The sequence below is a fragment of the Apteryx mantelli genome, chromosome 6 (genome assembly GCF_036417845.1).
Source record: "Apteryx mantelli isolate bAptMan1 chromosome 6, bAptMan1.hap1, whole genome shotgun sequence".
NCBI classification, from domain to species: Eukaryota; Metazoa; Chordata; class Aves; order Apterygiformes; family Apterygidae; genus Apteryx; species Apteryx mantelli.
Window position 1 is genome coordinate 32,448,370 of NC_089983.1, and position 236,037 is coordinate 32,684,406.

A 236,037-nucleotide genomic window follows, 5' to 3' on the forward strand; every position below is an offset into this window, starting at 1 on the left:
TCAGAGCCGTGCACCCGCCCTTGCTCCGGGCTGCCCACGCTCTGCCCCTCAGCCAGCAGCATCCGCCCCTTGGGCCCTGCCAGGGAAGTGGGGCTGCAGCAGGGTTCACCTGACCTGGCAGGTTACTGCCGCTGCTGGGGGCTTCCTGCAAGGGCAGCACTTCCCCCTGCTGCGTGGGGAGCGGGGGCACCGCGGTGCGGGCAGTGAGAGCCCTGCGGCAGCCTCTGCCTCCACAGCGCTCCAGGACCCTCCCTGGTGCTGCCCTTTCCCCAGCCCCCCGCTCTCTGGTCCCGCTAGCCAGGGGCAGCAAGCACAGGACAGTGACAAAAATACTGGCGGTGACACCTGCACTGCTGCCAGCCCCCGGGGTCAGCACAGCATCCCACCCCACAGAACAGCCCTCGGCAGCTGGCCCCCTCCCCAGCCCCACCAGAGAGGGTCGGGGCTGCCAGGTACGCAGCCCCATCTCCGCGAGGACAGCCGGGCCCCCAGCCCAGCCCTTCCCCGGCGGGACGGCAGCGGGATTTCCCCTCCATCCCAGAGAGAGGCAAATGCTCCCCATGCGTTTGATGCCTGCCCTCTCTGTGCCAGACCGATCAAAGCCAAAGCTCCTCCCAGCTCCCTCCCCGTATTGATGCTGGGTCAATAAATCGATCCCAGCTCAGCTGCTGACTTCACAGCCCTTTGCAGCTTCAGACCAGGCTTGCTGGGGAGATCCCAGGGAGGCACAGGATCTCAGCACCCGGCATCCCCTCCTGCCAGCTTCAGGGGCTCAGCTCACGGCTGACACTGCACTGGGCTAATCGCACGTCACTGATGCCAGCCCAGGCTCTCAGGCACAATGGCTGGCAGCTGCCAGCCCTTTGTAGCCAGGACTGCCCCTGCTAGGATCCAGGCAGTGCCCACGACCTATCGAGGTCCCCCCCCAGCCAGAGCATCCCTGCCCAGCACTGCCTGCATGGGGCAGGAGTTGTGCTGGCAGGAGCACCTGGGCTGGGGCACAGCAGCGCCGTGGGGCAGTGTGTGCCCCACGTCAGTCCTCTCTGAGCACAGGGAGGTCTGCTGGCAGGCTGAGCTCCGGGCAGCAGCTTGCATGGGGTCGTTGGTGTGCTGGATGCACCTAGGCTGCTTTGCAGAGACCTCACCTCAACTCAAGGAGAGCGACTAATGGGGAGGGGGCTGGAGGTGGGCTGGGGACGAGGGATGAGTTTGCAAGCAGAGCCTGTGTGTGCATGCTGCTCTGGACTCTGGTGCTTTCCAGAACTGGCTAAGCTGGATTTCCTCGGTTTGGGCAGCTTAAATCAATCCAGTCCAGAAACCAGCACCAAGCTGCTTACTGGCTTCCTTTGAGCCTGTCCAGGGCATAAGATGGCTTGGGCAGGGGTCAGCCAGCATCCGGCCGGGGACTCTCGCAGCCCCAGTTTGGGTAGGTGCACACAGAGCTACCCGGCAGCTCTCGGGGACCCTGCCAACCCCCAGTGCTGCCTGGCCCTTCCCCAGCCCTTGGGCTGCACCCACGCTGCTCTGCTCTTGCAAAAACCAGAGCAGTGACCGTCAAAGCGCTGTGCTGAGACGTTAGCGAGGAAGAGCAGAGGTGATGCTGCTGCCCAGCCCTCTGCCAGGGTGGATCCGGGTCGGTGAGACGAGGCAGGTGACTCATCTTCCCAGGATGATTCATCCCGGTGTCTGGCAGGAGCCGACGGAGAGCCAAGGTGGGTTCAGCCAGGCCAGGCTGTCTCGCCTGGAACGAACCCATCTCCCCGGCTGTGAGACCCTTGGCTGAACCCGGACACGTGCTCCCGCCCAGCTGCCGCGGTCCCTGCTGCCGCAGTCCGGCTGTGCCGGCACCCCGGGAGCTGCAGGCTCCCCACCGCAGGCGCGCTGAGCCCCCGGCGGGCCCGGGCAGGGCCCCGGTGACACCCGCCTCGCCTTGCCGATGCCCCGGCCGGTGCCAGGGGAGCGGGAGGGTGGCAGCTCCCGGCGGGGCTTGGCGCGGCCCCACACGGGGTGGTGCGCAGCCGGGCGCGCGTGGGAGGAGCGGCTGGCAGCGGCACAGCCCGCAGCCGGGAGATAAGCTCCCTCTCATCCTCACTGTGTGTGACGGGAGGGAGATTTATGGCTCTGAGCTGCGATTTGTGCGCGGCTCGAGCGCACGGTATTGATCACTCCCGGCGCTCCCGCTGCTCCCTCACCTCCCAGCCCCTCCTGCGGCGGCGAGGCTCCGGCCGGCCCTGCCTGCTAACTCTTCCCGGCCCGGGGGCCCGCCGAGCCCCGCGGCAGCGCACCCCTCCGCTGCGCTGCGCTGCGCTGCGCTGCGGGGGGGCCGGGGCAGGCAGGAGCACGCCGGCCCCGGCTGCCTGGCTGCCCCGAGGCGCCCTCGCGGCCCGGCTCCGCGTGTGCCTCTGGCGCCCCGCGCCGCCCGCAGCGCCCCACGGCGGCCGGCTCCAGGGTGCCGCCCTGCCCCGCGGGTCCCGCGGTGCCAGCGGCCGTGCCGGCGGGGCGAGGCAAGCACAGCAGCGGGCTCGTGCGGGACGCGAGTGCTGAGGGCTCCCAGCGCGCGCGAGGGAGCTGGAGCCGGAGCTGGAGCTGGAGCCGGAGCCGGAGCCGGAGCCGGCGGGGCGGGAGGGAGGGGGTCTGCGGGAAGGGCCGGGGGGCCGGGGCAGCGCTGGCCCTGAGCGGGGCAGCCAGGCTGGCGGGCAGCACGCGCAGTGCCGCGGGGTTCACCGCCGGGCACTGATGGTCACTGGAAACACCGGGGACCGGGACCTGGCAGGCAGGAGGTGGGACATCCGAAACCCTTCTGATGAGAAATGAGCGGAGTCGGAGGAAATGGGGTGCCGGGGGCCTGCTGCTTGGAAAAGGGCTGGGTCTGCCAGGCAAGCAGAGCTGGCAAGGGGGACTCGGCTGGGTGGCACTGGGGAGCGCCCCATGGCATGGAGGGGGGCCGGGTGGGCAGGGGGGCAGAGGGAGGCTGGAGGAGCTGTGGGCAGGGGGATGGCCGGGGGGCCAAGGGGATGGGGATGGCAGGTAGCGACAGGGGACAGAGAGTGGTGCCAGGGGCAGTGCCAAGGGCACAGGCATGGCCGTATGCACGTGCACGGCTGTACGCACACAGATGGCCGTATGCACACAGACAGTAGTATGCACGGGGGAGTTCCCAGGTGCACTGAGGGGCCAGCGAGGGGATGGGGATGGGGGCAGCTCGGGGGGACAGGGAGGGGATGGGGATGGGGACTGCGGGTGGCTCTGCAGCAGCAGCAGCAGGAAACGATGTGTGAAATGAAGAGTTCCTGCCCAGTGCCCAGAGGGAGCGTGCAGCATACTGAGCAGGCCTGGGGCCGGGGAGGGAGCCACAGCAGGGGGGCACGGCCGAGGGGGCCCCCAGCGCTGCATGGGGACCCTGGTGGGGGGCCACTCTGCTGCCCGGGGCCATCTCCCTCCTGGAGGGGAGGCAGGAGGGGTGCTCCTGGAGTGGGAGTAGGGTGTGGGTGCTGTGGGGAGCCCCAGGCTGGAGGCTGTGTGGGGCACAGCCCTGCCAAAACGAGCCCTTCCTGCCCCCCCGGCAAGACGCCCCAGCCCCAGCCACCCGCACCCCCTCCCTGCTTGTTGGTTTCCTGCTGCTCCGCGGAGATAATTAAATCCGCTATTTCGGCAGGTTCCGCATCCCCTGCCAGGCGGATCCGCAATCAGCGTCGAGAGTGCCCGGGGCTCCCCCACCTGCGCGCCCCCCTCCCCTCCTCGCCACCCGCGCCAGCCCTCCGCCGAGGGGGCACCTTGTCCGGCCCTGCCGCCTCCTGCCTGCATCACCTCCTTGCCCGCCGGCGTCTCTGCAGAGACCTTGCCCAGCAGCACCCTGGCGGGCCACCCCAGCTGCTCGCAGGAGGGGTGACAGGCGCCTCTCCTGCCTCAGTGCATCACCCCCACCAGCTCCCGGGTGCTCCTGGGTGTCGCAGACCCAGGCCAGCTCCTCTCCAGGGCTTGGATCAGGGCTGGGGGCTGGCACACTGCAGCCCCCCAAAGCCAGGGTGGGCATGCTCTGCCCCCTGCAAGCCAGCTCGGCGAGGGGCACGAGCGCACCAGGCTGCAAAGGGACCTGTCTGGAGAGTGGCCTGCCCCGCAAGGAGATATCTCCCAGCCCCAGCTTGCCATCCATCCCCATTTCCGACTTTGTCATCTTTCCACGGCACCCAGGGCAGCTTTAAATAATTCACCAATGTGAACTCAAGCACAGATGTTCCCGCAGGCGGCTGGGTGTGAGGAGCCAGGCTGCGACTGAGTGGCAGAGGTAGCGGTGTCGTTCCCGCCAGTGCCCTGCCTTGCGCCGACCTCGGGGCTTCCCAGGGCCTGCAGACACATCCCAGCCGGGAAGGAAATGCCTGGGCTCGGTGTTCTTGGGGGAAAGACACTGATAGCATCGGTCTGAGATGGCCTGGCACAGGAGGCGGTGGGCAGGGTGCCCAGGACAGCTCGGCACTGTGGCACCCCCGTCCCCAGCCTTGCTGCGCCGTGCCCCCTCAGCCCTTACCTGCTACTCTCCCCCCCGTCCTTCTCTGTGTGGGATGCAAGATTGATTCACAAGAAAGCCCATTGTTAAGCTGGCAGCTCTGGCTGTAAATTTGGATCAATAATTTAAGGGAGTAAAACTATTAATAGAACATTAAAAAATCCACTATTGTCTGAGGCTCGAAGGTCAGAGTGAAGGCCCTGGCGCCCGGCTGACATGCACCTTGGTGCAATTCAGGAGAGGCTAAGGATGGGGGAAACCAGGAGAGGAGGGCCAAGGGACCAGCCTGAGCACAGAAATATCTCTTTACACGGCCCACCAGCCCGCAGCGCTCCATTGCCTGGGTGCTGTGTGAGGGGGTCCTCAGGGGTCCCCCCAAGAGGGAGCAGGGCTGGAGGGAGTGGATAAGCACTTGCATCCATGCCTTTGAGTTCCTCCTGTTGTTCCCATGTTGGAGGAGGATTTTGCAAACTGCCTGCGTGGAGGTGAAAATGCCCATCTGCATGGTCTGCGTGCGTGCACAGAGCACTGCCCACCCGAAGCACCAGCGCCAAAGGGCTCCTGGCACCGCCGTGCCCACTGTCTGGACCTGGCTGCAGCATTGCCCCATGCCCGGGTTGCACCCATCAGCCCCAGGACTCAGCGCCATGGGCGCACACCATGCACGGCACAGGGGGTGTGAGTGGCAGCAACCCTCCTGATCCTGCCAAAAAACCCAGAGGGGTTTGGACCCCAGTATGGGTTTGGACCCCCCACCGCCCTCGGTCAGCCCCAGCTCCCCGCAGGGCAGCGGCACACGGAGTCCCAGGCGCTACGATGGCGGAGCCGGGTAGACTGGCAGCATGAATGTAACTAATCGCAGGGCTGTGCCGGGAGTGGGGAGAGCCGCATCCATCAGGGCGCGGGTTATTGATGAACTCCAAGGCTGCTATTATCCGCCGGCCGCGCTCCCTCGCAGCAGCCCTGCTATTACACACACCATCACTCAGCGCGTGGCCCGGCCTGCCACGCCAGCCCCTCGGTGGTTTGTCGGAGCCGCTGGATGGGAACCTCACTGGAAACGAATACGATCAGACAAGACTGTGCCGAACGGAGGCGTTTTGCTTGGAGCCCCATTGCCCATGCTGTTTCCTCTCGCCAGGTCCTGGTCTGGATGCACACTGTGCCGGCAAGCAAATGCAGGGCAAGTGGGTGCCTGGAGAGGGCAAGTGTTGCTCCTACCCTGGTTCTGTGGCAAACAGACCGGTGCTCAGCCCTGCACGGGACGAGCGGGCTGGGTCTCAGCTTGGAAGGCATGCCACGGCCTGGCAGCTCCGCAAAGTCTCGCCATGCACCATGCAAAGGGGAGTCGTCGCTGGCTTCTCCACCCCTCCGTGACCAATGCAGCCCTGTGCATCCTCCGGCAGAGCCGCTGGGAGGAGGCAGCGCCTGCCCAGCCCGGACGCGGGAGCTGGCCTTCCCCTGCCTGGCAAGGGAGCTCTCGGGAGCCTCTGCGCTGTGACACTGACAGCCTGCTGCAGCCTGGCTCATTTTGGGAGGATTAGTCCTTGATCCCACGCTGCCCAGCCCTGGAGAGGGCTGTTCCAGGAAGCAGGAAAGGTTAATTTCAGGGAAATTAACCTGCTCCCCAGCAGGGTGGGAAATTGAGGTAAATCTGCTCATCTGAATGGAAGGAACAACCGCCCCGTGTGGGGAGCAGATAAAAATAGACTGACATTTACCTGAGAGCCCCGAGCAGGGTGAGTGGCGGGCACCGGGGCCAGGCCATGCCTGCAGAGAGACGTGGAGATTCCCATGAGCCTCCGGCGCTTGCTGCTAGCTGTCCTGCTCCGGCACGGCAGGACAACGCACATGGCATGCGATGGCACGGCCGTGTGTGTGTGCAGGGACAGCACCGGGGGACAGTGGCGGCGATGGGGAGTCCTTGGCACAGGGAGCGGCTCGCAGCACCGCTTTGCCCTGCGCAGGAGTCGCCTCACTTAGAGGATACCGCGGCTGCATGGAGCAGCTCCTCTGCTCCCCGCAAGCCTGACGGCAGGAACCGGAGCCCTCCCAGCCTGCAAGGCAGTGCCTTTTCTGACACACGCTGCGGCATCGGAGCTGAGCAAGCACCCTCCCAGCCCTGGTTCAGTGTCTTTCGGGACTTTGGCGCTCAAACCTGCACTCGCATGGATAACTCCCCCTCCCTCCTTCCAGCTGTGCAGTCTTCATGGGCTGTTTGTCCCATGTTGCTCTGTGGTATCCTGTAGCTTAAGCAGTTTTTTTGCTACTGCTGTTTTTCCCCACCCCTTGGTACCGTGACATGCCAGGCTGTGCTTTGCTAGGCAGAACAAACTACGCGGCTCAAGTCAGCCTCCCCATTCGCCTGGTGGACCCTGCCACCTCCCTGTGCACCGGCACTGCTTTGAATCCAGTTTCGCAGAGCCTGGAGACCAGGGCTGACCACGCTGCTCTCCATGCCTTGTACAACGGCATTAACATTTCCCATCTGCACTGGGAGCTCTGCACTGGGATGGCATTTGCCTCTTTCACAGCCACTTCTGAGCAGTGACAGAGAGCTGCCCTGCAGTCACAGAGGCCAGCACTCCTCCTCCGGCATTGCCAGCTCAGCATCCCACCGCTGAGAGCAGACATTCACCTTGCTGCGTGCCCAAGGGGCCAGGCGCTGGCTCTGCTGCTCCTCGGGCAGAGCCTGCACCCCGGCTGCAGCGCAGCACCCAGCCCTGGCGTGCCCGGCTCAGCCCCAGCAAGCCTGAGCATCCCCCTCCCTGGAAAAGCCGGAGCACGGCTTCAGGTGGCAAGGGTTAACAGGTCTGAAAGCAGAGCCTCCCCATCCTCCCCCTTCTCTGTGTTTTACAGGCCGCAGCTATTAACAGGAAATGTTCCCATCAGCACCATTGATCCCCTTGTTTACAACCCAGTAATCCTCACTCTGTTGACTCAGGAGCAAAGAGGAGAGGAGGGGTGGAGATGGCTCAAGCATGGACATCGTCTCTGCCCTGCCTGCATCCCCGGACCCTGCCAGGGTGACGTGTGCCCAAGCCCTGCGGCGCCGGTCTGAGCACGGGGACTCGGAGGCTGAGGGGACAGGGAGGTGGTGCAACCGCCCAGCAGCAAGGTGCGCTGCACCTCAGGATGGAGGGTGGCACCCGTGTCACGAGCTGGGCTGCGGCAGGGGCCACCCTGGAGCATCGCCGCCGTCAGCCTGAGCTTGCTGCCTAAGTGGCCGCCAGGCCTGGCAGCTTGTAGGGGGTCGCCCTTCCCCACGGCAGTCTCCCGGCGGCCCGGCTGTGACTCCCAGCAGCTGCCCAGCACCTGGTTGCAGAGCACGGCGCGGCAGCCTCACTTTGTTCTCATTAGCGCGATGAGCAGAGCCGTCACGCTGAATTAGGGACCCTCTCTACGTGCAGCTCTGCAGCTGCCAGGCTAGGAGCAGCTGCCAGCCAGGAGAGCCCGGCGCGGCGGAGGTGGGCGCCCGCTCGGCCGCGGCGGGGCTGGCACCTGCGGAGATGCAGGGCAGCAGAGCCTGCCAGGCTGCCCACCAGCCGGCAGCACGGCCCAGCCCAGGGTGTTGGCTCCCGGCATGCGGCACCGGCCCTGCACAGTCCTGCCTGCCACTGCCCCCGACGTGTCGGCTCCCCCACCCCAGGGGGGCGCGAGTGGCATCCTGGACCCCTGTGCCAGGGCTGCGGCTCCCCGTGAGCCCTGTATCTCTCTGCCTCACCCTGGCCACGCTGGGCTCCCACTAGCCCGTGCTGAGCACCGCTGGCACTGGTGCTTGTGCAGCAGCCATTGCTGGGACTTTCACGAGCTCTTATAATTTGTCCAGCTCTGATAACGCTAAGAGCTCATCCAGCCTCCCTGTGCCAGGTACCCACAGGCGTCACAGGAGCCGTGTTTGCTGGCTGCGGAGGGCAGGACCTGGATGTGCCTCCCAGTGCTCCTCTGCTCGCCTCCACACCCTTGCCGGGATGCACAACGTACCCTGCTCCCTGCTCGCTCCCCCGGACGGAGCCCTGCTAGGACGGGATGTCCTTTGCTCCCTTCCAAAGCCCCCCAGACACTTCCTTGCTTTCCCTCCCTCTCCAGGCCCCCAGGAGCCAGCCTTCCCCCAAACCCACAGGGAGGAGTAAGGAGCCAGACCTCTGGGGTGCAGCTCCTCGGTAGGGCTGGAGCAAGGCTGTGGGTCCCAGCATGTCTCCTCGGGGAGCTGAGCCAGGCTTGGCGGCTCCTGGGGCTCTGCTCCCCTGCCCCACCTTTTCTCTGCACATTTCGGCCCAGCTTCATGGCACAAGCCCTGCCAGAGCACTTCCAACCTCTCCTGCTTCACTCCTGCTCTGCCAAGGGGCTGAGCCCCAGTCCTGCCAAACCCCACATCAAACCAGGCAGCATCAGAGCCAGGGCCGTGCCTCTGCCTGGAAAAACTGGCTCGTGGCAGCTTTTCCCTTCCCTGATCGCCAGTCACCAGGAGGCAGCCACCCCGGCTGACGGAGGTGCCCCAGTGCGGCGGATCCCAGCAGCCAGGGGGTCGTGCCCAGCCAGCCCTGCCCCACGTAACGTTCTGCTGCAAATTGGACACTCACCGTCTGGAAGTCGCTGCCATTGCACTCCTCATCCACAAACTTGCAGCTGACGAGCATCTCGCCCAGGTCCATCTGGTGGCCCACGCGCGCGTAGAACTCAACAAAGTCAAACGGCCGACTCCTCTCCTCCTCGCTCAGGGCCATCTTCCTCTGCAGGGCATCCAGGATGCTCCGGTCCACGTTGTCCGGTGCCAGGATGCGGCCAGCCCCGTCCAGGAGGCCCAGGAGCTCCCCTGCCCAGTACAGGTCGTGGCTGGAGAGCTGCGAGAAGCGGGCCGGGTTGAGGTTGCAGAGTGTGATGGCAGGGAAGGCCATGCCGCGCGTGGTCTCCTCCTCCAGCTGGATGCTGTAGGGGTACTGGAAGTACAAGCCCACACACTTGGCATAGACGTGCATGAGGAGGGCGAGCGAGCCCAGGAAGGCCAGCAGCCAGAGCAGGTTGCGGGCACTGTAGCGCTCGTGCCGGAAGATGTGCTGGATGCCGTGGAGCGTGGAGCGGCTGGCAAACTCCTCCAGGGTGCACGGACGCTGCTGAGGGGCAGCATCCGCGGCCGGCAAGACCACCGTTTCAGCATGGTAGGGATCACACACTGGGCGCCCAGCAGGACAGCTGTCAAGGTGATGGGCTGCTGACGGCCTGGGGGTGGCCCAGTGGTGCGGGGGCGTCCTCTGAGGCTCTTCAAGCCACATGCCACTGTGCTGCTCTGCCTCTCTGCTTGCAAGTGAGCCGGAGGCCTCGGAGAAGGTCTGGGGGGCAGCAAGGGCCCCTCCGGGGGTGCGAGGAGCTGGGACCGGGTGCAGCTCTGGGCAGGCAGCTCGGCAGGGCAATGCGGGCAGGCTGTGCACGGGGAGGAGCGCCATGGGGCGGGATCAGAGCATTCGTGCTCCTGCCTGCATCCTGCCCTGAGTGGGGGAACGGGAAGCATGCTAAGTGCCGAGACCACAGAAATACTTAGCTATCGCCGCATCCTGCAGGAGCTCGAGCCAGAGGCTAAAACCCACCTGCAGGGCGCTCTCAGCTCATGTCTCCTGGGGGTTCAGGCAATTAGCTGGAGCCCTGCTTGCCTCAACCATCTCCTTGCACTTAGTGTGGGCTCCCTGGAGAAGGAGAGTCGGGCAAACTCCTCGAGTCCCACTGTCAGGGCAGGGAAGAGCTCCCAGGCCTTGGAGAGGTGCGCAGACAGATATGCCCCTGGCAGCAATGGCTCTTCGTGCATTTTGTCATGGGCATCTGGGGCTGTACAGGGACCCCGGGACCACTAAGCTCTGCACCAGCCTCAGGGGAGCACGGCTAGAAGACCTGAGGCTGGCCAAGGAGCCAAGGCACCAAGTGTCAATCTTGTCACAACTCCTGCGACTTCGGTGCCAACCGCCTCCTCTGGGCTCCCCAAAGCCAGCAGTGGGCCAAAGGGCCCGCGAGCACAGGGGCTGCGATGGGCAGGGTGCCAGGGAGGCAGCGAGGGCTGGCAGGGGCACTGTATGGGCTGCGATGCAGAGCCCGGGCAGGAACTCTTGCTGCTGGGGCAGCTGGCGTCGCCCACGCGCCGGCCGCGGAGCTGGTCCGTGGCTACTGCTGCTGCGTGCAGGCTGCCAGGCTCTCCGGCACGGCCGGCACCACGAGGCTGGGAGTGCTGGCGTGGGGCTGGGGTTGGCACAGCCCAGCATCCCTCACCCCCCTGGCATGCGGGAAGAGGCAATATCTTTTATGAGGCCAGGGATATAGTTGAGGAAAACAGAGCTGCCTGTGAGCACTGAGAGAAGCATCTGCATGCCCAAAAGCTTATCTCCCTTTCCGAACGGTCTCAGTTGGTCTAGTAAAAGATATTGCCTTTCCCTTCCAGGCTTGCCACGCACACATCCTCTGCCTGGCCAGGTCCAGCAATGCTGCTACGCTGGTGGGGGGAGCGCAGAGCAAACGCACAGATCAGAGCCATGCCTGCCGGGGCCGGGGTGCTGCCAGGGCAGCAGGGCCGGGGAGGACAAGTCAGGATCAGGCAGGATGCCCAAGGGAAAGGTGGGCATGTGTCCTCCAGCCCTGCTTCCCATGATGGGTGCAGGAGCTCCCAGGAAGGGGAGATAGGGAAAACAGAGCAAGAAGGTGGCAAGGGGAAATCAGGACGGTGGTGCCCAGGCTCAGTGGGGCTGGAGGGAGGCGAGAGGGCTGGGGTCTTCTTGCGGATGTTTAGACCTGGCCTCGTGCCCAGCGAGGTCCTGGCGCAGAGTGAAAGGCACTGCTGGGGGGCCACAGAGTCTGTAGCCATGAGCTTGTGATGCTGGCCCTGCCCAGCTGTGCTCCCATGGCCTGTGCTCCCCAGCACAGCTCTAAATCCATTAGCTTTGCATAATTAGATTTTTCTCAATTACCAGATTATGATAATTAACAGCTCATTTGTAGGAGGCAGTGCCTAATCCGGGCATCATGCTTGGCTCAGTGCCAGCCTGGCTTGCAAGGCTCAGGGAGCTGGGATCATGGGCGGCAGAGCAAAGTGTCAGCCGGAGGAGCAGCGTTGGGCTGCCAGGCAGCCCCGAGGACCACACCGGCTCCTCATGCTCCTGGGACCTCCCAAAACCTGTCTGCCACCAGGGACCGGCCAGCCTGCGCCTCCCCTGCCCTGCCTGGCAGACGGGGCCGGTCAGGGGGTCCGGGGGGTGGGCAGGGAAATGGGGGCTGAGCGGCAAGGCCGGGGGAGAGGCAGGGGGGATGAGAGCCCACGGGGGGACACATCACTCCACGAGGGGACCAGGCGGGGAGTCAGCAGGGATTTAAAAGTGACTCCGGCACCCAAACAGCCCCGGAGACGCAGGGAACATCCTGCAACACCTCCTCCTGCAAACCAGTGCCGAGGGAAACCACAGGAGAGGTTAGCGTCGTGGGCTGGGCTGGCACGGCTGCAGTCATTAAGGGGATCGTTAATGAAGTTTCCTAGTCAATAATGCTGCTGCAGAAGGACAGGAGAGTAGGGCTGGGGGAGGTGGGAGCCAGTAAGGTACCAATCTTTATCAGAGGAAGGCAGGGCAGTCCAGGCAATTACTGCCCATCAACAGAGCTTCATCCCTAGTAAAATAATAGAACAAATATTAAGAGAAAAATGCTTCTGAAGACCTCGAGGGCAGGGGAACGGGGAGCAATAAAGATGTGCTCAGAGCTCGCACAGAATAAATCTGCCCAGTCCGACTTGATTGCCTTTTTTGGGTAAAATTGCTAAATGAATCGATGGAGAGGAGACAAGAGGTGTGATATATCTGGCTTTTATTAAAGCGTTTGATATAGTGTCCCGTGGAATTAATTCCAGTTGGCGTGGCTGGCCATCCCTCACTTGGGCCGGGTGCTGCGCAGTGCCCCGGGGCGGCGGCGCGGGAGGGCAGTGGGGCGGAGGAGCAGCGCGGTAGCTTGGCATGGCACAAGTGTGCACGGCGCTGGCTGGGCAGCCCCCTTCTCCCACCTGGGGCGGCCACACCGCAGCTCCCGCTCCCTTACCTGGCTCCCAGGAGGGCAGCGCTGTGGGTCTGTGCCAGGAGCACCCGGGTCTGATCCAGACCTGCAGCCCCAGCCTGTGCGCAGTCCCTGCGGTTTTGGGAGATGTCGCTTCTGGTTTGGGCCCTGCCTGCGGATCCCTTGCTGGGAAACCACATCTTGTGTGGGCAGCCGTCGTGCCTGGCCGGGCACGACTGGCTGGGATGTCTCAAGCTGTTCTCATGCGTCTCCTTTGCATGGCTTTTCTGATCTTCTGCCACGAGCATCTCCATGCGGGGGATTTGGTCCTGCGCCTCTGCCCAGCATGGGCAGCAATTTTGGCTCCACACAGGCAATAAATCAGGCTGCTTGCCCAGGGGTGGCTGTGCGTCCCCTGCTGCTCCGTCTAGAGTTACCCACTCAATCTCAAATTACCCTGGGCTGGCTGAGAGCGGGGTAATTTTGTGTCTCTCATTCGAGCTTCTCCAGCTTTGTTTCTGCCACTGGATTTTGCCAAAGGCTCTTGACTGTCCCTGTCCCTGTCCCCAGCCTGGGTTGCCCCAGAGCAGCGTTTGCACAGTGCGAGGTCCCAGCTCGCTGCCCGGAGGTGGCCTGGCAAGAGCAGACCTGCGCCACGTGGGACTGCCCCTCTCCGAGGGGAGCCTGGCCACACAGCGGCTCAGCAAGGCAGCTTTACTCAGCCGGAACGGCATTTGCTCCTCAGCCAGATCAGTGCAGGGTCAGAGATCCCAGGCCAAATTTAGACATGTCTTTCTCAGCAGGGGAGCAGACCAGAGAGTGCATTCTCTCCTGGAAACCACATGGAGCGTTTCTGCTCAAAAACAGCTTCTCCCAACATGGTTTCTTTGATGCTCACACCAGGAGGGATCACAGTTAAATGTTATTCTCCAGTCCTGAGCCTTTACCTTCACCGAGGAGTTGCTCCCGCTGTCCCGTCCAGCCCCGGCAGCCCCTTCACACTCTCCCGAAGTTCAGAGGAGATCACACGCTTCTGCAAGAAAGCAGCAGCCGAAAACTGCCGCAGGCTGTCCCGCTGCCGGCCTCTGATTGAACACAAATCCCAACAGGTCGACTGCCAGGCGCCTTGCGATGCAACTCGCTGTGCGGCCAGCAAACAGGCGAAACAGGGCCCCTGGGAGGAACCCATCAGGCTCCGCACGTGTGGAGGAAACCAAGGGGAAAGTCAGGGTTTCTCATAAAAACTGCCCTGGCGCAGCTTCCCCGCATGCCTTGCTCTGCCATGGGGCAGCAGGCGAGGGAGCCCTCGTGCAAGCAGCACCCACAAAGCGATGGGGTTCCCAGGAGCCCCAAGACACCGGGGCAAGCTGGCCGAGAGCGGGATCGCAAAGGCACAGCTCGCCCCAGTGCCCAGCCGGGAAGGCAGGCAGCGCTGTGCACGGCTTGCAGCGGATGCTGGGGGTGTTGGAGCGATGCGCTCGGGAAGGTTGCAATGGGGCACAGCCTCAGCACAGGCCACTGCTCCTCGCCTGAACACCAGCCAGCTACTACCCAGTGCAATCCATGGAGTCCCTGGCTGAGCTGCTCAGTAAAGCACTAAATGTCTGTGAGACCGTTCAGGCAGCCCAAATGGATGCCATTAGCAAAGCATCAACGGTTCAGGGGCTAGGCAGAGAGAAAAGGCTCCAGGAATACACCTGTGAGCTTGATTTCTAGCCAAACTTCCCATCCAATTGCTGCCAGGGTGCAAGGCACTGTGGCACATCCCTGCTTCCAGACCATCTCCCCAGCTGGAGCTTTAGGGCATTTTAATGTACGTGAAACTTACCCTTTTTTGCATGTGTCCAGTCATGCTGGAAGTTTTTCTGGTAACTTGTCCACTGACCTGGTTCCTCCATGCCCTGGAGCAACCGCATTTTGGGTGTCCAGGAGATTCTTAGCAAAGATGCCTGTGCCTGGGCAGCCTCTACTCGTCTTCATCACAATCTGTTCAGACACTAATTAGGACTCCCGGCTTCCCACACTTGGAGCAACAGGGAGAGCTGGGGGACCTGGGGCCGGCAGCCTGCCGGGATCCCGCAGACGAGGGTGGTGGCCGTGGTGGGCAGGGCAGTGTGTGTCCTGTCCAGGATGATGATAGCCGGCATCACGCTCCTCCTTCCATCCCCAGGCTCATGCATTCTCGATCTGTGCTGTTGGATCTCACCCTTTTTGAGGCCTTTCCCAAACTGAGGGTGATTCGTATCCTTGTGGCATCAGCAGATTCCTCCCGGCGCCCCCACTTTTGGGGTGAAAGAGGAAGTTATGAAATGAGGCACGTCCCCAGTGATGCCAGAAATAGTCTCTCTCCTCCCTGGTATCTCTTCTTTCCCTGCAGCCCTGCTTCTTCCCTCACCAGCCTCTTGCCACCTCCTTGTGCTCATGATAATCCCTTAATTTGTGCAAAGTAATAATTTCCTGTGTGGCACCGTCTCTGTTCTTCCCAGGCCCAGACAGCCGAGATCTGCATTCGTCTTCTTCCGAAAACCAGCTCTCTTATCAGCAGAAGGTATCAGGTGCATCAGGCACCATCTTCCTCTGATAAGGCTATGTTTTATTTTGTCCTATTTCCATTTATCTCCCAGCCTGTAATTATCCTTCATTGCACAGCACGTTCTCAAGCCTTGTGCTCTGATGAGCAAGGCACGCGGGTGGTTCGCTGGGCGGGTGAGTCCTGTTGGGAGGTCAGCAGGCAGCAGTGAAGTGATGGGGATGGAACCGGGCGCTCCAGGGGCTGGGGAAACCTGGGGCTGGAGAGAGACGGGAGGAGAGGAAGGGGGGGGTGCCAGGGTGCAGGTATGTGCAGGGTGGTGGGCAGGCAGGGGTCAGGAAAATGCTCTTGTTGCAGCTCAGCATAAAACCAGGGAGATTTCAATAAAAATAATGTGAGTTTCAAAACATGTGCAAGGATGGACAAGTGTGAAACCAAACCATAAGCTTGGGGAGCGCATCCTGCTGCAGCCCAGCTCCGCAGGAGAGCGGAGCAGCAGAGAGCCCCCATGCAAGGCAGCACGGCTGCTCCCTGGTCCTCGCCTGCCCACAGGGCTGCAGCCGGTCCCGTTCTGTCTGCGTCGGCTTGCGTCATGGCAAGCAGCCACCAAAACCCTCCCGGTGCAGGGGAAGTCCTTCGGGGTGGCAGGACACAGCGGGCAGGGAAGATGGTCCGTGCCCTGCATTTGCCCCGTTCTGGAGAACATCACCTGGACCCAGCGTGCACATGGCTTCGTGGTGATGGCTCAGGACTCGCACATGCATGAACACAGACTCCTGCTTACACACGCAGGCACCCTCTTCGCCTCACACATGTGCACAGGCAGGCCTGCAGCGAGCCAGAGGCAGCATCAGCTCCCTGTCCAGCTCTGCACGGCACCTGCGTGGCCCTCCATCTCCCTGGCTGGCTCCGCGCAGGGTTTGGCCGCCCCACCTGTGCCCTGGCACCAGCCACGATGGGTGCTTGCAGCCCTGGACCATGGCCTCCTGCCACAGGGGTTAAGGAGGCGGCGGTGCGGCTGGGTGGTGCTCCCGGGCGATGCCTGCCCTGCCGCGCTGCCACCTGCGAGCGGTTCCTGCTCTCCCTGCACCCGCGCTGCGTTCCCTTTAATCTCACACAGCAGCAGCGATGGATTTTCTCCCCGTGAGCCAGATGTGCTGCACGGAGCATAAACACCCGCGACAGTTGTTGTGCTCCGCGGTGCGAAGGCATCAGATGTCTGCATTAAAACAAAGCTCTCCACTTAATTACTCAGGCTGATAATTCAGTGCGTGGAGGCGGCTCTGGCTGAGAGCAGAGGGCTGGATCACAGCTGGGACTGGAGAGCCTTGGAGTGCACATTAATCCCGGCTCTCACAGCCCTGATTAACATGCCTACCTGGCTCGTTCCCAGGGGAAGGGGCTGTCCACAGCACCCACTCGCTGCCCCACCTGAGGGGCCTGGCACCCATGGGGAGCTGGCATCTGAGGTGCTGCGCTACCCCACTGCTGCGACCACCTGCTGGGCCAGGTGTCCTTCTCTTAGCACCTTTGGGGTGGGATGGCCCAGGACGTGCGGCAGCTTGGCCGTGCCTGGAGGGGTCAGGGCAAGGGTGCTGTGCTGCCCCAGCACACCTGGCCGCTGCATCCAAGGGTGCTGCACACAGGACAGGGAGGGCAGGGCCCTCCTCGCCCTCCCTCACCTTCCTCCTCACCCTTCCTCATCCTCCAGCTCTGACATGGACTTGAAAGGCAGGCAGCACCCAGCCGTCATGGCAGCCCTGCTCCCTGGCACCCTGGGGCTGTGCAGAGGTGCCCAGCTGTGGGTGCCCAGGCCAGGCCACGCAGCCCAAAGCTCCCGCGCTCCCCACCGCGTGTCTGGATGTTTGCTGCGAGCCCACCACAGTCTCCAGCGCCTCAGGGACGTCACTCCCTGACCCCAGCACCCAGGGCATCCCAGCACCCAGGGCATCCCTGGACCCAGGGCATCCCAGCACCCAGGACACCCTGTCTCAGCAGAGACCCTGTCCCTGGGCAGCTCTGTGGGCTGACATGGCTGGAGAGCTGCCTGGGGGGTCCTGCCTGTCCTGGGAGACCAATCTCCTCGGGCTCCACACCTGCTCTCTTATCTCTGCTCCCTTTGGCTCCCACCGCCAGCCTTGCCAGGGCTGGGGCAGGATGTGGCGGCTCGAGCTGGATGTCACCAGGAAGGACAGACCCTGCGCGGAGGCTGGTGCTGGGCACGCCGCGCAGCCGGGGCCCCGGGCAGGCTGGCAGGTGGCTCCTGGGCAGCGCTGTCCCGGCGGGGCCCGAAGGGTTAAGTTGTCATGTATTCAGGGCCACGCGCTGGCCAGGAATTACACTTTTATCGGCACGCGGTGCTGCCGCCGCTTGAATTGGGACTGGGAACTCTATTTCCGAGCTCACCCAAATTATTCTCAAAGAGATAAAGCACGGTGCAGAGCAGCGCCGGCGCTTCATTAACATTCCCCAGCCCATTCAGCTTTAAACGAAGATTGCCTGCCTCGGAAAATGATAAAATTGAACATGTGAAGCAGGGCATTATGTTCCATCAGCCGATATTATTTCCCACGCAGGGGCCGAGCGGAGACACAAACAGCTATTTATGCAGCGTCTGGCCAAGCTGGGGTGGCTCGAGCACCAGGGAGAGAAGACGGGGAAGGGGGGGCGCGCGGGGTGGGCGGTGAATGACCCCCACCCATCCCTGGGCATCAGAGCAGCAGGCTGCAAGGGGCTCCCTGCACGCCTGCCTTGCCCTCCTGGCGCTGCCAGCCTCATGCACGGAGGCGCCAGGAGGGGGACGTGGGGTGGGGGGACACCAGGAGGTCCCCCGCCAGGGCTGAGCGAGCTGGGACGCTGGCCCCGCGTGGCAGCCGGCAGTAGGGGTCCCTGCTGCGGAGGTAGGGCGCCGGGCGAGCCGCGGGGAAGGCGGCAGCGCGGGGAGCGCGTGTCTCCCCCAGCCGCTCAGCGCCGCTCAGCAGCAGGCTGAGCAGGAAGGCCCCTGGGGCTGCGATTGGATTTTGCTTGGCCGTGCCGAGCCTATCGATCCAGCAGTAATTAAAGTCGCTCCAAAACCTGACTCATATTCAACCTTGGGAGGAAGGAGCGTCTCCGAGAAACACCCCACGCGCTGGACCAGCACAGCGTGCTCAGCACTGGGCACAGCACCACCTGGGTGCTGCTGGCCCAGCTCAGCCCCCTGCAGGGCTCTGCCCCCTGGTACGGCTCCACGGGGGTTGACCCCCAAAGGGGCCCTGAACCGGAGCTGCCCGGGGACCCGAGGCAGGCAGCACCCCCCAGGCTGGAGCACCCGGCACCATGCACCCCACAGCGACCATGCCGAGCTCCAGCCCTCCACGGGGGAGTTCAAGCCCTGTCCTGCTGTGACCCTATAGCCCAGGACGAGCCCAGGCTGCCAGGACTAGCCTGTTTTCTCGCCAAGTCTCTCAGATGCCTCCCTAGGATTTGTGCCCTACCTTCCACATCCCTCGATTTTCACACCTGGGGCCTGTGTGGGACCAGCAGAGGGAGAGGAGCCTGTCTGATCAGCAGCCTCCCCCCTCGGATGCACCAGGGGGCTGGTGGGGACCCGCTTCTACATGCCTGCAGAGTGCAAAAATCCCTTTTCTTAAATAGAGGAGCTCAGAGAGGGCCAGGGGTGCATGAAGGGGGGCAAGGGCTGTGTGTGTGTGTGCGTGCGTGTGTGTGCCTGTGCATGTGTGCATGGGGCCCCCTCTGCGAGCCCAGCTCTGCCGCCAGCACCTCTGCTATTCCAGGTATTTGCAGCAGGTTGGGACAGGCGCAGAGGAGGGGTAGCGCGCTACCACTCACAGTGGTCCTGACCTCCCCTCACAGACCTGCCTGGTGCCCCCAGGACCTCAGGGATACAAGGCCCCCCCATGGGGCAGCTGTGGGGCCGGGCTGTGCTGGCGAGGGCTGCTCCAGGTGCCAGTGGGGCTGTGCCAGGGTGCCCCTTGGCAGGGTGCTGGGGGGCTCAGGTTCCCTGCAGCCCAGCGCCTGCGCTGGAGGAAGCAGGGCTGCGCTGGGCTTTGAGGCAGGGAGATGGCTCCATCTGCAGGACACGGCCCGGCCAGGAGCCCCGAGGCTCAAGGGGGCTCGGGGACCCCTGCCAGGCCACTGCAGGTGCCTGCAGGGCCCAGCCGTGGGTCTGTGGGCTTTATGGCCCCTCAGTCCCCAGGGGTCCTGCCCCAAGGACCTGGAGATGCTGCGCAGCAGGGGGGTGCATCAGGCAGTGGGTGCCAGGGTGTCCCAACCGTCCCAGACAGACGGCGAGACCCGTTGTCGCCACACGCAGCCAGCCGCTTAGCATGCGTGGGCACAGCGATCTGGGGGGACAGCGGGCCGGGGAGAGCCGTGCTGTGGGCCAGCACGCGCTGTCGCAGCGAGGCAGCCAACACCGCGCTCAGCCCCAAGGACACCGGCTCCTCCGGCTCCCGCCCAAGGGCGTCTGTCTCCGTTCTCCCCACAGTACCCACGCCAGCAGCAGCACCTCTCCCAGGAAACTGGGGGCTGGGGGAAGCAGGAGTCCCATACAGCCAGCCCCGTCATGCCCTGCTGCACCCAGCACCCCTAAGGCACCCTACTGCACTCTCGTCCTGCATCCCTCACTCCTGCACCCTACACCCAGCTTTCGTCCTGCATCCCTGCACCCTACGGCACCCTACACCCAGCTCTCTTGTCCTGCACCCAGCACTCCCGCACGCAGCACCTAACAGAACCCCACACCCAGTGCTCTCGTCCCACACTCCTGGACCCCAGGGTCCCCAGGCACCCCACACCCAGCACTCCTGCCCTGTACTCTAGGGCACCCCACACCCTGAACCCCAGGGTGCCCAGGACTGCTGGGCATACAGGAGTCCTGCCCCAAACCCAGCGCTCCTGTCCTGCACCCCTGCAGCCCCAGCAACCTAGAGCACCCCACACCCAATGCTCTCATCCCGCACCCCTGCACCCCAGGGTGCCCAGGCACCCCACACGCAGCACTCCTGCTCCGCACCCCTGCACGCCGCACTGCTGCCTGCACCCTGGGGCACCCCACACCCGACGCTGCCGTCCCGCACGCCGGGAGGCCCGGGCAGGCCGGGGCCGGCAGCGCGGGGCGCGGGGCGCGGGGCGCGGGGCTCCTCCGCGCCGCGGCCGTCGGGGCGGCGGGGCCCCGGGCGGCGGGCGGCGGGCGGCGGAGGCGGAGGCGGGGCCGGGCCGGGCTCCACCCCGGCCCCCGGCCCACATAGGCCGGCCGGCAGGGCCCCTCGCCCCCGGAGCCTGCGCCGTCCCGGGGGCCGCGGCGGACCCCGGCGGCCGGGTGCGGGCGCGCTGCCGGGAGCTGCGTGGGGGCCGGCGGGGGCAAAGGGGGGCCGTGCTGCCTCCCAGGGTCTCCCCGGGCTTGGGGTGGGGGACGGGGGTGGGGGTGCCTCTGATGCACCCCATCTCTCTGCAGCAGGATGATGCGGCAGCGCTGCAGGCACCTCCTGGCGCAGCTGGAGCGGGCGCTGCGGCTGCTGGAGCTCAGTGGCGGCATCGAGGAAGGTGGGTGCATGCAGCCCCTCAGGTGGGGGCACCCTGGGGGCTCCCGCTCTGGAGACTCCCACACCCAGCTCAGCTGCAAGCTCCCAGTGCCCATCTGCTACCTGATGGGTGGAACTGGGGGAGCTTGGGGCTGGGAGCCCCTTCCCGGCTGGCCACCCACTCGTGTTCCACCAGACTATATCCAGATCGCCCGGTGCTTCGAGGTGACGCGCCAGAAATGCTGCCGCCTGGAGCAGGACGGGCGCAGGGCCCGGGAGCAGCTGGCCCGCGCCGAGGCCGAGCGGGCAGCGCTGGAGGTGAAGCTCAAGCATGCCCGCAACCAGGTGGAGGTGGAGATGAAGAAACGGCACCGGGCAGAGGCTGAGCTGGAGAAACAGGTCTGTGGGGTCGGCAGAGGCTGCGGGGGCATGCTGTGGGGCTGGGGGCAGTGACACTGGGGAGCCTGTCCTGCGGGTCTTGACCGCTGCCCCTTTCCTCTTGCAGGAGCGCAAACTTCAGCTGATCTTCGAGTTCCTGATGCAGGAGCCGTCGGGCAGTGCCACCCTGACAGGCGAGCAGCGCTCTGTCCTCAGTGCCCTGGTGGGCCAGCGCCTCAGGGGGACCCTGGCACTGGGGAGGAGGTGAGCGGGGCTGTCTGGGTGCCAACAGCCACTGGGATGGGGCTGCAGCCTCTTCGCCAGGAAAGAGCATCCTGGCGGTGCTCCTCGCTCCTGCCCCATTGCCTCCCGTCCCTGCCCCTTAAGCAGTCCTGGACTCAGCTCTGCTTATCTCCTCCTTGCTTCTGCTGGGCTTGAAGGAAGGGATGGGGCCAGGGCTTGTCCTGCAACAGTGGTTGGGCCTTGCAGAGGTGTTCATCCTTGCAAGCCTTGGGCTTGTAGGAATGTATATGCAAATAGATGCCCTGGCTGGGGTTGGGGCATCCCTGGCTGTGCTGATCCCCTGGTTTGCCCAGCAGGTCATCCGTGGTGGATGAGTCGTGCCACTCTCTGCTGTCCCACTCGGACATCAGCTATGACCGCACCGAGGACGATGTGGTAAGGAAGGACATGCTGCTTGTCCCAGGGCTGGCTTCTTCCCCCCACTCCTATCCCAGCAGCAGCCTGGCAGCGAGGGAGCAGTTTTGCCCCACTCCTGCAGTGGGGCAGCCACTTTGCCTTGGCTGGGGGCAAGCAGGGGGCTGGATACCCCCAGGTGCCCTGTGCTGCTGAGCATGGATGCTGGGGGTACCTCATGCCACCCTGCCAGCCCCCAGGCTCTCTCCTGCCTTTCAGGATGTTGATATGACAGTGGTGAAGACCCTGAAGCGCAAAGCTCAGGAGAGGCAGGTACGAGGGAAATGCTGGGACACAGTGGCCTGAGCGTGCTGAGGCCAGTGCTGAGATAGGGTCTGCCCCCCATCATGGGTGAGCAGGTCCTGGGAGCGTCCCCGAGTCTGCTCTGCTCTACCACACCATGGCCATGGGATTCTTTGCCTGGTACAGGCCCCACGGTGCCAGGGTGCAACCTAAGCCTACGGTGCCGGTGCTGGGTGCATGCAGTGCAAGGGCACCCGAATATTTCTCTGACCCTGCATGGGAGGCTGCAAAGAGCCTGGCAGGGGGGTTAATTTATTGATGCTGAGCTGGGAGCGTCGGCTCTCAGCAAACCTCCACGATCAATAGAAACTCCATTACGCTGCACCGTGGCCCAGCCAGGCTCCTCAATAATTCATCCCCACGTGCAGGCATCCCACACCCTGCTCCGCTCACCCCTCTGCATTGCAGGCCTGGCCTGGCCTGCCCTGGCCCAGACATGGGGAGGGGGCCTCGGTTCCCTGCAGTGGCTGGTGGGGGGCAGGCAGTGAGACCGGGACCCCTTGTGGGGCTGAGACTGCTTGGCTTGGGTGCTTGGTGCTTGGCTGCTGGGGCAGAGGCGAGGAGGGCAGCCCTGCCTACCATCACCCCATCTGCTTTGTCCCCAGCGTGTGTCCCTGGCCCCTCAGATCGGCCCCGTGGTAGCGGCAAAGCGGCACCGTCCTTCCATGGCACCCCCCAATGCTGTGAGTAGGGACCTGGCCCCCCAGCACACCTGGGGCAGGGACGGGTGCAGGGGGGAGTGGTGGGCAGTGCTGCACCCTCCAACCCTGCAGGCCTGTGGGTGCTCTGGGGCCCCTGGGTGCTCATCTGTCCCCTCTGGGTACCAGTGCCCCGCAGCCTGTATCCCCTGCGGTGGCAGCATCCCTGGCTGCGCAGGGCCCCGTGGGGTGTGGGACGGGGCTGAGCGGAGCTCAGGGGGAGATGCTGCAGCACTGTGGGGCACGGCTTCCTCACCGCCCCCCACCTCCGCAGGTGAGCGTCCCCCCCGCGCCCCCTCCTGCTGAGGCACCGGGCCGTGCTGGCAGCCTCCCCCCCGCCGCCCTGGTGCCGCGACGCCGCTCTCGCCAGGGACGCCGCCTCTCCACGCGTGCAGGTCGTGGGAAGGGCTGGGGAGGGTGGGGGGCTCCGCACATGCGTGTGCCCCTGTGTGTCCCGCTTGGCAGTGGTGTGGGACTGGCCTCTGGGTGCTCCCATCACTGGGGAGGGCGCGGATCCACTGGGAGATGCTCACCTCCCGCTGTGGTGGCAGCGGGGTCCTGCGGAGACCCTGAATGCCGCCCAGCCCAGGGCAGCCACGAGGCTGCAGCGGCTCCCCGGAGAGGTGGGAAGCCTCCCCAGGCCCCTGCTGCGGACGGTTTGCCTTTCAGGACCCCCCTCCACCATCTCCTCTCCCGGCAGAGCTGACCACGGTGTGGGGCACCAGCGAGGATCAGGGCTGCCGTGCCCCGGGGCACGAGAGCCACACCGAGGACGGCTCTGCGGGGCAGCCAGCGCCAGCCCCCTGCCCCTCTCCTCCCCGGGGCCTCCCACCACTCCAGCATCAGTTCACCTCCAAAACGGTGCGTGCCGCCCCAAACCCGGAGTGCCCCCGTCCCTCCTCTTGTCCCCGTTGGAGAAGGGAGCCTGGTGCAGGGGCTGTGCCCGGGGTGGGCAGCGCTCTTCCCCCCGTGTCCAGAGGGCTGGGTTGGGGTGGAGGCGGCAGGTGCTGGGTGCTGCGCTGGATCCCAGGGGGATGGGGGGGCTGGTGCCAGGATGCAGGGCGGGCAGGCCTGCGGGAAGGGGGCCCTGACCCTGCTCCCCCTCGCCAGATCATCCGCCCAGAGCCGTGCGCTGCCTGCGGCTCCCGCATCCGCTTCGGGAAGGCTGCCTGCAAATGCCGCCAGTGCCAGCTGCTGGTGCACGCCAAGTGCCGGGGGCAGTGCCCTGGCCCCTGCGCGCCCCGGCCTCGCCAGCACGCCTGGCCCCGCGAGGTGAGGGGCGATGCGCGGGGGGGTCCCGGGGCAGGCTGGCCCCCCATGCGGGATGCTGGGGCTTGCCGCAGGGATGGCTGCTGCGACGCGGCCGGACCTGAGGGTGCGGAGCGGGTCGGGGCCACCTCTCCTCTCCCCTCACCTTGTTGTCCCCAGGGTGTCCTGGCTGACTTTGCGCCCCCCGCGCCTCCCCTGGTGCCAGCCCTGGTGGTGCAGTGCGTGACCGAGGTGGAGACGCGAGGCTTGACAGAGGTAGGGCCAGCGGCGGCGGCGGGGCCGGTGGCAGCGGGGCCGTGGCGCTGAGCCCCCTCTCCCTCCCCCTGCAGACGGGGCTGTACCGGGTGCCGGGCGCGGAGCAGCTGGTGCGGGAGTGGAAGCGGAGGCTGCTGCACGGCGGGGGCGCGCCGCCCGGCCTCGGCGGCGTGGCCGACATCCACGTGGTGTGCGGGGTGCTCAAGGACTTCCTGCGGGGCCTCAAGGAGCCGCTGGTCACCTTCGGCCTGCACCCGGCCTTCCTGCAGGCTGCCGGTGAGGGGGCAGCCCTGCGCCGGGGGGAGCCGCGGCCCCGGCCGCCGCCGGCTGGCACGGGGAGGCGAGGGGCTGCTCCTCCCGTAACAGCCTCCCCGGTGCCGCCGCAGACATCCCGGACGAGGCTGCCTGCAGCACGGCCCTGTGCCACGTGGTGAGCAAGCTGCCCCCTGCCAACAGGGACACCCTGGCCTTCCTCATGCTGCACCTGCTCAGGTGAGGGGGGCTCGTCCCGGGGGGACCTGGCACCCATGGGTATCCCTCAGCTCCCCCCATCGCGGGTGCAGGGACTGAGCCCAGCCTGGGGTCACCAAGGCTGTCGGGGCTCCCCTGGGTGTAGGGTGCTCTGGGCCACATGGGTCACAGCTCTGCAGCCGTCTCGGTCCCTGCTGTGGGCATGAGCTGTCCTTTGCCCTTCTAAGCTGGGGTCTCCTGTAGGTCTGTCCCCATCTCCCACGCTCCTGCCAGGGTCTCTGCCCCCTACCCCATGCTCCGTGCCCCATAGCAGGGCGGTAGTGCTGAGGGCGAGGGGGTTGCATTGCTGTCCAGCATGCAGAGGGGGCACCTTGGTGGGGCAGCATGCTCACGCCGTCCCCCCTCACAGGGTGTCCCGCAGCCCTGACTGCAGGATGGATGTGCTGAACCTGTCACGTGTGTTCGGGCCCACACTGGTGGGGCACAGCTCGGCCAACCCCACACCGCTCACTATCATGGAGGACACGCCGCGGCAGTGCAAGGTGAGCCCAGCCCCAAGGTGCAGACTGCCCTAGGCACTGCTGGCCTCCACAGCCTCCCTCCCTCCTTCCCTGCCCAGGTGGTGGCTCGGCTCCTCTCACTGCCACCCGACTTCTGGAGACACTTTGTGGGGATGGAGCAGGAGAAGCTGGTGCTGTTGCCAGCCGGCACCCCAGCACCAGGGAGCGAATGCGGTAAGGCACAGGCACACAAGAGGAGCGCCTCTGAGGGAAGGCTGTCCTTGTGCTGTGGGTGCTGAGGGGCCCTGGGTGCCCAAGGGGGGGCTGGCATGTGATGGCCTGTATCCTGCCCTGACCAGGCCCCCATCCTGCAGAGCAGCTCTTCTGCCCTACTGCCTCCCCAGAGCCCAACTCCGGTCAGCTGAGCCCCGCTGGGACCTGCTGCCTCCCCAGCACGCTGCGGAGCTGCGTGGGCACGGCCGCCCGGCCGCCGTGAGTGCTGCCTGAGAGCCGGGGGATAGGGGTGGGCGGGCAGCATGCTTTGCACCCCTGACTCATCTCCTCTCCCCACGCAGGCAGGGGCCTGGCCCGAGGAAAGTGGGTCGGTTCTTCCCTTCCCCGGTGTAGCTGTTGACGGCAGCTCCCCAGGGGGTTGGAGCAGTGGTGGAGGAGGAGCGAAGCCTGCGGGACCAGGCAGCTGCCCTGGGCCCACTCAAGGGCCTGTGGGCCCATGGTGCTGGGTGGCAGCAGCAGTGCTGAGCTCAGGCCCTGCTCTGCTTTCCCAGGTGCTGCCACAGCCTTGTGCCTGGGGAGAGGGGGAGCAGGGCCCAGCACTCTGTGCAGCCAGGGTGGTGGGTGCTGGCTGAGCACTGTACTTAAAGGCTGACTCGTATTAAATGCTTGCAGCAAAACAGGCTGGGCTGTGACTGATGCCTGTCCTTCACCACCACCGTGAGGACTTCTCCCCTGCTCCCAGTGGTGCTGGGCAAGAGCAGGGTCCCTTTCTTTGCCAATGTTTGCAGGCACTGCCCTGCACCTATACCCTGCTGTAGGCTCAGGGCTGGCCCTGTGCCTGGACTAGATGAGGGCTGAGGACAGACTCAAAGCAGGGGCCAGTTGCTCCTTTCTGCAAAAGGGGTGCAAGGCTCAAGGGCTGAGGTGGGGGCAAGGCTCCAGGGCTTGCTGGCATGATGAAGCCAAGGTGAGTAGTGGTTCCCCCAAATCCCTGCTTTTGGTGGTGGGCTGGATTGCTGGGGGCCAGGCAGGGTCTGGAGAGGACAAGCTGAGCCTCTCCTGCCCTGTCTCAGTGAGCTGGATGGGAATTCAGGTTACAGATGAAGCCTGCCCTGGATGTGAGAGGCCCCCTGTTCCAGCCCAGATGTTGGCCTCAAGTAATCAGAGCTGCTGCTAAGGGCAGGACAAGCTTAAGTATTTCCAGACTTCCTGGCACCTTAGCTGAGGCCCCTTTAACTCCTTCCTTCCCTCCAGCCCCAGGAGATGTAACCAGCACTGGAACGCACAGCCCTCCCTCAAAGACGGGGAAAGCTGGATTAAACTGGAATGGAGTGAGGGTCTGGGAAGGGCTTGTCCCCCAGATAACTCAGTATGAAGGATAGCCTGTAGCAGAACTTAAACCAGGCCTTATGAAACAGGAATGAACTGCCACATGACCATGTCCAGCAGCTGAACAACCTTTGTGCTAAAACCCAGGACTGATGTGGATACAGAGAAGAGAGAATTCAAGTACAGTCCTGAAAGTGAGCAAGTAACTTTGGCTCAGTTTCACACAGTTCACAGTTCACCAGAGGGAAAGGAAATTAGCACATCCAAGGCAGAGGCAAAACTGAAGGAGTTTAATGTGCTTGAAGTCAGGGAACAGCCTGCCCAGGACCACAGAAGAACTGGCACAGGAATGTACAGGGCTGGGAGCAAGGATTTACTGCAAATCCATTGAGCTGGGGTGGTACTGGATGGATGCAAAATCCCTAATGCAGTGCCTAGTTTAAGGTGAGAGGTGTGATAGGGCTCCTCAGCAGAGCATGGTGCTTTAGCACAGACCTCCCTGACAGGAGGAGAAGATGCAGATAAGTGGATAAGTAGCAACACTGGTTGCTGTAGTTGGAGTGTGTGAAGCTAAGCAGGGACTTTCCTTCGATAAAAGAACAGGTTTTTCAAGACAGGCAAGGCAGTAGCTCTCTGCCACCAGCATATACATAAAACAATTGCTCAGGTGCCCTGTGGATGTGGGAGACTGAAAACAGGGCTGGTGCAAGGGCAGACATGCAGTAAGACCCCAAGTTACAACCGTGCTGGTGGGAAGGAGGCTGACTGGCCCACCAGGGGGCAGGGGCCTGCTGCCATCACCCTGAGCTTTGCACAGGTCTGAGCCTGATGGGAACATGCTCTGCAGCACTGGTGGCTTTTCTGGCAGCCCTCTGGGATGTGGGCATTCCTGGAGAATGGGTGCTCTACACCAGCACCCAGGAGGAAGGTGGCTACAAAGATATATCAACTGGAAACAAAGTTGCTCCCTCCAAGGCCAGCAGAGCTCTCGGAGCACCCATGTGTCTGACTCTTGCACCAGTGCCCTTAGGACACCCTTGGCCTGCTCTCAGTTTTCACTGAGCCACTGGGGCCCAGCAGTAGGCAGGAGCCAGCTTGGAGCTGTTGCAATCACGCTGCTGAAATGAGGCTCTTGACAACAGCCTCGTGCAGGGAAGGTTGCCTACACAGAAGGGCAGGCAGATCCAAAGCTCCTCTGGCCTCTGAGAGATGGGCCAAGACCTTCTAGGGGCTTGCAGACAGTGAGTGGCATAGCACATAGAGAGCCAGGCCAGGGGTACTTAGTCCTCCCAGGCAACTAGGTGCTGCCCTTTGGTGGAGAAACAGCCAAAGCTACAGGCAGCAAGTGCTCTGCCCAGCAGCTTCAGCTCAGGGCTCCCTCTACAGGTGCACAGCAGCTGAACCATTGCCCTGCCCTAAAGGGTAATGTGCTGTCCTCAAAGCCTTCACCCTGCCCCAGGGCAGGCCCCTGGGCTGGGAGGGAAGCAGCACACAAGGCTGATGCGCACCAGCTTTAATGTCTGTCTGGAGCAGGAATCAGGCACTTGGAGGACTCCTGGCCTGCATTCACCACTCTGGGGAGGAGCTGGGAATCTCCCAGGATGCAAAAACCCTCTTCTGTGGGAGTCATGGGCTGGCACTAGCAGTCCCAACCCAGCAAGCGGCCGACTCACAGGATAATCTGGTTCTTGTAGCTGCGGCTCAGCTCCTTGTGGGGCAGGACGATGGAATTGAGGATGACCACCTCAGCAGGGATGGTGACACTGCAGCCTGCAGAGAGAGAATGAGTGGGGTCAGCAAGAAGGGGAAAAAGCTCTGCCTGGCCAGGGCTGCTGGGTGCAGGCAAGCCTAGGACATACCCAGGATTGTGATGGAAGGTGTGAGCTGTCCATCCCGAAAAAGGGTCTCACTGTCGATCTTAGCATAGGGATCATTGGGGTTGGGGTCACTAGGTGTTCCCTCAACTCGGGCCCAGCGCCCAATGGTGCTGTCCCAGCCCACGATAGTATTGAGAACGCAGGTGTGATCCTGGGGGGAGAGAGCAGTGGTGGATGAGGGGTGCTGCCCCATGGCAAGGGACTGGGGTACAGACATCCACCCTAGGACAATCATACTTACGTGCAGTGAGGCCCCATGCAGCACGATGGACTCACGCACACGCACACCAGCTCCCACTGTCACCCCCTTCCCAATAGAGACATTGGGGCCCAGCTGTGAGGACAGAGGAATGCGATCAGGTTGAGGACAGCAGTGACCTCAGCCTGCCACAACAGGAGACACCAAGCAGTGGGTAGCATTGCCCCAAGGCCACCCTGCTGCAGGGTCCCCCAGGTCTGCACTCACCACTGCACTGCTGTCGATAGAGGCTGTCGGGTGGATGTACACATTCCCTGCAACACAAAGCAGCTGCATGAGGGGAAGCAGCTTGCAGGAGCACCTATCTCTCAGATCAGAAGACCTGCTATGGGTCACACTTCCTCCCCGCCCTGCTCTGCCCTGTCCTGCATTGGGCAGCTCCCAGACAGTACCCAAGGCCACTCAGGGTGTCAGAAGGATACCTCGGATGATAGGGCCTCCAGGTTTGTTCTGGGCCAGTCTCTCTGGGTGGCACTGGCTGTACTGGTTCAGGTAAAGGCGGCTGGCATAGATAGCAGAGCTGGGGGAAGAAAAAGCAAAAGATTGCTACTGCTTCTCTGGCTCTATGAGGACAGAGGAGGGTCTGAACTCGGTACGTGCCACCCCCACGCAGCCTCAGAGCCCTGCCTAGTTACCCTCCTCTCCTAGCTCTGGTGCAGATCACTCAGTGCTCCTGCTACATGAACCCCAGGTCCACGCCTTACCCAGCTGATTTGATCTGGCTCCAGAAGCCGTCAGTTTTGTAGACGTAGAGTTTGCCACTCCCAGCCAGCGCCGTGAAGACGTCCTGCTCCAGCCGGATCACTTCTGCACGATGCCAGCCATTGGAGTTCTCCTCTCTGCAAGCAAAACACCCTTTAGACACCCACCCCAGCAGTGCCTCGGCCAAGGGGCCCAACAGCTACCCTTTCCAGATCTAGGGGGGCTCCTTGGTGATGGAGCTCTTCCTGGACTCCTTCCTAGCTGTGCATCTCTCCCCACAGAGGGGGACAGCCCCAGCTGTCAGGCCAGGCCTGCCCAGCCCTGCTGAGCCCCAGGACAGCAGAGGGACAAGGCCTTGCCAGCTGAAACAAGTTCTGAGCCAGAAACTGCAGTATGAGAGCACCACCCAGCCCTGGGTGCATGTGTTACAGATCTTGTCCCCCATTCCAGATGTGGCCACAGTAATCCCTGCACAGCTGGATTTGCACTGAGGTGGTGGCAGAGATGCCAGATGACAGGCCAGCTGAGAGGGTAGAGAGGGCTGGAAGGGGAAGCAGAGTGTTCCCCACTGAAAGGCTCGCTCACCCCTTTGTCCTGAGCTGTATGAGGATGGGGGGGAGGAAAGGAAGGCAGAGATGGGGAGCCCCAACCTGGCTGCAGACTGAGGTAGCCAGGAGGGGAGCAGCGCAGCAGGGGAGATGCACAAACAACAGTCTTGCGGAGCAGCCTGGAGCAGGGAGGAAAGCATGCGTTATTGCTAGCACGATCCGGTGCTGAGAGCAGCCAGCACAGACATAAAGGGAGACTTACCCAAGGTAAGGACAGCTGGTGCAGGATCAGGAAACGAGTGAGTGATGGCAGAGGAGGAGAGAAGACAGAGAAAGAATGGAAGATGAGTGTGCTGCTGCAGCCCCAGGAAGCAGTGGGGTGGGAGGGACGCAGGGCAGACAGGGGCACTCACAGCACTAGCTCCTGCTGGTTCCTCTGGAAGACATTGCCGATGTGCTGGAAGATGGTAGGTGTGAACAGGTAGATACCACAGTTAATAATCTCACTGACAAACGTGCTGGGCTTCTCAACATAGTGCAGAACCTGGAGGCAAGGGAGAGACATGAGTCCCAGGGCACAGCCCCCGCACCAGCCCCATGCCCAGCACCACACCCTCCGCCCCATCACAGCACGCTGGGAACACGTGCCCACACAGGCAGCGCAGCACCACCGCCCACACCATGCCCAGCTCCCCTAACCCCTCCAGTACCTCGTGCGTGTCCGCGTTAGCCACAATGCAGCCATAATTCAGAGCCTGTGTCCTGTTGGCCTGTGGAGACAGGATGTATTAGCAGCGGCGGAGCAGCAGGCATGGGGATACAGGGCCGACGGGACCCAGAGCTCACACCCAGACCCCATCTGCCACAGGAGCCCTTGGCTTCTAGACAAGTGTGTCCCAGAGCAATGCTGCTCCTCCGCTCCCCAGCACTGCCAGTGGGTTCCCAGCGCTGCTGCTCACCGTGGTGCCCAGAATGACAAAGCTGTGCATGTCGCCATGCTGCTGCCGGAAGTCCAGCATCTCCTGCAAGGGGAACTCAGAGCACACATCTGCATTGAGGACAAAGAAGGCCTCAGGACCACCCGACAGGATCTGGTCCCGGAAGTGATAGATGCCGCCACCCGTGCCCAGTGCCGCATACTCCTGGAGATACCTGCAAGCCAAGCGGGGAAGAGCAATGGCTTAGGGAAGCCAGTGTCTGGTGGCGCTGCCTGCAAGCAGGGCTGGGAGTGACTGAAAAGGGCCAGACGGACACGATCCTGCCAGGCAAAGAGGCAGTTCATGGCAGCTCTGGCACATGCGAAGGAGGCAGGAGCAGCAGCATCCAGCCAGGGCAGGGCCCGGGACAAGGGACGGAGAGTGGGCTGGGGACCCCTGAAGGCTGGCAGAGCTGGCGACAGGGGCCAGGATGCCCATCCACAATGGGACAAGGTGGGTCTGCCTGGCGGGCTCCCCCCCAGGGCAGTCGGGTGAGGGACAGAGCCAGGCTGGGCAGGACGGGCTCCTTGGCGGAGATGGACACGCCGAGGGCAGCAGGGCTCCTGCCCACCTGATGGGGATCTTGAACTCGTGCTGTGCCGACACCAGGAAGCGGCTGAGGGCCTCGTGGGGCTGGTAGAAGCCCATGAGCAGGATCTCCTTCATGCCGGGCACCTGGCGAGAGAGCAGAGGGGGGCTGGCAGCACCGGGGCCCCCGGCCGCCCCGCCACCGCCACCCCGGCCCCCGGCCTACCTTGGCACAGGCCTCGATGTGGTGCTGCACCATGGGCACGCCGGCCACCGGGAATAGCGGCTTGGGCACCTCGAAGGACAGCGGCCGGAACCGGGTCCCTGCGGAGGAGCGGCGGGTCAGCGGGCCCCGGGGCGAGGCCGCGGGCACACGCGGCGCCCCGGCGCCCCTTACCCACCCTTCTGGGGGCCCCCGATGAGGATCACCGCCTTCAGCATCGCGCCCGCCACCGGCCCGGCCCGGGCGCTGCCTGGCCCCGCTGCGGCCGGCGCACGGCTCCCGAGCAAGCCCGGTACGGTACGGCTCGGCTCGGCCCGCTCCGCCGCGGGGCCCCCGCCCGGCCCGGTGCCCTGCGCCCTGCGCAGCCCCGCCCCGGGCACTTCCGCACACGTATCCCGCCACGTCAGCGCGCGGGGCGGCGGGACCGGCAGCACCGAGCGGCACCGGCGCGCCGGGGCGGGGCTGTGTGACGTCACTCCGCGAGGCGGTGCTTCCGCCCCCTCCCCTTTCCCCCTTCCCGCCGCGCCCCGCCAGGGGGCGCCGCGCAGGAGGCGCCGGGAGGGGGAGGCGCGCGCATGCGCGTGGGGGCGGTGCCCGGGTGCGCGCGCGCCCACGCGCGTTTGCCGCGGGGGGACGGCTCCCCCCCACTCGCCCCGGGCCTCCGAGGCGCGTCCCGGCGGCGGCGTGAGCCCCAGCCCCGGCGGCGTGCGGAGCCCGTGGGCCGCGGCCCCGCGTGGGCCCCCTTCCCGCCGCGGCCCCATCCCCGCGCTGCAGCTTCCCCCGGCGGCCGGGACCGGCTTCCCGTCCCCCGCTGCGAGGCGCCCCACCGCGCCGGGGCCCGGCACTTTCACCCCCGCGAGCGCGGCCCCGCTGCGCCCGCTCCTCGGCGCGCCGGCCCGGCCCGCGTACCGGCACAGCTGCTGCAGCCCTTAATAGCTTTCCTGGCCCCTTCTCCAGCTTTCCAGCAAGCCTCTCAAACCAGCCGGACCGCGGGCTGGCTGCTGAGCCCCCTCTCCCTGGTTCAGCCCCGGGACCGCCCCCAGAGCCCCTCCTGGCCCAGGGGGTCCTGGCTGCGCCCTGCCCGCGCCGCGCTCCCGGCGGGGCGACGGCCCCGGCCCCTCCCAAGGACGGCTCCGAGACGCCACCGGCTGCTCAGGGCTTTTATTGCTGCTCTGGCACGTTGCTTGCTCCAAGCCACGCGGCCGTGGGCAACGCCGGAGCCCAGCAGAGAGGAGGGGGGAGGACGGGGACAGGGCCAGAGACCGCCCGGAGACCTTCTCACCAAAGTCAATAAATAAAGCCTTATCGCTACAGCAGCATCTGGAAGGCAGGTGCCCAAACGCTGCCCCTGTCCCCTGTCCGGGGCGCCCAGGCCACGCTGGTGCATCACGTCAAGACCCGGGGAGGCAAAGGGGGGCTGGTGAGGAGGGGACGCAGCCGGGGCTGGGGCGCGGGGCAGCGCAGGGCCCTGCCGCCGTAGCCGTGCCGTGGCTCGGGCCAGCGGTGGCCACGGGGGCTGCAGAGCCTTGCGCGGCCCCAGCCCCGAAGCAAGCGGTGAGCCCTGGGGTGCGCAGTGCGTGCACGCACGCGCGCGCGTGTGTGTGTGTGCAAGGGGAGGTGCATGGCTTGGCAAGGCACGTGTGGGGCTGTGCACGAGTGTGCGCACCAGGGGTGTGAGCGGGCAGGGGGTGCTGCGCAGGGGGGTGTAGGCGTGCACGGGGACGCGCTGGGGTTTTCGGGGACAGGGGTGGGTGTACGTGCACGTGTGTGCGAGCGTCTCTGCGTGGGAACTGGGGCTGTGCTGCTGCCCGCGGCACGGGGCTCCGGGCGGGCATCCGGCTGCAAGCTGGCCCCTCTCTGCAGAAACTGGTGGAGCAGCCTCAGTCCTCGGGTGCTCACATGCAAACCAGGGTGACTGCAGGCACCCCCAGGCCACGGTGGTGGCAGCTCTGGGAGGCCCAGGGCTGCTCCTCTCCCCGCCGTGCTGTGGCCAGAGGCAGCTGCAGGCTGCGGTGAAGGCATAAGGCTGAGCTGGACACCGCAGCAGCACCCACGTGGCGAGGCCGGCTCCCCGCCGACCGCATGGCGAGGGCTGGCCAAAGCGCCGGCGACTTTCCCACTCCCACCTGGGGCTTCCCTCGGCCCCCCCCATCCCCATCGCATCCTTCCCCATCCCTCAGCCACGTTCTCCATCCCTCCCAGCAACACTTCCTTCCAGCCGCCCGCAGCCCGGACCGGCTCGGGCAGCACCTCCTCTCGCCAATGAGGCTGCCCCATCCCCATCCCTCCCCAGCAGGCCCCGGCGCGGGCGCCTGCCGCCAGCGTCCTTGGCGGCAGTCTGTGAGGTACATGGGCTCATCCCGGCTCCTCGGCCGCCCCGTCCCGGGGCCCCTGGAATGTTCCTTCGGCTCCTCGGCGCCTCCGCAGCCGTGGCGAGGGCACCCGGCTACTGCGGCCCCGGCGGCTGGCCGCCCTGGTAGGAGCGGAGTAAGACCTTGTGCTTGGTGACGGCCTCGCCGCGGCGCCTCTGGTGCTCCACCAGGAACTCCTTGAGGCGGTTGGTGGTGAAGGTGAGGGTCTGGCGGCGCAGCTTCATCAGGTAGGCATCCTGGAGCCAGGCGTTGGCGAAGCAGTCCTTCACCGTGGGGCGGCTCCTGGGGCGGCACGGGTGGCGCAGCGTCAGGGCGCCTGCCACGGGCACGGGGACCCTCAGCCCCCCGGACCATCCCCAACCCAGCCACCACTGCTTCCCTTTGAGACCCAGTAAGTCCCAGCTCTCCCCCAGGGCAGGGATGGATCCTGGGGTCCTAAGGACCAGGAGATCCCAGAGCAGGTCTCCAAGAGCAGGGTTGGATGCCAGGCTCCTGGTACCCAGGAGATCCCAGGGCAAGGATGGATCCCAGGGGTCCCACTGATGACCACAGGCAAGTCTCTGGAGGGTCCTGTGGGGCAAGGAGCTGCCTGCCAGCCAGGGGCACACATCCTTGCTGGCTGGGCTGGACACTCACCAGGGGTGGACAGAGAGGACCTTGCGGATAAAGAGGGCAGCACTCTGCGAGACATTGGGGTAGAGCTTGAAGGCATCAAAGCGCCCTGCCAGGATGCGGTTCTCTGTCTCGACTGGGTCCAGTTCAAAGAACGGTGACCGCCCGCTGAGCCTGGGAGGACAGAGGGGTGGCATGGACTGGGGTGCTGGGGTGCCATCCTTCATGGCTCTGCCCCCTGCACGCCACAGTGGTGGGGGCACCGGAGACCCAGCACCCACCTCCCCCTGGTCAGCCATAGCTCCCCAGGGTGCCTTGGCCCCCAGGTGTGGCTAGGAAGGGCCTGCAGGGCTACGGCATCCCCCACAGCCCACCACCAAGGCTGGGGTTCCCCATGGTGCTGAGCCCTGGGGTGCTCACCCCCCATCTCCTCGTCTTACATGATGTAGGTGAGGACGCCAACACCCCAGACATCCGCTGCAGAGCCCACCGGGTCACCCTTCACCACTTCTGGCGCTGCGAGCAGGGGAGAAGGTCTGTCACACACACAGGGGAGTCCCAGTATCCCTGGCAGCCCACCCTCACACCCCCATCACTCCCAGCTGACACCCTAATGCCCCAACACAGCCCAGCACCTCCAAGGACAGCCCAACTGCCCCACTTACACCCCAACCCTCCCACAGAGCCCAGCAACCCTAAAGAAACCCCCCACAGATACCTCCAGCATCCCAGAGACTTCCCAACTTCCCCCATGGACACCTCAACTCCACCACAGTCCCAGGCCCCCCAGTGCTCTCTGCACAGGCACACACGCACATGACTGCAGGCACAAGCATGCCCCCCATCCCATCCCCATCCCCATCCCATTCTCACCCCATCCTCATCCCCACCCTATCTTCATCCCCATCCCAATCCATCCCCATCCCATCCCCACCCCACTCCATCCCCATCTCATGCACACTCCTCGTTCCCCACTCACACATGTACTCCAGGGTGCCCACGCGCCGCCCCAGCTGCCGCAGCATGAGGGGGTTGTAGGTCTGGGCGCTGCCGAAGTCGATGATCTTGAGGGCGTTCATACCCGAGACGACGACGTTGTCCGGCTTGATGTCGAGGTGCACGATGCGGCGGCCGTGCAGGTACTCAAGGCCCTGCAGGAGCTGCAGCACGTAGCTCACCACGTCGTCCTCTGAGTAGCGAAACCTGCGGGCAGGCGGTGTCATTGGGTGGCCCTGTGACCGGTGGCCCCACTGTGGCCTTGCGCCTTCCCGTACCTGTCCACAATGCTGTAGAGGATCTCCTTGCCCGCGCAGTTTTCGCAGATGAGCACCAGGTAGCGGGGGGTGATGTACGCCTCGTGCAAGGCCATGATGCGCTCGTGGTGCAGTGCCTTGAGGATCTCGTACTCCTGCAGCACGCTCTGCTTCCTCTCCGCCTCGTACGGCACGATCTTGGCCATGAAGTGCTTCCCCGTGGCGTTCTCCTTGCACAGCCGGATCACCCCGAACCGGCCTCTGCGGCACAGGGCAGCGCTCAGCCCCCCGAGCGTGGGGCACGGCCACCCGCATGCTGGCCCGGCGGGAGGGCTAGGGGGCAGCCCCAGGATTCACGGGGCAGTGCGCAGCCGTGGAGGGGCGCTTGGTGGTGGTGCCCCTGGAGCCGGGGCTTCTGGCAAGCAGCGACACCCCCCCCAGCAGAACATCCCATCCCACGGCTCCTCACCTCGCCTTCTCGTCCAGGAAGGTGTACGGCTTCTGGGGGATGCCCTGCCGCAGCGCCGTGCTGTCCTTGGCCTCTGGGGCCCCGCTTGGAGCAGGGGGTTCCTTGGAGGACGGGGTGATGGTGGGGGGTTCTTGCGCGGTGGGCGACACGGGAGGCGTTGAGACGAAGGAGGTCACCATGTAGGGGGGCATTTTCCGAGTGAGAGCAGCATTGGGGGTGGGAGCCAGCGTGGGGGCTGAGCTGGGAGTGGTCGATGCCGGGGAAATGGGGGCGAACTTGGAAGGGGATGGAGCACGGTGCTGGGGGGAGCCCCGGGCTGGGGCGAGGGCGGGCGAGATGCGGGCAGACGTGTCCGTGGGAGCCGAGGGGGAGTCGTGGGCAGGGGGCTCTGTGGGGGGCGAGGGGGCAGTCCGAGGAGGGGTGAACACCAGCTCTGGGGGCACGCACACGGTGATGTTGGGTGGCAGCTCTGGGGCCGGTGGTGGCCCCTGCTCGCGGGGTGCAGGCGGCTGCAGGTCCCCTGCCGAGACGCCTGCTTGTGGCGCCCGGCCTGGCTTGTGCGCAACTCCCTGGTGCTTGCGGGGCGGCGTGGTGGGGGGAGGCCCCACCGGCGGCGGTGGCTCTGGCTGCACCAGGGGCGTCTGGGTCGACTGGCTGGAGGCCACCTTCTTGGGTACGGGGACAGCGATGTCCTTCTTGGCAGGGGCAGCTCGGGCGTCTGCAGGGAGGAAAGGGAGGCGTGAACCGGGCACCAGGGAGGCCAGGAGCGGGATGGAGGCAGCGCCACGTTGTCTGAACCCCTGGGACTCAGAGCTGGCCAGAAACCCCCACAGCAGCCCCACACACCATCCCACGGCTGCCCCATACCTCGGGTCCCATGGGAACGGGCTATGGCGCAGCACTGCTGCGGGCTCTGCCCCATGGCAGAGCACTTGCTCACCTGCTGCCTCAAGGTGCACCTTGCCCGAGGGGGTGCTGTAGGGGCCCTGCCCAGCCTTGTTGACACAGGCCACCCGAAACTTGGCGGTGCTCCCGGGGGGCAGCTCCGTCACGTTGAAGTAGCAGTCGGCGATGCTGGTGCTGACGATCTTCCACTCGTGCTCTCCTGTCGGCGGAGGCAAGTGAGGGTCAGGCGGGGGGCAGCCTCCTGTCCCACACCCTGGGCCGCTCCCCAGGGCCACCAGCACCCCACCGAGCCCTGAAGGGCATCAAGGGACAGCAGTGAGACAGGGTCATGCCAGGGCAGCACAGCACAGTGGGCATTGTCCAAGACAGCAGGGACTTTTTGTGAGACCAGTTGCTGTTTTTCCAGATGTAGCTTCCAGAGAAGTATGAAATGTCTCAGTCCCTCTGGGGCATTTACCCTCCCAGGGTTTTTTCCCCCACGGGGTTGTCCATTAGCAGAAGCTAGCATGCAGGATGAATGTGCGGACGTTTCCCAGAAGCCATCCCATAACCATGGTGTCTCCAGTGTGGGCTTCAGACCCAAGAGGCCGGTTTGCAAGTGCATGGGGAGCAGGGGCAGCTGGGCTCTGCTCTGCCTGCCTTTGCCCAGCTCCTGCACCCTGGCCCTCAAACCCAAGGGTTTTAGCCAGGCCAGCAGGGAAGAGCTCGGCGGTGCCCCAGAGCAGGTGGCATGGGTCGGCCGGGAGCTGGACACATTCGGCAGGCCAGAGCACAGCTGGGGGCAGCTCCACATACCGTCCAGCTTGCGCTCCAGCGTGTAGGTGCAGGGGGCCTTGCTCTCCGCAGGCTTCCAGAGCACCAGCACCGTGTTCTTGTACTTCTGGGGGATCTCCGGGGTGCCTGGTCTCCCAGGGAGTCCTGCAAGGGGACAGACAGGGCAGGCTGGGGTGCCCAGCCAGGGGCAGGGCAGAGCAGCTGCAGAGCCAGGGCAGCACAGCATGTGGGCTCAGACACATGGGGCCTGGCTGGAGATGCCTATGAAAAACAGCCTATCCCTCCCTTAAAAGTCCCAGTCTCTTTTGCAGATGCTTGACGCTCTGGTGGTGCTCAGAGCTGGGACTGGAGCAAGGGAAGAGCAAGCCAGGGCTGGAGTGAGTAGGTGGGCTGGGGGCCACTGCAGCAAATGACAGCAGCAGAGTCAAAAGTAGTCTTGCTCCGATTAGCAGGAGATCCCAGGAGCTTGTGAGGGAAGGGTATGGGGCAGCTGTGATGGTCCCCGCACTGCCTTGGGGATGTGGAGAGCAGAGATCAAGTGACCTGCTCCAGTGGGTGCCCCCCAACGCTGGGGCTCTGCGCCACTGGCATCTGGGTTAACAGCCATGCCCAGAGTGTGTCTCTCCTGCCAGAGCTGGGCACCGAGCAGCTGGAGCAGGCAATCCCCAGGGCCTGGGATGTGCTTTGTCCCCTGTGGGGTGGCACCTCTGTCGCCCAACGTCTCCCCAGCATCCTTACGTGCCACAGCTAGCGTGCAGGAGCTGATGGCTGTGCCCAGGGTGTTGGCGGCTGCACACTCATAGAGCCCCGCGTCCTTCCTGGAGACCTTGGAGATGGTGAGCATCTGGCGGCCGTCCTTGCAGGAGACGATGTTCAGCACGTTGTCCGACTGCAGCGACCGCTTGTCTGCAAAGCGGAGCAGAGAGAGAGATGCAAGGCACCCTGCGCGTGTGCCTGTCGAGGCAGCACAGGTAGCCCCTGGGCCGTGGGCCCACACCACGCCGCGGCAGGCCCCCACCTTTCATCCAGACAATCCTGGGGGTTGGGCTGCCGGCAGGCAGGCAGCAGAGGGTCAGTGCGTCGCCCTCCAGCAGCACCTGGTCCTTCAGCTTGATGTGGAAAATGGGGGGGAAATCTGGAGAGCAGAGTGGGGCACAAGGGCAAGGTAAGGCTGGGGCGTCAGTGGGGCATGCAGGCAGAGCCCTGCAGGGACCTGTCCCCATCTCAGTCCCCATCTCTGCAGCTGCAGGCAGCACTCAGGGCTCTCCTCACCCTCAGGGATTGCCCTGGGGTCCCTGAGCCTGGCCATAAACCCCCTGAGCTGGGGAGCCAAACTGCAGAGAGGGGCTGTGAGCCCCAAGCACGGCTCCTGCACCTACTCCCCTGTGCCCCATCCCAGCCCAGCTCCTGTGGGTGCTGCCACGGCGGGTGGCAGGACTCTGACGTGTCCCCACCAGGGCTGTGCCTACCAGACTCGCTGCGCACGTGCTGCCGGCCAGCAATGGAGCCATCCTCCTGCAGCAGGCTGGATGGGATGTTGGGCTGTGAGGCCACCTTCTCCTTCTTGAGCCGGGACAGGCCCCAGCGTTCCCAGCGGGACCGTTTCTGGCTCTCACCGGCACCTATGGAGACCCGACCCACGTGTCAGAGGCAGTTGAGAGCTGGGGACAGGGGCAAGCTGGGGGTCTTGGGATGGCCATGCCCCGCTGCACCCAGTCCAGGGACCCTGGCAGGACAGGGTCCACCCCAGGGTGAGTGCCACCCACCAAGGGGTGCCAGCAGCCCCCCAGCTCACCTTTGGCAGAGGCGGAGGAGCGGGTGCTGCCCTCCGACTGCAGGGACTCGGAGGAGGGTGCGAGTGCCGGGTGGGGGCCCACCTGGTTCTGTGCTGTGATGCCCACCTGCCGCAGGCTCTCCCCTTCCGAATTGGCCCGACGGAGCAGGGACAGGCGCTTCTCTGGGTGCTCCTTGGCCGCTTCGTCCTCTGGCCGCTCGTCCGACAGGCTGCGCAGCCGCGAGGAGACACGGTCCATGGTGGCGCTGATCTTCCTCCGCACAGCCACCACCGGCAACTCGCTCTCGCTGGCACCCGGCTCCGACTTGAGGCTTTCTGAGTCCCTCCGATCCTTGGAGCTGCCCAAGCCCAGGCTCCAGGAGAAGCGGCGCCCACGTGTCGGGGTTTCTCCTCCTCCTTCTTCCCCCTTGGCCTTCTTCCTCTCTGCAGGCGGTGTCCGCTTGAGGCGCAGGCTCATCCTCCGGATGAAGCCACCATCCTTCTCCACCTCGTGCAGGTCCTGCACTGACTTGGACTTCTCTGCCAGGCTGGTGGGCCGGCTCTTGCGCAGCTCCAGGGGCACGCCGGCTGGCGTGGGCCGGTAGATGCCCTCATCACGGGATGAGGCGCTGGCCAAGTGCTGGTCCTCGGAGCGCGACCGGGTGAGGAGCTTCAGCCCGCGGCTGAGGGACGATTCCCGGCTCCTCTTGAACTTGGCCTCGAAGACCTCCTCTGAGTCGATGTCCTCGATGAGCAGGGAGCTGGAGGAGCCCATGGGCTTTGCCTCCCTCCTCTCTGCTGGTGCTGGTGCCGGGGGCTCAGCAGGGGCAGGTGTGGGGGGCTTGGGGGCTTCCTTGGCAGCTGGCTCCCCGACTCGCGTGGCTCCCATGACTTGCATGACCTCCGCATAGGAAGACATTTTGGGGGCTTGGGCACTGGGAGCAGAGGGCCCTGCCTGCTGTGGCATGGATGCTCTCGCCCCAGCAGCCCCCTCCCCAGGCCCCTTGCTGGCTCTGGTGGCTTCAGCCTTGGGGGGCACCTTCTCCTCATGCCCCTCGGCCACAGGTTTCTTCCCCACAGCGGCCACAGCCACTCTGGCTCCAGGTTGGCCCCGTTCCTCCGGCACGCGACTCCTCTCATGGGCAGCCTTGGCTGAAGGGGCCCGGGGGAAGGCAGTCTCCAGTGCAGGGGGCAACGGCTGGCTTCTGGCATCCCGTGGCATGTGGGGTCGGGCGTCGGAGAGGGCCGAGAGTGACGGGGACTCCTTAAGCCGCTGGGCCTCCATGTGAGCCATGGGGATCTCCAGGGGCGCCCCAGAGCGGCGGTGCCGGATGACGGGCTCGGCATCACCATGGCTGAAGGAGCTGCTCTTCTGCAGCAGGCGCTCCTGGGGGAAAAGCTGCGGCGAGGTGGCCTCGCTGGACGCCGCACGCACCAGCCGGGGCCCTGCTGGTGCCGGCTGCTCCAGCCGCGGTGGCCGCAGTACCTTCTTGTCGGGACTGACACCCAGCGTCTCCAGGAGGGGACCCCGCAGGCCACTGACCTTGCCGTCCATGGGGCTCCCCCGCAGCAGGCGCTGGCGCATCAGCTCCAGGCGCTGGGCATGGTCGTCCTCGCCCAGGCCCCCCTTCCGGCGGGGCAGCTCCATGGAGGCCGCTTTGGCTAGTGCCCTGCGGGGCTCCTGGCCCAGCTCGGCCCCCTCCTCAGCCCCCGGGGGGTGGCTGAGCAGCAGGGCACCATCAGCGGAGCTGCCTCGCTTCAGCTCGCCCCTTTGGGCTGCCCTGCGGGTGCTCTCCGGGGACTCCAGGCTGGAGCCTTTTCTCACAGCTTTGCGGGGATGCTCCGGCCGCTTCTGGGCCTCAGGGGCTTCCTCATCAGAGGAGCCGGGTGCCTCCGCCTCTGTGCAGGGCCACCGTGGCACTGCAGCCCTCGGCCTCTTCCCCAGGGCCACCACTGGTCTCCCTGCACCCTCGCTCTGCCACTCCATGGCGGACACGTCCCCTGGCACAGCTACCTCCTCCCGCAGCCCCTCGGCTGGCCCCATGGCCTCATCGTCCGTGGGGATCTCATTGAGTGACATACGGGAGCCGGAGAACTCCACCTGGTGTGGCATGGGGATGAAGGGTAGCTCGTCCAAGTCATCCGAGTCGGAGGAGGACGACAGAGCTGGAGACTCCTTGAGGTGCCGGGGCACTGCGATGGACAGGTGGTTGGATGTGTCCTCCAGCAGCTCAGGGATTGGCCGCAGCACCATGTTGCACTTGTAGCTGATCTGCGAGCGCTGCAAGGGGCAGTGAGGGCTGCATCAGGCCCAGGCAGATGGCCCAGCACCATATAGTCCAGTGCACAGCATCACCTAGCCCTCCACAGCACCCCATCCAGCCCGGCACATGGCATATCCCTAGCCAGCATCCCTCCTCACCCTGCCCAGCTCACAGCCCTGCCTTTACCTGCCCTTACCCTCCTCCTGCCTTTACCTGCCATTTCCGACGGGAAAGGAAGAGCTTTAGGTGGTCAGTGCTGATGACCTTCCCCTTGGCCAGCGTCTGCAAGAAGAGAGGAGAATATCATCGCACAGACCCTGCAGCTGCCTCAGAGGGATCCCACTGCCTCCAAGTCTCCGACCAGACTCACCTTGAACCAGGGGTGCTCCAGGGTCTGCTCTGCATTGGGTCTCCTGTGAACCAACACTGCCAGGTGAGAAACACCTGGGCTGGGGAACTTTGGCCAGCCAGGGGGAGGGCAGGAGGGTATGGCAGGTGGGTGTCCATGCTGCAAGTCCCACCCTCAGCAGGCTGAGCTGGGTGCACTGCCATGCATCCTTCCTGCCCTCAAGCACCCCAAAAATACATGAGTCACTACCGTCCCTTAAGCACAAGGTTCAAGCCGTAGGAGTAGCAATGTGGATGGGGAGAGCATCACCCTGAGCCAGGGCACGGGAATTGCACCCAGCTGCGCCCTTGCAGCCCCAGCAGGCCCCATCATCTGCATTGTGCTCTGTGCTGCCTTGACACGCCCAGGCACCCATCGCTGCCCAGGAATATGGCCCTGGGGTGCCCCCATGTGCAGCCCAACTTCCTCCCACCCAGCCCCACGCCCACCACTCCTCCGCCCCAGCCCTCTCCACTCCCTGCACACTCCCTATCCTGGAGCCCACTGTCCATGTGGCCAATGCCATGCGCTCTTGGGAGGGGACGGGGGTCCTCACACCACTCACAGCCTGTCGTTGACCAGCACTTTGATGACAAAGCCCTTGGCTTCCCGTGTGAGCCCCTGGAACATCCTCTCCTCGAAGGCCACGTTGTAATTGCGGATGTTCATCAGCGTGGTCTTGTCATTCTCGCCCACAAAGGGGGAGATCCCTGTGAGGCTGCCAAGGGAGGGGACATATCATCAAGCCATGGGGATATGGGGAACAGCATGGCAAGTTCTGGGGACACTGGGAACCGAGGGAAGGAGCCTGGACCCCAGCCCTAGTGCCACAGGGGAGGCCAAGCCAGGCCAGCCTGCAGTGGCTGTGAAGGAAGCTGAATTTGCAGCGAAGTGTGCATGACCCAGACCCCAGCACTGAAACTGCTAATGGAGCAGAAAGGGGGACCCTTCTGTGGCTCCCTGGGGGCATGATGAGGCACTTACCATAGGTAGGCGATGACCCCCACCGGCCTGCGGAGAGGAGAGCACAGTTACTGCACAGCACCAGTCCCCCAGCCTTTGGCTCCCTAACAGCCCCTCGGGGCCAGGGCTCGCCCCAAGCCTCCCAGGGCACTCTCTGGTGCAGCCCTGCACTCTCCTGGCTGCAGCAGAGAGACCTGTGCCCAGGATCCAGCCTGGCACCAGGCCTGCTCTTACCAGACATCGGTGACACTGGAGATGGGGCTCTGGTTGACGATCTCGGGACCCACGAACTCGGGGGTGCCATAATTGCAGTACTGCGGCTCGTCGGGTGTCAACTCCTGCGCATTGCCGAAGTCACAGATCCGGACTTGCTCACTGCTCGAATCCGCCATCAGGAGGTTTTCTGGCTACAGGACAGTGCAGGCAGACGGGAGCTTGGCAGGAGGCTCTCCTGCCGGGGAAAGGCAGGGCAGGTACTGCCCACAGGGGAGAGCAAAGGGCATGGGGCAGCTCCCGAAAGAAGCGATGGGAGCAGCTAGCCCAGGAAGGGGGACAGGGACAATGAGGAGGTGGGATGTCTCCCATGAACAGGACCTGAGCCTGCCCTCCAGTGTGGCAGAGCTGTGGGCCCATGTGTGCCAGGGCAGGGAGACATGGAGCAGGACGGGGCTGGGAGACCCCTGCACTCACTTTGATGTCCAGGTGCAGGACTTTTTGCTGATGCAGGTAGCAGATCCCCTCCAAGACCTGCCGCATGTAGGACCGGACCTGTGAGAGATAGAAGGGGCTGGGGACACTGGCTCCAGGCAGGAGCCTGAGCATGGATCAGATCCATGTGGGGCAGGGGACCAGTCCTGTGTGGAGGAAACAAGGGGGCTGCAGCCTCCCTTGTAGCACATTGAAATGAGCCCTGCAGGTCCACTGGGCTGGGATAGATCCCAGTGTCCCCAGGCTCCCTCTCTACCTGTCACTTGCCCCCCTGTGGATCACCCACCTCGGACTCGCACACCGAGGGCTTCCTCGCCATCCTGTCCAGCAGCTCGTCCTCAGCACAGCTGGGCCCTGGTCAAGGAGCACAGAAACGCCATGCCCAGCCATGCTCTGCACCCTCTTTGGTGCCTGCTCCTCCGCACCCCGCTCTGCCCATCCACCTGGCCCCCAGCCTTCCCCTGCACCCCCAGCGCTGCATGCCCCCGAGCTGCGCTGGGCCATGCCCTCAGGATACAGCTCCATGACCATGATGACGGCATTCTTCTTCTCAAAGGCATCGTGGAAGAAGACGATGCGCTCGTGGTCAAGCTGTGAGAGGATGTGCAGCTCCCGGCGTGCTGACTGCTTGGCTTTGGTCCTCCCAGGGACAAACTTGGCGGCAAAGTCCAGCCGGCTGCTCTTCTCTGTCACCCTCCGCAGGTACGAGAAGGCCCCCCTGCAAGGCAGTGATGGGGGGTGATGAGGGGGCAATGGGGAATAAGAAGATTGGTGGAGAGGCTTGGAAGGAGCCTAGCAGGAGGCCAGGAGACCTCCCCATTCCCACGGCAGCCTGGGCAGGTTCCTGCTTGGCAGGGAGCTGCATGCACCCCTGGCAGCCCTCCAGGACTGTCTTCAGGGAGATCATAGGCCTGGCTTCTCTATGACTGCCCCCGCTCCCCACTCTGAGCTACCACTTGTGCCCCAAAATGGCCATGACCCATCCAGCACAAGGATCCAGTTTACCAGGGCCAAGGAGCTCAGTCCCTGGGGTCACAGCCCAATGGTGCAGCCAGGCTCCAGCACCCCTTTCCCTGCCACATCCCCACCTCTTTGTACCTCCCAATCTCCTCATGCACATCGTAATAGTCGGTCAGGCGTCGCGCCTTATGCAGAGCATCCTCCTCCATCGTGGCATCGGCAGCAGGCTGGGCTGAGGGAAGGAAAGGCACTGGCAGGGGCGAAGCGAGGTACCAAGGTATCTGCCCGGCAGGGCTAGGGCACAGGAGAGGGTGCCGCGGGAATGGCCCGGCCATACCTGTGCGCACCACGAGCTCTGCCTTGCAGGACACCTCCCCAGCAAGGTTCCTGGCTGTGCAGGTGTAGACCCCACTGTCAGGCTCAGCGGCACCCAGCACCACCAGGGAGCACTCGTTGTCCTCGTACACAAAGCTCAGGTGGCTGCTCTCCTCCAGCAGCTCCCCATCCTGGAGGTGACAGTGGGTTCAGGGGGGCCCCATGCCACCCCAAGCGGCTCCCAACACTGTCACCCCTTCCCCGCAGACAGGGCACAGGGATGGGCTGGGGGCTTTGGGCACGGGGCGTATCTTGCATCACTGGGGCAGACGCAGACCCAAAGCCCTGTCACAGGAGGATATGTGAGGCAACGGCAAGGAGCAGGCACTGTGGGTCTGGTGGGGGAGGTTGTGGGTCAGGAAGGGTTTTTTGGGGTGCCAGCCCACCTTATACCACATGATGTCCGGCAGTGGCTTGCCCTCCACCACCACGGCAAAGCGCGGCGTCTCGCCTTGCTGGGCATCAATGTCCTCCATGATGGACTCAAAGCGCGGCGCCTCTGCCGAGAGACGGGGCGTGGGGCACCATGGGGAAGTGCCACCCCCCTGGCACAGGCGTGGGGCACTGTGGGGTACTGCCTCCATGGTGTACGGCTGTGGAGCACTGTGAGACAGTGCCAGCCCAGGGCATAGGGGCAGGGAGTATCAAGGGGCAGTGCCACACCAGTGCACATGGGTGTGGGGCACCATGGGGCAGTGCCACCCCACAGCACATGGCATGGGGCACAGTGGGGCCATTACACATGGTTGTGGGGTCCTGGGGAGCAGTGATGCAGGTATGGGACGTTGTGCAGCAGTCCCCCAAGGCTCGTGGGCATAGAGCACCATGGGGCAGTGCCACCCCATTATATACAGGTATGCAGCAGTGCCACATATGGCATGGGTAAGGGTCTCTACGGGGCAATGCCAGTCAAGGATACCTGGTCATGGGGCACTGTGCGCAGGGCCACCCCCATGGCACACGGGCATGGGGCACCGTGGGGCAATGCAGGGGCACCTACCTGCGAGGCGGAGGTGGAGGGTGCAGTGGGCAGTGCCGTGGCAGTTGCTCACCTCACAGGTGAGTGGCCCCACCGCCCCGCAGCCCACCTGCAGCAGCCTCAGGCAGTGCTGGTCATCATCCGGCATCATCACCTCGCACGTGCCCTCCTGCTCTGCCAGCACCACCCCGCTCCTGTGGGTACACGCCGTCAGCCTGCCACCAGCCCTGCCCCATATTCTACCCCATGGCCACCTCCTATCCCGTTCAAAGCTCCCACCTGCAGGCCCATAGACAGCTCCACCTCACAGCCGCACAGCCACCTCCCAAATCACAGTCCCACAGCAGCTTCAGACCCACAGCCCCATGACCAGCTCCTGACCCACAGACAGCCCCTGCCCCACTGTAGTCCGTAGCCCCCACAAATAGCTTGCACCCCGCAGCTAGCTCTGCCTCCTGGACAGCTCTCAACCCTTAGTATCCCTCGGACAGCTCCCACCCCCTGACAGCTCCACACAGCCCTGGACATCACCCTCCAGCATGCCCAGCCCCAGCCCCAGCAGAGGACCCCCCCCCAGCTAAGGGCTACATGGGCAACTGGTGTGGGATTCCCTTTGTGCACCCCATGGGGTGATGCTGGGCATGGGGCAGATGATGGGCACAGCATCATGTCCTACCTCTTCCAGGTGACGGTGGCCTCCACATGGTTGATGGTGATGGTGATGCAGGCCGGTTGGCCCTCCACCACGTACACCAAGTCTGGCTTGTCCAGGATGACTGGGGCCTCCTCCAGGTAGGGACCTGCCATACACATTATCACCACCGCCTCCAGACAACACACCACCCAGTCCTGGGCTGCTCACCATGCCACCAGGGACGGAGACCCCTCTGCATCCTGCCCCTCTATCCCAGCACCCCGCCCCCTCCCCACCATCTGTCTCACCCCGATCCAGGAGCTGCATGGGTCCCACAGGCGGGGAGGGCTTGCTGTTGGTCTTGGGGGTGGCAGTGATGACACGGAAGAGATACTGGGCACCCTTGGTGAGCCTGTGCACTGTGTAGGTGGTGTCCCGCACACCAGCCGCCAGCACCATCCACTGTGTCGTGCCCAGCACTTGCATTTGTACCACGTAGGTCACCGAGGCAGGGTCTGTGTGGGGAGAGAGTCAGTGCACAGCCCCCAGCCTCGAGCCTGCCTGCACACCCCATCACACTGCTGAACACCCCTGCCTGCCCCATGTCCTAACCCCTGTCCCCTCACCTATGGCAGTGTCCAGCCACTTGGGTTTGTTCCACGTCAGCGTGATGGCTCTGCCGGTCACTGATGCCACGGTGGGTGGCCCATCTGGGGGGGTCGGCACCACATCTGCATGGGAGAGGCAGGGAGGTGTGTCAGCCACTGGGAAACATCCATCCACTACCAGGCCCGTGCCCTGGCATGGCCAACACCAACAACACTTAAAGGGTATTTCCCTTGTGCCCTGGGAGACATGGGCTGGAGGGAACAGACTGGGCCAGCAACACTCCCTGGAGACCCCAGACACTGCTGGGGGCTCAGCCTGGCAGGGACTGTGGGGTTAGTGCTGACAGCAAGTCCCATGTGAGGTCTGAGGGCCAAGGATGGGCCAAGATCCTGCAAGGTGAGGACTTCATAACTAACCCTGCTTTGAGCAGGAGGCAGGACTAGGGACCTCGTGAGGTCCCTTCTAACTCGAATTATCCCATAATCTGACCTTTTGACCTTGCTAAGGGACACAGACCCCCCGGGGCACAGCCTGGTGGGGTGGCAGTGAGTGGCTGTGAAGCCCCAGTGGTGCCTGCTCCTTACCTGTGACGTAGAGGTGTGCGTAGCATGTGGCCTTCCCTACTTTGTTGGCAATGACACTTTTATAGACACCGGCATGCGCGTGGCTGACAGCCGTGAACACCAAGCGATGGATATCCTTATCTGTGGGGGCACGGGGGGACACAGGGAGGGAAGATCTCCATCAGCAAAGTGGCACAGAGCTACCTTCCCAGCAAGCCAGTCAGGCGGGGAAGTCAGCATGCAGAGTGGGGTGTGAAAGTTTAAGAGGTGATGCCTCCTCCCCTGGGGGCCGCAGGCACAGCTATAGGGGCTGCACCGTCCCCACTCCCTCCACCCTGGGTGGGTGCCACTGCAGTGCCTGAAGCACCTCCCGCAAGTGCTGGCGGATGGAGCCCTGGTGCTGAGCACTGCCAGCCCTGCCACAACACAAGCGGCCTGGGCATGCAGGGAGGGTGACAGGGAGCCCTACACTGCATCATCTTGCGGTCGTCGGTGCTGTTGATGCGGGAGCCGTTGTGGAACCAGGAGATGGAGGGGTAGGGCAGCCCGGCCACCTGGCACTCCAACACCGCCTCCTTGGACTCCACCACGTCCAGGTTGTGCAGCGGCTTGAGGAAGTCAGGCATAGTGAAGCACTCTACCTCGTTTTCTGCCTGCTCCGGCTCCTCTGGGATGGATGGCATCTTCTCCAGCTTGGAGCTGCGAACACCAACACATGGGCTCTGCATGAGGTGCCTGCAGGGTGCTCCCAGCCCAATCCACTGCGGGGCTCCCCAGAACCACGTACGCTGCCTGGCAAGCACCAGCACTGCTAGGAGTGTGACTAGGGCAGGGACATGCCATGAGGAGGGGCTGGGAGCATCCCTGGAGAGTCACAGAGCCTGGAGGTATTATGCGGGAGGGCACCCCGTGGGTGCACTTCCCAAGCAGAAGAAAGGCTGTGCTGGGGAGATGGGCTCATGGGGACAGATTGGCAGGTCTACTCCATCCTGCAAGGTGCAACACTCCCTTCCCAGCCCCAGCAGAGATTTGAGCAGCCCCTGGGAAGCCGACATGACCATGCAGGACTGGGTGATGTGTCCTACCACCCCAACAGGGACACTCTGAGCTGTCATTCTCCATCTCACAGCTGCAAGGACCACCTTGCAGGGAACCCCCCAGCTCCATTGTGGTGCTCCTTGCAGCAGAGACTGTGGTGGGGGCTGAGGGCCAGAGGGGCATGTCCCAGGAAAGGGAGCAGTCCCCGAAGGCCCAGCTCTGCCCCATCGGGACGGCATCCCCAGCTGGGAGCTGATGTAGGATGGAGCCAAGCAGGGACGTGACTGACTGCAGCCGCAGCAGGCCAGGGGGCGGGAAGGCGGCTCCGGAGCGGCAGTGAGAACAGCATCTGGGCCAAGTTCTCACGGAGCCGGTGTGGTACGGCACACACAGCCCAGCACGGCACAGCTCCGAAGGAAAGGGCAGCTGGACACTCCAGGGAGCCCCTGGCACGCAGCAGTGCCAGGCTGCAGGCAGCAGGACGTGCTGTTGGTGCAGCTGCTGTGGGGCTCACCCTGAGGCAGGGTGGCCCTGTGCACCCCAGGGAGCAGGGCTGGGGGGCCCAAGGACACCCCCTGACTTGCTGGGAGGGATGTGTGGCCCAGGCACACCTGGGAATTTCCTCAGCTCCTTGCACAAGCCCATTATCCTCCAAATCCCACAGGGTAGCAAGCAGGGAGGATGCAGTTCCCTCCATCCCAGGGAGTCCATTCCCCTCTCCCTGGAGACCCCTATCCTGGTTCTTACATCTGGGAAGCGGCGGAGGGCCGTGGTTCCTCCACATAGAGCTCGGCAGAGCACTCCACGTGGCCGTGGGCATTCCTGGCGGCGACTGCATAGTGCCCCTCATCCTCACTGCCCACATGCACGATGACCAGCGAGTACAGCCCCCCGTCCCGCTGAATCCGCACGTTCTCCCCTTCCTGCACTGGCTGCCCTGCATGGAGACATGCACATGGCATCAGCACCCTCCTGTCAGCCCCAGGCAGGGCAGGAGCACGGCAGAGCCCTTGGTACCCCCTGCAAAGAGCCCAGCGCCTTGCAGAGCGCCTTTCCCTTCCAGCATGGCCAAGAGGCAGCCAGGAGACAGGCTGGGAGAGCTGGGGAGAGCTGGGATTTTCGTGCAGGGCTGGAGGGGGGGGATGCAGACCCCCAGCAGGATGGGGATGGAGGTCTTGCAGAGCCCCGGTTGAGTCCTGGGCTTGGGGGATTACCAAAGTGGGTCCAGGTGATGGTCGGTGGGGGAGTCCCGCTGATCATGCAGTCAAAGCGTGCCGTCCGCCCTTCCACCACGTCCACGTCCTCCAGCTTGCGCGTGAAGAGCGGCTGGACGGAGGGCCGCACCGTCAGCCGGGCGCTGCAGGTCAGCTCGTCTGCAAGGAGAGCGGGCAGGCGTGAGCCCCAGCGCTGCCAGCCCCTGGGACACAGCAGGATCGGGCAGAGCACCACGTGCGTGTGGAGGGGCTGGGGTGGGCAGGGAGCAGTGCGCGACCGTGGGTGCTCTGGGGGCAGCGTGGGCAAGCTGCAGCCCAGCAGCCACCATGGGCCCGCTTGTACCCAAGTGCAACTCCCCGCCTGCCTCCACGGACACCCAGTCAGTGGGGCTGAGCCCTGGTGTGCTGAGTGCAAGGCCCTGTCCCTGCACAGAGTGTGTGTTTGTGCATTCCCCAGGAGCCCTGAGTGTGTGTGTGTGTGTGTGTGTGTGTGCAAGGTCCCCATGCACAGGGCTGGGGCTCTGCTGGCAGGTGGGTGCCAGTGCAGATGCCGGCTGTCCAGCAGGGCAGGAGGTTGCCATGTCCTCACCTTATGGTGGAGGATCACAACCGCGGGAGACAGGCTGCCCTATCCTCTTGGGGATGGGGCAGTGAGCCTGAAGCAGGCAGCGCCAGGAGATTCATGCCCTGGGCAGCATGGGGCTGAGTGCAGGCTCTGTGCTCCAGAGACACCACGCTCAGGCACAGCCTCACCTCCCTGGGCCCCAAACTGCTCCTGCGCTTCAAACCTGACCTCTGCAGACACACGACCCCCTCTGGGGTGGGATGCAATGGGTACCAGGTGCTTCAGGCAGAAGCAGAGCTGCCTCCTGCACCCACAGCAGCCCAGGTACTGCAGAAAGGCTGCACGGGCATGCTGGGGACAGGAAAATGGGAAAGGGACCCTTTGCCACTGTGTAGAGGGACCCTGGTGAGACTGAGCTCTGGAGGCAGAGGCTGTGCGAATGCACAGGCACAGGAGGCTGGCAGGTCCACAGGACGGGGCTGCTGGGGGCATGCAGGGCGCTGGGTCCTGCTGCTCATCCTCGGCTGCAGCCAAGGACATGGCACACCTGGCCTGTCCCCCGTGCCACCTCCCAGGCCAGCAGGGAGATGTTGGCACCCAGAGCTGAGCCACCGGGAGAGGAGGGCAGCTGGACTCCAGAGCTATGTACAGCCGCAGTGAAGGAAGACAGCCAGCTTGGGGTGCCTTGTACAGCCAGGGTGCAAACTTCTCCCCCTGCTTTTCTGGGAGCCACATGCATGCTGGCAGAGGAGCTGGCTGGGGTGGGCTCAGGGCGCTGGGACTGAATGCAGCCATTCCCCTGAGGGTGCCGGAGAGCCCAAGGATGAACACACACCAGGGAAAGGCAGACAAGCTCCCCAGCTCCCAGAGGCAGAAATCACTCTCTGTCCCACCAAGTTTCCCCTCCAGCACTCACCAGCTGCATCTTGTGGGGCCAGAGCCCCAAGCCTGTGGGCTCCAGAAGGGGGGCTGACCTCCCCCAACGCCACGCCAGGGCCAGGCCCCGAGCAAGACCCGCTGCGGGCTGCGTGGCCACCGCTTACCTTTGGCCGTGCTGAGCTTGCAGGTGTAGATGCCGCTGTCGTCCTCGTGCACGGAGGTGAGCAGCAGCTTGCACTTGCGCCCATCAAAATGCATCTTGCATTTGAGCAGGGCGGGCTGGAGCAGCCGGCCCCGCGACAGCCAGTCCACGTCCATGTCTGGCGGGCCAGCCACCAGGCACTCAAAGAGCGCCAGCTCCCCCGCCCCGACCACCACGTCCTGCAGGGGCGCCACGATGGCCAGGGACTGGCACTCGGGGCGAGCTGCCCAGGGGAAGGGGGGAGAGAGAGAGAGAGAAAGAGAGACGCGTCTCAGCAACTGGAAAGCAACCGTGGGAGGTGGCGGGGCCGGGGCCGTGCGGGCCGGGGGCATGCGGGGACGGGGGCCCGGCGCCGCGGGCAGGGCAGGGCAGGGCAGGGCAGGGCAGGGCAGGGCAGGGGGTGCAGGCACAGGGGTGGCGGGTGCAGCAGGGAGGAGGTGGGGGCGAGATGTGGAAGCAGAGCTGAGCCGGGGGCCGGGGGAAGGCGACCGGGGGGGGTGAAGGGAGGTGTCCGTGCCAGGAACACACCACACAGCGCTTTACCAAACAGATTTTATTAGAGCTACAAAAAGGGTCACGGCCTCGCAGCCCTCCCCCTGCCAAACCCCACTGGGGAGAAGAGACCCGGAGCCGGGGGGCGCCTGGTGGTCCCGAGCCCTGGGGATGCGGCAGCGGATGTCTCGCAGCGGCCAGGCTGCCGTCTGGGCTGCCGTTGCGAAGGCAAAGGGGCCGAAGCCCTCCCTCCCCACCACCGGCGCCAGCCCCCCTGCATCCGGGGCAGGGTGCCGCGCACGGGGTCCCCGGGTCTCTTGTCCCCCGCGCGCCCAGGTGACTGCTCCAGAGCTGCCACCGCACCAGGCCCCTTCCCTATGTCTCAGGCTGGCACAGTCCCCGCAGAGGCGACTGGGGGCCAAGCTCCCTGCTCCCCTTCCCTTGGCAGCGAGGAGAGGAGCAGCAGGACACACAGACACAGACAAACGGACAGAGCAAGAGACAAGACAGCATCGTACAGCCGCCCTGGCCCGGCTCAGGGGGTGCCTGGTGCTACCCCACGGCTCCCCCTGCCCCGCTGCTCAGCCTCGGTTACGCCTCCCCCCGGCCATCCAGCGAGCCCATGCCCGCGGTTGAGGGCCCGCGCGTCCCCGCGGTGTGTCCAGGACGAGGCGGCGGATGGAGCAGAAGGTAATAACACAAGGTGAGGTCCACTGCCTAAGAGGTGTCCAACTAAGAGCCCCGCGGCCGCGGCTCTGAGAGATGCACCCCCTTATCGTACTCCCCCTGCGTACAGACAAAAACCGCAGTCAGCAAGCGGAAGGGTTAGTGCAGCGGAGACGGGGCCGGCACGCACGCACACGCCAGCGCTGGCACGGGGGGGCGCGAGCACACGCCGACACGCAGCACCGCACAAAGCCACACGCCGAGGGGCAGGCAGCCCACGCGCCCGCAGAGCAGACGCCCTGCCCGGACCCAGCCTGGTGCCTCTCCTGTCACCTGCACCCCCTGCTCCTGCCCCTGCTCGGGCACGTTTGCAGCTCCCCCCACCCTCCCCGCGCTGCTGCGCTTGGCCGGAGGCTCCCAGCAGGGTCCTGGCAGGGGCTGCTGAGCGAAGGCCTCCCTCGCTGGGGTGCAAGCAGTGCAGGGGCAGCACGGGCACGGCCTGGGGGGCTCAGGCAGGTGGCAGCAGGGAGGACCGGGGGCAGCAAGGCGCACAAAGCAAAGGGCGAGAGAAGGAAGACAACATCGCTCATCCCCGCAGGCTCCTTCCCCAGTTTCTGGGGACGCTGGGAAGGGCCTGGCCCTTGGTCCTGAGCTCCCCATTTGCACACATTACATTAGAGGACCTAGGAGGAGGCCTGAGCCCACAGCAGGGCTCAGGAGGGATGGCAAGGGCCACGGGCTGGACAGGCCAGCCCTGTGCATATGGGCAGGACCCGCTCTGTGCTGGAAACAAGCAGGGAGCAGACACCTCCAAGCTGTCCCGTGGCCGGGCACACAGCTTGCAGGCTGTCTGGGGCAGGGAGAGAGGGAGCTGCTGGCACGCTGCGGAGATCTCCCCTGCAGGGCTGCCAAGGGCGACAGCCCTCTGCACAGCAGGGCCACAGTCCCAGCCATGGGCACTGTGTGGGGACGGGGGAACACGGAGGGAAGCCAGGCCGCGGAGAGCAGCAGGCTCTGGGCCAGGCCGGGGGCCCTGGCGCAGCGGGACCCAGGTTAACAGGCCCGTGGGAAGTGCTGGTCCCACGCAGGGCCGGGCATGCAGATCTGTGGCTCTACTGAGGCTGTCCTACTCTTCGCTTGAGCCTGCTGTGCTGTGGCAGGAAAGGACAGGCTGGCTCTTCCCCTGCTCCCAGCAGCACTGCCGAGAAGGGGGGTCTGCAGCGGCCCCTTCTCCACCCAGCTCATGCAGGGCACTGGAGCCGGCCAGCCTCTCGTGGCCAGGGGAGCTGGGACACGCGCTGGGAGCTTTACCTCTGACCTCCAGCTTGGCCTCGCACTGCTTCGTGCCATACTCGTTGACGGCCTTGCAGGTGTAGAAGCCAGTGTCGGTGCGCTCTGCCGCCAGGATGTGCAGCGCGAAGAGCCCCCTGGCCCCCTCTGCCTCCTCTGCATGGTGCCGACGTCCGTACTTCACTGGCTGCCGGTTCCTCAGCCTGGCCGGGGGGACGAAGAGAGAGCAGGATTATCACACTCAGCCCTGCAGACCCAGCTTGGTTGTTCCCAGAAGGTCCCCATCTCCTCCAGCCCCAACCCTCCTCTGGACCGGAGCTCCCTGCCTTGGGGCTGCTCCGAGCTGGCAGTCCCCAGACGAGGAGTTCTCCGTGCCCGGCTCCTCCCTGCACAGCCCAGCCGTGGCCCAGTGAGCATGGGGACTCACCAGTAAATGATGGGCTTGGGCTCCCCACGGACGCAGACGCTCATGCTGACATCCTGCCCCTCTAGCACCGACTGGTCTGACAGGGCCACCTGGGGAAGCAGGGGGTTAGAGAGCCGCATCTGCACCCAGGGTCAGGCGTCCCCATCACTGCACCTAGGGTCACAGGTCCACTGCCACGACAGCAGCCCTGGAGCACCACAGGTGCCAGGGGAGCTGGCTGGGAGCAGGCTGCCCAGAGCATGCAGAGCCGACACCAAGCATCCTAGGCAGGACCAATGCATGGTAGGAAAGACTGACCCAGCGCCTCCTGGCACAGGGACCACCTGGCTGCGGTCATAGGGCATGGCTCCTTTCTGCCAGGCCCCGGGGTGGGTGTCAGCTCACCTCAAAGGTGGGTGCAGCCTTGAAGCTGGTCTCGGGGGAGCCGTGGACAGCCCCATGCTCTGCTCTAGGCTGTAGCTTCATGGCCGGCCGATGCTGGGGGGTCCCGGAGTCGGGGAACTCTTCCAGGGGGCTCAAGTACTCCTCATCCGACGTGATGGGGCTGACCTGGCCGAGGGGGGGGGCCAAGTTCCCATGCCTCTCCACGGCGGGAGCTAGCACAGGGAAGAGGCTGGATAAGGAGCTGGCACCAGTCAGAGCCAGGAAAGCAGACCAGGACACCCCTCCCCACCACCCTGCACCCCGGGGGACCAAGGGACACCCATCCCGTGGTGCGTCCTGCTGGGGAGCGGTGCAGAGGCAGCCAGGGCCCAGCAGCGAAGGGGTGCCGAGCTGCGCAGGGGGAGGGAGTGAGAAGCACTCCACTGGACGATAAGGGGACGAGATATCCCGCAAGGCGACAGCAGGGCTCAAGTGGCTCTTACGCAGCAGGCCACGCTCCCATCCTTAAGCTGCCCGGATTCCCGGAATGGCTGCCCCTGCCCCGAGCCGGGAAGGGCTGAAGGTGACATTGGCAGCTGCGCTTCCCTCCCAGCCCAGCCGACGGGCCGCCTGCTCCGGGGGTGGCGGGGGGCCCGCACCCGCCTGCGCAGGGAGCCAGCACAGGCGGACACAGGGTGGCTATGGGGTGGGTGGGGGGGTCCCAGGGCTGCAAGGTGCAGCGGAGCGGGGCCCACCGTGCCTGGGGGGCGGGTGGGAAGGGGTGGGCAGTGGTGTGCAGCTCGCAAAGCCCTGCCCCGGGAGGTCAGGGTGCTGGCCCCCCTCCAGCCTGGGTGCTGGACCGGCCCCCCCGCCCCATGCGCGGCAGATCCCCTTACCGGGAGCTGCAAGCGAGCTGCCGCGGCAGGCAGGGCGGGCGGGCAGGGTGTCCCAGGCACCGGCCGGGGGTCGGCGCCCCCCGGGATGCACCGGGGGTAGGACAAGGGCGGAGAGCGGGGGGGGGCCGACCCCCGGCTCCCCCCCACCCCGGTCGCGGCCGGGGGCACCGCGGGGCACCCGGCCGCCCCCCGCCCGCAGCCCCCCCCGGTGCCCCGCACTCACCGCGGGGCGCCGCCCCGGCAGCCCCCGCCCCGAGCCGAACCGCGGTGCCGGTGCCGGTGCCGGTGGTGCCGGTGGCGCCGGGCGCGCCTCCAGCGGGCAGCGCCGCCGGGCCGCCTGCGCCCGGGCCGCCTGCGCCCTCCCCGCCCGAGCGCCGCCCCGCGCCGCCGCCGCCGCCGCCGCCGCCGCCGCCACCGCCGCCGCCCGGCCCCCGGGGCCGGGCCAGCAGCGCGGGGGAGGGCCCATCCCGCGCCGCCCCGCCGGGCTGCGCGGCCCCCCCGGCGGCCCCCCGGCGGCCCCCGGGCCCGAGCCACCGCGGCCCCCAGCGCAGCTGCGGCGGGGGGGCTGGCGGCACCCCCGGCCTTGCCGCGGGGGTGCTGGGCCCCCCGGGGGTCTGTGCACCCTTGGGTGGGCCTGGCTGCACCACGCAGCATGTGCTTTCCCGGGCTCTTCCAGCCCCCAGGCAGCTCGGGGCCCCCAGGGGCTCCCAAGGACGCTCCCGGGTTGGGGCGTCCCCGCGGACAGGGGCGTGGAGGCAGGCCCGACGCGGGGCTGCTGCCGGGAACCGGGGATGCTCACGGCCTGACCCCGCTCCCGCGGCACGGCAGGGTCCCTCCACGCTTGCCGGCCGCGCGTCAGCTGCTTTGGTTCAGACAGAGCCTTGTAGGGTAAGGAAGCCGGTTTCTTCCCAGTGACAGCAGAGGCTGAGCTGGCAGCCAGCCTGCGGCAGCGCCGGCCCGCCCGCCACCGGACGGGGGGAACCCTGCCGCTGCCCGTCCCACCGACCGCCCTGCCAGCTCCTGCCGCCCGGCCGCCCGGCACTCACCGGGCCGCACGCTGAGGATGGCGCTGCAGCAGGTGGTCCCCACCTCGTTGGTCGCAGTGACCGTGTACAGGCCGGCGTCGGCTACCCGGGCGCTCCTGACCAGCAGGGTATGACGCTCGCCCTCCGCCTTGATGGGGCACGTGGCGCTGCTCCTCAGCGGGACCCCGTCCTTCCTCCAGGACACTGTGGGCAGAGGCAGGGTCACTCCAGGCCGCCCCCGGGGCAGGAGAGCCCCACTCCCCAGGCATCTGTAGGGGGGGCCTGCAAGGCGAGAGGCTCCTCTGCCCAGCCTGGGCACCTCTCTGCCGTGGGGAGCAGCCCCAGGTTCCCACGGCCCCGGTGGAGAGAGTGGGGCTGGCCCCTCTCTGATTCCTGGCATCCTCCTGCCCTCCGGTGGAGGATGCAGGAGGCACCGGGCTGCCCAGGATTCAGGGCCAGTTTGTTGGTGCCCATTTCTGCAGCTGGGTCTGACTGCACCTGGCACTAGACCTGGCTGGCAGCATCCCCTGCCCAGGTCCCTGCTGCCCACACGCCCTGAGCCCTGCAGCTGGGAACCGGGGAGTGGGAATGGGGTCTGCCACCGGGAAGCCACCCAGGTTGTCCAAGCAGCATCCTGGAGCACCACCCATTCATGTCTGCAGAGCGCTCAGCATCGCTTCTCCTCTTGCTTTCCCATAGCCCAGTGCGGGGTAATCACCAGTATTTCCCCTGCTTGTCCCCTGGTGCCCTGCCCGCTGCACCATGGCATGCCCTCTGCACCCAAGCAGCTCACGTCAGCCTGGGTGGTGTGACGGGCTGCCCCCGAGGTGGGCCCGTCACATCCCTGCAGAGCACCAAGCCACAGCTCTGCCACCCCAGGGCACCCCGGGGCTCCCAGCCGCCTGTCCCGCTGGGTGCACAGCCTAGCAGCTGCCCTCCCATGACCTGCAGCGAATGCCGGCCACTCTCAGCTATTCAGGGGCCTCATGGCTCACATGGCCTCCAAGGAACAACTCAGCATGTGCCCTCTGCTGAGCACACCACTGCCTGGGCTCGGGGTGGGGGGATGTGGACACACAGGGAGGCAGTGGCAGGGCTGTGCTGGAGCCCCACAGCGCCTGGCGCTGGGCCCCACTGCCGCCCCGGCTGGCTCGCGCTCCCAAGCCTCCGAGCTCACTCACCTTCCGGCTGGGGGTTGGCTGTGACGATGCACTTGAGCAGCACCTCCGCACCCACGGCCACCGCCGTGTCCTGAATGGGGATCTCAAAGATGGGTGCTTCCAGGGGGTCTTCACCAGCTGAGACGTAGGAGTCATCAGAGGACTCTGGACAGGGAGAGATGAGCCACATGGCTGTGAGCGGGGCAGGGAGGTCTCTCGCAGGCAGAGAAAGCAGGTCCTGTGCGGCGCCAGGCGGCACACAGGCTGAGCCGGGGGCTGCGGTGACCCTCTGCCCATCCCTCCCCACACATAGAACTGGCAGGTCATGCCCCATGTCATTACAGGGGTGGTAGCAGGTCCCTGCGCCACCGCAGGGGAGGAAAGAGCCGTGACAGGCTCAGCCATGGAGTGGTGCCCACAGCAGGACAAAGCTGGGGACAACAGAGCAGGGAGCTCCTCAAAGACAGGGCAGCTCTGGGAACGAGAGGTGACGGCAGGGGAGGGAAGGAGGAAGGCGGCATGGCATCTCTGTCCCCAGGCCAAGCCATTACAATGTCCTCTGGGTGCACTTGGGGTTCATGCCCTGCGTGTACCACCACGCACAGCCCACCTGGGACAAGATGCCATGGATGCCCTGCGCCCCAGTGTGGTTTCAGACCAGCCCAGGGCTGGGTGCCAGAGGGTGCCAGAGGCCAGCACAGTGCATCCTTCCTGTGTCAGGCGGGGGGGACAGAGACATCAGCAAGCATCGTGACCTTGAGGCCCAGCGAACTGGTACCCTGGTTTGCCTGGATTATAGAGCTGGTTGGTGCCAAAGCGCCAACCTCCAGAGCAGGCTGTGCCCCCCATCTGCCCCATTTCTGCTCTCTCTGGTGCAGCTGGGGCACCCCACGGCTGGAGATGGGCAGGTGGTGCTGGGGCAGAGGCACACTGGGGTCCCTAAGCCTGCACAGGGGCCAGCTGGGCCAGCTCTGTGCCCGCGGCAAGCAGGAAAGCAATGCCCCTACCTAGCTCTGGAGACATGGGCCTGGCTCGGCGCCCCTTCCCCTTGCTCCGTGTGCTCCTGCCTTCCTGAGCCGTCCGGACGCTGTCTTTCTTCTCTGACACCTTCGGCTGCCTTCTCTCCGGCTCCCTGCTCACGCCGTGCTGCCCTGCCCAGCTTCTCTCCAGGCGGGCCTCCTGCTCCATGCCCGGCTTCGCCCAGGGCAGGAACCGCACCTCCGAGGGCGCCTCCGGCCGCCGGTACAGCCCGTGGGGCACGGCCAGCCTCGCGGCCAGGGCTTTGCTCCCCACCCCGGGGGCCCTGGCTCCACCAACGGGGCCCCCGTCTGGGCACAGGGTCCCTTCGGCGGCACCTGCCTCCAAAAGAGCCACCCGTCCCAGTGGGGTGGCTTGCGCTAACGGCCACTGCTCCTTCTTCTTCACTTCCCCAGTGCCTTCTTGCTGCAGGCTTTTCTTGGCGCCCGCCTGCTCCGCCTCCGCAGGCTGGCTGCTCCGCACCAGGGGTTTCCGCCCGCGCGGCGCCCCCGGCTCTGGCTCGTCGTTGGGCCCCACCAGCGCCATGCTGGACAGCGCGAGATGCTGGATGACGTGCGTGTTCTCTGCCGGCGGGAAGGCCTTCGGCAGCGGGGCTTTGCGGCCGGCAGCGCCTTGCAAGGACTGGGTCCGGTGCGCCCGGGGGGCCGCGGGCTCGCTCGCCACGTGGGGCGAAGGTGCGCGGGGCAGCCCGGGCTTCCCCAGCTCCTGGGAGCGCCTCAGCTGCTGCTTGGAGACCGTCCGCTTGATGCGGCTCAGCTCCTCCGAGAGCTTGTGCTCGATGTCGTAGACGCGGCTGGCGAACTTGCCCCGCTCGTCGAAGGAGGCGGCTTTCTGCCGGAAGGCCAGGCGCCGGCAGGCCGCACTGCCCAGCTCCGAGCGGGTCCCGTCCCGCACGTCCTCCCGCGAGCTGCCTGGCATGCAGGGGCGGCGCGAGTCCAAGCCGGGCTGGTCGAAGGAGCGCGTCTTGCGCAGGGGCAGCCAGGGGTGTGCGGGGAAGGGGCTGTCCGCCTGCTCCAGGCTCTTCCGACGCTCCTCGAAGTACTGCAGCCTCTCGAAGATCTTGGAGCTGGAGCGCACCAGTTTGGGCGATGCCCGGACGGAGATGCGGCTGGACGTGTCGCTCATGGGAGTCTGAGGGCGGGAATCTTGCGGGCTGGCCTGCGAGTACCCCGAGGACTTGGGCTTCTTGATCTTCTCCTCGTACTCCTCAGGGACGGTGTCCTGGTACTCAGCCGGCACCGCAGACTTCTTGCGAGGGGTCACGGGGGTGAAGGAGGGGACGCCAGGGCCACGGGCGGCGGGCTGGGTCGCGGCTCCGGAGGACGGGGGCGGGCACAGGCCGGCGCGAGGAGACGGCGAGCGGAGGATGGGGGGCTTGGCGGTCAGCGGCAGGGCTGCGGGGGATCTCGGGGGCTCGGCGCCGGGCTTTGGAGAGACGGGGCCACCGTGGGGGTCGTCTCTCCGGTAGCCCCCCTGGGGGATGCTGCTGCAAGCAGAGAGGACACAGGAGAGAGGTTCAGAGCCCTCCCCGCCTGCGTGCTGCATCAGCCCTGCTAGCCCCGACCCCAGCACCGCCGGGCAATGGGAGCGGGGTAACCCCGGGACTGGGGAGACTGGAGGGGCCACGGCGAGGGGATCCAGCCGTGCTGAGACCACCGGGGGCTGGCCAGGCTGGGCTGGGTGAGCGTCCTGGGCTGCTGAGGCCAGTATAACAGACCGGTGCCCAGGGACACCTGTCTGGGCAGGGGTGTCTGGGGCTGCGACACTGGGACACCCAGCGAGTCCCCTTCCCAGGGCTGCCATGCAGACAGGACTGGAGGGAAGAAGGCAGTGGGGAGCCCCAATTTGCCCGGGATGTCCTGGTGCACCCAGCACAGGCCAGGTCTTCCACAAGGCAGGCGGGGGGAGGCACCAGCCCCTCTGCTCCAGGCACGTCCCCCCGTCCCGCTGCCCCAGCCCCGCCGCCCGCCTCTGCTGGCAGCGCAGCCAGGAGGGGTTGAAGTTTGCGGTGCAGAAATCATAAGGTGGAGATGAGGTTCTGGTGGAACAAGCAGCCTTGAACGCAAAGGATGGAGGTCGAAGGAGCAGGCCTGTGGGCGTGCGAAACCAAAGGTGGCGGGGAGGGAAGGGGGCTCTGAGCACGTCAGCGGATCCCGGGGATACGGCGCGTCCCCTGTGCTGCGGGGACCGAGTGTCGCAGAGCCCCAGCACCGGGCAGCACTGCCCGGGCCGCTGCACTCCCCTAGGTGCCCGCACCCCAGGCTGCATGCGGAGAGCCTGCCCGTGGCGGGCAGACCCGCTGCCCGGCTTGCGGGACGGACCTGCAGCCCATGCAGCGGGGCACGCAGCTAGCGCCAACCTCAATCTAGCCACAGCAAGAGGGACCCAGCTCCAGGACCCCCGTGTCCAACCCCCTCACCCGAATGCCTGTCCCCTCCTCTCCCCAGGCTGCTCCCTCCTCACCAGGGACAGCGCTGCCTACGGCTCAGAGCCTCCGTTCCTCATCCAGGGATGGAGAAGCCAAAGAAAGCCCCAGGCAGAGGGGAGAAGATGGCTGCGGGGGTTGGAAGGAGATGGCCCCAGCGCGAAGTCCCCTCCGCGCACTTCCCCTGGCTACTTACACGTGGAGCGAGAGCGCCCGTCCTCGGTACAGGCTGAAGGCGCTGCCGTAGGGGTCGCTGGCCACCGAAAGGCTATCCTCCGACCCCCAGCTTGTGCCCACCAGATTAGCCCGTGATGCCCGCACCAGCGGCTCCACACCCAGGTGCCGCACCTCGGCGCCGTGCGGGGCCTGCGCGTTTGCTTGCCTTGGGGTTCCCTGCGGCTGCCAGGCACTGGGGCGGAGGTAGGGTCCCCTTACGGGGAGGCTGGCATCCGTCTCCTTCTCCACCACGGTCTGCTGGCTGCCCGACCAGCTGGAGCGCTCCTCCGCCTGCGACAGGGCCAGCACCGAGGTCGGCGTCGTGTTCATGGAGGCGTCCACGAGGGTGTCAGACTCGCCTGGAAGGAGAGGGGTGAGCCGCCACGGGGTGCTCGCGGGCGCCAGCCCAGCACCCTGCTCGGAGCGGGGAGCTGGCACGGGGCAGGGACCGAGCAACACCCTGCAGACCCAGACCCTCTTTGCATGGCTCCCTCCCCACGGGGACCCCAAAGCTGGGTCGGCAGAGGGCCACCATGCCCAGCAGCCCTGCCTGGCCATGCTGGGCTCGGTGCCGCCCAAGGACCTGCCACTCACCCGTGGGGGTGCTGAAGGCCGTCTCATCCTGCAGCTCGCTGCGCTGCGTCACCTGGGGGTCACTGGGCTCATCCTCGCCGGTCTCCGAGTCTGCAGGGGGAAAAGCGGAGGGTGAAGGGACATGGGGATGGCGGGGGGGCTGGCACTGCCTCTCGCAGACCCACTGAGTCCACGGCAGGAGAGCAGCGCTGGGGCAGCTCCGGGCAGTGTGGGATGAGGCCGTGCCAGGGCAGGGGGCATGACCATGACCACGGGGTCCGCCGGGGAAGCAGAGGGCACAGACCGCCAGCAGGGAAAGGCAGGACTGGGGCGGGAAGGAGCCAAGTGCAGCTGGGGCAGGCAGGGAAGGACATGCTGCAGGGTAGGAAAAAGGGGGCAGGAGCTACAGCGGATGGCAGGACGTAGGATGGAGGCAGGCGGGAAGGTGGTGCCGGCGGGTGGGGATGCAGGGGCAGGGGCAAGGCAGCTGTAGCCAGGGCTGGTGGGGACAGCGGGGCAGCGTGGGGGCAGCGAGGCAGCGCCGGGGCAGGAGCAGAGAGGGGGGACGGAGGCAGGCTGGGGGCATGGGGCCCATTCCAGGGACACAGGGGCCGGCATGAGGTGAGTGCTGTCCTACCGTAGCTTTGTTTCCTGCAGGAGCGGAAAACTTCGCTTCCATAGGGGCAGCAAGAGAGAGAGAGACATCAACACCCGGTTATCGGCCCGGCCTGCGGAGACGCGTGGGGCAGTGGGGCAGGACACTTGTCCCCAGCACCTCCCCACACTGGCATGGGGCAGTGTCCTGCCAGGGCGGTGCTGTGACCGGGCCATGCCGGGTCGGAGAGCCTGGTACCATGTGCCGGGCCTGGGGTCCAGGGAGGGAGCACAGGCCTGGGCATTTGTCCCATCTTAGGACCCCATAATAGGCACCCCCTGCCCTACCCAAACCTATAGCAGTGGCCGAGCGCCCATGGGGCACGGGCACAGGTCTGGCACCTCCTGAGCTCTCTGCCAGTTGTTCACCATGCAGCATGCAGCTGCTCTTTCCTGACTCGCACAGACCGAACTGCTTGCACCGGACACGGCATCCCCTCCCCGCGTCATGGTCGCATCCAGGCACCTGTTCCTGGACCCGCTCCGAGCTGCCCCACAACCTGGCCTCACGGCCGCAGCACCCACACGCCCCTGCGCTCTGCAGAGCGCCGCAGCACGGGGCCTGGCTCCCACAGCCCACGACCCGGCTGTGCGCTCCTGCGCAGAACGGTCCTGGTGCGCATGTGCGTGTGTGTCCACTTGCACACACGCTGGCTCAGAGGCTGGCATGTGAACACCCTCCTTCTGGCAAATACACACGCATCCTCTACCCCACCTGTGGAAAGTATTGCAATATATTGCAATACCCCATAGCCCTGCTCTGGTTGAGAAAGCTGTGACGCTCCTACAGACCGGCCCTACTGCTCTCAGGATAAGTTTCTGGTCCATGCCAAAGTGGGCCCAAGTAGGGCGTCTTTGCAAGCCTCCCACAGGCAGGATGCGGCCAAACCAGATCGGAGCCACAGTAACACCCCATCCGAGGAAAGCTGATCCCTGTGCAGACATGGAGGGCTGCCCGAGCCATCACAAGCCACCACAACCGAGCCCTTAGGCAAGAGGCACATCCCTTGCCCTGCAGCCGTGCCGGGATGGGAGTGGAGGGCACAGCACCCGCTGCCCCACTGCAGCCCCCCTCTGCCATCACCACCTCAGCTGCCCCTGGGCAGCTCAGTGCCCCCCCATCTGCTCCACGCACAGCCCCTGCGCTGCGCTACCCTGCAGCCCCCCGCCCAGGCCCAACGCCGGCACGCGCCAGCCCCCCGGCTCAGCCTGGGCCAGGCCCTCGGGCATGTTTCCCCTTCGCAGCGGCCCACGGCGGACCCGGAGCAGCGCCTGGAGCTGCTGGGCTGAGATGTGCCCACGGAGTCCAGCCTCATGGAGGGGCGCAACCTCTGGGGGTGCCCAGACGCAGCCCAGCCCTGGGCACCCCCCGGCCCCCTCCCCAGCACTGCAGGTGGAGCAGGAAGGGCCCGTTCGCACGGGTCAGACCCCCCGATCCCGGCCGTGCTCAGAGGGGACCGAGGGAAGGACGGGGTCCTGGTAATTCAACGCACCATGCGTGAAGCGCCCGAAGCGCCGTGAGTGGCCGGTTTTCTGCAAAGGAAAAGAGAAAAGAAAATTATCCCTCCAGGCAGGCACCCCGTGAGGACAACCTGGAGGAGGAGGCTGGGCAGTGCCGGGGGGCTTGGGGCTTGCCTTGCCCCACACAGGGTTGCTGAGCGGGGCAGCCCGTCTGGGTGCTGCAGGACCCCCCGGGATGTCCATCAGAGCCCTCCCCGTGGCCCACTCTAAAACAGGGCGGGGGACAGAGGGGTCACTGCCCCCGACACACAACGGGACACAGGCACGGGCACCCTCGTGTCACACACTAGGCAGATAGGGCACGGCACATGCGGCACCACGCGCACAAACGCACGACGCACACAGCACCACTCGCACGCACCCCGCGGCATGACTCATGTGGCACCGCTCACACGCACGCCCCTGCGTGGCACCGCTTGCACACATGCACCAACGTGGCACACGCAGCACCACTCACACGCACGCCCCTGCATGGCACACACGGCACTGCTTGCACACGTGCACCAACACGGCACACGCAGCACCGCTCACATGCATGCCCCGGCACGGCGCACGCAGCGGCGTTCACACACACGCACCAGCACGGCACACGCAACGCGGCACACATGCACGCCCCAGCACGCCACACGTGGCACCGCTCACACGCACGCTCCAGCTCGGCACATGCAGCAGCACTCACACGCACGCCTCGGCGCGGCACAGCCCTCCTTGCACATGCTCTCCCTCCCCCAGCAGAGCACAGCCACCACCACACACGCGCACAGTACACCCCCTCGCTACACACCCACACCGGCAGGCACACACGCGCCCCCACGCACCCATGTGCAAAGACACAGCTAGCCACACCTGGTGCCTGCACGGCTGCGCACACACACACGCACACACACCAGCGCACACACGCTCCTTGATGCCTCTAAGGTCTTTCTTCACATCCTGGCATCTATTACCACGCACACGCTTGGACGCCTGCAATGACATGCACATCTTCCCCGACAGCAGCCCGGCCCCGATATGAGACGTTCCCTGAATGCAGCGCACACGTGCGTGCACGCCAGCTCAGACGCCCGGCCCTGCCAGCGCTGCGTCGTGGGCACGGCCGTGGCCGTGTCCCAGCTGCTGGCTCCAGGCCATGCGGGGCACTCGGGCCTCCCTCCCCCTGCGCGAGCCCTGCGTGGGGCACGGCAGGCTCTGCAGCGGCCGCGCTCTGCCTGCCACCGTCACCACCCCGGTGCTCGGCGCTAGCGGGCTCCTGCCGTCACCCAGCTGAACAGCTTGGAGCTGGGCGCACCCACGAAACACTGTCCCCGTTGCACCTCGAGTGCCTTTCCCTGGCTGTCTCTCCAAAACATGGCACACGGCCTGCTCCGGGCGGGTGCATCCCAGCAACAGCGAGCCTGGGGGCCGGGGCTGCCGCCCCTTCCTGGTGGGCGAGGGGCCCTGCAAACCCCCGCTGCCCCAGCACCGCTGCCCCCCTGCCTGCGGGCAGGACCCGGCTGCAGCAGGGCCTTTGCCCGGGCAGGTGCCCCAGTGCTCCGCAGCCCCTTCGAAGCCACGGCACGTGCCAGCATGGGGACCGGGCCAGCAAAGCATCTTCCAAGCCCTGGCCCAGACGCAGCCAGCCAGGCATGGACCCAACGCAGGGGCAGCAGCCACCCTCCCGCACCGAGGTCGCGCCAGCTGCGCGGGAGGCCGCCTTGGCACAAGCGGCATGGGACCGTCCTGTCTGCGAGGGGCTGGAGGCGTGGGAGCCGCGTGCGCTCCCGCTGTCCGGGCAGGCGGAGGGAGCTGGGCGCGGGGTGGAGGCGCCGGGAGCACCTTGCCAGCTCGGCTGCCCTCCGTGCCAGCAGCTCAGCACTTGGGCACCCGCTTGCCAAGGGAGAGAGTGGCCTGGGGCGACCCAGCTGTTGGGCCCAGCAGGCACCAATGCCGTCTCCCGGGAAAGCAGAGGGACGAGGCAATTTCCGAGGCAAGCAGGGCAAGCGGGATGCAAAGGGGATGCAGGGGGCAGACAGGCAGCATTGGGCTGCCAGGACAGGGTTGGGCTGCCAGGCCTGGACCAAGTCTCTTTTCCAGCCAGTCTGGGCAATCCCCGGGATGCTAACACCCTGCGCCCTGTCTCCCCAGCATGGAGCCTCTTGCAGGACACGAAGCCCTTTGCTCTTCCAGCCCCTCCTGCCTCCATGCAGGTGCCAAGCAGAGTCATGGACAGACAGCCACCAGCGACAGGCAGACAAGCACGGCCAAGGCTCAGTTGCCCTCTATAAGGGGAGCAGGTTCATTTTGCAAGCCCCAGACCCTGCCACTGCAGCAGCCCCCAGCTGGTGGGCAGCACGCGGGGGCTCCCGCCAGCCTGCGGCCCTCCCTGCATGCGGCACAGGCCGGAGGGCAGCGGCTGCACGAGACACATTTGTATTCAGGCTGAGCTGGGCTTCACCTCCCGCCTCGGCTGACTGTGCCGGTTCTGGCTGGCAGCCCGTCTTCCAGGCCAGGGAAAGGTACACGAGTGATTAACTGCACCATCGGTGGATAATTCCCCCATTAAAAAATGAAAATGCAATTGAGTGCCATTATCGGGTGCTCTCGTGGCTTCCCCGGGGACTGGCGCCATCAGCTCCCCACCGAATGTGGTGAGTGCGGCCGGCAGGCCTGGGCCAGGCTCCGTCCCCCGGAGCAGCGGGGTGGCTGGGTCCTCTGCCCCCTGCATGGCAACAGGTCCCTGTGGGATGGGGGCACCCTGCAGCCCAGACCCTCCGTGGGCACGGCGCTCACCCGCCGCTCGGCGGGGAGCGGCGCCCGCCAAGCGCTGGGTGACGCAGGGTCACCAAGCTGCGGCTCCAGAGGCAGTGGAGAGCTGCCCCTCTGCTTTCTAGGAGGGGAATGGTCCAGGCACAGTGGTGGAAAGGGGGCAGGAGCAGCACAGAGCGCGGGGTTTGCTGTGGGGCCAGGATCTGGGCTCCAAATGCCTGCTGGGCAATGGGGGATGTGGTCCCTGCCTGGGGTTTCTTTTGCACCCCAGGAAAAGGAGCTGGGGAGCCCCTGGAGCCTGCTCTGTGCCCACCTAGCCAGGGGACCAGCTGGGCTCAGCACCCTGCTCCGGCTCTGCCCTGCCTGCCCAGAGCGATGCGCAGACCCCCCCTGCCCAGGCTGGGCTTGCAGAGGCCTTCGCTGTCCCCGGTCAGGACCGTGGGCCCCGGGGGAGCCCCACGGGGGCTCCTGGGGACTTGGAGCACAGCCCTCACAGCCTGCCACTGCCTGACGTGTGGAGCCCAGCACCACACAACACTGGTGCCGCCGGTGTGAGACAGATAGACAAGGAGCAGGGACAGACGGGAGACAGGAAGGCAGAGGGCAGCTCGCCTGATGCGGAGGGATTGCCGTTGCGGGCGTCCAGATGCCCCCAGTGCCTGGGCCAATGAAGCAGAGCCGTCCCCCAGCACGCACCAAGCCCCTGTGCATGCCGTCCCCAAGGGCAGCCGGTGTGACCCTCCCTGCCCCGGTGGGAGACGAACACCCCCAACGCCCCGCTCCCAGCTCGGACGGGTCTAGCCCATCCCCACCACATCCCAGGGCATCTCCGTCCCCAGGCACCTCCTGCACCCACCGTGAAGGGGCTGCGGGTGACAGCCCCTTCCCGGCCCTGGGGGGGGGGGGGCAAGGACCTGCAGCCAGGTGGGGTGACACCGGGGGGGCCATGCACCCCGTGCCGGGGGGTCGTGTGCCCTGGGGGAGCCGGGAGGGCTTCCTGGAAGGCTCGCCCCCGTCCTCCCCCCACGGCCAAGTGACGTCCTTGTTCAGTGGCAGAGCGTGTGGCGAGGGGCCCCGCGGAGGAGCTTTGCCTCTGCCAGGCATGCTCCTGACGCGGAGGGGATGACGCATGCAAAGCCTCCGTCTCCAGGTCCGTGACCACCGGCAGCAGGGCTGGAGGGAGCCATGAAGCAGCCTCCATTTGCTACCGCGGCTCAGGAGGGCAGAGAGGGGAGAGGGTGGCACAGGGAGGGGGGGGAAGCCCAGGGAGAGGGTCAGAGCCCAGCTCCTCGGGATGGCGCCGGGCAAAGGCGGTGCCAGGCACCTGCCCTGTCGCCCTCCTGGGACAGCGCTGCCCGGGGGCACCGGGGACAGCCAGGGAGCTGGCAGCTCTGCAAGCTGGGTTAAAGCTGGCAATAGGTGAAGCCCTGGGGACCCCCAGGTGGCAGGGACAGGACTGGAGGGACACCCCCATCTCCAGCTTGGCTGGATCCGCTCCAGCTCGCCGGCACTGCCCCCTCCTCCGTGTGCTCCTGGGCACAGGAGCCCGGAGCCCTTACCTGGAAGCGTTTCTTCACCCAGATCTTCTTCATGCTTCTGCAGAGCCCTGCTGGCCCAGCCGCACTGGCTCGGGCCCAGCAGGACGCCAACCCGCTCCCGGCGGGGTCCCCAATGTCAGCACGCCCGAGGGGCCGGCGATGCTGGGAGCATCCTCCGCCGGCGGCAGCCGGGGACGGCGGCCGGGGAGGAAGGGGCTCGCCAGGTTGGGCTCCGGAGGGCTGGAGCCGCGAGCATGAAGCATCACTGGAGTGCTCCTCCCTCCATCCTTCCTCCGCCTGCCTCCGCCTCCGCCTCCTCGCCAGCCCTGGCACACACAGTGACGGCGGCGGCGGGGAGGCTCGCGGGGCACAGGTGGCGAGGGGCGAGGGCCGCGGGGCGGGGGGACGCTCGGCTGCACGCGGGCACTCGTCCTGCCCTCCCCTGCCCGCTGGCTCGGCTCCGTGGCACCCCCGGGGCCCGAGACCCCTGCCCTGCCCAGCGTGATGGCCCTGCTGTGTCACCGTCCCCTGCCGCCAGCCCGCCTTGTCCCGCCGCCTGGGGCAAAGGCTGCTCTTCTCTCCCGCGCAGCGCAGCGCTGAGCACCGCAGGCCACTGCCCGCGACTGGGGCTCCCACACGCACCCCGACGGGGGTAAGAACCACACAACGCCAGTGCCGCGCGCGACCGCCTCCGCACACGGTCCCCGACGTGCCCCCAAGCAGGGCTCCTGCAGCTGCTGCAACCCCACACGCAGCAGTGCCACCGCAGCACGCCACGGCACTGCCACGGCTGAGATCCACACTCAGCAGGACTGCTGTCGGCCAGCCTCCTGCCAGCCCTGGGAGTCCCCCGGTCGCCGCTGGTGCAGGCAGACCCCTCGTCCAGGACGCGCGTTTGGGTCCCAGTGCTGCCTGGCCCACTCACATGCAACCAAGAGAGCTAACGTGGGCACAGTCCTTCGCAGCAACCCAGCAGCACCCGCACCACGGCGTGCACGCTCCCTTCCCCGCCAGCCTCGCACGGCCTCCCCTTGCAAGCCCACACAGCCTCCGCCCCAGGCCCCCCGAGGCTGGCCTTGTGTCCTGGCCCCCTTCCTGGGGGCTGGTCCCCGGTCCCACGTGGGATGACGAGCTGGACTCCTGATCTGCGTGCTCACCCTGAAGCACAGCCCTGGGCTGGCATCTCCGTATTACAGCTGGTGGGACATGAACTCGACCTGGGGAGATGGGCTGGGGGCCTCAGTTGCCCCTGTTTGTGTTTCATGACACACAGGAGATCTCAGTTCCTGGGGTAAGGACCCTGCCTGGGAACAGCGAGGGTCGGCTGCTTCCTAAGGGCAGGGAGCCGAGGGCGACCCTGTGCAGACCCTGCCCTCAGCAATAGGGTGCCACCCCACAGGGGCTGAACACAGCAAGGAGAGGCACAAGCTGCTCACAGGGCCCACCAGCAGCCCCAAATGAGGCGAGTGGTGAACCAAGACCAGGGTCCACCCAGGGTGCCCAGTCGGGGGCAAAGGGAGATGAGGCCAGAGGCAGGGCTAGAGACAGGCACACCAACAGCATAGCTCAAGGCATGGCTGGGTACCCATGGCTGAGCTTAAATGGGGCTTAAATGAGCTTAAATGGAGCATGGGCTGGGGGGGGAGGGGGTCCAGATCTCAGGTGAGGCAGTTTAGGGCCATTAAGGCCTATTAGTGTCCCCAGATGGGCTCCCAGGGAGGCTGCCAACACCCCTGCCAGCCATGTTGCTTCCTCACTCCGTTGGGCCCCAGGAGCCAAGGGACACCTCGTGCTCTGGGGAATGGGACTGGTTGCTGCCCCCGAGGAGAGTGCCCCACTGCAGGGCATCGGTGGGGACCCTGATGGAGGAGGTCTCCCGGCCGAGCACCCATCCTCTCGCTGCTCACCCCTCCTCTGGGGAGCCGGCCGCCCCGCGCCAGCATGTACACGAGTATCGCACACAGCACAAAGCTTGGCAGCTCCAGCAGCTTTTCTCCACTTCTCCTCCCAGCCCGTGACTCCCAACGTGGCGCTTTTCATGGCTTCATAATAACTTGCAAATTACCCAGTACAAAAGGAGCTGTTTATACAACATTTCTGACAGTCCCACATTTCAAGTGATGCTGTGGGGTTTCTGTGGAGACCCCGCGCATCAGGCGAGTCATGCAAAAGCAGAGCTGGCACAGCGGGAAACTCCCGTCAGGGTGAGAGGACTCTGCCGTCCCTCTTCCAGCCCTGGGAGAGGAGCCCGGGCAGCAGATACCCCCGAGGCAGCAGGGCAGGGTAAAGGGGCAGGCTCAGAGCTCCTGTCTGCCGGGGTCTCTGCCCCCGGGGTGTCTCTGCCAGGGTGTCTCGCTTGGGCTGTGCACGCTCTGGCACGTGCTCCTGCCAGGTCCGCATGGCCTGTGCATTTCTTTGCACTCATGGGAGCTAAAAGCACAGTCGGGGATGCTGTAAAGCAGCACTGAAGCCTGGACTCGGTACACGGTGGTGCTCGGGCCTGCCAAAATGCAGGGCGCAGAGGCATTCGGGTATGACCCGTGCTTCCCCCAAAGCGCCTGCTGCGCCATCAGCCACGTCTCCTGCAGGAGTCACTGCAGAAGTGTGCGGTGGGAGGCGACGGCAGCCTGCGCCCAGCACTGCCCCAGGCCCTGCGCTGGCGGGGGGCAGCCCCACGGCACGGCCCCCTTGTCTTCTGCACACACAGGGCAGGGCAGGGTCTGGAGCTGGCGCGGTGATGGCATGGCCGAAGGAAGGGCAGGGGGGTGAGGCGAGGGGCAGGGCTGGAGCAGCAAGGCGGACTGAGCCCCTGCGAGCTCCGCTCATGTCCCCCGTCACCAGCCTGCTCCAGCTTCACCTGACGGACCGCAACAGTCCGGAGCAAAGCAGTCAGCAAACACTTGCTCAAAATACAGCATTAATTACGCTGCTCAGGGAGCTGCGACTCCCAGCGCCTTGCTGGGCTTCCCCGCGCTCCCCGGCAGGTTGCACGGGTCCTGTCCCCGCCGTACGCTGCAAGAGCAGCCGGGCGCTGGCCACCTGGCACTGGCCATCAGCCCCGTGGAGCTGGTGGCGCTGGGCCCTTGAATAATTGAAGGCTGCTGGTGTGTGCAACCTTCTCGGATGCGAGGAGATCTGGTCATGAATCTTTCATGTGTTTGTGCCTTGCAGAGCTGCCGGGGCTGCCAGGGAGAGGCCTGCGCACAGTGGAAGGGCGGCATGACAGGACGTGGGGATGTGACGCAAGCCTGGGCAGGTGGGGGACAGGTAAGGCCCTGCACAGGGACAAGCCTTCGGCACGCGACAGGGTGACCTTTGGGAGTGATGGTCCCCCGCAGCCGGGGAGCTGGTCCTGAGCACGCCACATGTGCAGCTTCGTTCCCGAGGAACAACGTCCTCGCTGCTGTGGGCACGGAGGGACCTGAGCCGGTGAGCAGCTGAACCAGGGGAGAAACGGGAAACTGTGGGCCTTGGCGTGGCCTGCCACTGGGAGCCTGTCAACCCCTCCTGGCCCCTTTGCATCCCTGTGACTGGCAGCAATCCGACGTCCCTTTGCCGCACGGACAAGTCCCTTCATGCCTGTCCCAGACATGTCCCTGCACTGTGGGCAACGCAACCAGGGGTGTCACAGCAGCTCCTGCACCCCCAGGCTATAATCCCTTGTCTCCCTGCTCCAGGGCCTTCCCAGCCCCACTCCGTCCCTTGTCACGGGGGCAGGACAGTGCGGCAGCAGCCTCCCGGCCCCGAGGCACCGGCGCCTGCAGAAGAGCCACGCTTTGCTCTGTTCTCTCCGCCACTTTGGGCCTGCCCTACTCTCCTGGCATCCCACCGCCCCAGGCCCTGAGCCGGTGCAGAGGGTGCCAGGGAGCAGACACGGGGTGTCTTGAGGCAGGAGGGGCCTGGGGAGCTGGGGGCAGGGGGCAGCCCCCGGGAGGGGGAACGGGCCGTCTGCCCCATCACGCAGCCCCGAGCGGCGGTGCTATATTTACTCGCATGCGGGCCCGGGTCTCAGCCTCTCGCCTGTAACACAAGCCCTGCAACCTGCCAGAATCCGAGGGGACGGCACATTCCTCAGCAAAAATAACCCCCCGGCAGCAGGAGAGAGGGCAGGGGTGGAGGTGACTGACTGGACAGCTGCACCCGCTGCAGCTCCAGCCTGCCCCGCTCCTCAGCGCCCCCCAGGTCCAGACCCGCGAGGGGGTCCCGGCCGCCACGCAAGCCCTGCCAGGCCTGTGCCCAGCTCTGCAGGGGTGGCACAGCTGGGAGCTCGAGGCAGCGCTCAGGGCCAAGGTCTCTTGCAGCCCTTTGCAGGCTGGCCTGGGTGCAACGATCCCTCCCGGGAAAGGACAAGGCTTCCCCAGGGGCCAGGGGCCGGGCAGCGGCCGAGAGCGCTTTGCCGCCCTCAGGACCAGCACCTGCACGGCGAGGTCCGTCCTCCCGCCCCGCTGCCTGCAGAGACCCTAAAGGGTGGGTCCAGTCTCATCGCCCTTGCACAGCCCAGGGGACTTGTCCCTGCACTGGCTGGAACCGGCACCCGGGGCGGCACCAGCCACGCAGGGCACCCTGGCATTGCGAAGGCTCGTGTGGGACACAGCAGCGCCAGGACGGGCATCGCAGCTGGCGCTGGAGCCTTGCTGCACCCTCGACTCCTCTGAGGTGCTGCTGTGCCTTGGGGTTAGGGGAGGCCGCCAGGAGATGGGGTATGACAGCCTGGGTCTGCAAGGGGAAACTGAGGCAGCCTGGGAGAGTCCCAGGGAGGAGCTGTTGTTAAGTGCAGCAGGGAGGAGGTGGCAAGGGGAGGTTTTAGATCCTGTTCAGGCCCCGAGAGCGCAGCACACCGAGGAGAGCTGGCAGGGGCTCCTGAGGAAGGGGCAGTTGGCGCTATACATGGACACAGCTCTGCAAAGTAAGGGCCTAAAATTAGGCACCGAGATAAACAGCCGGGGTGCTGAGCCGCCAGGGTCACTGCCAGCGCGGCCGTCCCCACTGGGGTGCCATTCCCATCGCTGCTGCTGCGCACAGCCCCAGGACGCTGTCGCTGAGGGCAAAGCAGCGACCACAGCTCCTCCAGCTGGAAAAACATGCCCATCACTGCCCTGCTGCTGGGCCACCTGGGAGGAAACCAGGGATTTGAGAGGGCAGAGCTGCGCTGGCCACGGCTAGGAGCGCGCGCAGAGCCTGTAGGACGTCACCCGTGCTGTGCCTGGTCGTGCCACCGCACGTCACTGCAAGGAGAGGGACCAAACCGGGCTGCAAAACACGCTTCGCCCCACAGCACTGCTGGAGAGTAACCTGGGCTGCGTGGGAAGGGGCTGTGCCGGGGCACGGGCAGCTCCTGCTTCCTTCCCTGCCCCTAAATCCACTCCGGTTCAGCCTGTTCCTGGAGCAGAGAAAAGGTTACAAGGCGGTTTGATTGCTGAGTGCAGGTGGAGGCGAGCGGGGCAAGATCCAGGGCTGGGAGCTGAAGACGGACAAATCCAGCCTTGAAATAAGACGCAGCCCCGGCGCGGAGGATCAGTCGGCGCTGGCACAGCCGAGGGAGGGCTGGGCCCAGGCTCTGCAGGGAGATTGGCTGGAGATTTTAAGAGGTGATTTAATCCAGTTTAGGGGGAAAAATTGAGGAGGTGCGGCTGGAGAAGTGATACAAGCCTTAGCTGCCCCGGAGCCGGTGGGGCCCCGCTGGGGACCAGAGGCAGCATCAGGGCTGGCTGGAAGGGTCAGCGAGTCCCTGAGTGTATCTGCGAGCCCCCTGGACCACCTGGCCTCGGAGACGGTGTCAGACAGGGCGGCACAGCCCACCCATGCCCGTGGGGCGAGGAGGCGGCAGGAGGAGCGGCACGGGGCCAGGGGTGCCGGCAGCGTGGCACGCTGGTGCGCCGCGGGGAGCCCCGCTGCCTGCACGCCCCGCCGCCTGCACGCCCCGCCAGCCCCACGTGGGCCTCCCCATGCCCCCCATGCCGGCGCTGACGCACTCAAGGGACCTGGGAGAGGAGCAGGAGAAAATCATTAGTGGGGTGGAGCGACAGATTCAGGGCAAGGGATTAGAGGAGCTAAATCGGGCTTGTGCGAGCAAGGGGGAATGTGGAGCCGGTGCAGCAGGACCTGCCAGGGTTGAGCGCAGAGCTGGGCAGCGCGGACCCCCCGGCCCCTCGCAGTGCCTGGAGCCACCTCAGAGAGAGTTGCCGTCCGCCCCACACCGGGAGCTGCCACCTGGCCCATGGCACTGGGGGGAGAAGGCGGAGGACAGAGCCCAGCATCCCACTGCACGGCGCAGGCGGATGGGGCAGGGGACCCCCACTCCCAGCAGATGCAGGACCTCGAGCCCTGGTCCTGCCAGGGCACCTTGCCCACCCCAGGCCTCGGCTGTGCCGGATCCCTCTGGCCCGGTCAGCATGGCTGCTCCGTTTCCCACGCCTGGCCCCGGATCGCCGCTCGGCTCCCAGCACGGAGAAATTGACTCCGGCGAGCAGCGCGCCAAGCGTCTGGGCCCCTGGTGGGGCCGAGCAATGGGGCTGGGGTGGCACATCCTGACATGCCCGGAGGGGCTCCCTGGGCACTGCTCCAGCACATCACGGAGACTTTCTGCCCTGGACGGCGGCAACACCCTGCCTGGGGGCTGCTGCTGCTCCTCACGCAGCCTGCCAGCGCCGGGGCCTGCAGGGCACCCCGCAGTGCTGCCCCCAGGGCTGGCTTTTTGGGTGGCTTTCTGCTCAGTGCCAGGGCATGCCCAGCGCCCGCCCAGAGGAGCGTCTGGGGCAGGGTGACATTCAGGGAGCACGCTAGGCAGTCCTGTCTGCTCCACGCCTCCGTCATCTGCTCCAGAAACGCGGCCACGAGGGCCGGTGGCTGAAATTGGGAGCAGGGACGCGTGCGTCAGCACAACGGGAACGGGCACCTGGGGAAATCAGGCAGTGCCGGGCGGCTGGGCAGCGGCAGGGGGCCCGTGCAGGCGGTGCCGCAGCGAGACGCATCTGCGCGCCGAGCACCAGAGCAGGGTGAAACACCTCCCCCAGCCCCAGCAGGACAGGCTGCTCCTGCCCCACGGCGCAAGGCACATCTCCCGCAACACGCTCAGTGCCCCCTTCCGAATCCACAGCACCACGGCCCCCCCGGCCCAGAGGTGCAATGCGCCGGGACCCCACGCAGCCCCGTTGCGCTGGCAGCACTGCTGCCCTTCAGTACACTATGCACACGGCAACGCACGGATTCCCACGCATGCCCACTGCTGGGCAGGACCGCTCCGGTACAGCTCTGTTCCCACTGTGCCCCCCACCAGGCCTGTAAGCAGCACATACTCCTTCCTTCATCCTCCACACGTGCCCCTCCAGCGTCCCAGCCGCACATGGAGCAATGCCTCCTCCTCCTCACGCACTCCCCTGCAGCCCTGCGAAGGCTCCTCCGGCCCCTCTGCTGCCCAGTGCCACACACAAAACGCAGTGTCCCCAGAGATCCCCCAGCAAAACCCCAGGCGCGCCTCCTTCCCTGGAGCCCCAGGGCTCAGCACGGCTCCCGTGCTCGCTGCCCTCACTCATAACCTCCTCACACAAGCAGCACCTTTCACTCCCCTGAGCAGCTCTGCTGCAAGCCGGGGCCCGGCCAGCCCAGCCAGGGGGGTCCCGACGGCCCTGCGATGGCCCTGCAGAGGTGGCCATCCTGGTGGCAGGTCCCATCCCTGCACAGAGGGGCTGGCTCCGTGGCAGCCCTTGGTCACACAGTCAGTGCACGCTGCCGGCTGCTCCTCGCAGCCCCCACGCACAGAGGCTGCACGCACGCGCAGGGGCGCAGGGTGCCGCACGGCACCTGAGCCCCAAACCTGCGTGGCCCCCATGCACGCACACCAGCACGCGAGGGACAGCAGCACCCAGGCACCCCCGCCCACCCCCGCGCCGCAGGGGCACCCGGTTGCTACGGCCGGGGGACCCCAGCAGAGGAGCTGCCACGGGGCCTTCCAGCACGGCGAGTCCAGCACGGCTGCTAGCCCGGGGCCACGCTAGCCCTGGCTAGGGGGACAAGCTGCCCCCCACGTGGCACGCTCTGCCCTTTGCACCGGGGCTGCCGGGGGGCAGCAAGGAGGCAGCGCTGAGATCCCAGCGGAGGCCGGCTCCTCCCCCCGAGGAGCAACAGGCCACACCCACTGCATGACCAGGCCCTGCCCATTTCCATGCACTGGCCCCACCCCATAACAGATAAGCCCCACCTCCTGCAGCTAGGCTCCTCCCACTGCAGTGACTCAGGCCCCACCCCCCTGAGGGGCCCAGTTCCCCCAGTAGCTGCCCCCGGTGCCAAGCTCAGCACTGCCATGGCGCCCCGGGCACCGCTGCCCGAAGGCACCCCCTGCCCCGGCACCCAGGGGGCGCGAAGGGGGCCGAGGTGCCGGGGCCGCGGGGCCGCGGGGCCACGGGCTGGCGCCTCCCGGCGGTGCCGAGCCCCGCGCTCTCTCTCTCCTCCTGCCCCGAGCAGGCTCTGCGCCACGTGCTGCCCCACACCTCGATGCCCAGCCCCTGGCGCCCTGCCCTGGCACCGGGCACGTGCTTCTCCCAGCCGCCGACCTGCCCCGGCCGCTCCGGGCACCAGGCCCCCCCCCAGCCCCACCTGCCTCCGGGCACCGACCCCAGGGCAGCGCCGGAGCGGGGGGTGCAAAGCGCTGCCACGGCCCTGGGCGCGGGCGGACCGGCCGGGCGGCCCCGTGGCCCTTACCTTCCATGTCAATGATGGCCAGCACAGCGCTGGTCATGTCCTCTCCCCGCTCGTTCTCGGCGACGCACGTGTACACGCCGGCGTCCTCCTTCTTGCAGTCGCGGATCCAGAGGGTGCCGTACTCGTCCCCGCGCGGGGCGATCTGCTCGTCGTTTTTGTACCAGCGGAGGCTGGGCCGGGGGTGCCCCGCCACCACCACCTTCAGCCGGATGTCGCAGCCGGTGCCGATGGCTGCGTTCTTCAGCTTGCGCGCAAAAACTGGCGCCAGCGGGCGAGCGGGGGCCCCCTCGGCTGCCCCCAGCTCAGCGGTGACCTTGGCGCGCTTCGGGGGGATGCCCGGGCTCGGAGGGGCTGCCCCGGGCCTCCCCGGCGGGCGCCCGGCTGCCCCTGCCTCCTGGCCGGCCCTGCTCATGCCGCCGTGCGCCGGGACGCGGTGCATGGTCTGCAGCTCCTCCGCCTGCGTGCGGGACCGTGGGCGCTCCGACGGCGGCGCCCCTCTGCTTCGCCCGCCGGGGCCGCGCGGCCCGGCGCCGCTGGGTGCGTGCCAAGGGGCGCCGGGGCAAGGCGGCTCCCCGGTCCAGGTGCCGTTCGGTTCGGCGCCTGCCCCCTCAGCCGGCCGCGGCCCCCGAAGGTCGCCGCTCCACGGGCGAGCGGCCGGTTATTTTTAGGCCGGGGCTCGGGTTGCCGCCTGCCCCGTCACCGAGCGCGCGGCGCGGCCCCCACGCTCCCCGCGCGGCCGGCGGCAGCCCCCACCCCAGCCGGCCCCGCGCCTCGGCACCTGCTGCTCCGCCGCCACCGCCTTCCTCGGGTGCAGCTCCCGCAGGCGCCGGCCGCCGGCAGGGCTCCCCCAGCGCTGCGGCCCGGGCGTCCCCCCCTGGCCCCGTCCCTCCGCGCGCAGCCCCTGCAGAGCTGCGCTCCCTCTGCCCCCTCTCCCGAAGTGGCAGCTGCCTCTGATATGTCACATTCCTTGGCCGGGCTCCCCCACTCAGCGCCCAGCGCCGGCCCTGCAGCCCGGCTCCGCTTGCAAAGATAGCAAGGGGCCTTGCCATATTAGCAGCGCGCCCGGAGGGGGGGGCCCAGCCTTCCTTCCCCCCTTCCCCTTCCCTGGCCATGTCACCGGATCGGGACAGAGAGACCCTGGTGGCATGTGAAGGGAAAGGACACCCTAATGCTTCCTGCAACGCGAGACCCCGTGCAGCAGCTCCCGGCCGGCTCCGGGGCAGTCGGGCAGGAGCCGGCCCTGCGGGGCCCCTTTGCACTGTCCCCCCGAAGGGCCGTCCGTGCCTGGGGTAGGGAGCAGAGAGAGCTCTCCTGGGGGATCCCTGCACCCCTCCTCACCCCAAATCAGCCCTTGCCGTGGCCTGCAAACGTGGCAAAATCACATTTTCCTAACTGAGCCCCCTCGCCTCCCTGCCCCAGAGCGTGTGAACCCCGTGCGGCTCTGGCTGGCCTCTCAGGGCTCTGCGTGGAGCAGGTCCACCCCACCACTCAGGCTTGGGGGGCCCCGCGAAGGCCCCCCAAGCTCTGCTCTGGGCAATGAGCACAAGGGACTGCCTCTCCCTGCCACCCCCAGGCCGGGCAGGGCTTCCCCCAGCTCCTGGATTTACGGCACATGGCTCCAGCCGCCCTCGCCAGCGCTGGGCAAGCCAGACATTGACTGCACGGCATGCTGCTTCCCAGCTACAAATGAGCGTGGCCGCATTTGGCAGAGCCTGCGGCCACCAGTTCAAGGGCACAGCAGTCAGCGGCACACGGCCGGTGAGAAGTGCTGGTGTCCCACATGGTGGGGAAGAGCAGCAAAGGCTGGCTGCTTAGTGGATGACCTGGATCGCTCAGGCGGGATAGCCTGGACATGCTCGAGTAGGAGGCAGGGCTAGACCCACACTCTGCGCTGCAGAGCAGTGAGCAAGCCCCAGGGTCTGGGGCAGCTAGAGGAAAGGCCTGTGAGAGCCTTGGGGGGGGGGGGGGGTCTCTTCCTCATGCATGAAGCCGGCTGCACTGCACCGCAAAGGGCTGCTCTTTCCCCCTCCCCATCCCCATGCTCCCACCTTCGTCCTTCAGCCCCAGGAGGAAAGACTCAGGGATGGCGCAGGGGGACGCAGGGGGTGGCTGGGCAAACCCAGCCCTCAGGGCAGGGCTGCGGGAGGTGGCAGCGATGCCAGCAGCCTGGTGAAGGTGGGGAATAGGGAAGGTCCCTCCTGGCAGCCCAGTTGCAGAGGGCTGCAGGGGACAGAGCCCTGGCCCTGCCAGCCCCGGCCAGCAGCGGGGATGGAGGTGGCTGGTGATGTAATCCCTCCCCAGGGCCAGCCTTGGGGACCATCCTCGATGTCACAGGGCCACCTGCTGGAGACAGGCCTCGAGGCCCAGACCCCCAGCCCCGGACAGCCCAGCAGCCAAATCTGGGGTTAGCCACACTGCGGGCTGGCCCCACGCTGGGGTCTGCACTCACTCTTCAGTAGGGACCCCACAGCCCCATCTCTGCTGCTGGCAGTAGCACCCCAAGCCTGACATGTCCCTCAAACACCAACCTCCCAGCCCTCATCCCAACCCTACTGCCCTCCCCGGGTCCCACTCCCTGCCAGGGATGTGTGAACCCTCCAGCTCCCCCCGGGCCAGAGCAATCCTGAATCTCAGCAGCCCATGGGATGCTGAGTCCCAGATTCCTGCCATGTATCCCCCCATCGCTGGGGCAGAGGAGCCGTAGTCAAGAGCCCGACATGCCAACTGTGGGGAGGGGGTGAGGGGGTCGTGTGTGTGCACAGTGATCCCACAGAGCCTGCAAACCAGCTCTGGGCTCAGCTCCCCGTAACTGGGGGCCATGCTGCAGCCCCCAGTGCCAGCAGGTCCCCCCCTGCCCTTACGGGGAACTGCAAAACCCTCCACGGTGGGCAGCAAAATTGCTCAGTGGTCTGGAGCAGCTGCTGCGCAAGGGAAAACTGCACTGGGGGGGACTCTGCAGCCTAGAAGAGAGATGGCTCAGGGAGGCATGACACGGCTGGTTCCCCCCGTCCCTCCCAGCTCAGCCCTGGGGGTCCTGGGCGATGCCCCCCGGGTGATGCCTCCCCACTGCCCCCTCCCCATCCCTGCCCCAGACACATGCTCAGAGGATGGGGTCATGCTCCGCTGTTTATTTCAGCCGCCCGGAAGAGTCACGTACACGCAGTGGGGTGGGGGTGCAATGGGGCGAGGGGTGGGGGCACCCTCCGGCCCCCTGGGCCTCTCTCCGGCTCCTCTCTTTCTCTCCCCCCTCTCTCCCACTCACTCACTCCTTCTCTCGCCTGTGTCCACCTACGGTTTTCCTCTCTCGGCTCACCGAGCCTGCCCCCAGCGCAGCCTCCTGCGGCTGGGGACCCCCGCGGCCCCCAGCAGCGAGGGGGGCACACAGCGGGGCCGACGCGGGGCAGCCCTTCCCAAGGGGGAGCCGCTGGCAGAGCTGCGTCCCCTTGCGCCGAATCTGGGGGGGCGGGCGCTGCTCTCCGCCCCGCGGGGCTGCCTCTTGGGCAGGGGGGAGCCCAGGTCTCTGGCCCCCCAGGTGGGGGGTGATGAAGGCTGGGAGCACCCCGGCTTCAAGCCAGGCTGGGAGGGGGGGGCTCGGCCCATCCCCAGCTCCTCCCTGTCCCCAGCATCACTGCCCTCTGCCAGGAGAAATACCAGCTCCAAGGAGGCCAGTGGTGCCGGCACAGGGAGACGGTCCCTGCTCCTGCAGGACGAACCCCAAGTCTGTGCCCGGAATGGGCATGGGGAGGGGGTTCAGGGGCACGGGGGGATCCAGAACCTGCTGCTGGGACCATCCGGCTCTCCGGGGAGCTGGCAGAGGCCACCACCTGCTCCCCCCACCCCGTCCTGCCTGTCCCCTCCGTCCCTCTCTGCCGCCCCCAGGACCGGCCCTGATCCTGATGCTGGCATTCCCACTGCAAAGCTGCCAAAGCAGAGCGCACGTTTCGAAGCCGAAGGAGAGAGCCCGGGGGGCATGGGGGGCAGGGGGTCTGGGGGCGCTGGGGGCGTCCGGCAGTGCTGTGCCCCGAGGCGGCTGCATGGGGTCCCTCGGGCAGTGCCGGTGCGAGCGCCAGAGGGGGATCGGGGTCGGGGGGGAGCGGGTCGGGGCTCGGCGCTGGGAGGCGGCAGAACGGAGGCAGGGATGGAAGGTGCCGCTGGGCAGCATCGTCTACAGCACTTCATGCTGCTGCTGGGTCGCCTCACTCACCACCTGCCGGGAGAGACATGCCGTGAGATGCAACCCCCCCAAGGCCATGACGGGGCAGAGCCTAGCGTGGAGCCCTGCCTGGCACCAAGGACCCGGCTCCTGCATGCCCACAGTGGGTACAGCCCCCAGCGCTGGGTGCATGCGGGGCGAGGGCCTTTCTGCTCTTCACACAGCTGCAGGTGCCAGGAATACATGGCCTGAGGGCTAGCCCATCCCCCAGACAACGGGAGCTTGCCCAGGGGGCGAGAGCCCACCCCTGCCCTTGAGTCCCATGGGCTCTCCTGGCCCCAGGGCACTGCCCTGCACTCACCTCCCCATCACGGGTTTCAATGGTTTTGATCATCACAGTCTTCTTGGTGTGCACTTCAGAGCCACGCTGCTCCGGGCTTGTCTCTGCAGGCAGGAGGACACAGGGATGTGGCCAGGCGTGGTGACAGCCACCACGGGGGACATGCCGCACGGGGACACAACATTTGGTCTGGGGCCAGTGGGGAGATGCCTGGCACACGGACGGTCTCCAAGTGCCCATGCCGTGGCCATGGTCTTCAGGACCCCCAAGGTTACCCCCACCTCAACCACAGCTCATGGCAAGCACCCTACGGAGTGTCCGCCCCCCATCGGCTCAGCATGGCACCCATGGGACCCTGAAGGCTGGGGGGCGGTGGGGGAGCTCCCCCCACCTGCCAGCCCAGCTGCGTCCCTCCGGGAGGGAGATTTGCCCCGTAGTCACCCCCCCGTGCTAGGAAGCCCCAGGGACTTGGCCCAGGCCCCACGCAAGAGCCACCCCCCACCCATGCGGCAGCTCTCACCTCGGAAATTGAGAGCAGAAGCGAAGGTCTGGTGCATGGGGATGCTGATCCTGCATCAAGACAGACAGGAGAGCTCAGGGCCAGCCCACGCGGCCAGCCCCAGCCCGCACAGCCACGGGAGCAGGACCGGCCTCAGAAGGCTGTGCAAGGGGTGGCAGCCCCGAAGAACAGCTGACCCTGCCAGTCCCCCCCCACCCCGCCGCTCACCGGTTTTCCTCGCCCTCCAGCAGCTTGCGGTATGTGGCGATCTCCACGTCCAGGGCCATCTTGACGTTGAGCAGGTCCTGGTACTCCCGCAGGTGCCGGGCCATCTCGTCCTTGAGGTGCCGGATCTCCTCCTCCAGCCGCGCAATGGTGTCCTGGTAGCCGCTGGCCTCCCCAGCGAAACGCTCCTCCATCTCCCGCATCTGGCGCATCAGCGAGTCGTTCTGCGAGGACAGCGGGGCTCAGCGCCGGAGGGACCGGAGGGGCCTGGGGCACCTGGGGGGTGCTGGGGGGGGACATCTGGGGGGCACTGGGCTCAGTGCTGAGCGCCTGGGGCAGAGCCAAGGAAGGGGGCAGGGCAGATCCAGGAGGATGCAGGGGGAGAGCAGGGCTCAGCGCTGGGAGCCCTGGGAGGTCCTGGGGGAGAGCTGTGTCCAGCTCTGGGGCTATGGGGGCACCCAGAGAGAGTGGGGCTCAGCTGCACTGGGGTCAGGGGCAAAAGGGAGGAGCAGGGGATCGCACAGGATTTGGGTGTGCGACACACAGGTGCCTTCGGGGCACACTTGCCCCCAGCAATGAGGCCTCTGGGTGTGGGCTAGATCCAGCTGATGTGGGGCCGCGATCCCCGAGCAGCCTCAGAGCAGCAGGTCCTTGCAGGGGAAGCCGAGGTTTTCCCCGCACCGCCTGCAGCTCACCGTGCCCTTGAGGGCATCGATCTCGCAGGTGTAGGACTGGATCTGGTGCCGGTACTCCAACATCTCCTGTTTTGCCTGCCGCAGAGCGTCGTTGTTCTTGTTGGCAGCCTGAGTCAGGTCAGACACCTGGGGAGACAGCAGGGTCAGCGGGTGCTGCTGCCGGGCTGGATGGGACCGCGGGGACCTGGCCACCTCCCCATGCCAGAGCCTCCTCTGGGCTCAGCCCGGACCCCACCACCTCCACACCTTGGACTTGTACCACTCCTCGGCCTCAGCGATGTTCTTGGCAGCGATGCTCTCGTACTGGGCGCGGATGTCTCGCAGCGCGGCCGTCAGGTCCGGCTTGGAGACGTCCATCTCCACTTGGATGTGCTGCTCCTGCAGCTGCGCCTGCAGCTCCCGAATTTCCTGAGGAGCACAGGGAGGCATCAGAGCACCCGCTCCGTCCCCCAGCCCCGTCTGTGCCCAGGGAAAGCCAGTCCATCCCAGACCTACCTCTTCGTGCACCTTCTTGAGGAAGGCGATCTCTTCCTGCAGGGACTCGATGCGTCTCTCCAGGTCGATGCGTGCCAGTGTGGCTGCGTCCACATCCTGGGGGGACATGGAGAGTGATGGGATAGCAGTGGGGCCAAATGCACCTGGGGGCACGGGGGAGTGCAGGGCTCATGCTGGAATTGGCAAAGCTGCCCATGCTACTGGCTGGCAGGGCAGAGCTGCAGCCCCTCAAGGGACCGCTCGGCTTCCCGGTGCTACGCGCTGGTGGCCACAAGGGCCGGTGGCAGTGCCCTGGTGCTGGGGATGTGGCAGCTGGGGGAGCAGCCCTGCCTGGGGGTCTGGCTGCCGGGGGGAGATGGAGGGGGAGGGGGAGGCTGGGACCCCGGGAGGTGGCCAGGGCAGCGCTGGGGGACGGATACTCACGGCTCTGAAGGCAGCCAGGTTGTTCTCAGCCTCCTCCTTCAGCTGGATCTCCTCTTGCAGCCTGGGGGCAGAGAGGGGGCATTAGGGGAGCCCAGACAGAGCCCTGTCCCCTTGCGGTGGCATCCCTGCTCGCCGTCCCTGCGCCCAGCGTGGCCTGGTGGGAACACAGCAGACTGTCCTGCGTTCCCGGCGGGCGGAGGGAGGGCTGGCCGGGGGCCAGGGGCTCTTCCTCCCTTTCCCTATTATAGTCAACGCCGGAGAGAGCACAAAGGCATGAGGTCAGCTCGGTGCCACGCTCGCTGCCCCGGCCCTTATAGGGGAGAGTGGCCGGCAGCCGGGGGATGGGGTGCGTGTCCCGACACGGGGGGTTGGGGGGCCCAAGGGATGGCCGCAGGCAGGGAGATGGGGTGTGGGGGGTGAGCCCAGCTGAGCTGTCCCGGGACGGCAGGAGCAAGGGCGGGCGCCGGACACCCAGCTCAGGGAGGAGGGCAGCGCAGGGACCCGTGGCGGGGCGGTCCGGGGACCTCAGCTGTGCCATGGGAGTGGGTGCAGTGCCAGGGTATGGAGGGGGACCACGGGGATGTGGCCTGGGGCCGTGACCCTGGGGCAGGGGCTAGGCAGCTGGGGAGGGGGCAGGCTGCGTTGCAGGAGGGTCGGTGCAGGCAGCCGGAGCAGAGGGAGGTGCCCAGGGCAGTGTCGGCACAGCAGGGACGCCAGGAACATGACACCCAGTTGTTCCTCCCTGACATTCAGGGGTCGTCAGCCCTCAGCCCCCAGCCCGGCCGGCAGGCTCGCCGGGGCCCTGGGGCCACGCTGGGGCCAGCACCGCGTGCAGAGCACCAGGGGCTCTGCCCCACTGCAGCCCCTGTGTGTCTGCGGCAGGGGCTGGTGCCGTGGGCGGGAGGCAGGAGGCAGCAGGTCGTGTCACCCCCGGGAGAGGGGGGCTCCAGCCTCCTTCGCCCCCATGCCCCTCTGTCCTGGCGGCACAGGAGGGAAGGAGCAGATCAGCATCGGAGGCTGCTGCAGGGGCAAGCAGCTGCCCCAGCCCCCAGAGCGCTGGTGCCAGGGCCCCCTAGGCTGCCTGGCCACAAAGGGTACTCGCCATCCCGGGGGCTATGTCCCCTGGCCCCCGCCCCGCCAGCCTGCTGCATCCTTGGGGGGTCTTCGCTGCTCCCAGGGCACCAGGGGCACCGCAGCAGGCTGAGCAGCTCTGGCCTGCGGAAGCGTGGCCGCTTCCTCCCCCTCCTTCATGTCCGGAGCTGGCGGAGTATCCTCCGCCCCGCTTCCGCCTGCCCACCTGGCTCCATCCAGTCGTCCGTCAGGGCTCAGCTCGCCCACGGGCCGGGCGGTCATCCCCAGTATGAGCGGTGACGGGGGACCCCGGGAACCTGCCCGCTGTGCGCGGTGCTGGGGCAGGGCTCCCCGCAGTCACCCAGCGCTGTGTTCCTGGGCATCACAGCCTGGGCCTGGTCTTGCTGCAGCACCCAGGCAAGGGAGGATGCGGTGACACCCCTAGCTCCCGGGGCTGTTCTGCCTGCTGGGTGCCCATGGGCACCTCGCAAAGGCTGGCACAGGCTGGCAGTGGCCGTTCACAGTGCCCTGCTGAGGTTTACAGGCCTGGGCACCTCTCTAACCCTGCCCCATGCTGCCAGGCCAGCTCCCCTCTCCTCCTGTCCCAGTGCCACGGGTTGGGGAGCTCCCAGCACTGGGTAGGTGGTCCTGGGTGCCCTTCTCCCTCCCAAGACTTGCAGTCATGGTGCCAGGATGTGGCACAGGCTGTGGCCCTGCGAAGTGCCCTGCGGACGGGTCTCCAGCGAGCAGCCAGAGAGAGGCACCGCAGCGGTGCTCTCCTTCCCAGGGAGATGGAGCAGGGGTAAGAGGGAGGGAGAAGAGAGGCCCCATGATAGGCTCTGGGCCTTGGGAAGGAGAACAGGGCACTAGGGCAGCACTAAATACCCAAGGGAACCTGGTGCTTGCTGAGGAAGGGCTCTGCCCCTTTCCCCAGGGATGGAGCCGTGGTGCAGAGATGGGGGGAGGAATGCTGGGGTGGCCCGCGGGGCGCGCAGGGGTGGTCCTCACCTCTGCTTGAGCTTCTGCAGGTCGTCGAGCAGGTTGTCACGCTCGACCTCGACGCGTGCCCGCTGGCTGGTGAGCACGTCCACCTGGCGCCGGAGCTCCCGCAGCTCCTCCTCGTACATCTCGGCCACACGGGTGGGCTCCTTGCCCCGCAGGCGGTTCACCTCGGCCACCATGAGGGCATTCTGCTGCTCCAGGAAGCGCACCTTCTCGATGTAGTTGGCGAAGCGGTCATTGAGCTCCTGCAGCTCGACCTTCTCGTTGGTGCGGGTCTGCAGGAACTCCTGGTTCATGGCATCGGCCAGGCTGAAGTCCAGCAGCTCCCCGGAGCCCTGGTAGGCGCTCTGGTAGCAGCGCAGGGGCGTCACGCGGGTGGTGCGGAAGCTGGACAGGCTGGGCACGGCCGAGGTGCGGGACACCTGGTAGACGCGGGAGGTGACGGAGCTGCCGCTGCCTTTGCCCCCGAAGGAGGCGCGGGAGAAGACCGGGGAGGCGCCGCCGAAGGTGCGGCGGTAGGAAGAGACCCGCTGGCTGGAGGAGTAGGACTGGCTCATGGTGGCGGCGGGGCGGCAGGCGGCGCGGCTGGAGCAGGGCGCAGGGGCTGGCGAGCGGCTGGGAGCTCGGCGAGGTGTCGGGAGGGGACCCGCGCGCCGGCTATTTGTATCCTGCTGACATCACCGGCCCCTCCTGCTCCCGGACAGCTGGGGGATTCCTGCACGGGCCGTGGGCGGGTGCCTTCCCGCTGCTGGCGACGGCCCCCCGCCCCCTCACCTGTGGGGACGGCCCCCCGCCGGGGTCCCGTGTGGCTGGAGCAGTCTGGGGACCCGGGGGCACCCCCGGACCCCCCTGTGCAACAGCCCCTCCAACACCACCGCCGCCCTGCCCCATCCGGGGCGCTGTCACTGGGGGTGCGAGGGGGGCAGCCTGACGGGGACCCCCAAGCTCCGCCGGGACCCCAGTCAGGGCACGGGGCACCACGCAGGAGTGCCAGGACAGACAGACTGCCTGGGCTGAGGCCACGGCGCAGGGGGAAGGGGACTCAGCCCTTCACACCATCATTTGCCCCTCCTTGAGCCAGACCCCATGTGCTGGTGGCCACGTTCCCCAAGTTGGGCTTGAGCACCCCAAAATCCCCCTGGGAGTGCTGTGACCTGCCCCACAGCTAGAGCATCGGGCTCAGCTCTCAGTGTGGGGCCAGGTTCAGGGGGACCTGCCCCAGAGAGGGGCCTGAGGGGGGGCCCTGGGGGGGGGCAGTGTGGGGGGGTCCCTGCCCTGAGCACGCTGGGGCTCATCCCACCACCCCAATGCCCCCTCCCCGCTGCGCGGGGGGCCGAGGTGGGGCTGAGCACCAGTCTGGGGCTGGGCGCCTCGGGGTGGTGCTGAGTGACCCCGAGCAGGTGCTGGGTCTGGAGCGGCCCGGTGACGTCAGCACCTGGGTCCTCACTCTGGCACATTCCCGAAGCAGCAGACACCCAACCAAAATAGCCTCCGTAGATCATACCCTGGGACATGGGCGGTATTTATAGCCCGGGGGAGGCACCCTCTTAACCCGTCCAGCACTGAGCACGCGGAGAGTGCGGCTGGCCAGGGACTCTGCCCGGAACAGCCCTGGCCCCCCCGATCCTCAGCCCCCCCAGCACGGGACGAGGTCCCTGGGCCGGCCAGGGCCCTGCAGGCTCTGCCCTGTCCCCTCTGCCTCCCCCTACAGCGCTGCAGTACTTCGAGGAGCAGAAAGTCCTGCCCAGATCCCCAGATCTCTCCAGGATGGGGACCACTCCCCCTGGGCCCAGCTGAGGGTCAGGCAGAGGGGAGCAGAGACCCTCTCCCAGCTCGGCACCAGTGGGTTAAGGCTGTCCCTGTCACTGTCCCCAAGGATGGGGTGCATGGGGGACCCCTGCATGGGAGCAGAGAGCCGGGCATCTGCAGCCCAGACTGCACCTAGTCCTTCTTTACGGGACACCCAGGCATGGGGCCAGCACACCAAGCCATGGTCCCCGAGCCGGGGCATGGCTGGGAGCAGACGCCCATCATCTGGGGTGCTGAGGGCACAGAGCATCAAGGGGCTGCCACAACCCACCAGGGAGCTGCACGATGCTGTGCTGTGCCCCCGGTATTGACCAAGCTGGACTGAGGGACGGGGCACAGCCTGGTGGGATGGTGAAGTGGGTCACCTCCCCTGCTCATGAGCCTAGCGCAGAGGATGCTGCAGTCCCCCAGCCCACAGAGTTGCCTGCAGGCAGCACCCGGGGCCCCACCACAGCTTCCCACAGTGGTTCAGGGCAGGGAACCTGCACCCAGTGACCTCAACCCGGCCCAAGCCAGGCTGTTTTGGCCGGCATCAGCTGGCATAGCCCCAGCACCACTGTCCCCAGGGCCACACTGGCCCTTCCCGGCCGGGCCAGTGCCAGGACGCCCTGGCAGAGAGGGGATTGCAATGCTGCCAGGCTCGGGTGTCTCAGCAGCAGCAGTGCTCAGTCCTGCCCGGCCCCCGCACCTCCCCAGCCCCCCACGCCGGCTGAAATGGAGATGCCAAGGGGTGTCAAGGCTTGCCCGTGGCATGGTAAGCTGGGTGTCCGGGCTCGGCCGCTGCAGCATCCTGCCCTAGATGTGGCGCCTGGGGACTGCCCTGTCCCCTGGAGTTGGCTCCTGCCTGCTCGTTGCCAGCCCATGGCCGTGCAGGTGGGCAGGAGGCTCCAGGCCCTGCATCCCAGCCAGCCCCCCCAAACTCTCGCATCTCTGGAGCTCCTCCAGGCCGCCTAGACACAGCGTAATGCTGCGGCTTCCCGGACGGTGCACGCTGCCTGGCGGAGCCTGCCTTTAAAAGGGAAGGTATTTTCAGATGGGGTTGTTTCATCCCAGCACGGGGCAGGGGGGAGGGAAGGGGGGCTTGGGGGGCGGGGGGGAGAAGATGGAAAAACATACAGCATCCTTCCTTCTCCTGGCCCTGCTCCGAGCGTGCCCTGTGCATCCCTGAGCCCCGGCACGCCTGCTCTCCTACTCCACCAGCCCCCACGCCAGCTCTGACCCAGGCAGGGACTCGCTCCAGCCCTCGGGGCTGGGCACGTCCCCAGGGCTGGCGGGGCCCCATGTTAATGTGGGCTGACCCATGGAGCCAGGCCACCACAGGGCCAACCACACCATCACCATCGTGACCCCATCCCCCCACCCCGCCGACTGGGGGAGTGGGGCAGGATGCCGGGCAGGGCCCCCATGGATGGCATGTCCGGCAGTGCTGAGCACCCTGCCCTGGGGTCTCAGGTAGGGCCTCAGCACTGCAAGACCCCCGAGGCCTGGAGACCCCTCGTCCCCATCCAGGCCCGGCGGGGTGGCAGGGTTAGGGAAGAACGTAGCAGCCTGCTGGGCTCCCCAGGGCACTGGGACAGGGCTCCCCAGCATCCTATGCCTCCCAGCACATGGGACCCATTGGTGGCAAGCCAAGGAGCAAGCAGCAGGGGGGCTTTGGGGGGCTGCAGAGCCACAGGGCAGGGGGAAAGGAGGCTTGGGGTGCCCGCAGGAGGGGAAATGCACTTTTGGGCTGTGATGCTAGGAGGGGAAGTGGCTCAAATGGGTTAAAAGAGGAGTATTTCACTGACCCTGCTCAGGGTCAAACTTTTTTAAGTGGTCTTTCCTCAGCTGCCCAGAGCCTTCCGGGCTCTCAGCAAGGGCAGAGGCCCCAGGCTGTGCAGGGAGGGTGGACAGACGCGTCGGCCTTTCCGCAGGCTCTTAGGAAATCCCTGTCTCCATGCAGGATCTCAAAGCACAGGAAGCAGATGGACAAGGAGGAGAAGAGGATCTGGCCCCATATGGTCCCATTCCACAGACCCTGCCCCAAGTGATCCCATCCCAGGGACCCTGCCCCATGTGGTCCCATCCCAGGGACCCTTCCCCATGCAGTCCCATCCCACAGATCCTGCCCCATTTGCTCTCATCCCAGGGACCCTTCCCCATGCGGTCCCATCCCACAGATCCTGCCCCATTTGCTCTCATCCCACAGACCCTGCCTCAAGCAGTCTGAGCCAGCTGACTGCCCAGGGGCTGCAGAAAGCGACACGTCACTGCCTGCAGTGCAGGGACAACGGGACATTGCAGGAGCGCCAGGGCAGTGTGGGGAGACGCTGAGACCAGGAGGGGAGCTGCCTCCCACCGTGCCCAGCCGGTTTGCCCTCCTGCGGCTCTGGCCCAGGACAGGCTGACCCAGGCTGGCCGAGCCTGGGAACTGGGCCCCAGGCCCATCTCCAGGCCCCAGCGCTGGCCCAGCCCCAGCTCCTCCCGGGCCTTGGGAGGAGGCTGCAGCCGGGAAGACGGCAGGGAGCTGGAATGTCAAACAACTCCGGTCGTGACTTCCCCATGAGCAAAGCCAGCTGCATCCCGCAGCTGCCCCTCCTCCCCGGCCCTCCCTCCCCGCTGCCTCCCCTGCTCCCCCAGGATTTAAACCGCGCGGGGAGCCAGGCACAGCCTCCCCGGGCTGTGGGCACCTCCAGGCCTGGAGCCGGGCAGGGTGTGGGGATGGGGTGCCAGCCTCTCCTCGGTCCCCCATCCCACAGCACCGCAGGCCACCAGGATGGGTCTGGTGCTCCCAGGCCCCCGGCACCCTCTCTCGCCTGGCCCTGCACCCACTGCACCAAGCACAGATGAGCGGATGGATGGGAATGAAGCAGCCAGGGCGTCTGTCCGCCTCCTTCCTGGCCGCTGGCCGCCTCCTTCAGTCCCGCTCCTTTTACAGCCATGTGCCTCCGAGGCGCCTTTACCCTAACAGGGAAGGACCGTGCGGCCCATTCCCCGGCGCTGACAGACCCACTTGGGCGCGTGCTATTGTCTAAATAGGAGATTGTTCTTCTTCCCCGCCTGGACCACGGCCCAGCCCAGCACGCCCGGCTTGCAGGAGCTCTCGGGTGCTGTGCACGCTGCTCCAGCCCCCCCAGGGCTCTGCTCCAACCCGGCCACCCCGGCCCCAGCACCCAGAGCACCCACTGCTCACCACAGCTGCCTCTGCTCCCTCACCCACTGCAGGGCTCAGAACTGGCAGTGGGGACACACACGCGGTTCTGGCGGGCCCAAATCCCCATCCCTGTGTCCCCAGGCAATGGGGATGCTGAGGATGACTGGTTGCCTCTGAGCGCCACAGGGATGCTGGGAGTGTCTGGTTGCCCCCGTGGCCTGTGTCAGTACTGGGGGGGTCCAGCAACCCTCCATGACCTATATGGATGCTGGAGGGTGTTTGTTTGCCCCCTGGTCTTTGTGGATCCTGGGGGTGATCTGTTGCCCCTCAGGGCCTATGTAGATGCTGGGCAAGACCAGCTACCTCCATGGTCCACGCAGATGTTGGAGGTATATGCCTGCCTCCGTCAGTCCTGTCTGGCTGCCCCCGTGGTCCATGGGGATGCTGGTGGTGTACATCTGCCCTCATGGTCCATGGGGATGTATACCTGCTCCTGTGGTCCTTGGAGATGCTGGGGGTGCCCAGTTGCCCTCATGGCCACATGGATGTAGGGCTGGCTGCCCTAGTGGTCCATGGGGATGCAGGGGGTGTCTGGCTGCCCTCACCCAGGCCTTGATGGCATCACCCATGCCAGCGAGATGAGGTAGTGGTTACCACCCCAGCCTGCTGCATCACTGGCGGCTCATGTAAGGCATCGTGGCCATTTGCTCAGCCTCCAGCAATGTCCAGGCAGTGATTTCACTTTCCCATGCTCAGACACGTGACCTTGCGTGGGGGTTCAGCATCTCCCACACGGACCGCCCTGCTCTCTCCGCAGCAGCCCCTGGCGCCGGCCCGTCACTGCCGTGCCATCACCGCCGTCACCTTGCCAAGGCCTCGCGGGGGGGTCTGGCTGTCACCGCGGCCACATCCGAGCAGGAGAAGGGGGCGGCACTTCCTGGAGCACTGGCTCTGTTTACAAACTCTGTCCTAGGACGTCTCAGCCCTTAACTCCTTCCAGCAGGGCTCAGCTCTGGCTGCCAATGCCCCGCTCTGCCCTGTCCCGGGGAAGGCTTCCTGGTGCAGAGGCAGCATGGCGCCAGCCCTGCCGATGCCGGGGCGTAGGAAAGGGCATGGCGCCCTGCTCCCACGGGCCCAGCTGCCGTGGCCTGCGCACCCAGAGGGGGAGCGGGAGCCAGCTCTGAGGGAGCAGCGGAGCCGCCTGGGGCTCGCTGCAGCACCCGAGGGGGGTCTGAGGGGCGGAGGGCAGGAGCAGCACGTTCCCAGGCCCAGGCGGGAGTGGGAGCACGGTGCTGGGGTGGGGGGTTGGCCACGGCAGGTGCTGTGCAGACCCCGGCATCCAGCCAGGGGAGAGTCAGAGATCACCCGGAAATAGCCTGCGGGAGCTTTTTCTGGAAGTCCCGCTGCTCCAGGAATAGCTGCGGCATGCCAAGGCGCTGCCCTTTGCTCACCACGCGCAGGGTGTGAGCAAGGGCCACATCCGGCCCTGCCACTCATCCTGCACCCCCAGCACCCCTGACACTCAGCACCCACCTGCTCCCGACACCCCCAGCCCCAGCACCCCCATCTCTGGGTAGCCCCCTGCTCCAGGCACCCACCCACTCCCAGCACCCACGGGCTCTGGGCACCCACCAGCTCCAGGCTGCCCTAGTTCCAGGCACCCCCATCCCCAGGCACCCTCATGCTCTGGGGACCCACATGCTCCAGGCACCCACCAGCTCCAGGTGCCCACCAGCTCTGGCCACCCACCTGCTCCAGGGACCCACCCGCCTGGGGACCCACTGGCTCCAGAGACACATCTGAAGCAGGCACCCACCCTGCAAAAGGCTCTGGGTGCATCTAGCCACCCATGGCACAAGCTGGGGATGGCCCTGCAGCACCCAGTGCTGAGATGGGGGCCTGCAGCAGCTGAGGGTGACGCTGCCGGCAGAAGCAGAGGGCTGGGGCTCCTCAGCAGGGCCCCATGGTCAGGAGGGTGCTGAGGGTGAGCGGGATGTGTGTGAGGCCCCAGTCCAGGCCGTGGTACTGGGGGTCTGCCCTCAGCCTGGTCCTGTCTCTGCAGGGTGCTGGCCCCTTGTTTTGCTGTGGTGGCCGTGGTTGACATGGAGACCCTCCAGCTGTCTGCTCGCGGGGTGCCAGGCAGTGGGGGCACGTTGTTTCCTTGGGGGGAGAGAGGCAGGTGGTGGGGCTGGGAGCATAAATCCAGTGCTGTCAGGAGTTCCCGGCACGGCAGGTCCCGGGGTCAGGGGCAGCAAGACTGCCAGTTTCCAGTTGCAGGGCATGGCCAGTGTCTCCGGTAAACGCAGTGCCCGCACTGGTGACTCAGGAGCTGGGAATCCGGCTGGCATGGAGGACCTGGGCCCTGTGCATAGCTCACAGGGCTGCCACGTCCCCCTCGCACCGCACACCTGGCCCCAGGATGTCACAGGGTCCTGCTGGGAAATGATACACAGCACTGATGGAAAACCCGCTGCCACTGCCCTGCCTGCGCTCCTCGGCCCACTTTGGGGGCTGGGCCAAGGGCAGGGGCCACCCTGATCTGCACCGGGCCCCGGGTCCCTGGTGGCACTGCTCCCCCTCGCCACTGTCACTGGGTGCCCTGGTGGGCAGAGGCCATGGCCAGGCCCTGCTCCATGGGACTGTGGTGCTGGGGGCTGGCAGGCGGCTGGGGTCTGCCCTGCGGCAGCACCCTGCCTCGCGGGCGCTGGGTCTGCCCGGCACCTGCCTGGGTGCAGAGTGCAGGGTGCGGAGGGCTGGGTGCAGGCTGGGGGCTCCCTGGGTGCGCCCGGTGCAGGGTGCCCCGGACACACAGTGCTCCGGATGCCCTGCCACGGAGCCGCGTGCGGATCAGGCTGCTCGAGGTACAGAGCACTCAGGCGGCCTGGCGCAAAGGGTGCGCGGGGCGAAGCTCAGGGCGCCCGGTGCAAAGGGTGCGCGGGGCGAAGCTCAGGGCGCTCCGGTGCGCGCGCACGCTGCAGGCTGGGTGCCCGGTGCGCACTGGGCCACGGGCAGTGCCCCGAGGGCCCTGGGCGGCCGGGCGCCCCGGCAGCCCCGCACACACCGCCCCGGGGCATCGGCGCCGCCGCGGCTGCGCAGTGCGGGCGCCGCGGGCCGCGGGACCTCCGCGCCGCCAGGGGGCGCGCAGGGCGGGGCGGGGCCGCGGGGCGGGCGGAGCGTATCGGCGGCCATGCAGGTAGCGGGCGGGGGCGGCCTGCTCCGGCCGGCGGCCCGGGGGCTCCCGTGGCGGCCACCGCACCGGGGGGACGTTCGGGGCACTCTTATGTGGCGCACACAGCACCGGGGGGGATTTAGGGCACTGCTCTGTGGTGCGCGCAGCTCTGGGGGGGGGGGGGGGGTGCTCAGGACACTGCTGTGTGGCGTTCACAGCACGGGGGGGGGTGTTCAGGGCACTGCTGTGTGGTGTGCGCAGCACCGGGGGGGGGTGCTCAGGGCACTGCTGTGTGGCGTTCACAGCACGGGGGGGGGGTGTTCAGGGCACTGCTGTGTGGCGTTCACAGCACCGGGGAGGGTGTTCAGGGCACTGCTGTGTGGCGTTCACAGCACGGGGGGGGGGGTGTTCAGGGCACTGCTGTGTGGCGTTCACAGCACCGGGGAGGGTGTTCAGGGCACTGCTGTGTGGTGCACGCAGCACCGGGGGGGTGCTCAGGGCACTGCTGTGTGGTGCGCGCAGCTCCGGGGGGGTGTTCAGGGCACTGCTGTGTGGCGCGCGCAGCAGCGGGGGGGTGTTCAGGGCACTGCTGTGTGGCGCGCGCAGCACTGGCGGTTTGGGCGCTGGCTGATGCCTGCCATGACTTGCCTCCCCGTCCCCATCCCCATCCCCGTGCCCGCAGGCGGTGGCCAAGGGCTCGAAGCAGGCGGTGCAGGCGGCAGCCCAGGAGCTGGTGCGGTTCGTGAACCGGAGCCCCTCGCCGTACCATGGTAAGGGGCCGCGGGGCCCAGCCGTGCCGCGCAGGTGCCGGGGCCGCGGCGCCAGGAGCAGTGTCCCTGCATGCCCCTGCTTGCCCTGCTGCAGGGGGGGGAGGTGTTCGGGTAAGGGGGATGCCGGGGGCCCCGTGGTGGCAGGGACAGAGGCACGGGTCCCTGGCCCCGCCGTGATGGTGCCTCTTCCCGCAGTGGTTGCCGAGTGCCGGAGCCGGCTCCTGCAGGCTGGCTTCCAGGAGCTCAAGGAGACGGAGCACTGGGACATCCGGCCAGCGCACAAGGTGGGTGAGGGGCTTCGGCCGGCACCGGGGGCTGCCTGGGGCTGGGGTCTGCACCCCCCAGCTGCGCAGGGTGGCCAGGCGGGAGGCCTGGTTGCCGCTCCTCTTCTGCTGCGTCCTCAGTGGGGAAACTGAGGCAGGAGTGTGACTGGGGGCTGGCCCTGACCTCTCTCCCTCTACCCTCAGTACTTTGTGACCAGGAACTGCTCCACACTCATCGCTTTCGCCGTCGGGGGCCAGTTCCAGCCAGGGAATGGGTTCAGCCTGCTCGGGGCCCACACCGACAGCCCCTGCCTCAGGGTAAGACATGCCGCTGGGGCACCTTCCCCCGGGGTTGGGGCATTCCCTGGTGCCATCCAGCGTCGCTCCATGAGCAAGCACTACCCTGACTCCCCCCGTGCCCGCGTAACAAGTACGTAGTTAGAGTGACCCCAGCCCTGTCCTTACCAGCCCCTTTGCCTCCTGATTTTCCCCTGCCTCTCAGAGCAGTCACCTGGTGTGCCACCTAGCACCTGGTGTTGCCCCCCATGGAGATAGCTTGTTTCCCCTGCCCTACAGCGCCCCACAGCACCCACACTGATGGGATCACCAAGGCACCTCTGGGCATATTCTGCCTGCTGCCTGCTGGGTGCCCAGCCCTGGGGCCTCGTGGTGCCCACCACACCACCCTGCCAGCATCAGTGGTGTCTCTGCTCTCGCCCAGGTGAAGCGACGCTCTAAGCGGGGGCAGGTGGGCATGGTGCAGGTTGGCGTGGAGACCTATGGAGGGGGTATCTGGAACACCTGGTTTGACCGCGATCTCACCGTGGCCGGGAGGGTGATCATAAAGGTGAGCCTGGCTTGGGGTGAGGGGGTTTGTGAGTGGTCCTATACAGGGTCTGTGACTCCCACACAGAGTAGGACCCGCTCCCCTTTGACCTATCTGTTGTGCTCTGGGCTGGGAATTAGTGCTAGAACTCTTGCTTTGGCTCTGTGTCCTGCCCTCTGTGCTTGTGCCAGGCTGTACCCGTGGGTCTTTGAGACTGGTCCCATAAGCCTGACAGGTCTGCAGCCCTGCCAGGCACCCTGACACCTCAGACAACCTGGTGACCTGGAGTCCATGGACAAGTGATGCCAAGGCAGAGCGACCAGGTCTTTGCTGGCTGCAGAACTGCCCCATCTCGCTGTCACCCTGCCAGGTCTGTCCTTGGCCATCCCTTCTGCCAGTCACTGCACCCATCACTCTTGGGTGCTTGTTGTTTAAAATCCCAGGCCTTGGGGTGTCTGGTCGGGGTGGCCCCATCCTTATCCTGATCCATACCCAGCACTGCCCACACTCCAGCCTGGAGGTTATTTCCTTCAGTCAGCACCAAGGTGTGCACAGGGATCAGACCCATTATGGCCCTTCCCACCCTCTCTGCCTGTGACAGGGGTGCCAGAGCAGCCCTGCTGCGGTGCAGGCACAGTGTGGACACTGGCCGACGCAGGCATCTCTCTGTCCTGCAGACATGGCTCCGGCTAGGCTGCTGAGCAGTCCTTCTTGCATTTCAGAACCCAACCACAGGACGCCTGGAGCAGCACCTGGTATATGTGGAGCGGCCCATCCTCCGCATTCCCCACCTGGCCATTCACCTGCAGCGCAGCATCAATGAGAACTTCGGGCCCAACACCGAGCACCACCTGTAAGGCCTGGCTCGACCCAGTCCCCTGACCAGCCCTCTGGAGGGCTGGGACCCAGCTGGAGCGGTGCCCAGCTTCAGCTCTGGCCCTTTGGCAGCTAGTTGTTGCAATGAGCAGGTCTGCAATGGTTTTTCTCAATCCATTAGTCCCCCTGGGACACACTGCCAAGACTGGGGCTTGGGGGAAGATACTGAGGTGCCCTGAGGTGGCTCACAAAGGATTTATGCTTTGAATTAGGTGTGTCCTTGCCATATTCAGCATGGCAATCACTCCCTGGGGAAGCAAGGTGGGCACCCCAGGAGGGTTTTGTGTGTGACTCGTGGGAGAGGTGAGCATCATCCTGGGAGCTAACAGCACTGTCTCCCCACAGGGTTCCCATTCTGGCCACTGCTGTGCAGGAGGAGCTGGAAAAGGAGGTGCTCATGGAGGGCACACCTTGCGATGCTGCAGCCCAGGTGAGCTGGGCAACAAGGACTAGCGGGGGCTGTCGCTAAGATCTCACACTTGCCACCTTGTGATCTCCAGTCCTCAGGGCTTCCTGTCAGCAGGTTCCCCTTCCCCTTCTCCCTATTCAGTGCTGATGACCCCGCACTCCACCACACAGCCACATACACTTCGGGCATGCCCAGCCACCCCTCTATTCCCACCCCATCCTGCAGCCATGCTGTAGAGAGGGACACAATCCCCATAAAGTCATCACAGATGGCTCCCCCTTTCTCCTTGGGGAGACAGGGCAGGGGGAGGAGATCCGTGCAGTGGACAGAGAAGTCTGTGCTATCCTGTGTAGGGTGAGGGCATGAATGCAAGATGTGCTAGTAGGAGAGGGGACTGTGCCAGGATGAGTGAGGTGTGGGTCTGCTCTCCAAGCTGGAATGGAAGGTTTTCCCCTCTGCTGTGTGTCCCCAGCCCTGCCCCCAGCTCTGCTTTCTTCCCAGACAGAGCGGCACAGCCCTGCCCTGCTCTCCCTGCTCTGCTCCCAGCTGAAGGTGAAGCCAGAGCAGATCGTGGAGCTGGAACTATGCCTAGCGGATACACAGCCAGCGGTGAGTAGGAGCAGGAGCCTCCCACTGCCTGCACACAGCACGCTTGCAGGCTGGCACTTCCTGTGCCTGGGGATGCCAGGGCTGGGAGCTGAGGGGACTGAGAAAAGTCAGCCCCTGAGCAGACAGAAGTGGGGGGAGCGGGATGAGGACCCAGTGGTGGGTACCTTTGGTGACCCAAAGCCTGTGCCCTGCTGCTCATTTCTCTCTGCCTGCAGACGCTGGGTGGTGCCTTTGATGAGTTCATCTTCTCCCCACGCCTGGACAATCTGCACAGCTGCTACTGTGCCCTGCAGGTGAGTGGGAGGTAGAGGGGAGTCTTGGAGCCCCAGCATGGCCCCCACGTGCCCTGGCTCTGCTCAGCATGGCTGTGAGTTGCAGGAGGCTCTGTGTGTTGGCCTGTTCCTATGAGGTGGGTCTGGTTTGTCAGAGAATCTGGAGTTGGATGGGCGCTGCCCCCATGCTGGCTGTGTGGAGTCCCAGCAGCTCCTGTGGGCAGCTGTTGCTCTCGCTGGACCATGTGCACGTGTGTGTGCCTGCAACTCCCTCCCTTGGTGCTTTGGGCTCTCCTGGGGAAAAGCCCTGTCTGTGTAAGCGCTGAGCTTCCTGGGAGGGGATGGCAGCTCAGGCTGGCACCCTGTCTCCTCCTCTGCCCCTGCAGGCCTTGATCGACTCGTGCATGGCTCCCTCCTCCCTCAGCCAGGAGCCCAATGTACGTCTCATCGCACTCTATGACAATGAGGAGGTGAGTGAGGGGCATAGCCAGGCGGTGGCTGGCACAGGGAGGGCGCCTGTGTTCTTTGCTGGCCCTGGCAGTGAGTGGGAGAAGACGGATCCCAGGCCCCTGTGGGGCCAGATGGGGTTTGTTCATCCCAGTGTGAAGCATGGCCCAGGCCTGGCGGCTGGGGGAGGCTCCACTATGTTTGGAGGCCGCTGTACTGGCTGTGGGGAGCACCATGCCGCTGAGCTGGTGCTGGGAGTGGGCCAGGGGCTGCCCTGTGTAAGTTGTGCTGATAATACTCCCCGGCAGGTAGGGTCGGAGAGCGCGCAGGGTGCAGAGTCCCTGCTGACGGAGCTGGTGCTGCGCCGGATCTCGGCATCACCACAAAACCTGACAGCCTTCGAGGAAGCCATGGCCAAGTCCTACATGATCAGCGCTGATATGGCCCATGCTGTGCACCCTAACTATGTGTGAGTGATCTGAGTGCTGTCTTGAGCTGGGTGAGCCTGCCCTGCTGCCTGTGGGGATGTATCCCTGTTGCTCCCCAAGGAGCAGAGGCAGGGGAGTCTTTGCTGCAGTGGGGAGAGAGGGCTTTGGCATGAAACTCCTGTTTCTCTTTTGCAGAGACAAGCATGAGGAAAATCATCGTCCAGCCTTCCATAAGGTGAGGGCAGCCCTCCGCTCTGTGCCAGACCAGGCACCATCCATCTGTCCTGCAGTGGCGTAAAGTGCCCAGCCAGTCTATAGAGCACAGCCCCAGGGTGTGATTCAATAGCACTTGAACAGGACATGTTTGTCCTGCAGCATGATTTGGTCACTTCGCATGTCTGGTGTTAATCCATTTGGGACCATGGCCTCAACCCTGGAGTCCTTCCCTGAGTCAGCCCTAGCTCTGAGACTGGGTTGTCCCCAAGGGAGACCTGACCCTTGCAGGACCCTCATTCCCATGGATCACCCAGGGAAGAGAGAATGAACTGGTGGGTTGAGGTGGGATGATGTTTCTGCCTGAATCCCTGTGGGTCTCTCCCTGGGCATTGGTACTGCCAGACCATCAGTCTATCCCCCAGCCCAGTCCCGGGTCTTACAGTGCCTCCCTTGCACAGGGCCCTGTGATCAAAGTGAACAGCAACCAGCGCTACGCCTCCACTGCTGTCACCGAGGCAGTCATCCGGGACATCGCGGCCCGCGTGGGTGTTCCTCTGCAGGTGAGCAGGGCTGAGCGAGTGCGGTCCCTCGGTAAATGTCACCAGCTCACACCATGGCCTTGCACTTGAATGCTGGAGAGGGTGCTGGTAACAGAGGGGTAGGACCCGTGTTAGACCCCTGCCCCTTAGTTACTGTGTCTGTGCTCTCTGGGGTGTGTCATGCCTGCTGCTCCGGAGTCTCCAGCTCCTGGGGTTTTGGGGAGCAGGCTCAGGAACAGAAGGGAGGACAGGCCTACCCTGACCATGTTGCCTCTCTGGGGGACTTTGCACCAGGGTAAGGGGACTGCACTGCTTCTCTTGTCCCAGGTTGTCTCCCTTCAGATGCTCTCTGAATGCCCAGGCCTGGCTGGGACCCCTGTGGGAGGGTGGGTGCTGGGAGGCATCATGAGTAGCTGCTGAGGCCGTGTCCCCATGCAGGAGTTCATGGTGCGGAATGACACGCCGTGCGGCACCACCATCGGCCCCATCCTGGCCTCCCGCCTGGGGCTGCGCGTGCTGGACATCGGCTGCCCACAGCTGGCCATGCACTCCATCCGGGAGATGTGCTGCACCTCGGGGGTGCTGCAGAGCATCGCCCTCTTCAAGGTGAGCCGGGTCCCTGCCTGCCACCCCCTGCCGCATGCAGCAGGGCCCCGTCCCTGCTGCCCTGCCCCTGCATGCCCTGCCCTGGCATGTCACGTGCTCCTGCATCCCCATCCAGCCCCCATTTTTGGGGCTGGCCCCATCCACGTGCAGCCCTGCTGGGTTCCCCATCCCTCTCGGGCCGAGGCAGGTGCCGGGTGCTTCCAGATGTGCCCCTTCGCATCCCCACCATGTATCCCAGCCTTCCCTGGCAAGTGCCATCCCCAAATGGTTCCTATGGCAACCGGCGCTAGCCTTGAGTCAGTGATGGGTTACTATGGCGACACAGTCCTGCTCTGTGTGAGTAGCTGGCTGCTATGACGCCGCGCGTGTAACCCAACGGGGAGCCGCTGCCTGCCCCTGCTGCCTGTCGTCCCTGCCGGCACCGGACTTCCCAGCCCACCCTGATGCCCTGTCTCATTTCAGGGCTTCTTCGAGCTCCTGCCGGAGGTCAGCAGCAGCATGATGGTCGACTGAGCGCGGTGGGGAGGTAGTGGCTGCAGGGTTCAGCCCTGGGTACTGGGGCGATTAAAGCATCTCTGTCTTGTCAGCGAGTGGCTCCGTGTATGTTGCTGGGGGCAGAAGTGATGGACCCAGATCCCTGTGGGGAGCCCGAGCAATGCCATGCTGTGGGAGCCAGCACCCCAGAGCTACCGTTAGTGCTTTCTCCTGTGCCTTGGGGTCAGAAGTGGGACTCTTTTTCCCCACGCGCTGACCACTAGCTGCACCCTGAGGGCCAAGCTCAGTGAAGGGTGCTGGAAGGACTCAGCTCATGGACAGGGGACTGAGCTGCAGTGGGCAGCAAAGGAGCCTTCAGATAAACCAAGGTGGGTTTGTCAGTGTGGGCGCAGCCCTCTGCCCCCTCCTGCTCTCCCACTGCCTAGCTCTGCCTCAGTGCCCTGGGGTCCAGGCACTAGGATCTGGGAGATGGAGGGCAGAGGATGTCCCCTGGGTCCTGGAGGGCTGGAGCTTTCATCAATCCAGGGGGAAAGATAGGTGGGCTAGACCCATAGGCCCCAGCACTGAGCCTGTCCCGGTGTGTCTGGGGGCTGCTGTCAATGTCTGCATGGCGCTGTGATCCCTCTTCCAGCCCAGGAGCTGCATCCATCATGAGAATGGGGCAGGCGGCGTCTGCTTCAGCTCTGGCTGCTCCAGCTGCTTTGTGCCACAGAGCCCCTCTGCCTGGGGGCCCTGACCCTGGGGGCCCAGTGTGGGTGTGTAGGGAGCAGACCCTCTGAAAGCACCAGGCCCTGGAGGAAGGGGGTTGGATTTTGTGGGCAAGGCCCTGGGTCATCGCTTTTGGAGGGGGGAGGGAGCAGTGGGTATCTCCCTGGGGTGCCATGGGGCATTGTGATCCCTGAATGACCCCTGTGAGCCTCGGGCTGGTCCTCCCCGAGGCAGGGCTTGGGCAGGGCTCCCCTCTCACCCCGAGAGGGGAGCAGGAAGAGGGCCCGGGGGAACTCCGGGCTCTCCTCCCCAGACCTGGTGGCCTGGCAGCCCTGGCCGCTGTCCACGGGGGCCTGCTCTGCGCACCGCTGGGCCGGGCCGGGCTGAGCCAAGCCTGGGGGGGCTGGGGCCGCACGGCCTTGCTCGGGGGCATCCCCGTGCTCCCTTCCTGGGTGCGGGTGCCGGCAGGGAGTGGTGCCCAGGGCTCTGTGCTGGCAGGGCATGCGGGTTCCCCCAAACCGTGGCGCCTGCCTGGGCCACCCCTGCTGCCCCTGCGTGGGAGCTGTGTGAAGGTGTGTCCCTCTGCTCGTGGCTGATTGGTGGGTTCCTGAGGGGCGTGGCCCGTACTCTAGCCACTCCGGGCGCAGGGCTGGCCAGGGGCTGGAGGCGATTGGCGGAGCCCTGGCCAGCGCGGTGACACACCCACGGGGAGGGGCGTGGCTCGCCCTCCGGGGGGCTGCGATTGGCCCGGCCGCTGAGCGTCTCCCCGTGGAGCGCGACGCCATTGGCCGCTCCCTGCAGGGGCGAGCGGGGCAGAGCCCGGAGGGGGGGCGGTGGCTCGGGCTCTGATTGGCCGCTGAGCCGGGGGGCGCGCCGCGGCGGCGGCGGCGGGCGCGGCGCCATTGGCGGGGAGGCGGCGCGGGGCGGGGCGCGGCCGGTGGCGGCGGCGGCGGGGGCGCGGCCGGCGGTGCGCCATGGTGCGGCCGTGAGCGGAGCATGGGGCGGCGGCTGCTCCGGGCGCTCCTCTGCCTCCTCCTCGTGGCCGGCCGCGGGCTGCTGCGGGCCGGCGGCGCAGCCACCACCGCCGCCGCCACGCACGGTGAGCCGGGGCGGCGGGGCCGGCGGCCTCGGCACCGGGGCGCGGCGGCCCCGGGGACGGGGAGGGCCCTCGGGGCGGGGCGGGGGGGTCCTAGCGGCGGGTGGTGCTGCGCCGCTCACTCGGTGCCCCCGGGGAGCCGGGGCTGGGGGTCGCCTCCCTGGGGAGCGGCCCCGAGGGTGTCCCGGCGGAGGGGGGGCCCGCGTCGTCGGGGCGATGCTGTCACCGCTGTCGTGGACGTCTGTCACGGAGCGCGTCACGGAGCTGCAGGCCCGGCCCCCGGCTGCGAGCGGGCGAGGGCCTCCCGGCGGCGGCACCGCGGCGTGCGTCACCGGCACCGGCCCCTCCGCCGGCCGCGGGGGCGGCCCGGGCCGGGGATGCCTCCGCCCCGCTCACCCCGAGCGCTGCAGAGCCGGGCCCCGCCGTGCTGGCCCCGGGACACCGACCGGCCCGAGAGGCGCTGCGGCCCCCGGGGGGCCCGGCCCGGTTGGGCGGGACGGCGGGTGCCGTGGGTGCAGCTCGTCCAGAGCCCCCTGCCCGGCGGCGCCGCTCGGCCGCGGCACCGGGCGAAGCCGGCCCTGGGGCTGCCGGAGGGTGGCGGGCCCGACCCCGAGGGGGGTCCCTCGGGACCCCGGCGCCCTTTCGCCGCCCTTTCGCCGCCGGCCGGCCCCGCGCGGCGCGGCCCGGTACACGAGGGCAGGCCGGTGCGGCGGCGGGGCCGGGAGCCCCGCTTCGTCCTGCTGGGCGCATGGTCCCTGCCCCGGAGCCGGTGCGGGCAGCAGGGCTGCAGCCCCCCGCAGTGTCGCCGGCGGCCGCTGACTCACGGCCGGGGCCGCTGCCCCGCGCGGGGACCCCGGCGGGGGCAGACGCGCCGCGGGGCCGCCGGGCTGCAGCGGCCGGGCCGGTGGGCGCCCCTCGCTCGAGAGCGGCGGGACGGGGACGGCCGCGGCGGGGAGGGGCTGCGAGGGGGCTCTGCCCGCCCCCTGCCCCGGGGGTCGCCGCCGCCGCCGCGGGGGGCAGGCGGGCCCGGAGCGGCTGCGGCCGAGCCCTGCCCCGGGGAGCTGCCGGTGCCGGGCGGCTTCCCGGCCGCGCCGCTCCAGCACCGCGGACAGCGCCCGCCGCGCCCGGCCCGGGCCGCCCCGCGCCCGCCCTCCGCCGCGCCCGCCCCTCCTGCCCCTGTCCCGGTGCGGAGCGGCCCCGGGGGGGGCTGACCCCGGGCCCCCCCTTGGGTATCACCCCCCCCCCGCGGTTGTCACCCGTTGGCGGCGGTGTCCTGCGCCCCCCACGGGCTGGGTTCGCCCCCGCCCTGGGGACCTGGGGCAGCGCTGCCCGGGTTTCGGGGGGTCCATCCCCACTTGCCCCCTTCCCCTGCGGCGGGCTCGGCGGGCCCCTCCCTCCCCTCCCCCCCCCAGTTGTTTTCTCGTTCCTTCCTCGCCATCCGGGGCTGAGTCATCGCCTGCTGCCGTCTCGCTGCTGATGGGCTTGGACCGAGATGCAGGGGGGGGAGAAGGGGGAAGCCGCCCCCTGCCCAGGTGCTGCCCCCTGAAGGGAGTGGGGAGATCCTCCCCCCCCGCTGCACGTGTGATTTGGGGTCCCCCTTGCAGGGACAGTGGGTCCCCTGTGACAGGGTACAGGGCTGTGCCCCTGCTGTGTAGTGCCACGTGTGAGAGGTGAACAGACCCAGTCTTGCAGGTCTCTGTCCCCCCAGCCTTCCCTTCCTAACTGCTTGCACCCCCAAAAGCTCCAGGCTCTCTCCCTCCTCCCCAAGACTGGAAAGGGAGCTTTGCAGTGTCCCCTTCCTGGCTTTGGGGAGGGGGGGGAGCTTGCATGGAGGCCCTGCCTTGTGCTACCAGGCCTTGGTCCCCCAGCTCATATTGCACCCACCTCCCCCCCCCCCAGCACTTTCCTGAAGTGTAGAGGTCCCCAGGCAGCGTGCCTCTCCTGCTGGGGATGCACAAACCCTACTGGGGACACCCTTGCAGGCTGCTCTGGCCGTGCTGTGCTGAGCTGACTGTGCTGGGTCTATCTGTCTGTCTGTCCTTCTCAGGCTGCCTGTTTGACCGGAGGCTGTGCTCCCCCCAGGAGGTGTGTGTGCAGGGTAAGTGGCTGGTGGGGGGATCCCTTGTTTCTGCCCTTTTTGAGGTGGTGTGGGGGTGAAGGAGTGCCTTGCAGGGAAGCTCGAGGTGCAATTGGGGGGGGGGTCATGTCAGGAGAGAGGTGGAGCTGGGCCCAGAGTCCCTCGGCCCCTCTGGTGTTCATCCATCCTGCCTGGGAGTGCTGTGCCTGCCCCACTGCCTCCACTCTCTTGCAGATGGGCTGTTTGGGCAGTGCCAGGTGGGCTCCATGCAGGACAGACCCTACTTCCAGGTCACCTCGCCCGTGCTGCAGCGCCTGCAGGATGTCCTGCGGCACCTCATGGCACAAGGTGAAGGGGGAAGCATGGGGGTGGCAGAGGTGTCACTGTGGTCCCATGGGGAGAGGGTGTCAGGCAGCACTGCTTAGTGGCACTATTAGAAGCAGGGCCTTTGGGGTCCTGTTGGCCCAAGAGGCCAGGATGGGGTGGGATGAGGGTGGATCCAGACGATCCTGGGAGGAGTGGGATGGGGTCAGGACAAACCCAGGCTATGGGGCAGAGGATCAGGGTAGCCAGATACCAGTGCACTCTCCCCATGGTACCCAGGCCCCCTCCGTATCTAACAGGTCCCCTCCTGTGTTAGGGCTGTCGTGGCAGGACGGCATCACACAGTATGTGATCTCTCAGGAGATGGAGCGTATCCCCCGCCTCCGCCCACCACCCTCGCTGGAGCCCTCAGCCAGGGACAGGTAGGGCTGCTCCATCCCTCAGCCTGGAGAACAGAGCCACTCAGGCTCCTCCCCACGGCTGGGCTGAGGATGTTGTGTTGTGCCACCACTGGGTCCCCCACCAACACCCCCTTCCTGCTAGGCAGGGCAGGGAGGGTTTCAACCCCCAACTGGGGCTGGGACGGGGGGGGAACCTCCCTTTTGGCCCAACTCTGGAGCCAGGATCCCACCCTGCTGCCCCAGGGCTGGAGGGGGAGGAGCGGCCCCGTACCCAGGTGGGTGACCCCAGTGCTGTTTGCCTCCGAGGTTCCTGCCTCTCCGTGGCTCCCCCCGGAGAGCCCTGCACCCCGCAGACCCCGGCCTGCCAGCGGCTCAGCATCTGGGGCAGCCCCCACCGCTGCTGCCCTCCGCCCTGGTGCAGCGGTACCTGGAGCACCTCCTGCTGCCCCCGCCACCCCAGCTGGGCTACGAGGAAGCCCTGCTGCACCCCTACTCCTACCACAAGGTAAATAAGCGGTGGGGGCAAGCCTCTCTCCCAGCCAGATGCAGTGAGAGAGGTACAGATGGGCAGGAGAGCTGCTGCAATCCCAGCACCCTTGTTTTCCCTGGGCTGAGGGTGTCCCTGGTGCCCCCAGGCCCTGGAGACACACTGGGATGGGGTGACTGGGGCCCTGGGAGGTTTGACCCAAAGACAGGGCAGTTCTGTTTCGGTTGCAGTTTGGCTACCAGGATGGCACTCACCAGCTCCCCAGCACCTCAGCCAGGCAGAGCCCCGAGACCACCGCGCTGCTGGGCCGGGTCCCTGCCCAGGCCCTCTTTGGGGCTGGCCCTGTGCCCTCCTACGGCGGGCAGCCAGGAACGGACGGGGGGCATCTCTTCCAGGACTTGGGTATGCTATCCCTGCCCAGAGAGAAAGCCGGCCGCTCGGACTCTGCCACCACCAGGCTCCAGCACAGCATGCGGCTCCCTGATGACTTCAGGGACATGGAGAGAGAGCAGCCATCGGCCCTGGCTGCCCAGCCAGCCCCTGCACAGACAGGTAGCATGTCCTGCAGCCAGGCACCAGCCCTCATCCCCATTCTGTCCCCACAGCCATGTTCCTTGTGGTTCAGGCTCTCTCTCCTGCTTGGTTTTGTGCCTGCCTGCCCCTGGATGTGGTTTGTGGGCAGCATATTCCCCCAGACCCCACCAGAGACCTGCCCCAGGTGCTGCTTCTCGAGCCTGTGGTCCCTGTGCGGATGCAGGGCTCGACTTGATGCTGTGTCCTCTCACAGATGCTGCCCTGAAGAGACTGGCCTCTGTCCTGGCCAGCTATGGCCTGGGGCTGCCGGAGCTGAGTCCCCAGCAGCTGAGCAGCCTCTCCACCCTCCTCCAGCTGCTCCAGGGCCCTGGTGAGTGGGGGCACAAGGGACGGGGCAAGCAGGGAGCTTGCAGCCTGGCCCTGGCACACCATGTTTTGGGGTTGGGGGTTTTGTCTCTCCTTGGAACTGCCTCCCGGGCAGATTCCACATGAACTCTCCCTCTCTCTCTCTCTCTCTCTCTCTCTCTCTCTCTGTCTCCTTCCCAGGTGCCTCTGGCCCTGAGGCACCCGCAGCAAAGCGGGTAAGTTTGCACCCGGGTGGTGCTGTGCAGCAGGTGGGAGGCCTGGGTGTGCAGGGAGGGGCATGCAGCCCCCCCAGGGCTCCTCAGGGGTCACAGCTCCTCCCTTCCCCTCCCTCCAGGTGACCGAGGGGGAGATGCAGCATGGAGAGGAGCCAGAGCCCTTTTCTTCCACCATGCCTCCCCCCGAAATCCCAGCCAGCAGCTCCTCAGCAGATGGGCTGAGGGGCAGGGCAGGACACACGCCAGCCCCCCAGGCAAAGCCACAGCAGGGGCACAGTGGGGACATGCTCGGCCCTGGGAAGCTAGTCACAGTGGAGAAGAAGAGCTACACGGAGGCAAAGGATACTGGGGAGCAGCGGGGCATGCGGCCGGCTGATGAGTACGGCTACATCATCACGGACCAGAAGTGAGAGCCGGGGGTTGGGTGAGGCAGCATGTGTGTGTATGGAGGGGCTGTATCCCCTCTCCAGCCCCAGGTCCAGCTGCTCATGGCTCTCACATGCTCCACCAAAGCCTGTTTGAGTCTCCAGTGGGGTCAGCTCCCCCCATGCCCTCTTTGCCACCAGCTCTTTGATCTTCCTGCCGTGGGAGGGGAGGGCAGAGCGGTCACTGCTAGAAGTGGCTGCAGCTTGATCATGCTGCCCTATCTCTTGTCTCACTCCAAAGTCTCCCTCTCTTAGCCTAAGATAAGATTAGTTCACCAATGCAGGCTGGGACAGGCTCAGACATAGTCCTGCGGTCTCCATGCCAGACGAGCGTGTGCGCAACCACCTCTGTGCACACTTGTGTGCAAAGAAGGTCAGCTCACCCCCCACCACCATAAGCTCCATGCTCCCCCGGCTCTGCCTTGCCTCCTACCCCCTGCACGCCCCTCCAATCCCCCTGATGCCCTTCCAGCCAGCACGGCACTCACACCAGGGCCGGGGCTCTCCTGAGCCTGCCTGGACCCCTTCCCTAGGCCTGGGGGCTGCGCGTTCCCCTCTCGCCTCTGCAGCCGGTTCCTCAGCCTGTCTCTGCTCTCCCCAGGCCGCTGGGGCTGGCTGCTGGCGTGCGGCTGCTGGAGGTCCTCGCGAAGCGCGTGCACCTCTCCACCGCCAGCTTCATCAACATCAGGTGAGGGCAGTGGGGATGGCATGCAGGGTGCTGCGACTGCAGCCCTGTGCCACACAGCTTGGGGTTCCTGCCCTCGGCCGCCTCCCCAGGCGGGGGCACGGAGGGAACGGGCTATGGTGGGGTGGGCGCGGGGTCTGCGGTCCCCGGTCTCACTCTGTGTCCCTCCGGCAGCGTTGTGGGCCCCGCGCTCACCTTCCGCATCCGGCAGAACCCCCAGAACCTCTCGCTGGCAGACGTGGCCAGCCGGGCCGGTGAGTGGGGCTTGGGGCGGGGGTCCCCTGCTCCTGTCCCCTGCTGTGGGGTGCCCCTTCCCAGGGCCGGGGAGGAGAACAGCACTGGGAGGGCATGGTGGGAGGGCAGGGCTCCCCCCCCCATACACTCCAGTGCCGTTGCCTAAACTAGAGATCTGGCATGGGGTTGGGGCTGTCAGGGTGCCCCTTAGCTCTGTCTCAGGGGGTTTCCCCCCAGCCTGCTCTGGGAGGGCTGGGGACATCTCTTGGGAGGGGGAAAGCACCCTCCTGACTATCTCCCTGTCTGCAGAGCAAGTGAAGGCAGAGCTGGAGGCAGAGCTGGGCCTGAAGATCATGCAAACGGGAGTGGGACAGGTAAGAGCAAGGCGGATCCATCCCTCAGGGCTGAGATGCAGCATGTGCCTGGGGCAGCTGGGGACAAGTCCGAGTGTGCTGTGGTTCAGGGAAGTGTCCGGGAAGCATGCTGCATCCGAGCCCCTCGGGCGCGGGGGTCTTCCTGAGCAAACTGCCTCCACAGGTCTTGGGCAGCTGGGGAGCAGAGGGCTCTGGGAAGCTTTCAGGCTGGCGATGGGCCCCACATGAGACTGCAATGGGGGTTGCCATGCTGGGGGTGGGCTGTGATTATTTGGGGTGGGCTGGAGCAGGACCGCACGTGGGACTGTCCAGCAACACCTTCTACCCACCTGTGTGATGCTGCCCAGCCCAGATGCCTGCAGGCCCAGGGCCCTTGGTTGTGTTTAAAAAACAAGTGAAAAACCTCTGCAGGGTTTAAAGGCAGATCGGGAGAGGTCACCTGGAGGCTTCTCCCTCTATCCAAGATTGGGGCAATGGAAGTATGGGGTACTGCAGGCTGCACCCCACAGGGCTCATTTCCGCCCTCTGCTCCCTCCAGCCTGTGCATCCCGCATGCCAAGGCCTGGGCATCCCTGGGCTGTGCCCCAGAGACCGTGGCTCAGCAGGGGAATCACCGTCCCCCACCAGGGAATGGCAAAGCAGCCAAGGGCAGGGATGAAGCAGGAGCCATCTGCTCTGAGAGGGCTCCCCTGGGTCCCAGGAGTGGTGTCCCAGGTGGGGGACCAGGGCCCGGAGGCCATGGACAGGGGACCCAGACTTGCTTCCGTGTTCCCAGCTTGTGGAGGGGATGCAATGCCAGGATGAGGCCCGGGTGGAGGGTGCAGCACACCCCACTCCGGGTCCCCATTTCCCACCCTCCCTGCCCCATGGCATTAGCCTTGGGCAGGGAGGAGGGAAGTGGGGACATTGCAGGGAGGATGCCAGGGAGAAGGGGTGGCCCAGCCAGGGAGGCAACCTGTCTCCATCAGCAACATGTGGAGCGTCACTATGGCAACGCCTTTTGATGTGACAAGTGGCAGGAGCTGGGAGAGATGACGGAGGGGAGCTGGGAGAGATGACAGAGCAGGCGCTTAGAGGAGCCTGAAGCAGCTTCGCGAGCCCTCTTCTGCATGGACTTCTCTGATCTAGACCAGCTTGTGCCTTTCCGTGTTCCCCCTGCTCTGAACTCAGTGGGACCAGTGAAAGATTTGGGGAGGGAGCGATGTAGAGATAAGGGCTGCAGCTGGATCCTGCTTCAGTATCTCTTAGCCACTCAAGGCAGGGGTCCAAAAATGGGGCTGTTTGCACCACGCACGCCGCAGCTGAGATGCAGGTAATCTCCTTGGGGAGGGGTGGTGGAGGAGCAGGGCCTGATTAGCAAAAAGCCATGGACACCCCCACCATGTCCCTTTCTGCAGCCCCCTCCTGCACACCCTGTACAGGATGAGGGTGCTGAGAGCTAAGGGGGTGCATGAAGCCTGTCCTGGCTGCTCCCTCGGAGAGGGGCTGTGGGTGACCAGGGGCTCCTCCGGGTAGCCATCCTCCAGGGTGGGGGGACAGCAGGGCCCAGATGAGCCTTGGGAGGTCTCTTTTACCCCCCCCCCCCCCCCCCGCCCAGCCCTGCTGATGTCCCCAGCCCTTCTGGCACCTACAGGGCCACAGAGGTGTTTCCGCGTGGGGTGCCGTGGGGGAGCGGGGAGATGCTAGCCTCCGTCTGGTCTCTCCAGGGGCTTTCTGCCCCGGCTGGCTTTGTGCTGAGGGAGGGAGCTGGTGGATACATCAGTGTGTCTCCCCTATGCTGTCAGATGTGACGTACATGGAGTGGGAAACTAGGGAGGCCTTTCCAGGCATGGCAGAGGAGCTGCGCTAGGGGAGCAGGGTGGCCTCGGAGACGTGGGCATGGCACAGCCATCTCCCCACACCTGGCAGCTGTCCCTCGGGCTGAGGGTGTCCTGTGGGTTTGGTGTGCCCAGGGCGCCTCTGTCCTGCTGGCGCCCCAGGCTGGACTTTTCTTCCTCGCGGCTTTTGGATCGGTCTCGTGTGTAGTCCCTGCAGCAGGGAGAAACTTTAGCCCTGTTTCCTGGGCAGTGTCTCTGGCAGGCTCCTGCCCCTTCCCCACCGCTCTGTGGGGGAGCAGAGCCCAGGGAGGCGCTGGGTGGGTTTGCCCTAGCGGTTCAGGCTGGCGGCGCGTTGCGGTCCGGGGCCAGCCGCCCCTCTGCGGGAGCTGCATCTAGGGTGATGCTGGCAGAGCAGGGAGTCTCTGGTGCCTGGCTTTTGGCAGTGCCAGGGCTACGGGCAAGTCGGGAGGCACCAGAGCTATGTGGTCTCTGGGACGCAGAACCCCAGGGCAGGACAAAACGATGAGCTGTGGCTGCAGCGTCCCACTGCTGGGGGGGGGGGGGGCACAGACCTTCTTGCACTTGCTTTGGGGGAGGTGCTGCAGGGAGCAGGGCATCTGGTGGCAGCAGGTCCTTGCCGGGGGCCAGCTGTGCCCGAGCCACTGTGGGAGACGTGCCGCTGGGCCGGGGGCAAAGCTGCAGCAGCCCTGCAAGCCGTCGGTGCCGGGGACTGCAGGCTGTTCAGTCCCACGGAGAGAGGCAGGGCCAGTCCAAAGCTGGTGGGGGCAGATGTGGGCTGGGGGGTCCCGCAGCGCCCAGGCCGCTCTGCAAGGGTCTCCCAGCCAGGTGGCCTGAGCCGGGGGGAGCGCACTGAGGGTGAGGGCTGCTGCCCTCAGTACGCCGGGCCTGGCAGCGCCCCATGGGCAGGGGCAGAGCCGGTTGGGGGCCCCGAGGTGTTGGGGCAGGAGGCTGGCGCCCGTGGTGCAGGCAGCAGGGGCCCCTGGGGACCCTGCCCCGAGGCGGGGGCATCCCCACGCAGGGTAGGCGATGATGATGATGATGATGATGATGATGACGACGCAGCATCCCCTGGGTAACCTCATCGGGCCTGCGGCCAATGGGAGGCCGTCATGATGAGGTAATGCACGGCTCCGGCGCCTCATTGGGCGTGGGGGGGCTCAGTGGCGGGGCTGCCCCCCACATCCCTGGGGCTGGCCAGGCTGGGGGCCCTGCAGGGGCTGCGGGCACCATCCTGCCCACCAGCTGCCCCAGAGCTGGGGCAGGGTCCTCCAGCATCTGAGCCCTGCAGGGACTGAGATCCAGCGAGGGCTCAGCACCCTCCTGTCCCAGCATGGGAACACGCATGGATCAGGCCCTGCTGCTTCCCCAGCCCTGGGAAGCAGCTGAGGACACTGATGGGAACAACCCACAGCCCTTTGGGGCCAGCCTGACCAGTCCCAGAAAGACAAGTAGGGCAGTGGCCCCAGAGGAGAGAGGGTGCAGGGGGGCGTAAGTCCCATCGAGCGGGGACACGCTTGCAGCACCCCCCCATGACAGAGCAGGGAGAGCGTGGGGAGGCACGAAGCATGTGTCCTGCGGAGAGACAGCCCCCTTTGGGGAGGTCCCCCAGGAGCTGCCTTCTGCGAGAGCTGCCCTGATGCCCTGTGAGCCCCGACGGGCGCTGGAGAACGAAGGGCTGCCAGCGAGACAGGGTGAAAGCGCAGGGCAGAAATGCACCGCTGGGGGGGGGGGGGGGGGTCCTGGCTGGCTGCTGGGCCCCCAGGCAGATGGGGGACTCAGCCGGGGCCCTAGTCCAACCCGGGCTCCAAGGGGGCCCTGTCTGCCCTGCCCCAGGAAAGGGGGCAGCCTGGGCCGGGGGTGCCCCAGGGTGCTGGGAAGTGGCTGGATGCTGCTGCCTTGGCTTGGCAAAGCTCCGCATCCCCCTGCAGCCCTGGGTGTCCTTGCTCTGGTTTAGCCCCAAACAATCCCAAATGTGGTGCAGAATGGGGTTCCCCCTGCCTTGGGGCTGCCTGACATGTCTGGACCCCTTCCCTAGGGTCCCCCACCTGGTGTCCCCATCCTGGCAGGGTGGCATGGCCCCGTTGCCTTGATAATGCCCGTTCTTGGGTACCCTGCTGCGAGGAAGGAGGGAGCTGTGCCCACTTCCATGGTGACCTCCAGATGCTCTGCCCCCTTGCGCCCCCCCCCCCCCACCTCGGGTGCAGATGTCCCTGTTAACCCTTGCTCTGCTCTGCCCCCAGCGAAATGAGGCTGCCACCTACCCGCACCCCTCGCGCTTTGGGGACAGCTTCCACTCAGTGCTGCTCACCTTCATCGCGCTGGCCTGCGTGGCGGGCATCACCATCGCGGCCGCCGCCGCCTTCTGCCTGCGGCACCACGCCAAGCAGCGGGAGAAGGAGCGCCTGGCCGCCCTGGGGCCCGAGGGCGCAGCCGACAGCACCTTCGAGTACCAGGTAGGGCTTTGCCGCCCTGCGGGACGTGGCGCAGCCACGCGGGTCGGGTGGCGAGGGCACGGGGGGGGGGGGGGGGTTGGCGCTGTCATGGCTCAGGGGCCTGGCTGCGGTCCCCAGGAGCTGTGCCGCCAGCACATGGCTGCCAAGTCGCTCTTTGGCCGTGCGGAGGCCCCTGCGGCGCCGGCGGAGACCTCGCGGGTCAGCAGCGTCTCGTCCCAGTTCAGCGATGCCCCGCAGCCCAGCCCCAGCTCCCACAGCAGCACGCCGTCCTGGTGCGAGGAGCCCGTGCAGTCCAACATGGACATCTCCACCGGACACATGATCCTGGTGAGCCACCCTGGCGGGGAGGCAGCCCCTCGCCCCAGCCTCCCGCAGCGCGCCGGCTCCTGGGGTGACCCCTGCGCCTCTCCCCCAGGCGTACATGGAGGACCACCTCCGCAACCGGGACCGGCTGGCCAAGGAGTGGCAGGCTCTGTGTGCCTACCAAGCTGAGCCCAACGTCTGCTCCGTTGCCCAGGGCGAAGCCAACCTGAAGAAGAACCGCAATCCGGACTACGTGCCCTGTGAGCATCCCTGCCGCCCTGCCCGAGGCACCCGCTCCCAGGCCCTCGGCGGGGAGGGTGCGCGGGGCACTGGGACGTGCAGGGCTGCTGCAGGCCAAGGCAGGCTGCAGGGCAGTTTTGCCCCCAGCTGGACCTGGAGCATGGTGGAGGCCCTGCTCTGGCTGGGCCCTGCCTCCCCCGGGAGCTCACAGCCTCCCTCGGGAGCTCACAGCCCTCCCGGGCTCTGTTTCCCCAGACGACCACGTGCGGATCAAGCTGAAAGCTGAGAGCAACCCTTCCCGGAGTGACTTCATCAACGCCAGCCCTATCGTGAGTGCTCACCATGGGATCCCGCTCTGCCACGCGCTCAGACCCAGACTGGGCTCCCCCCTCTCCGAGATTGAGCCAGACTGAGCTCACAGCCACGTGGGCTACCCCAGGATGCGCCTGCCCTGTTGCGCAGATGTAGTTAAATCCATTTCCCTCCTGTGGCAACCAGCAGTTCCTCTCCAGCAGTCTGCTTCAGGCCTGTGGCCCCTAGAGCATCCCCCTGCTCCCCCCCAGTGGCACAGACCCCCTGTTCCAAGAGCGCGCACAGTCTGACCCCCCCCCCCTTCCCACTCCAGATCGAGCACGACCCGCGGATGCCAGCTTACATCGCCACACAGGGGCCACTGTCCCACACCATCGCTGACTTCTGGCAGGTGAGCGCCAGCACATCGGGGGAGAGGATGCCACCCTGGCACGCATGCCCTGGGACCCAAAGCTGGGACTCCTGCACCCCTCTGGGGCGATGGGTGGGGGTCCTGCCTGCTCCCCATGGCATGCCCTGCTGCTGCCCCAGCTCCTTCCACCGCAGTCCCAAGTGTGACGTCTCCTGGCCTGGCCCCTGGCACATGGGTCGCCCCTTGGCCCCTCCAGGGTGCGTCCAGGTGTGCGGGGCATGGCGCGGGGCTTGCACCCTTCCCCAGAGACTGGATCCTGCCCAGCCCTGGCAACGCACCCACTCCCATGGGCCCTGGGAGCTTGGCCATCCCTCTTGCCCCCCCACCATCCAGGAGGGTGCCCCATGCTGACAGCCACGGTGCCTTGCGTGCAGATGGTGTGGGAGCACGGCTGCACTGTCATCGTCATGCTGAGCCCGCTGGCCGAGGACAGCGTCAAGCAGTGTGACCGCTACTGGCCGGACGAGGGCTCCTCTCTGTACCACATCTATGAGGCAAGTGCAGGCCTGCGGCTGGTAGCCCCGGGCAGGGGCTGGCAGTAGCTGATGGCTCCAGGCCTCTCTCCGGCAGGTGAACCTGGTCTCTGAGCACATCTGGTGCGAGGATTTCCTGGTGCGCAGCTTCTACCTGAAGAACGTGCAGTCGCAGGAGACCCGCACGCTGACGCAGTTCCACTTCCTCAGCTGGCCGGCCGAGGGCATCCCCGCCACCACCCGGCCCCTCCTCGACTTCCGCAGGTGAGCGCTCCTGCCTCGGGGACCAGCCCCGCGCCCGCTCTGAGCGGGGGGGCTCTGCTCGGCACCCGACGGGGCAGGGCGGCGTGGTGGTGCCAGGGCCACGGGTGCTGGCAGCGACACGGAGCACGGGGGACCACGGACAGGAGGTCCCCGGGTGGTGTGATGTGGGCGGACCGGCTGAGGGACGCGGGGATGCCGTGGGAGGGGAGGAGCGGAAGAAGCGGGCTGGGGGTCCTGGCCAGCCTGTGACGAGGTCTGGCAGAGCTGGGTGGGCAGGCTGCCTCCAGCTGCGGCATCCAGAGGCTGCTGGGCTTTGGGGCAGCACGGTGCCCTGCTCAGGAGAGCCGTCAGGCAGCTCTGGTGAGGGGGAAACGGTGCCTTCTCCCAGGAGCTGGGACGGGGTGGCACAGCCTGGCACCTGCCAGCTGTGGGTGCAAGAAGGAGCCCCCGGAGCCAGCCTTGAACAGCTGGTCCCGTTGCTCCCCACGCTGTAAAGCTGGCCAGGGGTCCCCGGGAAGAGGGCCGCTGGGCCAGGACTGCTCCCGGGGCGTTTCCAGGCCATGCCCGCTGGGGGTCGGGTCGCTGGGCGGCAGCTTGGTGCAGGGAGCCGGGCTCCCCCCAGGCGGCTGAATCGGCCCTGCTCCTGCCGAGCCGTGCGGGAGGCAGCTTGTGCACAGCCCTGGAGCCGAACCGCTTGGCTGGTGGGGCTGAGGGGGGCACGGCACGGCCGTGCCGCGGGGCAGGGCTTGCTGCGGTCCTGCCCTGCCTGCCCCGTCCCCCCGGCGCAGATAACGGCGCTCCCGGAGCCAGCGCCGGCCCTGCGGGCTCACTGCGGCTTATCTGCGGCCAGGCAGGCTCCCGCGGGGGGCTGCGGGCCCCCGACGGGGGGCGAGGAGGCCGGCCGGCCACCGGGGCCAGGGACCCTGCTGAGGGCACCACGGGGGTCTCTGAGCACATGGCCCTCCCCTCCGCCCCGCTCACGCGCTCTCTGTCGCTCTGTCTCTCTCTCTCTCTCTCTCTCGCAGCTGCCGGCGTCATTTTTGTGATTTGCAGCTAGTAATCTGGCTCCAGTTGCATAGTCACAAAAGTGATCGTTGGCAGCCGTGCCTGCTGCATGGAGCATGCCGGGAGCCGAGCCGGGGCCTGCCCCCCCGCTTCGCGCCCGCCGGACCAGCGCCAGCCCCCTCCTGCCCGCCAGCCCCGGCCCCAGCCCGCCAGGGCTCCCGGCGCTGCGCCCTCCCCAGGCTGGCGGCAGCCCCGGCCCCGCTGGGCAGCAGTGTCGAGTCTGGCTCCTCTCCCTGCCCCGGAGCCCCTTTCCACACAGGGGTCCCATCCCATTCCTGGCCTTTCCTGCCCTGTGGCAAGCTGGTGCTGCCCTCCGCACCGGGGCAGCCCGGTGCAACGGGGGAGGCTGCAGGAGCCTCTGCCGGAGCCCCTCGGGGCCACGTCGCAGGGCCCCCACTGCCCACCCCGCTCGCTCCGGCATGGTGAGGGGGCACCCATGCCGCCCGTCCCCGGCAGAGCAGGGTGCCGCATCACTGATCTGCTCCCTCTTGTCCTTGCAGGAAGGTGAACAAGTGCTACCGGGGTCGCTCCTGCCCCATCATCGTGCACTGCAGGTATCACAGGGGATGCGGGTGCACATGGGGCTCTGCCCCTGCCATGGGGCAGGCTGGGGGGCTGCGGGGCAGGGAGCCACAGGGACCTGCTGGCCGGGGGCAGGTTGTGATCTGGAGTGGCCCCCAGCCTGGCCTCCCCGTTGCTCGCCACTGTTGGGACCCCCTGTCCTCCCCTGATACAAGTACCTGCGTCTTTCAGTGATGGTGCAGGCAGGACTGGGACCTACATCCTTGTCGACATGGTCCTGAACCGAATGGCCAAAGGTGAGTGTGGCACTGCAGGTGGCACCACTTCAGCCCATCCCTGCTTTTGAGGATGCATCCTTGGACCCCCCCCCCCCCCCGGACCCCACCGCAGTGCTTGTCTGCAGCCCTGACCCCACTCTTGCTCTGCCCTAGGTGTGAAGGAGATAGACATAGCTGCTACGCTGGAGCACATCCGAGACCAGCGGCCCGGCATGGTGCAGACCAAGGTACCCCCCCCCCGACACCCCCAGGCTCTGCCCAGGCTGGTGCCCCCCTCCCTCCCTGGGTCCCTGTGGTGGCAGCAGTGCTGCAGGGGCCCCACGCTGCGCTCTCCTCCCCCAGGACCAGTTTGAGTTTGCACTGACCGCCGTGGCTGAGGAAGTGAACGCCATCCTGAAGGCACTGCCCCAGTGATGGCGAAGACCCCCCCGTCCCCGTCCCCCCTCGTCTCCTCCCGGCCCTGCCGTTCCCCTGCCCTCTGGCTTCGAGCACTCTCCTCGCCCTGCCCGCGGGGCTGCTTGCCCCATGAGACGCTGTCTGTGCTGCTGGCTCTGCCCCCTGTCCCTCCCCGGGCGCCGCTGCCCCTCTCCCGGGGGCCCATGGGGGCCAGCCCCTCTGCGCGCACACGCGTGTGCTGCGGCGCATGGTGCGCAGCTCCCCTGCTGCAAGGGTGGGGGGCAGGGCTCGTGTCCTGGCCCCCGCAGAGGGGGGCCGGGCTCGTGTCCTAGCCCCCGTGGAGGGGGGGCCGGGCTGCGCTGCCGGGAGTGTGGGGACAGGCCCCCCTGCTGCCCTGCACGTGCTCCTGTCCCTCCCTGTGCCCAAGTGGGGGACGCAGCAAGTGGGGGGCACCCTGGCCCCCACCGGGGACGGCTGCATGCAGGGGAGCCCTGGCCTGGCCCATGTCCCCCCCCTCCGTGTCATCCCAGCCTCGTCACTCGAGCAGAAGAGAAATTTCTAGAGAAATATAATTTTGTATCTTGATGTGAATAAAGTTCTCGTGTCGCGTTTGTGCAGCTGCAGCCGGGCCTGGCCTCTGTCTGTGGGGGGAGAGGGGCGCCGGGAAGGGGGTGCCTTGGGGGCAACGCTGTCCCCAGGCCAGCTGCCCAGCCCTGCCATCGTCCCCCCAGGAGCGCAGCCCCTGCGCTGCACGGTGGGCTCAGCGCAGCGGCGACCCGCCCCCCCCCAGCCCCACCGCTGCAGTGCCCCCCCAACAGCCAGCCCCACTGCAGCCCCGAGCCCCCCACCCCGGCCCAGAGACACCCCACATGCGGCAGCTACTGCAAACGGGTTTATTGACTGCTGGCGGCAGAGGGGGCTGGGGGGCTGCAGGGGGAGACCCTCCTCGGGCCTGGCAGCGAGGGAGGGGGCCAGGGCCCAGCGCCACTGCCCCCCCGGGGGCTGAGCATCACCACTGGCCAGGCCCAGCCTCACTGCCCCTCACTGCCCACCACCAGCCCCCCCTCGCCCCCACCTAGGCCTCCCACCACCAGCACCCTGTGCCCCCCCCCAGGGGGGCCCAACAGCAGCTACTGGGTCTAAGCTACAACACTCCCCTCTCCCACCCCCCAGCCCCTCTGAGCCCCCGGCCCCCTCCGCCACCCCCAGCACCCTGGGGTGCCCGGGGCATGCTTGCTCGCTGCCCCCCAAGCCCGTGGGCATCGATCGGCCGTGAGGCCTGTCCCCCCCACCCCGTGGAGGCAGAGGGAGCTGGGGGGAGAGGGGGGCGGAGGGGGTGGCCGTGCAGGGACAAAGCGGAGTCCTGGCTCGGAGAGCCTCCGTGGGCGAGCGGGCGTGCGCGGGTCCCCCGGGCGCAGTGGCCTCAGAACACACCTGGGGAGACAAGCGGGGGGGGGGCACAACACATCCGGTGAAACCGAGCGCCGGCAGCGTGTGGCAGCCAGCCGGGACGCGGGCACCGCCGTGCGCCAGGCCTGGGGGGCCCCCTCGGCCCGGCACCGACGAGGGAGGGAGCGGAGGAAGGTCCAGGAGGAGGAGGAGGAGGAGAGCCAAGGCAAGGCGCAGCGCGGCAGCCAGCTGGCCCCTACCTGCAAGTGGGGCTGTGCCCTCATCTCGCATGTGAGCCCCGGGGCAAAGGGACAAAATCTGTCCCTGCCCCACAGCTGGCCCCACGTGGGCAATGGCCAAGGAGGAAACAGCCAGGGGTCCAAGGAAACCGTGGCCAAAGCAGGAGGTGGAAAGGCCCTGCAAGCATCGCAGAGGGTCACTGCTGCAGGAAGCGGTGGGGCAGGGAGAGACAGTGCCCCCAGGCCGAGGGGGTGACAGTGCCCTGTGGGGAGGGGGGTTACCTGGAGGGGAGGCAGTGGGGAAGGCAGGCAGGGTCTGCAGCGGGAGGGATGGAGGAGGAGGGGGTAGAGGCAGGAGCAATGGCATCCGGACGGGAGAGAGACAGACACAAGGCACCAAGCAGCGTCCACGCGCGCATCCCTCCTTGCGGGGGGGGGGGGCCCGACCCCAGCCCCCCCGAACCCTTGGCCCAGGGGGGGCTGCAGCGGCCGGGAGGCACAGGCTGAGGACCTGGCCCTCGCACAGGGCCGGCAAGGAGAGACAACCACGTAGGGGCCCCCACGCCGTCAGGGCACGGCCCTGGCGCCATGGGCTCATCCTGCCGCCCCAGCAGCCTGGGGGCTGCTCAGGGCAGGGGGTGACCTCCAATTCCCCCACCAACCTGCCCTGCGGGGCAGCACCAGGCTCTGCCTGCCCCAGCATGTGACAAAACTGGGGATCCCCCAGTGCAGGCAAGGACAGGCAGAACAGGGAGGGTATGGGCAGGCCAGCCGGGGGCTGCAGGTGCCCACCTTCCAACCACGACCCCCTGCTGTGGGGCAGACTAACCCTGGCGGTCCCTCCCTGCACCAGAGTCCCCCCAGCCGCCCACAGAGGAGCAAAGAGGCAGAGCAGGGGCAGCCAAGTCTTTTGCTGGGGGCAGCAGGAGCCAAGGGGGCAGCTGAGCCCCGGGCAGCGATGGTGTGATGGGGCCCCGTTCCGGCCCGGGCACCTCTTTCCTCCCCATGCCCTACGGAGGCTGAGCAGCTGCCCCCAGCACCCTGCTCCGGGGGGGCACTGCCCTGGCCCCCAGTGTCACGCTCATAGCAGGCGGCAGTGCCACTGCTTTGGTTTGGGGGCAGGTTCGTGCCCCGGCGCGATAGGGCTGCCAGCCCCAGGCGGCTCCAGCTCCTGCCCACCCCGGGGACTGCGGGCTCTGCCGGCAGAAGGGGTGCCCGAGCTGCGCGCTGGCGCCGGCGGGGCACCCCGGCCCTGCGCACCTGCTCGGTGGTGCCCCGCTGCCTCCATCTCGGAGAGGCTGTAGGCCATGGCCAGCTGCAAGTCCTCATCCTCGTCCTCGCTGTCCGTGTAGAGGCAGACGGGTGAGGAGCTCTGGGGCCGGTGTGGGGCGGGCGCCGGGGATGAGGGGGGCCGCCGGCTCTGGAGGGCTTGCTGCTCCCGGCGGCTCAGCTCCAGCCCCAGCGCCATGTCGTCGGGGACACCTGCCAGGAGAGGGGACGTTAGCAGTGGCTGTAAGTGGGGGGCTGCAGCAGAGATGCTGGCCTTTGATCCTAGGTGCTGGCAACAGCTCCTGCACCCCCCACCTCATCTCAGCCCCCCTCCTGGGAAATGCCACAAGCGCAGGACTACACAGAGCTCTGCACTTCGCAGAGGCCACCAGGCTCGGGGCCGGGCGAGTGCTAGAGGCTGGGATGGATGTCACGTCCCTTCCAGCTCCACACAGTGGCTGCACAGGGTCCTAGTGACACCTCCTGCTGACCCCCCCAGGCAGAGCCCCGAACCAGGGCCGATCAGGGCTCAGCCCAAAGCTGAGCTGGGACACAGCGCCTCACAGCCACCCCAAGGGAGCTGGGGCTCCCCAAAGGAAACGGGTGCCAGGAGGCAGCACAGCCAGTCCCGAACAAGATGCTCTGGGGTCTGCGGTGCTGCTTCTCACCATTGATGTGGATCGACTTCAGCTCCCCGTCCTCCTCCACTTCCACCCGTTCCTGCCCATTCTCGATAATCCTGCAGACAGACAGACAGTCAACAGCCAGAGCATCACAGTGACGAGCGGCAGCCCAGCAAGCCACGCAACCCCATCTGCTGACAAAGGCGAGCTACAGCGGGGGAAATCCCTGAAGGGGGATGCAGCCGATGCTGGGGCAGAGCCAGCCCCAGCTTGAAGGGTCCCTCCTGTCCTACCCAGCCTAGACGGGAGGAAGGGGCCCAGGACTGACCACCCACCACGGGGGGGAGGTGAGATGACAGTGCAGGGCCCCAGCGCGGGGACCAGAGGGACGGATGGGTCAGATCCAGCCTGGCGCTCTGCTCCTCCGCAGCGGCTCCTGGTGCTGAGGCCCGCCTGTTTCAGCCACAGCGCTGCGCCGCCCCTCACCTCTTCGTGGTGATGCGCTTGCCGTTAACGAAGGTGGTGGAGGTGGAGACAGAGCGGAAGCCCAGGCCAGCGTCAGCTCCAGAGACAAAGGATGAGGTGAAGAAATCTGGAGAACAGGGCAACAAGGTCAGTGCCCAGATCCTGCAGCCCTCCAGGCCCAGGGGTGAGCAGGGCACAAGGGGTGAGAGGAAGGCAGGGGACAGACCATGCACAGATACTACCCAGGTCTGAACAGCACAAGGGACCTGAGCGAGGCCAGCCCAGCCGAGAGCATGCAAGGCTGGAACTGCCTGGCAGCTCTGGGTAGGGGGATGCAGCCATCTGGGACTCCCACACAGGGCAGGGGCTGGCAACATTTCCTACCTGAGGATCCTGGGAAGGGAGAAAAGAAGTGGCCTGGTCCATGCTGCCGGGGACCAGGTCCTCGCAGGTCAGAAAAGGGCAACATCTCATCTAGAAGGCAGAGAGGACAGTGTCAGCCCCGTCCTGATGCCCCCTGAGAGGCACTGCAGCCCACAGTCCCAGCTTGTGCCCACTGGCTGGTGAGCCTGGGGCAGGGCACTGCTGGAGGGAGCTCGCCGCAGGGCTGGCTCCCAAATCACGCTAACAGCACGTCCCATCCCCAAGCTCTGTGGCTGCCCCAGGACCAGGGAAGTGCCCCAGAACCGCCCCCCTCCCGCTCCGCACGCACCAAAGAAGTCGGCGAAGGGGTCTCGCCCACCGAAGAACTCCCGGAAGACGTCATGAGCACTGCGGAAGGTGAAGGTGAATTCAGGGGCTCCGGCACCAGCCCTGGAGCCCCCCGGCCCTGGTGGAGAGAAGAAGCGTAGAGTTAAGCAGTGCCGCAGGTGGGAACCCCTGCAGGACCTGCTGGGCAAGGCAGGGAGCTCCACACACCCAAGGGACACAGACCCCCACCAGGGTCGTCTTCACACAGCGCTCTATCTGGAGGCACATTAATTCCCCTGGGGCCCCCCATTTAGCCCACTCACCTGCACCCATGAGGCCATCTTTGCCATAACGGTCGTAGACATCACGCTTTTGCTCTGCAAGAAGAAGACATGGAGGCTGTGGGAAAGCCAGGTACCATGAGTGGTACCTAAACTGGAGGCACGGGCAGGAAGTAGTGATGTTTCCCCCAACAAGGTGAGACAGAGAACAGCAAGGAGCGAGAGGAGGAGGGCGGAGGAGGGCGGCACAAGCACCTGCTGCTCCTGCGCCACTCCCAAAGCCCCAGCTCCCGCAGCCAGGGCCTCGGGCAAGGCTGAGCTCGCCGCAGTGGGAAGGCATCGGCTTGGGAGGCTGTGCAGCACTGCAGTGTCTCTCACTCACAAGAGCCTTCTTGGAGGACCCGTGGGGAGGTAACCAAGTCCCACATGCTGAGCAGCAAAGCTGGAGACATCCGCTACCTCCCAGGGACACGGGCTTTCACACAGTCCAGGGACACCACCCAGAGGAGCACAGAGCAGGACACCCTGGGGTGTCAGGGTCAGGAGGGGATGGGGACACAGAGACAGGACAGCACCACGGCCTCTTACTGTCCGACAGCACTTCGTAGGCCTCGGCGATCTCCTTGAACTTCTGCTCAGCGTATTCCTTGTTGTCAGGGTTTTTATCTGGGTGCCATTTCAGCGCTGCCTTCCTGTACCTGCACAGCCCGGACAGACGGACAGTCAGCAAAGGGCACACAGCAGCCCTCAGGAGGTGAAGACCTCCCAGGACAGCCAGTGCTCCCCACTGAGCACACAGCTCCTGCCAGGGGCTCACCTCTGGCTCCGACAGGCAGGGGCACCTCTGAGCCTGTTTCACCCACCACGGAGGTTTACGCTGACCCCCCAAGCTGTGGTGCTGACCTGTGCAAGCACAGCAGCACCTCGCACCTGACGCAGAAGCCTCAGCTGGCAAGCAAACAGAGGGCCCTCCGTTTCTGACTTCTCCAGCATCTCCCCAGCCAGCAGTTCATTTCTGCTGTTTCTCTCTGATTTACCACGTCCCTCTTAAAAGCACGGCCCCAGAGCTGGCCAAAGCATCCCAGGCGTCATCCCAGTAATGGTGCATATACAAAGAGACAGACTCACTGATCCTGACTTCCCTACAGAACCACAGCAGGGTCTCACTCACACCGACCCCAAACCTTCCTGCAGGGCCTCCTCTCATGCATGGAGGTTCCTGCATGCAGCACTGACTGCGCTTCCTATTCCCATAGTTATACATCCTTGCGTCTGACTGCACTGCAATGCACTTCACTGGACCAAGCCCAGCTCGCCAGGCAGCGCAGATGCCCCACATGCCTGCCCACCCCGCTCATCATTCACTGATCCTCGTGGCAACCACGAGTTAGCTCTGCAGATGCTTCGCGCTTGCTTCCAGATCACTGAGCTGGGCCAGGCCTCCAGCCAACCCCCTGCCTCCCCCCAGGTCTGTTCATATCACCCCGTCATCCTGCTTCCTTCCACTGACTGGACAGGAGCATCAGATCAATGCGTGCTGCACCACGGCTCAGCGCCTGCGGTCTGACAGCTCCCAGCTCATCCTCACCCACTCAGCTCCTGTTTCTTCCCCACTCAGCTGGGTCGAATGGCCCAGCAGCCCGGGCATGGCTAATAGGAGTCCCCAGGGCCGTGCCGGACTCCACTTGTGCAGGGTCCCAGGCACCCAGCAGGTATCTCGCCTGTGGCTTGACAAGCCCCACGTCACTTTGCCCAGGTCAGGCCCGAGGTCTGTGAGGTCTCCGGCTCCCCAGGGTGCCATCACACACAGTTTCAAGCCGACTTTTGTCTCTCTGTCTGTTTTAGCCAGGTCAGGGATCTGGGTCACAGCACAGCTGTTGGCAAGGCAGGAACTTCCTAAACTGGTTCTGCCTCCAGAGCAAATATTTGTGGCATGATCCCATGTTGCAGGCTGTGCCCGTCTCAGCTCCTGTGCAGAAGCAGGTCTGACAATACTCATAGGTTTGCTCCAGAGCCTTCCTGGGTCTGCTGCATGTGCATATGGACCAGGGGGTCTTGTGTTCCCCCTCTCTGCCCCCCACAGTACAAACAGGTCTCCTGGGGGCAGGCGAGCACAAGGCAGCCTTTTCCTGCCCTTTGCAGCTGGCTGGGGATAACTGAGGCTGCCCAGCTTCCCTCATGCACTGAGTTTGTTAGGAATCCCCTCTCCAGCAGGGACCTCTCTGCCCCTGCTCTGTCCCCCATCTCCCCTAGGCACAAGCCACCAGTTGGCACCTATCCTCCCTGGATGAAGCCTGTTTGCTCAGACACTGCACAAAACCCCAACGCTCATCTCACAGTCCTCTTCCTCTGGCCAGCTCCCCGCCTGCCCTGCCACCGCCGGCGGAGAGTGAACCTGGCTGTGTGCCAGGGTCAAGGCAGCTCCCTGCACCAGGGAGCTCCAGAACCAGAGAGAATCTGACTGACCCGCTCCTGCTGGGGTCCCTCCTGCAGCCACTGTCACACTCATGTCACCAGGGCTCGCCGCAGGGCTGAGCTGCCCAGGCATGGACAGCCCCCCTTCATACTGTGCCTGTCCCCTCTGCAGCCGGGATCCTTCACCCCTCCGAGAGCACCAAGCCTTCATCCGCCCTGCAGGATGACAGGCCGGGAGGCCCCATCTCCCTGTGGTAGCTGAGGCCACCCGAGGCATGGCACAGGACCCCTGCCAACACCTGCTCTGGGGATCACATCGTGGTGAGGGGACACGCTGCTCCTCATCCCACGTCCTCAAACCGCTCCCCTCCGGCCAGCAGAACCCCCCACATAGCAGCCTCCCTCTGCCATCCCCACATCCTGAGGAGGGAGAGGGGACTCTTTCCAATGCCGGCAGGACCAGGAGAGTCAGCGCTCCCTCCTGACCTGTGCCCAAGCCGCTGCTGGGTCTCTGCCCAATCCCCCAGCTCCTGCACCCGCGCTGAGCCCCGGGCTGAGCACAGACCAGGGATAAAGGGACCAAGCGCCCGAGAGAGGCCTTTGTGGGACAGCAGCGGTGCAGAGAGGCCCAGCCCCACACTGGCCTCTGTAAACACGCAGCACGAGACTGCGAAAACAGACAGAAACAAAGGGCAGATTGTCATCTCTGGAGCAGGGCCCTCTCCACACTGCCCAGTGGCAGAGCCCAGAAGGCAGCCCGAGTCTCCCGGTTGCTGGCACCACCGGGGTTGGCTGCCCTTTCCTGACAGGAGCAGCTGGCAGGATCCAGAGGGGCTGAGCTGGGATGCCTGGACTTACGCCTTCTTGATGTCATCGGCGGTGGCGTTCCGGCTCACACCCAGTGCTTCGTAGTAGTCCACCATGACGCGTGTCCGTCCCTCAGGGTCACTGGGGATAGAAGGCAACATCAGGGGCTCCTCAGACTTAGCCAAGCAGCACAAGGGGCAAGAGCAAAGGCCTGCCCAGTATCATGGATGGGCTGTCCTCTCCTCCCAAGGAGCACCAGCCACCCCACAGGTCCCTAAGACAGGCAGTTCCCTCCAGCACCCATCTCCAGGCACAGCAGGGCTCAGACCCTCCCACCACCCAGCTCAGCCACTTCAAAGCACGCGCAGCTTGAGCCTTTTCTGCTGCCACACCACTATCCCGGCCAACTGCGTCACCCCGATTGCCCAAACCCTCCCTTGGGCTGGCCCTGCCTTTTCGGCATCCCGGGGGCAGGCATCCACCCCCATGGGGTGCCAGCAGGGACATCTGCAAGGGACAAGCTCTCCTCGTGCCCATGCAATGGCCAGGACAGAGCCAGCTGGACTTTCCTGAAGAGGCTCTGCCTCTCCCTGCAGGGATTTTGTTCAGAGGTGGTGGGTGGCCTGCTCTGCAGTCCTGCCCCCAGGCTCGGGCTGCACCTGGGCAAGGGAAGAAGAGGGTGCACAGACGCTGCGCTCTGCCTCTGTGACCTCCTGGTCTCCTCTCCACCCGGCTAAGTGCCTCTCGTCCAACTTGTTCCCCACGGGCTGCTCTCACTTCTGTCCCTGGCCGTGCTCCCCTTTTCCCCGGCTCCCCTCCCCGCTCCTGCAGGGAGCAGCCCGTGGCAGAGCCCCCGCATCGCCGGGTGGCTCTGTCCTGAGCCAGGGAGGCAACGGGAGAAGGGAACCAGCTCCCTGGTGACATTCGCTGTGCATCACGGATATTTGGGGTGCCGGCACCCCTGTACCAGTGGGCACGGGGAGCGTAGGGCTGTATCCAGCCTCCCCCATTTTCCAGGGGAAAAGGGGCCCTGCTCCAGCACCCCTCCCGCCGCCAGCCCCGGCACACCGCCGGCCTCCGGGGAGGCGCAGGCACCTGCAGCCGCCGCCAGCCCCGGCTCCGGCCCAGGGGAGGACGCCGGGCTGCAGGGCGGCCGTCGGGCCCTGCCTGCGGCGGCGGCCCCGGCGCTAAGGCGCTTAGCGGCTGTTAGGCCTCAGCGGATTAGGCGTTCAGCGGCGCAGGAGCAGCCGCCTCGGCGGACACACCCGGCGCTTGGCTGCGCCGGTAACGCGCCCCGCGGCGGCCGGGGCGGCGCCGCCCGGGCCCCCGCTCGGCCCGGCCCGGTGCCGGGGCGCCGGGGCCCCGAGCCCCCCCGGGCCCCCCTTCTGCCACGGCGCTCGGGCCCGGCAGCTGCTGGAAGTTTCCGCCCACCCCCGGCACCGGCGAGCGAGCGGCCCTGGGCTGCGGCCAGCGGATCTGGGCCGCCGCCCGCCCCCCCCGGGTCACCGTGCGCCGCGCCCCCGCCGCGCCGCGCCGCCCCCGCCCGCCCCGGGCCCGGGCCCACCTCGGTGCCGCAGCGGAGCCCGCCCGCCCGCATCGCGCCGCCCGGCCGCGGCCGGCCTCCCCCTCCGCCTCCGCCTCCGCCTCCCGCGGGGCCCGGGGCGGGCTGCGCCGCCGACGAGCCCCGGCGGCAGCCAACCGCCGCGCCGCAGCCTCTGTGGCGTCACGGCCCGGCCGCGCGCGCCGCTGACGTCACAGGGCGGCGGGTGCGAGCGCAGAACGCGGCGGCGGCGCCCGCCGAACGCCCGCCCCGCCGCCTCCCCCCCGCCTGGGCCCGCCGAGGGTCGCCTCGCCCGGCCTCGCCGCTTCCCGGCCTGCTCCTCCGTTCAGCGGGCCTGGCCCTGCCACCCGCGGAGGACGGCTCTCTGCCGGGCCGCCGGCTGGGCCCCGTCCCCCACGGGCCGCTCACCCCCGGGGCAGCTTGTCCCCTCTCTCCTCCCCCTGCTGCGTGCTGAGCCCTCCCTGCAGGCTCTTGGCCCCCGAGGCCTGCCGTGCCCCGCCACGGAGGCACCGGGGGTGGTCCGGGCTCGGGCCCCCAGCGCGGCCCCAGGGACCCAAGGGTGGCTGCAAGTGGGGACACGGCTGGTGCCCGGGCCCCCGGCTCACCCAGCTGGCAGGGGATCAGCTGATCACCGCCCCGTATCCGTCCCCAGCTCCTGCCAGCCCAGCCGAGGCCTGGCCAGGGCTGGCGGCCAGGCTGATGGCGCCAGGGAGAAGGTGCGTCAGGCGCTAGCGTTGTGCCGGGCTCCCTTGGGCCGCGCTCCCTGTCTCCTCGGCTCCTCTCGGCCCGCTGTCCCTCGGGGAGGGCCCCGACCCCGGCACGCAGACCTGCCGCGGCTCACAGGCCTGGGAGGGCTGCGGTACGAGGGCAGCAGCCCCCACGGCATGCCCTGGGTCAGCACAAGCTCCAAGGGCACCTGAACGACTGCCCAGCAGGAAGCTACAGCTCTGCCAGGCAGCGGCTAAGCTGCCCCAGGGGGAGCGAGCCCAGGCCAGCATTTACCAAACAAGTCAACAAAGTGATTGTGTCTCCTAAAGACCTCATCAGCTCCACAGAAAGCATACGTGGAGCCTAGGCCTCCAGCATCAGCAACTGCCGGTCCTGACAGGAGAGAACAGACACATTCATCACAGTCTCCCACGATGGGATCCTTGCAGGGAGCAAGACCCGGAACCTGTCCTTGCCATAGTGATCATACAGGTTCCCTGTTATCTGTGCAACCAGGAGACAGCAAGGAGCAGCAAGCCTTGTCTGAGAGCGTGGACCAGGCTCTTGGGGCAGGTCCCCCGACCAGAGTGCCTTCACTGGGTGCTGGGGCTCGGATTTGGCCCATCTGCCCAGCAATGAGGGCCCCCTGCTGGGTGCATGGCTGGCCCGGGCTGGCCTGGGCTGGGCTAGTATGGGCACTAGATGGAGCCACAGGCTGGCTCACAGGGGGCCCCATCCTGCTGGCTGGGAAGCCAGGGGAGATGCCACCAGGACCTAGCTGGAAGGAAACCTCGCTTTCCTTTCCTCAGCTTTTGCTGCTGACGCAGGGAAAAGAAGGCCCCAGAGCTCCTGGGAGTCAGCCTGCTCCATCACCACCGGACAGAGAGGTCTCAGTGCTGGGGAAAAGGAGAGGGAACCTGGCATGCTGGCCTGGGAACCACGCTGCTGCTCTCTTCGCAGCACATATGTCCCTCACCCCTGAGACCAGGGTACACAGAGAGAAGGACTTAGTTCTTTTTAATGTCCTCAGAGACAGGCTGCCCCTGCACCTTGCTGTGCTGATGGCTGAAACCTTCTTCTCATTCCAGATTTCCTTTACTTATTAATGCTTTAGCCACATTTGCTCTTGCACTGCCTCTAACCTCTTTGTTCCATTAGCTTTCCCCCTTCCTGGTGCTTTACCCCAGGTGTATTTACAGCCAGCAACCAGCCTGCACCTTGTGGGGTGCCCTAGCTGTGCTCCTCTCACCACTGGGTGCAGGAGGGGTGCAGTAGGCTCTGCGGGCTGGGAGGATATACGCAGGGCGGACGGCTGTGCATGTCTTTCCACCTTTTCTCACAGCACTTCTAGCTGGCCACTGGTTGGAGAGGGGGTGCTGTGCCAACTGGACCTTGCCCCTGAGCTGCCACAATTGCTCCTCTGGTCAAATGAGCAAACCCAGACAGCTTGCAGTGGCTAAAGAGAGCCAGCTTGTCTCACACGGAGAGCATACCTTCAGCCACAGCTTCCTGTTCTCTTTTCCCTGCCTTTTTCTCTTAGGTCTGACATGAGCTGGCTGCCTTAAGTCCCAGCGCGTCCTTTTGCCTGTCCAGCTCGCACAGGCTGTGAACCCAGTGCAAGCACAATTCAGAAATGCACACTCCACACGCGTTTGATGCCCAGACTCCAATGGGCAGATGTTCCCCCCATCCCTTGGGGTGTCTCGCGCAGCCCAGTGGCTTTGAGCAACCAAAGTGTCCTGGTGAGCTCCAGGGGCAGCTCACCCTTTTCCCCCCCTCTCCTCGGGTACCAGTCTCACAAGCTCTTTCAGTCAATATTCCTTTGACTCAGCCCCTCTCTGCTATTTTCGCTTTCAGGGCTGATGCTTTTGCTGCCTGTGTCCTCCTTGCAGCCTCCCCTGAAGACATGGTGCTGCGCTCCTCTCGGCCCCCATCAGCAGAGGACATTGCCTGGGGAGCTGAGGGTTGCTGCCCTTCCCGGGAAGGTGCATGTGTCTAAAAGAGTCAGACTGGGGCCGTAGGGGCAAATATCTCCCTGCTGGACCCAGGGTCTCTCCACCTTGCTCTCAGCCTGTTATCCCTACAGGGCCTTGGTCCAGCTCTTTCCATGGAGGGTATTACTAGGTGCCTTCTTTAGCATGGAGCAGACTGACTGTGAACAGTCAGATGGCAGGAGGTATCCTCTCTGTCCTGGGCACATGGATCTGGTGTCCCTAAAGGAATAGAGTCTTCTCTGTGAGACCAGGCACTTTGTTAGGCACAATTTAAAGAAGAAATCAAGATTATTTTCTCAAAATACGAGGTTAGCTTTTGATTACAATATTGGAAAGTAGTTACGAAGAGCATAAAAACATCGAAATGTGGACTTTGGGCATATGGGATATTGATCAGTTGCTCTACCTGATAACTAGGATTTCTGCAGAATGTTTGTTAGCTGGAGAAACCTTGCTCAGCTGCACTGTCTCCAGAGCGCTGTCTCTCAGCAGGAATGTGGTCTGTGCAGTTTTTACACCTGGGGAATTACAGTTCTCTTGAAGTTTCCAAGTATGACTCAAGAAGATCTTTATTTCTCTACAAATTCTGGAGATCCCCTTGTGTTGTGGCCCTGCTGTTAGCTCTCAAAGGCTGTGAAAATGCCAATGAAATACTCTAAGCTAAGAAAGCCTTTGAGTGAGTGAAGCTAGACCCCAAAGGACCAGTTTTTCTATGCTGGTTACCCCTTCTTTCAGGAAGTCAACTGAATTGCATCATAAACTTCTTGTAATATTATGCAAACCACACTCTGAGAGAGGGTTTTTTCTTTTTTTTTTTAGCACTATGCAACACTTTGTCTTTTGATTTCCTCAGAAGGAAGGCTTCCTAAAAGCTGACAGTTACATATCATAAAACAGTGTTCTTTAGAGCAGCTGTCTGAGCTGTGGAGCAAACTGCTCAGGGAGTTGCATGCCCACTGCCCCCCAAATCGTACCCCGCCTGCATGAAGCCATCTCCCCTCTCCTTCCCACGCAGCAGCCCAGTTACCCCACAGCCTTTCTGCAGGAGCAGGTAGCTGGACACAGTTCTCCCAGGGCACTGCCCAGCTCTTCCTTCTATGTCCTTTTGGCCATGAGGCCTCATGATGCTGTCTGGGGCTGAACCCCCTGTGCGCTCTGTGAAGGGCAGAGGCAATAAGACCAGCTCCCAGTGAGAGCCAGGACGTGACACCAGGAGAGCAGGGCGCCCCGCGGGGAGGCTCGGGGCCGAGGGGAGCCGCCAGTCTCAGCTGCATGGTCAGTCTGGCCCCAGAGGGAAGGGAGGCAGGCTTTGAGAAGAAATTACTTACACCTTTCTAATCTCATTGGTAGAAGCATCCCAAGGAATACACAGCAATTTGTCATAGTCCCCCATCGTGACAGTCTGTCCAGCACAGATGGCAGCAGTGCAGGTGGGGAGGAGAAGTACCTGGATGTGAGCAAGTGTCCCCAAAGAGGCAGCAAAAGTCTGCAGGACATAAGCTATGACCAGCGCTAGTCCCAGCCCTTCATCCAGCTGGGGGCCTTCTGCAAGGAGGTGACAGGCATTTGCTGCGGATCCCCGTCCCTGTGGCATGGAGCATCCCGCTGACCCGCCAGCCAGCCCATGTCCCGCTGGCCACCTGCAGCTCGGATGCAGCACAGAGCTGCAGCATCCGTGATGCTGTGTGCTAGCTCTCCCTCCTCTCTCTATCCTTCTCCCGCCCCTCTATTTGGGCCTCATCTTGGCTCCTGTTCACCTGCACCTCCCTATTTGACGTGCACAAGTTTATGCACCCACTTTAAAATCCACATTCATTCTTTTACCCTCAGTTCCACCATCTCATTTGAACCATCGTGCCCTGCTCCCCTTGCCCTCCTGCCCAGCCCCCTTCTTTGCCTGCTGCTCTTGGTACTTGTCCCAATGACAGTGTTCTCCACTAGCAGTGCCTGCTCTTCCAGTGCTCCCAGTGTCCTGGTGCCTGACCGTGCCTTTCCCAAACTGCTCTGTGTTTATCCCAGTGGGCTTTTCTAGAATTGCATCTTCTAGGAACTAAGGGTATCAGGGTAAGCATATCCCTCTGGTGCTTTAGCAGAGGGTGACATAAAAGCACATAGAAGTGAGAAATAGCAACATCAGTGCGACAGACTTGCCTTCTACTCAAGTAGGGCACTGTCTCTGGGCTGGATTCAGCAATCTGTGCCGGCCCCTCTGGAAGGCATGAGCTGTGCGTCTGTGTGCGTCCGAGGCACCACCCCACGGGAGCGCTCCTCTGCACTGAGCTCTGGGGCTGCTGCCCGAGGCGAAACCCAGACAACACCAAGGCACTCACAGGTTTCAGATCAACAGAGTCTCAGGCTGGTGGAGGTGACAGAAGCCCGTGATTAAACAGGTTCTCCATCACGTGCTCGTGCCCCTCCTAGGCACTGCTTCACGGCAGCACCTGAGCCTCGTGAGAACCTGAGATTTATCGCCCTTCCCTTGGATGAACAGGAAAGACAGGCCTGTGCCCATAGTGGTCAGCTGGGGAACCAGCAGTGCACTTATCCCAGTGGGAAGGTCCCATCCAAAATGTGGGGGTGCAATTCATAAGTGCTGCCTGGCGCAGCCGGGGTGCCAGCTCCTCTAATGATGGTGATGGCCTCTGAGCCTGCACTCACCAGCCTGCATGTGCATGTGCACACACACGCACGCGCGTGCACACACACACACACACGTGCACACGCACACACACACTCTGTCTGGCCAGGATTTCGTGCTGTGACTCCCAGGACTGGGGGCACCTGCTCTCCAGACCTCCTCACACCCTCCAAGTATTTCTTAGGTTGGTGACCTGGTGCTGGTTTTAAATGCGAGTTTTGTGCCCTTTAGGAGCTGACAGTGTGTGAGAGCTTTTGTTTTCCAGCCCGGGTGAGCCATTAGGGTTTACTCACTATCTTTTGTCTCCCTCTCTGGGGGTCTGATGGTCCATCCTGTTGTTGTCGTCTCCTCCCCAGTCTCTCCTAATGAAGGCTAATCCCCGGGGCCATCAACACTTGCCCTCCTTATACCCTTCTGCAGCTCCCCGGGCCCCCACCTGCACATGCCCACCTCTTCCCACCCGGACCAGCCTTGACTTTTCCATTACCAGCCCCTCTCCCCATCCACAAACTGCCTGTCCTGCCACCCCCTCGCTCTCCCAAAGGGAGGCAGGGGAGAGCTGGGGCGGGTGGTTGGTGGGTTTGGCAATTCAGCCAGCCGACTACAGCCCAGGCTTCCTCCGGAAATCACAGTCATTGCACACCAGCAGCCAATTTCACCCATTGCCTTTGTGCTAGGCCTGGCTCAAAGGTAAGGAACAAGCCAAGCAGGGTGAAATAAAAGAGGAGGAAATAGAGTGAATGCATTTGCATTAGCAGAAATCAATAAGAAGTGTAAAATGATGCCAGTAAGCAGCCGTCTGCTGTTTTCTATGGCCATCAATGCTTAAATATCAATACAATGCTGTGGATGCAGTGGAGGAGGCTGCAGTTTTGATCCATCTGTAACAAAACAGTATGTAAAGCATCATCTGCTAAGATTAACATTTTCAATTCATCAAGCCTGGACTGAGAGTATTAATGGATTTAACTGAGGGTCTTATTAATGTTAATTTTGAACAGAGCTAGGAAAAATGGGGGAATCCCAAAGAACTGAAGGACAGAAGTTACTCCAATAGTTAAGAAAATAAACCAGTCAACCTAGAAATAATGCTGATGATACCAGAAAAAAATAAAAGAAGAATTAATTTGGATTCTGCCAGCAAAGAATTAAAGACTGGAAAATGCATTTAGTACTGGTCTGCCTTATCTCAGGGAAGATAGGTATTGCCACGCAAACTTCCTGTCTTTTTTCAGCATGATTATATGTTTGGCTGATTGAAAACAACACTGTTGGCATGACATCCTTACTTAGAAGCTGGCAGGAGATACTGATAACAGCATTCAAATAAATCACAATACTGCTGTGAAGAGGAATGGAATAAACTGTTCTCCATGACCACAGAATGAGAAGGAAAAGGATGAAATTGCACCAAGAGGTAGGGTGGACACAGGCAGACACTTTCGAAAGGTGAGGATAGTTAGATGCTGCAACAGCTTGCTAGTGGAGGCTGTGGCATATCCCTACTGGATAATTTTAAGAACAGGCTGTTCAGGCAGTTGTGGGCCAGGGATGGTTTAGGCAGAGGTGGCTCTGCCTTAAAGCAGGAGTCAGGCTCCTTGCTGCTGAGGCCTTTCCAGATTGATTTTCTGTATTTTATCAAAACATTTACCTCAGCATGTCATGCCAGCCTGTTTATAATCCTGCACTGCTAGGGACAGGCCAGGTGGATCAAGAGCAAATACAAAAATGCACTTGTTAGCAGGAAGATATACTGCTGGGGGCTTTTGTAGCTTGGATCCCCAGGATTCAAGCACCACGGTGATAAGAAATGTTTGCTAAGAAAAATTCTGGATAACACTAAGCCTGGTGAGGTAGTAGCTAGCAAAGGGGGCAGGTTGCTACTAGTGAGGGATTAGAATCGCCTGATTAGAAGGCCACATTGCAGCAAAACCTGCTTTAATACTGCTAAATACAAACTAATTCAGCTGGGAACGTAGAATAAGGGGCAGCCTTGGGAAACAGCGAGTCTGGGAATGCCTTAGGGGTCCTCCCAGCTCCTGGAGTTGGGAATTGAACAGCTAACATGATGCGGGGGGGGGGGGTTAAAGAGAAATACCCAGCAGAAACGGGAAGGGGCTAGGCACTGGTAAGATTGCTACTAGAACTGCTGCAGTCCCTCTCGTAAGGCTGCAGAGATACTGGAGGCAGCTCAAACTCGTGGTAATAACCTGGGACTGGACAGCAAAACCGCAGGAGGTGAGGCTTAAGGAGCTTGTCAGAGCGGAGGACGTACATGTTCATGCCACTCAGGTGTCTCTGCAGACACTGAGGCATGGCAAGAGTGGGGGGCCACCACTGCACATGACTAATTAGCACCCAGTGCTGTGCTCACCCTGGAAATACACCTCAATACACCTTGAGTGGTAATTAAATACTGAAACCCATCATTTAGCCCCTGCACAAAGAGGTGAGAAAACAACGTCAGCTGTTGACTGATCAGCATTGAGGAGAGGCTCTGTGGGGTGCACAGGTAGAGCGAACCGTCAGGGTTGCTCTCTGAATGTTGGTACCTGCAGTGATTTCTGCCCCACGGTGCTGACAGTGCCGTGGCTAAAATCTTCCATGGAAATGTGTCGCACTGAGTTTGCATAGCCCTTTAGGCTAAACCTATCTCCTCACAGGGAAGTAACAAGGGAATCATCTTTAGGTGGCCTACAACAAAACATTAGGAGATAGCACCAGCCCTCACCCTTGCACTCTGCATCTCTGCAAATGAACTGATTCTCACAGACATTGTGTCATTCACTCAGCACAAACATCTTTATAAGACAACCCCCTGCAAGTCAAATGAGGAAGGCATGAAAGGCAAAGGGATAAGCTTCCTGTGTACTGGAACAGTGACTGATAAGGGCAGAAACTTCTTCAGAAGCTCTTGGAGAAGGGCTCTTCATCCTTAGCTAGCATATCAAATGTTCTTGAACTTGTGGATTGAGAAACTGCTCTGCCATGTGTCAGAGGCCCATAAACCAGTCCTGACACTGAAGACACCGAGGATCTCTCCATCCTCCTTCCTTGGCCCTGATACCTGTGTGACTTATGAATGAAGCAGTACATGTGCGGAGGTCCAAGCACTGGAAATGTCAGGACACTTCTCTAACCCGGGATGCTCTGGGGCAAATCGTATCTCAGATCGCAAAGTGGAGCTGACACCGGGACGGGACTCTGTCCCAGCATTGCAGTGTGTGGCACCACTGCACGAGGAACAGCTGAAATGAAACTGCAAAGGAGGGTGGAATAAGCAAACTAAAAGCCTGAGTGACTTAAAATCTTTTACTTAAAGTGAAAAAAAAAAGAAAGACCAATTCCCTCAGTCCAGTGTGATGTACTTCCTACTATTCTTCCTCTTCCTCTCCTTCTCCTTCCACACTGTCTGTTCCCACCTCCTCGTAATCCTTCTCCAGCGCAGCCATGTCTTCCCGCGCCTCGGAGAACTCCCCTTCCTCCATGCCCTCTCCCACGTACCAGTGCACAAAGGCTCGCTTGGCGTACATCAGGTCGAACTTGTGGTCGAGGCGAGCCCAGGCCTCGGCGATGGCCGTGGTGTTGCTCAGCATGCAGACGGCCCGCTGCACCTTGGCCAGGTCCCCCCCCGGCACCACCGTGGGCGGCTGGTAGTTGATGCCCACCTTGAAGCCCGTGGGGCACCAGTCCACAAACTGGATGCTGCGCTTCGTCTTGATGGTGGCAATGGCAGCGTTGACATCTTTGGGCACCACGTCCCCGCGGTACAGCAGGCAGCAGGCCATGTACTTGCCGTGGCGAGGGTCACACTTCACCATCTGGTTGGCCGGCTCAAAGCAGGAGTTGGTGATCTCGGCCACCGACAGCTGCTCGTGGTAGGCCTTCTCCGCAGAGATGACGGGGGCGTAGGTGGCCAGTGGGAAGTGGATGCGGGGATAGGGCACCAGGTTGGTCTGGAACTCAGTCAGGTCCACGTTCAGGGCACCATCAAACCGCAGGGATGCCGTGATGGATGACACAATCTGCCCGATCAGCCTGTTCAGGTTGGTGTATGTGGGGCGCTCAATGTCGAGGTTCCTGCGGCAGATGTCATAGATGGCCTCGTTGTCAACCATGAAGGCACAGTCCGAATGCTCCAGGGTGGTGTGGGTGGTGAGGATGGAGTTGTAGGGCTCCACCACCGCAGTGGAGACCTGGGGTGCAGGGTAGATGGAGAATTCGAGCTTGGACTTCTTGCCATAGTCAACGGAGAGTCGTTCCATCAACAGGGAGGTGAATCCAGAGCCAGTGCCACCTCCAAAGCTGTGGAAAATAAGGAAGCCCTGGAGGCCTGTGCACTGGTCAGCCTGTGGGAATCAAGGGAAGGTCAGTTCTCAATGAAGGAAGAAGCTGTCAGCTTATTTGGAGATCTATTGCCACTTCAGGGAAGGGAAATATTCTTGCAGCTTGTTAATGGTCCTCGAGCTGCATGGGTGTCCAGCTAGACTTCATTCAATGCACAGCCAGAAACGTATTTTGCTGTGCAGTGCTAGGGCAAGGACAGAGCCTTATGTGGTGTGTATCAGCCACCACAGCATAGAGGGCACAGGGTCTGCACCTCTTTACCTCTGATATTACCTGCAGAGAACATCATGTTCCAGCTGGACTCAAAGAGGCTGCTGAAACCAAGATCACATGCAGTGGGACCTGTGGCTCTGTGGCCCACATGCATTTTGGATATTATCACAGTCTTGGTGGGCAAAGATGCTCAGGCATTAAACACAAGGACCACACTGGCAGAAGTACAGGCTTTCATCACCTTGCCACACCTTTCACCAGTCTCCCAGCATCTCCTCTGCTTAAAAGCAGAAGACTCTACAGCCAGGCATAATTACCAGCTTCCGGATCCTGTCCAGCACCAGGTCAATGATTTCCTTGCCGATGGTGTAGTGCCCGCGGGCGTAGTTATTGGCAGCATCTTCCTTGCCAGTGATCAGCTGCTCAGGGTGGAAGAGCTGGCGGTAGGTCCCAGTGCGAACCTCGTCTGGAAACACAGCACAGGGGAGTCAGTGTTTGCCCATCTGCCTGACTGCTCTCTTGGCACACCAGGGAAGAGCCCATCCCGGGCTGCTGGGGGTTACAATGTCCCTGTCCCTGAAGGAGGCTGGTAGGTGACTCTCTTACACAGCCTCCAGGCCACCTAGCTCAAGGGGGACTAAATGACTAAAGAGATCAGAAACATTGGGGTCGGCCAGACACCCAGTGACATATGCTTTCCCAGGAACTTTGCGCTCACCGATCACAGTGGGCTCCAGGTCCACAAAGACAGCCCGCGGGACATGCTTTCCTGCTCCAGTCTCGCTGAAAAAGGTGTTGAAGGAGTCGTCCCCTCCACCGATGGTTTTGTCACTGGGCATCTGCCCATCGGGCTGGATGCCGTGCTCCAGGCAGTACAGCTCCCAGCAGGCGTTGCCGATCTGGACACCAGCCTGGCCGACGTGGACAGAAATGCACTCTCGCTAGGGAGAAAAGGTAAAAGCGCTGCTGAGAGAGCCATGGACGGCTGGATGACTGGTCCCTGCTGCACCACACTTGCATACAGCCTGGTCCCACTCACCCCATCCCGAGCCCCCAAATTACTCCTCACCACTGCTGTGACCCCCTCCTCCTCTCCAGGCTCCCTGTGTCTCTGCTTCTCGGCTCAGTGTTCACACCCCTGGCTGCCAGCAGGGACTCCTCTCCCTCACCACCCCCCCTCCCCCGCTCCCTGCCCGGTCCCTTGTCCCCCTCCAGTCACACTATGCAGCAGGTTTTGCTCTGATTTGCTTTACATGGTCCCAAATCAGGACCGTCTCCTGTGGGCAGCATCCAGGGTTCCCTCCAGTTCCCTGGTGTCTGGGAACCAGCTTTGTGCTGCTGCCCCTCCTTCGCCCTTCTGGACTCATGCTGTCCCCTGCTCTGCCGTGATCCCTGGAAGACAAGGAGCTGCGTTTCTTAGCAGAGCACCATCCTCATATCCCAAGTGCAATAGGACTCACCATCCTGGAGGAGAGCTTCGACACGCAGCCGAGGGCAGGGGCGGTGTGACGTCGGACTGCCGTGCGCTCCTCTTTATAACCGGGGAAAGCTTTGTTGTTAGAGACAGCTCTGGTGGGGCAGGTGCTGCTCGTCCTCTGGGTTACAGCCATGCCAACGCAGCCGGGGCTTCGCGGGACCTTGGTTACCCCAAACAAACCCGTCACTTCCCTGGCAGGGACGGACAGGGGCTCAGTGACCAAGATGCAGCAAGCTCAAACAGACCTGTGATCCCGAGGTGATGTGTAGGCACTTCCCAAGGCCTGCAGCTCTGCACACCGTTGCCTGATCCAGCAGCCCCATGCTTCTCCGGACAACGGGGAAGATGCCTCTCGTAGCTGCAGAGGGATATTCTAGCCCCTCAGGAGCTCTTGCAAGGTAAAACACTGCTTGAACTTGTGTTTATTGAGCCATTAGTACAGTGCTAGAGGGTCTTGCTGTCCTGGTAAACGTCCGTGCTCTTCTGGGTCCTCACTCCCACACATCCCATAGCAGCCGCTTCCTGGAAATCTCACTGATCTCTGCCATCGGCACAGGCAGCCCCCTCCTGCCCTCTCCGGTTTTCCAGCACAGCTTTGGACCCGCACTGCTTGCCACGTCTTGGGGCTGGTCTCGCCAATGCCAGGCACAGAGGCAACAGTCTCTCCCTGCTCCTCTTCTGATCCAGCCAGGGTACGCATCAGCCCGGCTGCCACAGCATCACAGCCACAGCTCAGCTTGGGTTGCTGCTTTGGCCCCTGCTTTCAGAGGAAAACTGCCTCAGATAAAAAGGTATCACTTCACTGCACACAGCTCACCAAATGGCCCAGGCTGTTTTGGGGACTGCCCTGTCTTCACTTATTACTCTGCAAATCCATCTGTCAACCTCAAACTTTATCAGCGGTGATCCTGGATTCACTTCAAGACCACTAATTAAAATGCTGAAATCAGTGATGCCTGGCGTGGATGCCTGCAGAAGCCCGGGAGCTGTTTGATGATGATTCACCACTGTGAACTGATGCTCTGATACCCTAAAGTGCTGCTGTCAGCCTGCTTAACCAGGCACCGTACTGACACCGTCTGCTGCTCATTTGTTGTCAGAGCACCCTGCGGTACTAACTCGGACACCCTTCACCATATAAGTTGGTTACATCTTTGCATTTCCCTTCATCGGTCAGACTTGTAATCTTGAAGAACGAAACCAGGCTTGTCTGGCAAGGCGGTTTTCCATAGCATCACGTGGAGAGCAGCGGTTATATTCCCATCTGCTAACTCCTCGGGCCAGTCTCTGCTCTTCCTACCCTGGCAGCTAATTAACACCTTGTAACGCTGCCAAGGATGAGCCCCTTTACGCCTGTCCCAGGAGGGATACGTGCAGGAGCCCTCAGTAGCCAGTCCGGGCCAGGACTCAGCCACCTTGTGCCAGGGCAGGGAGCCGGGCTGCTAATGCCTGTAACTCCGCTTTGAAGCTCTCAGCAACATGTTCAAGCTCGGCATCCTCAGGACGGCTGTCCAACATGGGGTCTCAGCCCAAGTGACCTGCAGCCTGGGAGGAGCGGCGAGGATGGCCCTGCCAGCGGGGAGCCGTCCCTGGTTTCACACCTCGCAGCTTCTCCGGGCAGAAAAAAACATCCTCCAGGCAGCAGGCCTGACCAGGTACAGGATGAACAGCTGGGCAGAAAGCTGGGTCTCGCCTCTGCCTTTACCAGGGGTCACCTCAGCACCGCCGTCACCCTCTGGCACCCAGCAGCCGTCACCACTGCGCGTCAGCCAGGGGATGTGCCTAAGAGGTTTGGCGGGGCTGCTGACCCTCCGGGCCCTGCACAGCCCAACACAAGGGACCCCACGTGCTTTGGGGCTTCGCCCGGTCTCTCAGCTCGGTGCCCAGCCGCAGCCTCGGTGCCCTTCCCTCCTCGAGGTGCCCCTACGCTCTGCCACGCCACCTCGGACCCCCGGGCGGGAGCTGCTCTGCCTCCTCTCTGCTAGGGTAAGGGGAGTGTCCTGGGAGCCGCTATGCGGCTAGCTTATTAAGTGCATCTTCTATCACGTTAACTGTTCCCTTCTGAAATCCACTAGTGCTTGGCCAGCTGCCAGCCCTGCTTTCCGCTCTTAATGACTCTACAGCAATCCGTGCAGCTCCAGGCTAGCTTCCCCAGGCCGTGCTCTCGCTCTTGGCAGGCCCTTGGGCTGACTAGCTGTGTGCATAACGTAGACTCCACTTCCACATGCAAACACCCCATAGCACACACCTAGCCAACCATTAAAGGCTCAGGCACTCCCCAGATACTGGGGCAGGTTGGTAGGGCAGAGAAAAGCAGCTGGCAAGATGCTCCTGCATTGGAAATTGTTTGCATTTCCAGGGGACTCCAGACTTGCCCACCTGGTCGTGGTTTATCTACAGAGCAGATGCTTCTGCAGAGACATCCACAAGGCAGTACTGAGCTGGCTAACGTGAATCCTCCTTGCATCTCTGCCATGTGGAGGTGAATGCTCAGCTGTGATCCAACAGACAAGGCTTGGGCTTTTGGGAAAGAAGGAAGTGATCCCTGGCTCTTGCCTCATTACTGCAACCTCACACAAGCACGTTCTGCAGCATTGCAACAGGGCTGACCACAGCTTTGTTGCAATTCCTGAAACTTGTAACACAGGAAGAAGGCCTAAAGGGCAAGGGGACAGCGACGGACTCATCAGCATGCCCAGGGTCCTGCCCAGAGCATGCAGAGACCCTCTGGCCTCACTGCCTGTCCCGCGCTGGGGTAGCCAGTGCTCCTCCAGGAGCACCAACATCACCAGGTCTTGCATAATTCATCCCCTTCTGTTTCCAGTTATTCATCTGTTGCTCATGACACCTTCAGCTCTGAGGGCTGCTAGAGAAATGGAGAAGACAGCACTGGCTGCACACAGGAAATACCCGTGAGCACCGAGGCACCTCAGCAGGCTCTGCACCTCCAGTGGCTGCCCAAAGGCAGCTTGTTCACATCAGGCATGCTCAGAGCCCTGACATGAAGTCACTGCAATTAGCCAGCTTCAGTTTATTTTATTCCTGTGGGTGTGTAGCTGCTTTTCCCAGGACATGAAGTAAGCAGGGTGACACTCACAGCCAGCCTCTGAGCCAGGGAGGCTGCTCACCCAGGGCTTGGGAGCCAAAAAAGAGCCAGTCCCAGCTTGTCCTCCAGCCCTTTTTAGCCTTGGCAGGTTGGGGATGAGTGTGCGTGCGTGGCTGCTTGTGTCCCTGGGAGTGCCTCTCTGCTCTCGCCCCTGCCCAGTGATTCAGGGCTTAGGACTGTAGCGAGATCTAGAATTAGCGTTATTGTTCCTGTAATGCAGCACATACGCTCCAGCGCAGCAGGCATTTCACAACTGACTTTGTTTTATCTGAACCAGCAATTACACTGTTTTTGCTCAGCTCCAGCAGAGACAGCTTCTGTCAGACCAGTACTGTATTCTGCATCCCGTCAGGTCTTCAGGAGCAAATGCCACACTCGGGTGATTAAAAACTTCCACTGATGAAAATCTCTTTACTTCCAAGGACAAATGTGCTTCACTAGCCTTTCCACTAGCAAGTCTTAAACTTACATCTTATCCTAAGCATGTAAAAGAGTTAAGCCCCTTCCTATCTGCAGCTGCCTTAAATGTTTTTAAGATGTTTTATTGGATCTCCGTTTGGTCTTCTAAGTAGCGCCTGTTGTTTCAACCTTTCATTGCAGACCATGGTTTTGAGCCTTCCAGTCACCCTTGTTTTTCATCTCCAGATTGTCACCACCTGGTCCACATGAAAGATGAGACAATCATAGGGTCCTTTCTGACCCTAAAAATGTATGAATATTTTAAGGAATGGTGAAGAGAGTGTTTTCTGCCCATCTCCATACTGTGCTAGAATATTTCATGGTGGTAACATTCCAAATCCTGGTTCATACGTCACATGCTAGAACAGCAATCAGACATGCCTTTGCTGGGCCATCATCAGGGGCAAGCCGTGCTTTAGGGACCCTGTACCATGGCTCTCCGAGATGCTGCTGGAGCAGAATTAGCAGCGAATGGGACTTGCTTGAACTCACAGCATCTGCAAAATGCAGTCAAAGTCACATGCTTCCATCTTGTTGCACCAGTCAACGTCTGCCCTGTGTTAATCCCTAGCTGCCTTTCTGCTTCTGAGGACGTTGTTGCTAGTTCTCATCCTACAGCAGAGCATTGCCAGGTCTTCAGGCTTTCCAGAGCAGCAGTTGGATTTGCAGCTGGATCCCTCAGCCACACAGGAGGCAGCATTTGGCTGTACGGGACTCTGACAGCAGTGTGAGCTCAAGGAGCTCCCTCCCGGCTGGCTGTTCCTGCCCTCGGGGCACTGCCGTATCACCCAGTGCCACCGTCTGTGGGCTGCAAACTGGACAGGGCACTGGCAGGCTAGAGGCACTCTGGCATACCCCAGCTCCTCCACCTCCCTGCTGCCTGCTAAACTGCAGCACCAAGAGGCCTGTGGTGAAGGGACTGTGCAAGACACAGCACAGAGCAGAAGCAGGGTGGACACAGATGCAAGCTCTGTGAGAGGCTGCTGGCTGAGGTTAGAGATGTGTTTTTGCATTAAAAAACTGTCATAGTTACTCATAATAAAGAGCTTGTTAGTGTAAGTCAGGAACTAAGAAATATATTAACTGTCTAAATGTACCCTAACCAATGGAAGTCTGTTGGAAGCGTGAGATGCAAGTCTTGCAGAATAACATGCCTTTTCCTCCTCGCATAAGGGTGCTTGAGAGCTGGCTGATATCCTGGCCTCAGTGGGCAGTGGCAAGCAGGGGTCTCCCAGTGGTATGGAGGGCTCCGATACCAGGGGTATCTTGTATCTGTTTTTCCCCACTCTTCCAACAAGAATTTGTTAAACTCACTGATGGAAGCAGAAACTTTTCCAGTGCTGGATCCTATCATCAACTGAAAATATATACTTAAATGGATGTGCGTTGAATCTTTTGTTTCACTTGTCATTATACTTCTGGATGTTTCCCAGTCAGTGTCAAACTGCATCAGTTCTGTGACTCTCCACAGCCTTTACATAAGGCTAACAGCCAGGCACTTTTCTGGAGCTCTGTGAATCTCTGGTTAATATCACTCATTCTGTCACCAATACAGCAGTATGGGATGTCTCAGCAGAATGCACAATCTCTTCTAGCCTTAAATCTGCCTTGCTTGTTTTTTGTACCTGTCTGGGGTGGCTGGTACCAGCCTAGGGTCCAACTTTGTTTTGAGCAGTGATGAAAATATTCCCAAACAATTCTTGCAGCCTTCCCCCCCCCCCACCCTGGTGTGGTATGAAAACATATGCAGTGTCTTCTTAGACAGGTAGCCATAACATCTCCCTGAGGGAAGGATCCCCTCAGGATGAATTTCCTTAGGGCCAGGGCAAGCTCACCCTCCTCTCTCTGTGCTTGCAGGATGCTGCTAATGGCATCTGGCAGGCTGCTGAGCAATTAGGCCCTGATGAGATCCAGCTGATTGGTGCTCGCTGGATATAGCCAGTTGTTCTTAAGCATTTGAAAAAAGCTTAGACATCTGTTTGGTCTTTTCAGATCCAAGGTATATAGAGGCGCTTAGCTTGGAATTACTCATGGCTCTCTTGTCAGTCATTGCTGTCCTACTCTTTCAACATGACAGCATCCTAATGATTTTTTTCAGTGTGAGCATGCATTTGCAGCAATGATGAATCAGTGGCATTTCACCCTCAACTGTCTTTCAGAATGGCCTATAAACAGATCCAGGCAGCTCTTGGAGAAGTATCATAATTTTACGCCCTGAGGTGCCACTAGATTGCCATACAAATCTTCTGAAGTTGGGTGACCTACACAAGTCTTCTGTGCTTGTCTGAAAGGCTGATTGCTGCCCACTGCTCTGACACTTGTACTGCAAACCTGTGCTACAAAATGTTCATGCTATAAACATCCCAGAATTAATTGGCAACATGCAGGTACGGATGATGCTGGGAGACAGACAGAACTGACACATTGGCATCCAGTATCTATTTCAGCGAGCACCTTGGCAAAGCTTTTCATGAGGGAAGATGATCGCATCTCTCCTTTTCACACCAATAAACCTATGGGACTCAATTTTTGATGCCTCAGTGCTACCAGTTACTATCTTATTCTCATTGACTGTCTGTGTCAGCACGGTCTATTTTATCTAGTGATCTCTGAGGCCACTTGAAGGACATTTATACCACCAGAAGGAGTTCAGGCATTTCCCATCATCTAGTCGCCACAGCTCCCTGTTCAGGTTCAGCAGCACTAGCAACCTGGGGCATCCCTATGGAGAAATCCATTTTCTCATCAGCTTGATTAGACACACTTTGATCAGATGGCTCAGCCATTTCTGCAGCTCTTAAAATATGTTGCTTAGACACTGGAACAGGCTTTGGCTTACAGCAGTACTGCTTCTTTCAGTCACTTTGCATGTTTTCACCAGTGAAGGTGACACCTTCCAGGTGGCTAAGGCACAAAGGAAGGCCATTGTGAGTGGATAACTCAGGTCCAGCTTTCAGTGTGAACTGAGATGACAGTACCTTTCAGTGGAAACTAATAAGTCAAAGGGCTCAGGTATACACAGGGATAGCTCTGTATCACAGGAGGTGCTGCAAGTTTTTTAGAGGGGGGAGACTAGCATGCACACATTATTAATTGTAGCAGAGCCAGACATCAGTGAGGTAATGGCAAATCAGCTCCAATAAACCCCCTTTGAGGGGGTCCAAGCTCTGCCCACTGAGACTGTGAATCCCTCTCCCCTCACTGGTTATTGCAGAAAGCTTTATGAAACCAGACAAAAATCACAGAGGTGAAACTGAGCCAGATCAGAGAAGGAGGAGCACATCCATAGGCACAGCTGATGGCTCAACTGACTTTCAGACACAGCCCCCCAGGGCATGCTTGTCCTTCAGGGGCTCGTGGCAAAGGAAAGGACAGTTTTCCTTCCTGCTTGTTCCTTTCTGATCTTCAAAAGGGCTTGGAAAGCTCGTGTTTGTTTCTGAGGTGTTTTCTCTGCCTGTGGTTTCGCCAGGAGTTTTCCTGAAGAACCTTGGATGTGTGGCAGACCCCCAGGTCTGTAGCAGCCCAGAGATGGTGTCAGTCCCCTGCTTACCGGGAGAGAAGCCACGAACCAGGCTCGCTGCTGACCTTTCTTCCTCCCCAGGAGCTGCTTCCGCGTGTCCCGGGCAGCGCCGGGCGAGGGGGCACCATGCTGGAGACCCCCGGTCGGCTGCGCAGAGCGGTGCGCCACCCGCATCTTTATGCAAATGTATGCAAAGTGGCGGGGCGGGGCGGGGGCGGGGCGCGCGGGTGCCGCCCCCGCTATAAAGCGGCGGCGGCGGGGCCGGGGCACCGGCGGCGCGGAGCGGCGGCAGCGGCGGCAGCAGCAGTAGTAACCCGGCGCGGGGGAGCGGGTCTTGCCGCGGCAGCATGGTGAGTGGTCCCGGTCCCGGTCCCGGTCCCGGCCCCCAACGCCCAAGCACGTCCTCCTTGCGGGTTGGTCCCCGTGCCCTGCTCCGAGCACGGAGCTCTCCCCCGCGAGCTGCCTGGGGAGCTTCTCCTGTGCCGGTTAGACCACAGGTCCGGGCAGCAGCTGTAGGCAGTGCTCAAAAGCGAATCCCGATAGAGGAGTCGGAGCAGGGAGAAGGGAGTCCTGTAGGTGCTTGCCCGGCGAGTGCCTGCCTTGCCTTCAGCCGCTTGCCCGCCCCGTGTATTTAGCAGCCCTCAGTGGATCACCTCCTGTGAACGTCCCCTGTCTCCCCTTGAGTCTGTGTGAGCTTCCCCCATCTGAAGTGTCCAAGGGCGAGGAGTTTGTGGGCTAAACCCCATGGTGCGTAAAGACTGGTATTTGGGCTGAACTTGCCACTGCTCTTTCCTGTCTACCCTTTAATAGCCACAGTGCCTGTCCGCCTCCCTGGTAATATCTCTTGCTGGGGTCTCCCTGAGGAGAGTGCACTGTCTGTCTGTCCCTCAAACTGCAAGCCCCTGGCCTGAGCGCCAGAAGCAAGTCATGGTTTCACCCGTTCTCCCACAGCTGTGGGTGCCAGGACCCTGCCGGGCCAGCTCGGGGGCTTTGCTGTGGCCTGAGCCTCTGGGCTCCTCTCCTGGGGTGGTCCTGCTGTGACATGCAGCTCCTGAGCTTGCCAGCTGCACTGGAGAGCATCCTGACACTGCAGGGTACCCTGGCACCTTGCCTGCCACCCCTCTGGCGCTGGGCTCCCTGAGCTGGATGTCACAGGGAGGAAAAGCAGAAGTGTCTCGCTTGCGTGCTGACTGGTGACCAGCACTCTTGCACCCACAGCACTGCTGGGCTCTTCTCCTCCCTGCCCAGTCCCATCCTACCAGCATCAGGTCCTGCTAGCTAGTCCTGGCTGCTGCATATCAGCAGGATGAAGTGGGATTATTAGCATCAGCCTCTGCCACCCCCTCTCTGATTCTCAGGCTGCAAGGTGCTCAGCCAGGGAGCAGTTTTTTTCTAATTTCTTTCCATGATTTTTGGCCCCCTACCCAAGGGAAAAGACTGTAATTATTTCTTGTGGCCATCCTGAGGTGCTTGCAAGAGCATCAGTGTTTGCTGTGTGCTTCTGATGAAAATCCTGGAGTTTCCTCAATACACTGCCTCAGCTGATGGTGTTACAACACCTTTATGGACCTGCTGGGGGAAGTCACTTCCCTGCTCCTTGTACCTCAGCTCTGGGGAAGATGGACAGATGGACTCCTGGTTCTTACAATGGGAACCAAGGGCTTATTTTTCTGTCATCCCTCACCATCACTGCTGTCACTGAAAGGCAACACTAAGAGCACCTAGATGCACAAAGCCAGGACTTGCTCACTGTGAACCTTGCAACTTCCCTTGGACAGCAGTCGCTCACAGGCTGCTGAGCACAAAATGGCTGGCTCCACCCGTTCCCTGCCAGCTGACTCACAGCAGGGCAGCGGCTGCTCTGGAAATCCGGTTTGGGTTGGATGATCCTCTGCCTTGGATGTGCCTGATGACGCATCCAAGCCCTTGGCAACAGCAGGGCTAAATGCCCTAGGTATTTTGGTTCTTGTCAAAAGAGCTGCAGTGCCTGGAGCGACTCTCCTCAAGGGAGTGAGATGCCAGAACCAACGTGAGCCTTGAGAGTGCCCCTAAGTCCTGAGTTAGGGCACCCTCCCACATCAGCCCTTCAGTTCAGGTAAAAAGTGTAGCTAATGCCTCTGTTCCAGAGCTAATTTAGGAAAGCAGAGCCTCAGAGCATGGCAGCCATTCACTACTGCAAATTCCTTTTGCTGGGAAGCCTTCCTCCCCACCACCTCCTCAGCTCCCACAGTCCAGGCAATGCTCCTCATCTCAGTGTGCAGCCCCGTTGCAACAGCAAACGGTCTCTCGCCCGGGGAGGCTGAGTGCTCGCCCAGCTCCAGAGCAGCGGGCAGGGTGGGGTTGCCCCTGGGCTGGCTGCGCTTCATGGGTTAGGTACGTGCCCATGTTAGCTCACTACCTCGCCTTATTTCACTGCAGCTGGGCTGCCACCCTGCCCACTGCAGTGAGGGGTCAGGCCTGGGGCTGCCCTGTGCAGGACAGGCAGCAGGGGTGCCTGGCAGGGCTGCAGCAGCCACTAGGGTGGGGGTGTTGCACAGAGTCTCTGCCCTCTGCGGGGCTGGGCAGAGGGCCAGCCAGGCAAGAGGGGGGCCAAGGCTGGCTCCCAAACCTGCACGTTGTCTCTGTATGGCCACAGGCAATGACAGCTGCTGCAAGGCCCTGGCCCTTAGCCTCAGTAAGTGTTCATGCAATGTAGAAGGTGCTCACCAGGTGCTTCCCAGGGCTGTTGGTTGGTGCAGGGCAGGGAACTTGTTTTCTGGGTGTCCCTAGCTCCAGGGAAGGGGTCTCCATCCCCCCGGGACCCTGAGGTGGGCACTGCAGTGAGAAGAAGCAGAGTGCTGGATTTGGGACAAGCCACTTGGATGGTATAAGCACAAACCTCCCAGGCTGTAGGGCAGCATGATTTGAACAAGACCACTGCAAGCTCTTGTGTGCCTGGGCTGGCCTGCCTGTGCTCAGGCATGTGGGACCTGCAGGTACCTCACCACCTGCAGTGTTGGTGGTCCCAGCCAGGAGCTGACACTGCCTCCCTCCCTTCCCCAGCGTGAGTGTATCTCAGTCCACGTCGGCCAAGCCGGCGTCCAGATGGGCAACACCTGCTGGGAACTTTACTGCCTGGAGCACGGCATCCAGCCCGACGGGCAGATGCCCAGTGACAAAACCATTGGTGGAGGGGACGACTCCTTCACCACCTTCTTCTGTGAGACTGGTGCCGGGAAGCACGTCCCGCGGGCCATCTTCGTGGACCTGGAGCCCACTGTGATTGGTGAGTGCCAGAGTCCAGGTGTACACAACCCAGGGTACAGCACTGTGGGTCCTGCTGCCACCTACTTATGGCCCTCCTGCCCTGGTATGCACACCCCGGATGGGCTGTGACAGCAGCCACTGTCTCTGGGAGTAACCCATTGCAGGATACGCCCTAGGGCATCTCTGATCACCTTTCCCCAGGGGGAACAATTAAAACATCTCTAACACTGTGCTAACCTCTCCTAGATGAGGTTCGGACTGGAATCTACCGCCAGCTCTTCCACCCTGAACAGATGATCACGGGCAAGGAAGATGCTGCCAACAACTACGCCCGTGGGCACTACACTATTGGCAAAGAGATCATTGACCAAGTGCTGGACAGGATCCGGAAGCTGGTAGGTAACTGCAGAGGGGGCATCTGACCCGCTAGACAGGGGTCTGTCATCCTTCTGGGGGCTGGAGTAGAGAAATGAGCCTTGGGGAAAGGTCAGTAGCTGGCTGTAGTGGGAGATGGTTCTGGCAAGCAAAACTCTGAAACTTCCCTCCCTCAATGTCACTGCTTGGAGGAATCTCATGTGGGCTCTCTCTGCAGGCTGACCAGTGCACAGGCCTCCAGGGCTTCCTGGTGTTTCGCAGTTTTGGAGGTGGCACTGGCTCTGGATTCACCTCCCTGTTGATGGAACGACTCTCCGTTGACTATGGCAAGAAGTCCAAGCTCGAATTCTCCATCTACCCTGCACCCCAGGTCTCCACTGCGGTGGTGGAGCCCTACAACTCCATCCTCACCACCCACAGCACCTTGGAGCATTCGGACTGTGCCTTCATGGTTGACAACGAGGCCATCTATGACATCTGCCGCAGGAACCTCGACATTGAGCGCCCCACATACACCAACCTCAACCGCCTCATTAGCCAGATAGTGTCATCCATCACGGCATCCCTGCGGTTTGATGGTGCCCTGAACGTGGACCTGACTGAGTTCCAGACCAACCTGGTGCCCTATCCCCGCATCCACTTCCCACTGGCCACCTATGCTCCTGTTGTTTCAGCTGAGAGAGCTTATCACGAGCAGTTGTCAGTGGCCGAGATCACCAACTCCTGCTTTGAGCCGGCCAACCAGATGGTGAAGTGTGACCCTCGCCACGGCAAGTACATGGCCTGCTGCCTGCTGTACCGTGGGGACGTGGTGCCCAAAGATGTCAACGCTGCCATTGCCACCATCAAGACGAAGCGCAGCATCCAGTTTGTGGACTGGTGCCCCACGGGCTTCAAGGTGGGCATCAACTACCAGCCGCCCACGGTGGTGCCGGGGGGGGACCTGGCCAAGGTGCAGCGGGCCGTCTGCATGCTGAGCAACACCACGGCCATCGCCGAGGCCTGGGCTCGCCTCGACCACAAGTTCGACCTGATGTACGCCAAGCGAGCCTTTGTGCACTGGTACGTGGGAGAGGGCATGGAGGAAGGGGAGTTCTCCGAGGCGCGGGAAGACATGGCTGCGCTGGAGAAGGATTACGAGGAGGTGGGCCTGGACTCCTATGAGGACGAAGAGGAGGGCGAGGAGTAGAGACGCCCTGGACAAAGGACCTTCCTCCTTTTCCTGTGTTAACTGCACAGATCCTTGGCAATAAACAGTTTCAGAGTCTCCGTGTCTCCCACTAACCCCCAAGCTCTATTGGTTTCTTGCCAGGTCAGGTGTGTGGTGAGTGCTTCAGCTCTGCCGCTGTCGCTGCTATGCTTCCTCCTAGCGCGCTCTGCTCCAGCTCTGGCTTGCTCCCTGCACAGGTAAGAGTCCCACATCTTGGGAATATGGACAGGGCATATAGCATGCTCTGGGAAAGTGCCCAAACCTGCCCAGCAAAAAGATCAGGAGGAGTCCCGAGTGTTTTGCATGGTGTGATGGGACGCACAATAGTTTTGAACTTTCTGAGTGAGCTCCTGGTCTTTGTGAGCAGGATACCAGGAAGGTACCCAAAGAGGCTGAACTGTAGTGGAGAGGAGGTGTTAAAGGGGTAGGAATAGCCTGGCCATTGCCTGCTCTCCTGTTGGAGCTGTTGTCAGAGGGGTTGAAAGGACCCCCTGATGGCTTATGGTGCCATTTTTCTGCCTTTCTTCTGGTGACTTTCAGGGACTGAGTGGACATTTCTTGATGGAGCAGCTCCCTTTCTCCCCACCTGGGTAGGGGAGGCTGTTCCCTGTCCCCAAGGCCTGCTGCTGTTTGTCAGGGCATGGGGTATGTTGCTGTGAGCCCTTCCCTCATGCACGAGGTCCTCTGCCCGGAAGCTCCCCAGTCTGGCTGTGCCTGTGCCTGACATCCCGCTGGGACACTTGCCCCATGCTGTGTTGCCCCATGCTGAGACCTCTCCCTGCACTGCCCAGGCATTGGGGGGGTCGAACTGCAGCTCTTGGTTCCAGCTGTAAATGGGAGATTTGTTTTTTAACTCATATCCAGTGGGCTGGGGCCGGAGATTAACTTTCCCTGCTTAACACTAATGCTCTGGTTATATTGACCCGCAGGGGCTGTCCTCTGTTGCCCTCCTCCTGCTCCCGGCATGCACCAGCGTCAGCTGTAGGGGAAAGTGTGAGCCAGCATGGACTCACTGGTTCCTGGACCATGGCCAGGCAGTTGTCCCACTGGCGCAGGGCAGCTCCAGGGCTCCTGGCACTGTTCCCCGTGCCAGCGACCAGAGCCCTGGGCTTAGGCTGAGCAATGTCTGCTGCTGGGCAGGGCAGGAGGTGCTGCCCCTCATGCTGGGCAGTGCTCTGAACACCTCCTTACTGAGGTCTGAGTAGGGCCGAGAAGGACCCTGCTGCTCTGGGAATAATCCCACAGCAGAGTTACCTTCTCCCTGTGTCTTCAGAGAGACTTGACTGCTGCCAAAAGCATGTAAGAGTTATAATTGTGTCCTATTCCTTATTTTCTAAAGGTTAGCCTGCGCCTCTGAGCTGGACCCCGCTGCAGGGGAGGGGGACACAGCAGTTTCTCCTGGTATGTCAGGGCACTTGCACGCTCCTGGGTAGCAGAAAGAAGCCCCTGTCTCCATGGGCAGGGAACACTGAGATGGTACCCCAGCAGCAAGGACAGAGCCTGCTCCCTGCTGTGTGCACAGTGTGCAAGGCCTGAGTGCCAGCCTCTCTTTCCTATCAGCCGGGGAGCCAGGCTGGTGGTTCATGCGTCCTCAGCAGTAGGACTAGTCCTGGCCCCAGTAAGGCAGGCTGCACTAGCCAAGCCTCAAGCAGAAGGGCAGAGCGTAGCCACAAGGAGTCATTCAGGTAACAGTGAACTGGCTGTAACGACCTTTCTTTGCAGCTGGCCAGCCCCACACTCCAGATTTCTGCCATGCTGTTCTGCAGTCTTGTAGAGGTGCCTGGCATTGCCTGCCAGTCCCCACTGGAGGGAAGGGCAGCCCTTTGTCAGAGGTACCCAAAGTATTGAGGTGGTGACGGTAGATTTGGGAGTACCTTGGTCTTCAGAGCCTGGTCCATGTCTCTAACCTGTTTCTCTTCGTTTTTCATGCTCTAGAGGTCCAGGTCCTGGAGGCCTTGGGGGTCACTAGACCCCAGCTGAGCCTGCAGTGAGGGGAAGATGGTGTCAGAGCAAAGCTGGGGCTGCAGTACTCACTTCTGCCCCATCCTGGTGGCTGAGCGCTGCCTGTAATAGCACTGCCTGAGGGCTTGAGCCAAGTCTTCTTCCTCGCAGCCCGGCTGGGTGCCCCTGGGCTGTGGGAGGGCCCGGCACCCCCGGGAGGGGATGGAGAGGAGCCTGAGAACTGCTCTGGGGCCCCTAGGGGTGCCCTGCGGGGAGGGACCCCGAAGGGGGCTGCGGAAGGCCTGGGCAGGGTCCCACCGCCCTGCGCGCTCCCTGCGGGGGATGTTCCCGCCTCGCATGCAAATGTACCCAAATGAGGGGGGCGTGGCGGCGGCAGGCCCCTCCCCCTTATAAGAGGGCGCTGCGGCGGGGATTGCCGCAGCCGCAGCTCCGCGCTGAGCCCCGCCGCACCGAGCCGCCGGCAGAGCCCGGACCCGCCGCCGCAGCATGGTGAGTGCGGCCCCGCGCCGGCACCGGCACCGGCCCCGCGGGGGCCCCCGCGGCGGGGAGCGGCAGCCGCCCCGGGAGGGTGCGGCGGGGCTGCGGCGGCGGCTGCCCCTCGCCGTGACCTTGGGCAGCGCCCCCGGCCCCTGCCCCGGGGCGGCCGTGCCCCCCGCGCCGCTCCCGCCCGCCCCCCCGGCCCGGGACGCCGGGACCCCCCGCCGCCGCGGCGGTAGCGCTCGGCGGGGTGACCCCTCCGGGGCCCGTGGCCGCAGACGGACGGGGACAGCTGCCGGGGGTGGAGGCGCCAGCCGGGGGCCGGAGCTGGGGGGCTCGGCTGAGCCCCGGCCGCCCCGTCGCGGGTGGCCGCGGGTGGCCGCGCGGGGGGGGCCGTCCCGCACCGTGGGGGCTGTGGGAGCGGCGGCCTTGGCCGGGGCCGCGGTCCAAACTGGGTGGTAATCGCCTCTGCCCTGGCCTCGGGGCCCGGGCTATATTTAGCCCCTCGAGAGGGGGACTGGGCTGCGGCAGGCGGTACCGCGCCCGGCCCCGGGGTCTGCCGGCCCCCGCTGCCCCCCGGCCGAGCCCCGTCCCCACCGAGCGCTGTGCTTCGTCCCGGCGCACTGAGGCTCTCCTTATCCTTCTCTGTAGCGAGTCAGGGCAAGGGGGGGGGGGGGCACAGGAATCCTTGTCCTTCCCGGAGCCCTGTGGAGCAGTGCTGGACCGGGGCACAGTCCCCATCCCAGCTCTGAGCACTGTGTGCCGGGGGAGCACAGGAGCAAGGAGCACTCGAGCCCCCATGCTCTCCCATGGGGAGCTCATGGTCCCGCTGCCCGGGCGAGCAGGGATGCCTGTGCCTGGATGAGGGGAGAGCGGGGGCACGTCTCCAGCTTGCAGCCTGCTCCCTAGCGCCCCAGCTCCTCTTTCCGCGAGGGCTTTGCAGCACTGGATCAGGACTGCCTAGCCCAGGGAGTCTCTGTGCTGCCTCGGAGATGGCCGGCTCCACCGCCAACTCTTACTGCCCCACAGCCCAAAGGTCCCCTTGCCCGGGGAGGGTGAGCACTCCCCCGGCTCCAGAGCAGGGTGGGGTTGCCCCTGGGCTGGCTGTGCCTCATGTGTTAGGTGTGTTTCCTAGTCAGCTCAGCAACTCCCCTTGCTTCGCTGCAGTGAGGGGTCAGGCCTGGACGGGGTGGGCAGCAGGGGGCAACGGCCAAGACTGGGGGGAGCCCCGTGGGGCTGCAAGCAGCAGCTGGGGTATGGATGCTGTGCAGAGCCTCCGCTTCTTACGGGGCTGGTGGACAGGCCTGGCCAGCATGCAGGTGACTGGTGGACTCCCAGCAGGACCCAGACAGGCAGGAGGGGTGCCAGGGCTGGCTCCCAAACCTGCGAGGTGTCTCTGCGTGGCCGCAGGCAGTAGCAGTTGCTGTGGGGCCCCTTAGGCACAAGCGGGAGTTTGTGCAAGGGAGAATATGCTCCCTAGGGCTGCTGGCTGGAGCCGTCCCCTGTGCCCTTGTGCAATGGCCTTAGGGCACTCGCGCCAGGCAGGGAGCCTTCTCCAGGGCTGTTTGGGCAGTTCTGCAGAGCTGTTTGCCATACTTCTGGGATGAGTGTTTGGGGAGGAGAAGGGGGCACAGCACCTCCCAGGCCGTACAGTGCGCTGTGGGGATGGAGCCCAGCTGCGGAGGGAGGCAGCGCAGCAGTCCATGGTCCTGGCCGGGAGCTGACACTGCCTCCCTCCCTTCCCCAGCGTGAGTGTATCTCAGTCCACGTCGGCCAGGCCGGCGTCCAGATGGGCAACACCTGCTGGGAGCTGTACTGCCTGGAGCACGGCATCCAGCCCGACGGGCAGATGCCCAGTGACAAAACCATTGGTGGAGGGGACGACTCCTTCACCACCTTCTTCTGTGAGACTGGTGCCGGGAAGCACGTCCCGCGGGCCATCTTCGTGGACCTGGAGCCCACTGTGATCGGTGAGTGCCTGAGCCCAGCTGTGCATGGCCCAGGGTGCGACACCTGCTTACTGCCCTCCTGCTCTGGGTTGTGCACCCTGGGGTGGGTAGCAAACGGCCGGTGCTCACGGTTTGCTGAGATGATCCTACACTGGGTTCACTGCAGAAGGCCCTTCTGCCACCTTCCCCAAGAGAAGCCAGAAAGCTGAGTGCAAGTTTTTGTTAGTGAAATGTCCTACAGGCAGTGATACTTGTAGTCTCTGATGCCACACGTGCTGAGAGAAACCAACCCAACCGGCACGGCAGCTTCTGCTGTGCAGCAGCCTCTGAGGAGGGAGCTCCCAAAGGGCTAGGAGAAGCTGAGCTCCTTTGCAGAGAGGTGGCTGCAGCCTCCGTCATGCAGAGAAACCTGATGCCCATGGCCCTGTTGACGCCCATAGCCCCGCTGACGTGTCCTGGCAGGTTCCCTGGGCCGTGCCCCTAGCAGGCGGAGCTGTGACGAGGGCGAAGGGATGGCTCTGCTTGGGGGCCTGCTCACAACAAAAGCCTCTGCTAGACCTCTGGGTCTCAATCCTCCCATGATCTCTCCTAGACGAGGTTCGGGCTGGAATCTACCGCCAGCTCTTCCACCCAGAACAGCTGATCACAGGCAAGGAAGATGCTGCCAACAACTACGCCCGTGGACACTACACTATTGGCAAAGAGATCATTGACCAAGTGCTGGACAGGATCCGGAAGCTGGTAGGTAACTGCATCTGACCTGCTAGACAGGGGTCTGTCATCCTTCTGGGGGCTGGAGTAGAGAAAAGAGCCCTGCTGTGCCCTGGGGAAGGGTCAGTAGCTGGCTGTGGCGGGGGATGGATCAGGTGGTAAAGGACTTCTGAACAAGTCAGATGTTGAAAAGGAGATCCATGTCAGAGGGATCTCACGTGGGCTCTCTCTGCAGGCTGACCAGTGCACAGGCCTCCAGGGCTTCCTGGTGTTTCACAGCTTTGGAGGTGGCACTGGCTCTGGATTCACCTCCCTGTTGATGGAACGACTCTCCGTTGACTATGGCAAGAAGTCCAAGCTTGAATTCTCCATCTACCCTGCACCCCAGGTCTCCACTGCGGTGGTGGAGCCCTACAACTCCATCCTCACCACCCACACCACCCTGGAGCATTCGGACTGTGCCTTCATGGTTGACAACGAGGCCATCTACGACATCTGCCGCAGGAACCTCGACATCGAGCGCCCCACATACACCAACCTCAACCGCCTCATTAGCCAGATAGTGTCATCCATCACGGCATCCCTGCGGTTTGATGGTGCCCTGAACGTGGACCTGACTGAGTTCCAGACCAACCTGGTGCCCTATCCCCGCATCCACTTCCCACTGGCCACCTACGCCCCCGTCATCTCTGCGGAGAAGGCCTACCACGAGCAGCTGTCGGTGGCCGAGATCACCAACTCCTGCTTTGAGCCGGCCAACCAGATGGTGAAGTGTGACCCTCGCCACGGCAAGTACATGGCCTGCTGCCTGCTGTACCGCGGGGACGTGGTGCCCAAAGATGTCAACGCTGCCATTGCCACCATCAAGACGAAGCGCAGCATCCAGTTTGTGGACTGGTGCCCCACGGGCTTCAAGGTGGGCATCAACTACCAGCCGCCCACGGTGGTGCCGGGGGGGGACCTGGCCAAGGTGCAGCGGGCCGTCTGCATGCTGAGCAACACCACGGCCATCGCCGAGGCCTGGGCTCGCCTCGACCACAAGTTCGACCTGATGTACGCCAAGCGAGCCTTTGTGCACTGGTACGTGGGAGAGGGCATGGAGGAAGGGGAGTTCTCCGAGGCGCGGGAAGACATGGCTGCGCTGGAGAAGGATTACGAGGAGGTGGGCCTGGACTCCTATGAGGACGAAGAGGAGGGCGAGGAGTAGAGACGCCCCGGACAAAGGACCTTCCTCCTTTTCCTGTGTTAACTGCACAGATCCTTGGCAATAAACAGTTTCAGAGTCTCCGTGTCTCCCACTAACCCCCAAGCTCTATTGGTTTCTTGCCAGGTCAGGTGTGTGGTGAGTGCTTCAGCTCTGCCGCTGTCGCTGCTATGCTTCCTCCTAGCGCGCTCTGCTCCAGCTCTGGCTTGCTCCCTGCACAGGTAAGAGCCCCTGGGCCCACTCCCAGGGCACCCGTGGCTACGGCACACATCGCACACTGCTCACTGGTCCAGGCAGGGGTGGGCACCGCTTCTCTGTGTAGTAGATGTTACGTCTCTGCTCTGTATCCTGGAGACCACGGGAGCAGATGTAGCCTGAGCAGGAAAAAATCTGCCGCAGCTGGGAGTTCCTTCCGCGTGCGGTGTCAGGGGGAGGCAAGCTTTGCTGGAAGGAGAGCGCTTGAAGGTGGGGGGAGCAGCCTGGCCCCTCTGCCCTTGCCTCTGGGGCTCAGCACTGGGGGCATGCCCGGCCTCTGGGGTGCATTGGGCTGCACGCACCCCAGACACGGCATCCAGCGCGGCATGAATCGCGGTGTCTGCTTTACTACTGTGTTGCGGTGAGAGGATTAAATGAGGGGAACGCTCCCTGTGAAACCACCCGTCTGCATCTCTTTGTTTGTTTTGTTTCCTCTCGCCATGGGCAGCCAAACCGCTGCGCGTCCTCCGGGTGAGCCCCCTGGAGAAGGGGTGGCTGCCGGGCCGGGGTGGGCGCTGTTCCCAGGAGGCAGGGCTGATGCAGGGCAGGGGCTGCTGTCCCAGGGCTTTCCTCGCACCCGGGGCACAGGGTGGCTGCCCCCTCCGCGCAGGCGCTGCTTGTCAGCTCCCCAGCCTGAGCATGCACCTCCCTGTCCTGGGGTGGCCGTGTGCGCTGCCTCGTCACCGCTTGGCTCCACGCTGCCGCCCTGCGCACGTGCCGCTTTGGCCCCGCGCTGAGCCCCTTCCCGCGGGGCCCAGGGCTTGGAGGGGCTGACAGCAAGGCCTGGCTCCAGCTGCAGCTGTGAACTGTGCTAACTCTTATCAGGCACCTTTGGGCCGGAGACCCAGCTCTCCCTGCGAGTGCTCGGGCTGCAACGACCCGCAGGGGCCGTCCTCTGCTGCCCTTCCTCTCCGGCAGCGCTTGGCTGCAGGGCACGGACGGTTGCTCAACCCGGAAAGGGCGCCCTGCTCCCCCCCGCCCCGGCAGGACGCTCCTCCCGCAGTCAGGGACTCCGTCCACACCTCCACAAGAGCATCCTTTACTCAAAACACAAGGCAACGTCGGAGCCGGGAGCAGGGGCCAGGTCACGCCTGCCCCTTGCCTTGTTCCAGCATAAAGTCGGGCCCCGGAAGGCAGCTTTGCCCGACTGCAGTGCAGAGGCCCTTGGCTGCCTCCAGCCAGGAGCAACCCCCCCCAGGGGTGCGGGGCCGCGACCGCCACCGCATGCTCCCCTGCCTTTGCCCAGGGAGGCGGAGGCCAGCCCCAGGCCCGGCGCTCAGCAGCAGCTCACGCGTACCCAGCCCCAGAGCATCACCCTGGTGCACGCGTGTTTTTGGGGCATGCAGCAGCACACGGCCCCCGGCCCCGAACGCCGGCAGCAACACCCCACCTCCACTGCACCTCCAGCACAGGAGCAGCTCCACGCTGAGCGCAAAAAATCCCTTTCCAAACAGCTCCCTTCTCCACCGGGGCGAGGGCTGCTGCTCTCCCGCTGGCTCTGCCGTGGCGCGCATCCCCCGCCACGGCGTGGGGACGCACTCAGATCTGCGTGGTGTCCTGGCCCGCCGGCGCCGGCTCCAGCCCCTCCAGCTGGTCGAGGACGTCAGTTACGTGGGGCCGCTCCTGGGGGTTCACGGTCAGCATGGAGGAGAGCAGGCGGTGCAGGGCAGCCGAATACCTGCCAGGAACAGGGCAGCGGGGTTCAGTGCGGCCCCGCAGGGGCTGCGGGGAGCGGGGCCGCCCGGACCCTCACCTGGAGTCGGGGGGCACGGCAACGGGGTTCTGCACCGCCAGGGCCACGCTGTCGCCCTTCTGGAAGATCATGTCGAAGGGGCCCTCGCCGAACATCATGCAGTACAGCACGCAGCCTAGGGACTGAAGCGGCGCGGGGTGAGGGCCGCCCCTCGCCCGGCGGCCCCGGGGCGGCCCCGGCGCCCGATGCTTACCCAGATATCGGTGCGCTCGTCTATGACGCACTGGCTCTGCACCGTGAAGAGCTCGGGGGCCCGGTAGGAGATGGTGCAGCGCTGGGCGGCCCAGTCCTGCGGGGAGGCAGAGCGGAGGCTGAGCGCAGGGAAGGAGGCGCCAGGCCAGGGAGCAGCCCGCGGAGGCGTTCTGGAGCAGCACGCCCCCCAAGAGCCCCGGTCGGGGGGTGCAGGGGGGCCAGGAAGCCCAGGGGAGCATCCCACCTGCACGGCCATGGCCTCCCGCGAGCTGTTGACCTCAATGCGGGCCTGGTTCATGGAGCCCAGGTCCATCAGCACGGCCCGGTCATCCTCATCCAGCAGCACGTTGGTGGGTTTGAGGTCCCTGGGGGTACATGAGTCACCAAGAGCCCGCCAGGCCCAGCCCCCCGCCGCCGGCCCCCAGGCCCCCGGCCACCCCACCTGTGAGCATAGCCCTTGCCGTGGATGGCCTGCAGCCCGCGGCAGATGCCGTGCAGGATACAGAGGATCCGCCGCTCCGGCATGGAGGCCCCTCTGTCTCGCAGCGCTTCCACCTCGCTCCACAGGGTCCCTCCCTGGAAAAGGCACGAGCAGCCGGTCGCCGCCGCTCCTGCTGCTGCACGGGGGCCGAGCCCCGGCGGCCGGCCAGCCTCCCCGCCCCGGCTCACCTGCACGTAGGGCAGGAGGAGCCAGGCCTCGTGCTTGGCGCCCTTCTCCACCAGGCAGTGGGCCTCGAGGCGCAGGATGTTGGGGTGCTCGAAGAGGCCGTGCATCTCCGCCTCGTGCAGGGCGGCCCGGCGGTCCTCCTTGTCGTGGCACAGGATGCGCTTCAGGGCGTAGAAGCGCCCGTCCCGCAGCCCCTCCACCAGGTCCACGTAGCTGAAGCCCCTGCGCGGAGCCAAGCGTGCCGTGGGACGGGCGTCCCCCCCCCGCTGCAGGTCGGACCCAGGTGTCCGGGGGGGGACTGTGGGGTGCCCGAGGGGAGCATGAGCATCCTTTGGGCATGAGCATCCCTTGGGCATGGGCATCCCCCCTGCCCCGGGCACGAGCATCCCCCCCCTGCACCCGCTGCAGGCCGGACCCAGGCGTCTGGGGGGGTCTGGGGGGCACGAGCATCCCTTGGGCACGGGCATCCCCCCTGCCCCGGGCACGAGCAACCCCCCCTGCACCCGCTGCAGGCCGGACCCAGGCGTCTGGGGGGGTCTGGGGAGCACGAGCATCCCCCCCTGCACCCACCGCAGGCCGGACCCAGGCGTCTGGGGGGGTCTGGGGAGCACGAGCATCCCCCCCTGCACCCACCGCAGGCCGGACCCAGGCGTCTGGGGGGGTCTGGGGAGCACGAGCATCCCCCCCTGCACCCACCGCAGGCCGGACCCAGGCGTCTGGGAGGGTCTGGGGGGCACGAGCATCCCTTGGGCACGGGCATCCCCCCTGCCCCGGGCACGAGCATCCCCCCCTGCACCCGCCGCGGGCCGGACCCAGGCGTCTGGGGGGGGGCTGTGGGGCACCCGAGGGGGGCACGAGCATCCCCCCCTGCCCCGGGCACGAGCATCCCCCCCTGCACCCGCCGCGGGCCGGACCCAGGCGTCTGGGGGGGGGCTGTGGGGCACCCGAGGGGGGGCACGGGCGTCCCCCCCCGCCCCCGAGCCGCCGGGCTGGTGCATCCTCCCCGCCGTCACGCGCGCGCGCCCCCGCCGCGCGCCCCCCCGCGCGCCCCCCGCGCGGCGCTGACCCCTCGGCGAGGCGGTGGAGCAGCAGGTAGCGCGCGCCCCCCAGGCTGACGGTGCCGCGCGAGCAGACGCACAGCGCCTGCCCCATCGTCCGCCCGCCGCGTCATCGCGCGTCATCGCCCGCCGCCCGGCAACCGCCGGGGCGGGGCTCAGGGGGCGTGGCCCGGGGAGGGGGCGGGGCTCCGGGGGCGGGGCCCGGGGAGGGGGCGGGGCCGAGCGCGGCTGGCTACCCGAGCTGCCGTCGAGCAAGGCGGTGGCAGCGGCGCCCAGCGCGGTGGCGGCAGCGGGCTCCCAGGAGCGGGGCTCAGCCCCGTGCGGGACGCCCCCGCGCTCGGGGAGGGCGCAGCGGGGCTTTGCCCCACACGCCTGCCCTGCCCGCAGCACTGCTGCCAGCATCGCCCTGCGGAAGGTCCCGGCCGCGAGGGTGCCCCGCGGCCGGGCACTGCGCAGGCTGTGCTGCGGGTGCTGCATTGACGCGGGAGCCCGGCACCCTCCTCGCTGGCACCCAGTGCTGGTGCTCCTGAAGCTGGTACGGCCTGGGGTCACGTTTGTGCAGGGAATGAAGGGGTGTCTATAGGGATGGTCTTGGGATGATCCTGGAGGCATGATGCTCTTGAGACCATCCCAGCAGGGCTCAGCTTCACTGCTTCACTGCTCAAGCCGGGGGATGTCTCACCCACTCGCCCCACACCAGGGCTGCGGCATCTCCCAGACAGCAGCAGGCCGGGTTCGGCATCGTCACAAAGTGGGCACTTCACAGCAGCTCTGTCACCAGCACTGGCCGAACTGGCGCCAGGCTCCACCGTTGCATCCCGGTACCCTCTCCTTCCTTGGAGGGCCTGGGGAGATGCCCTGCTCCTCCACCCTCCTCCCTGCCTACCTGCACCACCCCAACCTGGCCACCCTTTGGGGTCCCCTGTGAGGCTCAGCAGGGCCCAGAACTGCTCCCAGTAAGGCTGGGGGGGGGCACTGGAAACCTGCCAGCCAGCCCGTGCTTGCTTGGTCTGTGCTGTGCTGCCTGCACCCCATGCCCAGCAGGGCTCAGAGTCGGGACGATGCGTGGCAGTGATGCAGGCAGCATGAGGCTGGCCATGCTTTTGGTATGTGCGTGGGGCGGCTGAGGTGCCAGCTGTGTCTGCCGCCCCCCCGGCCAGCTCCTACGCTCCTCTCTGCCTGCACTGCTGCCCCAGCTGTCTGAGCTTAGGACCTGGAGGAAGCACCCGGAGCTGCGGAGAAGGATCATGTGATGGTGTCCACATCCCCTCATGTGACGGTGACCACGTCCCCTCTCATCCCCAGCGCTGCCAGAATGGAGCTGCCTGCTCTCGCCCTGCTGCTGATGCCAGTGCTCCTGCACACGCAGGTTAGCAAAGCTGGCCTGGGTGGAAAGTTCAGGAGAAGCATGTGGGGCTGCGCTGTAAAGGATCCAGCTGGGGTGATGCCAGGAGCTGCTGCTTTCCTCCTCTGTGTCCCCACACCCTGCCTCTTCCTGCCATGGCTCCCCTCTCCTGCAGCCACCCAGGCCGCTCCCAGCCCCACGCCTGCCCTCCCAGCCCCCCCGTCCCCAGCAGCCTGCCTGAAAATGCCTCCAGCGCGGTGTGAGTAGCAAGGGGGTGCCAAGGGGCAGCAGTGGCTGCCCTGCCTGTCCCTCCGGATCCTCATCCATGCACCAAGGATGGGAAGAGTCCCCCTGTTCCCACCTGGTCTCTCCCAGGGTGGGCAAGGGGTGTCCCCCTGCCAGGATCCGGCACCTGTCCCCAGGGAGTGTGGGACGAGGCAGCTGGGGCTCAGGGAGGGTCTGCAGCCCCAACCGCTGCCCCTGTGCCCGCAGGCGTCCCCCCCGGCGCGCTCCTTCCAGATCGACTATGACAGCGACTGCTTCCGGAAGGACGGCGCCCCTTTCCGCTACGTCTCGGGCAGCATCCACTACGCCCGTGTCCCGCGCCCCGCCTGGAGGGACCGGCTCCTCAAGATGTACATGAGTGGGCTCAGCGCGGTGCAGGTGTAAGTGGCAGGGCAGCCGCTGCTGCACAGAGCCCTGCAGCCGCTCTGGGGTCCCTCGGGCTCTCTGAGGTCCCCAGTACCTCACCCCTCACAGAGGCAAGGGCATTTCGTTGTCTGATCGCAGGGATCAGCCTTACTGAGCTGGGGGGAGTCAGGGACCCCCGGGGCTGCCCTGTCCCCGCCAGGCACAACATAAGTCTGGGCTAGTCCCGGCTGCCATCCTCAGCCCTGGCTGGAGGTCAATTCCCAGGGGGAGAGGATCCAGCCTGCGTCCTGGGAGCAGAGGGGAGAGGAGACAGTTCCCTGCCCTGCTAGAGGTGTCCTTCACCTATCCACACTCGTCACTGCTCTCCCCCCCCCCCCCCCCAGCTACATCCCCTGGAACTACCACGAGCCACTGCCGGGGGTTTATGACTTTGCTGGGGACCGGGACGTGGAAGCCTTCCTGGACTTGACGGCAGAGCTGGGGCTCTTGGTGATCCTGCGGCCGGGGCCCTACATCTGTGCAGAGTGGGAGATGGTGAGCCCCAGCCCGCCCCGGACCAGCCTGGTCCCCTGTGGGATGCCCTGATGGGTGGCCTGGGCGGAGCAGGGCTCGTGCCCCTTGCCAGGGTGCTGACCCTGGCGCCTTGCAAGCCTTAGGCTGCAGCCCCACCAGGCATGTGCTGCTCTGATGCTGATCACCAGTGTTTTGGCTCTGCGCCTCCCAGATTGCTGAGCAGCTTCTCCATCTCCCTCCCCGCTGCGGGGTGTTTCTCTAGGGCGGCCTGCCTGCCTGGCTGCTGTGGAAACCAGACATCGTCCTGCGCTCCTCCGACCCCGGTGAGCCTCAGCACATGGTCTGAGTGGTGCCCACAGAGACTGGTCCCAGTCCTTGCATGCTGCTGTCTGTTGTTGGTCTCTCTCCTGGCACCCACCAGCCCCAGAGTGCATGTCTTCTCTCCCATCTGCTTCTCTCTTTTGGGAGCCTGGTAGTTCCTCCTTTGCCTCCACTTCCCCATTGCTCTCAGCCCTGCCCCATCTGCTCCAACCTTGTCCTTGCAGCGCTGGTTGCATGTGGGGCTGACTGGTCCCTGCAGCCAGGCTGAGCTGCTATCTGTGCCCCCAGACTACCTGGCAGCCGTGGACTCCTGGCTCCATGTCCTGCTACCCAAGATCAAGCCACGGCTGTACCAGCACGGGGGGAACATCATCAGTGTGCAGGTTAGGTGCTGTGGGACTCAGTCCTGCTCTGGGTCATCTTCAGCTTTGCCCTAAAAAGCTATCTGCATCCCCTACACTGTGCTCTCCTCTGGCACGCTCATATATAAAGCCCCTGTGTCATCTGGACCAGGATTTCTCTGCAAGGGCCAGTGCTCGGGATACCTGTCAGTGCTGCAGGGCAGGAGGCTGGGGTTTCAGGGGCACCAGCAGAGCTGGGGCTGGTAGATGAGAACCTGGGGCTGCAGTATCTGTCACAGGACCTCCTGGGAGCTGTCACGATGTCTGATGCCCCCCGGAGCCTTGGAGAAGGGAAGAATAAGCTGGGTGCTCATCCCACCCTGCTACCCCAGGTGCACGTTGGGACCTGGCTCCAGCTCTGCTCCATGTGGGGCACTGGGTCCTGCCCTGTGTCCTGCTCACAGGTGGAGAACGAATATGGGAGTTACTACGCCTGTGACTACAACTACCTGCGGCACCTCCTGGGCACCTTCCGGGCACTGCTGGGGCACGATGTGCTGCTTTTCACCACTGATGACACACAGGTGGACGAGCTACACTGTGGCACCCTGCAGGGGCTCTACGCCACCGTGGACTTTGGGCCAGGTGCTCCATGGAACCGGAGGAGGATAGGGGATGGGGGTCCTGTCTCTGACCTTCTCCAACCTCTCTTCATAATTTCTGCAGATTCCAACATCACGGAGGCATTTGGTGCCCAGCGCCTGGTCCAGCCGAAGGGGCCCCTGGTGAGCTTGGCATGGGCACCTTGGGAGGGAATTAGCCACTGCAGCTTTGGGGAGGCAGAAGGGCTGGGGGGTGCAAGGCAAAGAGGGATGCTGGGGTCAGGCTGCCTGGGGAGTGGGGGAGCAGGGGGGATGTGGCTGATACAGGCAGTGCCAGGAGCCCCGACTCCAGCCGGTAACAGCCCCTTGCTTCCCCAGGTGAACTCTGAGTACTACACGGGCTGGCTGGACTACTGGGGGGAGGCGCACGCCAGCATCAGCTCTGCACGGGTAGCCCGGGGACTCGCGGACATGCTGCAGCTGGGAGCCAACGTCAACATGCAAGTAGCTCCTTGGCTTGCAACGGGGGCACAGCCTGGGCTGCCAGCCCAACCCTCTGCAGGCATCAGAGCAGGCATTGCTGCCGGCATTTGCCTCAGGACCCAGGCTGTGGGAGGCAGGCAGGGGCCGGGCTGGGGCTGTGGAGGGAACACGGACGGGGCAGTGCCTGATGAACCTCTGCTGGGGTTCGTGCGGGTGCTGACCTCGGTCTCTGGGGTGTCACATAGGTACATGTTCCAGGGGGGGACCAACTTCGCCTACTGGAGCGGTGAGTAGGGCCATGCCCGGAGGGAGGGCTGGTGAGTGCGGTGGGGCCGAGCAGGGGCACAGGCACAGTGCAGCGCTGGGGTTACGGGACTTTCCTTGGCCATCGCTGGGGGAGGCTGTTCCAGGGCTCCCTCTCTATCCTGTTGGGTGGGCTGACACATACTCTGGGTCCTAGCTAGTTCCCCCTTGGGACTCTTTTTGTCTCTGAGCAGGGACCCTCAGACCCACAGTTCTGGGTCCTGTCCCCCTGCATTGCAGTGCAGCTAGCCTAGGGCTGGTCCCCACCAGCACGGCCTTGGGGTCCAGGCCCCCAGCTCTGCCAGACAGCCCCTTCCTGCAGCTCCCTTTGCTTTCCCTGGCCAGGTGCTGACTTCAAGGAGGAGTACAAGCCGGTGACCACCAGCTATGATTACGACGCACCGCTCTCGGAGGCTGGAGACCCCACTGAGAAGCTGTTTGCCATCCGCACAGTCATCAGTAAGGTGCTGAGTCTGGCAGCAGGAGGGGGACTGCGCTGGCATGCTCCTGCCCCGGGTGCCACGAGATGCCAGGCAGCCCAGCACAGGGCACTGCTGCCTGTGCTGGGGCAGAGGGCACACAGAGGCACCTGGTAGGACAGCCACTAGGCTACTAGGGGACATCTCCCTGCTGCCCTGAGATGAGGGTCCCAGGGGAAGCCACGGCCCGATGGGGCACCTAACAGTCTGCTGTTCAGTTCCAGGCCCTGCCAGTCGGTCCAATGCCGCCTGCCGCCCCCAAGTTCGCCTATGGCCGGGTGGCCCTGCAGAAGGTGAGTGCCTGCCCCAAGGGCTGTGCCACCCCTGCCTGGCACTGCCCTGCTGCCCAGCTCCCATCTCTTTGCAGTATGCCAACCTCCTGGATGTCTTGGACATACTGTGCCCCTCTGGGCCCATCCAGAGCCAGTTTCCCCTCACTTTTGAGGCCATAAAGCAGGTGAGGGGCTTAGTACAGCAGGGGACACTGGCAGAGACACTCCTGGGCTTGTCTGTCCTGTGCTGTCGAGCCTGACAGGCCAGAGCACTGCCCCAGCTCTGGGGTGGAGGATCGGAGCCAGTGGCCAGCCCTGCTCCCCATTTCCCTGTGTCCCCCAGGCCCACGGCTTTGTGTTGTATCGCACACACCTGCCCCGGGACATCCCAGACCCGGCCACACTGAGCGCTCCTCCCCACAGCATCTGTGACCGCGGCTATGTGATGCTACAAAAGGTGAGGCCTTGGGTGCACACCCGGCCCTCGCCCTGCCTCCCCGGAGGGCCAGGAAGCCTGCCTGGAGCAAGGCCATACTGCGCCAGGGCCTTGGGGACAGCCAGGGTGCTGGAAGCCATGGGCCATGCTGAGCCCTTGGAGGGTGGCCCACAGTCCTGTGCCTGTCCCTGCCAGGGGAGGCCCAGCTCAAGCAGGGAGAGGGCAGTGGGATGCTCTGCTGGCTAGCTGCGGGCGGCATTTGGGGTGCTGGGACCCCAACACAGGGTGGCTGCGCTGACCCCATGGCTGCAGGAGTACCAGGGGACGCTGGAGCGGGACGGGCAGACAGCGCTGCAGGTGACCGGCAGGGAGGGGGCCACCCTGGACGTGCTCCTGGAGAACATGGGCAGGATCAACTTCGGGGCCAACGTCAGTGACTTCAAGGTGAGGGGAGAGGGCCCCACCATCCGCTTGGGAGGGCACAGCCTGGGCACCTGTGTGGTCACATGCACCCTCCCCAGCCAACCTTGACAGACCCAGGCCAAAGTCAGCCCTCAGGCGCAGGACCCCCGCATTAGCTCTTACGATTTCCCATCCTTCCTCTTCCCAATGCTTTTGCACTGACTTCATGGAGGTGGCAAATCCACCAGGAACCGGGGAAAGGCAGCAAGACTGGCACCGCCCTCTCCCACGCATGCCTCCATGGAAGCCAGGACCCTGCAGCCCCTCCGCTTGGGCCCAGTCCCATGTCTACTGCTGAAAGGGGGATGCACCCAGGGGAAGCCAAGCAGGGTCATGTACGGCATCCACCTGCCCAGAGCAGACCCTGCTGTCTCATTTTCCCTCCTGCTCCTTCTCAGGGCCTGCTGGGGAACCTCTCCTTGGACTCCAGCCCGCTGAGCAGCTGGCTGATCTACCCGCTGGCCATAGACACTGCGGTGCAGCAGGGCTGGCCCCACACTGCCCCACCGAAATCAAGCAGCAGAGGTGGAGCAGGGCCAGCCTTCTACACTGGGGCCTTTGAGACCCCTGGCATCACCTGGGACACTTTCGTGAAATTCCCAGGGTGGAGCAAGGTAAGGCTGTGCATACACCAAGGAGAGGGGATGAGAGGGGAAAGGGGCACAACTCAGCCCGGTCTCCATCCTGCAGGGCCAGCTGTGGATCAATGGCTTCAACCTGGGCCGGTATTGGCCCCAGCGCGGGCCTCAGCAGACCCTCTTCGTGCCTGGCTCTGTGCTGCACCCAGGCCGCCCCAACAACATCACGGTGCTGGAGCTGGAGGGGGCACCTCCCACCCCCTTCCTGCTCTTCCTCGACCGACCTTTTTTCAACATGACCCTCAGCCGCAGCACTGCGGCCACAAAATAAACCCAGGGCTGCCAGGCACTGTCACCACCTCTTGCTAGGGCTGCGGAGATGGCAGCGGGGCTGGTGAAGGGGAGGAGGAGGCAAGCTATCCTCAATGCCTGGGGAAGGGGTATGCACCCCGGCACAGACATCCGCCCTCCTTCAGGGCCAGGCCAGGTTCCACACTAGGAGAAAGCAGCCCAGGTTCAGTCTGTTCTGCACGTGCCCCCCACAACTCATCCCAAATGGTGCCAGTGCCCATGCTGAGTCCCCCAACACCCGCACACACAGCCGGCTGGGCCTAGCAGGTTCAGACACCTCTTTATTGACAATACAGGCACAGGAGGTAGTTGCCAACACAATATGGCTGAGATGCCAATAGCACCCAGGAGAAGAGAGGAAAAAGCCTAGTCTTGAGGATGCCCATAGGCATGGCTGCAGGTGGCTCAGGGAGGCAAGGTCTGGATGCATTAGGATCTGTCCCAGCGCCAGAGGCAGCAGTCTGCAAGGTAGCAGGGAAGAGGGCAGCCATCAGGATCCCCCGTCTGGAGCCAGGCTGGGCCATGGGGCAGCCCTGGCCCCTCACATTAGCACGTAGGGGATCCCGGCTCTAATGCCCCCCGAGCCCTGCCTAGAGCAGTGTGCACCCTGCGGCTGCCAGAGCCTTGCCGCAGTTGCCCCAGAGAGTGACGTGGTCAGCTCAGTCACTCCATACTGCAGCGCTTCAGAGCTCTCCGTCCCCCTGCCATGCAGCCAGTGCTCAGCTCTGTCTCCACCACATCGGTCCTTGGCAGGTGGCAGCAGTCCCCAGCCCTATGTTTGACTGGTCCGGGCTCGGCGGTGGGTTTGCAGGCAGGCCGTGGAGCAGAAGGAGAAGTCAAGGTAGTGGAAAGGGATCCGGCCCAGCAAGGACTCCCCACAGTGCCAGCAGCGGCTACACAAAAGAGCAGAGGTGGCCCTGAGTGATGGGGACACTTGCCAAAAGGGCAGAGGAGCAGAGATAAGATATATTCAGTGCCCAGGCTGAGGGCTGTGACAAGGGACACCAGCAGCACAAAGGAGCTGGGGCTCCTCTGGTCACAGGACAGATGCATCCAGGCACAGGGCCACCCAGCAGCCCTGCTGCCTGCAGCCTGGCCAGGGCACGCTCCCTGGAGGCTGTGGGGTGGCACAGAGAAGGGACAAGAGATGTGAGGTCAGAGACCGTGGCACAGAAGTGGCTGGGGGGGTTGGCTTTCCATAGCCCTGGCCTCAAGGTGATGGGGTTGCCCTTTGCAAAATATTCCCGGGGTAAAGTGCAGAAAGGGAGACAGCATTGGAACAAGTACTGCTAGGAATAGAGCAGCTAGGAATATATTTAGGTTGAACATGAGAAGAAAGGCAGGGAACGGCCATGCCAGTGTGGGGGAGTTGGTCTCTGCCATGATGACTGTGCCGTGTTGTGCTCACAGTGAGAAACAGTCCCCGGTAGAGAGGAGCACTCCTGCGACAGCAGTCAACCTCCCTGTCGCCCCACAACAGCTACCCAGGCTGTTACCTGATGTTAACAAGAGTTGCGCCAGCATCCTGCAGCTGTGCAGCCAGCCTTCGATCAGCAGCCAGGGCCCTCTGGGGAGCAGAGAGACAGGTCAGCACCTCCAGCCCTGTGTGGCCCCAGAAATGCCAGGGCCTGTGGCACCAGAGCCTGCAGTACCTGCACTGCCCCAGCCAGGCCAGATCCCCTTCCCCATGCAAGGCCTCACCTTCTCCCTGTCAGACAGGGCAGCAAACCGCTGCTTCTCGTCCTGCTCCTGCTCCTGTTGCTTCCGCTCCTCCCGCTGTGCCTGCTCCCGCTGCTTCCGCTGGGCTTTCTGTGCCCGCTTCTTCTCCAGCTTCTTGGCCTCCATCTCTGGTGTCAGGGGCCCAGGCACCTGGGGGCAGCAAGGGCAGAGGGCAGTCACCATCTCCCACTGAGTTCGGGGCAAAGATATGAGTGGCCTAGCGCAGGATGCTGGGGTATAGCCGAGGGGGGCTTAGCTCTGGGGTCCCCCAGCCCCTGAGCAGCAAGCACACAGCACAGGCACCCACCTTGGCACGGCTGTAGTCGTACTTATCCGGATGGTCCACCACAAACTTGCGGAAGGCGTTGCGGGTCGGTTTGTCAGCGGAGACACAGTAGGCAGGCTGCTCCTGCCTGTCTCTGCAGGCCAAAGCAGACCAGCTCAGCCCTGCAGTCTTGCTGCCTGTGCCCTGCGAGCCCAGGGACCCCCTGAGATGTCCAACAGGGGCAGGAGGCCAGGATACCACAGCCAAGGACAGAGAAGTTGCACATCCCCTGCACCAACAGCCCCCAAATCCTCCCCTTCTTGCATTCCTGCCTTGCAAAGGGCAGTCTCATCCCAGTCCTCTGAACTGCCCACCAATAAACCCAGGAGCACTTCAGGGCAGGGCCCGCCTAACAAGCCCAGAAGTCCTGGCTGAGAAAGACCCACCCTGGCTGTCCCAGGGCAAGGCTGGCACGAGTCTCCCGTGGCCAGGGCAGGAGGGTTGCTGGAGTAGGCAAGGGGAGCACCAGGCACCAGGGCATTGTGGGGCAGCCTCCTACATCAGGGACTGTGCTTGCTGGCCCCCGGAGGCCCTGCGATCGTACCTGAGCGCAGGGTCAGCCCCTGCCTCCAGCAACAGGTACACAGCCTCGGCCTTCCCTGCACGTGCTGCCACGTGCAGCAGGGTGTAGCCACGCTCGTCCACAGGCTGGTTGAGCAGGGAGCAAGGTGCAGCCTCCTTCCCACCCTCGCTGTCCCCTGGTGGGCTCCTGCTCTCTGGCACACCCAGGAGGTGCCGCAGGGTCCCCACATCCCCCGTCTTGCAGGATGTGAACAGGGCATCGCGGAGCTGGGTCTGGGGGTCTCCTATGAGGGAAGGACACAGAAGGGAGCTTGATGCTACAAGGCCATTCAGCTCCCTGGGCAGAACAGTGCTCTGGCCTGACCAGCAAACCTACACAGCACGGTTAAAGCATTGTTCTGCCAGCTGGATTTGGGCAGGGTCTCCAGTGCCTTCAGAGTCTGTGTCCTGACCATGTGCTCGTGGCATTGCTGGGCACAGCTGACAGCAGCCAGGCCCTCTCCTCCTGGGACGAGACCTGCTCCAAACGCACACACGCACCAGGCTTAGCCAGGTGCTGCCTGCCCCACAGAGCAGGCGCCAGGGGATTGGACCTGGTGGCCCTGGATACCCTCCCCTCTCCCACAGTTCCCACGGCAAGGAGCAGGCCAGTTGCAGACTTGTGGCATCCCAGGGCTGCTCTCATAGCACAGATCTTTGCTGTTCTCTGCTCCCATCCATCCAGGTGGAAACACTCTAGGGCTCACAGTTATTGCTCTGCACCTCACTGTGCACGCTGCTTGCTTTAAAGCACGTGGCTGTCCTACAGCTGTGCCAGCACCCAGCTGCTCTGGGCACCTGCCTAAAAACTTGCTTTTCACCCTGAAGCAAAGCTCTGGCAAACAAACAGGACTCTCCTTGGCCCAGCTCCTGGCCCCACTTACCTCCATTGCCCCAGGAAAGGGGCTCAGGCCCAGCCTCCCCCTGTGGCTCCGTCGACAGCTCCAGGCTTCCCGTCTCCTCAGCACAGGGCCCTGTGCAGGGAGTGTGCAGTGAGGAAAAGGGCTGCAGCCCAGCCTGCACTCCAGGTGTGCCAGCTCCTTCCCCAGTGCCTTACTACACAGCCCTGGGCCTGTTCCTCCCCCTCACCTTTCTCCACCTTCTTGTCCCTCTTCCTCCTCCTCTTGCGGTTTCGCTTGGGCATCACTTCAAACTCCCGGAGGTCCAAGGTCCCCAGTGTAACCTCCACAGTCTCCAGCTCCCCTGCCAGGCTCTCCTCCTCCTCTTCCTCCTCCAGGGCTGAGGGGGGTGACAGGGCAGGGGCTGGGACCCCAAAAATAGCATGGATCGCTTGGGGCTCTCTGCCAAGCACAGCTGACCCAGCATGGAGCCACTTTCTGCAGAGCTCCCCCTGCGGTGCCAGGCCTTGTAGTGGGGCTGCCAGCCTGGTCCCCAGGCCATGACACCAGTCCCTCCAGCTCTCAGAACCACATTTCCCTCCATGGCTCAACTCACCACTCATGTCCTCCTGCAGAGAATCCATTTCTGTTACCCGCCGCCCCTTCTGCCAGCTCTTCCGGGGCAACCCAGTGATATCTTCCAGTGGCGTGTCCTTCCCTGGGCAACAGGGGTGCTAGTATCATTGCCTGCCGACAGGGAGTGCTCCATGTCTCCAGGGATGGAGGGCAGGAGAGCTGGCACCTCCATCGCATGGTGCAGCATGCCTTAACGCACAGGGAGCTGCATGCAGGGACCATGTCACTCCACCTGCTCCGACCCACAGGCACCAGGGCAGGGCTGACTCACCGTATATCTGCAGGCTGGCCAGCACAGCGTGGACTCGCAGCACCTCCCGCAGGGTGGCCCTGCGGGTGCTGAGGGGGATGTGGTAGACACGGGGGTCACCCCGGGTTAAAGGTGGGTTCCTGCCACCAAAGAGCAGTGTCCGGTTGTGGCGGGGGACCCGGAGGAAGATGCGCTGGGCTTCCTGCAAGTGGTGCGCCCAGCCTGCCAGCAGGTCCTGGATATCCTGGGGAGGAAGGGGTGGGCACCGTGGGGTCCTGAACCGCACAGTGTGGGCACAGACAGCTCTAGAGCAGGAACAGTCTCAGGACAGAGCAGCCCCAGCTGTGTCCTGGCCTCCCTCTGGAGCTCGCACCCCACATGCAACCTCCAACAGCAGCATAGTACCACCCCATGGAGCCAGCCATGACCACAACCCCCTGCCAAGGCCCCAGCGCTGGTCCCATCCCCACCTTGAGCAGCGCGGCCTCGTTGTAACGCCGCAGCGAGGCTCCGGCCGACCTGGGTGCCGCAGCTGGGGTCTGGGCATCCCGTAGGCTCTGGGATGTGCCCCGCCGGGCTCGCACTGTGTAGCGGTGGAAGGTCTTGTGCTCCTGCACCTGGGGGCTGCAGAGAGGGGCAGGCATGAGCAATAAGGCCCCATGCACAGAGAGGAGGAGAGCTGATGCTCCCCGCAACCCTGGAGGGGTTGTTGCCCCTGCCAGTGCCCCATAAACACTTCTTTTGCAGTAGGACTGAGCTTAGCCAACTCTCAAGCAAAGACCAGGAGCTGCTGGTGCCCAGGGTGTGTGTAAGCACTGTGATGGAGGAATAGGGAGGGGGTGGCCACCATCAGCGAAGGGCCTATCCAACACCCAGCCCCACTTGTCCCTGCCCAGAAGGGTGAGGCCAGGTCTGCTCCCCCGTACTCACCCCTGGAAGACAGCTCCCGCAAAGTGTCCGCCACCCATCATCAGCACAACCCAGCATGTGCTCACACTGAGGCTCTGGAGCGATGCCACCAGCCCTGCTGGCTCCTGGTCTCTGCTGCCACCCTGAGACACAGACCCTGCTGCTAGCATCTGTGGGATCACCTTACTACCTCTTGCTGTCCTCTGGGACATGGGCCAGCCCCTCTGCTGGCACAGGGACAAGGGGGGTTACAGACCAAAAGGAGCAGGGTTTGCCCTGTCCTACCCATACTACTGGTCTGCGCAGGGGGTCTCAGCTACTGCTTCAGCCCTGATTTGAGCAGGGCTTTCTTCTTGCAAAGGTTTGTCAAATTATAGGGAAATGGGGAAGTAGGTCTCACTCCTGAGAGCATCCCAGAGTCAAAAACAGATGATCAGAGAGCCCAGGGCTCTGATCTGGCACCAGAGGCCACCCTCCCCATCCAGGGACATGGGGGATTTCCAGGCAGATGTCTACACCCCAGGGTCACCCCCTTCTCTGGGGTCCCTCCTCCAGCAGGCTGGGCTGCGACTTGCCTTTCCAGTGCCCAGCACGCAGCGGTAGGCAGAGATGAGCTGGCCCTTCGCATTTCTGAAAAGCACCTTGTGGGAGCGGGGGACCTGGGGGATCCCAGGACTATCGCTGGCAGGGGGCAGCGACTCTGACTCACTGCTCGAATCGGAGCTCTCTGAATCAGATCCTGAGATGCTGGAAACATCACCTGCAAGAGAGAGGAAATGGGGCAGTGGAGCAGGGCAAATATCAATCCATGGCCATCCCCAAAACTTTGCAAATAGGCCCAAGGCTGGCCCAAAGCCCCAGAAATGTCCTATCCAATACCTTATATAGTCACAAGAAGGCTGTAGGCTATGGAGAGATGTGTTTGGGGCTATATATCCCAGATACGGACAGGCAGGGGCTCAGGTGGAACGTACCCCTGTCCCCATGACAAGTCAGCAGGTTCAGGACCCAATAGCAGAGCCAGGGGACCCCACCAGGGCAGAACAAAGGGACTCGAAGCAAGCAGGGGCAGCTGGGGACTCATGTCCCCAGCCTGGGCTGGACAGCCTGGTGGCCTCTGGGCCCTGCTGAGGGCAGTGCCATCCCTCACCTGCGCAGGTCTTCTCCTCGAACCCCTCTGCCGGTAGTGTCCGGCGCCCCAGGAGCCTCTGCTTCAAGTTGAAGCGGTGCCAGTCAAGACGGTAGTGCTCAGCCTGGGGAGGCAAAAGGGTGAGGGGGGTCCAGCAGGGCACACAGGCCCCTGGGAAGGAACGCCGGCGATGGGGCTCCAAGGAGCAGCCAGCACTGGGCTGCGTAGCCCTGGGGCCGAGCCTCCACAGCAGCACCCTGCAAGCTGTGCCAGCCCTGCTCAGTGCTGCCACTGCTGACGCTGGCAGCTCGGCCGCTTGCTCACCTGCTCCTCCCGGCTGTCGAACGCCTGCGCGCAGGTCGAGCAGTACATCCGGTCAGGCACTTCGGGGACCCCATGGGCTCTGTCCTCGCCACTGGCAACTGCAGGTTTCTCTGGAAAAGAAAGGAAGGGTTGTGCCACAGGCAGCTCTCTGTGCAGCACCACCACAAGGGCCGAGCAAGGAGCAGGGACTGCTGGATCTTTTCTTGACCATACATAATCCTGGACACACAAATAGCACCACAGCAGTAGGATGAATTTCAGAGACCTTGGGGTGATAGCTATAGGTCCAAGCAAAGCCCATTTCACCATTCATCTGGTAGTTCCCACTGCGCCAAGCTCCAGGTAGCCACCCAAGCTGTACCGCAGAGGATGGAGTCCTCTTCTCATAGTCTGAGACCAACAGATACGAGCTTGGCCAAATAACCCCCTCATGCTATTCCTCTGCTCCCTCAAGCCAAACCCACCATGGTGTACGGGCCCTGGGTCCGTGACCGACGCATCCACTGAAAACCCGGTGACAAGGGACAGCCCATGCAGGAAGATGGGGTCCTGGGCAGCCTCGAAAATGGATCTGCTCTCTGGGGCTGGCATCACTGCTGCTCCTGAGCAGAAAGCACAGCACTGAGGGTGAGTGACAGCCCTGCCTCCAGGATGCTTCCCAGCTGGAGAAGAGCTTGGGGGGGGGGGCACAGGGGGCACGCAGGACAAGGGAATTTCCAACCCCAGAAGCACCAGCAAGGCTGGAACCCCAAACCCTTCTACAGCCCCTTTCCCCTCTAGGGGATCCCAACAACCCCACCAACTGGTGCCCCCCTAGAACTGGGAACCCTGCGCTCTTCCCTACACTGCCCAGTTTCTCCCCCTTCAGGATCCTGGTTTGACCCCCCGGGATCCCCCCCCCTCCCCCTCACCGCCTCTGGCAATCCTTTTTCTCTCACGGCCAGTGCTCCCCACCGCGGGGTATTCCCGCCCCACGGCACCCCCATCGCTCTCCCCCCTGGCCATCCCCCTCCCGGGACCCGCCCCCACGAGCCGTTACCCCCTCCCGGGATCCGTCCCCATGGATGTCCTCCCTCCCCCCCCCGCCTCCTACCCGCCCCCCGGGATCCGCCCTCCCCTTAGCCATTGTCCCCTTATTTTCCCCCGGGGATCCTTCCCGCGGCCATTACTCCTCGCCCGGGATCCCTCTCCCCCGCGGCCGTTCCCCCCGGCTCTCGGCCCGCGCGCCGCCACTCACGTGCCGCTGCCGGCCCGCCGTGCCCCGGAAGCGCCCTCAGCTGCCGCGCGCCACATCCTGCCCTCTGACGGGACGCCGCTGGGCTCAGCCCGGCCTCCGGCCTCCCGCCCGCCTGCCTTCCGATTGGCCGCTGCCGGCCCCGCCCCGCGGCTCCGATTGGGCGGCGCGGCCGCCAGTCGCGGGGCGGGCGGGGCCGGGGCCGGGGCGGAGCGGGGGCCGGGGCGGCCGGGCCGGGGCTGGCGGCGCGGGGGCCCCGCCATGGCCCACTTCGAGACGCAGTACCAGCGCCTGGAGAGCTCCTCCACCGAGTCCCCCCCCGGCGGCGGGGACCTGCTCGTCCACGTCCCCGAGGGCGCCAAGTGTGAGCGGCGGCGCCGGGACCGGCACCGGGGCTTGGGGCCCGTGACGGGGCCTGGGCACCGGGCGGCGGGGGCGAGGCCGCGCCCCGAGACCGGGGGAGGCTCTGGGCGCCGGGAGGGGCGGGGGCTGGGAGCGGCGGAGGTGTGGCGGCCGGCTGGCGGGGCGGGCTCCTCAGGGGACCCGGGGCCTTGGGGGTGAGGGGGAGCACCCGGGCTGGCGCTGGGGCTTGGGGACCGCAGGGGCGACCGTGGGCCCGGGGGGAGCCTGGGGGGAGCCTGGCGTGGGGGGTCTGTGGGGCCCGGTTGGGGGCCTGAGAGAGACACCGGGAGAGGGGTGAAGAGGGAGCTGTGTGTGTTGCAAGAGCTAGGCCGGGTGTGCCAGAGGCGCTCTCACCCTGCGTTTTTTCCTTCCTTCAGCTCCATGGCATCATATAGAGAACCTGGACCTTTTCTTCTCTCGTATATCCTTCCACAGCATGCGCACTGCCTTGAGAGGGCATGCACTTCACCGCCTTGTGCTGTGCTCCCCATGCTGACAGAGGTGCTTGGTTTGGCATACCTTGGGGCTGAGGCAGCATCTGCCCCTTCCCTTAGGACACTACATGCTTCCAGAGGAGCTGGGGGATGGCAGAGCCCCTAAGAGTATGGGATGCTGTGGGTATTAAATGCAGTTTTGCCTGTCTCTGCGTTGTCCTGTGCCTGAGATCTCTCCTTGCTGCCTACCCACCCCTCCCCTTGTGCAGCCTGAGGGCAGGCTGAGTTTCTGTTCTCTGCTTGGGCAGAATCCACCTCTGGGGGAAGAAGGGGGTTTGGATCAACCCAGGTCCTCTTATCCCAGCTGTGCTATACCTGGGAAGAGTGTGTTTCCCTGCAGCAGAGTACCAGCTTGCTGGTGAATAGGGATGGGAGAGAGTTTCCGTCACTGGTAGAGGGAGATTTGGCTGGGGGGTCTGTGGATGCCAGTGGGACGGGAGGTGTCTCCACCCTTTGTCAGTAGGAAAAGCTTTCCAGTCTGTTCTCCTTGACTATAGCTCTCACGTTTATAATCTGCATCAAAAAAATGGCTTCACCTGCATGCTCATCGGGGAGATCTTTGAGCTTATGTAAGTGCAGGCTCCCCTCCCCTGTAGGCTGTTGGGGCTGACAGGAAGCTGACAGGAAGCTGGGGAATGGCTGTGGGAGTGTGCTGAGCCATTCCAGTCAGGAGGCGGGAGGGTTCCCTTCTCAGATATCCTGCCTGCCTTTCATTAGAGTTTTCCATGCCCCAAACCCATATTCCGCTTTGAGGAGGTGGTGCCGTGAGCTTTCCTGGCACCATGGCTGTGGGGCTGCCTGAGTTGCAGCTCCTGCCTGCCGTGTGTCCGGGCGGGAGGTGGGCAGGGTGATTCCCTCATGGCCACTCCCTCTCTTTGCAGGCAGTTCATCTTTGTGGTGGCGTTCACCACCTTTCTTATCAGCTGCGTCGATTATGACATTCTCTTTGCCAACAAAGCAGTAAATCACAGCCAGCATCCGAGTGAGCCCATTAAGGTGACGCTGCCAGATGCCTTCCTGCCTCCAAATGTCTGCAGTGCAAGGTAGGAGCGGCTGAGGGCACGTTAGCCACTGCTCTTGCTTTCTCAGGTACTAAGGGCTGTCCGGGGCTTGACTCCTGCTATCTGCCTCTTCTTGCCTGCAGAATCCAGGCAAACAGCTTCCTCATCTGTATCCTGGTGATAGCTGGGGTTTTCTGGATCCACCGACTCATCAAATTTATCTACAACATTTGCTGCTACTGGGAAATTCACTCCTTCTACATCAATGCCCTCAAAATCCCCATGGTAAGTAGCTGGGCTGAGGGCCTTATGCAGGGCTGCTGAGGAAAGCAGGAGTCCCTGCTGTGCAGTGAGAAGCAGCTCACCTCTACCCCCATTCGGAGCCAGCTTCTCCAAAAGTCTTGTACCGAGGGCTCTTCCTTCTGCTCCAGCTCTTCCCAGGGTTACATAACCACGTTGATCTCCTTTCAGCTTTTCCAGCAGCCAACTTGCTGCATGTTAACCCTTCTCTGCCCAGCCTGTCACTGTGTGTGCTGGCATGTGCATCTGCCATCTGCCACCCAATATGTTTATTATTATCTGCGATGGCCTTTTCTGTGATGCCTTTCAACAGCAAAGGCATAAACGAGGTATGAGCGAGGGTGTTTTCTTATCTCCTGGGAGGCGAGCAGAATCATCTCCCTTCTTTATTGATGAGGAAACTGAGGCTTGGTTGGTGAACAGCATGCTGGAGATCTGTGTCAGAGATGGGGTTTGAGGCTTACGCCTACAACCTGGTGCAGGATCTTCTGCTCTGTCTGATAACATCAGAGGGTGCATGTGCTTCCTTTTAGGAGAAGCCATGGGTGTTTGAGAAAGATGGACTGAGCCAAGAGGCTTGGTTTGTCCCCAGCTTTGCCACAGGCTGCCTTTGGGACACTGGTCAAATCCCTTCCCCTATCCCTACCTCCCCTCTGACTCCAAGCATTAGGCGTGCTTCCCATGGGCTCTGAGGGGAAGGAAAGCTCACGTGAGCCTGGGACTGTATTTGTGCCTCCAAAATAGGAGTGTGTGTGAGTGGGTGGGAAACGGTCATCTACACTAGTCCCTGGGTAAAGGGCGCTGGGGCAAGGTATGGGGTTTGCCTGCTGCAGGCTGAAGCAGTGTGGAGAGGTGCCTTGTGTTGCGTGTGCTTCACTGGTACCCCAAAAGTGTGTGCTGGGACCCGCTGTTAGAGCAGGGCGCAGCCCGACTTCTGTGCCCAGACATGGCCTGCCTCTAATCTTGCTGCTTCCCCCTCCCAGTCCAACCTGCCCTACTACACCTGGCAGGAGGTGCAGGCCCGCATCGTGCAGATCCAGAAGGAGCACCAGATCTGCATCCACAAGAAAGAGCTGACAGAGCTGGACATCTACCACCGCATTCTCCGCTTCAAGAACTACATGGTGGCCATGGTGAACAAGTCTCTGCTGCCCATCCGCTTCCGCCTGCCCTTGCTGGGAGACACAGTCTTCTACACTCGTGGGCTCAAGTACAACTTCGAGCTCATCTTTTTCTGGGGGCCAGGCTCCCTCTTTGAGAACGAGTGGAGCCTGAAGGCCGAATACAAGCGGGCTGGGAACCGCCTGGAGCTAGCTGAGAAGCTCAGCACTCGCATCCTTTGGATTGGCATTGCCAACTTCCTCCTCTGCCCCCTCATCCTCATCTGGCAGATCCTCTACGCCTTCTTCAGCTACACGGAGATCCTGAAGCGGGAGCCAGGCAGCCTGGGTGCCCGCTGCTGGTCTCTCTATGGCCGCTGTTACCTCCGTCACTTCAATGAGCTGGACCACGAACTGCACTCACGCCTCAGCAAGGGCTACAAGCCAGCTTCCAAATATATGAACTGCTTTATCTCCCCGCTCCTCACCATCGTGGCCAAGAATGTGGCCTTCTTTGCTGGCTCCATCCTGGCCGTGCTCATCGCTCTCACCATCTATGACGAGGACGTGCTGGCAGTGGAGCACGTGCTGACAACGGTCACCCTGCTCGGGGTGGGCATCACGGTGTGCAGGTGAGCTGGACCTGTGCTGGGCAGAGCCGGCTGCTCCCAGCAACTTTGCAGGGAACAGCGAGGCTGATGCCGCCTGTGTGGATGTGCTCTTAGGTTGCAAGCAAACATGAGTCTGCTCTAGGGGAAGAACACAGCTGGGGAGAGGCAGAATGGGGCAGGAAGGAGAAGGGGGTACTAGTCAGCTTGGTGCAGTGATTGTAGTGATGACTTCAGAAATGATACGAGGGTTTTAGCTGGAGCTGTACAGCGGGAGCCCTGAGCTGTACTAGCAGGAGGGTTTGGGTTGGGAGTGAAGGCCACAGGTGGAGCTGTGGATGTGGGCTGTTCACTCTGCCCTCCCAGGATGAGATGTCCCTTAAACTGAAGCGCAATGCTGTGATGTTTCCCTGTCCTATCCTGCAGGTCCTTCATTCCTGACCAGCACCTGGTATTTTGCCCAGAGCAGCTGCTGCGGGTCATCTTGGCGCACATCCACTACATGCCTGACCACTGGCAGGGCAATGCCCACCGCTATGAGACCCGGGATGAGTTTGCCCAGCTCTTCCAGTACAAAGCGGTGAGCCTGGCTCACAAGGGACTGAGACAGAAACTAACTTTTGTCCCTGCAGGAGGGAGAAGCTGCCAGAGAGCCAGGCAGCTCCTGAGCAGACAGAGAGAGCTTTCTTGGAAATGACCTTCCCCAGCTGATGGGTCAGGGCTGAGGGCTGGCTCCAGGATTGAGGGTTTGTTGGGGAGGCAACAGGGGTAGGGTTTCCAGTGCAGGATGGGACGTGGAGTTGAGGGGGGCCTGAGCTTTGCTCTGGGGCCAGCTTTATTGGGGCAGTTTCTGGCATCTTCAAGCTCACTCTGAGCCCCCTGTTTCCCTGCCCAGGTCTTCATCCTGGAGGAACTCCTGAGTCCCATCATTACCCCCCTGATCCTTATCATCTGCCTCCGACCCAAGTCCTTGGACATTGTTGACTTCTTCCGCAACTTCACTGTGGAGGTGGTGGGTGTGGGCGACACCTGCTCCTTTGCCCAGATGGACGTGCGCCAGCACGGCCACCCAGCGGTAGGTCCCATGCGTGGCAGGATAGTAGCGTGGGCTCCACACCAGCATGCCTGATCCGTTAGACACAGGAGAGGCTGTAACTCACCACTCCTGGGAGCCTGCAGCCAACAGCCTGTGACTGCCTCAGTGCTGAGGCTCTGGGGCTGCCAGTGCAGGTCACCAGGCTGTGACTATTAACCTGATATGTTATACACTGGGCTCTGTCATTTCTTAATATTTAACGTCCTTGCCTGTCTTCACAGACAAGAACCTTGTGCCCTGCTCCCTCAGGAGAGGAGTGGGTATATTTGGGCATCTTAAAAAGTGTGACCACTGAGAACAGATTAAAAAGGCTGGGCTGCTTTTTGCCAGGAGAGAAGCAGGATGAGGGAAATGGGATGTGTTTTCCATTATATGAAAACTACTGCAAAGTGAAAGAGGTTCAATCTGTTTCTTGTGCCTGGGAATTTACATGAGTCATCAAGAAAAGCTCGCTAGTGACAGGGCCATGAACTGGGAAAGAGTGGGCTCACTGTGTTAAGAACAGTTGTTTGCTGGTTGTAGTTGCTTCTGCTGTGGGCTGGAGAGTGCAAGACAAAGCTTTCAGCTCTGATTTTTGTGCTAGCCCTCATCTCCATCTCCTTTGCAGCAGGAGGTGGAGGACACTGTGCTTTACAGCCGCTACTTTCCTGGGCTGCAAGGACTGAACTAGGACGGGGCATTTGCTCTAGTGCCTGCCTGCTGCATGGAGCTGTGGCCCAGCTTGTGCTGGGTATTGTGGGTTTTGCCCAGACTGGTCCTGCAGGATTTGCAGGCCTGGCAGGGGCTTAAAGCATGTCCTGGCCCTCACTACCTCTCTCTGTTCTGCAGTGGATGTCAGCAGGAAAGACGGAGGCCTCCATTTACCAGCAGGCGGAGGATGGCAAGACGGAGTTGTCCCTCATGCACTTTGCCATCACCAACCCCAAGTGGCAGCCGCCCCGCGAGAGCACGGCCTTCATCGGTTTCCTGAAGGAGCGGGTGCACCGGGACAGCAGCGTGGCGCTGGCCCAGCAGGCTGTACTCCCCGAAAACGCCCTCTTCAGCTCCATCCAGTCCCTGCAGTCGGAGTCAGAGGTGCCCAGGCCGGTGGGGATAAGTGGTGTTCTTAGGGTGCTTGCTGGGTGCCAACAAGCTCTGGGATAACCAGGCCCTCTGGGCAAATTTTCCCCTTGCCTGGGCTGTATCCAGGGATGGGAATATGATAGATAGCGCTAGCTGGGACTGCCTCTGGGTTTCTAAAGATGGGCAGCAAGGTATCCTGGAACACTGTGAGGTGGGAGAGGGGCTGGGGGAAGCTGTGGTGCCTCAGTTCTGTGTTGCTGGTATGGAGGTCAGGTCTCCACGTCTGCACAGGACAGTGACTCTCTCCTTTTCAACTCTGCAGCCTCACAGCCTGATTGCCAATGTGATAGCAGGCTCCTCAGCTCTGGGCTTTCACATGGGCCGCGATGGACAAGCCTCCCGCCATCTCTCTGAAGTGGCCTCGGCCCTACGTTCCTTCTCCCCACTCCAGTCTGCCCAGCAGCCCCCCAGCAGCTTCCAGACAGGGGGAAGGGATGGAGAGGGAGCCCAGCCTCGGGGGGCGAGTGCCATGACAGTCTCTGGGTAAGGACATGGCAGCATTGGCTGCCAGCTGCAGGCTAGGGGAGAACAACTGGAGACCTTGCAAGTCCTGAATTCTTTTGCTGTTTGCCCCACTGCTGTGCCATTGTCCTATGTGTGCAGTGGCTGTCTGGCATTTGTCTCTGCATCCTGGGACAGGAAGGGACATGTTCACAAGCAGAGCTAGGCCCAGATGCTTACACTGGCCCCAAAGAGCGGTGTGGGGCCCTGGTGTTCTCCTGAAGGTACCACAGCACCTTCCTGGCAGGAAAGAGACTGCTCTGAGCATCCCTTCCCAGGGATGAGGGCGATGTCCAAGTAGGGCCTGCCCTGGTCCTGAATGCCACCTGCTCTGGAGGTGAGAGGCTGGTGAGCTCTATGCCCTGGCACAGGGGCACAGTGCGATGGGATACCTGGGGTGGGGCAGTGCCATGCCTGGGCTGATCATCTTGTGCGGCTGGGGAGAGGACGCAGAGGGCCCGTCCCTCTCCATCACAGGAGTGGGTGTCTGCATGCCTTACAGTAGAGCAGAGAGAGGCTGGGCTGGGTGCGCTGTAGGGGGCCACCCAGGCAGCAAACACCTCCTGTGTGTTCCCTTGGCAGTGCTGATGCAAGGACTGTGAGCTCAGGGAGCAGCGCCTGGGAGGGTCAGCTACAGAGCATGATCCTGTCAGAGTATGCCTCCACCGAGATGAGTCTCCACGCGCTCTACATGCACGAGGTGAGCAGCCAGGAGCCGGGCTGGCCAGCGGGGCGTGGGCCCAGGGCAGTCAGGATGGGGCTGGTGTAGCTGGAGCCTGGGGTGGCTGGGGAGCTCTGAGGGACTGGAAGGGGAGCTGAGAGCAAGTGTATGTGCACTGCTGGGGAGGGGGTGCTTTGGGGAGTCTGGGCTCTCCCCACATGGCTGACCTGCTCATGTCTCGGCCCTGCAGTTGCACAAACAGCAAACCCAGCTGGAGCCCGAGCGGCACACTTGGCACCGGCGAGAGAGCGACGAGAGCGGGGAGAGTGCCCACGAGGAGCTGGAAGCTCAGCGGGGTGCCTCTGTCCCCATCCCTCGCTCTGCCAGCTACCCCTTCTCCTCGCCGCGGCAGCCTGCCGAGGAGACAGCCACACTGCAGACTGGCTTCCAGCGGCGATACGGTGGCATCACAGGTATGGGAGCCAGGGTGGAGGTCGGAGCTCTGGATCAGAGCCCTGTAGCCAATGCCCTGCATGGACTGGCATGGGCAGTCTGCCTGCCGCTGAAGCCTGGCATCCCCTGTGTAGCTGATCTTCCTCCTCACCCATCCTGCAGACCCAGGCACAGTGCACAGAGCCCCATCACACTTCTCCCGCCTCCCGCTGGGAGGCTGGGCTGAGGACGGGCAGTCAGCGAGACACCCAGAGCCCGTGCCGGAGGAGAGCTCAGAAGATGAGCTTCCACCGCAGATCCACAAGGTAGGGGCAAAAGCTGTGGCTGAGAGGGGCTGCGTGAACTCTGGCTGGCAGGCTGGGGTGGTGGCAGCTGGTCCCAGTACGTGCCACATCCCCTCTCTATCTTGCAGGTGTAGCCTTGTAGACTGGGAATCTCGTGGGGGTTGCAGACTGGGAGCCGCCAGGGCAGCAGGATGTGGCATCAGCCTGATTCTTCTCCCGTCCCAAGGGGACGGGGTGATCCTGGGCTTCATTTTGTTGCCATCAATTGCCGAAGAGACAAAGCTGCCAGGCCAGCGGCTTTGCAGTGGCGCCTTGTGTCCAGCCGTTTGTCAAGTCAACGCCACTCTGACTCTTGTGGGGTGAATGCGTGTGTGAGTACATACGTGTGTCTGTGTTCACATCTGTGTCGTCTGTGTCGGAGGATCGCTGCAGAGCCTGCGAAAGCTGACGTGATGGGACTGGCGGTGGGGACTGGCTTGGAGGTGGCAGCAGCAGCTGCTGGTCGAAGGGATGTGAGAAGGCACCAGCTTCAGACATCCACCCGGAGCTGGGACCTGCCTTCTGAATGAGGGCAGGGAGCTGGTGTCCCCTGGGGATGGCCACCCATGTCAGGAGGTGTCGAGGGGAGCTAACAGCCTGCAGCAGTGCTGGCACCATGACTGCCCTGCTTGCAGCCTTGGGGAGGTGCCCAGCACTGCATTGCCCTTCCAGGGAGGACCAACTTCGTGCCCCTCAGTCCGGAGCAGGATGGCAGTGGGGCAGTCCCCCCGCTCCATGCACACACACACTGCCCCATCTCCCTTGCTGAGGGATGGGACCCCACTGCTGCAGGTGGGGGTGGGCATAGCCAGCAGGCCCTGCTCTCACTGGGATCTGGGGAGGCTGCAGCTCTTCTCCAGCTCCCGTGACAGCTGCCCAGTCCCTTGCACGCCAGGAAGGGGCTGTGGAGGTGGGAGAATTTTGTCCCTGACATCTCTCCTGGCTGGCAGCCTCTGTGCCATATCTCTGAGCTAGGGCAACGTGCCCCCTGGCCAGTGCCCATGGGATGTGGGCTGCTAGCAGGGCCCGCTTGCAATGCCAAAGAGACCCTGGGGTGATCCAGCCTGGCTTCTCCTGGGGGCATATGCAGCCCAGTTGGAGCCCACCCTGAAGGACTTGTTCTCTGTGTATTGAATTGACTCTCTTCCCCCAGGTGTTATAAAAGCCTTTTCCCTATGCCTGACCTGTCTGATACATTGGATGTCTTCCTGATGTGGCCATTTCTGTGGTATTGGGGCTTTCCTCCTGCCCAAACAAAGCCTTCAGTGCGTCTTGCATCTCACCCAGGGACTCTCAGCTCCTTCCTTCACTCCTGAGAGAATCCTTTTGCTTGCAACATTGCTTTGGCTGCTGCAGAGCCCATATCCCAAGCAGATGGCTTATGTCTCGGAGGGGCAAGAGGAGGTGCCCTAAATCCAGAGGGGAGAGGCAAACCCTAGCCCAGCCCCATGGTAGAGGGGAGAGTAGGTTTCCTGGTTGTGCAGCATAACCTCAGACAGGACCTTCCCAAGATCACCCTGGTTTCCCTTGCCCCTCTTCCAGTGGCAGCTTGCGAGCATGTGCATCTCGGCTAACGCCCGCCAGGCATTGCTTTCACCCTCCTTCACTCTTTCCCCTGGCAGGGACTGCTTGCTTTTACCATGCCCTCTGCGAGCAACAGGCAGGCCCTCCTCTCCCATCCCTGGAGTCCAGGGCCACCTTTCTTCCCCTGCCAGGGTTATTGGCCTGTGCCCTTTGAGCCTGGGCTGGGCCCACGCCTGCTGAGCCAGCTGCTCTCTGCGCTGGGGCAGACACGCCTGGTAGCAGGGACGCAAGCATGGAGGCGTGTGGCGTTGCGCCCAAGGATTCCTTGGATGTCCAGTAACATAAGGGAGACTGTAAAAGAGCGAGGACTACAGGTGCAGCATGACCTCAAGTAATAAGTATTTTATTACTCACTCTTAGATTGCAGTCTCTGCCTAATTCGCTATAACCAGGCACTACGTATTTTGCTACGTGCACTTCAGGTTTGTGAGCGCATTGCTGTCTGACAAGTTCCAATCCCTCGATGCCCTGTCTGTCACGGAGGAATCCTGGTGTGGGTGTCCCCTTCTCACCGGGTGCGGGTCCTGCAGTCAGACCCTGCTCCAGATAGCTGGCCTACACTGCACAAGCTGGCATTAATCTTTTATAGAGTTCCCCCATTGTTCTCACCCAATAACAGTAGTTTAACCCAACACAAGCCTAATGGCCTTTCATCCAATTATGTTCTGTTGTTCCCTTGCGGTTTTCTTCTTTTTTACTTCTTATCACTATTTCCACATAGTTCTACCAGAGATGAGGGTTTCTACAGTGTCATTTCTTTCCTTATCACTAATGCCACACAGTGCCACTCTTTCCAATAGTGCCCAGTGACAGGAAAGAGGCAATGGGCACAAACTGAAACCCAGGAAGTTCCATCTGGACATAAGGAAAACCACCCCCCCCCTTTTTTTTTTTTACTGTGAGAGTGACTGAGTACTGGAACAGGTTGCCCAGAGAGGTCATGGAGTTTCCATCCTTAGGGACAGTCAGAAGCCATCTGGATAGGGTCCTGGGCAACCTGCTATAGGTGACCCTGCTTTGAGCAGGGAGGTTGGACTAGATGATCTCCAGAGGTCCCTTCCAACCTCAACAGTTCTGTAGTTCTGCAATAGTTCTGCAGTGTAGTGCCTCAGGCCGTAGACCCCACAGGTGACTGCCAACTGGTGGGACGCACCAGCGTGTCCTGCTGTGGCAAGGGCTGTGCTATCCATGAGGCCCGCTCTTGCCTGCAGGCCTGAGCCAAGGCAGCAAACAGGGCTGACTCTGGCCCTCATGCTCGTAGGCCCAACCTTTGCTCTTACCTCGTTAGACCCAACTGTGGCCATAGGAGCAAGAGGGCCAGGAGCACTGATGGTTCAATAATTGTGGCTCTGCCTGGCCTTTGACATCCTTCCCCCAGGCCGGGAAGCGTAGAGGGGGTGTTTGTGCAGGGGCAGGCTCTTTTGGGTGATGGGCTCCCTGTCACAAGGGGGAGGGACAGACCAAAGCTATGACTGGTCTGGGCCTGTAAGAGACTAAAATGAGTGCACTAAAGCAAAGCCTGGATGGGGATCAGCTCCTTACAGCTGGAGTCAGGACTTCTGGGGTCTCTCTCTGGCTTGCCATGTGACTTGGGGATAAATCATGTGGCTGAGCTCAGCCAGAGGGCAAGAGGTCCATGGGCCTGGGTACCACACTGGTGTGCCAGTATCTCCAGCTGTGGGCGTGCTCTCTGCACAGCTGCTGGGGGCAGCCCCTGCCTCCCATAGAGGATCAGCTGCAAAGACCCCACAGCAGCTCCAGCTTGGGGCTGTTGTGGCATGATGAGTTTGACAAGGAAACTGAGGGCAAGTCTCCAATGCACCCAAGCTTTCCAGCCGCTTCCCTGGCCACCTGGGCTCCCTCGCTGCACACAAGGCAGTGCTGCCTGCCCCAGGGCAGCCCTTTGAGCCTGCAGCACCTGTTCAGCAGCTGTTGATCTCAAACACACATGGGCCATCTGGGTTTTTACAGACTGAAAAGCACCTTCTGGCTGCACTCTACGAAGGGCAAGCACATGGGTGTCCTCTATGCTGGCAGGCTTGGCCCTGGGGGTGGGATGCTTGGTCTAGGCTTCCTGGCATAGTCACTGCTGATCCTTAAGCAGGGCCGGCTGAGCTGGTGAAGGCTGGCTCCATCCTGGGGCAAGTGGGGAAATCTGGGCCTTTCCCTGGGAATAACAGGAGGAGGGAGAGGCCTGGCAGGAGCAGGCAGGAGTCCTTGCCGCATGTTGTGCTTGTGTCATCGCTGTCCCATGTGCATGGCAAGCTGCTCCTCCCCATCCCCTCCCAGGGTGTGCGAGTGTGCGGGTGCGCGGGGATTCCCGGGGAGTGCTGATCGCAGCCCCGTGTCCTCACTGTACAGCTGTATAGCCATGTAATAAAGGTGGGGCATATCATCCATGCCAGTGTCCGAGTCTCTGATTGCCCCGGAGCGTGGTGCAGCTTGCCTGTCTCTGGCTGCAGAGCAGGGGGCAGTAATGTGGGACTGAGGATGCTGGAGAAGGCAGTGCCCAGGATGGACTCTGCCCCTGAACACGTGCCAGGAGGCTGCAAACTGCCTGGGCTGGTGTGGAGCCAGCTAGGAGCATGGGAGGAGCAGGGCCTCCCTGAAGGTCGGCACCAAGGCCCTTCCCTGCTCTGGCCGTATCCTGGAGGCTGCAGCGTGCATGGACAAGGAAACGTCTAGAGCTCAGAGCTCAGCTGGGAGCAGCAGGCTTGCAGGCTGCACACTGCTCCCTTGAGAGTGCTGGGGACGACCTGATCCCCTGCTTGCATCCCAGGATGCCAGGGGATACATAAAGTAGGTGGCAGGGATACAGTGCCTAGCCCCTGGAGCCGTGTCTGAGGAAGGGAACATTGGCAGGGGCTGAGTGGGTAGCAGCTCCTGGGAGTGATATGTCCTACATTATCTTCCTGGTTGGACCATGCCTGGTGAACAGCCCCTGCTGTAAAGTAGATGGGGTGCTGTCAACAAGAGCATGCAGGGAACCCCAGTAGCACCTTCCCCAGCTCAGATCAGGGCTCTTCCTGCAAATCCTGGGCTTCTCAGCAGGATAACAAGCCCTTTCCACAGCAGGGAATGGCCTGAGTCACCCCACTGCAGCTGGGCGACTGCCAGGTGTCTCTCTTGGCCCTTTTTCCCTGGTACTCCTGATGCTGCAAAGGGCTCTGCACCTTGGCAGATGGTAACATCTCCTAGCTGTGGATTTGGGGGGGGCTGAAAGATGGGGCTGATGCACTCATCTTGCAGGGGGTGTGGGGCCTTGGTTTCAGACCTAACACTTGGCTTTGGTGCAGCCTATATGTGCAAGTGGCCTCTGGGGCCTTGGCTCCCTGTGTGTCCCTATGAGCCTTCCCGGGGAACAGAGCGTCCGGCAGCAGCAGGATGCAGCTTGGTGAGGTGGCCTGAGCTGCACCCGGAGCAGGCAGCCAAGGAGCACCTCCCTTCTCCTGGGCTCGCTGTCATCCTCGCTGTGACGGGGCGCACGGGTTGGAGTCAATGGTGCTTGGTGGAGGCCTTCCTCAGGTGGCCCCGCTGCCTGCCGGCCTGGCTGCGGCAGCCCGTCCTTGCACAAGGCCCGCAGTGCTCTGTCCTTCTCCTCAGCCTGGGGGCGCCTGGGGGAAACCGAGGCACACCGCGTGTGTGGCTGTGATCGGTGCCTCTTCGCACTCGTGGGGCCGGGGCCACGGGGGGAAGGCGGCGGCTCTATGCACCGGGGAGCGCCCGGCCACCGCCGCCGCCTGCGCCGCCGAGTCTATCTCGGCGCCGCAGGCCCGGGGGGGCCGCCTGGCCGCGGCGATAAGCGGCGGCGGGAGCAGCCTGCTGTCCCGGCCCCTCTCCCCGGCCTCAGGGCGGCGCCTGGCCCCGGGGGCGGCCGCGGCCGCGGCCGCGGCGGGGCGCGGTGCCCGGAGCGGGCGGCGCTAGGGCCCGGCGGCGGCGCGGGGCGGCGCCGGGCCCGGTGCGCGGTGCGCGGAGCCCGGTGCGCGGCGCGGCCGGACCGGGCCGGACCGAGCGGGCCCGGCGGCAGGTGAGCGCGCGGCGAGCAGGGCCGGGCCGGGCCGGGCCGGGCCCGCGGCGGCTCCCCGGGCACCCGGGCCGGCGCGCCGGGCCCAGGCCGCTGCAGCCGGGACGTGTGTGTCCCGGCCCGACCGGCGCCGCGGCACGGCCCGGGCGCTGCCCCTGCGCTGCCCCGCATTTCCCCCGGCATTGCCCGTGCGTTGCCCCCTATTTCCCCTTGCATTGCCCCCACGTTTCCCCGGGCATTGCCCGTGCGTTGCCGCCGCATTTCCCCGTGCGTTGCCTCGAGTATTGCCCCGTGCACTTCCCCATACGTTGACCTTGCGTTGCCTGTGTATTGCCCGTGCATTGCCCCCAGGACCGACCCCCTGCCCGAGATTTGTCCAAGGACACCAGTGCGCCCACGTCCCTGCAGCTGTCACTGGCAGCACTGCGCACTCACTGCCCCCCCTCCCCGGCCGTGTGCATCCCCAAGGGCCGGTGGACCTGGCTGACCCCAATGCAGCCCCAAGATAGGGCATAGCCGGGTGCTACATGGAGCTGATCCTGGCACGGTGCCCAACACCACTGCCACATCCTTCTTTTGCCACTTCCGCCACCTTGCTGTGGGGCAACCGCAGTGTGGTGGACCACAGCACCAGGGTGATGTGCCTCACCTAGCATGGTCACTGCTCGGCCCTCGACAGCGTGCACGTGTCATACGTCCATCCAGGTGCACACCTGGGCTGCTGGTGTGCAAAGCTGGTCCTGTTTGCTTGCAGGGGTGTCCCCCGGTTGTCCGTGTCTGAGGTGTCTGCCCCCGTCCCCGTGAGCGCCCCTTCTGTTCGGCCATGTCTCCTGCCATGGGTCCCCATTTGCAGCCGTGCCCAACAGCCCCTCCTCTCTCCACAGCCGGTGATTGGCCAGGATGGCAGTGCTGGGGAGCTACTGTGAGGGCAACAGCTCCTTCGCGCAGGCCTGGGTGCAGCAGGGCTTCCAGCCCTGCTTCTTCTTCACGCTGGTACCGGCCGTGCTGCTGAGCGTCTGCCTGCTGCTGGGCGCCCTGCAGTATGCCTGCTACGTCCGCTTCGGCCGCGCCATGGAGCCCAAGTACATCCCCCGGTCACGCCTCTACCGCGGCCAGGTCCTGCTGTCCCTGCTGCTGGCCCTGCAGCCCCTCGGCGGGCTGCTGTGGCAGGTGGGGGGCCCGGGACGGCTCTACGGCTACATGGTGCTGTACACCTGCCTCTGGGCCCTCAGCTGGGGCTGCGCCATCGCCCTGCTGCAGCTGGAGCACACGCGGGTGCTGGTGCAGGACCGGACGCGGGGCCACGGCACTGTCCTCCTCCTCTTCTGGGCGCTGGCCTTCGCCGCCGAGAACCTGACCTTGGTGTGCTGGAGGAGCCCGCTGTGGTGGTGGGCGCTGGAGGACACCAACCAGAAGGTGGGCTGGGGGGCAGCCGGGCTGGGTGCTGCACGGATGCTAGGAGGGGGGCAGGATGTGGGGATGGGTGCTGGGGCCCTTTGTGCCCTGAGGCTGCGTGGCTCTCCAGAGGGGCTTTCGCTGAGCCATGGTGCTTGGCAGTTGTGCCGAGGCGAGGTTGCAGCACTGACCCCCATCTCTCCCTCCAGGTGCAATTCAGCCTCTGGCTGCTGCGTTATGTCTGCACCTTCACACTCTTCATCCTGGGCATGAAGGCCCCGGGGCTGCCCCACAAGCCCTACATGCTGCTTGTGAATGAGGAGGAGCGTGACGTGGAGAACAGCCAGGTGAGTCATGGGGTGCTGCTCTGCAGCCGGGGCAGCATGGGGACATGCCTGGGGAGGAGGCTCTGCCTGGGGGCTGGAGGCAGGACAGAGACACATCTGTCCTGGGATCAGGGGCTTTAGGAGACAGGAACAGTGTGGTTTAAGGCTGCTCAGCTGCCTTCCTGGGCTGGGGTACCGGGACAGTGACCCCTCTGCTGTCCTCTCCCCCAGCCTCTTCTGCCAAATGCTGGCAGGACCACGTCCACCTGGAAGGATTTCCGGCAGAAGCTGCGGCTGCTGGTGCAGTACATGTGGCCGAGGGGCAACCGCCTGCTGCAGGGGCTGGTGCTGTTCTGCATGGCGCTGATGGGGCTGGAGCGGGCCATCAACGTCTTCGTGCCCATCTACTACAAGAACATCGGTGAGGCATGCAGGGCTGGCTCTCCCCACTCACAGATACGCTGTCCCAGCAGCGAGGGGGGCTGGGGAGAGCCAAGGTTGGGTGCTGGCTCCTTGCAGGGGACCCTCGTCCTTGTGCCATGTCCTGCCTGGCACTGGGCACAACTGCCTGCAGCAAGGGTCTTGGAGGTAGACGCTTTGTGCAGGGACGTGTGTGCTGCCACCTTCCCAAGGTGTGCCCCCTTTGCACCTCTGACCGCCCTGCTCTTCCATCAGCCTAGCCTCCCGGCACACCCCAGAAGATGCTGCATTTCAGGACCAGCACCCACAGCCTCACCATGTGCTGGGGGGTGTCGCAAGTGACCTGGGAGGGTGCAGGGACGTGGCAGGACATGGGTGCTGGGGCAGTGCCGGGGGCAGGGGCTGGTGCTGGGGCTGGTCCCCATGCAGTCTCTGCTCGGGGTGCCCAGCGATGCTGCCTTCCCCTCTGCCCTGACCCATATCCCCTCTCCCCAGTGAACGAGCTGACGGAGGGGGCTCCCTGGCACACCCTGGCCTGGACCGTCTGCATCTATGTGGGGCTGAAGTTCCTGCAGGGTGGAGGTGCTGGTAAGGACCACCGGAAAGGACTGGGTGTTGGGGACACCCTGGGGGTGGTGGTGATGCCCATGGTCCCCAGGTCACTGCTTGCTCTGTCTTGGGAGCAGCAACCAGGGCTGGCTCCTGAGCTGGTGGCAGTGGGGGGATCTTGTCCCAAATCTCTTTAGCCCAGCTGGGGTTTGTGAGCTGCACACATGTCCCAGTGATGAGGTAAGGGGAGGAGGGTGGCGTTTGTCCCTGCTGACTGTGCCCTGCCGCCCCGCAGGTGCCACCGGCTTCGTGAGCAACCTGCGCACCTTCCTGTGGGTCTGGGTGCAGCAGTTCACCAACCGGCAGGTGCAGGTGCAGCTCTTCGCCCACCTGCACGGCCTGTCCCTGCGCTGGCACCTGGGGCGCCGCACCGGCGAGGTCCTGCGCAGCGTGGACCGGGGCACCAGCAGCATCAACAGCCTGCTCAGGTCAGAGCGTGCCCATGGCGGGGGGCTGCCGGGGGCAGAGGGTCACCCCGTGTGGCTGGATTGATGCAACGTCCCCCTTCCCCCCCGCAGCTACATCGTCTTCAGCATCGTCCCCACCATTGCAGACATAGTGATCGGCATCATTTACTTCACCTCGGCCTTCAGCGCCTGGTTTGGCCTCATCATCTTCGTGTGTATGAGCCTGTACCTGAGTGAGTGCCAGGAGGGGGGTCTGGGAGCAGGGTGCCCACGCTGGTCTGGGGGCAGTGGACGCAGGCTGACGCGACCCCCTCGTACCTGCAGCTCTGACCATCTTCATCACGGAGTGGAGGACCAAGTACCGGCGGGACATGAACACACGGGACAACGAGGCCAAGTCCCGGGCTGTGGACTCGCTGCTCAACTTTGAGACGGTAACGGTGGAGGGGTGCGGGGCGGGCGCTGAGCGCTGCCCGGCGCTGGGGGAGCGGGGCCGGACGCTCACCCTGCTGCTGTGTGTTGTAGGTGAAGTACTACAACGCTGAGAGCTACGAGGTGAACCGCTTCAACGATGCCATCGTCAAGTACCAGGTATGGGGAGTCTCAGCACCCGGCATCGGGGGCTTTGAGGGGAAGGACTGAGCCTCTCGGGCATCTCCAGGGAGGATGGGGGTCGCCACAGGTCTGGTTTGAAGGCAGCAGTTTTACGGAGGACCTTGCCTTTTCCAGGTCTCAGAGTGGAAAGTTAGCGCCTCGCTGGGCCTCCTCAACCAAACCCAGAACCTAGTCATCGGCCTGGGACTGCTGGCGGGGTCCCTACTCTGTGCCTACTTTGTCACCGAACACAAGCTGCAGGTAAGGCTGGTGCCAGCCCGGGCAGTCTCCTGCCTGTGACGGGGCCCCAGTGCTGGCAGTGATGGGCCCCTCTTGTCTGTCCCTACCAGGTGGGAGACTTTGTCCTCTTCGGCACCTACATCATCCAGCTCTACACACCGCTCAACTGGTTTGGGACTTACTACAGGTAATGCTGGGAGCAGCGGGGCTTTGGGGATGCCTGGGGTCCCCTGCAGCCAGTGCTACCCCCCATCCCCATGAGTGTGTGGTCTCCTAAACCTTTCCCTCTTGTCTTCACCTTGTTCCAGGATGATCCAGAACTCCTTCATCGACATGGAGAACATGTTTGAGCTCTTCCACGAGGAGCAGGAGGTGGGTGTGACGCGGGGCATCCCCATGCTCAGTCACCCCCCAATTCATCTTCGTGTGCTCCTCGGCATGTATCACACTCGGGCCCTGCATCCTCCTCCCCACCATGTCCCCTGGAAAGCAGCATCCCTGTAGACGTGTCCCTAGGACCCTGCTGTCCCCCTGGGCCCCGGGCACTGCCCCTTCCCAGACCCCCTTCCCTGGCATGGTCCCGTGGTCCTGCCCCTGGGGAGGGGGATGGGCTGGCTCTGAGGCTATGTCTCTGCATCTGGCAGGTGAAGGATGTAGTGAACGCTGGAGACCTGCGCTTGGAGGCCGGGCGGATCGAGTTTGAGAACGTGCACTTCAGCTACGTGGATGGGTATGGGACGGCAGCACAGGGTGGGCAGGATGGGACAAGCTGAGTTATGGGGCCTGGCACGGGGACGTGGGGCGAGGCAGGCAGCCCTGAACCCCTCTCCGTCTCCCTTTCCCAGGAAGGAAATCCTGCAGGACGTCTCCTTCTCCGTGATGCCCGGGCAGACCTTGGCCCTGGTGAGAGCGGCGCTGGGGTGCTAGGTTCAGTGCTGAAGGAAAGTGGGGCTGGGAAGTGGGACTGACCCATAGCGGGGTGTGAATGACTGGCCTTATGCTGGGCCAGTCCTTCCTCGTCTGGCCCCTAGTGCTTGGCACCAGCAGGGTCTCTGGTATCTCCAAGAGCTTCTTCCTTTGCATGCAGGTGGGACCTTCGGGCTCGGGGAAGAGCACCATCATCCGCCTGCTCTTCCGCTTCTATGATGTGTGGGGTGGCTGCATCCGCATCGACGGGCAGGACATCTCCCAGGTGAGAGATGGGAGGCCTCTTGGGGCCGGAGAGGTGGCGACTGCTCTGGGGCAGCCCGGCGCAGGGACCAGCGTCCCCTCGGGGCAGAGGTGAGGCAGGCAGCCACCAGCCCCTTTAATGACTGGCATCTGTACTGGAGGCCAGTAAATCCCTGGATCTGCCTGTAAATGGACACATATGCCATGGAAAGGGGGCTGTGAACGGGTCTCCAGAGCCCCCATGGTGAATTGTTAGCTGCTGTGGCCGTGCTGGTGGGGTCCTGCGAAGCCACATGGCTCCGTTTAGAGTCGGGCAGGAGAGGGGGGGCAGGGTGGGCCAGGGGCAGTCAGGCTTTGGGGGTCCTGCTCAGACCTCGTCCCCCACCACCACGGCCCCCAGGTGAAGCAGGCGTCGCTGCGTGCCCACATCGGGGTGGTGCCCCAGGACACGGTGCTCTTCAACGACACCATCTCCAACAACATCCGCTATGGACGGGTCACGGCCACCGACGAAGAGGTGCAAGAGGCGGCCCGGGCTGCTGACATCCACGACCGCATCCTCTCCTTCCCTGATGGTGAGACCCTCGTGGCCCCCCTCCATGTCCTCCCCTGCCGTCCCAGCGGGGTCACTTGTGGCCTTGAAGCTGCCTTCATGGGGTGGGCACTGGTGGCAGTGGCTGTCCTTGGGTGATACTCTGCATGGGGATGCCTGCGCGACCCCGTGCCTTGCTCTCCCTCTCCCTGCTCTCTGCCCGGGGCTGAATCAGCTGCCCGGCAGGGCAGGCCATGCTGCGCAGCGCAGCAGAGCCCCGGAGCCCGTCCTCATCTTGGAGGGCGCTGGTGCAGCATGTTCCTGCCCTTGTGCCCACAGGATACAACACCCAGGTGGGGGAGCGTGGGCTGAAGCTGAGTGGGGGCGAGAAGCAGCGTGTCGCCATCGCACGAACCATCCTGAAGGGGCCTCGCATCATCCTGCTGGACGAGGTACGGCACCACCCCAGGCTTGCCCTGCTCTGCAGCAGCCCCTGCCCCAGCTGCTGCCCAGAGTCTGCATGCCCTGTCCCTCCATCCATACTGTGCTTCATCCTGTCCCCGCGCTCTGCCTCTCCCACAGGCCACGTCTGCGCTCGACACGGAGACTGAGAGGAACATCCAGGCCTCCCTGGCCAAGGTCTGCGCCCACCGCACCAGCATCATTGTTGCACACAGGTAGGCACATGGGGAAGGGGCTGCATCTGGGAGGTGCTGAGGGAGGGAGCAAAGCTGGGCTCCCCCGCCCTGCCCTCGCCAAACCACAAGAGAGCCGAGGATGGCTGGAGAAAGAGTTCCCTCAGCTCTTGCAGGGTGCAGACAGCCTCCAGCTGGGCTTTCCCTGGGCGTTGGAGTGAGCCATGGTTTGCAGGGAGACACCCACAGAACCCTCCTCCTGCACCAGGGTCTGTGGCTCAGCTGCGTGGATTTTGGGGGGCAGGGGGAAAAGCCCTGCTGCATCCATGCTGCATCCATGTTGCCTGCAGGACACAGCAGGATCCTCTGGTGCTGGCTCTCTGCGACACGCAGGAAGGATTTGTTGGGACCTTGTAGCAGAGGGGCAGTGACAGAGCGGATGCTCCCAAGGGCTCCCAGTCACTCTTGGTTCCCAGACATCCTGGTACAGGCAGAGCCAGACTGGCCAGGCATGGGGAGGGCAGGCACAGTGGGTACCAGCTGAGGGCTTGGGCTCAGCCTGGCGGAGCTCCTCTTGTGGTGTACATGGAGGGGGCCTGTGGCTGGAGACGCTACTTCGCGCTTCCCGGGGCTCTGATTCCCTTTAACGCCCGACTCTGGGCATGGCCGAGGGCTGTGTTGGCCCAGCTCAGTGAGGAGCAGGGTGTCAGAGGACAGTGCGGAGCAGAGAGGGACATAGGCACCAGCCAGGCTGGGACCAGGGGGGCCAGGAGCGTGCTGGGAATGTCTGGCGGTGAGAAGGGGGGCACGGAGCAAAGGAGGGTGTCCTTGGCTGTCCCCAGTACCCCCTGCCCTGGGAGCTCCCTGACCCAGCTGCTGGGGAAAGCTGTGTACAGGGGGTGGCTGGAGCAGTTAGCCCTCCAGGGAGGTGGCCCTGCAGTGCTGCCCCTTCCCTGGGGGATTCCCTCCATCCACCCCGGCAGAGGGGTCCCTGCAGGAGGGGTGAGCTGTGCCCCCTAACACCCTGCCCTGCCTTTCTCTGCAGGCTCTCCACTGTGGTGGGCGCAGACCAGATCCTAGTGCTCAAGGAGGGGCGCATCGTGGAGCGAGGCAGGTGAGTGCGGGGGGGCTGGGGAGGGCTTGGCACTGCCTGCCCCTGCTCTGGAGCCACACACCGACCCGCTCTCCCCGCAGGCACGAGGAGCTGCTGCAGAAGGGTGGTGTGTACGCCAGCATGTGGCTGCAGCAGCAGGCCGGCGATGACAGTGACAGCAAGGAGCGGTGCACAGAGAAGCCCCCGGGCAGCAAGAAGGGGCAGTGAGCACGGCTGTGCCCTCTGCTGTGACACTGAACCAGGACCCCGGCCCCCAGGGCCCCCACGGTGCTGGGGACCCGTTTGCCTGCTGCCGGCCGGCAGCTGCAGGGGCTGGGTTGGACACTCCGCTACGTTTGTACCTGTTTGTTTTGCTGTGTGTAGTTTCTTAAACCAGGTCCTTGCCAGCTGTGCTCCTGTGTGCTCCGGGCAGGGCGTGCGCCTGCAAGACCCCGGCAGGGAGGCTGTGGGATCCTGTGCTCGGGGCAGGACCAGGCTGGCTGTGGGCACCCGCAGAACAAGCCACACGTGGCCCCAGAGCCTGGGCTTTCCGAGCGAGCCCTTTATTGAGAGCCCAGGGGACAGAGCTCAAGAGGGGCCTGGTGCCACACCATGCCCGACGAGTGCAGTCTGGGAGGACGGAGAGAGGAAGGGAAGGCCAGCCTGGCTCAGACGTCCTCGTCAGTAGTGGTGGCCTGGATCAATACCAGTGTGGTGAGCGGTTTTTAGCAGCCCTGTGCTGGCGTCACAGCCCCTCCGCCCTGAGGGCTGGCATCACGCTGAGCAGCTGCTGCATAGCCAGCATGGCACTGGGCAGCAAGGCGGGGAGCCAATATCAGGGCTGGGGAGAGCCTGATCCCCCTCTCCCAGCCTGGTCCGGCTCTGCTCACCTGCGGGAGGTGCAGCCACCAGCCCTGCTCACTGGCGCTGCACTGCAGTGGCAGCTGGGGGCCAGCAGCTTCTTGCTAGCAGCCCCAGGTAGCTCTGAGCGAGGAAGAGGAAGACTCTATGGGCATGGCAGCCATCCAGGTAGGCCAGCAGCTCTGCCACAGGGTAGTGCTCCTTGGCCTCTGCCCGGTGAGGGGCAGAGCAGGCAGAGCCTGCCCCCATCCCCACACTGGCTGAGACCCATGGCTCCAGGGAGAGCAAGGAAAGTCCAGCACTTGAAGGAGGAGTTGGTTTGGGGAGGAGGCCAACCCCAAGTTGCCCATCTGGCAACACATGCAGGGGGAATGGGGCTTGGACGCGGACCCAGCCCCACTCACAAGGCCATAGCATTGCGGTGCGGCTCACAGCGCCCAGGGCTGGCATCAAGCAGGGGCTGGGGCAGGTGCTGCTGCACAGCTCTGCAGGGAGAGGATGGATAGGCCATCCAGGGAAGGGGGGGGGGAGGCTGTGGCCCCCAACCCACCTGTGCAGTCCCTGCCACCACTGTGGTGTGCCAGGTGCCACCACCATGAAGGAGAAGTGGATAGCACAGGCTGCACACCCAGGGACAGGGGCACAGCAACAAGGGGATGTCCCACTATCCTGAGCACCCAGTAGCACCCCCCACCACCACCACCCCAACGAGGGCAGGGGCATGGCCAGGGGCTGTGCGCTGTAGCAGAGGAAGCAGGCAGCAGCACGGCTGGGGCCCAGCTCATCCTGATGTGCTCCCGAGCCTGCCCCCCACCCCTGCACCTCCTTGTGCCCTCATCCACCAAGCCCCTGCTCGCAGCTCTGACCCACCAGCCCCAGGCAGGGGCAGAGAGGCATGCTCCAAGATGGATACCAAGCTACAGTTCTCTCCAAGCAACTCTAAACTCTCTGCTACATGTTTATTTCCTCCCAAGCAGCATTTTGACAAGTTTCAGCATTCCCTCACCCCAGCCTGTACCCACACCTGCCCCAGCTAGGCACAGGGAGACACTGCCAGCAGATAACCACCCCTCAGATGTACACCCCTCGGACTGGGAAAGCAGAGCCTGGCACGGCGCAGAACCAAACACAGCCACAGAAGCAGGAGCAGTTCCAGCAGGGAGGCACAAGAGAGCTAGTGAGAAAGCAGCAGGGTCCCACTTTGCAGCACAGACTCCCAAAAGGCCAGCAGGACAAAAGCCCTCCCACCTCGGGGCCAGCTCCTCTCCCCAAACACTAGCGCCGGAGGCAGCTCCGAGCTCGGGGCTGCATTTGCGAGGTTTTCTACTGGGATGCTGCACTGCCATTTCTGAGGAGGGATTACTCGCAGCATGGTTGAGACTATAGCAGGGAGGCAGGCGTTCCTGCCCCAACAGCACCACCGTAGCATGCGAACAGTGGCCAGTGGGTGTCTGCCCTGGGCAGAAGCAGACCCTGAGAGCTTGTGGTGGCCCAGGGACAATTTAGCAGAGATGGAGCAGCCAAGAGCAGCCACCATGAGGAACACAGCTGCAGTCCTCTCATGCAGGTGACACTGGCACAGTTAAGTCACCACCGAAGTTACTTTTCAGTTAACAGTCCTTTTTAAATTAAACCAGAAAGGAAACATGCCTCCATTCAGTCTCAGAGAGGTCCTGGCCCTGCGCAGATATGAGTGTCCCAAGCCGAGCTGGGTAAGGCCCAACGTGCTCTTGGGCATGCAAACAGCAGGGGAGGCACCGAGGACATGGGGAGCAGGGAAGGGCACTACTGAGCGGCTGCAGATTCATCTGTGCTATGCCTGTGGTGAGCAGCCACTGCTGCTGTCTGCTGAGAGGTTGGCCAGGCCCTCCCTGGAGCATGAAATCCAGGCCCGTTACTGCAGCAGGCAGCCACATCCCAGCCGTATGTCCAAGCACGCAGAAGTGTCCCCATGCAACTCCTCCCCTTCAGGCTAGCTGTGCCCTCACTTCCACCCACAGCACGCAATCCCACTGGCGCCGCAGCCCTGGGACACAGCAATAGCAGCTGTGGACTAAGTGCACACTATGGGCTGCTGCTTGCTTTGGTCAGTCTGTGCTGGGCCTTGTCCCACACGGTCTCCACCTCTCCAGGAGCGTCAGCAATTTGCTGCACCGATTTTCTAGAGGGCTGTGTTGTCGGGGTGTGTTTGGTAGCTTGCTTACAGCTCCCAGGGAGATCATTTGTCCCCGGCAAAGGGCTCTTGTTATCAGTATCCAGGCCAGAACCCCACAGCATCCAACTGGGAGGCCACAGCCATTCCTTGGGTCACAAGCAGGCTCCCACATCCGCTGGCACACCCTGCCTTGCAGGCCTAGGACATGCTGCAGTTTGATGGCTTTGAACCGTGCGTCTGGAACAGGAAGAAGCACACAGTGAGCAAGGGAAGACGGGCTTCTTCCTCCGTCCTACAAGGGGCACAGGCAGGGCAACGAGCGGGCACAGGCAGGGCTCAGGTCCCCAGGGCTGCGTGCTCAGCAGTGACGCTGTCACTGCCCCAGGCCAGGCTGCCCTGGAGAGAAAAGTGTCCCCAGAGAGAGCACAGAGGAAGCAGAGCCCAGAGAGGACTCCAAGACGACACAACCAAGCTAGGATCAACCCCACTGGGGTGCAGAGCCACAGGCAGTCCACTCACCTGCCGCTGTAGCTGCTGGTACTCAGCTTCGCTTGCTGACAGTGCCTGGGCCAGTGCCAGATCTTCCTCCTCCTGTGTGCTGCTGGGGACAGCAGTGCATGTTGTCCCTCAGACTTCCCCCAGGCTCACCAGCCCCCGCAGTCAGAGCCCTTTGGGGTGGCAGGCATCCCCGACCACTGCAACCCTTCAAGACAGCTAAGGACAGGGAGCAATAGAGAAGCGCCCTAAACAGGGCAGGGGCTTTGGGGAGGGAACGAAGGATCCAGCTGGGGCTGGCAGTCAGCACTCTGTACCCAGGAAAGCCACGTTCTCCATGCCTTTAACTCCAGTCGGTAAGATGGTGCTTTTAGCAGCGCCAGAAAACATTCTGGTCCTTCTCTGGGAGCACCCCTATTCTAGTTCTGACATGCTCCAGCCATGCTCACTAGCTGACAAGTGGTCAGACAACGGTTTGCCCTGCTCTGTGCTGTCACTGTTCCTTCCCAGCATGCTGGAGGACTTGCTCCCTAAACAGAGCTCTGCACTGGCTCTGAACTATCCCTTCTTCCCCATCAATCAGGCAGAGGCATCATCTAGCCACGTGCTGAGAGAAATGTCATCCCATCCCAAAGCCACATGATTTTGCCTGGGGCACCTCTCACAGGCAGGTTCAGACATGACTTGTCTCTGGGACGTACCTGGGCGGCTGCGCAGAGCTGTGTGCTGACTCTGACAGGGACATCTCCAGAGCTCGCTGCAGCGCCTCTTCCTCACTCTGAAACAAAACATTTCATCACCAGCCTGCCTAGGAATGGCAGGAGGCAGCCCCATGCACCTCAGCGGAGAACAGATTCCCATCTCTCTCTTACCCCCAGAGAGCGCAGCCCTGTCTGCCTGCGCAGAGAGCATTTTGGAGAATACCAATGGGAAGCAGCTTCTGTCCTCCTCCTCTGCACTCAGCTTGCAGAACAGAAAGGCAACGTTTGGGGAAAAGGGCCAGGGCACTTTGTCTCTCTGGGAGAGGCTCAGCACTGAGCAGGGCTGACTGATGCCATTCACAAGCAAGACAAACTCTGCCAATGCCTCGCTGAGCGCCTGGGATACTTGTTCCCACAGGAAGGCCAGCTGGGGTGCACTGCAGTCACTGCTGAGCATTTCGGGTGTATGCACAGGCTGGGCACCCCCCTCCAGAGCTCCCAGGCTGCTCCAACCTGGCTCTTTGCTCCCCTCTAGTGCTCGCACGCTAGAGCATGGGTTACAAAGCAGTTGCTGCAGTCACTGCTCAGGGTACAGGACCCAGCCAAAAGTGCCCCAAACGCCCACACCAGGCCACTCACCAGTCCGTTCTGCAGCATGACAGCCGGAGGGGAGGTGCTGCGAGTCTGGGACCCAGCTGCTCTGCCTCCTCTATGAATGGGAGAGAAGCAGGATTATTGTCAAGGCAGGGAGCATGGACACGAGTTCGTGCACAGGAAGCAGGGAGCTGTCACTCCTGTGTCCCAGAGGGAGTCAAGCTGAGCCTGGTCATGCCCATCTCGGAATTAGGAGTTGGGGATGTCGCTATACCTGGCAGAGGCTGAAGCAGAGGGGCTGTCTGCTGGCCGGGAAGCTCCGCTGCTCGACGCAGTGACTGCTTTGGAAGAGGATGCCTCGGCTCTTGCAACTGCAGCATGTCTAGGACAGACAGCATGCCCGTGAGCAACTGCTTTATCCATCATGGGCCATCCCTGGGCACTCTGTGATGGAGCCGGATAAGACACCTCACTGGATCTTCAGCTCCCGCCCTGTCCTCCCAACAGTACTCAAGGGCAGGGAGCACAAGGATGCAGCAGTCCCAACCAGCAGCTAGGGGCAGGGAGATATCAGCTTCCTCCCTGTCGCACATCCGACAAGCCCAGCCCTGTCCCTGCCAGCCCCCTCACCCAGCTTTGGAGAGGGGACGCCCTGCCCCGCTGCAGTCGTGGTCCAGGGGATGCCGGTGCTTGAGGCAGTAGTTCTTGTGGCACTGGTCACAGATCACCTTCATCATCTCCTTCTGCTTGCAGCCGGGCTTCAGACACTTGTTGGTGAAGATCTGAAGGCAGACATGGTGGCAGTGACAGCGGACAGTGCAGGGGCTGGGGCCATCCCTTCCCTCTCCCACCTTTCCAAGCCCTTGGCACCAACCAGCCCCTCCTGCCAGTGCCACTTCTGCATGGCTCTGAAGTTTGTGTTTGAGTACAAGTTTTCTTTAGATTAAATTATTAATAACTCCCTGGTGCCTCAGCCTTTACAGGAAAAGTTCCTCTTGGACACCGAACTTACAGCAGGAGAGACAGTGCCTTGCTCAAGGACTCCTGCCTGCCCTACCAGAGCTCTCCTGCTGTTGCTGGGCTGACTGGATTCCTGCAGGGACGGCTCCAGGCCAGCGAAAGCCTCCACAGCTCTTTCCTCCTCCTGGCAAGAAGGGGCAACTAATTGCTGACTGTACTGTTCAGAAACTACCCACTGCCATTAGAATATCATTCTGCCTTTCCTTGTGCCCCATGAGGCCGCCCAGCCCCACCCCATTGCTATCTCAGCCCCAGACTTCCACCACAAAGCTCTGCAGATGTGCACACCTCCATCTCACCAATCCTTTCTGTCCTCAGCCTGTGCAAGCAAAGACTACACTGGCCCAGGCCAGGCTGCGTGTTGTTTTCAGCCTATGCCCCAGCATTCAGCAGGGACTCAGCCGAGCTCAGCAGCTCACCCCACCTGGGACCAGCGGCATCAGGCAAGTGCAGCACACACCTCAGGGAAACAGGCTCTGCGGGGCGGCGAGCCCCAGGCTCCTACCTTGCGCTTGCGCTGCGCAGGGTCGGACTTGCAGTCACGGTCGATGTGCTCCCCCACCACGACATCAGGCATCTCCCCCCGCCTCACGGGGACCGGGGTGTTGCAGAGAGGACACACAGGGACCTGCACATCCTGTAGAGACGAGAAGGGGGAGCTGCGGGCACACAGCTGACACTCAGCAGCTGAGGCCTCCTTGAGGCTCTGCTACCATCTCTCTCTCTTTCAGGATTTGCCTGCCATGATTTCTGCAGTTTCATCTGTGGTTTGAGATCCTCTCACCCAACCTCCAAGGGCCCTTCTTGCTGTTTCTAGCCCAGCAGGGGTTACACTAACACATGCTCTAGGAAGGACAGATGGCAGGGCAGGGAGATGCCCAAACCATTCCACTGGCTTGCAGGGGGCAGGTCAGCAGTTTGCAGCACTGAGATACAGACCGCATTTGAGGGATACCTCCAATCTCAGTGCAAATCCCAAGGGATGGAGAAGTCAGCCCCAAGCCCGGCAAATCACTCCAATAAATAATTATTTCTGTTAAAGCATGGGGAAAGAGAGAGCCTGGGCCTCTGCCTTCCTCAGCTTGGGGAGCAGCTCCCTGCAAGCCCCTCTGCTCACTGCCTGGCTCCCCCCAGGTCTGTGCCCTCAGTTGAGGGCACAGGGACTTCTTGGGAATGCCCCATGTTTCCCAAAGCTCAGGTGAGGCACATCAGCTGCAGGGCTGCGCAGCACAACAGCACGCACGCCACAAGCCTTCTCCCCCTGCTCCTGGCCCTGTTCTCTTGCTTAGGTCATGCTGTAGCAACCCTGCCCAGAGGGACGCACAGCAGCAGCTAGCGAACCGCTCTGCCTCCCCCTCCGGGGCTGGCACGTCCCTCCAGCGCACCCCAGGGTCCCTCAGCTCCAGCTGGGCTCGTGTCCTACGGCAGTTTTTCACATCTGGGGCCGGCGATGTCACCAGGAGCTGGGAACAGCCGGCAGCAGCGTGCCCGAGGCAGGGTCGCGCCTCTCCCTGCGCACTCACCTTCTTGTAGGCAGAAGTGCAGCAGTGCTGGGCGTAAGCGATGTGGTCGGTGCAGAAGATCTGCTCGCAGGCGTCGCACTTCAGGGGGAGGAAGTCTGGGCGCGGGGAGACGCGGCCGGCAGGGAGGCAGGCAGGCAGGCAGGCAGGCAGGCAGGCAGGGAGGGCGTGCGGCAGTCAGCGTCCCGCGCCCGCAGCCCGGGCCCTTCCCTCGCGCCGCGGGGGCGCGACCCGGCCCGCGGCAGCCGCCCCCGCCCGCCGGCCCCAACGCGGGAAGGCCGCAGCGCCCGCCCGGCCCGGCCCGGCGAAGGCTGCGAGCTCCCGGGGGCGCCCGCACCACAGCCCGGCCTGACCCGCGCCCCTCGGCCCCGCGCCCCTCGGCCCCTCGGCCCCCGCCGCCGCTCACCCAGGCGCTTGCAGGCCGGCTCGGAGCAGTGCGCGCCCAGGTCCGGGAACTCCATGGCGGCCGCTGCCCGACGGCGGCCGGGCGGGCTCAGCCCGCGCCGCGCCCAGCCCGCCCCGCCCCCCGACGTCACGCGCGGGCGGCGCGGCCCCGCCCCCGCCCCGCCCCGCAGCAGCCGCCGCCCCTTCCGCCTTCCGCCGCCCCGGCGGCCCCGGGCTCGCCGTAAGGGCTGCGTTGCCTCGTCTCGGCCCTCCCGTCCCCGCGCGGCCACGGGCCCAGGCCTCCCCTCCCTCCCGCAGGCCCTCTGCTGCGCAGCAGAGCTCCCGGCTCTCTTCAAGCCCCCTCAGAGCCTCGCACGCTACAGTGCCCGAGCGAGCGAGCCGGGGCGAGGACCAGGAGGCAAGGGGTGCTGGACCAAGCTAGCTGAGGGCAGTGGTCAGGACAGAGAGAAATGTGCGGGAGAGGCCAAGGCAGGAAGAAACGGGAGTACCGAGTGGGGGCCAGGAGCGAATTTCATTGACTGCAAAAACTCCACAGCCACACAGTAGCATAACTCAAGTCAGACATGGAAGAAACCAGGTATCGCCTGACACCCTGTTCCAGCAGTGATGTGAAAAATGCTAATGGTTTGCAGAAAGGGTCTCTCTGCTTCACAGAACCCATCTGCTTCCCTCTCCGTACTGCTACCCTCCACCCCAATACCTCCTTTCCCCTCCCCCTAGCCCTTGAGAGCCAAATTTGACTGTGCACCTCATCCCTCCCCCCAAACTAAACCAGTGAAAGTTAAAATTATTTACACTTTCAGCCATTTAAAAACCCAATAAAATAAGATTGCATATGTCCTACTGGGGATTTGGGCATTAGCAGCAGCTACAGCTAGCTCAGTACTCTGCGTGCAAAACGAAAGACAAACAGAAGACGGACCAAAATACTGCACCATTACTAGGAAGCATTTGCTGGGGTTGGTGTTTCAACTGTGGTATAAGGCTTCTATGAGCCGGCTCCTCCCCGGTTGCAGGGCAGGGGCTTCTCCCACTCAGCCAGTGAAGGCTGGGCTCTAGAAGGATGGAAAGGAGTGGTGGTTCCTGACACAGCACATTAACACTGACACTTTTCCATCCCAGTCAACACAAATATCTAAAAACCCACTGCACATTTGCCATGTGAGTTCTTCCTTCTTTCCAGTGACGATAGAGAAAAAAGGGACGCACAAAGAAGACCTAGGACATAGATGCTGCTGTCATCACTGCCTCCTCCTCATCTCTTTGCTTCGGCAGCTCAGCCAGCACAGGAGAGGGAGAAGCCGAAGCCAGAGCAGCAGGAGACTCCTGTGCTTCCTGCTCCTCTCCAAGCCCCAGCTCTACATCCATTTGCTCCAGCTCCCTCTGATCCAGTAGCTCAAAGTCATCTCCTTCCTCCTCGTCCTCTGGTGAAGCTGCTGTCTCTGCTTCCACCGCTTCGGTCTCTGACAGCTGCGCTTGGAAGCTCAGTTTCTCTTCGGGCTCAGTGGGGAGGAATTCGGAGAGGGAGGGCCCCTCGCTGGCCTCCGAGGACCGCAGCAGGGCAGAGAGGGTGTTCTGCACTGCTGTGGTAATGGCAGTGGTGACGATCTCCTCGCTCAGCGTGTCAATGCAGATGCCCAGACCCGGAGCAGGGGCAGTCTTTGGCTCTGCGTCGCCTCCTGCCACTTGCCCACTCCCATTGAAGTGCGTATTTACAAAATGGAGAGGAGATGCTAGGCGAAGGATGGAGAGGTCAGAGTCCACAGCCTCCTTCTCTGCTGAGTCCAGCTCACGGGCAGCATGGGCAAGCTCAGGACCCAGAGGCACACCAAATGCATCTTCATCGCTCTGTGGTCCCAGGTCTCTGGAATGATATTCTTCCACGGAGGGGAACTCTGCCAGGTCCTTGGAAAACGACTCCTCTGGCTCACTGTGCAGGCTCTGCTGATCCAGGTCTGAAAGGCAGCAACATTAGCAATAGCATTAAGGTGTGAGTCCCCTTACCTCGACCCAGGCCGCTGATGCCTCCCATCCACTTACTCTCAGCTGACACACCAAGGCTCGCTCCTGGGGGTCCTCCCAGTGCTGGGAGCACAGCAGGAAGGTGTCTGCAATTATTCCCTTCTCCCAATGGGACAACTCACCTACAGTGCCTCTTCTTTCATCCTGTTCTACATGCTCTGTGCTCAGGGAGGACTGCTTCTTCCCCCAGCTCATGATCTCTGCATCTGCAGCCCTCCTTTAAAACCCATGGCACAGGGTCAGGGAAATCACGCTCACAGCACTTCACCTGCCTATTCTTCCCCAGATGCTCAAGTGACCACATCTGAGTGATTACCTTCACATTCCTCACCACTAACCAGTCTTTCTCTGAGCTCGTAAGGCTGGCAGGGTGGGGGCTCTGACCTGTTTCACCCAGCATCAATGCACGGGTGTGGAACTATCTACACCATACAATTATTTCTGCTGGTCTGTTCCATCCTCCTGTTCTCTGCCAATTAGCATAGACTTTGAGGATGGTTTAGCTCCCTTTTTGGAGTGACAGGAGAACACTGTCTTGTGGAGCTGTAGCTGGAGGAGGATATCCGGTCAGGACCAACTCAGGATCGCCCATTAAGTCATGCTTTGCTGCTATTACCAGTTTCTCTTTTTCACATTTTCTCCTGCAAATAGCTGTCTTCTCTCCCTATTGTCCTGTTAGGATGGATGGGAGGGAGAAGAGATGGCCTTACCGGGACCACAAAGTTGTTTTCAGACAAAACATCCAGGGCAAGGAAGGTATTAAGTACCCCATCACGTACCTTCAGAAACATCCGTCAGCTGTGGGGTTGTAGCCCTTGAGACAGAAAAGCCCCCACTCTCCAGGATGGACGCCTCCTCATCAGAGAGCTCAGAATCCGTGATTGACAGTGCCAGGGCTGTCTTCTTCACATCCACCTGCATGGGATGAAGGCAGAGGAACAAACTACCATTGCTGCCTATGGGCTCCTCCTCACAAACAAGAGTTTCCAGGCAGTTGTTTTTTTTGCTGGAAAGACTCTGCATAGGGACAGTATGAAAACAGGAGGGGTTGCACAAAGTGATCACTGCACTGCCAGGGAAAGACAGTCTTGGCTCAGTGCTCTCCTGCAATAATGCACTGCCTGGAACTTTGCTGGATCTTGGTGCTGAATCTGAAAGAGCTAGCACAAGACAGGGGTTTAGCTCCTTGAGGTCTCTCTGCAAAGGGCTTTGTGCCTTCCTCCTCTCCTGGGACCACTAAGGAGCACAGCACCCTCTTTTCCTGTCACACTGGGCCCTATGAAGACTTCTACAAGCAGCAGCAGGTCCAAGTATCTGCATTGCTTTGGAAACTAAAGCTTCAAGCACAAAGCTGCAGCAAAGGCAGGTACTAGTATTGCTCCTCCCCCCTTTCCAGCGGTGAGGGGAAGTGGAGTCTCTGCACATTACACCAAGACAGTGGGTTTCTTCAAGAGATGCTTGCATTCTCTGGCCATAAAGTGTTAGCATCAAAGCAGTTCTGTAGGTCAGCAGAGGAGACCAGAGCATGGCTCATTCTGCCCTACTACTGCATCACCAGCCCTGCAACACTGGATTTGCAGTACCCCGATTGGAGACAAAGGCTTTCACCGAACCATACCCTTCCCGCCCTGGGATTTTGCAAAGAAGTAACTCGCTGCTCTGCTGTTTGCTACTGGTGCAGCTGTACTCAGACGAACCCCCAGTTCTCAAGTTGCTACAGACCATGGAGGAGGGACTGGTTCCTGCATAGCCCTTCTGTGCTCTTACCACTGGGGAGAAGCCGGACAGCTCTGCTTCACTCTCACTCTCCGTCTCTGCTGTTGGCTCATCACCTGCCGCAGGCTCACTCTTCCCTTGTCGTTCTGTGAGAAAGGAAAGAAAGGCTTTTTAAATGAGCCTGAGCCAGGAATATTATTCTTTTATACATCACTTATCCACCACTTCTCCTACCATGTGTGAAACTGCATAGGTTTCCCCAAATCCCAAGGTTCCCAGAGACAATTCTAATCTATTGCTCTAATCTATTATTCACAGGATAATAGGCAGTTACCTGCCCAGTTGCCCTCCCCATAACTCTCAAGTTTCAGTCTCTTTTCCTCTGCTCCATCGCAGCTGTTCACCCATACACTGTTGTCAGTAATGCCCCCCCACTGCCCCTTTGCTAGGGCTTCATCCTGGGAACATAGCACTGCAGAAAGTCAGAGAGAAGGCAGGTCCTTACTCTTCTTCTCATGCTTGTGGTGTAGCGTCTCTGCCTTCATACTGTAGTCCAGTTTCATCAGGACAGGCTCCAATCGCGTGTACATCCTCTGGATCAGCTCGTGGTAAACCACCAGTGGCCAGAGCAGAATGCTGAGCACTGCGAACACAAGATGCAGGGAGTGTGAGAGCCAGCCCACACGCAGCCTGGCCTTTTCAAAGGGTGCCAGCAAGAAACTCTGCATCAAGGGAAGCACAGTTGGATGACAGTTGCTTTCTCATCTGACTCTGCCTAAAATCCTCATCCTTGGCTCTCCCACTCATTCTGAAGTTGCTTAATTAGCCATCTTTTCCTAAAACATCTCAGTCTTCATTCACATTAGGATACTGATCTACATTAGGATAAAGTATAAGCCCTCCACTTCAGCTAACATGTCCCAGCCTGAATATGCAACAGAATCCCTGAAGTGGGCTTACTAAAATAAAATCACCGAGACTTTTATAAGGGTAGCAGCATACAGCTCATATGTTGACATGCTAGCAGCAGACCACCTGAACAGTTTTCAGAGTTAGCAGGGACTCATGATGCAGTGAAAAAAAAGTTTCACTTAAAGCTAAATGTGCAGTTTCTTTAATAACTCTCCATTTCAAGCCTGGCAGATATGGATTTGCCCACTCAAGGAACTGAGAGGCTGCAGTTTTCTGCTTCTCTGGCCAGCTGGGCCCCAGCAGTAGGTGGGGGAGGAAAAAAATGTTCTAACCACGGCTCCCTCTCCTGACTTTGCAGCTGTACTGCATGCACACACTGAAAGCAAGAGACTACCCAAGGCACATTGTCTGTATTGATTTATCATCTAGTGCAGATCCCCTCAAGAAAACCACAAGTATGCTTCTACCAGCTTATCAACAGCACAGATAGGTCACATTTTAGCTTAAGTCAGATAAGAGAGCTGCTTATACTCACAAATGATGTAGGAGATCATTATGCCTGGAACATAGTGTCCAACTATGGCCAGAATCAGGCAGCCTGAACAGACACTCATGCAGAACTGAAGAAAGAGAGAGAGAGAGAGGAACAAACAGAAGTGACAAGAGGCAGAGATACATCTATGCATCTGATGTAGGAAACCCAGTTAGAGCAAATGGGAGATGCTCCTGACAAACTCAGTACACCAAACTCCCTGAAAGCAGTCCAAGGGTTTATTTTCTTGCCCAGCTTTGCACTGAGTGTGTTCAGATGCTGATGATCACAACTTGGACAGATTGGTTGGATTAAGCTGTACGCATACAAAGAGATTCAAGCACAGGAAGACCAAGGTAGCCCAAGACCCCAATAAAATTAAACATAGCTTTGGGAAAGTTCTGAAACCTTCTTTATGAATTGAATGCTGTTTCCTGAGGTTAGGACGGGATATTGCAAATTGTCATTTTAGAGTACATTTCCTCTGCAGAGCTCAGAATTTTAAAGAAGCCTGTACTGTCTTGACAGAGACTGGAAGCTGTTACAGAGCCACCAGACGATGTGTCACTGCCATGCAATAAACCAGCTGGCAGAAGCATTAGCAGAACCTACAACCCCACCAGACCAGGGTCTTGCTCCTCTAGAGAAAGTGGAAATATAACAGCCCTGATGGCTTGTCCTGCATTCTCCTGGGGATGGGGAGAAGCAAGAACAGACACCCTGCAAGCCAGGGCATGGGTTAAGACACTAACTATATCCAGCAGTGGAAAGCTTCATTCATAATGAAGAGGCAAGGCTAAGGGCTTTGCTTCCAATGAATTCAAGCTTTATAGGCATCTTGGTCCCACTCCCCTACTCCCTGCTGCTCAGACAGTGTTGTAACAGAAGAGGAACAATCAGAAGTGACAGGAACCTGCTTTTTTGGTACCCTGGACTCCAGCAAGCCTGACACAATCCTAGTGGCTGGTCTGTCATTTTTTCATGATGCTAAGGCAACTCCTGTCTACAAACCCTTTCCAAACAACACACGTCACAGCCATCAGAACATGCTTTATGACAGGTTTCCATGCACTCAGGAACACCGCTGCATTTGGACCTTGCTAGCAGCAACCTGCAAAGTAAGTAGGACCAGCTTAAAGGGTCAAGTGGAGCCTGTGAAAGGGCAGAGACTGCAGGTTTCTCTTTTTCTTCTCACTCCCAATCAAAGAGCTTCCTTAGCACACTAGGAAATAAAACAAAGCATAGCTAGCCATTGACAGAAGGGGTTGAGTTCAGCTCTAGCTTACAAATACTGGAAGCCAATTACTCATTACTTAAGCTTCCCATGGCATAATCTGAAAGTAAGGAATAGCAAATGTTAAACAAGGATAGCAATTGTAAAAATATTGATCTGACATTCTTCCATCTCCCAGGCCATTAGCAATGGAGAGAAAAGCCCCTGCACAGAAGAGTAGGTATCTCCAGCTTACCTTAGCAGGATTTTGCCTCTTGTACTGTAGCAGTTCCTGCAGGTACAGCCTGAAGGTGACCCAGCTCTCTGCCAGACAGTGGCACAGCTCAGGGACACTGAGCAGGTGAGGCTGTGCCCCTGAAGTCACCCCCTCACTAGAGACAGACAAGAGCAAGAAGACAATCTCTGAACATAGTTCGTTTTGTTTGCGGGTACAGCTGCACAACGAAGCGAAGCTCCCTACCAAGGGCTTGATAATACTGACCGTATCTTTAACTGAACTACAGAAGACATGTGATTTGTTGATACTTTTTCCCTTTAAGCAGGAACAGCCAAGAGACACCTGAGCCAAGAAGCAGCAGCAGACGCTGTGCTACAGCATCCCCATGCTGCAGGCCCAAGATGCAAAGTGATTTATTGAAAGTGGCACAGACAGAAGCATTGGAGGTAGAACTAGTTACGTGGCATTCTTTAGCATTGAGTCCGAGACAACAAGAGTGTGGAGCTCAGACCCATAACCACGGCCAAGCACAGGATGCAAATTACACCATTACAGACAACACGCATGGCCTGCAAAAATTAGTCTCAGGGATTTCTTTCTCTCTGAAGGATTCTTAAAATAGCCCAGGATAGATATTCTTTGTCTATGTTTTATTTAGGGAAGAAATCCTAGAGTTCCTAATGTCAGAAGAACCCGAGCTTTATTGCTACTTGAAGAACATCAGCTTTCCCCAGAGTCTCAAGCTGTGGCTCCTGAGCTGATAAACAGCTCCCAGTGCAGGAGAAATTGCTACCGACATCATTTCACAGCAGGAGCCATGCAGTCTACGGACAACAGCAAGGAGGGCAGACGAAAGTGTCACACTAAGGTGTGCCCACTCTCCCCTCTCACAAAGGAACACACAGTGAGCTTACCTGTCCCTTCCTGGCTCCTCTGATGGCTGTGCTGTAGGGAGAACAGAGGATATTAGTCAGCCAAGTGAAAAATAAAACATGACATTTTTACTACTTAAATAAAGCAGAGCTGGAGATATATCATCCTTAGCTAGGGATGCACCCTGGGGACCTTCTTCATGCTCACATGCAAGCAGGAATCAGACTAAAGACTGGCCTGGAGTTTGCACAGTCCAGGCTTCAGTGAAGCATACCTGGAGAACCGGAATGGCCAAAGCACTGGTCTCAGGTGTCCCAGCACATCTTGCAGCCTGTGTTGACAAATGAGTGGCACAGCGCTCATATCTGAGGTGCACCCCACCACTAGCACAGGGGTTTTCCAGTGCAGGGATCATACAGCTTACCCTGGACCCCCACACATTTGGGCAGTGCAATCCCCCCAGGATGTGGCACCATATTAAAGACAAGGGCAGCTGCCTAGCTGCCAGCATGGTCCCCAAGCTGGGCAAAACTTCAGCTTCCGCCATGGAGCTAAACAAGGCGCTGGCAGATCTCTGCTGCACTTCCCACTGACCAGACCACAGTCCCTGGCAGGATGCTAGTGTACAAATGCCACAGATCTCCCCCTGTCTCTGCCCTTTCCCATGGAATTAACTACCAAATAGCAATCTCATGTATAATTATCTAATTTTAGGGCTCTTTTATGTCCCCTGACAGCACCTCATGCCAGCAAGGCACAAACTTAACTACACTGCTAAGGTTTGGCAGTCCAGCTGAGAACAAGGCAAAGCGTCTCCCATCCCTCTCTGCACCCAACCCAGTGACAATCAAACGGGGACTCTGTGTAGTGCTGAGGGGTAGAGCAATGTTTCAGTGGCAGAGTTCACATATACTTGTGCTCTGCCCTCAGACACATACAGGAAAAAAAAAAAATCAAATACTTCTGTGACCACTGGAACTCATGCACCTTGTTTCTCATAGATTTGGGTCTTCTGCCTAGCCAACTAGTGTCTAAGGACGCACAAGCTTCAACTAAAGCTCCTCCAGCAGCAGAACATTTATAACTCTCCTGTTTTTAATAAGATTCTTGATCATATTGTCAAGGCCCCTCAAGGTCTACCCTCCTCTACCTGTCTGCCTATTGTCCTGAAACTTGTAGGGACAAAAATATCTTTGAGGCTGTATGGCCAACATCAAACTTGGTTCAAGTTGTCCAAGAGGTTCTAAAAATCTGTGGGACCCTATCTGACACACAGTGTGTCACCACATATATAGGACTAAAACAAAGGAAGAGAGTTTATGCTCAAAGACCAAGCTAGTTGCTAGAAATGGGCTTACAAATGCAATGTGGAAAAAAAAAGGGGGGCTTGAAGCCTCCCTGAAGTCATCAGCCAGATGTGAGGCCCAAGAGTGGAAGTGACTTCCCCAGGGAAACGCACAGAAGAAATGAATACGCTTCACTGCCAACAACAAGTGAGATTTCAGACTCCAATTTAACTCTCGCTTCATTCCCACAGAAGGGAGTAACTGCTTGTAGTGGCCTTGTCACCATCCTCCCAAGATACAGGATGTTTGGCCAAGTATGTCAGACTCCTCCTATCGCTGCAGGCACCACACCAGGCAGCCTGCACAGTGCAGTGCAGCGGTAGGCTATCCACAGAAGGGAGGAGGCAATTCTTTGAGAGCATGACCCAGATTTCCAGTAATCCGGCCTGACAAGAGAAGTCAACTGCTCTCAGACTGGGTTGCCTATCCGTTCCTCTACCCATGAATGTTTGGCATGGCTGTCTGGGCAGCCAGCCGGCACTGGCCATGAAAGAAACTCAAGTTTATTGCCTCAGAGTGAGAAAGAAGTATTACGGATGCAGCTTCACCCATGCTGAGCAGTTGCTTCTCTCTCATAACAGCCGTTGTTGTATTTTGTTACTGCGCTCAGGAATCTAAAGCTGCTTAATTGCAGCATACAGAAGTCCATCTGTATCTCAAAGCCTCATCATTTACCTGCACTAGGTGACTAAAAAAATTATATTTGGCACTGGTCCATCTATGATTGCTGGCTATACTGGTTGTACCAGCTAACAAACAAGGTGCTGAGATGCTCACTTGTAGTCTGCTGGATGTACTCTGCAGATGCACCGCAATGCCACAAGTGGCATGGCACAGGAACTCCATGTTTCCCAGGCTGACTGCAGTGTCCAAGCCATCAAAAACAGGCCAACAGAGGGAGTGAAACAATTGCCCTCAACTGCTTTTTCTGAGGGTGTCAGAGAGACTTTTAACCCAGGGGGACTGTGGAACATTTCAGCAGGCTGTAGAGTGCTCATGTGATTTAACTTATCTGGCAAAACACAAGCTTTCTTTAAAATCAATAGTACCTTGCTGCCTACAGTAGTGTAGTCTGCCTGCTGTCCATCCCAATGCACTGGAGTCTCACACTGGTTGGAGGAACAGTACAATCACAATAAACCTAAGTGAATTTGACCCATCGGAAATGCTCTTTAAGTAAGACTTAACTCCAACCTGTGCCGCAACACTGTTGAGCACCAGTACAATTAAGCCAGAAAGCAGGACACCCAGCTGACCTCAGAACATCAATAACCGGCTGAAATCTTGCTGTCAGCATTTCACACTGGATTGTGGATTAATATGAACCACTTGACACACACCAGACTCTTCTGGGAGACCAGTCAGCAGCACAAGAGTTTAGGTTACATGTTGGTACTGACAAATTATCGCTGATGGATTCCTCAGCTCTTACAGGTTTTCAACACGTCCCCAAGAGGCATTCTTCATCAGCGTATAAACTTTAGCTAGAAAGCAGGGGCCCTTTTTAAGGAGTACTAGCATTCACTCACAACGCAGCCATTGCTAGAGCTCTTCTCCACTAAACTTGACCAAAACACAGCCGCCAAACAACAACGCTACAAAAACATCCCTACTTGATAGCCATTTCAGGAGAAAGTGGAGATGTTTTCTAGGTCATTAAACAGTATTTACTAACTACTCCACATAGAGGTGATTACATATGAAGAAAATATCCTGCAAGGGAGCTGAAAATACCCAGTCCCTTCTGACAGGACCTAAAAAGGTTGTGCATCTCGGTGCTGCTAGTGCATCCCTGTTCACAGCATGTGAGTAACTGCAGAATAAATGCTGGGGTTTAATGCCAGCATTCCTTCAGAAGTGACGTAATAAGCAGCACCCAAGACATACAGAACTGCCAAAAGCTGAGGTTTGTGTATATACATGCCAATTCTTAAAGGTACTGACCTATTTCCAAAAACTCCTGGAAAGGTTTACAGGAAGCACTGAGGAGGAAAGCCACAAAGCTACAGCTCTGCTTCAGTGGGAAGCCAGAGCCAGACAACCCCCCCAAAGTATTTAACAGTGCCAATTCAACCAGAAGGCCCCTCAGGTAAGCGGGACACAGCTCCTTCCTTGCAGGGAGTGAGGAAATGTGGTCCAGTGGAATAAGCTGAAATCAGGATTGTAACCTAATCAGGTACACCAGAAAGGCGTCCCTGTTCTTTGGTGTCAGCAGCAGAGAGGCAGAAAGGAGTCAGAAGGGAGCAAAACATGGGGAAGAACACCACTGAGGACCAGCTCAGTAGGATGCACACTAACTTCTCGCAGAGTTGATGACACAGGATTAGCCCAACTTCTATTTTTTTTTTCATTCTTCACTGCTCTGCATCACATAAATTGATTTCAGTATAGATTTCCTATTTCCTCTGAGATAATGCAACTTTTACAAGCCTGGCCCTTTCTGGAGAGGCTCTACCCCCACCTGCCTCAATAACACCATTCTGTATGGGACACCAAGCCTTTGCATTTCTGGACGTGTTTCAAATGAGATGTTTTGGGTTGGGTTTAAACTATTCCCTTAAAAAAATAATGCGAATAAGCAGGAAATTAAATTGGCCAGTCCAGTTTGGCTGCCTAGTTACCTGAACCGCACAAAGCAAACAGTTTGAGACTACAGCTGAAACGTATCTAAGCTTATCAGGACTTCTGTGAAAGCACCCTTTAAGTCAGTACCCTTTTAGGTCACATAAAGGGTACCTTACAAACGCACACATAGAGGGGCTTTCATTCAGAAACCCTCCCTAGAGTAGGGAGGCAGGGACAGTGGGCCCCAGGCTGCCTTTGAACAGCAGCAGTAAGATGAAGTAGGCAGGTCTAGGTCCAGTCGTATAATAAATTCCAATGAAGGAGGCACTCAAAGCAGACAGCAGCCAATCTATGCCTAACATCATAATGAGAATATTACTCTTGTTGCTATTGTGTCTGAGCTTGGCAAAGACCTTTAATAAATGGGAAAGATAAGCCAAGTGATCAGACTCACCGATTAGCTGGAGACCAAATGCTGTTCAGCACAGGTACAATACACTAACTGTCCTGGCTGTTAGACCTCATCATCCACTCTGCTATGTGTTGCAAGGCAACATGGCTCTCATCTGCTTTGCCTCTCTCAGGCCATAAGCCCACACCGTACTTAACTAAAACCAACACAATTCAACCCCCTGTTTCCTCTCCCTAGCTCAGCTGGCCATATATACTCAGATCTGGAATGTCCTTTTCACCATGACACTTGCAGGAGAGAGAGGGCACACGCATCTGCTAACTTACACAGCTAGCAGAAGTTAAACTCTGCATAGAGATAAGAGACCACAAGCACACTTAATATGTTCCTTTCTAAGCTGGCTAGGAAAAATCTAAGATTTGAGAAATTCCAGTGCCCAGTGGAAACACTTCAACATCCTTGTCACTGGCTTCTCTGACAAGCTTCTCTGAGCCAGCTGGGCCTCATCGGTCACTCTCAAGACTACACCCAGCACCTCTCAGCACTGGGAGCAATTCTATCAGTCCTCAAAGACTGCTGCTTTCTATTTGCACAGGCTTGCCAAGGGGTACATCCTAATACTCTGGCAGACACCAGTACGCAAGGGGCAGCAACAGTAACAAAGTCTGCAGCTGGAGAAGGAACAGGGCTTGCACAACCTCTAACAGAGCCAGGAAGAGACCGACTGTGGCCATAGTGCAGGAGTTGGTAACATCAGAACTGCATCACCAGCTACAGTGTTACCCATCACATACCTGAGAAGTCAAATAGGAATCTGGGCTTCCATCTCTCCAGCAAGAGGATGCCAAGAAAGGACATGCTGAGGAGAAAGAGGGGTCTCAGGGAAGTGGAGGAAAACAACCTAGAAACCAAATGGGAAATTGTTAGTTGGGGTAATGCTAGGAAAAGGCAATCAGCTGCTGCTCTTGATGAGCAAACAAATGCTGCTCAGCGTTCAACAGAACAGAAACATCTGACTGCTACAGGCCAATGCAGTAAGCACTGTACTCCACAGCACCCGCTCAGCCATGAGAACGTTCTCAAATGGCGCCTCTGCCCACTATCCAACCGTGATCAGACAGTTGACTACCTGTCATCTCCGAGCATGCTCCTCCCCTGCTCCCGAGTTTCTCCTTCAGTTGTGAAGCAACGCTAATGCTCCCTTGCACTAGTACAAGTCCTTTCAAGTGCTCAAGGTGGAGGCTTTAGATAACATAAATACGAATTGCTGTAGCAGGCTCTGCAGAAGACTGGTTGAGAATTAGCCTCTTCTCTGAAAACTTATGTCCCATCTGTCATCACAACATCCAGTGTCATCCCCAAGTAGCACCAAAACAGATCCTGTATCAGCTTATGGATGCTAGGTTTTTTTAATTGCAAACATTTCCCTGCTTAATCAGAGCCTAGCATTTAAGTGGTTGAGTTGTTCACTTGACTTTATCTTAAGACCTTTTATGTCACTCACCAACACATTTGTTTGAGCCAAACACCAGCAGATACTCATGCAATCCCAACATCAAAGAGTTTATCTCCCCACTTCATATAGATTCAACAGCAAAGGTCCCAGGATGGGACTTGAGCCAGTAGTGGCTGTTGGTATTCCTACTTTCATCAGCACTTTGCTCCAGCTCAGAGAAGCTGTTTTTAAGTCACTCCAGAGCAACTGCCACCATTCTCAGATGGCCAGGGGAAATGCTCTCACCCTCTCTCCATTCATGAAAATTCCTTTCCAGAAAGTAAAAGCCACTCAGGTGTTTTATCTTGCTCCTCTTCAACAAATATTTGTCAATAACTAACAGCAAACGCACCAACCAATGAACAGAACCAGAGAGCACATGCACTTTGCTGTGCAGCGCAGTGGAGAGCTGTGCTCCCCATCAACTTAGAGGCAGAGGCAGAGGACTTGGAAGAGATCTGTCTCACTGAGGAGCACAGAATAAAATCTATATTCTCTCCAATGACTTACTGAGGCTCTGTAATGACCTAAACAACACAGCTTTCATCCCTTCTCATGGGACAACAATTCTGTAGCTTAACACGTCAGCTCCGGAAGAATTTCCTCCTATTCCCCCCCCCCCCAATTTATGTATTTCAGCTACAGGATACAGGCTAAATGCTCCATGGGACTGTAAATAATTCCTCCCCCTCCATGATATTTAAATCTCTCTCTTCTGTCCCATATTCTGGGCACTCTTTGTTCTTCCCTCAACCTTTTCATACACAGCCCCTTAGTCATCATCCTATACTGTTCCTGCAGTCTCATGGCACACACTTCCCCCTCCTGCTAACTTCAAAGTTCTGCATTTGGACCTTTCCAGTTGGTAGAGTAGCCCAAAGTCATTTAAGTACCCAGCTATTATATATGCCTCTGAATAATCTTATGGATGAGGGAAGAGAATATAAGCAGCCTCTTCAGAGTGACTTCAAAGGCTGTTTGGTCACATACTTTTCCACTCCTCCTTCTCTGACTTCAGTTTGTTCTTTCCTATCTCATCTGCAACTAACAGTTAACTCTTTCCCTGAACAGTTTTGACCTTTTCTGCTTAGAAAGCCACTGACTGAGAACATCTTGCCAATACAACTGACTCATTGTTTATACAAACAAACAGGATGTTTTTCATTCCCATCCACAGCTGGGTTCTGCCACTCACACTCCAGACTCGTTATACTGCTGCTGTGTCCATAAGACCAACAACCAGGGAAGGCGGGATGGCAGGAATATGGTCATACTGAAACAGAGCAGCCTTGGCCTTCACAAAAGATCAGCGTCCTCCAAAAACAGATCAATGAGTAGAAGGGTTTAAATAAAACACACGGCAATCTTCCATTCCAGCAAACTACTGGGTTTGCCGACTGTGATTATGGGGTGAAATGAACCAATAGAGCAAGGAGGCAAAATTTAACTAGAAATGTGCCTGGGCGAGTCTCCAATTAGGCACAGCAGCTGGGAGCTGCATTTTATTATCATAGGACAAATCCTGTCCAACCTCTTGGCACTTTGCTTGCATCAGGGAGGAGCCTGTTTATGCTTGTCAAAGGATGTCAAAGGAAAACAGCAGGGTTACTCCTGGCTAAACACATCCTCTGTAGCTGTTTCTTGCGGACTGTAGCTGCCCTCATCTTTATCACAGAAATATAGACGACAGACACCAGAGACAGGATTAGATGGTGCAGCAGTTCCCAAACATCCTGGGCCACAGATCACTGTCAACCCTGAAGACTTATGACAAGCAACCGCACACCATCACCATCAACGTTTTAATTAAAAACACCCTAAAAACCATACGGTTCCTGCTGCAGCCCACTCACCACAACCTCCTTGACCTCGATTTGGGAACCGGGGAGAAAAGGCAATGAGGCTGGAACGGAAGACAAGACATACCACTGCATGCCGGGGTCCCACTGACAGCTCCTCTGGGTCTCTCACCCCACTACCATCCCAAGTCAACAGACAAGAGGCTTCCTAACCCTTTTAAGAAGGGTCCAAGGACTACCTCATACAACTGCTGCCCAGGGCTTCTCATGTATGACCAAAAACTGGGCAACTCTTTGTTTGTACAGTTAGCGCTTTTATTTCCGCTCCCTCCCCACAGTATGTCTGTTACTCTTCAGCAGGAAAACAAGCGCACGGGAAGGCCTGTATTTTCAGTTATTTTCACCAATCGCTTCGTGCCCTTCCACGTTTCAGGGAGCAGGGATGGGGACACCCGGGCTGCAGCTCCACTGCGGAGCCCCGCGCGAGGGAGAAGCCAGGCTGGGCCGCCGGCAGCACGCAGGCGAAGCCCGCGGAAGGGCCGAGCGCGGGGGCTGCCAGGCCAGGCCCGGTCCGGTCCGGCCCGGCCCGGCCCCCCGCTGCCTCCGCCCCGCGCCCCGCGGCCTTCCAGCGCGGCCCCCCCGCCGACGGCCGGGCGCCACTGAACGGGGGGCAGAGCGGCGCCAGCCCCCCCGCGCACGCGCACGGCGCCCCCCGCCCCCCCCGCCGCCGCCGCCGCCGCCGCCGCCGCCGCTCACCAGAGGGCCCCGCCGAGCGCGGCGGCGGTGACGAGGCTGTGCAGCGGCCTCTCCCACACCAGCAGCCGCTGCGCCGCCGCCAGCGCCGCCTCCCAGCCCCGCAGCCGCTGCCGCAGCGCCGCCGCCAGCCGCGCCGCCGCCACGGCCGCCGCCTCCTCTTCCTCCTCCTCGGCGGCCGCCGCCGCCGCCGCCGCCTCCTCCGCCCGGCCGCTCGCCATGGCTGCGGCTCCCGGCGCCGCCGAGGCAGGAGGGCGGGGGCGCTGTCAGCCGCCGCCGGAAGGGGGAGGCGGCGACGCGCTGAGGCCGCCCCGGGCGGGCGGCACCACGTGACGGGGGCCGGCGGCCGTGGCGGCGGCGCGCATGCGCCGCAACCTCGCTCCCCGCGGGGGGGGGGCTGGCCGCGCATGCCCGGTGGGCGCGGGAGCGGCGGGGGGCTCTGCGCATGCGCCTCCGGTGTTGTCCCTCTCTCCCCCGGGGGCGGGGCGCGGACACGCCCCCTGGCACCGGAAGAGGAAGGCGGAACGGCCGCGCCGGGGCGCTTCCTGCTGCTGCTGCTGCTGTGAGGAGGGGGCGCCGCCCGCCGCGCCCGGCCCCGCGCCCTCGGGGAGGCCCGGCCGCCGGCGAGGAGCCCGCGCCCTCGGGGAGGCCCGGCCGCCGGCGAGGAGCCCGCGCCCCGGCCCCGCGCCTTCGGGGAGGCCCGGCGCCGCCGAGCAGCGGAGGGGACCCAGCCCCTGGCAGCCCCGGCCCGAGGGGCGGCGGCCGGTGGCGGGATGGAGCTGGACGGGCTCCTGCTGGACGAGGAGGGCACCTTCTCCCTCAGCGGCTTCCAGGAGTTCACGGTGGGTCCCCGCGGTGCAGGCCCCCTGCCCCGGGAGCGGGCCTTGGGGTGCCCCGGTCCTGCCCTGGCCCCTCGCCAGACCCCCTCGTCCTAGCTGCACCCCCTGCCCCACACATCCGCCCTCTGCTGTGGTCCTGGGGCCTTGCAATTCCCACTACACCCTAGGGTGGCTCAGGGTGCGGAGGGCCCGGCGCCTTTTGGGCCCAGCCCTGTCTGCAGCTGGGCTGTGTGGCTCTTCTGATCCTTCCTGTATCTGCCCACAGTTCCTGCCCAGGCACCAGCAGCTGAGTGAGAGGGTGCGGAAGCGGCTCTATTATGGCTGGGACAAAGACTGCAGCTTGGATAATCTCTCCAGTCCCGTGGCAGGTGGGTGTTGAGTGTCCCCAGATAGGAATGCTGAGTCAAGAGGGTTGGAAATAACCCAGGGGCTGAGACCAGCATGTCACCTGCTTCCTCCCCAGTGCCAAATCCCACCCCTGCCCTGCCCCCTCGGCCCTCTCCACTCTGTGCAGAATAGTGGGCAGGGTGCCAGAGCCTCGTGGCTCCTGCCCTCTCTTTTATTGCTCTGCCTGGCCTATCATGCATTCTTGGCACCTTGCTGATGTGCAAAGCCCTTTGGGTTGCTTACAGATCCCTTGGCATGAAGGCTGTGTCCCTGTCCCTGATGGGAGCTGTCTTGGGCAACTTCTTGTGCTCTGCAAGATACTGGGGAATTTATTAAACTTCTAGTTATAAGCACCAAAGGCATAAGAAGTGTCCAGCATGTGTTTGTCTGGATCACGCCCATTTTTTCCTGTTAATCCAGCGGCACTTGGGGGAGTAGAAGGGCTCTGCAGTGTCAAGGTTCTGGAGATGGCACAGGTGATAACAGTGAAACTGAGAGTGAGCAGTAATTTGCTAAAGGACCTTCACACCAGGTCCCACTAGTGTTTCCACTGGCTGCATGCTTGCACAGTTTGCAGAGGGCATTGAGTGGGTAGGGAAGCGTGTTGGTGTTCAAGAGCCCTGTGATAAGTTTGGGGAAATGGTCTGAAATTGCCAAGAGGCTGAATTTGAAGTACCTCACTGAGGAGGGAGGCACAGGGCATGTGGGGACAGCGAAGGGACAAACAGGGTAGCCAGCTGCCTGGATGCTGCTGGAGATCCCAAGTGCTGAAGGAGATGATGCAAAAGAGGGAGGTGACTCCTCTTCAGGGCTGACTTCACACTCGGATGCAAGATGTGAGTATTCCACAAGACGCTGCCGACGCTGAAGGCTCAAAGGGCACATTCGTGGGAGATGACTCTGTTGAGGGCTATTAAATATAAAGACTGCCTCTGATCAGGAAGTGCCTCAGCTCCAGTCACTGGGGGTGGGGGAGAGGTGCATTGAATATCGCTGCAAGCTTCTCTGTTCTTGCAGTTTTCCTTTGCCATCTGCTATCAGCCACTGTTAGAGAAGGGACATGGGGCTATGGGATCTGTTTCAGTAGAGCTGTTCTGCTGCTACGTGGTGAGTTCATGGCACTGCTCTTTAAACAAGTCAGACAGTTATGAGGAGAGTCTGGAGGAGCATGACAAGAGCTAGAAAAGATTGTGAAGGATCTTGGACCCTGGAGGGCAGTGGGAGAGAGGTCGGGGGGGGGAAAAAAAAAAGGGGGGGGGTTGTTCAGTCTTGAAAGGAAAAATTGTAATTTTTGCAGGTTGTGGCTGCAAGATGGGGCCAGTGATCAGCTGCTCTCCCTGTCCTTTATGGCAAGGCATGTTGTCATAGGTTGGATTTGTGAGCTGAAAGATAGGTTTGATGCCAGGACAAACCTCCCAGCTGAGAAAGGTGGCAAAGCCTGTCTGGGAGAGGTGTGATTCCTTGCATGGGAGAGTTACAGCAGCAGTCTGGGCTGCCAGCTCCTGAGAGGGGAGGAATGGAGCAGGTCTTGCGGGAACTTGGATTCTTTCTGTCCCTCGGGGCTGTGGTGCTGGTGTGGTAGCAGGGAAAGACAAGCGTGTCCTGTTCGGTGCAAGGGTGGCTGAGCATGGTGGGAAGGTGCAGCGGGGTGCAGCACCAGTGCAAGGGGAGCTACTGACAGGGGTGGCTGGAGCTAAATCTACTTGGCTGTTGCACCCAGCAATGGTGTGGCCGGGGTGACGTAGGAAGACCTCTTCTAGCCATGTGTTTCTGAGTACGGTGATTGCTGGTGGGAATTATTTGTGTGCATGAGTGCGTATGGGACTGCAGCCTTTCTGTTAGGTGCTGGAGAGATGTGGGAAGGAGAAATGGAGAGACTGTGTACTGGTGCTTCCCAGGAGCTGGAAGCGTGAGGCTGCTGGAATGAGCTCTGTTCTCAATTCTATAAACTAAGGACTCAACAGCAAAATGGAGTTTGAATTGCCTGTCAAAACCATTTCTTGCCAAGCACCAGACTGGAGTGCTGTTTGGGATAATGCCAGCTGGTCCTATCACATTGAGAAGTGAGATGCGATCTGCTGAAGCCATCTGCCAGTATCCGTCAGTCTCTGGCTTTTTCAGTGCTTGGATGCTGAGGCGTGTCTCAAAAGTGCAGCAAGCAGATCGAGGTGTGGAGCTGCAGCAAGGACAGGCTGTGTGTGGAGTCACTCCCCAGCAAATGTGGTGGGCAGATGTGCGAGAGCGTGTTAGCAGTGCTCCTGCTACACACGTGCCCCCATGGGGGACCTCATGGGTGAGCCCTGCCAGCAGAGCCTGCCATGCCATGCTCAGCTTGCAGTGGGGACACTGTCTGTCCTGGCTGCGTGACTGGGACTGGCAGCAAGCTCCTTTCAGGAGCCTGTTTGCTGTTGCAGGCTTCCGTCATAATTAATTGGTATCTATACAGCTACACAGAAAAGGAGAGATCTTCAGTCACCGAAGCCAGTTGTCCTGGCTGGAGTGAGCTCTGACATAGCCAAGGCTCGGCAAACAAAGACAAGCAGGTGCACAGTTACAGCATATTGCTGCTTCCATGTCCTGTTAGTCCCTTTGGATTCCTGCTTGAGTAAATACATTGCCCTTCATCTTGGGGGCACTGGAGCTGTGGTAGGGAGGGAAGCTAGGCCAGCATTGACCAGCCCTGGAGGATGATGATGGCTGGAGGGAGCAAGGGACTGAAAAGACCTGGTGTTGATTACGTCCTGGAAAGTCTCATAAAGCACAACCAGGAAGGGCAGTCTGAGGCCCTGCAGGGTGAGGGGAGGGTGTCAGCCTCTCTGTGCAGCTGAATGTGGGTAACTCCCTCTGACGCTGACATGCTAATCTGGATCTGGCACTGCTGCTGTATTTTGGACATTTGCATCCCTGCCTGCTTTTGGCCTGGCTCTTCTTGGCCTATTTGTTTGTTCCTGCCTCATGCCAGACTTCTGATAAGGCCTATCTTACCTTTGTAGTTTAAATGATCCCTGAGGAGCTGTCAGAGTAAAAGCCAAAACTCCATGGGCTTGTGGGGAAAAGGGGAAGGACGGGGTCTGCACATGGGGATGGACTGTGCCATATGGGACTAACCCCTTTTGCTGCTCTTCTATCCTAGATATTGCTGTGGAGTTGCTCCAGAAAGTGGCTCCCAGCCCCATCCGCAGGCTCCAGAAGAAATACGTGTCTCACGTTTCTCGGTAAGAAGCAAAATCTGCTCCCTCATGCCCAGTGTCAGAGCTGGCCACCTCTGGTCTTGCCTCTGACTCAGTTCTGACCCCCAAGCTAATATTGGCTTTGTGCTTAGGCCTAATTAGTGTCAGAGAGGAGCTGGGGGCTGGTGGCAAGGCTGTGGGTGCAGTGTCTTCCTGACACAGCCAGGTCCACTTCAGCTTGGTCCTGCTCCCTTCTCTGGGATGTAGGGATGCTCTTGTTGTGGGGAGTCTGTACGGGCTTGGATCTGCAGCCATGCAGTCTGGTCTGAATACTGGGTATGCTCTGAGCAGCTGAGCCCTCACAGTGTGCCTGGCTGCAGGCAGGCCTGCTCGGTTGAGAACTGGCTGTGCCCAGAGAGAGGAGCAGTGTGCTCTCTATCCTCTGCCCTTTCTCTTGCTGCAGCTCCTCAGGGCAGCTGACGCTAGCGAAGCTGGGACATGTCCTGTCCATGTATGCATAGCTGTCTGCTGTACCTCCCCACTACCTACGTGGGGAGGGAGCAGCCAGGTTGTACTGTGGTGCCTGGGCCCTTTGTAGCACACAACCTTTGGGTTGGCTCTTGCCTTGTCATCACAGGGAAGCCTGCATCTCGCCCTGCTCCATGATGCTGGCACTGGTTTATATTGAGAGACTCCGGCATCGAAACCCTGAATACCTTCAGCAGATTTCGTCTTCAGACCTCTTCCTGATCTCCATGGTGAGCAGGGTGGACTGGGAGGCCCCTGGGTGGGAGGGAGGCCTGGAGGAACATGGTGGGGACTGAAATCCTGTCCTTTGTGCTGCTTCTAGATGGTTGCCAGTAAGTACCTGTATGATGAGGGTGAGGAGGAGGAGGTCTTCAACGACGAGTGGGGAGCAGCAGGGAAGGTAGATGTCCAGACAATGAACACGCTGGAGATGAACTTCCTGAGTGCCATTGTAAGTGGGACTGCTGCTGTGTCTGCTTAGCTTCATAGAGAGGAAAAGGAGGGGTTTAAGGGGAGCCTGGGTTTCTCTTTTCCCCTGTACTCCCGTGAAGGGATGGAGAAAGATGCGCCCAGCTGTTTCTCATCCTTGAGGGTTCTGGGCAGCCTGGCCCAGCCACATGTCACGGCTGATGTGTCACTGTTGTCCCTGCAGGACTGGAGTCTCTACACAGACCCCCGGGAGCTGTTTGAAGTGCTGAGCTGGCTGGAAGGACGGTAGGTGTTTGAGGGTCCTGTTTGTCAATCCTGGAGCCCCAGATGAATGGTGTTATCCCTGCTCAGAGCCAGCCTTGCTGCAGAGAAGCAAGAGCTGAGGCTACCTGTGAGCCTTTGCTGGGATCTGCAGCCCCCTTCCGCAGCCACGGCACCTTAGGCAGGCTCTTGCTCTGAGCATGCCAGGGCCTGCCTGGACTGCAGCTCCTGGGGCAGGGGAAGGTCTGTGCCGCATCCACCGTGCCCCCTTCCTTGCAGTGTGGCGGAGAAGCAGGGCACATGGCGTGGCTGGTTCACCTACACGGATCTGTGTGTCCTCCTGGAGCAGTCCATGTGGCAGCAAGCGCTGGGCCAGTTCTACCAGCAGGTGGTGAAGGTAAAGGCTGGGGGCAGCTCCTTACAAGAGCACAGGGAAGCATCCCAGATGTGAGCAGGCCATGGATTTGGGGGTAGGACCCTCTCTTCCGTGGGAAACCTCCTGTTTATTTGCTGTTGAAAAGTGAAGCCATCAGAAGCCAGAAAGATGCTGATTTGACTGTGCAGCTGTGCTGCCCCAGGCACTGCAGCCTGGTACTGGATCAGTCTGTGCCAAACCACAGCCCCATGTGCAACTGTGCAGGGGCATGCAGGAGGCCCTCTGGAGGGAGCTGGGTGCTGGCTGGCACCTGTTAGGTTTAGCTGGGGCATCTTGGTTAGTGGTATTTAGCTCCTGCTTTGGACGGGCTGTGTGCCACCTGCCATTTGCAGCACGGCTGCCTGCTCCCTGGCCTCCTGCCCTAGTGCTGACAGTGCTGTTGGTCGTCACAGCTGATGTGCAGCCATGCTGAGCTGAGCAGAGCTGGGTTGCGGCAGGCCCCAGGGGACTGCTGGCGCGTCTGGGCTAACTGTCTGCATCTCTGCAGCTGGCCTGCCTCCTGGGTGTGGTGTACCTGACCGGCTTTGCGGCTGTCTTCGCCTCCATCACTGTGGTGCACCGGGCCGTGTGTGCGAGGAACCTCAGCCCTGCAGCCCCCCAGCCTGCGCTCTTGCCTGCGGAGGGCAGCTGCCAGCTGGATGCCCCGCTGCCCCTGGCCCCTGGTCAGACGCAGCCCGAGCTGCCTGCTCTCTCCCCGGTCAGCAGTGCCCGGTGCACAGGGAAGAACGAGACAGCTGATGAGCAGCATCGTGGGGGCGTCACAGCAACTGCGCTCTACCTGTGGGGCAGTGTGATGACGGCTCTGTCCTATGCTGAGGTGCCTGGTCCTGCCCCATGCAGGAGTGCCCCACAAGGTCTCCTCCGGAGAGTGCCCATCGCATGTGAGAGAACCAACCGTACAGTTCCTGCTGCGACCCTTAGCCAGCCTGGCCCCTTTGGACTTGCAGTGCTCCCAGCTCCTCCGGTGCTCCACTGCCATGCCTGCTCTGCCGGCGTGGGCCCAACTTGGGATGCAGTCTCCAGCCGCAAGGACTGGCCGGACCCCCTGGGGCTGAGGCAGTGCTCCCTGCACATGGCCCTGGATCTCAGCAGAATCAAGAGCTTCATTTTTCCCAGCTAGGAACATGAGGCAGCCCCTTCCCCCTCCCCTTCCAGTGTGGCACAACTCACTTCCTTGCACTTCTGGGACCCTTGATCCCTGGGGCTGCACAGGGTTGGGGGCCCCTGTGTTACTTCCAAACCAGCGTTTGTGTGTTGTCGTTGTCCCCACCCCCACTCCAGGGCAGAGGTTTCCTTCACTTTGGGTGCTGCAGAGCATTGGGGCTGCTGGGACAGGATGTCAGAGTGCTGAGACAAGGGCCTATTAGCTGGAGAGTAGGAATAGGATGCCCTTGGCCTGGGATGCTAGGGTAAGGGGGAGCCCTGCTTCACACCGAGGGTGCGTGGCCCTCGGTGGAGCTGGGCAGAGGTGGTGTGTGGGATGTAGGATGCTGGGCTGTGTGTGCAGAGTGGAGGCTGGGCTAGTGACCCCAGCCAGGGGGAGGCAGCGTGGTCTGGGGACAGGATGCCTAGGTGAGGGGAGAGGAGGAAGGAGGTGGGGGCTGCCAGGCCACTTCTCAGGAGATGCAGGAATCGCACTAAGAGGGGACCCCGATGTGGCTGTGCCCCAAGGAAAGGAGGTGTCCTGTGTGGCTTGGGAGCGGTGTGGTGTGGCTGGGGCTGTGTTTCCTTGTACTGCCTCTGTTGGGCTCTTTGAAGGTGGGGTACTCTGTGACCCCATCCCAAATCCCAGCTGCCTGGGGCTATGGGCAATGGTGCCTGACTGCTCCTTGGGGCAGGGAGAAGGCAGCTTGTCCTGCTGACCAGCCCAGCTCATTGCACCCCTTCTTTTTACTCTGGATTTTACACCTGTTTTTCACTCTTTTGTAGATGCAAATCTCTTCCAATAAAAGTAGTTCTTGCTGTGCACCTGCCTTGTCCTTCCTCCTGAGCCTCTCTCTGTGGGCAGCACCTGCATCCCTGGCACGGAGCCCCAGTGGGATGGGGGCTCAGGCACCCCAGCAGCACCCTGTGACTGTCCTGGGCCCCAAGTCCTGGGCATGCTGTCCTGCAAAGCTCGAGAGGGACTGGACTCCAGTGGCAGGTGACAAGAGGGACCTTGGGGCTGAGCCTGGGGAAGGCAGAGGCAGTGGGACAGGGGAGGGCTTCCCATCTTTGGGAATGTGGGGAATGCATGGACTCTACCGCTCTTTGCTCTCTGCTGGCTGTCCAGTTAATGAGCAGCGAGGGCTTTGCAAGGTCACCGTTGCGGTCCCCAGCACTGCCAGCGCTGCCCTGTGACAAAACATGGTCATCCCCTACCTGTGCTCCCATGGGAGCCTTCCCACCCAAGTGGGCAGCTCTTGTCCCTTGGCATCCCCTGCCCACATGTTGTCTGTGGGCAGGACTTGGTGCCCTGCTCCTAGGAGGAGGCCAGGCTCCCAAGAGCCTGGTGCAGTGGAGGGGGGACTTGGTGTGCTCAGAGTGGTGACCAGCCCAGAGTGGGAACTGTGTCTGCAGAGGGGGGTGGCAGCAGCTGTGGGGGGCAACATGGCTTTTAATGGGATCCTCAGGGACTGGTTACAAGGAATGGCTGGAGCCAGGGGAGCAGAGGAGATGCTGTGCCTGGGAGGACTGTATGTGAGCAGGGGATGCTGTTGATGAGGATGCTCCAAGAGTGTGAAAGAAGAGGTGTCTGTGCTGTGGTCCAGTCCCTGGCCCCATATACCATAAGAGGCAGGAAGGGATGCAGGGGCCTGAGTATGGTCTGGGCTTCAGGCTGTTAGCACTGCAATGGTGTCTGGGGTCCTGGCTGTGGCTGGCTGTCACCCTGGCCCAGGCAGGTCCAGGGTGGCACTTACATTCCCAGCTGCAAGGGCAGGTTACTCACCAACTCAGGTTAATGGCTAACCCTGGGGCAGCTCCTGCAGAAGGTGGAAGTTCAGCCACGTGCAGGCTGTGTTAGGCCCTTGTGGGGGGTGGGAGCCTGCCTGCTCTGCACCGCAAACCAGGAGGGAGCGGGGGGAGGCAGCAGCATGAATGGGGGCTGCCACAGAGTACCTGCTGCTGGGAACCCTTTGCTCACATCCTGCTCCTTGCAGAAAATGTGCTCCTGTGTGCTGAGCTGCTGCTTGGCCCTTCAGGTAAGGGTGGATCATGGTGAGCAGATGGGGAGAGGGCTGGGATCCTCGCAGGTGGCAGGACAAGGGCTGCATCCTGCCATGCAAAGGGCACTTGGGGCTCTGGCCAGGGAGGGTTAAGAGGGGAGAGGGTGGCACGGCTGGGCAGTGACAGACTCTGCCAGGGAGGCGTCTGTGAGCGTGCATCCTCCCAGGGGTGCCAGGTGCTGGGGGCTACAGCTCTGGGTCCTGCAGTGCATCACTGCCACCCCTTCTCCTCCCCGCGCAGCACCTCGCCGTACAGGCCTCCCTGCTCTGCATCTTCCACCTGCTCCTGCTCCCGACCCTGCCCAAGGAGCAGCCCCAGGCTGCGAGCGAGCTGCTGGCACGCAGCCTCTTTGCCTGTGGCATTTCCACCATCCTACAGACCTGTTTGGGGAGCCGGTGAGCAAGGGAGACAAAGGGGACACAGCCATCACCAGCTGGGCCAGTGGGTCTCTGCCCCTCTCTTAGGATGGGAGAGGATAGGCTTTGTGGGAGCTGGGAAGGGGCATAAGGATTGGGAGCAAGGAAATTGCTGTTGGGCCGTGAGGTCCCCCTGGAGATGCTGGTTCCCTATGACAATCCCCTGCCCAGCACCTCTGCATGGGCTGTCCCCTCCATGCCATCACTCCATCCTCCTCTCACATCTCCCTCCAGCAAAACTGCTGCATTCTCCCCTTAACCCCTCACCCCCTTGCTCCAGCATCACACACGCCTTCTCCAGTTCATCCAGTGCCTTGGTGCTGCGTATGGGTAGCATCCAGCAGGTACAAGCTAGGCATGTGCCTGACAAAGCCCCTGGCCTCTGGGCACATCCCCTGTGCTGCTGCTTGGGATGTACTAGGACATATTTGGGATATTGAATGCTTCTACTGCCACTTTGAGGTTCCTGCCTCCTCCACCACTGCCCCTTCCCATCCTGACTCCTCCAGCAGCTGGGGCTCTGGGGGACCCAGAGCAGCCCCATCTCCTTTCCTCCCTAATGTGCACTTGCCGTCCCCCTGTCCCCAGGCTGCCACTGGTTCAAATCCCATCGTTCGAATACCTGGTCCCTGCCGTGGTGCTGAGCTCCCACCTGTCCCTCAGTGCCAGCACAGACAGGAATGGTGAGCACAGCCCTGGAGCCTTCCCCAGCGCCCCGCAGGGCCCCGAGCCATGCCGGTGCCAGGGCATCAGCAGTGACAAGGTGCTGTGAGCCTGGAGCATCCAGGATGGGGGGGGAGCAATGGGTCCTGCCTCCTGGCCCCTCTGGTGATGGGGTACACAGCACCCTGGGCACCCTGCCAACCCCTGAGCACACTCACAATGCACCCAGGGTTATGACTGCAGGACTGGAGGCCTGTGTCACCACAGCAGCCACCTCTTGGGGTTAGGACTTGGGGACTGGAGCAGGCCCTTCCCAGCACCCCGAGTTCTGTACCTGGCTTTGTACCACCCACCAATGGCCCTGCCAGAGACCCTGCTATGTGAAGGATGCGGGTGCTGTGGCCCCAGGAGGATGCCCAAGCACTCATGACCCTGAGGATAAAAACTTCCTGAAGCAGCTTGTTATCTGCCCCAGTTCAGGTTTGGCACTGCCTCCCTGAGCCTCTTGTCCATGGCTGCTGCTCCCAGGGACAGTCCTGGAGCAGACACAGCTCCCCTGTGTGATGCTGGGTTGCTCTCCCTGGCATGCTGGCCCTTCTCCAGCCTGGGTCCCCCACTCTGCGTGGTCCTGAACCCAGTGCTCTGCTGGCATCACGCCAGGTGGGCTCTGGGAGCCCCGCGTCTGCCTGTCTCGCCCCCCTCTGAACTTCCCTTGCAGGTACGGCGGTGGCCAGCGTGTGCCCTGCACCACACTGCAATGTTGCGGGGAGCCGGACTGCGTCGCTGCGAGAGGTTGGTGCTCCTGCGCTCCGATCCGGGGGTGTGCAGGAGGGCAGTCAAGGGAGGCGTTGGGCTGCTCTCACTGTGTCCTGCCTCCCGTGTCCCGTCCTTTCCTCCCACAGGTCTCGGGAGCCATCGTGGTCTCTGGGCTGGTTCAGCTGGTGCTGGGAGTGTCCGGCGCGTGCGGGTGGACAGCCCGCCGCTGCGGGCCCATGGTCCTGGCCCCCAGCCTCTCCATCGTGGGGCTGTCCGCGTACAAGGAGGTGGCTTTCTTCTGCTCCGCTAACTGGGGCGTAGCGCTGCTGTATGTGAGCCCAGGGGACCACGCCAGTGGGCAGCCCCAGGCACTTCCCTTCGTCATGGGGGCCCTGTTGCCACGCGGTGACCTGTGCTTCCTGTCTCCCAGGCTGGTGCTCCTCACCATCACCTTCTCCCAGCACCTGGGGTCCTGCCGCCTGCCCTGCTGTGCCTGGCTCTGTGCCCGGGGGGGCTACGTGGAGCCGTCTGTCCCCACCCTGCGCACGTTCTCGGTACCACAGCTTGCCTGTCCCTGCTCCCTCTGGCTGCACCCAGGCCCCTCACAGAGCCTGGCTCTTTGGTGGTGGGTTAGGTGGGACCTGGTGGCCCGGAGTGGAGCTGGGTGCTGGGAGCAGAGAAAGTGGGTGAGGAAGGGCCTGGTGTGAACTGGGAGAGGCTGCAGGTGCTGTTGGGGGAGCACAGGGGTGTCTGTGAGCAGCAGAGCCTGGGATGCTCCCTGCAGGGCGGTGGGGACATGTGGAGGGTATTCCCTGGAGAAGGGAGGGGACAAGGGCCAGCTGGTGGGGGTGCAGCAAGCAGGGTGCTCACTGGGGAAGCGGGGAAGGAGGGGGCCCTGCTCAGGATCTCCACGCTGCCTTGCAGGTGCTGCTCCCGTTCACCAGCATCTGCATCATGTGCGCCATCCTCAGCCACCTCCACATCCCCTGGGACTCACTGGAGCTGATCACGGAGCGGCTGCCCTGGGCCAACAGCACCGTCCACTCCCCGTGGCTCCGCATCCCCTACCCAGGTGGGGACGGGCAGGGCTGGCACCGCCATCACCCTCTGCCCAGGCCCCCGTCACCCACTGCTTCTCTCTCCGCTGCAGGCGAGGAGGGGTGGCCGCTGCTCACCCCCCGGGCGCTGGCGGTGGGCATCGCCATGGCCATCGGCAGCAGCATCAACTCAGTGGGCTGCTACGTGCTGTGCGGGAGGCTGCTGCGAGCCCCCCGCCTGCCCCCGCACGCCTGCAACCGGGGGCTCTGCACCGAGGCGCTGGGCAGCCTCCTGGCAGGGCTGCTGGGCGCCGCGGGCGGCACGGCCTCCAGCATCGCCAACGCCTGCGCCAGCAGCCTCACGCAGGTACGGCCACCGGCGCCTGCGGGTGCCCGTCCCGAGGGCGCGGAGCGAAGCAGCGGGGAGGAAGGAGCGGGGGGGGATGAAGCAGGAGGCGTGGGGGACCCCTCTGCCCTGGCACCCAGCGTGACGTCCTGGCCGAGCCAGCGACAGGGGTGAAAGGCAGGTGTGTGCGGCAGGATGGGGGGGCAGAGCGGGGCCGTGGCGTCGCCGCTACTCACCTGCGCTTTTCCCGCTGTGGCAGGCTGGCTCTCGCCTCTCGGTGCAAGTCAGCGCGCTGGTGTGCGTGGCGCTGGGCATGTCCCCCAGGCTGGCAGGGCTCCTCACCCGCATCCCGCTGGTGGTTCATGGTAGGGATCACGTCCCCTTTCCCCCTCCGCTGCCGAGGGTTCCCGTGGGCACGGGAAGAGGCTGGCGCGTGCCTGCGTCCTGCCTCACGCCTGGTGCTGCCTGACTCCCGCCCCTCGCAGGAGGGGTGCTCTGTGTGACCTATGCCGTGGCCGTGGGCACGGGCATCTCCTACTTCCAGTATGCGGACATTGACTCGGGGAGGAACATCTTCATCGTCGGCTTCACCATGTTCATGGCCCTGCTGGTGCCACGGTGGCTCAGCACCGCTCCGGTTCACCTAGCCACAGGTAGTGGGGATGTTCCCCAGGGAAGGGAAAGCCTTGGGCCCTGTGCCACCATGGCCACATGTCTCCTGAGGTCCTGGGAGGCTGGAGCGACACATCGCTCACGGCAGCATCCGAAGCCCTCTCCACCGGCTCCAGCCCCTGGGTCTGCCAAGACACGCTCCTGCCCCTTCCCAGCTCCTGGGCTGGGACGTCCCAAGTAACTCTGGTGCTGCCCCCAGGCTGGGTGCCTCTGGACCTCCTCCTTCTCTCCCTGCTGATGGTGCCTGTCTTCTTAACCGGCTTCTTGTCCTTCTTCCTGGAGAACACGGTCTCAGGTGAGGGGATGCTTGGGGTGCTGCAGCATGTCTGGGGGCTGACGTGAGCCCTGGCACATGGGGAAGGGGCTCTCATCACCCTGCCCATCACCCTGCTTTCAGGCACCCTGGAGGAGCGAGGGCTGCTTGTCGACCTGGCGGCACGGAGAGGCGATCGCTGCCCCCGGGGAGAGAGGGGCGACACGAGCCACGTGTACCGACTCCCCACCAGGCTGAGGAGGCTGCTGCCTCTCTCCAGGTGCAAAGCCTTCCCCTGCTGCTTCCTCTGCCCGGGCCACGACGAGGAGGAGGAGCAGGGCAGCCGTGCCACCGAGGAGGGGACTGCCGCCACCGGGGAAGGGACGCACCTGCTGCTGAAAGCCAGCACAGTGGAGATGCAGTTGGAGAGGAGGCTGAGCGAGACGGAGACGCTCGTCTGGCACGCTGCGGCCTGACCATGGGCTCTGCTCCTGCAGAGAGGGGACATCTCCCATGGGACCTGTGTCAGTCCTCCAAGGCAGCGACAGGAGGCGGCTGGGACCCCTGCAAGCCTCTTAGCTCCTTGTTTCTGAAGACTGCATGGACTGGAGGGGCCCGTGCGCCCCAGCACGAACCTCATTTCCCCCCATTTGAGAGGGGAGCTATAAAAACCCTCAACCAACTTTGCCCTTGGGGTTTCCTTTCCAGCTGGGATCTGCCTGGGAGACACCAGCTCACCTTCCTGTGGTGCCCTTGGGACTGTGACCGCGGAGGGCACAACAGCCTGGCCAAGGACGTGGGCAACCCTAAGGTCCACTTTCACCCTGCAGACCCAGCTGGAGAAGCTGGGACAGGCTGTGTTTGCACGTTTGCCACGTGCCCTGGCACGGGGGTGCTTCCCACTGTTGCCAGCTGCCTGCAGAGCAGCTCCCAGCACTTCGTCCAGCCCTGCGCCGTCCCTCTGCCGCAGCAAGCTGCGCCCTGGAGCTAGGCAAGACATTTCTGTTCACTCTGTGGCTCTGTGCTGCTTGCGGACACCACTCCGTGTGCCCCGTGCTGCCGACACCAGGATCCCCATGCCCTGCTGTGCCTTTGGGCACTTTTTCTCAGACCCTGTCCCCCTGTTTCCCCAGCCCCTCGTGCATCAGTGTGAGGGTGCTGGGCTCCGTGAGGGTGCTGAGGGGGTTTAAAGGTTTAAAGCTCTGGCCCACCGGGATGCCCTGGGCTCAGGGGCGCAGAGCCGCTCTGCTCAGCTCAGCTCCCCATTGCTGTGAGCCTGCTGTAGCCTGCAGCGGG

General features: G+C 62.9%; 19 protein-coding genes across 40 annotated transcripts; 10 read left to right on the forward strand and 9 right to left on the reverse strand.

Annotated features, from left to right (window-relative positions):
* Positions 1-20,479: 20,479 nt before the first annotated feature.
* LOC106499089 (rac GTPase-activating protein 1-like) lies at positions 20,480-26,059 on the forward strand. Of its 3 annotated transcripts, none has more exons than XM_067298555.1 (16): positions 20,480-20,597; positions 20,772-20,974; positions 21,081-21,217; positions 21,550-21,631; positions 21,869-21,922; positions 22,558-22,635; positions 22,925-23,045; positions 23,351-23,511; positions 23,761-23,922; positions 24,079-24,174; positions 24,249-24,450; positions 24,561-24,666; positions 25,055-25,187; positions 25,265-25,379; positions 25,505-25,637; positions 25,721-26,059. In XM_067298555.1, the coding sequence occupies exons 1-16, from the start codon at positions 20,513-20,515 to the stop codon at positions 25,770-25,772; spliced, it is 1,920 nt and encodes a 639-aa protein (XP_067154656.1). In that variant the 5' UTR covers positions 20,480-20,512; the 3' UTR covers positions 25,773-26,059. The 3 variants fall into 3 exon arrangements, with proteins under 3 accessions (XP_067154656.1, XP_067154657.1, XP_067154658.1); XM_067298556.1 differs by having other exon boundaries at positions 25,520-25,637; XM_067298557.1 differs by having other exon boundaries at positions 21,553-21,631; positions 25,520-25,637.
* Positions 26,060-26,976: 917 nt separating this feature from the next.
* GMPPA (GDP-mannose pyrophosphorylase A) lies at positions 26,977-32,040 on the reverse strand. Its single transcript, XM_067298632.1, has 12 exons — positions 32,001-32,040; positions 31,826-31,923; positions 31,643-31,746; positions 31,054-31,246; positions 30,805-30,864; positions 30,508-30,638; positions 29,549-29,683; positions 29,267-29,364; positions 29,052-29,098; positions 28,827-28,919; positions 28,568-28,736; positions 26,977-28,478 (listed from the first exon to the last, which is right to left on the reverse strand). The coding sequence occupies exons 1-12, from the start codon at positions 32,038-32,040 to the stop codon at positions 28,378-28,380; spliced, it is 1,269 nt and encodes a 422-aa protein (XP_067154733.1). The 3' UTR covers positions 26,977-28,377.
* Positions 31,848-78,488, reverse strand: SPEG (striated muscle enriched protein kinase). The gene is made up of 42 exons (XM_067298633.1): positions 78,050-78,488; positions 62,916-63,005; positions 62,302-62,680; positions 59,650-61,166; positions 58,664-58,807; positions 57,504-57,686; positions 55,583-55,794; positions 55,199-55,287; positions 54,793-54,974; positions 52,286-52,546; positions 50,678-50,836; positions 50,211-50,400; positions 48,895-49,124; positions 48,447-48,566; positions 47,880-47,984; positions 47,562-47,768; positions 47,296-47,419; positions 46,641-46,813; positions 46,027-46,139; positions 45,603-45,771; positions 45,404-45,497; positions 44,823-45,023; positions 44,592-44,652; positions 44,288-44,365; positions 43,832-44,004; positions 43,619-43,645; positions 43,200-43,352; positions 42,617-42,659; positions 42,460-42,528; positions 40,004-42,263; positions 39,678-39,830; positions 39,227-39,343; positions 38,947-39,114; positions 38,230-38,352; positions 37,469-37,633; positions 36,529-37,246; positions 36,081-36,320; positions 35,786-36,009; positions 35,247-35,322; positions 34,831-34,980; positions 32,732-34,476; positions 31,848-31,923 (listed from the first exon to the last, which is right to left on the reverse strand). Exons 1-41 carry the CDS (start codon positions 78,486-78,488, stop codon positions 34,269-34,271), a joined length of 10,587 nt encoding a protein of 3,528 aa, XP_067154734.1. The 3' UTR covers positions 31,848-31,923; positions 32,732-34,268.
* A 2,674-nt stretch (positions 78,489-81,162) lies between these two features.
* On the reverse strand, positions 81,163-87,595 carry DES (desmin). The gene is made up of 9 exons (XM_013960454.2): positions 86,959-87,595; positions 84,880-84,940; positions 84,457-84,552; positions 84,208-84,369; positions 83,962-84,087; positions 83,270-83,490; positions 83,063-83,112; positions 82,564-82,646; positions 81,163-82,256 (listed from the first exon to the last, which is right to left on the reverse strand). The coding sequence occupies exons 1-9, from the start codon at positions 87,507-87,509 to the stop codon at positions 82,215-82,217; spliced, it is 1,392 nt and encodes a 463-aa protein (XP_013815908.2). The 5' UTR covers positions 87,510-87,595; the 3' UTR covers positions 81,163-82,214.
* A 7,455-nt stretch (positions 87,596-95,050) lies between these two features.
* Positions 95,051-101,910, forward strand: DNPEP (aspartyl aminopeptidase). Its single transcript, XM_067299158.1, has 15 exons — positions 95,051-95,087; positions 95,746-95,833; positions 96,029-96,117; positions 96,301-96,414; positions 96,818-96,943; positions 97,645-97,775; positions 98,144-98,228; positions 98,709-98,816; positions 99,032-99,109; positions 99,475-99,558; positions 99,844-100,004; positions 100,159-100,198; positions 100,638-100,739; positions 101,157-101,324; positions 101,787-101,910. The coding sequence occupies exons 1-15, from the start codon at positions 95,082-95,084 to the stop codon at positions 101,835-101,837; spliced, it is 1,431 nt and encodes a 476-aa protein (XP_067155259.1). The 5' UTR covers positions 95,051-95,081; the 3' UTR covers positions 101,838-101,910.
* A 1,589-nt stretch (positions 101,911-103,499) lies between these two features.
* On the forward strand, positions 103,500-118,924 carry PTPRN (protein tyrosine phosphatase receptor type N). Of its 2 annotated transcripts, XM_067298560.1 has the most exons (23): positions 103,500-103,626; positions 105,671-105,721; positions 105,935-106,048; positions 106,341-106,446; positions 106,732-106,930; positions 107,143-107,464; positions 107,700-107,816; positions 107,993-108,027; positions 108,147-108,433; positions 109,054-109,140; positions 109,312-109,391; positions 109,681-109,745; positions 113,824-114,036; positions 114,154-114,363; positions 114,452-114,599; positions 114,835-114,908; positions 115,205-115,282; positions 115,678-115,797; positions 115,874-116,040; positions 117,606-117,659; positions 117,859-117,923; positions 118,059-118,132; positions 118,248-118,924. In XM_067298560.1, exons 1-23 carry the CDS (start codon positions 103,524-103,526, stop codon positions 118,317-118,319), a joined length of 2,841 nt encoding a protein of 946 aa, XP_067154661.1. In that variant the 5' UTR covers positions 103,500-103,523; the 3' UTR covers positions 118,320-118,924. The 2 variants fall into 2 exon arrangements, with proteins under 2 accessions (XP_067154661.1, XP_067154660.1); XM_067298559.1 differs by lacking the exons at positions 105,935-106,048; positions 117,606-117,659; positions 117,859-117,923; positions 118,059-118,132; positions 118,248-118,924 and having other exon boundaries at positions 103,513-103,626; positions 115,678-115,879.
* Positions 118,925-119,180: 256 nt separating this feature from the next.
* On the reverse strand, positions 119,181-128,132 carry DNAJB2 (DnaJ heat shock protein family (Hsp40) member B2). Of its 3 annotated transcripts, XR_010884596.1 has the most exons (11): positions 128,044-128,117; positions 126,531-126,620; positions 123,846-123,955; positions 123,300-123,353; positions 122,999-123,115; positions 122,671-122,760; positions 122,308-122,413; positions 121,867-121,937; positions 120,212-121,411; positions 119,951-120,107; positions 119,181-119,735 (listed from the first exon to the last, which is right to left on the reverse strand). XR_010884596.1 is itself a non-coding variant. In XM_067299159.1 (10 exons), the coding sequence occupies exons 2-10, from the start codon at positions 126,593-126,595 to the stop codon at positions 119,725-119,727; spliced, it is 846 nt and encodes a 281-aa protein (XP_067155260.1). In that variant the 5' UTR covers positions 126,596-126,620; positions 128,044-128,117; the 3' UTR covers positions 119,181-119,724. The 3 variants fall into 3 exon arrangements, 1 of the variants encoding a protein (XP_067155260.1); XR_010884597.1 differs by having other exon boundaries at positions 119,951-121,411; positions 128,044-128,132; XM_067299159.1 differs by lacking the exon at positions 119,951-120,107 and having other exon boundaries at positions 121,190-121,411.
* An 8,622-nt stretch (positions 128,133-136,754) lies between these two features.
* On the reverse strand, positions 136,755-138,794 carry LOC106499235 (tubulin alpha-1A chain). The gene is made up of 3 exons (XM_013960658.2): positions 138,659-138,794; positions 138,258-138,406; positions 136,755-137,729 (listed from the first exon to the last, which is right to left on the reverse strand). The coding sequence occupies exons 1-3, from the start codon at positions 138,777-138,779 to the stop codon at positions 136,755-136,757; spliced, it is 1,245 nt and encodes a 414-aa protein (XP_013816112.2). The 5' UTR covers positions 138,780-138,794.
* A 7,995-nt stretch (positions 138,795-146,789) lies between these two features.
* LOC106499170 (tubulin alpha-5 chain-like) lies at positions 146,790-151,407 on the forward strand. Its single transcript, XM_067298561.1, has 4 exons — positions 146,790-146,852; positions 149,545-149,767; positions 149,995-150,143; positions 150,341-151,407. The coding sequence occupies exons 1-4, from the start codon at positions 146,850-146,852 to the stop codon at positions 151,310-151,312; spliced, it is 1,347 nt and encodes a 448-aa protein (XP_067154662.1). The 5' UTR covers positions 146,790-146,849; the 3' UTR covers positions 151,313-151,407.
* A 2,304-nt stretch (positions 151,408-153,711) lies between these two features.
* On the forward strand, positions 153,712-158,289 carry LOC106499169 (tubulin alpha-5 chain). The gene is made up of 4 exons (XM_067299160.1): positions 153,712-153,784; positions 155,520-155,742; positions 156,314-156,462; positions 156,668-158,289. The coding sequence occupies exons 1-4, from the start codon at positions 153,782-153,784 to the stop codon at positions 157,637-157,639; spliced, it is 1,347 nt and encodes a 448-aa protein (XP_067155261.1). The 5' UTR covers positions 153,712-153,781; the 3' UTR covers positions 157,640-158,289.
* A 627-nt stretch (positions 158,290-158,916) lies between these two features.
* STK16 (serine/threonine kinase 16) lies at positions 158,917-161,655 on the reverse strand. Its single transcript, XM_067298562.1, has 7 exons — positions 161,570-161,655; positions 160,506-160,725; positions 160,279-160,412; positions 160,081-160,201; positions 159,838-159,933; positions 159,645-159,766; positions 158,917-159,569 (listed from the first exon to the last, which is right to left on the reverse strand). Exons 1-7 carry the CDS (start codon positions 161,653-161,655, stop codon positions 159,431-159,433), a joined length of 918 nt encoding a protein of 305 aa, XP_067154663.1. The 3' UTR covers positions 158,917-159,430.
* A 1,143-nt stretch (positions 161,656-162,798) lies between these two features.
* GLB1L (galactosidase beta 1 like) lies at positions 162,799-168,690 on the forward strand. 2 transcript variants are annotated; one of them, XM_013960530.2, is made up of 16 exons: positions 162,799-162,930; positions 163,399-163,571; positions 163,941-164,091; positions 164,333-164,393; positions 164,680-164,774; positions 165,197-165,377; positions 165,459-165,517; positions 165,713-165,834; positions 166,063-166,103; positions 166,466-166,584; positions 166,818-166,892; positions 166,967-167,056; positions 167,215-167,328; positions 167,620-167,751; positions 168,168-168,383; positions 168,460-168,690. In XM_013960530.2, the coding sequence occupies exons 1-16, from the start codon at positions 162,814-162,816 to the stop codon at positions 168,676-168,678; spliced, it is 1,965 nt and encodes a 654-aa protein (XP_013815984.2). In that variant the 5' UTR covers positions 162,799-162,813; the 3' UTR covers positions 168,679-168,690. The 2 variants fall into 2 exon arrangements, with proteins under 2 accessions (XP_013815984.2, XP_067154664.1); XM_067298563.1 differs by having other exon boundaries at positions 162,855-162,930; positions 163,399-163,541.
* A 263-nt stretch (positions 168,691-168,953) lies between these two features.
* ANKZF1 (ankyrin repeat and zinc finger peptidyl tRNA hydrolase 1) lies at positions 168,954-176,676 on the reverse strand. 4 transcript variants are annotated; one of them, XM_067299161.1, is made up of 16 exons: positions 176,628-176,676; positions 175,855-175,992; positions 175,391-175,500; positions 175,088-175,190; positions 174,513-174,697; positions 173,959-174,080; positions 173,499-173,652; positions 173,050-173,272; positions 172,759-172,860; positions 172,393-172,566; positions 172,188-172,277; positions 171,287-171,548; positions 170,725-170,836; positions 170,400-170,606; positions 170,195-170,265; positions 168,954-169,591 (listed from the first exon to the last, which is right to left on the reverse strand). In XM_067299161.1, exons 2-16 carry the CDS (start codon positions 175,979-175,981, stop codon positions 169,471-169,473), a joined length of 2,163 nt encoding a protein of 720 aa, XP_067155262.1. In that variant the 5' UTR covers positions 175,982-175,992; positions 176,628-176,676; the 3' UTR covers positions 168,954-169,470. The 4 variants fall into 4 exon arrangements, with proteins under 4 accessions (XP_067155262.1, XP_067155265.1, XP_067155263.1 ...); XM_067299164.1 differs by lacking the exon at positions 175,855-175,992 and having other exon boundaries at positions 176,628-176,674; XM_067299162.1 differs by lacking the exon at positions 176,628-176,676 and having other exon boundaries at positions 172,393-172,542; positions 175,855-176,226.
* Positions 176,677-176,843: 167 nt separating this feature from the next.
* ATG9A (autophagy related 9A) lies at positions 176,844-188,668 on the forward strand. Of its 2 annotated transcripts, none has more exons than XM_067299165.1 (14): positions 176,844-176,988; positions 177,404-177,447; positions 178,025-178,089; positions 178,402-178,563; positions 178,665-178,806; positions 179,805-180,553; positions 180,956-181,109; positions 181,425-181,604; positions 182,454-182,711; positions 183,010-183,230; positions 183,831-183,948; positions 184,160-184,382; positions 184,525-184,667; positions 184,775-188,668. In XM_067299165.1, exons 1-14 carry the CDS (start codon positions 176,886-176,888, stop codon positions 184,778-184,780), a joined length of 2,568 nt encoding a protein of 855 aa, XP_067155266.1. In that variant the 5' UTR covers positions 176,844-176,885; the 3' UTR covers positions 184,781-188,668. The 2 variants fall into 2 exon arrangements, with proteins under 2 accessions (XP_067155266.1, XP_067155267.1); XM_067299166.1 differs by having other exon boundaries at positions 182,454-182,699.
* Positions 188,669-190,217: 1,549 nt separating this feature from the next.
* ABCB6 (ATP binding cassette subfamily B member 6 (LAN blood group)) lies at positions 190,218-198,126 on the forward strand. The gene is made up of 20 exons (XM_067299167.1): positions 190,218-190,296; positions 191,178-191,709; positions 191,898-192,035; positions 192,246-192,435; positions 192,930-193,022; positions 193,279-193,471; positions 193,562-193,683; positions 193,775-193,884; positions 193,976-194,041; positions 194,180-194,305; positions 194,395-194,471; positions 194,593-194,656; positions 194,929-195,014; positions 195,130-195,187; positions 195,372-195,476; positions 195,855-196,029; positions 196,326-196,438; positions 196,569-196,663; positions 197,667-197,735; positions 197,816-198,126. The coding sequence occupies exons 2-20, from the start codon at positions 191,194-191,196 to the stop codon at positions 197,940-197,942; spliced, it is 2,523 nt and encodes an 840-aa protein (XP_067155268.1). The 5' UTR covers positions 190,218-190,296; positions 191,178-191,193; the 3' UTR covers positions 197,943-198,126.
* Positions 198,127-199,515: 1,389 nt separating this feature from the next.
* ZFAND2B (zinc finger AN1-type containing 2B) lies at positions 199,516-205,557 on the reverse strand. Of its 2 annotated transcripts, none has more exons than XM_067299170.1 (9): positions 205,467-205,557; positions 205,064-205,158; positions 204,046-204,177; positions 203,151-203,302; positions 202,795-202,902; positions 202,566-202,635; positions 201,927-202,003; positions 201,250-201,328; positions 199,516-200,967 (listed from the first exon to the last, which is right to left on the reverse strand). In XM_067299170.1, the coding sequence occupies exons 1-9, from the start codon at positions 205,519-205,521 to the stop codon at positions 200,929-200,931; spliced, it is 807 nt and encodes a 268-aa protein (XP_067155271.1). In that variant the 5' UTR covers positions 205,522-205,557; the 3' UTR covers positions 199,516-200,928. The 2 variants fall into 2 exon arrangements, with proteins under 2 accessions (XP_067155271.1, XP_067155270.1); XM_067299169.1 differs by having other exon boundaries at positions 201,250-201,331.
* A 400-nt stretch (positions 205,558-205,957) lies between these two features.
* On the reverse strand, positions 205,958-221,573 carry RETREG2 (reticulophagy regulator family member 2). The gene is made up of 9 exons (XM_067299182.1): positions 221,345-221,573; positions 218,089-218,195; positions 213,013-213,043; positions 212,117-212,252; positions 210,651-210,735; positions 209,709-209,846; positions 209,255-209,349; positions 208,267-208,402; positions 205,958-207,420 (listed from the first exon to the last, which is right to left on the reverse strand). The coding sequence occupies exons 1-9, from the start codon at positions 221,560-221,562 to the stop codon at positions 206,684-206,686; spliced, it is 1,683 nt and encodes a 560-aa protein (XP_067155283.1). The 5' UTR covers positions 221,563-221,573; the 3' UTR covers positions 205,958-206,683.
* Positions 221,574-221,959: 386 nt separating this feature from the next.
* On the forward strand, positions 221,960-229,359 carry CNPPD1 (cyclin Pas1/PHO80 domain containing 1). 2 transcript variants are annotated; one of them, XM_067299183.1, is made up of 8 exons: positions 221,968-222,183; positions 222,446-222,548; positions 225,701-225,782; positions 226,375-226,495; positions 226,588-226,716; positions 226,918-226,979; positions 227,235-227,352; positions 227,879-229,359. In XM_067299183.1, the coding sequence occupies exons 1-8, from the start codon at positions 222,115-222,117 to the stop codon at positions 228,509-228,511; spliced, it is 1,317 nt and encodes a 438-aa protein (XP_067155284.1). In that variant the 5' UTR covers positions 221,968-222,114; the 3' UTR covers positions 228,512-229,359. The 2 variants fall into 2 exon arrangements, with proteins under 2 accessions (XP_067155285.1, XP_067155284.1); XM_067299184.1 differs by lacking the exon at positions 226,588-226,716 and having other exon boundaries at positions 221,960-222,183.
* On the forward strand, positions 229,321-235,424 carry SLC23A3 (solute carrier family 23 member 3). 10 transcript variants are annotated; one of them, XM_067299174.1, is made up of 12 exons: positions 229,321-229,534; positions 230,532-230,573; positions 230,839-230,993; positions 232,396-232,469; positions 232,580-232,720; positions 232,864-232,987; positions 233,358-233,505; positions 233,584-233,837; positions 234,076-234,181; positions 234,302-234,469; positions 234,688-234,783; positions 234,886-235,424. In XM_067299174.1, exons 1-12 carry the CDS (start codon positions 229,321-229,323, stop codon positions 235,215-235,217), a joined length of 1,854 nt encoding a protein of 617 aa, XP_067155275.1. In that variant the 3' UTR covers positions 235,218-235,424. The 10 variants fall into 10 exon arrangements, with proteins under 10 accessions (XP_067155275.1, XP_067155276.1, XP_067155273.1 ...); XM_067299172.1 differs by adding an exon at positions 231,603-231,697 and having other exon boundaries at positions 229,452-229,534; positions 232,580-232,987; XM_067299173.1 differs by lacking the exon at positions 229,321-229,534 and adding exons at positions 230,072-230,121; positions 231,603-231,697 and having other exon boundaries at positions 232,580-232,987.
* Positions 235,425-236,037: the final 613 nt, after the last annotated feature.

What these genes read in the sequence shown, in the direction of transcription:
- LOC106499089 (XM_067298555.1), top strand. Translation starts at nt 20,513, where the DNA reads ATGATGCGGCAGCGCTGCAGGCACCTCCTGGCGCAGCTGGAGCGGGCG. An exon ending in ACCCTGGCACTGGGGAGGAG is followed by an intron (nt 21,218 to 21,549) that starts GTGAGCGGGGCT and finishes TGGTTTGCCCAG; the next exon opens with CAGGTCATCCGTGGTGGATG. An exon ending in ACACGCCGCGGCAGTGCAAG is followed by an intron (nt 25,188 to 25,264) that starts GTGAGCCCAGCC and finishes TTCCCTGCCCAG; the next exon opens with GTGGTGGCTCGGCTCCTCTC.
- GMPPA (XM_067298632.1), bottom strand. Translation starts at nt 32,040, where the DNA reads ATGCTGAAGGCGGTGATCCTCATCGGGGGCCCCCAGAAGG. An exon ending in AACCAGCAGGAGCTAGTGCT is followed by an intron (nt 29,684 to 30,507) that starts GTGAGTGCCCCT and finishes TTTTGCTTGCAG; the next exon opens with AGAGGAGAACTCCAATGGCT. An exon ending in ACCTTCCATCACAATCCTGG is followed by an intron (nt 28,479 to 28,567) that starts GTATGTCCTAGG and finishes CTCTCTCTGCAG; the next exon opens with GCTGCAGTGTCACCATCCCT.
- SPEG (XM_067298633.1), bottom strand. Translation starts at nt 78,488, where the DNA reads ATGCACCGCGTCCCGGCGCACGGCGGCATGAGCAGGGCCGGCCAGGAG. An exon ending in TTTCCCGTCGGAAATGGCAG is followed by an intron (nt 42,264 to 42,459) that starts GTAAAGGCAGGA and finishes TGCCCCTTGCAG; the next exon opens with CGCTCGCAGATCAGCTACAA. An exon ending in CAGGATTGTCTGGATGAAAG is followed by an intron (nt 39,115 to 39,226) that starts GTGGGGGCCTGC and finishes TCCGCTTTGCAG; the next exon opens with ACAAGCGGTCGCTGCAGTCG.
- DES (XM_013960454.2), bottom strand. Translation starts at nt 87,509, where the DNA reads ATGAGCCAGTCCTACTCCTCCAGCCAGCGGGTCTCTTCCTACCGCCGC. An exon ending in TCAAGAAGGTGCACGAAGAG is followed by an intron (nt 84,370 to 84,456) that starts GTAGGTCTGGGA and finishes TGTGCTCCTCAG; the next exon opens with GAAATTCGGGAGCTGCAGGC. An exon ending in CTGGAGGGCGAGGAAAACCG is followed by an intron (nt 83,113 to 83,269) that starts GTGAGCGGCGGG and finishes GTCTTGATGCAG; the next exon opens with GATCAGCATCCCCATGCACC.
- DNPEP (XM_067299158.1), top strand. An exon ending in ACATCCGGCCAGCGCACAAG is followed by an intron (nt 96,118 to 96,300) that starts GTGGGTGAGGGG and finishes CTCTACCCTCAG; the next exon opens with TACTTTGTGACCAGGAACTG. An exon ending in GCTGCTACTGTGCCCTGCAG is followed by an intron (nt 99,110 to 99,474) that starts GTGAGTGGGAGG and finishes CTGCCCCTGCAG; the next exon opens with GCCTTGATCGACTCGTGCAT.
- PTPRN (XM_067298560.1), top strand. Translation starts at nt 103,524, where the DNA reads ATGGGGCGGCGGCTGCTCCGGGCGCTCCTCTGCCTCCTCCTCGTGGCC. An exon ending in CACCGCCGCCGCCACGCACG is followed by an intron (nt 103,627 to 105,670) that starts GTGAGCCGGGGC and finishes TGTCCTTCTCAG; the next exon opens with GCTGCCTGTTTGACCGGAGG. An exon ending in GCCAGCCCCTGCACAGACAG is followed by an intron (nt 107,465 to 107,699) that starts GTAGCATGTCCT and finishes GTCCTCTCACAG; the next exon opens with ATGCTGCCCTGAAGAGACTG.
- DNAJB2 (XM_067299159.1), bottom strand. Translation starts at nt 126,595, where the DNA reads ATGGTGGACTACTACGAAGCACTGGGTGTGAGCCGGAACGCCACCGCC. An exon ending in AGATGGCCTCATGGGTGCAG is followed by an intron (nt 123,116 to 123,299) that starts GTGAGTGGGCTA and finishes TCTCTCCACCAG; the next exon opens with GGCCGGGGGGCTCCAGGGCT. An exon ending in TCCCTTCCCAGGATCCTCAG is followed by an intron (nt 122,414 to 122,670) that starts GTAGGAAATGTT and finishes CCTGTTCTCCAG; the next exon opens with ATTTCTTCACCTCATCCTTT.
- LOC106499235 (XM_013960658.2), bottom strand. Translation starts at nt 138,779, where the DNA reads ATGCCCAGTGACAAAACCATCGGTGGAGGGGACGACTCCTTCAACACC. An exon ending in CCTGGAGCCCACTGTGATCG is followed by an intron (nt 138,407 to 138,658) that starts GTGAGCGCAAAG and finishes CTGTGTTTCCAG; the next exon opens with ACGAGGTTCGCACTGGGACC. An exon ending in TGGACAGGATCCGGAAGCTG is followed by an intron (nt 137,730 to 138,257) that starts GTAATTATGCCT and finishes TGATTCCCACAG; the next exon opens with GCTGACCAGTGCACAGGCCT.
- LOC106499170 (XM_067298561.1), top strand. An exon ending in CCTGGAGCCCACTGTGATTG is followed by an intron (nt 149,768 to 149,994) that starts GTGAGTGCCAGA and finishes AACCTCTCCTAG; the next exon opens with ATGAGGTTCGGACTGGAATC. An exon ending in TGGACAGGATCCGGAAGCTG is followed by an intron (nt 150,144 to 150,340) that starts GTAGGTAACTGC and finishes CTCTCTCTGCAG; the next exon opens with GCTGACCAGTGCACAGGCCT.
- LOC106499169 (XM_067299160.1), top strand. An exon ending in CCTGGAGCCCACTGTGATCG is followed by an intron (nt 155,743 to 156,313) that starts GTGAGTGCCTGA and finishes GATCTCTCCTAG; the next exon opens with ACGAGGTTCGGGCTGGAATC. An exon ending in TGGACAGGATCCGGAAGCTG is followed by an intron (nt 156,463 to 156,667) that starts GTAGGTAACTGC and finishes CTCTCTCTGCAG; the next exon opens with GCTGACCAGTGCACAGGCCT.
- STK16 (XM_067298562.1), bottom strand. Translation starts at nt 161,655, where the DNA reads ATGGGGCAGGCGCTGTGCGTCTGCTCGCGCGGCACCGTCAGCCTGGGG. An exon ending in TCCTCCTGCCCTACGTGCAG is followed by an intron (nt 160,413 to 160,505) that starts GTGAGCCGGGGC and finishes TGCCTTTTCCAG; the next exon opens with GGAGGGACCCTGTGGAGCGA. An exon ending in GGGAGGCCATGGCCGTGCAG is followed by an intron (nt 159,934 to 160,080) that starts GTGGGATGCTCC and finishes GCCTCCCCGCAG; the next exon opens with GACTGGGCCGCCCAGCGCTG.
- GLB1L (XM_013960530.2), top strand. Translation starts at nt 162,814, where the DNA reads ATGGTGTCCACATCCCCTCATGTGACGGTGACCACGTCCCCTCTCATC. An exon ending in CTGGGAGCCAACGTCAACAT is followed by an intron (nt 165,835 to 166,062) that starts GCAAGTAGCTCC and finishes GGTGTCACATAG; the next exon opens with GTACATGTTCCAGGGGGGGA. An exon ending in CTTTTGAGGCCATAAAGCAG is followed by an intron (nt 167,057 to 167,214) that starts GTGAGGGGCTTA and finishes TGTGTCCCCCAG; the next exon opens with GCCCACGGCTTTGTGTTGTA.
- ANKZF1 (XM_067299161.1), bottom strand. Translation starts at nt 175,981, where the DNA reads ATGCCAGCCCCAGAGAGCAGATCCATTTTCGAGGCTGCCCAGGACCCC. An exon ending in GCGGGAGCTGTCTTCCAGGG is followed by an intron (nt 173,653 to 173,958) that starts GTGAGTACGGGG and finishes CCCTCTCTGCAG; the next exon opens with CCCCCAGGTGCAGGAGCACA. An exon ending in GGCCAGCCTGCAGATATACG is followed by an intron (nt 172,861 to 173,049) that starts GTGAGTCAGCCC and finishes CCTGTTGCCCAG; the next exon opens with GGAAGGACACGCCACTGGAA.
- ATG9A (XM_067299165.1), top strand. Translation starts at nt 176,886, where the DNA reads ATGGCCCACTTCGAGACGCAGTACCAGCGCCTGGAGAGCTCCTCCACC. An exon ending in AGCTCTTCCAGTACAAAGCG is followed by an intron (nt 181,110 to 181,424) that starts GTGAGCCTGGCT and finishes TTCCCTGCCCAG; the next exon opens with GTCTTCATCCTGGAGGAACT. An exon ending in AGTGCCATGACAGTCTCTGG is followed by an intron (nt 183,231 to 183,830) that starts GTAAGGACATGG and finishes TTCCCTTGGCAG; the next exon opens with TGCTGATGCAAGGACTGTGA.
- ABCB6 (XM_067299167.1), top strand. Translation starts at nt 191,194, where the DNA reads ATGGCAGTGCTGGGGAGCTACTGTGAGGGCAACAGCTCCTTCGCGCAG. An exon ending in CCTGCAGGGTGGAGGTGCTG is followed by an intron (nt 193,023 to 193,278) that starts GTAAGGACCACC and finishes GCCGCCCCGCAG; the next exon opens with GTGCCACCGGCTTCGTGAGC. An exon ending in ATGCCATCGTCAAGTACCAG is followed by an intron (nt 194,042 to 194,179) that starts GTATGGGGAGTC and finishes TGCCTTTTCCAG; the next exon opens with GTCTCAGAGTGGAAAGTTAG.
- ZFAND2B (XM_067299169.1), bottom strand. Translation starts at nt 205,521, where the DNA reads ATGGAGTTCCCGGACCTGGGCGCGCACTGCTCCGAGCCGGCCTGCAAG. An exon ending in GCCGGCCTGCAAGCGCCTGG is followed by an intron (nt 205,159 to 205,466) that starts GTGAGCGGCGGC and finishes CCCCGCGCCCAG; the next exon opens with ACTTCCTCCCCCTGAAGTGC. An exon ending in TCATGCTGCAGAACGGACTG is followed by an intron (nt 202,004 to 202,565) that starts GTGAGTGGCCTG and finishes GTTTTGTTTCAG; the next exon opens with AGTGAGGAAGAGGCGCTGCA.
- RETREG2 (XM_067299182.1), bottom strand. Translation starts at nt 221,562, where the DNA reads ATGGCGAGCGGCCGGGCGGAGGAGGCGGCGGCGGCGGCGGCGGCCGCC. An exon ending in GCGCTCGGCGGGGCCCTCTG is followed by an intron (nt 218,196 to 221,344) that starts GTGAGCGGCGGC and finishes TTTGGTTTCTAG; the next exon opens with GTTGTTTTCCTCCACTTCCC. An exon ending in GCTGACGGATGTTTCTGAAG is followed by an intron (nt 207,421 to 208,266) that starts GTACGTGATGGG and finishes GCTGCCTTTCAG; the next exon opens with ACCTGGATCAGCAGAGCCTG.
- CNPPD1 (XM_067299183.1), top strand. Translation starts at nt 222,115, where the DNA reads ATGGAGCTGGACGGGCTCCTGCTGGACGAGGAGGGCACCTTCTCCCTC. An exon ending in GCGGCTTCCAGGAGTTCACG is followed by an intron (nt 222,184 to 222,445) that starts GTGGGTCCCCGC and finishes ATCTGCCCACAG; the next exon opens with TTCCTGCCCAGGCACCAGCA. An exon ending in CTGAGCTGGCTGGAAGGACG is followed by an intron (nt 226,980 to 227,234) that starts GTAGGTGTTTGA and finishes CCTTCCTTGCAG; the next exon opens with TGTGGCGGAGAAGCAGGGCA.
- SLC23A3 (XM_067299180.1), top strand. Translation starts at nt 230,466, where the DNA reads ATGAATGGGGGCTGCCACAGAGTACCTGCTGCTGGGAACCCTTTGCTC. An exon ending in CCACCCTGCGCACGTTCTCG is followed by an intron (nt 232,988 to 233,357) that starts GTACCACAGCTT and finishes GCTGCCTTGCAG; the next exon opens with GTGCTGCTCCCGTTCACCAG. An exon ending in GCGCCAGCAGCCTCACGCAG is followed by an intron (nt 233,838 to 234,075) that starts GTACGGCCACCG and finishes CCGCTGTGGCAG; the next exon opens with GCTGGCTCTCGCCTCTCGGT.